Source organism: Corythoichthys intestinalis, chromosome 5 (genome assembly GCF_030265065.1).
Source record: "Corythoichthys intestinalis isolate RoL2023-P3 chromosome 5, ASM3026506v1, whole genome shotgun sequence".
Taxonomy (NCBI): domain Eukaryota; kingdom Metazoa; phylum Chordata; class Actinopteri; order Syngnathiformes; family Syngnathidae; genus Corythoichthys; species Corythoichthys intestinalis.
Window position 1 is genome coordinate 6,668,988 of NC_080399.1, and position 244,008 is coordinate 6,912,995.

A 244,008-nucleotide genomic window follows, 5' to 3' on the forward strand; every position below is an offset into this window, starting at 1 on the left:
TGACGGTGCCAAATCAGGAGAATATGGTGGATGTGGTATGATGGCCCATCCAAATGAAGTGATGACCTCCATGGTCCTGATGCTTGTGTGAGGACGTGCATTGTCATGCTGGATGAGCACATTTGCCATGTCCAAGTTGGGCTGAACACGTCGAATTCTTGCTTTGACTTTCCAAGGAGTGTCAATGTATACCTCAGTGTTAATGGTTTCCCCCTACAGTAAAAAATCCACAAGGATTACACCTTGAGAATCCCAAAAAACGGTGGCCATAATTTTGCCAGCTGACTTTTGGGCCTTAAAGTGATCCTCTAACTTAAATACATGTCGGCTCTAATAAACCACAGTTGTTCTCTTGTACTAAAATATGTTGTTAGAAACACATAAAATGTTAAATCAATGGCAATATTTTATAATATTTAGTCCATATTTTGGCCGTTAGTTGGTGCCATGGTTTGCGGGCTCGCATTGATGACGTCATTGGTATCTTTCGTGTTCAACAATTGCTTATTGCTGCCTAAACCCGCGAAGTAAAATGCCACGATGTGGTGCTTTTGGATGCAATTTCCAGTCAAATGGAAACAAGGGGAGTGAAGTGAGTGGTCAAGGTGGAATTATTATTTTTTGTGAATAAATGTGCATAAGTGGAAGCTTCTCCCTTTTTGGTCCCTGTATGCATGCATCCTACCCACCACGCGTTACAACTAGCGCCCGAACATTTTTCCTGGATCCTCAGTCAAGTAAGGGATCCGTCTATTTTCTGGATCCGACGGTCCCACCGCGTCTGCAATATCGGTTTTCGGATCTGTCCATTTTTTTGATTCCTCTGTCCCACAGCGGCTTTTCGGATCAGTCTATTATGTGGAATCAACGGCCTAATCGCGGCTGCGACATTGCCATGGTATCGCCTAATTCCTGGATCTTCGAGTGAGTAAAAAACGCAGATTTGGATTACTATTGCTATCTTTTTTGTTGACTATTCTTTGTGGGAGTTTTCCCCAAATCATAGTAAATAATTAAAGCACTATGGCACGCTACAGTGACGACAGTGACTCTGACGTGGACCTTACAACAATGTTGGAAGTTTGTCAGGGAACGCGTGTTTGCGTACTGCTGAGCTCCCGAGTGAAGAGTGGTCAAAGTGGAAATATTTTTTGTGAATAAATGTGCATAAGTGGAAGCTTCTCCCCTTTTTGGTACTTTTATACACGCAAGTAGCTACCACGCGTTACAATGTACAAGACATGGATTACACAAGGTGTGCTCTTTGGCCTGTACTGTATGTAAAGCACACGGCAGCTCTGGATGCTAACAATCTACATAATTATATTGGGATAAATTTGAAAACGCAATATGCTTACCTTAAATGTCTGCTAATAAAACCGGAGTTCCAAACAGCATACACTTTCGCTCCCAACCGGACTTCCCAACAGGACTCTCTCGCATCACCAGTTTTGCCCAACTTTTGTCTTATCAGGTATTTGCTGCACGCATGAAGCTCGTCTTGTGAACGACCGACAGTGCTGTCCTGCCTTCACTTTTCAGATCTGGTTCAAATAAGAAGGGTAGAACTGACGACATGTTGGGGAAGCTAACGAGTGACACGCTGATATTTCGGCAACGGGACCAGTGACGTCACGCACTGCGACGTAACAAGAATGGTGACCTATCACCTAAAATAATTTTACAAACTTTATTAAAACAAAAACTTTAAGAGGGGTTTTAATATCAAATTATTATAACTCACACTAACATGTATCTTTTAAGAATTACTTGTCTTAAAAACAGTGGATCCCTTTAAACTTTTTAACGTGCTTCAAGAGGGCCAGCCATTTTGGAAGCTAGTTTAAGCTTTAAAAATCTGAAAATAAGAAAACACATATAAAAATCGCAAAAATGTGTGTCCAATCATGTTTGTGCCAAATATAAACAAGATTGGTAAAATCCTGTACGAGCAATGCACTTGAGTGCATTACTTTTTGAATGCCCCTCGTATTTTGCAATGATAATACAACCATGCTTCTATATGAAATAAATTAAAAAAAAAAAAAACGTAATGTAGCATGGCATATAAGTCGCCGGAGTGGTTTTGAATCCGTAGCGTTTTCATACCACAGTAAACCTTGAAACTGGTAACCGCCACATGCCTAGTGTCAAGTCTCCGGACCAACAAATGACAGCAAAGGATTGCTCATTAATCAATAATATATGACATTTTTGATGAAGTCACCGTAACGCGTAAGCGTTTCATATTTTCAACAGAAATCTTGCAATGTGCGTGCTCAAAGATGTGCATGTGTGTAAACCTCATTAAGCACACTACACAAGATCGGCCAATTACAAATGTACTCTCCTTTTCTTCTCCTCCTTCTCAATCCTGCCTTCTTGCTCCCATCCCTCCCTCAAAACAAACATAGCCTGATACAAATTGCTTAATGGATTGCAAATCATTCCGACCCGGCAAAATGAGCCTAATTGAGGCCATGCATCACGCTGTTGTCGGTTGATTTAAAGGCGAGTAATTGTTTTGGGTGGAGACTGCAAATATTCCCTTGCTCCCGTTTTGCGGCGCTGGAATGTAGCAATAATTGAAGTGCCCAATTAAGACGTACGACACGAATGCGGAGCTGCTTATTCAGCATATTTCACGAGTGCAAGTGCCCGACTGCTGACACGAGAAGGACAGTAATCAGTGTTTGATAGGTAGTCCTTCAAAAAATGCTATGCTTTACATTACATATCAAGTCAAACAGTAGCTACAAGAGTGTTGCAGAGTAGTAAGGAGACGCTAACAATACAGTATCTTTTCTTTTTGCTTCGGGTATTTATTTAAGATGATCAAATCAAGCAATTAAAAAAAAAAAAAAAATCGGAGGCGTTACAGGCATATAAGGTCAAAAACAAACTGGGGGAAAAAGCTGTTTCTGAACCTAAGTCACATTTCTCCTCAATTCCCATTAACACTGACTGTATGCAATGTACCATTCACCATGCAAATGTGCAATACATATACAATAATTACTTCTGTTTGCAATACAAATAACGAGGGGTGGGAACCTCTGGCTACCTCACGATATGAGACGATTTATGATACAAGGCTCACAATAACAATGATCTCAGGATATGGTGATACAAGAATTATCGTTAGATGAGTCAGACTCCACCATCAGTTGACAAGACGGCTCCCACAGACATTGCGCCACGCCTTCCTTCCAGGACATCAAGTTGGCTTTCACTGTGATAAACTCAAACACACACTGCGTTCTAACACCGGATTTAGGTGGAAATAGGACGAAGGTTTTACTGCATACAAGCAGGCAGAAGTGTCTCGAGTGATTTGTTCGAGTATTCAAGGTAATTATTATATTAAATAGCAACATGCATGCACTTTGAAACGTTTAAAAAAAAAATCAATGGATAAAATTAGGGTAAATATTGAAATATTTACATAAAATGAATGATAACTGCCCGTTTTTTTGCTTTTAACCAGGAATCGAGACTGTTTTACGTTCATATCTATAGAAATTCCACTATTTAAGCATACATTTACAGTAATATTCAACCTGTTTTGTGACGGCCGCCATGTTGGATTACACAATATCGTAACTGTTGCCTGAAATATTTATGTAAAATGAATCATAACTGCCCTTTTTATGCTTTTAAGCAAGAATCTAGACTTTTTAACGTTCATATCTATAGAAATTCCTCTATTTAAGCATTTATTTACAAGAATTTTCAAGTTAAAAATCTTTTTGTTTCGTGACGGCTGCCATGTTGGATTACACAATACCATAACTTTAGCTTGAAATATTTACGTAAAATGAACGATAACTGCCTGTTTTTTTGCTTTTAACCAAGGATCTAGACTGTTTTAAATTGATATCTATAGAAATTCCACTGTTTAAGCATTTATTTACAAGAATTTTCAACTTAAAAAGCTCTTTGTTTCGTGATGGTCGCCATGTTAGATTACACAATACCATAACTTTTGCTTGAAATATTTACGTAAAATGAACGATAACTGCCTGTTTTTTGCTTTTAATCAAGAATCTAGACTGTTTATGTTCATATCAATAGGAATTCGGTGATTTAAGCATAAATTTACAACAATATTCAACCTTAAAGCTCTGTTTTGTGACGGCCGCCATGTTGGATTACACAACACCGTAACTTTTGCTTGAAATATTTACATAAAATGAATGATAACTCCCTGATTTTGGCTTTTAATCAAGAATCCAGATTGTTTTACGTTCTTATCTATAGAAATTCCGTGATTTAAGTATAAATTTACAAGAATTTTCTACTTAAAAAGCTCTTTGTTTTGTGACAGCCGCCGTGTTGGATTACACAATGCCATAACTTTTGGCTTAAAATATTTACGTAACATGAATGATAACTGCCCGTTTTTGGCTTGTGCCTGTTTTGGTTTAGGTTGCTTGAGGCTTTGGTTTTAAATATATATTTGAATTTTAAGTTTTTGAAAATAGGCCGCCAACGGACCGGCCCCGTGTCCCATCAACTGATAGTGAAGTCTATATGGTCTAAGATATTATACAATATAACTGATAAAAACTAAAAAAACAAGCTCTTCTCATCCTTCAGCTGTCAATTGGAATTATTTTATTTCTAGTAAACATCCAATACGTTTGAACCGGGTGGTGCCATCCCTCACACTTTAAATGGATTGGACGTCTATGGCCGTCAGCGGCAGCCAATGCCAGGCAATGTTAATTTGGGGGCATTTCATGTCATTTCTTGTTAATTTTTAGTCACTTTCTTTTCCTTTTGGGGCTTTTAACGCGTCACTTCCTGTTGATTTGGGGTTATTGAACAGGAAGTGACTCCAGAATTTCCCAGAAATGAATAAGAAGTGACTTAAAATCAGCAGGAAGTAACCTGTAAATACCCTAAAACAATTGGCGTTCCTAGCCTACGTAGTGCCCTGGGCGACATACTGTATTACATTTTTTAAGGCTATAAAACCAGTTGAAATGGATTGGACGTCTGCTTGTGATAAACTGACTGAAATGAAAACAGCCACATGATTGGACATCATTTGCCATCTATGGCAATGACTGAGTTAATAACGGTTAACCTTTATTCATTCGGCTGTTAAAGTCTGCATAAATTGATTATATAGCATACTGTAACAGCGGTACAAATAACACGCAAGACATATTAAGTAGCATAAATAAGTAAACACGTGCTCATTAAAATGTCGACATCTTAATGTGACTTACGTGGGATGCTTTATTTGTATTGTGCAAGTGGATGGTAATTTGTGTGTTTGTGTGCCCATGTGTTATACTGTCATATGAGAGCGGCAGCACTAGTGCCTACAACGCAGGTGTTTACCTCGATTTTGCTTACTTTTCTACATTCATAACTTGAAAATAAATGCCGACAACATTTTGTTCTTGTCACGGGATTTCCATGTGGCTTTGTCTAAAAATAGCTGATATTTAAAAGTTGTTTCAGCTTATACAGTGGGGCAAGTAAGTATTTAGTCAACCAACAATTGTGCAAGTTCTCCGACTTGGAAAGATTAGAGACTGTCAACATGGGTAAACCTCAACCATGAAAGACAGAATGTGGGGAAAAAAAACAGAAAATCACATTAATTGATTTTTAAAGAAATTATTTTCCAAATTCGAGTGGAAAATAAGTATTTGGTCACCTACAAACAAGCAAGATTTCTGGCTGTCAAAGAGGTCTGACTTCTTCTAACGAGGCTCCACTCGTTACCTGTATTAATGGCACCTGTTTTAACTCATTATCGGTATAAAAGACACCTGTCCACAACTCAGTCAGTCACATTCTAACTCCACTATGGCAAAGACCAAAGAGCTGTCGAAGGACACCAGATACAAAATTGTAGACCTGCACCTGGTTGGGAAGACAGAATCTGCAAAAAGTAAAACGTAGTGATGGTGAGATGAAGCCTCATGAGGTATTGCACCACTTGAGCCAATTGGTTTGAGAAAGGGTTCATTTCTTGGAGCTTCATGTGTCCACGGAACCACCTACTGGCTAACTGTATAATCACAATCATTTGTCTCCTGACCACATGAGGGATTTGTTAATTTTTGTGTGTGTCTGTTGGGAAGGTATTATTTAACAAAATATTGTCTGACCAAAGTCTCAATGTACATAGATTATCACATAAGTATAATGTATATATTTTTTCTTCAACTTTCTTTTCATTGTTTTCCATTCACAGAAGTTAAATTTGGCATACATCTTCAGCAATGGGATCAAACTCATAACCTGAGTGACGATGATGTATGGGGGAGCAGTACCCCCTGAATTATGGGGGGGGAAAAAAATTACCTATACATATGAAACAGAAACAGTCATATATGATATGATGTCTCCTGTAGATCAGCAGTGCCAAGCAGCTCCCCAAAAATCGACGTACAACATATTATACATATAAACGTTTGAACTTTTGGGTCATTTTGCCACATACAGTCACAGTCTCATATGTCACTCATGAAGTAAAACCTACATGTATATACAGTGCCTTGCAAAAGTATTCGGCCCCCTTGAATCTTGCAACCTTCCGCCACATTTCAGGCTTCAAACATAAAGATATGAAATTTAATTTTTTTTTGTCAAGAATCAACAAGTGGGACACAATCGTGAAGTGGAACAACATTTATTGGATAATTTAAACTTTTTTAACAAATAAAAAACTGTAAAGTGGGGCGTGCAATATTATTCGGCCCCTTTACTTTCAGTGCAGCAAACTCACTCCAGAAGTTCAGTGATGATCTCTGAATGATCCAATGTTGTCCTAAATGACCGATGATGATAAATAGAATCCACCTGTGTGTAATCAAGTCTCCGTATAAATGCACCTGCTCTGTGATAGTCTCAGGGTTCTGTTTAAAGTGCAGAGAGCATTATGAAAACCAAGGAACACACCAGGCAGGTCCGAGATACTGTTGTGGAGAAGTTTAAAGCTGGATTTGGATACAAAAAGATTTCCCAAGCTTTAAACATCTCAAGGAGCACTGTGCAAGCCATCATATTGAAATGGAAGGAGCATCAGACCACTGCAAATCTACCAATACCCGGCCGTCCTTCCAAACTTTCTTCTCAAACTAGGAGAAAACTGATCAGAGATGCAGCCAAGAGGCCCATGATCACTCTGGATGAACTGCAGAGATCTACAGCTGAGGTGGGAGAGTCTGTCCATAGGACAACAATCAGTCGTACACTGCACAAATCTAGCCTTTATGGAAGAGTGGCAAGAAGAAAGCCATTTCTCAAAGATATCCATAAAAAGTCTCGTTTAAAGTTTGCCACAAGCCACCTGGGAGACATACCAAACATGTGGAAGAAGGTGCTCTGGTCAGATGAAACCAAAATTGAACTTTTTGGCCACAATGCAAAACGATATGTTTGGCGTAAAAGCAACACAGCTCATCACCCTGAACACACCATCCCCACTGTCAAACATGGTGGTGGCAGCATCATGGTTTGGGCCTGCTTTTCTTCAGCAGGGACAGGGAAGATGGTTAAAATTGACGGGAAGATGGATGCAGCCAAATACAGGAACATTCTGGGAGAAAACCTGTTGGTATCTGCACAAGACCTGAGACTAGGACGGAGATGTATCTTCCAACAGGACAATGATCCAAAACATAAAGCCAAATCTACAATGGAATGGTTCAAAAATAAACGTATCCAGGTGTTAGAATGGCCAAGTCAAAGTCCAGACCTGAATCCAATCGAGAATCTGTGGAAAGAGCTGAAGACTGCTGTTCACAAACACTCTCCATCCAACTTCACTGAGCTCGAGCTGTTTTGCAAGGAAGAATGGGCAAGAATGTCAGTCTCTCGATGTGCAAAACTGATAGAAACATACCCCAAGCGACTTGCAGCTGTAATTGGAGCAAAAGGTGGCGCTACAAAGTATTAACGCAAGGGGGTCGAATAATATTGCACGCCCCACTTTTCAGTTTTTTATTTGTTAAAAAAGTTTAAATTATCCAATCAATTTTGTTCCAGATCACGATTGTGTCCCACTTGTTGTTGATTCTTGACAAAAAATGTAAATTTTATATCTTTATGTTTGAAGCCTGAAATGTGGCGAAAGGTTGCAAGGTTCAAGGGGGCCGAATACTTTTGCAAGGCACTGTATTTTTAATGTAGTCTGTGTATGTGTGAAAATAATTTCATAAATGGCATTATAATAATGTGGTAGGTTGTGCAATGTTATTTTTTCTGATAATGACATGTGCTTATGTCGCCGGTGTTGTGTGGATCTGGGCCGCGCGACGCAATCCGTACCCAGGACAGAACTCGAACTCACTCGAGCACAGTAGGCGGATCCTCTGACCATCAAGCCAGAAACCCTGGCTACCCACTTTGCCTGCCAGCGCACTCATATGAGGAAAGGGAGGTTTCGACACAACAGACTTGCGTGAACCCGTTACACGTAATCAGAGAGAACAGTAAACATGTTCGTGTAACATGAAAAAGGTTACTGATGATGGTTGTGCAATTTGGACATTGATGTAGCGACAGGATGGTTGGGATTTTCATTGTATTATTTTTTTTTTCCACAGAGTGAAAGTCCTCTTTCTTGCTGACTCTATCCTAGTATCAACTACTGTACCCTTCTTTGAACTCAAACTTTTCACTCTCCAAACCACCTCCAAATTATCCAAACTCTCACCTGATCACAACTCTCCTGCTAACACCCACATTTTGAATGCAGGCAGAGGTGTTAATAGACGGATGCGAGCTGTCAAACCGCGCAGCAAATCTAAAGCACTCCATGAAGCGATCACGTGGTACAGCTTGGCAGCGAGTCTTCGGACGTCATCATTTTCGGAACTTCCCCTAAATGAAGCGAGCCTCGGTACGCGCTTCGCAGAAAAGTCCCTGCATTACTTGACACACGCTTCGAAGACTCGGCGCACCTCGTGACATCACTAGTAAAACGCTTGGTGTAAAAAAATCAACTGTGGGAGCAATTATTAGAAAATGGAAGACATGCAAGACCACTGATAATCTCCTTCCATCAGCAAGGGCTTTGAAGATGAGACGTGGCTGGGTTTTTCAGGATGACAATGATCGCAAACACACAGCCAGGGCAACAGAGGAGTGGCTTCTGAAGAAGCATTTCAAGGTCCTGGAGTGGCCTAGCCAGTCTCCAGATCTCAACCCTATAGAAAATCTCTGGAGGGAGTTGAAAGTCCCGTGTTGCCCAACGACAGCCCCAAAACATCACTGCTCTAGAGGAGATCTGCATGGAGGAATGGGTCAAAATACCAGCAACCGTGTGTGAAAAACTTGTGAAGAGTTACAGAAAACGTTTGGCCTCTGTTATTGCCAACAAAGGGTACATAACAAAGTATTGAGATGAACTTTTGGTATTGACCAAATACTTATTTTCCACCATGATTTGCAAATAAATTCTTTAAAAATCAAACTGTGATTGTCTGTTTTCTTTTCCACATTCTCTCTCTCATGGTTGAGGTTTACCCATGTTGACAATTACAGGCCTCTCTAATATTTTCAAGTGGGAAAACTTGCACAATTAGTGGTTGACTAAATACTTTTTTGCCCCACTGTATATGTTTGTGTATACATTTGCAATTATGTTTAGAGCTACAGTTTGTGGAGTTACGTGTGAGCGATTTGCTATGAAAATTGTAAATTAAATTAGCATTCAAGTTGTGGCGCGTATCCCCTCTCCCATGCTTTAAAAAGTCCCTGAAGTAGTCACCCGGATCCTCAACTGGAACCACTGGCTCTTTCCATCAAGTCTCAACTTGTACGGTCGCAAATGAGTTGGCCAAAGCAAGTGGTGCTAATCTATTGTGGAAGGCGGTCTCTCCGGCTTTCTGGTAGGGGTCCCAGAGAGAAAGTGGGTTCCCATGACCCTCATGGTCCAATTGGAGGTCTCTTCAAGTTTGAGAGAGTGCCAATGACACTCATGGCACATATTCACTGAGCCACTGCAGTCTTATCGAATGTGATCTCAGGCTCACTCGGCGGCTCCAAATGCAGTCAGTGGGGATAATCATCAAGCTCAAAGAAACTTTTGTCGCTCACCCTGGTGGCCGAATCTTTTGTGTGTGTGTCAGAAACACTTTGGAACTCTTGGCGGCGAATCAGACGCTGAATATGGATGAGACGCGGCCATATCTAAAATATGAATTTGCTAATCAGAGCTAATAAATATTTGACTTGGGGAGACGACGGTGCAGATGAATCGACGTTCAGGCTCTGAATTGTTAATGCCGGGCTTGCGATACAGTACGCCTCCCATTAGGAAGTGCAGTCATCTCGGTCATGTGACGTCATGTCATTTTGAACTGTCACATTTTGTCATGACTTGGAAGTTATTTTCAGCGTATAGCCAACTAATCTATTGTCAAAGTTATATTTTGATGGGGTTCTGGCTACAGAGAAACTGATTATAGGTCGGGCTGGTTATTTTATTTTTTAAAAATCAATTTAAAACTAGGTTATTTTGGCTCAGATGCAGCCTCGCCTCACTCTCATGTCTGCTGTCTCCTGCACTAGTATTCCTTCGATTAGTTAAATGTAGAGATGCCCCGATCGATCGGCATCGGGTCGGGTTACTAAGTAACGCGTTACTAAGTAACGTAATCTGATTACTTTCTTTCAGTAACGAGCAATCTAACGCCTTCATTTTTCCAAGCCAGTAATCTGATTAAAGTTAGTTTCCTCGGTGCCTGTGCGTTACTATTTTGTTGTTGCCCCATACTGTATGTAGAATGAAGAATATTGTAGTCATGTACGAAGAGCATTTGAAAAGAAAATACTGCGCTTGAGTTTGGGAGTGACATCACATCTCACATTTTCACATCGGGGGGGGAAAAAAACGGGTCACGTGTATTACCATATTGCCTGCGCGTGCACTGTCTGCCACGGCTGTCAACAACATAGCCTGGCTAGTGGCTACCTATCAGGATGCTAACAGTAAAGGAGCCGGAGAGATACAACAAACGGCTGCATTTGCTCACTGGAGATACAGCCATTACTTCACATATCCGTCCAGTAAAGATGACAAAAATATCTCCGTACGTTGCAAACACTGCGCTGGCTCAGAAAGACTGTCGACCGCTATATACTCGACATCCAATTCAACAAGGAAGTACTTGGAATTACAGCACAACGCGTCGCGAAAAAACTTGTGTTTGGTTTTGTGTTTCTCTCCTAGTGTGACTTGTCCCTGTGATTGCCCATTGCTCTCACCTGTGTGTGTTCTCCCAGTGTATCCTGCAAAGTGCATCCACCTGTGTTACCCAGCTGTTCCTCGTCTCGTTACCCCTTGTCTGGGTGTGTGTATATAATGACCCAGTTTCTTGTCACTCCTTGTTGCGTCATTGTCAATGTCAGTGTCTATATCACCGTTGAAGTCAAGTCCCGTCCAAGCCCTCGTGTACCTGTCCCTCCGTTTAAGTAAGTTTTGTTGGAACATTGCCTTTTGATCCATAGTCCCTTTTGTTTGTACTTTGTGATGTTTGTTAGTTATTATTAAAACGTTTTTTTGAGTTCACTGCCACCTGCCTCGCTGCCTTTTTCGTTTCCCTGTTTTTGGGTCCACACAACCTGCCTGCCTGACAACTTGAGCCAAAGCTGACAGGTAACGAGACAGCCAGCACTTCTACAGTTTGTAACCAGCCTTTATAATATGTGTAATTATGTACATTTTATAGTTAGAGTTTGTAATCATAGGCGGAGTTTTACATTTGTGGGACTGGGGGGAGAAGCATGTTGAAGACTGAAACGGAAGTCAAAAGTTTAGACACACTTCATAATTTTTGCGTTTTATATATTCTCACTGAAGACACCAAAACTATGAACGGACATGTGGAATGGCAAAAAAAAAAACTGAAAACAGGTTTTGTGTTCGACATTCTTCAAAGTATCCACCTTTGAGGTGTCTTCAAACTTTTGGACAATACTGTACATATATAAATATCTTAATATACAGTGGGGAGAACATGTATTTGATACACTGCCAATGGGTTTTCCCATTGGCAGTGTATCAAATACTTGTTCTCCCCTAATATACATATATATATATATATATGTGTATATATATATGTATGTATATTAGGCTGTCAAAATTATCGTGTTAACGGGCGTTAATTAATTTTTTAAATTAATCACGTTAAAATATTTGACGCAATTAACGCAGATGACCCGCTCAGACAGATTTAATTGACAGTACAGTGAAACGCTCACTTGTTATGTTTTATTGAGTTTTGCCGCCCTCTGCTGGCGCTTGGGTGCGACTGATTTTATAGGCTTTAGCACCCATGAGCATTGTGTAAGTAATTATTGACATCAACCACGGCGGGCTACTAGTTTATTTTTTGATTGAAAATTTTACAAATGTTATTAAAACGAAAACATTAAGAGGGGTTTTAATATAAAATTTCTATAACTTGTACCCACATGTTTCTTTTCAGAACTTCAAGTCTTTCTATCCATTAGTGATGGGCGATACCAGTGATTTTGGATTCGATCCGATACCAAGTAATACCAAGGCCAAATATTGCGATTCCGATCCGATATCGAAAGTTCATATTATATACACAACCCTGCAGAGTTCTCAGCCATTCTGATAATATCTAATGTACAACAACAGCAAGCACTCAAAAACTGATAAGTCTCTTTGTGTCAAATATGCAATGCAATGGAAAAACTGCTGCTTTTAATAACTAGCAAAGCAGTTTCCCTACAAACTCACAAACCAATCCATCAACAACAAATTCTGATTAGTCAGTCTCACTCTTTAAACATGACCCTTGAATTCATATGCACAGAACATTTTCCTGCTACACGTTGTATTTGATCAAATTTTAATCTAAGTTAAATATTTTGAATCTAATTAAAGAAGGAATTATTAGTAGCGGGTTACCGCCCTCTAATGATAGATCATTAAAAACAAATCCAATAAACAATAGTCACTTGCAATTTGAAGAAAAAAAGGAATAATAGCTAATGTTAGAAATACAGTAAGGGGAGATGTGTGTATTTAAAATGTTAAGTAATAATTCATATATTTTTTTATACACAACTTGCTTGCTTGTAGTTCACTTGACTATCCTATGGAATGTGATGTAGGCTGATTTGTCCTCATTGTATCAAAAACTAATAAAATGGAGACTCACATTTAGGTTACAGTAATACTTTATGTTGAATATGTCACTATGGTCATTTTACTTTTTTTATATAATGCGGTATGAACTTTGCTTTTCACAAACAAGATGTTGCTATAACTTCCCATTACAAAGAATATTCAATAATGCTGCCACAAACAAGATGTTGCTATAACTTCCCATTACAAAGAATATTCAATAATGCTGCAAAGTTTTTAATGTGAGATGACAAAAACGTCATATTTATCGTTTCATATTGCACATCAGCCACTAATGCTTATATCGTCTCTGATTATCTATTAGCACCTGCGTTACCTGGATAAGTCCTGCCTTTTGCAATCGCCCCTTCTAAAGTACTTGGCTTTGCTTCGGCGGCGTGCTCTTTTCTTTTCTCGTGTCCTCCTCGGCTTGAGCGACATGTTTTTCATTTAATTCGTCGTGTGCTTCGGGATGCACGTTTCTTAAGTGTTTTGTGAGGCTTTTGGTATAACCAGTTTCGGCACAAACTGTGCACTTAGCCTCGTTGCTATTTATTGAAATGAAATATGTCCAAACCAGACTTCTTTTACATTCCGTCGTCAATGCCGCAGCCATATGCTACCAGCCTACCAGCTTCCAAATGTTTGTTGTGGCCGTGTTGGTGCCTCGTGAGAGGGTCGGAGGAAAAGCATGCTGATTGATACACAGGATAGGGGCGTAAATGGGGGCGGGAGCAGATGCCGGTGCACTGCTTGTGTGCGTGCACTGCTTACGTGCGTGTAGAACGCGAAAGGGAAAAGTAGTAAATAATGTGTGCACAAAAATATAGCCAAAAAAGAGACAAAGAAAATATAATACTGTATATTAATTCCAAATATCGATACTTTTGCTTGGGGATCGATACCCAATACTTAACGTGCTGGATCGAAATATTGATATTTTGGTATCGATCTGCCCAACATTACTATCCATGGATCGCTTTAACAGAATGTTAATAATGTTAATGCCGTCTTGTTGATATATTGTTATAATCAACAAATACAGTCCTTATGTATGTTGAATGTATATATGCATCTTGTGGCTTATCTTTCCATTCCAACAATAATTTACAGAAAAATATGGCATATTTTATAGATGGTTTGAATTGCGATTAATTGCGATTAATTATGATTAATTAATTTTTAAGCTGTAATTAATTAAAATTTTTAATCTTTTGACAGCCCTAATATATATATATATATATACACATGTTGACACTGTTCGAGTTCAATCAACTGTTCAAGTTGTTGTTGGCAGCATTTGAAAGCTTGGGTTTAAAGAAATTCTGAATATCTTGCCTCCTCTGGTGTAGTTTTAGCTAAACAAAGCAAAGGATAGTCTCCAAGGTGCTAGTCACATGATCTGTTCGAAAAATGATTTTGACCCATCATGAAAACTTTACGTTGTAGGATTTTTGTTCATTCATTTTTGTTGTTTGTTTTATTGCTATACAACTTTTAGAGACAAAATTTTAACGGCTAGGTCTTTATTTTAAAGGGGAAGTTCCGATTTTTTTTACATTAGGCTTAATCTTGGCGTTATCGGGGGTTTAATTAGTCGTTGGAGTTGATTTAAACAAATTTTGTGCAGTTCGTCTATTATTTGTTAGTTTTAGGGCTCCGGAATGGCTAAGCTAGGGCGAGTCAATGATGGTCGACTAATTAAACCCCCGCTAACTCAAAGATTAAGCCTTATGTGAAAAACTCAATTACACGCGATGACATTTTTCTGTTATTTTTATGTTGAGACAGCAAAAGGAAAAAAAATGGTAAAAAGTAACTGATAAGTTACTTTTAAAGTAACTTAGTTACTTTGATAATAAAGTAATCAGTAAAGTAAGTAGATTACTTTTTTGAGGTGTAATCAGTAATCAGTAATTACTTTTTTAAGTAATCCGTGACAACACTGAATATCGGCCATGCCTTTTTTAATTTTTTTTTTTTTTTTTAAATTGTTTTCTAAATGTATTTAAAGTTACAGACAAAATATGTTACACACATTCAGAGTCTTTAGTTAATGCCTAAAATAGGGTTATCAAATTTATCCCAATAACAGCGGTAATACGTTTTTTTAAATGTATCACATTGCAATTAATGCATGCGTTGCACGACCCACTCACGCCTTGTCCCGCTCAATCTGTAATATTGCTATTTTACCTATATAGAGAGATAAAAGGCAGCGTATGATAAGAGTGAATTTTGGCAGCCTTTGGAGGCTTATTTTAATTGGCTAAAGCCTTACAATCCCTCTCCCTATGATTAGAAATATCATGGGAAGCAATGTGGGGAAGCAAGGAAGCATTTGCTCTTTTTCTTATCACCTTATTATATTGCCCAACGCAGAGAAGATATATCAATGGGTTGGCACTACGCACAGTCATGGGTCCATTTCCCATCATGGTTCCACTTCCCATCATGCATTGGGGCATGGCTGCAGTATCATTTACTGAAAGCTCAACAAATACACTAGATGGCAGTATTTAGTCACAATATACAAAGTCACAAGTCTTTCTATCCGTGGGTCCCTCTCACAGAAAGAATGTTAATAATATAAATGCCATCTTGAGGATTTATTGTCATAATAAACAAATACAGTACTTATGTACTGTATGTTGAATGTATATATTCGTCCGAGTTTTATTAATTTTTTTCTTAATGGATTGCCAAAATGTATATGATCGGGAAAAATGATCGGGAATGATTGGAATTGAATCGGGAGCAAGAAAAAGGAATCGGACCGGGAAATATCGGGATCGGCAGATCCAACGGGAAAAAGCAGATGCTTATCGATTAAGAAAATTATTTGACTAGATTTAAGAAAAATCATCAGATTAAGATGTTATCATGTGAACTTGCAGTTTGAAAGTTAGTATAAGTCAATACAGATTTATTTTGCATTAATCATTTAGCCTATCAATTATTTAGGTTCTTATTGGTGAGAAATGTAGCCCTGACCGCCACTCACCCAGTCGGTTTGGTCTTATTAATGTCCCGTCCCCATCAAAAAGTGTACAAGCAGGTTATGCTGTTATATCGTCCCTATCAATATTGAGACCCTTGGTGTGATTCAATAAACCTACTTTAGGCAGTTCAATGAAGTTCAGTGTTAGCATTATTTAATTTTGACAGATTTACTGCAAATTAATATCGGCTCCAAAAATCGTTCAGCAATAACAGTTTCGCAAATGATCACTCCAAATATCATGTGGAAATGCAAATGAAATTGACAGAACACAAACATATAAATAGTGAAAATAAAGTTTATCGAGATGAGCAAGTAAACAAATGATTATCATTTTGAACATACTTTTTACTCGCGCTTAGCTCAAACCTCTTAACAACGTAAGCAATAACAAAAAAAATCACGTATTTAGATGCCAACTGTTCAACGTGCTGAGTCATAATTAAATAACTTCCACCCCAAGTGGAGTGTATCCAAACAGGTGTAGCTTTCAGACAAGAAGTGTAAGTGTGTGTATTTAGTTGTGTGCTTGTGTGTTTCTCCAGTGCACATGTTCAGGGAATAGGTGATGGGATGTGTTTGAAGTGCGGCTGCCGCGGCGGCACCAGCCCAAGTGCTGCACGCTGCCGGATGGCTTTGTTGCCACATGAAACGTCGAGAAGGAGGAGGCTGGAGAAAGGCAGAGCGGGAGTCACTGCTGAACCCAAGTAAACCTCCCGACACTTTGAATTGGAGCGAGAATTTAACTCAAAGTATAACTTTTACTGATTGTCGCGTCTTCTATAACTTCTACGGAAGAACGCTTGAATTGTTCCTTTTTGACTTGGTTTGTTAGTTAACCTTTTAACACCAGGGCCTATTTTTTCCGAATTTTTATGCCTTTGATGTTGCCTTTATATTTCAAAGAAAAAATTGTTCACAATGGGTCTGTGACAGTTGACCGGGGATCAATTTAAAAAAAAAAAAAAAAAAAAAAAAACGATATTAAATAGACTAGGGCTGTCAAAATTATCGTGTTAACGGGCGGTAATTAATTTTTTAAATTAATCATGTTAAAATATTTGACGCAATTAACGCACATGTCCCGCTCAGACAGTATTCTGCCTTTTGGTAAGTTTTACAGCTTTGCGACATGGTTTGTTTTCTTGCCAGTTCAATATGGCTGCACGACGTCTCGGGCTGATGCCTACGTTGTAATGTTGTGCTTATATGATCCTTGGACAAGATATTTTCCGTAAGTATGGTTGTTGCAAAGAATGTACATAGTATGTTAGTAAGCGAAATGTTATATTTTTTGTATGAGACGCTTTTTGTTTATGTTTAGTGAACCTGTATAGCATGCTAAGCTAACGTTGTTGCTAACGCAATGCTTGTGTACTTTTTTTTGTAGTTTTACGATGGTCTAAAGAGGACAATGGTTTGAGGCCATTTTATTAATAAATCAGATGAAAAAGGAAGTCTGATTATTAAGGCGTCGTTCACCAGCTGTCTAGCTTTGGAAAAAGTAGACGCTTCGGAGTGAGGACAGCATAGACAGATTTAAATGACAGTAGAGTGAAATGCTCACTAGTCCTTTTGTACCGTATGTTGAATGTAAATATCCGTCTTGTGTCTTATCTTTCCATTCCGACAATTTATTTTACAGAACATATATATAATTTACAAAAAAATATGGCATATTTTATAGATGGCTTGAATTGCGATTAATTAATTTTTAAGCTGTAATTAACTCGATTAAAAATTTTTATCGTTTGACAGCCCTAGTTTAGACGTCTGTCACTGTCAATGGCACCCAACGAGTTAACAATAGGACTAACCAAGTAAAACCAATTTAAATTCTTGTAATGATGTTGTTCAACATAACTCGTTTAGCAGTTAACTTATCCACTATTAAATAACTGAATGATATTATTTAGCTAGCTGACTAGCGATATTAAAAGTAACCTACTGTATGAACGTCTAGCTCTGTCAATGGCACACAAAGAGTTAGTTGTATGACCAAGCATGTTAAACCAATTAAAATTTGTGTAATAATGTTCAACATAACTGTTTTAGCAATTAAATTATCTACAAGCGGTTATGTTAACTTAATGACATTATTTAGCTAGCAGACTAGCGATATTAAAAGTAGCCTACTGTATGGAGGTCTATCACTGTCAACGGTACTCAAAGAGTTAATTATATGACCAACCATGGAAACAAATTTAATAAATTCTTGTAATAATTTTCTTCAGCATAGCTGTTCCAGCAGTTAACATAACCACCAGCAGATAACATAACTGTATGACATTATTTAGCTAGCTTGCTAGCGGTATTAAATGTATGTTAACAGTAGGCTATCTCAAGTTCTCCTTGCAGAATGCAAACCCCAAAGTGTCCTCTTGGGCGCACCTAGACAACACGCTACACACATTTTTCTAGGGCTGTCAAACGATTAAAATTTTTAATCGAGTTAATTACAGCTTAAAAACTAATTAATCGTAATTAATCGCGATTCAAACCATCTATAAAATATGCCATATTTTTCTGTAAATTATTGTTGGAATGGAAAGATAAGACGGAAAACGGATATATACATTCAACATATGGCACATAAGTACTGTATTTGTTTATTATAACAATAAATCAACAAGATGGCATTAACATTATTAACATTTTCTTAAAGCGATCCATGGATAGAAAAACTTGTTCTTAAAAGATGAATGTTAGTACAAGTTATAGAAATTTTATATTAAAACCCCTCTTAATGTTTTCGTTTTATTAAAAATTTCAATGAAAAAATAAACTAGTAGCTCACCATTGTTGATGTCAATAATTACACCATACTCACTCCCCAAACCCATAAAATCAGTTGGACGTAAGCGCCAGCTGAGGGCGCCAAACATCAAAAAACAAGTAACAAGCGGACATCATACTGCTGTCATTTTAATCTGTTTGAGTGGGGCATGTGTGTTAATTGCGTCAAATATTTTAACGTGATTATTTTTTTAAATTCATTACCGCTCGTTACTGCGATTATATGAACAGCCCTAGTTTAAAGACAATGCTGATGAGCTGGAATTGGGTGCAGCTACGATGTCAGGAACTCATCCCCACAGTTCTGTAACCAAACAACCTGACTAGCAGCAGAATGTGACAAAATCATGCTGGTTGTCATACAATCTTGCTAGTATAGAGCACAGCTATTCTCCCAGTAAAACCCAATCGCATGATCACCCCAGCATGCATTGTGCGCGTAACACATGGCGCTATCTGTAGGTCAAAACATGTACAAAATATTATAGATTTTTAAATCAATGGAAATATTTTATGTGATTCTAATAACATGTTTTAGTAAAAGAGAGCCTACAAGTCTTAAAGTCCATGGTTCCCTTTAAAAGACATTTAGGCTAGGTTCATACCCCAGGTCTTAATGCACAAGTCCAATTTTTTGTCATGTTTTTTTTATTTACGTTTATGTTTGTCTTAACAGGGAGCAGCTGGATTCAGCCATGTGAACGGATTCATGCCATATTCACTGTTGCCACTACAGGGCAGTGTATCCACTCAAATCAATAAAGTCAAATGCAAACACTTTCAAAACAAACCCTTACAACACCACTTTAAACGAATACTCAAAGCAACAAAATTTGAGTCTTTTTTTCTCGTCAAATTACTCGAGTTAATCGATTAATCGTTGCAGCACTACTAGAGTGTCTGCTAAAGACTTACAGAAATCACTGGCCCAGCCAAATATCTCTGTGCACACATCAACTATATGTAAAACTATGGCCAAGAATGGTGTTCATGGGAGGACTCCATGGAGGAAGCCACTGCTATCTAAAAAAACATTGTTGCTCGTTTAATGTTCACAAAAAGGCACTTGGACACGCTACAGAGGTTTTGGCAAAATATTTAGTGGACTGATGAAACTAAAGTCAACACAACACAACGTCATGTGTGGAGGAAAAATTGAACCGCTCACTAACATCAATACCTCATCCCCACCATGAAGCATAGTGGAGGGAGCATCATGATTTGGGGCTGTTTTGCTGCCTCAGGGCCTGGACAACTTGCAATCATTAATGGAAGAATGAATTAAAAAGTTCCTGTGGCGTCTGTCAGACAGTTGAAGCTAAAAAGAGGATGGATGCTCCAACAAGACAATGATCCAAAACACAGAAGTAAATCACCTTCAGAATGGTTTCAGAACAACAAAATACATGTTCTGGAGTGGCCAAATCCAAGTCCAGACTTGAACCCATTGGGATGCTGTGGCATGACCTAAAGACAGCGATTCATACCAGATATCCCAGGAATCTTACTGAACTACAGCAGTTTTGTGTTGAAAAATGGGCCAAGATTAGTCCTGATCGATGTGCCAGACTGATCTGCAGCTACAGGAAGCGTCTGGTTGAAGTTATTGCTGCCAACGGGGGGCCAAAAAATAGTAAATGTGATGTTTCACCTATTTATTTTACCCCTGTTGTCATTGTTTGCATACTATTCTCATTAAAATATGAAAACCTATGACTGTTTGGGTGGTTTTAGTTAAAGCAGACACTGTTTTTTCATCTGTGTGATTTTGACAAAGATTATATCACATTTGATGGTGATTTTATGCAGAAATTTGAGAAATTCCAAAAGGTTCAGATACTTTTTCATTCCACTGTAGAACCTAAAAATAGCTTGACACAAATGGAAATTCAATTGAAACACGTGGTGAAAACACCTAACTTTTAAGTAATGTGTGTTATCAAATGTAATGACATTTTTAGGTAAGAAACAAGAATGTTCTTTATAAGATCTTAAGTTGTTTTGAGTGCAAGCTGTGAATTAGTTTGTGGGTTTTTTCTAGTCACATCTGAGATGCAAGTGTTGGCTTTTATCAACAATTCATATTTAAAATATTAATTATTTAGTATAAATATTATATATATATTATATATATATATTAGAGCTGTCAAAATTATTGCGTTAACGTGCGGTAATTTTTAAAATTAATCACGTTAAAATATTTGACGCAATTAACGCACATGTCCCGCACTGTCCCATGTCAGACAGTATTCTGCCTTTTGGTAAGTTTTACAGCAAGGTTGTTTGTGCTGTCTAACAGCGAACTCTTGTGGTCGCTTTGCGACATGGTTTATTGCTTTCTTGCCAGTTCAATATGGCTGCATGACGTCTCGGGCTGACGCCTACGTTGTAATGTTGTGCTTATATGATCCTTGGACAAGATTTGTCCGTAAGTATGGTTGTTGTAAAGAATGTACATATTATGTTAGTCAGTGAAATGTTATATTTTTTGTATGAGACGCTTTTTGTTTATGTTTAGTGAACCTGTATAGCGTGCTAAGCTAACGTTGTTGCTAATGCAATGCTTGTGTACTTTTTTTTTGTAGTTTCACTACGGTCTAAAGAGAACAATGGTTTGAGGCCATTTTATTAATAAATCAGATGAAAAAGGAAGAAGTCTGATTATTAAGGCGTTGTTCACTAGCTGTCTAGCTTTGGAAAACGCTTCGGAGTGAGGATAGCATAGACAGATTTAAATGACAGTAGAGTGAAATGCCCACTACAGTCCTTATGTTGAATGTATATATCCATCTTGTGTCTTATCTTTCCATTCCAACAATTTATTTTTACAGAATCTATATATAATTTACAGGAAAATATGGCATATTTTATAGATGGTTTGAATTGCGATTAATTGCGATTAATTAATTTTTAAGCTGTAATTAACTCAATTAAAAATTTTAATCGTTTGACAGCCCTAATATATATATATATATATTAAAAATATTTTAAAGACTTTGATTGTCTAAAAATGGTCTAAAAATTGATCATTTTTAGGTAAAATATCTTGCTTTCTCATGTATATTTATAATTGCGCTTTAACTAAAAAAATGTTTTATCCAATTACTCATTTAATCTATGGAATTTTCAGTAGAATATTTAATTACTAAAATATTCGATAGCTGCACCCCTACTCGGAACAGAAGTAAAAACAACAACAAAAACAGAATTCAAACAGTCGATCCTTCGCTCACTTGATGACCCGCTCTAGCAGCAGGGCCACAACCGCCAAACATAATATGCATGCTGCTGTTGCCCTGTCAGTATACAGGAACACCAGAGAAATATGCTGGTCTATGCTGTTTTTTTAGCAGAGTTAAAGAAGGTAGGTAGACATGTGAGCCAAGCAAGGAAGCTGGCGCACGCACACACAAAAGCACAAAGTGTGCAATAAATCGATGGAAAGCACACTTTTCAAATGCATGTAAAAACCCAATCCTGACCTTGGTGGATTTTTTAAAAGATAGATTAACACTCCTGGACTATTGGACGGGAAATCAAATTCCTCTGGCATGTTTGCACTTCGGTGGATTGAGTATCGTAGATAGCTCTCTGCGCATGCTCCCGCCTCTGTAGTTACAGGTAAAGCAAAATCGGACTAATTATCTTTGTGTTCAATCAAGTTCAGACATTTAAACGATTGTTTTCACAAAGTATTCAAAGAGTATCAACAGCTATTTTTATACAGTACATTTCCGGGACCAAATGTCGTGTCGACAGTATTTTTTACCTTATGAGTCATGCATGTGTTTGCTTGACGGAAAAGGGCGGATTTGGGATGCGGGGGTTGACGGGGCTCGTGGATTGATTTGATTTACATCGCCAGCAGTGGTGCACTCTTTTTAAAAGCGCGGCGGGGCTCTTTTATCGTAACCTTGATCCCGCCGATACAGGGCTGACTTGTCTGACTAGCGTGTCAGAGCTCGGGGAGTCGCACAAGCACCTTCTAATTTTACCGCGTATACTCTTTTCAACATCGAAATAGTTCTTTTTGTGCTTGTGCTCAATTTCTATGTGTATTGTGCTTATTTGTTTTGGAGCAAAACCAAATTCTTAAAGGGATCCTCTATTTTTAAGACAAGTAATTCTTAAAAGATAAATATTAGTATGAGTTATAATAATTTGATATTAGTAGTAAAGTTTGTAAAATTCTTTTAAGTGATAGGTTGCAATTCTTCGTCGTGACGTCACTGGTCCCGTTGCAGCAGTAGCATTCCCAACATGTCGTCAGTTCTGCCCTTCCTATTTGAACCAGATCTGAAAAGTGAAGAGCAGGACAGCACTGTCGGTCGTTCACAAGACGAGCTTCAGGGAAAAATGCGTGCAGCAAATACCTGATAAGACAAAAGTTGGCCTAAACTGGTGATGCGAGAAAGTCCAGTTGGGAACTCCGGTTGGGAGCGAGAGCGTATGCTGTCCGGTTTTATTAGCAGATATTCAAGGTAAGTATATTGCGTTTTCAAATTTATCCCAATATAATTATGAAGATTGTTAGCATCCAGAGCTGTCGTGTGCTTTACATACAGTACAGGCCAAAGAGCACACCTTGTGTAGTCCATGTCTTGTACATTGTAACGCGTGGTAGCTAGGATACGTGTATAAAAGTACCAAAAAGGGGAGAAGCTTCAATTTATGCACATTTATTCACAAAAAAATATTTCCACCTTTACCACTCTTCACTCTGGAGCTCAGCAGTAAGCAAATACGCGTTCCCTGACGAACTCCAACATTGTTGTAAGGTCCACGTCAGAGTCACGGTCGTCACTGTAGCGTGCCATAGTGCTTTAATTATTTAGTATGATTTGGGGAAAACTCCCACGAAGAATAGTCAACATAAAAGATAGCAATAGTAATCCAAATCCGCGTTTTTTTACTCACTCGAAGATCCAGGAATTAGACAGATCCCATGGCAATGTCGCAGCCGTTGATTCCACAAAATAGACTGATCCGAAAAGCCGCCGTGGGACCGAGGAATCAAAAAAATGGACAGATCCGAAAACCAATATTGCAGACGTGGTGGGACCGTCGGATCCAGAAGATGGACGGATCCCTTACTTGACTGAGGATCCAGGAAAAATATTCGGGCGCCAATTGTAACGCGCGGTGGGTAGGGTACGTGCATACAGGGACCAAAAATGGGGAGAAGCTTCCACTTATGCACATTTATTCACTAAAAATAATAATTCCCCCTTGACCACTCACTTCACTCCCCTTGTTTCCATTTGACTGGAAATTGCATCCAAAAGCAGCACATCGTGGCATTTTACTTCGCAAGTTTAGGCAGCAATAAGCAATAGTTTAACACGCTACAAATTTGGGTTTTTTTTTTGGATTAGAAATGGGTTTTTTTGTTTTGTTTTGTTTGTTTTGTTTTGTTTTGAAGTAATGCAGTTTAGTGTTCGGACCACATTTTTGGGAGGACATTTGTGTCTTTATGATAAAATAAATAATTTGCTTCAAATAAAAAAATATTTTAAAAAGAAAAATCACTTCAATCCAAAAATATTTTTTTTCAAAGAAAAAAAAATAACCCCTACCACTCCAAACCTTTTTTTTTTTTTTGGATCAGAAATGTTTTTTTTTTTGTTTGTTTTGTTTTGTTTTGTTTTGAAGTAATGCAGTTTAGTGTTCGGACCACATTTTTGGGAGGACATTTGTGTCCTTATGATAAAATAAATAATTTGCTTCAAATAAAAAAATATTTTAAAAAGAAAAATCACTTCAATCCAAAAATATTTTTTTCAAAGAAAAAACAAAAATAACCCCTACCACTCCAAAACTTTATTTATTTTTTTTTTGGATTAGTAATGTTTTTTTTTTTTGTTTGTTTTGTTTTGTTTTGAAGTAATGCAGTTTTGTGTTTGGACTACATTTTGGAGGGGACATTTGTGTCTTTATAATAAAATAAATAATTTGCTTCAAATAAAAAAAAATATTGTAAAAAGAAAAATCACTTCAATCCACAAATATTTTTTTCAAAGAAAAAACAAAAATAACCCCTACCACTGCAAAACCTTTTTTTTGGAGGGGGGGGGATTATAATTTTTTTTTTTTTTTTTTTTAATTGAAGTAATGCAGTTTTGTGTTCGGACCACATTTTTGGGAGGACATTTGTGTCTTTATGATAAAATAAATTATTAGCTTAAAAAAAAAAAAAAAAAATTAAGAAAAATCACTTCAATCCAAAAATATGATTTTCAAAGAAAAAACAAAAATAACCCCTACCACTCCAAAACCTTTTTTTTTTTTTTTTTTTTTTTTGGATTAGAAATGTTTTTTAACTTTGATGTTTCATTTTGACACAAATGTTGCGCTTCACAATTGGTCAGACATTTTTGAGTGACAAGTGACTACACCAATGGCGTATTCCTGAAAGGGTCCAGACAGGTGAAGCAGAAGAGCTACCCACAAGATAAATTTGGTACGCAGCAGTTTCACCACAGCTTGTTTGAAAAGCCCAACTGGTTAGAATGTGAGCTGTTTGTGAAGTTTTTTGCTCATACGCTAAGTTCATGTGTATCCTTACATCACTTCCATCAGCCGTGGGATTGCTCGTGGTGGAAAGGGACTCGTATGGTTTAAGAGAAAACTGCACATTCCTACATTACCTTATCATGTCAGCTTTGGATTCATTTTGTTCAAGAAAAAAGTACCGTAATTTTCGGACTATAAGCCGCTACTTTTTTCTTTCATTTTGAATCCTGCTTATTTGTTGATTTATTTCAGTTAATAGTTAACACTTTATTTGACAGCGGCGTCATAAGACGGTCATAAGATTGTATAATTATGACATAGCACAATCATGGACATTACTGAATGCTTATGACAGATGTCATCAAGTGCCATCCGGCAAATTATGTCACTAACTCCATTCATGTCCAGCTTGGATCTTTTATGGGAACCCATTGGCAGTGTATCAAATACTTGTTCTCCCCACTGTACATTCAAAAGTGAGATAATATGCCGGATAACACTAAATGGCATCTGTTATAAGCATTCATTAATGCTCATGACAGTGTCATATCATAATTATGATAGTCTAACGGCGTCACTGTCAAATAAACTGTTACCAAATACCATAACTAGCAATTAATGAAACAACTGGAACAGTAACTGAAGAGATAATTAGCACAATTTTGATTGTTATTTACATCTGTAGTGCTGCAATGCATGCTAGGAGGCATGTTGGACGTCAACAACAGTGTTGACAGCAGGTGGCATCAGACGTTGACTGTCTCCCCCAAGGGAGCAGTGATGGCCAAATGAAGCTTCTTGAAGCAATGAACGGTGGTTCATTTGGTTTTATCACAGCCGTATGATGCCGCTGTCAAATACAGTGTTATTGTTTAATATCTTTTGGTGTAAGTTTCCCATAATACAGTGAGGAAAGCTGCGGCTAATAGTCCAGTGCGGCTTGTGTATGTACAAATGCCGTTTTTGTGACAAATTTGGTGGGGGGCGGCTTATAGTCAGTTGCGCCTTATAGTGCGAAAATTACTGTAGACACTTTGTAAATAAAATTAAAGACAGTGATGGAACAGCAATGCATAAATATGTATGAATATTCATAATATATGAAAAAAATATTCCTACTTCGTCAATGGCAGCCCTCCCAGTTGAAATTGATTCGATGTATATGACTGTCAATGGCAGTGAATGAGTTAAGGAACATGGGGTAGCAGTGTTGCTTTGTGAAATGACAAAGGTTATCAAAACTGTCCAATTCAATTAAATTTTATTTGTATAGCCCTAAATCACAACAAGGTTGTCTCAAAGGGCTTTGCAGAGACAATATGATGCACAGTCAGAAACAGCAAATGAAGTAAACAGAGGTGAATAAATAAAGTTCAAGTCCTGGGGATCCCCCATCCTTGGACCCTCCATGTCGGCAAGGAACAACTCCAAAAACTCCAAGCTCTTTGGGAGACAATGAGAAACCTTGGGGAGTACCACAGTCAGGAGAGAGCCACTCCCAGGACGGATAGACAGGATGCACCAGGACTGCTAATGGGAATTAGCAGACGGAGTTACAGTTTGTAAAGATGCAATAGAGTAAAGGAACAAGAAGAGGTCCATCTAGCCACATCAAAAGGAGGTGGCAACGAGGACGTCCATCCAGCCAGGGGTCCGGACAGTCAGGAGACTGCAGCTGAAAAATAGCCACTCCCCAGAGGGGAGGGGGGAAAGGGGACACCGGGTGACTAGTGATGAAGAGACTAGTTAACTAGATATTAACATTGCAAAATAGAAGTAAAGTAAGACAAGTGGTAGGTAAGTGGGGAAAAAGGAGATAGAACTCAGTGGCTGTACTTCCCCCAGCATAATAGCTTCTAGTGCAGCTTAGACTGAACTGTGAGTTTAATCTGACTTCAACTAGCCTGACCATAAACTTTGTTGAATAGGAACAGTTTTAATCTCATTTTAAATGTGCAGACTGTCTCGGCTTCTTTAATATTACCTGGAAGCTGATTCGATAAAACAGGGGCTTGGTGGCTAAAGGCTCTAGCTCTGACAGTACTTTTAGAAACCCTGGGAACTACTAGTAGACCTGCATTCTGAGAGCGGCGTGTTCTGTTGGGGCGGTATGGAACCAGAGCATCGGTGAGATAAGATGGCCCCAACCCATTAATGGTCTTAAATTTAATTCTAAACTCGACTGAAAGCCAGTGAAGGGCCTGGAGCACAGGGGTGATGTGCTCTTCTCTATTAGTTCCTGTTAAAAGTCTTGCTGCTGCGTTTTGGACTAGCTGAAGACCTTTTAGAGAACTTTTAGGAGAAGCTGCAAGTAGGGAGTTAGAGTAATCCAATCTAGATGTAACGGACGCGTGAATTAATTTTTCTGCGTTTTTAGATAAAATATTTCTAAATTTGGCTATGTTGTGTAGGTGAAAAAAGGCCGTTCTGCAGGTTTGTTTAATATGAACCCTATAATATGATGTGTGCCCTCTTTCCTCACTCTGCTATTTTGGTTTGAATCTGATTGCTCTTGCTTGCGCACTTTCCGAAAAGACAGTTTTGAAATGTTATGGTCGATATGTGAGTGTTTGCGCACACTCAAAGCAAGCTACATTGTCTTGCTTTTGACATACTTATGATCAGACTTCTCTAAGCTGAGACATTTCTGCATTTCTTCACACGCCAGGTGCGAGCGAGGGATGGGAAAGGCAAGACAGTTTTTTCCTGGGAGCTTCAAAATATACTCGCCCTGGGCCAAATGACTCAGTTTGGTTTCAAATTTAAACCTAAACGAACGAATATAGAAAATGTGTGGGTATTAAAGAAGCTGCACAGTTGGCTTTTTTGAAGGTTTTTCTTTCCCAGCACAGACAAATATTGATGCCTCGTGTGTATTCTTTCCAGCTTGAGCGTTAACGTCAGTTTGCCTTTTTACCCTCGAGCTGTAAAGAAACAGCAGGAACACACATACATTCACATCGGGGCGGCCTGACTGCGCAAAAAAAAGTTGATAGGATAGAGAACACTTGCTAGCGCAGATAACTAATAACGTTTACTGTACCAATGTGTGATTTTGAGCAACACACTTAAAGTAAAATGATTACTTGATGCTATTTGAAGCGCTGAGCTGGGTTCCAGTTGAAGATTTCCCAAGCTCATTGACGGGAGTTGAACCTACAGATGGCGACTGCCACGTTGCGCAATCCATCTTAGTCACTCACTTATTTGCCGTCGCCCGCAGGCTCCCCGCTGCCCCGCTCAGCGTTTACGCCGTTCTCGTGCCTTCTTTATAGCTCGTCGTTTTGGATTCCTAAGCACTTCTCCTTGTTTATGTAAATGCTGATATGAGTATCTGTCACTTTGTGCAAAAATCATTGTGATTAATGTATGCTGCCCCAAATACTCAACTGGCGGGTGCTGCAAAATCAAGTAATCCTGTTCGTGAAGAATATTTGATTATTTCGACAGCGTAGTTCACTATTCCAAGCTCGGAAAATCTGAATTGTTGAAAGATAATCCATGAGGCAGACTTTAACGGTTGTCAAACATTGTGAACATTTTTTTTGGGGTATATGGCAAAATGGCTTTTGGTATGTGGCATTTTTTTTTTGGTATATGGCAAATTGGCTTTGTCAAAATTACAACCACACGATATGATACCAACCATATGATATTGAAAATGAATGGAAAATGTGCATAGCCGTCACTGGCATGGCCTCACTTGGGCGCCAGTTGAATGTCAATGTGCTGTAATGGTAAGTGTATGGTAGAAATTTACAACCACACGTTTTTCTTGTATTGAAAATGAATAGAAAATTTGGACATGCATAGCTATCAATGGCATGGACGTGCAAAGCCTGCAAAAAATGTCATAGACCAAAAGCCATTTTGCCATATAACAAAAAAATGCCACATAAAAAAAAAAAAATTCCATATACCAAAAACTATTTTGCCAAATATCAAAAAGAAAAATGCCATGTACCAAAAGCAATTTTGCCACATACCAAAAAGAAAAATGCCATATACTAAAATCCATTTTGCCATGTACTAAAATGAAAATTGGCATTTACCAAAGGCCATTTTGGCATATACTAAAAAAATGCCATTTACCAAAAGTCATTTTGCCATATACCAAAATGTACCACATACAAAAAAATGCCATATTTTAAAAGCCATTTTTCCATTTACCAAAAAGTGCCACATACAAAAAATGCCATATTCCAAAAGGCATTTTGTCATATACCAAAAGAATGCCACATTTTTAAAAAAATGCCATATACCAAACGCCATTTTGCCACATACCAAAAAGAAAAATGCCATATACCTAAAGCCATTTTGCCATATACTAAACAAATGCCATTTACCAAAAGCCATTTTGCCATATACATAAAAACGCCACATACAAAAAAAGTCATTTGTCAAAAGCCATTTTGCCATATACCAAAAAAAGCCACATACAAAAAAAAGTCATTTACCAAAAGCCATTTTGCCATACACCAAAAAAATGCCACATACAAAAAAATATGCCATATACCAAAAGCCATTTTGCCATACAAAAAAGAGTGATATTCCAAAAGTCATTTTGCCATATACCAAAAAAAAAATGCCGTATACCAAAAGCCACTTTGCCATACCACCAAATACAACTTTTCGTTCTCGACCCTGCTGCAAAATTATTGAACGTCTGGAGCTGTCAACGGCACCTAGTGAGTTGACTTAATTGGCCTAAAATAAAATAGTCCGGCCCACATGGTTTCTGATTGCATTAAATATGGCCCATCAACCAAAATGAAATTGACGCCCCTATTCTAGTGCACTACTTTACAATCCCCTGGGGCCTGGGACATAATCATACAACAAGAGACATAAACAAACGACTGCTAGATCATCTCCAAGCATGATAAAATGAGTTTTAAAATGAGTCACGTTTACGCAAGACTGATTTTTGGTATATGGCATTTTTTTCAATTTAATGATGCCACTGACTGCTATGAACGTCCAAATTTTCCATTTATTTTCAATTTCAACAAAACGTGCGGTTGTAATTTTTGACCATACACATACCATTAAAGCGCATTTAGATTCAAATGATGCCCAAGTAAGGCCATGCCATTGACTACTATGCATGTCCAAATATTCCATTCATTTTCAATAAAAAAACCTGTGATTGTAATTTTTGACGATACTTACCATTGCAGCGCATTGAGATGACGAAGCCATTTTGCCGAATACCATAAGAAATACCATTTACCGAAAGCCATTTTGCCATATACAAAAAAAATGAAACAAAAAAAAAATGCCACATACAATTTAAAAAATGCCATATGCCAAAAATCAGTCCTGCGTAAACGTGACTCAAATACCACTTTTTGTTCCCCGCCCTGCTGGATTTTTTGTCTAGTTCTCGTCTTGTCAGACAAAAACTGGCATTCGTTTTATTATGTTTTAGTCCCCAAAACATGTTTTTTAGCTCGTTATCGTGTCATCATCGTCATGAAAAAAGTGTTCTTTGACTAAATATTTTCGTTATCGTCATAGCTGAAGAGAACAACACTGAACAAAACATCATAAACATGTGCGTTGACGATGGTTTGTTCTGAAATTTTGGAATAAAATGTTGACATGCATGCCAATCGGATTATCAATCATAAAATACCAATCTCGTTCAGAAGAGAATCTTGGTCGGAAAGAGCTGGAGCGGATTATATTATTCCGAATGACAATTTTTATTAGGACCAGGTTTTTAATCCACATAAAAGTGTTCATGAAAACGTACCCACTGATAGTGTTGCATAGGGAACCTCCCTCCCGATGCTTTCAGAAGAGGGGGTTCTGGCTGCTAAAGCTGCTAGCCTAGGCTAGAGGGATGACGAGACGGGCACAGGTCTTGGAACATACGCAGAAAATGGTGCTGAAAACAAGTGCCCACTTGCCATGCTGTGGTACTTACAAGCCTCAATTTCAGATAATATCCATGATATGAATGTTATGACAACAATTTACAATTATTTAGGCTATACTCTGCACAGCATGGGCGAACATAACCAAAGGTGGGACTTACAGTAACGTACAGTTTAACTTGTAAAACATTTTTTAAAAAATCAGTTTACAATAAATAACCCAAACCCATTCTTTTGCGAGTTTCATCCACCCAGTCTTCTCTGGCCCCAAAGTTCCCACCGCCTTACAAATTGTGCAGTCTAAATCCAAATTTTCCATAAGGGTACTGGCCTGTTGCTCTGGTTGTTAGTGCTCCACCTGGCTGATGCTGAACCTGACCAGCTGCTGCCAAGGTAGCACCCAACTGTCTGTCTGTGAACCTGGCAACTGCTGCGGCGCTAGCCTTCTGCTGTTAGCATGCCTCCCCCGTTAGCATGATCGCTGCAGCTGCCCTCATCGCCGGTTGTTGCTTTTCTGACTCATTTTGAACCATCTTCCTTTTTTCTGAAGAAAAATGTAAATGCAACGGTCTTTTTGTCACGTTGAAATACTGTTTGATCCTGGCTGCTTGCTCCCCAGATGCCGTAAATTTACAAATAAAGATCCATCGGGTCCGATCACGTCATTTTCAAAGTGTCGGAATCAGCAAAAAAATATTGGACATGCCTTTTTTTTTTAATATATATATATATATTTTAAAAATCGTTTTCTAATTGCTTTTAATGTTACAGACAAAATGTCTTACATTCATCCAGAGTCTTTAGTTTTGGCTTAAGGAGGGCTACCAAATTTATCGCGTAAACGGCGGTAATTAATTTTTTTAATTTAATCACGTTAAAATACTTAATGCAATTAACGCATGCGCTGCACGACCCACTCACACATTGTCGCGTTCAATCTATAATGGCGCCGTTTTACCTATATATAGAGCTAACAGGCAGCGTAAAATGAGTAGAGAGAATTTTGGCAGTCTTTGGAGCCTCTTTTTAAATGGCTAAAGCCTTAAAATCCCTCTCTCAGCAATTAGAAATATTGTGGGAGGCAATGTGGGGAAGAATGATAGTGGTTGATCTTTTCCTTAACACCATGTGTTACTTCCCAACGCAGAGAAGATATATCATGGTTGCACTTCCCATCATGCATTTGGGTAGAGCAGTTAAATGGCTACAGTATCATTTACTGAAAGCTCAGCAAATATACTAGATGGCAATATTTAGTCACAATATACAAAGTCACATTTATCCTTTAAGAATTACAAGTCTTTCTATCCGTGGATCCCTCTCACAGAGAGAATGTTAATAATGTAAATGCCATCTTGAGGATTTATTGTCATAATAAACAAATACAGTACTTATGTACTGTATGTTGAATGTATATATTCGTCCGAGTTTTATTCATTTTTTTCTTAATGCATTGCCAAAATGTATATGATCGGGAAAAATGATCATGAATGATTGGAATTGAATCGGGAGCAAAAAAAAATCAATCGTATCGGGAAATATCAGGATCAGCATATACTCAAACTAAAACGATTGGGATCGGATCGGGAGCAAAAAAACATGATCGGAACAACCCTATTTATAATTTTTAAAAAATTTTTAATGTCAGGGGCGTGATTTGTTGGTCCAGCTTTCAGTGATCAACAACTGTTTAAAACGACGTTAAATTTTTATTAACAACATGCAGTTCTTGGGATTTGATCTGTAAATTAATTTATGCATATTATTATTTTATTTTATACTGTAATGTCCGTAACTAAGCACGGTCCCTTTAGGAGACGATGGGACTGGAGAGCTGTGAGGTAGCGGGAAGCGAGGGGTAGAAACAAAAGTTAGCGGTCGAATGTGGCAGCAGTCCGCTGTTATTTTGTTTGTTTTCTTATTGTTGCCACAATAAAGTAGAGAAAGCCATCAATGACGTTTTAAAGATGTTTTTATATTATTAATTTTTTTCTATACACAAGAGGTGCCGGATCTGCCAAAATACAGTGCCTTGCAAAAGTATTCGGCCCCCTTGAACCTTGCAACCTTTTGCCACATTTCAGGCTTCAAACATAAAGATATAAAATTTTAATTTTTTGTCAAGAATCAACAACAAGTGGGACACAATCATGAAGTGGAAAAAAAATTATTGGATAATTTAACCTTTTTTAACAAATAAAAAAACTGAAAAGTGGGGCGTGCAATATTATTCGGCCCCCTTGCGTTAATACTTTGTAGCGCCACCTTTTGCTCCAATTACAGCTGCAAGTGGCTTGGGGTATGTTTCTATCAGTTTTGCACATCGAGAGACTGACATTTTTGCCCATTCTTCCTTGCAAAACAGCTCGAGCTCAGTGAAGTTGGATGGAGAGTGTTTGTGAACAGCAGTCTTCAGCTCTTTCCACAGATTCTCGATTGGATTCAGGTCTGGACTTTGACTTGGCCATTCCAACACCTGGATACGTTTATTTTTTAACCATTCCATTGTAGATTTGGCTTTATGTTTTGGATCATTGTCCTGTTGGGAGATAAATCTCCATCCCAGTCTCAGGTCTTGTGCAGATACCAACAGGTTTTCGTCCAGAATGTTCCTGTATTTGGCTGCATCCATCTTCCCGTCAATTTTAACCATCTTCCCTGTCCCTGCTGAAGAAAAGCAGGCCCAAACCATGATGCTGCCACCACCATGTTTGACAGTGGGGATGGTGTGTTCAGGGTGATGAGCTGTGTTGCTTTTACGCCAAACATATCGTTTTGCATTGTGGCCAAAAAGTTCAATTTTGGTTTCATCTGACCAGAGCACCTTCTTCCACATGTTTGGTGTGTCTCCCAGGTGGCTTGTGGCAAACTTTAAACGAGACTTTTTATGGATATCTTTGAGAAATGGCTTTCTTCTTGCCACTCTTCCATAAAGGCCAGATTTGTGCAGTGTACGACTGATTGTTGTCCTATGGACAGACTCTCCCACCTCAGCTGTAGATCTCTGCAGTTCATCCAGAGTGATCATGGGCCTCTTGGCTGCATCTCTGATCAGTTTTCTTCTTGTTTGAGAAGAAAGTTTGGAAGGACGGCCGGGTCTTGGTAGATTTGCAGTGGTCTGATGCGCCTTCCATTTCAATATGATGGCTTGCACAGTGCTCCTTGAGATGTTTAAAGCTTGGGAAATCTTTTTGTATCCAAATCCGGCTTTAAACTTCTCCACAACAGTATATCGGACCTGCCTGGTGTGTTCCTTAGTTTTCATAATGCTCTCTGCACTTTAAACAGAACCCTGAGACTATCACAGAGCAGGTGCATTTATACGGAGACTTGATTACACACAGGTGGATTCTATTTATCATCATCGGTCATTTAGGACAACATTGGATCATTCAGAGATCCTCACTGAACTTCTGGAGTGAGTTTGCTGCACTGAAAGTAAAGGGGCCGAATAATATTGCACGCCCCACTTTTCAGTTTTGTATTTGTTAAAAAAGTTTAAATTATCCAATAAATGTTGTTCCACTTCACGATTGTGTCCCACTTGTTGTTGATTCTTGACAAAAAAATTAAATTTCATATCTTTATGTTTGAAGCCTGAAATGTGGCGAAAGGTTGCAAGATTCAAGGGGGGCGAATACTTTTGCAAGGCACTGTAAGTCCCGGAATGCAGGGAGGCCAAAATCAGGAGGTGATGGTTCTTGTTCCGGCGGGATCCGGCACAAATTAACAAATAGCTTGCTCTCCTGCCATGTTGTACCCACCACGCGGCGCGAGTTCCAGGGGGATGGATCGCGTCATGTACGCAGTTCCACAGCAGACCTTACACTTGGGTTATTTTTGTGAAATACAATGCATAGTACATAAAACTACAGTTGCAACAATGTTTCTGTACGTTTTGTTAATAAATCCTGATTGATGACAATTTAGTGTCTGTAAAAGACAAGGATAACAAATTTAGGCTGGCAGTGAATGGGTTAAATTGGACCAAACGAAGCATTTAGGGAAATTCTCAATTTAAGGGTTAACATATGATAAATACTTCAGTACGTATGCCTTAAGCGTGCAATTATGTGAGTGCATGAGCCTAACTGGCGGCAGAGTCACCTTTTGGAGGATATTAGTAGCAGCAGGAGCGTTTGACATCCCACGGGGCTGTCTAACAGTGCAGAAAATAAAGGGCCGGGAACGTCATCAAGACTCGTCGCTGCCGCTCAGCGCTCAGCTCCGGAGCCGCCTCTACCGACTGCTTGCCAGCATGCAAAGTAAATTTACGCCCCAGCCCGGCTTGCGTTGGAAATGGTCCCCTTGCTACTCGTGGATCTAAAATAATAGGAGATGTGTCCTTTCAAAGTAAGACAAACACTGGATGTAAATCAGCACAATGACCTTCATTACTTTTTTATTCGTAAGCAGGTAGAGTTTGAATATCAAAACGGTTGTTTATTCAAGGGGAGCTTTAGTCAACAAGTGAATACAAAATTAACTGCAAGGATCATGAAGTAGAGGAAATGTACCGCCAAAATTAGCGATGAAACTATACTAGCTAACACTGCGACTGTCAAGTGTCAGTGATTAAGAGCATGTTGCATTACAAAGGAATTTGTTTAGGATGAATAAAGTTCTTGTTAAGTTATTTATTGTCGCATCCATTTTTTGAATCACGATTGAACTAGCTATATGTAACAGCATTAAGCTAAACCCAATTCGTACCCCTCGATCCAGTTTTCATCCTATTTCTGCCAGGTTTTTTTTCAGTGATAGAAGCCTTTCCGGTACAAAATTAATAAATGCATTATTGGGCAATTATTATCTAGCATGTTTTTCAAGTTACGATTTAACATTTATTTTTGGTTTTAACTCAAAGTTAGCTTTGGACACGCCACAGTTAGGTTTTTGGCTGTTACTGACAACGATAGACGTCCACTCCATTTTGAAAAAAAAAATAGTAAGAAAAATGTTTTTTTACGAACAGATTAATGACATTTTCCATTCATTTCTCATGGGGGAAGTTTAATTGAATTACGATTGTAATAGAAATTTTCTTGTTTAACAAATGGCGGGATGACTGTATTACCACAACACCTGAGAACAAAGACTCCAAATTTGATAGCTGAGCGCCTCTCAGACGGCGAGGCACGCCGAATATCCCACCTCAGTTGCCTCATTAACCATAACCCAGCAACGGTGACACACGATCTTGACCGCCCAAATCTGCAAAAGAAGAAGACCCAAACAAATCTCACGGCTACCCCGCGAGAGCCTTAAAAAAAAATGAATGTTTAACCCTTTAACACCTAAGCCTATTTTGGCCGAATTTGCATGCATTTGATGTTGCCTTTATATTTTAAAGAAAAAAATTGCTTACAATGGCCATATTGGGTCCCTTTTTTCAGGACACCTTGAACTTCGTGTATAAACTGTTGTTTTCTTCACTGACCAATTATATTCCACATTTTGGACCCAAAAAGACAAAAAAAAATCCCAAAATCTTTTTTCAAAATTTGTAATGTTGACATCCCATTGACAACCAAACATGCTCGACCAACCTTTTTGAAGCTTGATAATATTTATTCAACTTGTTTGGATAAACATTCAATAGAAAAAAAATAAGATTGAATAGTTTTATGTTTGACAATTCAACACAAACAGCAGCTATGGTCATAGGCGTTTTTGGCCTTTACACATACTATGGTCAAAACAGGTTATATAGTGTGCAAAATAGTGAGAACAATTTTATATATATCATCTAACACAAAAAAGGTTTGGAAGATATCTCTTTGTGAAGTTAGGTGCTCTACCCATCACCTTATCAAAAGTATATACGTACATGCAATCAAGCTTCTCGAACACAAATCTACATAAAAATTGAAAAGATTATAGTGAAGAAAAAATATATAATACATTGAAAAAAAGTATTTTAAAAAATATTGACAAGTAGTTCCATTCAAAATTTTCAGGCATGCGACCCAATAAAGATTTTTTTTTTTTTGCGCACTCAATAAAGCTTCTTCTTGAACAGGTCACAGAGCTGTGTCACACTCAACTTCACACAGCCTACTCTTTCACCGTTTGCGCGCTGCTGTCACTTCTACTCGCCGAGACGCCGACTCATCCCAAGAAAACAACGACAAATACGGCTCATCTTCTTCCTTGAGTTAATGAAATAATGCATTAGCTTGTGCTAAATGTAGTTTTAAATTCATTCTGTACGTTTCAAAGTCACTAGCACAAACCAACCGGTGTTGTGCATTTGTCGGCACAACACCGGCCGCTGCTTGCTTCGCATGCCTCCCTTTCAATAGTTGGCGCCTCGCTCGGAAATTTATTAAAAATTATCACATTCGGTTCGTCCTTCCCGACATCACAACGACTCTTGAGATAAGTAGTCTTTTGTGCTGCTTTCGGTTTTGAAAAAGGACAAGAAATGATGGAAATATGGAGATGGATACATGGTCCATGCAGCGTTTTAATGCATATTTATGAGTGCAATAAAACTATAAAACTCAAATGACATTATCTCCCGTTTTTCTTTGCCGATTGACTTCAAATAAAAATTGGTGTGGACATCAACTTCCGCACTTTTAAACGAGACCAACCAGCAGCACGTGGGTGATGTAATTACAGCGTGACGAAGCTTCAAAGACGATATGCGTAAACGCGTCACTGCCGACACGTTCGGTGTTAAAGAGTTAACTAATCGTTGTCATTTTTCTCGGGAACCTTTTGTTGACTTGTGATATGATGACCCTGAGTCTGCCTCCTCGCCTGGGTCTGTTGCTGTTTTGCCTTGCCGTTTGATTGCTGTCGACCTGAATAAATTGTCAACTTGTGCTCCGAAGCCTTTTTCCAGCTTGCAAGTTTGAAAATAATGCTTTACTCGTTCTTGAGTCATCTTCAACACAGACATATAGAGAAACAGACATATGGAACCGAATACATACAGTAATCTTCGCCCGTATCTAATGGAAGAATAAATTTGGAATTGGCCTAAGTTTTTGGCAGTTTTAGCACTAAAAATGCAAACTGAGAAAGAAATCACTGCACTTATGGGCTTCAGACCATCTAGTGCTTAAGAAGTTCATTTTCCCAAAACAGCTCTATTGCCTCGGTTAAACGTTCGCATAAAACGGCACAGGTAATTACACACAAACACAAGCTGGCACATATGGTCTCATCTAAGTGCGGACGATTTAGAAGCAGCGAGATCAAAGAGGATGACAAACAAAGGCAGGTGGCTTTTTACATTACATTATGAGAGTTTACTTTTTAAACGGGGAGTCTAAAATTTCATGGTGTAAGACCGTAAGTGAAGTCTACTTTGAACATTTGAGCCCAACTTTAACAGATCCTATTTGTTAAAAGTTTTTCATTTACCTGTTTTGCTAAATCACACTCTGCTTCTTTTCATTACAAGTTATAAACATTGAGTGATATTTCCCAGCCAATGTGTTTAGGATGATTGTCATGCTGAAAGACTTTGCTGATGGAAGGAGGTTTGCGCTCAAAATCTCAAGATACATGGCCCCATTCATACTTTCCTTTACAGGAACTAGGTGTCCTGGTCCCTTTGGAGAAAAAAGCATGATGTTTCCACCCCCATGCTTCACAGTAGACATGGTGTTCTTTGGATACAATTTAGCTTTCTCCTTCAAACATGAGAAGTTGCGTTTTTACCAAAAAGATATTTTTTGTTTCACCAGTCCTCTTCTGGATCCTCCAAATGCTCTCTAGCAAATTTTAGACGGGTAATGGCTTAAGCAGGTGGACACGTCTGGCAGTGCAGGATTTGAGTCCCTGCTGACGGAGTATGTTATTGATAGTAGCCTTACTTTGGTCACAGCTCTCCCCAGGTCGTTCCCGAGGTCCCTCCATGGGGTTCTGGGATTTTTGCTCTCTGTTCTTGTGATCATAGTGACCCCACAGGGTGAGATTTTGCATGGAGCCGCAGATTGAGGGAGGTTATCAGTAGTATTGTGTGTTTTCCATTTTCTAATAATTCCTCCCACAATTGATTTCTTCACACCAAACTGCTTACCTACATTGGTATAAAAAAAGTATCTGAACCTTTTGGAATTTCTCACATTTCTGCATAAAATCCCCGTCTAATCTGATCTGATCTTTGTCAAAATCACACAGATTAAAAAAACAGTGTCTGCTCTAACTAAAATCACCCAAACATTTATAGGTTTTCATATTTTAATGAGGATAGCATACAAAGAACGACAGAAGGGGTGAAAATAAGTAAGTGAACAATCACATTTAATATTTTGTTCAAGTCTGGACTTTGACTTGACCACTCCAGAATGAGTATTTTGTTCTTCGGAAACCATTCTGAAGTTGGTTGACTTCTGTGTTTTGGATCGTTGTCTTGTTGCAGCTTCCATCCTTTTTTTCGCTTCAACTGTCTGGCAGATGGCCTCATGTTTTCTTGCAAAACATCCTGATAAAGTTTTGACTTCATTCTTCCATTAATGATTGCAAGTTGTCCAGGCCCTGAGACAGCAAAACAGCCCCAAATCATGATGCTCCGCACAGATGCTTCACAGTGGGGATGAGGTGTTGATATTGGTGAGCTGTTCCATTTTTCTTCCACACATGACGTTGTGCGTTACTCCCAAACATTTCAACTTCTGTTTCAACAGCCCACGAAATATTTTGCCAAAACTTCTGTGGAGTGTCCAAGTGCCTTTTTACAAACATTAAATGAGCAACAATGTTTTTTTTAGACTGAAGTGGCCTCCCATGAACACCATTCTTGGCCATAGTTTTACATATAGTTGATGTGTGCACAGAGATATCGGACTGTGCCAGTGATATCTGTAAGTCTCAAGCAGACACTTTAGGGTTCTTTTTTACCTTTCTGAGTATTCTGCGCTGAACTCTTGGTGTCATCTTTGGTGGAGGGCCACTGATTGGGGGGGGGGGGCGGTGCCAAACTCCATTTGTAGACAACTTCTTTGACTGTCGATTGATGATCATCCAGACTTTTAGAGATGGTTTTGTATCTTTTCCCAGCTTTATACAAATCAACAATCCTTGATCGTAGGTCTTCAGACAGCTCTTTTGACTGAGCCATGATGCATATCAGACAATGCTTCTCATCAAGACAATTCTTACCAGGTGTGTGTTTTATAGTGGACAGGGCATTAAACCACTCATCAGTGATTGGACACGCAACTGACTTAAAACTAGGGCTGTCAAACGATTAAAGTTTTTAATCGAGTTAATTACAGCTTTAAAATTAATTAATCGTAAATAATCGAATTTCAAACCATCTATAAAATATGCCATATTTTTCTGTAAATTATTGTTGGAATGGAAAGATAAGACACAAGACGGCTATATACAGTGGGGAGAACAAGTATTTGATACACTGCCAGTGCATTCAACATACGGTACATAAGTACTGTATTTGTTTTTTATAACAATAAATCAACGAGATGGCATTAACATTATTAACATTCTCTTAAAGCCATCCATGGATAGAAAGACTTGTAGTTCTTAAAAGATAAATGTTAGTACAAGTTATATAAATTTTATATTAAAACCCCTCTTAATGTTTTCGTTTTATTAAAATTTGTAAAACTTTCAATCTAAGAATAAACTAGTAGCTCGCCATTGTTGATATCAATAATTACACCATGGTCACTCATGGTACTAACCCATAAAATCAGTTGGACCAAACCGCCAGCAGAGGGCGCCAAACACCAAAAAAAACAGGTAACAAGTGGACATTATACTGTCCTGTCATTTTAATCTGTTTGAGCGGGGTATGTGCGTTAATTGCGTCAAACATTTTAACGTGATTAATTAAAAATTAAAAAAAATACCGCCCGTTAACGCGATATTTTTGACAGCCCTACTTAAAACATTTGTTAAAAATTGCTTTCAATTGCTCTTTAAGTCTCCTTAGGCAGAGGGTTCACTTACTTCTTGCATGCTATCGTCATTAAAATATAAAAACCTATAAATGTTTGGGTGGTTTCAGTTAAATCAGACACTGTTTTTTCATCTGTGTGATTTTGACAAAGATCAGCTCACATTAGATTTATTAGTTTTATGCCGAAATGTGAGAAATTCCAAAAGGTTCAGATACTTTTTCATACCACTGTAATTTGCAAATATATATATATATATATATATATATTTTATTTTTTTTTTTTAAATCAAAGGGATTTTCTGGAATTTTTTTTCACATTCTGTCTCTGATAGTTGAAGTATACTTATGATAATAATTACAGACATATCTCATCTTTTTAAGTGGGACAACTTGAACAATTTGTGGATAACTAAATCTATTCTTGCCCCGCTGTATCTACTGTATATTTTCCAACATGCAAGTATTATATATGCAAAATTAATGCTAAATAATAATAAAAGTGGTCCACCACTGCAAAAACCGGTATAATCCAAGTTGAATTTCAAAGAAAATTGTTGTCCACAGTTTTCTATAGTTGTCATGTTTTTCACAGAGCTTTAAAATTCATGTCACATTTCAAGTTCGGATAATTTATTTTCTGGCATGGATTGAAAATACATGCCAAAAATAAGTATATGCCTTTTTTTTTTGTTGCATCCATAATGCTTCAGGCATCCAGGACACACATTATTTGTCAACACTTTTGAGGACAATAACATTTGGAATTCCAGGGAGCACAACCTGTCATCCTGTAATGAATTTGGGAAGTTTCGAGCTCACTGCAAAGCAAAGATAACCCAAAAAAAAGAAAAACGCTGCTCCTTTGCCAAGTTCCCAACGTCCCACCTGGGCATCTCCTCAAAGCTGGTAAAAGCATCCGTAAATAGCGGCGCGGTACTGAGGGACACATGGGCAGCTCCCAAAAGCGTCTTTTGTCCTGCTCGGCCTTTCCTAACTTTGCTTGGCGTGCCACCTTGAGCGCGGCGACACAGAAATGCTGCCGGGGTCGGCGCACCTGAGCTGAATGCTTCGTAAATAGCAACTGTGATAATGAAGCAGATGGGAGATTAATGGACGGGGGATGATTTGGGTGCCGTTCAAACATGCGTGTCGCCAGAGATAACAGGATCTCTTTGCAGATAATGACCACGGACGCTAAAAATAGGAGGTTTAGAATAGAGAACAAGTATCACACTTTATCACAAAAAAAACCTAAAATCAGGCCAACATCTCTAATTAAAGTAAATGTATTCCACTATTACTTTGTGATTATGTTTATAGTGACAATTCATGACACATTGTTTCAAAGTCATATCATCACCTGTAAAGTTACTACAGCACTCTCTGTTCTTTAAGATTTAGGCGAAGGTGGGGAGAGTAGCCAAACGTTTTACTCAAGTGAGAGTAGTGTTACTTCAAAATAATATTACTCAAAGTAAAAGTAGTCATCCAAAAATGTACTCAAGTACAAGTAAAAAAAAGTAGTCGGTAAAAAGAATAGTCAAGTAACGAGTAACATTGTGAGTAACTGCTTTTTTGTTATTTTTTTTTTTTTAAACAATGGTATTTTTTTTTCTCAACATAAAGTTATTCATATAAACTGTTGTTATAATGATACTGTAAAACAGTGGTCCACAACCTATTTTGCACCACGGACCGGTGTAATGTGAGCCTTTTTCTCACGGACCAGCAATGTGTGTCAGAAAATGACAGTAAACACGTCAAGGCTAAAAACGAATATTAAGTGCAGGGAAAATGATACTCACGATACTTTGAATCCACCTTTTTTTAACAGCGGCATCACCAAAAACTTTTTTTTTTTTTAAACTTGTCCTGTTCAGCTGTTTGACATGGAACAGAAGAACAAAAGAAACACGAAAAAAAATAAAAGAAACACAAACGACAACAAGAAATACATTGAACACCTAAACAAACGATCAATATGTTGGCGCTATCGTCAGCTGGATGTATTTCCGGTTGACACCATGTGGGGGGCCTGGTGACCAGGGAAACAAGGTGAGGGGGGTGGTTGAGTCGATAAGCTAAGTGATTGGGAGGGGTAGAGTGTACACAAATCACCTCTGTGATCGAGAACCCAGTAGTCGTGTGAATTCCTTGTGAGTGTAAGCCCGTTGGCAACCGACCCTACGCCGCCCCATTGCCAATCCCGGCACCGGGCGCCAGCCCAAGGCCACGGCCCTCATCCAGCCAGCCTGGGGTGGGGGTGGGGGGCTGGCAGCGCAGCCCGTCCCTCCTCCTGCAGCCCAGCAAAGGAGCCATCGTTACCACCCCGGGATCCAGGGTGGTCCCCTGGGCCACCCGCACTCCCATGGAAAGAGCATGAGTACCCTCTAGCACTAGAAGACCCATGGGTTTTGGGCTCCCTAATAATCGTTGGGCAACATGGACTTTCAACTCCCTCCACAGATTTTCTATGGTGTTGAGATCTGGAGAATGGCTGGGCCACTCCAGGACCTTGAAATTCTTCTTACGAAGCCACTCATTTGTTTCCCTGGCTGTGTGTTTGGGATCATTGTCATGGTGAAAGACCCAGCCACGTCTCATCTTCAATGCCCTTTCTGATGGAAGGAGATTTTCACTCAAAATCTCTCGATACATGGCCCCATTCTTTCTTTATTTTACACAGATCAGTTGTCCTGGTCCCTTTGCAGAAAAACTGCCCCAAAGCATTATATTTCCACCCCCATGCTTCACAGTGGGCATGGTGTTCTTCGGATGCAATTCAGTATTCTTTGTCCTCCAAACACGAGAACCTGTGTTTCTACCAAAAAGTTCTATTTTGGTTTCATCTGACCATAACACATTCTCCCAGTCCTCTTCTGGATCATCCAAATGCTCTCTAGAGAACCGCAGACGGGCCTGGACGTGTACTTTCTTCAGCAGGGGGACACGTCTGGCAGTGCAGGATTTGAGTCGGTGCATTGTGTTACTGATAGTAGCCTTTGTTACTGTGGTCCCAACTCTCTGTAGGTCATTCACTAGGTCCCCCCGTGTGGTTCTGGGATTTTTGCTCACCGTTCTTGTTACCATTTTGACGCCACGGGGTGACATCTTGCATGGAGCCCCAGATCGAGGGAGATTATCAGTGGTCTTGTATGTCTTCCATTTTCTAATAATTGCTCCCACAGTTGATTTCTTTACACCAAGCGTTTTACCTCTTGCAGATCCAGTCTTCCCAGCCTGGTGCAGGTCTACAATTTTTTCTCTGGTGTTCTTCGACAGCTCTTTGGTCTTGGCCATAGTGGAGTTTGGAGTGTGACTGACTGAGATTGTGGACAGGCGTCTTTTATACCGATAATGAGTTAAAACAGGTGCCGTTAATACAGGTAATGAGTGGAGCATCGTTAGACCTCGTTAGAAGAAGTTAGACCTCTTTGACGGCCAGAAATCTGGCTTGTTTGCAGGTGACCAAATACTTATTTTCCACTCTGTTTGATTTTTAAAGAATTTATTTACAAATTAATGTGATTTTCAGTTTTTTTTCCACGTTCTGTCTCATTGTTGAGGTTTACCCATGTTGACAATTACAGGCCTCTCTTATCTTTTCAAGTAGGACAACTTGCACAATTGGTGGTTGACTAAATTTATAAGACCCCACTGTATTGGAGCTTTGGAGTTGGACAGCCTATTATCAGTTAAAAAGTAATAATCGAACAACTCTACTCTTACGTCAAGATTACACTGTCTGTGTGAAAGCATCGCACTTCAACTCCTCCTTCGGATTCCGTCATGGAGAAGACATTTCTTCGTATTGCATCAATTAAATATTAAAGCGTTTGATTGTGAATGGAGCTCTGTTCTCGCAAGACCACACACACACAGATCATTAGTGGATTTAAAGGGGTGAGACTGAGACCGCCGCCACTTCATCACCCCACTGACTGGTTGTACTGCGTTTCATCACCACTGACAGTGGACACGTCTGACTTTTTGTCCGTCTGCGAATAGCTCCCTCGTCCCTCAGCCTGACATTCAGCTCTCCTCTCCCCTGCCATCATCGTCATCATCACTAACCGTGTCATTATCCCAATTTTCCCTCCCAGGACCAGTATCAATGTCATATGATTGTCAATGCAGCTCGTCTGCAGTGTCGCTGTAGCTGCAGTTTATTTGTGGTAATCAGAGAAAAAAAAAATCTATGAAAAGAGATTTAGTTAGCTCATAAGTCAAGTAGGGTCATTTTTTTCCTATTCGATGTTTGCAGCCAATGAGCTCGCCACCTGCTGGCCATGGCTAAAGTTGTGGCTGCAAGTTGCGTAAAAGTTATTGTTTGTGTGCAATTTTACAGCATTACTGAAATTTGAAGACTAGTAGAGGGGTTTCAATCTACTCTGTGTTACATTGTCCTTATTGTTGGTGTGTATATGGTGGAAAACACAGACAAGGCTGAAAAAGCAGTTTCTGCTCTTGCACCCCTCTTTAAAATAAACTGCTGTATTTAAAGCCAAAAGAATTGTTGTGTTCTATAGAACAATATGCTGCCATAGCAGATTCATGGCGCATGAAGCCCCCGAACAATTTTTGATTTGTCTGTTTTACCCTGAAAACCCTCGTTTACAGACGTTGCGCAACCGCTTTTGTTTCAACCCAGCCATAAAAGGAAGGTCAGTAATTATATTTATTATTAAAAATGTCTGTCTTTTTTAGCTTAGAATCATTAATTGATGTCTTTTAGTTTAAAAAATAAATAAATAAAAATTATTCACTCACATATTTTAAACTTTTAAACAAATTATGTCACAATGAAAAAAATGGCGTCTGTATAAAAGTTACGGATATCTACCTCATAACTATCGCTTGATTGTATTTTTTTTCTTACTGTCGCATTTTCTCCGATATGTTAGATGATAAATAATCGATCCAATCAAAGAAAAATTGAAAAAAAAAAACAACATTTAAAAGGGTAAATATATGAAAAAGAAAATCTCAACCACTCCTTGATGTCTGCGATTTCTGCATCGTGACCCTTGTTATATTACCATGTTTCACCATTAAAATTCCCCCCAAAAAGTTCGTAAAAGTTACTGTTTGGCTGTAATTTTACAGCATTACTGAAATTTGAAGACTAGTACAGGGGTTTCAATCTACTCTTTGTTACATTGTCCTTATTGTTGGTGTGTATATGGTGGAAAACACAGACAAGGCTGAAAAAGCAGTTTCTGCTCTTGCTCCCCTCTTTAAAATAAACTGCTGTATTTAAAGCCAAAAGAATTGTTGTGTTCTATAGAACAATATGCTGCCATAGCAGATTCATGGCGCATGAAGCCCCCGAACAATTTTTGATTTGTCTGTTTTACCCTGAAAACCCTCGTTTACAGACGTTGCGCAACCGCTTTTGTTTCAACCCAGCCATAAAAGGAAGGTCAGTAATTATATTTATTCGTAAAAATTTCTGTCTTTTTTAGCTTAAAATCATTAATTGATGTCTTTTAGTTTAAAAAAAAAAAAAAAAAAAAAAATTATTCACTCACATATTTTAAACTTTTAAACAAATTATGTCACAATGAAAAAAAATGGCGTCTGTATAAAAATTACGGATATCTACCTCATAACTATCGCTTGATTGTATTTTTTTTCTTACTGTCACATTTTCTCCGATATGTTAGATGATAAATAATCGATCCAATCAAAGAAAAATTGGAAAAAAAAACAAAATTTAAAAGGGTAAATATATGAAAAAGAAAATCTCGACCACTCCTTGATGTCTGCGATTTCTGCATCGTGACCATTGTTATATTACCATGTTTCACCATTAAAATTCCCCCCAAAAAGTTCGTAAAAGTTACTGTTTGGCTGTAATTTTACAGCATTACTGAAATTTGAAGACTAGTACAGGGGTTTCAATCTACTCTTTGTTACATTGTCCTTATTGTTGGTGTGTATATGGTGGAAAACACAGACAAGGCTGAAAAAGCAGTTTCTGCTCTTGCACCCCTTTAAAATAAACTGCTGTATTTAAAGCCAGAAGAACTGTTGTGTTCTATAGAATATGTTTATATGCTGCCATATCAGATTCATGGCGCATGAAGCCCCCGAACAATTTTTAATTTGTCTGTTTTACCCTGAAAACCCCCGTTTACAGACGTTGCGCAACCGCTTTTGTTTCAACCCAGCCATAAAACGAAGGTAATTAATTATATTTATTATTCAAAATATCTGTCGTTTTTAGCTTGGATCTTTAATTGATGTCTCATATTTAGTTTTAAAAAAAAAAAGACAAAAAAATTATTCACTCACGTATTTTAACTTTTAAACAAATGATGTCACAATGAAAAAAAATTTGTCTGTATAAAAGTTACGGACATCTACCTCATAACTATCGCTTAATTGTATTTTTTTTCTTACTGTCGCATTGTCTCCGATATGTTAGATGATAAATATTCGATCCAATCATAGAAACATTGGGAAAAAAAAAAAAACATTTAAAAGGGTAAATATATGAAAAAGAAAATCTCGACCACTCCTTGATGTCTGCGATTTCTGCATCGTGACCATGTTTCACCATTGAAATGCCCCAAAAATCCAGCTGTGGCAATTTACAGCTGTTTCTTGACACTCGGTGATACAGGCTACATGGAGTTTTTGGATGGAAACAAAGAACCGTATTTTTCAGACTATAAGTCGCGTTTTTTTTCATATTTTGGCTGGGGGTGCGACTTATACTCAGGAGCGACTTATGTGTGGAATTATTAACACATTATGATATAATTTCACATGTTATTTTGGTGTTTTGCAGTGACACTGATGGTTTTGTAAAGTTGTTAGCATGTTCTTATGCTATAGTTATCTGAATAACTCTTTATAGCTATGGCCATGTTCGTGTTCTGCCCTTGGCAGTGTATGTTCAATTGTATTATTGACTTTTTTTAATCTTGAAATGGATGCATTTAGTTTGTGGCGCTTTCACGCCCACGTGAGGGCGCACTCGCACTTGTTTACGTGAAGAAGAGTACTCACACGCCAGAAGAAGACGGACAGCTACGTAGCTCTGAGTGAGTAAGTGAGTGAGTGGGCGAGTTAGCGAGAGAGAATAGACGGCTGCGAACCTACTTTCATTGTTTATGCTTTTAAATCATCTCTGTAGAGGCAACGCCTGCGTGTATCATCTTTTCTGTTGTTGTTGTGTGTTTTCCACCCGCGATCGGACACTTAGAGCCAGTTGTGTGGTTGTTTGAACGATGTGCTAATGATAGTGAACGCATGCTAACCTGTTAACTTATTACTAATAGTACCTAATTATCATTTATTTACGTTGATGCGAACCTGTTTGCTATTGAGGACCAAATTGATTCAGCAAATTATACGGACGTCCAGCATTGTCTTTTGGGAGTCCGCTGTAAAGCCAGGACTGAGCCGTAACGTAGGACAGTATATTCACATTTCGTTGTTCATACACTGTACATTTATTTAGCATGTTGTTCTCTATTGTATTTTTATATTAAGCTGCCTTTCAAGATGACATGTCTGTTCTATGTGTTGGATTTTATCAAGTAAATTTCCCCCAAAAATTCGACTTATACTCCGGTGCGACTTGTATTTTTTTTTTCTCTTCGTTGGGCATTTTATGGCTGAATCGACTTATACTCAGGAGCGACTTGTAGTCCGAAAAATACAGTAAGTACGTGATAATATCTCGTTAAAGTCATGGCGTCTGTAATTCTGCTTTCTCATATTAAGCCTCCGAACTATTTTCAATTTGTCCGTTTACCCTGGAAACCCCCGTTTACAGACGTCGCGCAACCGCTTTTTTTTTCACCTTGCCATTAAAAGAAGGTAAGTAATTGTGTATATTATTCAAAATATCCATCATTCTTGGCTTAGAATCACTAATGTCTAATATTCAAGTAAAAAAAAAAACGACTTTAAAAAATTATTCACTCACATATTTTAAACTTTTAAACAAATTACATTACAATGAAAAAATTTGCGACAGTAACAAAAAAAATACAAATAAGCGATAGTAATGATTTATTTAGAGACGCTTTTTCTCCGGTATTTTTGATGAGAAATAATCGATCGAAACAAAGAAAAAAAAAAAAAAGTTGAAAAGGGTAAATATATGAAAATGAAAATCTCAACCACTACGTGATGTCTGCGATTTCTGCATCGCGACCCTTGTTATATTACCATGTTTCACCCATAAATTCCTCAAAAATTCCGGCTGTGCCCATTCACAGCTGTGTCTTGATACTCAGTGATACATGCTACATAGAGTTTTTTGGATCGAAAAGAGGTAAGTACACGAATATATCTCTTTAAAATCATGGCGTCTTTAATTATGCTCTCATGTGCTCTCACCTCTAGTTAGGGTTTTGCTGTTTCATTTTTTTTTCTTCCCCCAGAAAATTGAGATTTTAAGATTTCCAATGATGTATCACACATGCATATAGGACAATTTTGAAATTTAGCAAAATTGGGAGTCTCTAAGCGGAACTTCAAGTCACCTGAGTGTTTTCTGACATATAAATATATTTAAAAAGAGGGGGAAATTGTTTTTTTTTTTAAATAAGAGGCAATTTTTTTTTTCAAGTTTTAATTTTGCTTTTTTCATTTGTTTCATTCATTTTAAGCACAAAAAATCTTAAAGCAGTACACTTCTCAGCGCTAATAAGATTAACGTTACTGTCACTCGCTCACGTACGTAACGTTAGCCCTGCGGAGGGCTAGGTTTCTATTAAGACCAATGTCGATGCGTGGCTAACGTGTCTTACATACAGGCTTTATTTAATCTGTGAAACATAGCACTGTAGAATGATGAGGGTGTAAAATGAAAATATGATAAAGCTAACTGTCAATTTTAGCTCAGCAGTCATTGCTGGATAAAACACCAAGTAGCACTGGCCCCTAATGTGGACCAATACAGCAGGTAAAATACTGTAAAGTTGACAAAGAGTCACCCGCTTCGTTAGGTTGCAACTATTTCTTTATTGGGAACTTGTGGAACGACAACAACAACAGGAAGGTACGTCTCTCGCTCTCCTGCACCTCCCTCACCCCCGCACGTCACGCGGTGCATTCAGGAACTCATGCAAATATCCCCGCCATATTATAACCTGATATGTTACAATACATTTATTTTGAACACTACAAAAACTCAAAATCCTATCAGGACTTACAGTTTAGACTAACTTAAAACTTAACTAGAACTTAAAAATGGCTTAACACGAATGGAAATTCAATTGAAACACGTGGGAAAAACACCTAACTTTTAAGTGATGTGTGCTATCAAGCGTAATGGCATTTTTAGGTAAGAAATGTATATATTTTTTATAAGATATAAAAGTTTTTGGAGTGAAAGCAGTGAATTTGTCTTTTTTTTTTTAATTCTAGTCCCATCTGAGAGGCAGTTGTTGGCTGTTTTCAACAATGTACATCGAAAATAAAGACATTGATTGACTGAAAAGGATTCAATATTAGATGAAATGTGTTTTTTCTCATGTATATTTATAATTGCCCTTTACCTAAAAAATATGTTTTATCCGATTACTCGGTAGGATTTTCAGTCGATTACTCGATTACTAAAATATTCGATAGCTGCAGCCCTACTGGTCAGGTTCACCGCCACCCGGAGTGGGGGCCAGCAACAGCGCCAGCAGTCAGCCAGGTGGACCACCAACAGCAGGAGCAACAGGCCAGCACCCTTATGGGACATTGGGGTTTAGGTTGTATAATTTGTGTGTGGGGGGGAGGGTTTTTGCTGACTGTGTACTGTAAATCCCACCTGTGGTTAGGTGGGCAATTGCCCGTGTTGTGCAGAGTATAGCCTAAATAATTGTAAATTGTTGTCATAACATTTATACTACGGTTGTTCCGATCATGTTTTTTTTGCTCCCGATCCGATCCCGATCGTTTTAGTTTGAGTATCTGCCAATCCCGATATTTCCCGATTCGATTGCTTTTTTTTTTGCTCCCGATTCAATTCCAATCATTCCCGATAATTTTTCCCGATCATAGACATTTTGGCAATGCATTAAGGAAAAAATGAATAAAACTCGGACGAATATATACATTCAACATACAGTAAATAAGTACTGTATTTGTTTATTATGACAATAAATCCTCAAGATGGTATTTACATTATTAACATTCTTTCTGTGAGAGGGATCCACGGATAGAAAGACTTGTAATTCTTAAAGGATAAATGTGACTTTGTATATTGTGACTAAATATTGCCATCTCGTGTATTTGTTGAGCTTTCAGTAAATGATACTGTAGCCATTTAACTGTTCTGCCCAAATGCATGATGGGAAGTGCAACCATGACTGTGCGTAGTGGCACCAATTGATATATCTTCTCTGCGTTGGGAAGTAACATAGGGTGTTAAGGAAAAGATCAACCACTACCATTCTTCCCCACATTGTTTCCCTTTCCCTTTCCCCTAATTGTTGAGAGAGAGATTTTAATGCTTTAGCCAATTAAAAAGAGGCTCCAAAGACTGCCAAAATTCTCTCTACTCATTTTATACTGCCTGTTTGAACACGTTTATTTCGAATACTTAATACATAGGTACCGATAATCGGTGACAATAATGAAAAAAAAACAAAAAAACAAAATATGAGTATTCGAAAAGGAGTGAGAAGAAGTAAAAACTTATTTACTCCCACCCCTTGTCCTTAAGTCCTGACATATCAGTTCCATTCCTTACATTTAAATATATACATTCTTGTTTAACACATATACAATCTCACCATATAACCCTGCATATGACCTATACACACACTGTTAGCTCTATATATTGGTAAAACGACGCCATTATAGATTGAACGTGACAATGCGTGAGTGGGTCGTGCAGCGCATGCGTTAATTGCATTAAATATTTTAACGTGATTCATTAGAAAAATTGGTAACACTTTATAATAACTATCCGTTTACTAGTTAATAGATCATTAGTAAACTGTTGATAACTGATTTATTGTTGATTTGTGAAGTATTTGTTAACAGTTTGTTAAGCATTTACAGGGTGTTCTTAACCTGAAACACAGTTTGTGTAGAAACGTTTCAAGTTTTTGTGTGTAACGTTTGGCATTTCTGTCTTTTCAGGTTAAGAAATGCCGTTTACTTCAAAAGAAAAGGCATTTTGGTAAGGCATTTTGCAGGCAGCGCTCATGTTGCACATTTATGAAAATCTGCCATAGAACCGACAAATATTTGTACTTTTCTTTGCATATTTAACCAATAAAACTTATGACCTTCGACATAAAGTGTATATAGTTTAATTAAGATCCATCAACCAGCATGGGCATTTAGAATGGGGTCAACCATATTGGAACACCCTGTAAATGCTTAACAAACTGTTAACAAATACTTCACAAATCAACAATAAATCATTTATCAACAGTTTACTAATGATCTATTAACTAGTAAACGGATAGTTATTATAAAGTGTTACCAAAAAATTAATAATTGCCGCCGTTTACGCGATAAATTTGATAGCCCTACTTTAAGCCAAAACTAAATACTCTGGATGAATGTAAGACCTTTTGTCTATAACGTTAAAAACAATTAGAAAACGATTTATTAAAAAAAAATATATATATATATATTAAAAGGCATGTCCGATATTTTTTTGCCGATTCCGATACTTTGAAAATGACGTGATCGGACCCGATCGATCGGGATGCCGATCGATCGGGTCCGATCACATCTTTAATTTATACCATGGATATCATCTGAAATTGAGGCCTGTATATCCCACAGCATGGCAAGTGGGCATTTGCGTGTTGTTTCCAGCACCATTTTCTGCATATGTTCTGGGACCTCTGCCTGTCTCGTCATCCCTGCACTGTCATATGTACTTTGTGTTCCGGCACCTTATGATTTACAAATTAAGCACTGGTTAGATTTTGGGGCGTGGGTTTACGATAGGTTCATTGACAGCTATACACATCCTAGCTACTCGGAATGAGATCGAATGATCACTGCCAGCCTTTTCCAGTCTGAATGGAGCCGACGTCTATTGCCGTCAATGGCACTGACATATGATGATTCGCTGCCAGTTCAAATGGATTGTGCTCTGCTGCTGCTCTTATTGTCAGAATGCTGCTGCAGACCGCCTCATATCATTAATCAATTATTCACCACAAGCCTGTTAATGTTTCATGAGCGAGGCTGCTGCGGTCAATTACTAATGAATTGTGCTCGTAGTCAGAAAGCATGGAGGAGACCACAAATCTCGTACTGTACTACACAAAAATTTGGAGGTTCGCGTTGGCATCTGTGTGTTTGTCTGGGTGTTAATTATGTTTTTTTTTTTTCTCCAATAATGAGATTGGTGCTTTGACACGTTTACACTTTTAAAGTAGTTTTGTTTATTTCCCAGAGTGAAAATGAATAGCAGATGAACTATAGACAGGTCAGTGCATGTCCTATGACGTGGGTTTGTTGGCCCGGCAGTCTGTTAGTCATGCCTCTGTACACAAGGTAATTACCAGACCCCTCCAGCGCAAAACAATAAAAGATAACTTTATTTTATTTTCTTGCCATTGATGAAATCGTACTCGTGAAGTTGAAGATCGTCGAATTACAACAATCACTGATGCGCACACAGCCTCACATTACACACAATCAGTGACCCAAACGGGGCAAAAATCGATTATCAAATTAGTTGGCAACTAATTTATTAATCAATTGTAATTGATATGTTGTTGCTTTTAGGTTTTGTATTTGTTTCCTACTAGTGTGCCTTGTCCCTGTGATTGCCCATTGATTTCACCTGTTGTGCCTGCTCTTTGTATATCCTCCAAATTGCTTCTTCCCGTATCATCCACCTGTTCCTCATTGTCTCGCTACCCCTTGTCTGTGTGTACATAAACCCCTGTTTTTGAGTGTTTGTCGCGACATTATCCACGTTCACGTCAGCGTTGAAGGTAGGCCTTATACTCCAATGTGCCTTATAGTGACGAAAATACCGTATTAGCCCGAATATAAGACGACCCCCTCTTTTTCAAGACTGAAGTTTGAAAAAAGACTTTTTGAACACCAAATTATCTCGAAAATAATCACAGTACATCTGAAACAAATGATTATAACAATATAATTGAGAGAAATTGCATGTTATTTTTGCCTCATTCAAATCTTAATATCTGAACATTTAAATATGTAAACTAAAGTGCAATCACATTCGTTAATCTATTGAGATAAAACAACAAAATTGCAATTACTGCATTAACCATCAAAGTGAAGTCTAACTATAACTGTAGTCTTGAAACAAATCTGAATAAGGAAAAACATTAAAATAAAATAATGCAAACTGGTTAAACATGAGAGTAGCTGAGACCTGTCATGGCAGAACATCGCTTCAATGATATCTGGCGCCATCTAGTGTCGTGAATTGGTATAATGTCTAGACCCCGAATACAACACGACCCACATTCTTTCAGTCTTATTTCAATGCAAAAAACACCGTCGGGCCAATACGGTACTATTTTTTTTTTTTTTAAATTTCCATTTCAATCTTTTTTTCATTTCGATATATCATAAATGTGCCACTGCACCTATAATGTTTTCTATGATACTTGCAAGATTATAGTTTAACTGAAAATTTTATTCTACCCATACAGTATTTACTAAGGATAATGTACAGTGCCTTGCAAAAGTATTCGGCCCCCTTGAATTTTGCAACCTTTCGCCACATTTCAGGCTTCAAACATAAAGATATGAAATTTAATTTTTTTGTCAAGAATCAACAACAAGTGGGACACAATCCTGAAGTGGAACAACATTTATTGGATAATTTAAACTTTTTTAACAAATAAAAAACTGAAAAGTGGGGCGTGCAATATTATTCGGCCCCTTTACTTTCAGTGCAGCAAACTCACTCCAGAAGTTCAGTGAGGATCTCTGAATGATCCAATGTTGTCCTTAATGACCGATGATGATAAATACAATCCACCTGTGTGTAATCAAGTCTCCGTATAAATGCACCTGCTCTGTGATAGTCTCAGGGTTCTGTTTAAAGTGCAGAGAGCATTATGAAAACACCAGGCAGGTCCGCGATACTGTTGTGGAGAAGTTTAAAGCCGGATTTTTACAGAAAGATTTCCCAAGCTTTAAACATCTCAAGGAGCACTGTGCAAGCCATCATATTGAAATGGAAGGAGCATCAGACCACTATCTAATCTATTAAGACCCGGCCGTCCTTCCAAACTTTCTTCTCAAACAAGGAGAAAACTGATCAGAGATGCAGCTAAGAGGCCCATGATCACTCTCGATGAACTGCAGAGATCTACAGCTGAGGTGGGAGAGTCTGTCCATAGGACAACAATCAGTCGTACACTGCACAAATCTGGCCTTTATGGAAGAGTGGCAAGAAGAAAGCCATTTCTCAAAGATATCCATAAAAAGTCTCGTTTAAAGTTTGCCACAAGCCACCTGGCAGACACACCAAACATGTGGAAGAAGGTGCTCTGGTCAGATGAAACCAAAATTGAACTTTTTGGCCTCAATGCAAAACGATATGTTTGGCGTAAAAGCAACACAGCTCATTACCCAGAACACACCATCCCCACTGTCAAACATGGTGGTGGCAGCATCATGGTTTGGGCCTGCTTTTCTTCAGCAGGGACAGGGAAGATGGTTAAAATTGACGGGAAGATGGATGCAGCCAAATACAGGAACATTCTGGAAGAAAACCTGTTGGTATCTGCACAAGACCTGAGACTGGGACGGAGATTTATCTTCCAACAGGACAATGATCCAAAACATAAAGCCAAATCTACAATGGAATGGTTAAAAAATAAACGTATCCAGATGTTAGAATGGCCAAGTCCAAGTCCAGACCTGAATCCAATCGAGAATCTGTGGAAAGAGCTGAAGACTGCTGTTCACAAACACTCTCCATCCAACCTCACTGAGCTCGAGCTGTTTTACAAGGAAGAATGGGCAAGAATGTCAGTCTCTCGATGTGCAAAACTGATAGAAACATACCCCAAGCGACTTGCAGCTGTAATTGGAGCAAAAGGTGGCGCTACAAAGTATTAACGCAAGGGGGCCGAATAATATTGCACGCCCCACTTTTCAGCTTTTTATTTGTTAAAAAAGTTTAAATTATCCAATAAATTTTGTTCCACTTCACGATTGTGTCCCACTTGTTGTTGATTCTTGACAAAAAATTAAAATTGTATATCTTTATGTTTGAAGCCTGAAATGTGGCGAAAGGTTGCAAGGTTCAAGGGGGCCGAATACTTTTGCAAGGCACTGTATGTGCAATTCTTGTCATATATTGTTCTTTTAAGTTCCAAAAATATACTGTACAAATTTCATGTTGTACAAATTTACCAAGGATCGTATCTGTGGTTTGTGTGTCTCATGCTTTACACAGAAGTTCCGGATGAAACATCTATGAACGGTATGCATTTTAAATCTGTCTCCTCCATTTGGGTTTAGTTCCCAAATAATACACGTTTCATATTGTACAAATTTATTAAGGATCACATAAGGGTTTGAGTGTTCTATAGTGCTTGCCAAAAGTATTTGCACCCCTGCAATTCTGTCAGATAAAGCTCAATTTGTCCCAGAAAATGATTGCAATTACAAATGCTTTGGTAGTAATATCTTCATTTACTTTGCTTGCAATGAAAAAACACTAAAGAGAAAAAAAATCACTATCATTTTACACAAAACTCCAAAGAGGGGCTGGGCAAAAGTATTGGCACCCTCATCCTAATACTTGGTAGCACAACCTTTAGACAAAAATGCGAACAATCGCTTCCGGTATCCATCAATGAGATTCTTACAATGGTCTGCTGGAATTTTAGACCATTCTTCTTTGGCCAACTGCTCCAGATCTCTGAGATTTGAAGGGTGCCTTCTCCAAACTGCCATTTTCAGATCTTCCCACAGATGTTCTAAGGGGTTCAAGTCTGGACTAATTGCTGGCCACTTTAGAAGTCTCCCGAGCTTTTTCTCAAACCATTTTCTAGTGCTTTTTGAAGTGTGTTTTGGGTCATTGGCCTGCTGGAAGACCCATGACCTCTGAGGGAAACCCAGCTTTCTAACACTTGGCCCTACATTATGCTGCAAATTTTGTTGGTAGTCTTCAGAATTCATAATGCAATGCACACGGTTAAGCAGTCCAGGGCCAGAGGCAGGAAAGCAACCCCAAAACATCAGGGAACCTCCGCCATGTTTGACTGTTGGTACTGTGTTCTTTTCTTTGAAGGTCTCGTTTTTTTCCCTTTTAACTCTGTGTTTAAGCCTTTTCCCAAGAAGCTCTACTTCTGCCTCATCTGACCAGAGAACATTCTTGCAAAAGTTTTTGGCTTTCTCAGGTAAGTTTGGCAAACTCCAGCCTGGCTTTTTTATGTCTCTGGGTCAGAAGTGGGGTCTCCCTGGGTGTCCTACCATTGAGTCCCTTTTCATTCAGACGCCGACGGATAGTACGGGTTGACAGCGGTGTACCGTTGGACTGCAGGACAGCTTGAACTTGTTTGGATGTTAGTCGAGGTTCTTTATCCACCATCCGCATAATCTTTTTTTTTGAAATCTCTCATCAATTTTTCTTTTCCGTCCACATCTAAGGAGGTTAGCCACAGTGCCACGGGCTTTACACTTATTGATGACACTGTCCACGGTAGACACAGGAACATTCAGGTCTTTGGAGATGGACTTGTAGCCTTGAGATTGCCCAAACTTCCTCAAAATTTTGCTTCTCAAGTCCTCAGAGAGTTCTTTGGTCTTCTTTGTTTTCTCCATGCTCAATGTGGTACACACAAGGACACAGGACAGAGGTTGAGTCAACTTGAATCCATTTTAACTGGCTGCAAGTGTTAGTTAGCTATTGCCACCACCTGTTATGTGCCACAGGTAAGTAACAGGTGCTGTTAAATACACAAAGTAGAGAAGCATCACATGATTCTTCAAAGGGTACCAATACTTTTTCCGGCCCATTTTTGGAGTTTTGTGTAAAATTATGATTTCATGTTTTTTTTCCCATTCTCTTTTGTGTTTTTTCATTGCAAGCAAAATCAGTGAAGATTTTACGACCAAAGCATTTGTAATTGCAATCATTTTCTGGGGGATATTCAGAATATCTGACAGAATTGCATGGGTGCCAATACTTTTGGCCAGCACTGTATAGTTTACATACAAGTTCCATATAAAAAATATATGACCTTTATAAAATGTATGGCAGCAAACAATAAGGTGACTTGAAGTTCTGCTCTGAGACCCCCAATTTGGCCAAATTTCCAAAATTGCATGTGTGATACATAGCTAAAGATCTCAATTTTCTGGGGGAAGAAACATTTTGAAGAGGAGGGGGTTTAAAAAAATTTTTTTTTTTTTTAAACAGCAAACCCGAACTGGAGGCGAGAGCACTCGAGAGCAGAATTAAAGATGCCACAATTTTTACGAGTTATTATCGCGTACTTACCTTGTTTCGATCCAAAAACTCCATGTAGCATGTATCACTGAGTGTCAAGACACAGCTGTGAATGGCCACAGCTGGATTTTTGGGTGATTTTATGGTTGAAACATGGTAATATAACAAGGGTCGCGATGCAGAAATTGCAGACATCAAGGAGTGGTCGAGATTTTCCTTTTCATATATTTACCCTTTTAAACGTTTTTTTTTTTCAATTTTTCTTTTTTTCGATGGATAATTTATCATCTAACATATCGGGAAAATGCGACAGTAACAAAAAAATACAATTAAGCGATAGTTATGAGGTAGATATCCATGACATTTTTACAGACGCCAAATTTTTCATTGTGACGTAATTTATTTAAAAGTTTAAAATATGCGAGTGAATTTTTTTTTTTTTTTTTAAACTAAAAGACATCAATTAATGATTCTAAGCTAAAAATGACAAAAATTTTGAATGATAAATATAATTACTTCTTTTAATGACTAGGTTGAAACAAAAGCGGTCGTGTGACGTCTGTAAACGGGGGTTTTCAGGGTAAAACGGACAAATTAAAAATAGTTCGGAGGCTTAGTGCGCCATGAATTTGCTATGGCAGCATATAGACATATTGTTCTATCAAACACAACAGTTCTTTTGGCTTAAAATACAGCAGTTTCTTTTAAAGAGGGGTGCAAGAGCAGAAACTGCTTTTTCAGTCTTGTCTGTGTTTTCCGCCATATATATATACATATATATATATATATATATATTATTAGTGCTGCAACGATTAATCGATTAACTAGAGTAATGGATTAGAAAAAAAAATATTCGAATTAAATTTTGTTGCCTCGAGTATTCGTTTGATTAAAGTGGCGTTGTAATGTTTTATTTTGGAAGTGTTTACATTTAGTTTATTGATTAGGGTGACTACATTGCCCTCTGGTCTGCCTCATTTTACATGGCTAAATCCAACTGCTCCCTGTTAAGACCAACGTAAGCTAAGTTTTTCTTTAGGCTAATGTTTTTTAATGCATTTGTAATTTAGTTTAAATTAATTAATCGCAATTAATCGCAATTCAAACCATCTATATAATATGCCATATTTTTCTGTAAATTATTGTTGGAATGGAAAGATAAGACTTAAGATGAATATATATATTCAACATGCGGTACATAAGGACTGTATTTGTTTATTATAACAATAAATCAACAAGATGGCATTAACATTATTAACATTCTGTTAAAGTGATCCATGGATAGAAAGACTTGTAGTTCTTTCTGACAAATGTTAGTAAAAGTTAAAGAAATGTTAACCCTGGGTCCCGGGGGGACGATGGCTCCTTTGCTGGACGGCGGGAGGAGGGATGGGCTGCACATGGCCCCCCCCAAACCCCCGCCCGCCCTCCCTCCCCGGGCTGGCTGGGTGGGGGCCGTGGCCCTGGGTTGGCGCCCGCGCGGTTTCTCCGCCCGTCTGCGTGGCTGTCGCGCGCCCGGTGGGGCTTGCGTGCTGCTGGATGTGGTAGGGCATGCTCGGGTTGGGGGTTCCGGTGCCGGGATTGGTGATGCGGCGGCGTAGGGTTGGTCGCCAACGGGCTTACACTCATAAGAGATTCACACGATTACTGGGTTCTAGATCACAGAACTGATTTGTGTACACTCTACCCCTTTCAATCACTTAGCTTATAGTCTTATAGACACCCCCACCCCCATTCTCCTCTTTCACTGGCCAATAGGCCCCCACATGGTGTAAACCGGAAATACATCTCGCTGACGATAGCACCAGCATATTAGTAACTAGTTTAGATGTTCAATGTATTTCTTGTTGTTGTTTGTGTATGTGTTTCTTTTCTTTCTTCTCTTGTATTTCTTTTCTTCTGTCCCCCCATAATCCCTTCCTGTTCGCTGCTTTGTCATAATAAAAAGGTATTTTGAATGATCACAATGGGAGTATGTCAGACTCTCAATGTGAAACATTAAAACTGTTCAGAATCCGGGCACTTAGACTTCCATTCTCTGTGTCAAACAGCTGAACAGGACAGGTTTAAAAAAAAAAAAAAAAAAAAGTTAAAGAAATGTTATATTAAAACCCCTCTTAATGTTTTCGTTTTAATAAAATTTGTAAAATTTTCAATCAAAAAATAAACTAGTAGCCCGCCATTGTTGATGTCAATAATTACTTACACTATAAAATCAGTCGCACTCAAGCGCCAGCAGAGGGCAGCAAAACTCCGCAAAACACAATTAACAAGTGGGCCTTTCACTCTACTGTCATTTAAATCTATCTGAGCTGGGCAAGTGCGTTAATTGAGTCAAATATTTTAACGTGATTAATTTAAAAAATTAATTAACGCCCATTAACGCGATAAATTTGACAGCCCTAATATATATTTATATATCGTTTCCATATATGACAACTTGGAACTTTTGTACATTAGAGAAAGAGATACAATAATCCTCCTCCATCACAAATTTTTGGTTGTATCACATATTTTTTTTATAGATTAAGGTACTGTATATTAAAAAAAAAAACAACAACATAAGAGTGGAGACAAAATGGTCGACGAGACTCCGGCGTTGTGAGGTCCAAGTCGCGTAAGTCGAGTACGGCCTAACCCGGGGACTCCGTGTATTTCAATTAATTCATTTTTTTATATAAACTTATACACACACCAGGGGGCGCAGTTTTTCCGTCACCGCCTGCGTGAAGGTCAATTAACAGGTGTGAATCTGTGGTCGCCAACAAATATTTTTTTTTAGATTCCTTGGTTTCTTCTAACGACTTTTGGGAGAACTTATGTCCATTTGGCCTCACCGCAAGTGACCGCGAGAGCAAAAGTCAATGAGATCTTAGTCAGACAAGTGTCAGGCCAACACTTACGAATCGTGTGCGCGTCACTTCATCCGTAACGGTCGGAAATGAAGCGCGGCTAATGCTATTAGCGCATGGACGCAAAGCATCTGCGGGGAATCGGGGAAGGAGAAGCGCGCGGCGCCCCGGTGGACCTACTTGCTGCTAAATGAACTGGCGATGAGGCAAAACACAGCATTGCCGTACACACACACATTCAGAAGTGGTGCCATGTGGTCCTCAAATGGTCCATTTTTATTGACTATTATAAGTATAGCTGCTTCCTGCATTAATGGAAGTCTTTCTTCCTTTTCTTTTTCTTTTTTTGCCCATCCGTCTGTGGGGAAGTATTGGGCACAAAGCCCCCTCGCTGAGGGAGCCTTATTGGACAAAGCTGGCTTTCTGGGGCTCGCTGCATATATGCATGCCACGGCAGACAATGAGGCCCTTATTAGAGCGGCCGGCATCTCTCTCGTCGGGGGAAAGCTGTGACTGACACTGTGCGGGTTTTGTGAGTGTGCGTCCATGTGTGCGTGTCCTAATGTGTGTCGTATAGGTGTGAACTAGATCTTCTTAGTCCTCCCTGGTCACTGAAGTGATCAATCATTACCTAATCAAGCAAGGTTTTCCTGTCATAATGGTAGTAGGTAAGGGGCGGGGACATAGTAATATTTAAAGTACCTCTATCATGTCAGGTGGTACTTTACCGACAGTGTTGTCAGTAACGCGTTACTGTAATCTGATTACTTTCTTCAGTAACGAGTAATGTAACGCGTTCATTTTTCCAAGCCAGTAATCCGATTAAAGTTAGTTTCCCTAGTGCCTGTGCGTTACTATTTTGTTTTTGCCTCATAATGTATGTAGAATGAAGAATACTGTAGTCATGTACGAAGAGCATTTCTCATCGTCGGAAAAAAAAAAAAAAGGGTCACGTGCGTTACGATGCTGTTTGAGGCTGTCCGCCACGGCGGTCAACAACATAGCATTCTGACGAGGCAGCGGGGCTAACAGTGAAAGGCAGGATATATACCGCAAATGGATGCCTTTGCTCACTGGAAATACAGCCATTACTTCACATTTCTGTCCAGTAAAGATGACAAAAATATCTCCGTGCGTTGCAAACTTTGCGCTGCCTGTAAAGGACTGTCGGCCGCTAAAAACGCTACATTCAATTCAACAAGGAAGCACTTGGAATTACAGGACAACGCGGAATTACAGGACAACGCGACAAAACTCGAAACAAAGTTTGTAACTAGCCCTTATGCAGATTTTATTGTCAGTGTTTGTAACCATAGGCAGAGTTTTACTTTTGTGGGGCTGGGGGCAAAGTATGTTGATGACTGAAACAAAAGTCAAAAGTTTGGACACACCTAAACATTTTTACGTTTTATATATTTTCACTACAATTGTAAATCCTCTCTGAATACATCAAAACTGTGAACGAACATGTGGAATGGCAAAAAAAAGTGAAATAACTGAAAACGGGTTTTATATTGTACATTCTTCAAAGTATCCACCTTTGAGGTGTCGCCAAATTTATGGCCAATACTGTATATATACATATATATAAAACTGTTCAAGCTCAGTTGTTGTTGGTTGCGTTTGAAAGCTTAGGTTTACAGATATTCTAAATACCCCTCTTGCCTCCAACAGGTGTAGTTTTGGCTTAGCAAAGCAAAAGCTAGTGTCGTAGGTGCTAGTCACATGATCTGCTCGAAAAATGATTTTGACCCATTATGAAATACATTGTAGGATTCTTGTTCATTTCATTAATTTTTGGTGTTTGTTTTATTGCTCTACAACTTTTATAAACAATATTTTAACAGCTAGGTCTTTATTTTGAAGGGGAAGTTCAGAATTTTTGACATTAGGCTTTATCTTGGAGTTAGCGAGGGTTTATTTAGTCGTTGGAGTTGATTTGAACACATTCCGTGCAGTTTGTCAGTTATTTGATACTTTGTTACTTTGATAATAATCAGTGAAGGAACTAGATTACTTTTTTGCGGTGTAATCAGTAATCAGTAATTAAATTACTTTTTTAAGTTATCTGTGACAACACTGTTTACCGAATTGATTGTACATCACTGAGCCACAACCCGTTGTCCTATTGTCTGTAAAATGAACTAAAAATGAGCAAAACACAGTTTTAGTCCTATTTTGCTTTTGTCAATGAAACCAGTAACCGGAAGAAATGTAAGCAAGCAAGCAGTTTCGTGTGCAGTGCCTTCATTTGTTTAGTTAGGGCCCGAGCACTAAGCGTGCAAGAGCCCTATGGTAATGCAAATGATTTTTTTTTTCTCGGCAAATGAAAATGGCCATTTGGAGGCCTGAACATGCTCGAAAAGTCACCAAAATTTGCGTAAATTTCGATAATTTTGCATCGTTGCGAAAAACGTAACAAAATGGCTCAGTGGCGCCGCTTTGAATTTTTAAAAAAGGCCTTTCCATTTAGGTTTTTGATGAAATTTGGGGAGTCGATACCTTGTGCAAAACTGCTCCATAAAGTCTCTTGCACTCATATTCCAACCCCAACAGGAAATTGGATATTTTTGATTGAATGTGAATTTTTTATTGATTTACAGGGTGTGCATTTGAGACCTTGGTGCCTAGGGAGTTAGTTGGCTCCTCCTCAAAACTGGCGAGATTGTTCATGAGATATATGAGATCTTAAGTCAGGGGTCCCCAAACTACAACCCGCGGGCTGGATACGGCCCGCCTCCACATTTGGTCCGGCCCCCTGAACAATACAAGATAGCATTTTTATTATTTTTTTTTTTATTTATTTTTTTTTTTCAATAGTGTTATTTATTTCCTGGCTTTTTCCTGTGAAGAACCCAGAGAGGGTTATTTGGTTAATATCTATTTAATTAATAGTGTTATTATTATTATATTATATTATATTATATTATATTATATTATATTATATTATATTATATTATATTATATTATATTATATTATATTATATTATATTATATTATATTATAAGTTTTTATTTTATTTACTTTTGTTCCGTGAAGAATCCAGAAAGGGTTATTTGATTGTGGCTTTCTGTAAAACAATAATTATTTACATTTAGGCACTCCTGCAATCGTCACACTTTTTCTGTTACAAACTGACCCCAGCCCCTCATCAGAAAAGGGAAAAATTTATGTGGCCATCACAGGAAAAAGTTTGGGGAACCCTGTCTTAAGTTATCAAAATGGTGTGTTTTCATTCACGGGCCTGGCCTGGGCGGGGTACCAAAGTCGGCCATTTTTCTGGCAAAACACCAAATTCAGAAAATGACTAAAAACTCCATGATACAACGTTAAATCTATTTCATATCTGGCATGTATGTGAGGTATCACAGCCTGAAAAGACCTGCATTGAAATATTATCTATTAGGCCTGGCGCCCCCTGCTGAGAACAGGAACCGGCCTTTTTCACGAGACCGGCTCCTCTTGGAAGGGAAAAAAATCAATTGACATTAAACCTGTTCCAGAGAAGCCTTAAGACATGTGTTCAGGTGCCTGATGAAAAATGTTAAGGTTTCGTTGAAGCATAGGGGTCCAACAGCAAAGTGAAATGACCGTCGCCATTTCGTCTCGCCACAAATTCTGAACAGTCATAACTTGGCAGATATACAACATATCTGCGCAAAACTTCCCGTGGTCCGTGAGAGTCGTAACTTGTAGGGTCCTGTAGAGGTCATTTGCATAAACCCTACATCGCCAACTAGTGGCAACAGAAAGTCACTCATTTTACTTATACATGTCAAGTTCTTTTCAGGTTGGTCATTGTAGTGGTCATCAAGACCTGTTGTAAGGCTACAATTTAAGGCCACATGTCTCTGTCTGTTGCCGTGATGACCCTTTGCTCCCAATTAAATGGAAGTAGATTTTTTTTCAGTGATTTAGGCAGCTTATAGACCCACAAAATTTGGCACACTTGGTCGAATTGGCCCAATTAGAAGATTTTTTTGGTTATGTATATGGGCATGGGTACATAGCTCAGTAGCGCCTCCGTAGGCCTCTCTTCAATAGGGGATTTTTCACCTAGGTGTGTGAATGTATTTCTAATCCCCAAAAAATAGGGGAGTTCAGAGCAAGTTAGGTTCTCAGGAGATGATGAGAAGGAGACGATCTGCCACCACCCTGACCCGTGTGCCGTCCGAGTTGCTGACATGCGAGTTGCGCCGTAATGCGAGGGCCCGTTCAGTCCTGCTTGCAGGCCTAGTTTCGTTTTTCTTTCCTGTCCTATTCAGCTGCTTAGCCACGGAGAACAGGAATCTGAGTGTCCTTATTTTATGCATCACATGGGAGTTTGATATACTCCCGTTGTAGTTGTTCATCATGTTTGTTCATTAGGAAAAATCAGCAAGAAGGAAGGGGTTATGGGGCGACAGAAAGGAAGGAAGCAGACAGCGGTGGCTTCCTCCGTGGACTCCTCCCATTAACACCATTCTTGGCCATAGTTTTACATATAGTTGATGTGAGCACAGAAATATTGGACTGTGTCGGTGATTTCTGGAAGTCTTTAGCAGACACTCTAGAGTTCTTTTTTACCTCTCCGAGAATTCTGTGCTAACTCTTGGCATCATTGTTGATGGACAGCCACTCCTTGGGGGAGAAGGAAGACTGCCAAACTCTCTCCATTGGTAGACAACTTCTCAGACTATCAAATGATGAACATCCAGACTTTTAGAGATGGTTTTGTATCCTTTCCCAGCTTTATACAAATCAACAATCCTTGATCGCATGTCTTCATAAAGCTCTTTTAACCAAACCATGATGCACATCAGACAATGCTTCTCAAGACAATTCTTACCAGGTGTGTGTTTTATAGTAGGCAGGGCAGCTTTAAACTATTCATCACTGATTGGGCACACATCTTACTTAAATTTTTTGGTAAAAAAATTGGTTTCAATTGCTCTTTAAGTCTCCTTTGGCAGAGTGTCCACTTACTTATTTTTCCCTTTTCTGTCATTGTTTGCATATTATCATCATTAAAATATGAAAACCTATAAATGTTTGTGTGGTTTTAGTTAAAGCAGACACTGTTTTTACATCTGTGTGATTTTCACAAAGATTAGATCACATTTGATGGTGATTTTATGCAGAAATGTGAGAAATTCCAAAACCTTCAGATACCTTTTTCATACCACTGTATCGTTTCTGTAATCCTCAATGAAAGATCAAGGAATACCGATATCAAAGCATATTTAGGCTTTTTTGTTTTATGTTTAACCCTATAAAGTTGGTGGACATTCGCAACCCAAATATACAACCTGTTTTTTTTTGTTTTGTTTTTTTCATGTAACTCCCAAACTGCGCTCAGATTGCATGCAAACTGGTGCATGGCTACCATCTGCTGGCAGTTGTGGATTACTAGAATTGTTTTATAACTTAAAATCATATGAAAATATCATCATAGCCGTTAAGATACCTGAAGTATTTTTAATCATGTAAATTCGCAATTAGAAGAGAAGCTCATCGTTAGCTGTTAGCGACAAACAGAAAGCGGTCAAACATCGTATCTCTATGCACTTGGCTAACTTTACAATACAGAAATCAGGCCTCTCCACAGACCGTGTGTGTTTGAGCAGAGTGAGGAGGCTCTGTGACTCAATCATGCATGAAGAGGATTTTCTGTTCAATAGGCACTGCAGACGCGCATACTTGCATTCTAATGAGAGCGGCGTCATACAAACAAGTTTCGCTCACAGATATTTGCACGTGCGCGCTCCTCTCCACCTCAGGCTTGGACTTGTTTACATGTTAGCTTGGGATGGTCATTTAGAGAGACAATAGGTTTGAATGGAAAATCACGTGTTAGCTGGCAGCCAAAAGAGGCTCATTCGGTTGCCTCGGCATTATGGAAAATTTATGGATGTTTAAATACAGGTATTGACAAAACTGATTTTTGTAGTGTTTAAAAAAGTATTTTATATGAAGTTTGAATACTTTTAAAGGAAAGTACTTCAATTCATTGGAATCAGGTGTACTAGACATGCCTATGCCATTTAAGGCTTTGGCTGTCACTGACAGCGTTCATTCGCTGCCAGCCTTTGCGGTTAAAATTGATTGGACGTCCATCGCCGTGAGTGGCAGCCACTGAGTCAACGTGGGGGAGGAGCAGGCATTAGATATTGTCTATCATGACAGGATGTATAAAATTCTTAAGAATCATGTCTCCAATTTTGACAGGATGTTGGTTTAAATCAATAATTTTTGGTTGTTGATTTCAAATCTGCCATCATGTTTTTAGGTAATGTTTTTTTTCCTGTGTATGCTTTAGTTTCGATGCAATCAGCATGTTTTTTTTTAATACTTATACAATTTTTTTCACGTATTTTCACCCGATAACACTTCACTTTTTAGGCCTTTGCATAGTTATATATAATTCTCTGAAATGTTGTCGACATTTTGTTGGTCATAGTTTAGATTTTCACAGATTGGCATATTTTTGACAACAATCCAGTACATTATATTATCCAAAATGTCAATGTAACAATTTTTTTTGTTGTTGACCAAATTATTTGACAAGTCTCATTTTGAGCCTCTTTTTTAGTAGTTATTTGGTTGCGTAAAAAAAAAAAGTCAAATTGTCCCCATTGTTCATCTCTTATGTCATCAGTTGTCTCAAACTTGTCTTAACATGTCTTATTTGATACATATCGTTACTTTTGGGCTATTTTTTAATCGCCAGTTTAAGTTGCACTTTGTTAAAAACATTGCTTTTCAATTATTTCGCGTTGCACAAAAATTTAAAACTTGATTTGCAAAAAAACAATCGATAGTATGAGGTAGATATCAATGACTTTTTTACAGACACTATTTTTTTCATTGTGACTTAATTTGTTAAAAAGCTTAAAATATGCCAGTGAATAATTTTTTAAAGTCGTTTTTTTTTTTCATTTCTAATAATAAATAGAATTACTTTCTTTTCATGCCTAGGTTGAAACAAAAGGGGTTGCGCTGCGTCTGTAAACGGGGATTTCCAGGGTAAAAGGGACAAATTAATAATTCAGGGACTTAATGAGCCATGAATCTGCTAAGGCAGTATACACACATATCATTCTATCAAACACAACAGCTCTTTTGGCTTAAAATACAGCAGTAAAAGAGGGGTGCAAGAGCAGAAACTGCTTTTTCAGCCTTGTCTGTGTTTTCCGCCATATATATATAAATACACAGTCCCTGACAAAAGTCTTGTCGCTTATCCATTTTGTAGAAACGATTGCTAATAACCTGACTTTTAATTATTCAATTGGTTTCAGAAATGACTCATATGAAAGCTAAGACCCTCCCAAATGATGTTGAATGTACAAAAATATATTTGTTTCACTGAAAAAAGATTTATCATTTATTGAAGACATAAAGGTAAAATTTTGGCAAGACAAAAGTTTTGTCGCCTACAGATAGTAGTGTGAAAATTGGACAAAAAATGTTGTTCAAATAGAAAAATATGTTACATAACATAAGCGAATTAAGTAGTGGTTCTGTGAGATCCTAATTTAATATTTTGTATGACTTCCATGGGCTTGAAGGACTGCACCCATGCGTTTCATCAAGGATCCATACAATTTATTGATGAAGTCATCAGGAACATCAAAGAAAGCAGTCTTGCTTGCCTCCCAGAGTTCATCAACATTCTTGGGGTTCGTCTTCCATGCTTCCTCTTTCATCCTACCCCAGACTTGCTCAATGATGTTCATGTCTGGTGACTAGGCTGGCCAGACCTGGTGGATCTTGAACGGCTTTGCCTTAAGGAACTTTGAGGTAGAGATTGAAGTATGCGATGGAGCACCATCCTGATGCAGAATTTGTCCCTATTTATGGTTAGGAATGTAAGAGGCAGCTAAGATTTGTTTATACAGTGCTGCTCGAAAGTTTGTGAACCCCACAGCGATGGTCAGATTTTTTGTAAAAAAAACTAAAATAACCTTATTAAATGTTAAGTTATACCCAAATCCACAATACTGACATTCCAAATAATGGACTGAAACAAAAGAAATAGTTATATTGTCATTCTTTATTTAACAAAAGTGGTTGATTTAAGAAAAACTCAGATATCATGTGTGCAAAAGTATGTGAACCCCTTCAGTTAATAGGATATTGCGCCTCCTTTTGCAGAGATTACCTCAACCAAACGGTTTCTGTAGTGACTAATCAGCCTCTCACATCTACTTTGGGGGATTTTTGCCCATTCTTCCTTGCAGAACGCAGTCAGTTGAGAGAGGTTTGATGGGCGTCTGGCATGAACTGCTCGCTTCAGGTCCCGCCACAGCATTTCAATGGGATTTAGGTCAGGACTTTGACTGGGCCAGTCCAGAACACGAATCTTCTTCTTTTTCAGCCATTCCTTGGTTGTATTGCTGGAATGCTTTGGATCATTATCATGTTGCATGATCCACCTTCTGCCAAGCTTTAACTTCAAAACAGATGGCGTCAGGTTATGTTCTAGGATTTGACAATATTCCTCAGAATTCATGATTCCCTGGACTATGTGGAGATGTCCAGGTCCTGAGGATGAAAAGCAAGCCCAGATCTTGACATTCCCACCTCCATGCTTCACTGTTGGGAGAAGGTTCTTTTGGTGGTATGCAGTGTTGACTTTTCGCCAGACATGGCGGTTTTGGTTGTGACCAAACAGTTCAATTTTGCACCTACATCAGTTGATGAAAACTCTTTTTAATTTAGTCTCGACAACACAACTGTTAAAAAAAACAAAAACAAAACTACTGAATTGATTGATTAGGAAATCAGGTTGAAATAATAGAAAATTCCAAAATATTGAGGGGGTTCACAAACTTTTGAGCAGCACTGTATTTTAGATTATTTATGTTGCATTCTAACCCTGCAGATCTCTCAGGGTGCAGACAATTAAAAACCGTGTGGCATTTGCCAAGACCCACAGCCTGTCAAAAGGGTGGCCGCTGGAAGAGTGGCAAAAGGTGGATTTTTCAGGTTAATCTTCCATTGAATTACACCACAGTCGCCGCAAGTATTGCAGGAGACCTACTGGAGCCCGCATGGATCCGAGATTCACTCAGAAAACAGTGAAGTTTGGTTGGCAAAATCATGGTCTGGGGTTACATCTGTCGGAAATATCAACAAATCTTAGCTGCCTCGTACATTCCTAACCATAAAAAGGGACAAATTCTGCATCAGGATGGTGCTCCATCGCATACTTCAATCTTTACTTAAAGTTCCTCAAGGCAAAGAAGATCAAGATCCTCCAGGACTGGCCAGCCCAGTCACCAGGCATGAAAAGGATGAAAGAGGAAGCATGGAAGACGAAACCCAAGAATGTTGATGAACTCTGGGAGGCATGCAAGACTGCTTTCTTTGATGTTCCTGATGGCTTCATCAATAAATTATATGAATCCTTGCCGAACCGCATAGATGCAGTCCTTCAAGCCCGTGGAAGTCATACAAAATATCAAATTTGGATCTCACAGCACCACTACTTAATTCGCTTATGTTATGTAACATATTTTTGTATTTGAAGTACATTTTTATTCAATTTTCACACTACTTTCTGTAGGCGACAAAACTTTTGCCTTGCCAAAATTTGACCTTTATGTTTTCAGATATTTTTGTACATTCAACATCATTTGGGAGGCTCTTAGCTTTCATATGAGCCATTTCTGAAATCAAATGAATAATTAAAAGTCAGGTTATTAGCAATTGTTTCTACAAAATGGATAAGCGACAAGACTTTTGTCAGGGACTGTATAAAATTACTATAACTTGTACTCACATTGGTCTTTTAAAGAGCATACGACAGGAGAAAAAAAGTCTTAAATAGCATTATTATGTGAATTAGAATCATATTTTGAGACGATTCGACTATATACAACAATTTAGCAAAGCGCAGATGATGAGAAATTAGTCTTTTAATCTGCCGGTTAGCCACGCCTACCATTATAGGGCTCAAGCGTCCCCAACAGGTGGATGACGTCAGCGGGAGACTGGGCTCATCGGTTTTACTATACAGCCCAGTGAGGGGGAATTATTCAGAACGAGGAAAACGCTACGAAGAGAGCCGCAAAATGTCATTGTTTCAGTCCCTCTACTCCAATATTTTTACAGGATAGTCTTTTTATCCAACTATTTTTCCCCAATAGCTAAATAAATGGCTTGAGAAGGACCAGTCAACCCGTCGAGGGGGAACTATTCACAACGAGGAAAACGTAACGAAGAGATCTGCAAAATGTTATTGTTTCTGTCTCTTTACTTCAATATTTTTACAGGATATTCTTTTTATCCAAGTATTTTCCCCAACTGCTAAATAAATGGCATGGTCATGACAAATAACAGTCTTGTGCTAAATGGAATATGAAATAATAAAAATGCACTTATTCAGGACGACATGGCAAAATTACTCCATAATGGTCAAAACTGTCGACTTCACCTTTACTGTCGCACCTCCCGAAAGATATTTTATGACACCTAAATCAGACATATGTCATTTCCCTTCCCCGGCTTCGGATAATGTAAACAAACCAAGAGGCGTGACAGCTAGCCGACATGCTAACCCGAACCGAGTGATGTTTCAAAGTCTTCGAAGCGGAAAATCACACATAACTAGCCCGGATTATTTGACATGACGACTGGGTTGTCGATTGTCTTTGTGGATCGGCAAACCGCCCGGCGGAGAGCAATTTACAGCTCGTTCCCCGGAGGAGGGCGGCTGCAGTTGTTGTGCATGAGGAAAGCTTTTTAGATGCCAATCAATGATCAAACGTAAGTAGTCATTTATTTAAAGAAAAGTTTGTAGTGTTTACTTTGTAATCGCTGTATTCGTATTTGACATAATACAAAACAAGATGTTTACTCACTTCCTCGTAAGTCCAATGGTCCCACAGTAGTAGGGCTTGTTTTGGTCAATATCCACGGTGAATGGGAACCTTTTGAAACTCCAAAAAGGCGCACACGCCTCTCCCTCATACAGCAAGATTTTTCTGCAGCCGTTTGGCTGGCGTGAAGCGAAAAATAAACGTATTAATCCGCAAAATCAGCTGAATCCTTAGTCCTCATACACAACAGTAGACTGTATAGTGAAGAGGAGTCCTTCTCCCGTATAGTCAGAGCGCCCTCCTCCTCAATGCAAGACCGAAGCCGGAAGTCACTCATTTCCATGGCGCGGGATTCAAAAAACTAAATAAATATAGCGATCGCTTCCACACACATCCAAGCGGTCCATATCATTCAGGAGCATAAAATACCGCGTTTATTATGAAATAAACATGCGTTTTCGTGTCACATGCACTTTAATGTGTCCATGAAAACATTTGATGTTTTCACGTCAATAAAGCGTTATAAATAAGCACTCCCGTCAGGGGGGACATTTCACGCGGGGCAGCTATTTTTCGGCACACACCGGCCCGATGAACTTTTATTTTACAATTGTGACATAGGTGACGCTCAGCTGACCAAAAGTCGGCTTATATTCGGGCCGGTGCCGATTTTGGGTACCCGACTCCTCATCGTGATATAAACTGGAGTATGATTGGAAATTTTATGGTCTCAGGACGAGCTCTGACGCATGGGACCGGACCGGACGGGAGGAAACATCGATTTGGGCATCAAATATGGATCTGGCGACTGGATCGACCGAAGCTTTCCCAAATAACGGCTTTTATGCAACTCATCCAGTCCAGTTTACTGAGTATATGGAAAATATACTGTGTAACACGAATAATAAGCATGTTTTTTGTTGTGGAGACATTGATCTTGGGATAAAATATGTACAAAATATTGTTTGATTTTCCTCATACATTCATGTCTGATGAAACTGTTACAGTGATCTTTGTGTGCGCCAAATGTTGCCACCATGTGCACCTTAGGAATGTATCCTTTTAAGAGACTTATAAGAAAAGCTGAGTCACTACTCACACCAGCTGTGATAACACATAATCACTTTTGCCACACACATAGCCACAACAAAATGTTCCCACAGCAAACAGATGCAAAAATGTCAGGGACATGACAAAGCCATAACCTTGTACGCCCTGAAATTAATCGAGTTGCTAGATTGGACGCTGAGTCATTGTAAACCTAGATTGTTAATTGTGTTATTGTACAGTTTGTGGCCATCTGATGTACAGTGCCTTGCAAAAGTATTCGGCCCCCTTGAACCTTGCAACCTTTCGCCACATTTCAGGCTTCAAACATGAAGATATAAAATTTTAATTTTTTGTCAAGAATCAACAACAAGTGGGACACAGTCGTGATGTGGAACAAAATTTATTGGATAATTTAAACTTTTTTAACAAATAAAAAGCTGAAAAGTGGGGCGTGCAATATTATTCGGCCCCCTTGCGTTAATACTTTGTAGCGCCACCTTTTGCTCCAATTACAGCTGCAAGTCGCTTGGGGTATGTTTCTATCAGTTTTGCACATCGAGAGACTGACATTCTTGCCCATTCTTCCTTGCAAAACAGCTGGAGCTCAGTGAGGTTGGATGGAGAGTGTTTGTGAACAGCAGTCTTCAGCTCTTTCCACAGATTCTCGATTGGATTCAGGTCTGGACTTTGACTTGGCCATTCTAACACCTGGATACATTTATTTTTGAACCATTCCAATGTAGATTTGGCTTTATGTTTTGGATCATTGTCCTGTTGGAAGATAAATCTCCGTCCCAGTCTCAGGTCTTCCCATCCATCTTCCCGTCAATTTTACCCATCTTCCCTGTCCCTGCTGAAGAAAAGCAGGCCCAAACCATGATGCTGCCACCACCATGTTTGACAGTGGGGATGGTGTGTTCAGGGTGATGAGCTGTGTTGCTTTTACGCCAAACATATCATTTTGCATTGTGGCCAAAAAGTTCAATTTTGGTTTCATCTGACCAGAGCACCTTCTTCCACATGTTTGGTGTGTCTCCCAGGTGGCTTGTGGCAAACTTTAAACGAGACTTTTTATGGATATCTTTGAGAAATGGCTTTCTTCTTGCCACTCTTCCATAAAGGCCAGATTTGTGCAGTGTACGACTGATTGTTGTCCTATGGACAGACTCTCCCACCTCAGCTGTAGATCTCTGCAGTTCATCCAGAGTGATCATGGGCCTCTTGGCTGCATCTCGGATCAGTTTTCTCCTTGTTTGAGAAGAAAGTTTGGAAGGACGGCCGGGTCTTGGTAGATTTGCATTGGTCTGATGCTCCTTCCATTTCAATATGATGGCTTGCACAGTGCTCCTTGAGATGTTTAAAGCTTGGGAAATCTTTTTGTATCCAAATCCGGCTTTAAACTTCTCCACAACAATATCTCGGACCTGCCTGGTGTGTTCCTTGGTTTTCATAATGCTCTCTGCACTTTAAACAGAACCCTGAGACTATCACAGAGTAGGTGCATTTATACGGAGACTTGATTACACACAGGTGGATTCTAATTATCATCATCGGTCATTTAGGACAACATTGGATCATTCAGAGATCCTCACTGAACTTCTGGAGTGAGTTTGCTGCACTGAAAGTAAAGGGGCCGAATAATATTGCACGCCCCACTTTTCAGTTTTTTATTTGTTAAAAAAGTTTAAATTATCCAATAAATGTTGTTCCACTTCACGATTGTGTCCCACTTGTTGTTGATTCTTGACAAAAAAATTAAATTTCATATCTTCATGTTTGAAGCCTGAAATGTGGCGAAAGGTTGCAAGATTCAAGGGGGCCGAATACTTTTGCAAGGCACTGTATGTACCATGTCTGAATGTGCGTCTTTAGTTGTATGGGGGACGGGAAACTGATAAGCATATGCTTCCTCCCGTCTGCCTTTGTCTCCTTCGGTTCCTTCGGGCAAATAATATCACATTTTGTGATTGTCAATGATGCCGATGATGATGACAATAAATATTTCATTCATTCATTCAATCATTCATTCATTCATTCATTCATTCATTCATTCATCCAATAAGTTTAATGTGTCTGAAAACACCGCGGTTTCCATAATTTGCAAGTGAATCCACCTTTAGAAACTACGATCAATGACAATACGGACACACAATGATGGACAATATGGTGGCACAATACAGCGATCACGTGATTGTGTGACGTTGTGATTGGGGTCTATAATTTACAGAAAAATATGGCATATTTTAGAGATGGTATGAATTACGATAAATTACGATTAATCAATTTTTAAGCTGTGATTAACTCAATTAAAAATTTTACTTGTTTAACAGCCCTAAAAAGAACGCATGGTAAAGCGTTCGCGCCCCGTGTCCAAAATTGAGCAAGTCTGCCATTTTAATTTCAGTTTGACCAACTCCTGCTGGGCAATCGGCCCAATCAGAAGCAGTTGGGCGATGGTTCCATTGCCACGCTTTTTATCCTTCGCCATCCAATGAGGGTGGAGCGTCGCGTCAAAGTTTGATGATTTGCCGCATCGCTGCTAGCACATTTCATTATTTAAAATGATTTTTTTTTTTTTTGTAATTTGGAGGGGCATTTTTTAACAGACTCCAAAGTGGACAGATGGATGAAGATGAATTGTGCATCTCTTTATCCCCTTCTCTTCTGGCTGTTGTCGATCCGACTGGTAAACGTGAAGAAAAAAAAAAAAAGGATGGCGGCGGTGGGGGTGTTGGAATGGCTAAGTTTTCTTTTTATCCAATAAAAATGTCTCGGCGCTAAGATCGATTGTTGTTGCTAGGAGACTGAAGCATCCTTTGGCATTGGGCTTCAGCTCACCACGTCTGTTTTTTTCCCTCCCTCCCTCCTTCTCTCTCTCTCTTTCTCACTTTCTCTCTGTCACCCTTTCCCTCATATACAAACACACATTCTCCCTCTCTCTGCCTCACACACACACACATACACACAACGGCAGCATCCTCTCTCTCAGCGCGACTCCTCCTGGGATCGCGACTAAACTTCCAGCAGAGGAGGGATTCGCAACAACAAAAAAACCAAAAAGGTGAGTGGAAAAAACACACAGACACACAAAAAAAAAAAACAAGCTACCTTTGACTTTCATTGCTGGATAAAAGAAGAAATTGTCTTTGCGTGTTTCATATTACATTGAACTTTGATTTGTTTTATTTCTCCTCATCACGAGGAGGCACGTTCCGATGTTTTTTCCGCAGCAGATGCTTGACAGACAAGCGGTCGCGTGTTTGAACTTTGCGTGGACGCACGCTGCATACATACAGGTGGACCAAGTGATGTCGCGGTAGTCAAAAATGCTTTGAAAGTAGCAACAAATTGCCTTTTTTTTTCCAAGTGAGTAATGCAGAAGTAGCAAGCGGTTGCATCAAATCTGCATGAATTATGTCACGCCGCCCTTCCAATAGGCTTAAGTTTGCCGCCTGTTAGAATGTGACACACTTGAAATCAAACAAATGTGCTGATGGGGAAGTGTGACCTTGCTTTCTCCTTACTTTTTTAGAAATGAATGTGCATTGATGTGATTCATATTTGGGAATATTTGCGACATTAGGCGCACCTGCACGTCTCAAAAAATATTTTCACCTGCAAAACAAAAACAGCGAAGATTCAAAGGATTTGTGATATTTGTAAAAGGGGTGTGACAAAATATCGAAATGATGATATATCGTGATACTTTGTATCCCGAAAGGTTATCGATATGCTCCTGCCAAGAAATGATATATCGCTTTAAAAAGCCAATGTGCCAATGTTTAAAAAGAAACAAGTTTATACCAAAATCTATAATAGTCTCTGTTAAAATGGCAACTCAGGAAGAGGACAGGATAGGGAGAATTAACAACAAGCTACCATGAAAAAAACTATCATTGAATGCATTTTATTTTATATAATATTTAGAGCTGTCAAAATTAACGCGTTAACGGGCGGTAATTAATTTTTTTTTTTAAGTAATCACGTTAAAATATTTGACGCAATTAACTCGGGCTGCAGCTATCGAATATTTTGGTAATCGAATAATCGACTGAAAATTCTATCGATTAATGGAGTAATCGGATAAAACAAATGTATTTTTAGGTGAAGAGCAATTATAAATATACAAGAGAAAACAAGACATTTCATCTAATCTTGAACCATTTTCAGTCAATAAATGTCTTTATTTTCAATGTATATTGTTGTATATATATATAATGTAATAATCTTACCTAAAAATGCCGTTACGCTTGATAATACACATAACTTAAAAGTTAGGATTTTTTCCCACGTGTTTCAATTGAATTTCTATTTGTGTCAAGCTATTTTTAAGTTCTAAGTCTAAACTGTAAGTCCTGATAGGATTTTCAAAAAAACCTATGATACAGGCTGTATTGGAGCACATTAGGGACAAGTGCTACTTGGTGTTTTATCCAGCAATGACTACTGAGCTAAAATTGATAGTTAGCATTATTAAGTTTTTATTTCACACCCTCATCACTCCACAATGCTAAGTTATGTTAAAGCCTCTATGTAAGACACAATAGCCACGCATCGACAGTGGTCAGAATTAATAGAAACCTAGCCCTCCGCAGGGCTAATGTTACTTGAGCTAGTGACAGTAACGTTAATCTTATTTATTAGCACTTAGCGCTCTTTATTAGCGCTTAGCACTCCACTGCTTTAAGATGACGGCTGTTTACTAACGCTGCCCAGACGCGGCCGAGTCTGACATTTCGCATCTAGTTCAACATACATGTGATCTCTATGAGATGCATTAGACACTACCTGCTACAAATGTAGAATCGTGCAGGCTAGTATTTAGCAACGTCGGTGTCGTTTGTAGCGGCTGTCGGCTGCAGTAAGTTTTTTTTTGTTTTTTTCTTCCTCTCCGCACGTGACGTTAGCGCGTTGTCCCGCATTAAAAGTAGTCCGAGCAAAACGTGATGCTTAGAGCTGTCAAAATAAACGATTACTTGAGGTGAATAAAATTATTCGGATCAGTTTTTAACTCGAGTTACTAGAGTTGCTCGAGTATTCGTCTCAGCTCTACAATTAACGCACATGTCCCACTCAAACAGATTAAAATGACAGAACAGTGTTGTGTCCACTTGTTACTTGTGTTTTTTGTCTCCCTCTGCTGGCGCTTTGGTGCGACTGATTTTATGGGTTTAAGCACCATAATGTAATGTAATTATTGACATCAACAATGGCGAGCTACTTATTATTTTACTATTTATTTTTTGATTGAAAATTTTACAAATTTTATCAAAACAAAAACATTAAGAGGGCTTTTAATACAAAATTTCTATAACTTGTACTAACATTTATCTTTTAAGAACGACAAGTCTTTCTATCCATGGATCGCTTTAACAGAATGTTAATGTTAATGCCACCTTGTTGATTTATTGTTATAAAAAATAAATACTTATGTACAGTATGTTGAACGTTTATATCCGTCTTGTGTCTTATCTTTCCATTACAACAATAATTTTCAGAAAAATATGGCATATTTTAGAGATGGTTTGAACTGCGAAACCATCAAGAACAAGAACAAGAATCTCAACGTAAAAAGCTCTTTGTCTGTGTTTCCACTTGGTCAGCTTTGACGGAGATGGGCCCTCAATTAATCGGCCCCGTGCGCCGTCAATATATTATGAAGTCTATGGCATGTGAGTGCTTTGTGATGGAAGAGGGTCTCAGCGACACCTGCTGCTCGGTTAGCAAAAGAAATTAGAGTGCCAGAAGTCAAGCCTACAAACACAAGCAGCTACGATAACAAAAAAAAAAATTTTTTAATTGAAATGCGTTGATTTTTCGCTAGTTGGTTTTAACAAAGCAAGTGTCACTAGGATGATTCAACTCGTTCGCTCGATTTCCGCATTTCGCATCATAATCAGTGATAAGAAGCTAATTCTGAACAAAAGTTGAAGTCGCGCAGCTGAATGAGAGGGGAAACCGCTGCAAGCCTGTGCGCATATTTGTTGCTTGTGAAGCATCCACAGAGGCAACAACCGTATATAACAACTTTTGTATTGTTTATGTGCATTTTCAATTGTTGTTGAATATTTGGGGCGAGTTGATGTGAGTGTGTGTTTTTGATGATGTGCGAACGCTAACTGATAAGTGCTAATCATTTGTGTGGATTGTTATTGGTGGAGCAGCAGCGAGTTATAAACACAAATTTGAATTGCTGTTATTGAAGATGAAAATGATTTAATTTCAGTTTTTATTTTAGTTTCATCCTGTGAGTGTTGACGTCATGAGCAGCTGAATAAAGTCAGAAAACCACAATGACGTCTGACATCGTCATTTCGGAGCTTAGCTCGCTGCCTAGCTAGGACTTAGCACCAACATCTTGGTGAGGGCAGTACAATGATGTATAATACATGTTTTTGGATAGTTATTTGGAGATTTAGGGGGTGGTTTTGGGGTACTTAAGGGTTAATTCCGATTTACGCAATATTCGGGTTACATTACTAGCGTAGGACCTGAACTCGGTCATAACCTCGGGACTACCTGTATTGTCAAAAATAACTCTGTTTTGCACTATGCAACATCACAACACACCCAGAAACGGCCGAACCAGAATTATACACTGCCGTTATGCTAGCTGTTGCGGGAAGCTAGTTGTCAGATAGTGAAGAGTGATAATGTCAGAAGTATGGAAATATTTTACATTTGAATGTACTTTTTTTCTCGTAAATACATTGCCTAAGTATCGGATCAGTACTCAGTATTGGAAGAGCCTCAAATGAAGATGAAGATGGAAAAAGCAGCCACCTTATTTCCTTTTACGTATTTATTTGTGTGTATATGTCTCTTTAAAAACGGTAAAGGAGGGTCAAACAAGGTGTAGGTGCTGCTGTGGCTATTTAATGCATTTGTTAAACCTTGACAATACACTTATGTGAGCATGTGTGTGCGTGTTCTGCATGATGTATTTTTTTTGTGTGTGTGTTCAAAGATTGTTTATTTATGTGAGAGTGGGCGAGTCTGCAACACGGCCTTGTGTTTCAGCACTTTTGCGCCGGCGAATATGCTTACATGAGCTCCTGTTGGAGTACCTTGATGATGATGATGATGCGCGCGCGTGTACACGTATGTGTGCTCGGCCTTGTAGCTTTCACACAACACGTACACGTCTCTCCTGTCGGTATGCAGTACACACCCTCGTACAATGGGAACGGAGCAAACGTGTTGGTTTAACTCGCGGGCTGCCATTGCCTTGCAGCGCAAATCACGCGTTGTTCAAATAAAAAGAAATAGAAGTGTTGAATAAAAGAGAATTTTTGCGTGTTTTTCTTATTTTCTAATTTGAATAAAATGGAAAAAGTAATAATGAATGAATGAATAAGATAATACAGGTAGTCCCGAGTTACGACGTACTCGACTTATGTGATTTGGACTTTACGACGTCAAAGTCTCGTCCGTCATTTTGTCTCCAGTTGTTTTTTTTTAATTACTTTATTAATATGACACCTTGTGTCCTCACTAAACGTGAAGTTGTTCAGCTTGACAGACAGCAATTGTGTCCTTTTAAGCTTTTGACTTCCTTCACTTTTGACAATTTGTAAAGCTGTAACCAGTGTTGTTAATCGTACTTTAAAAAAGTGATTAATTACAGTTACAACTTACTTCTCCCAAAAAGTAATTGCTGTAGTAACTCAGTTACCTCAACGAAAGATTAATTAGTTAATCGGCAAAGTAACTAACGTTACTTTTCATGTTCTACACGTGATCCACTCTGTAACGTCTTTCACATCACGTTTATAGCAACTGATTGAATGAAACGGTCTTTTTCATTCCAAAATAACATAGGTCGCACTTTTTACATTTTTTAAAATTTCACCTATATAAGAGTGTAATGGTATAACAACTTTAACTTTCAAATGCTGTGAGAAAAAAATTACACACGGTTTATGGATACGTCATTCAAGAAAAGTTTAGGGCAAGTGATTATTTTTGATAAAAAAAAAACAAATTATTATTATATTGTAGCATCCAAATATAATAATTTTATTTGAAGACATCTTTCTGGCACTCAAGGTCGCTGTACAATCATTTAAAAAACAATTAGACAAATTCAAAACTAAAAACAATTACCGTATTGGCTCGAATATAAGACGGCCCTGATTATAAGACGACCACCTCTTTTTCAAGACTCAAATTTGAAAAAAGACTTTTAGAACACCAAATCATAAAGAAAATAATCACAGTACATCTGAAACAAATGATTATAACAATATGATTGAGAGAAAAAGCATTTTATTTTGCCTCATTCAAAACTTAATATCTGAACATTTAAATATGTAAACTAAAGTGCAATCGCATTCGTAAATGAATGGCTTCTGGTTTTGTAAATGTAAATAAACCAATCTATTGTGATAAAACAACAAAAAATTGCAATACCTTCATTAACCATCAATGCGAGGTCTAAATGTAACTGTAGTCTTGAAACAAATCTGAAGAAGGAAAAACATTGCAATAAAATAATGCAAACTGGTTAAACTTCAGAGTAGCTGAGATCTGTTATAACAGAACATCGCTTCAATGATATCTGGTGCCATCTAGCGCCGTGAATGGGTATAATGTCTAGACCGTGAATATAAGACGACCCCTACTTTTTCAGTCTTATTTCAATGCAAAAAAAAAGTCTTATATTCGGGCCAATACGGTAAGTGTAAAACGTTCAAAACAATAAAATACTAATCTATGAAAACAATTAGCAGAACAGTAAAACACAAAGAAATCAGGATTATTATGGATATGCGAATTTAAACAGGTGAGTTTTGATTGAAAAACGGGGATTGAGTCCGTGTTCCTAAGGTCAATTGGTAGTGAATTTCAAAGCCGGGGAGCAGAGCGGCTGAATGCTGAGGCGAGCGGGTGGGAAAGACAAGTGTCCATCTACAAGGACAATGCCCACTTGGTGATGATAATGCAGACTGAACAGGAAAACAGTCCATCATTTTCAATTAATTGTACCTACCTGAACACCTTGAACTTTATGTAAAAAGTTTCCCGAACGTTTAAAATGACGCTCGCCATGCTAAATGCTAATGCTAGCGAGAACGCGAATGCTACAACCCCTAGCAAAAAGTATGGAATCACCAGTCTCGGACGAGCACTCACTCAGACATTGTATCATGTAGAACAAACATTTTTTGAAAAAAAAAAAAAAAGAATTAAACGAACTAAACTAAAAGAATTAGTTCAAAAATGCAACTCTTTAGCATTCAGAAACACTAAAAGGAATGAATAAAAAACATTGTGTTAGTCAGCAAATTTTAATTTTATAGAGCAAGTGCAGGGAAATATATATGGAATCACTCCATTCTGAGGAAAAATATATGGAATCATGAGAAACAAACAAAGAAATAACAATCAAAACACATCTCTAGTATTTAGTAGCACCACCTCTGGCTTTTATGACAGCTTGCAGTCTCTGAGGCATGGACTTCATCAATTTGGTGCCAACTCTTTTTGATTGCAGTTGCCAGATCATCCTGGTAGGTCGGAGCCTTGCTGTGGACCATTTTTTTGTTCAATTTCCACCACAGGTTTTCAATAGGGTTGAGATCTGGGCTATTTGCAGGCCATGACATTGACTGGATAAGTCTTTCTCCAAGGGATGCTTTAACAGTTTTAGCTCTGTGGCATGATGCATTTTCATCTTGGAAAATGACAAATCTATTTTCAATTGAAGGGATAAGAACGCTGTCTAAAATTTCAACGTAAACATTTATTTTTTTATTGCATTTTTTTTTTTTTTTTTTTTAAACATTTTTTTATTACATTTATTGAAGATGTAACCACAGCCATCTCCCAGTGCCTTTGCCTGACATGCAGCCCCATATTATCAAGGACTGAGGGAATTTTGATGTCTTCTTCAGGCAGTCATTTTTGTAAATCTCACTGGAACAGCACCAAACAAAAGTTCCAGCATCATCACCTTGTCCAATGCAGATTCTTGACTCTTGACAAGGTGATGATGCTGGAACTTTGGTGTGGTGCTATTCCAGTGAGCTGTCATAAAAGTCAGAGGTGGTGCTACTAAATACTAGAGATTTATTTTGATTGTTATTTCTTTGTTTGTTTCTCATGATTCCATATTTTTTTTACCTCAGAATTGAGTGATTCCATATAAATTTCCCTGCACTTGCTCTATAAAAGTAACATTTACTGACCAGCACAATGTTTGTTATTTATTTCTTTTAGTGTTTCTGAATGCTAAATTTTTTACAAGCTTTTTATCTGAGTTTGTTCTACATGATAAAATGTCTGAGTGAGTGCTCATCCGAGACTGGTGATTCCATACTTTTTGCTAGGGGTTGAAAATTCATGGTTAAAAAAAGCAAAAAAACGGGCAGTTATCATTCATTTTACGGAAATATTTCGAGCTAGAATTACGCTATTGTGTAATCCAATGTGGCGGACGTCACAAAACAAAGAGCTTTTTAAGTTGAAAGTTCATGCGTGGGGCTCGCTTATGTACTATAATATTCGGACTATAAGCCGCTAGTTTTTTCCTTTATTTTGAATCCTGCGGCTTATTTGTTGATTTATTTGGGGTAATACTTACTTGACATTGGTGTCATAAGACTGTCATAAGACTGCCATAATTATGACATAACACTATCATGGACATTACTGAATTTTTATGACAGATGTCATCCGGCAAATTATGACACTACCTCCATTTATGTCCATTTCGGATCTTTTACATCCATTCAAATGTGAGGTAATCTGCCGGATAACACTAAATGACATCTTTTATAACATCTGTCTGCTCATGACACATGACTAGCAATTAATGAAACAACTGGAACAGTAACTGAAGAAATAATTAGCACAAAACATGAATTCTTATTTACATCTCTAGCGCTGCAATACATGCTAAGAGGCATGTTGGACCACAATAGACAGCAGGTGGCAGCAGAGGTTGACTGTCCAAGGGAGCAGTGATGGCCAAAAGAAGCTTCTTGAAGCAATGAAGCTTTGCAGTCAATTGGTTCAAAGCTTCATGATGGTTTATTTGGTCTTATGACAGTTGTATTATGCCGCTGTCAAATAAAGTGTTACCGGTTAATATCTTTCAGTCTAACTATCTCATTATACAGTGAGGACAGCTGCGGCTTATAGTCCAGTGCGGCTTATCTATGAACAAATGCCGTTTTTGTGCCAAATTTGGTGGGTAGCGACTTATAGTCAGGTGCGCCTTATAGTGCAAAAATTACAGTAATAATAACCTTGAAACCTCAACCAAATCACAATACACAATCCTGCCTGCTTATATGGAGTAAAGTATTCGTTTCCAGCTAAATCCGGCGTTTGAACGCAGCGTGTTTGGCTTTGTCACAGTGAAAGCCAACTCGGGTCTGCCTGGGTCAGCCCCCAATGCTTGTGGGAGCTGTCTTGTCAACTGATAGTGAAGAATATGGTTGCATATTTTTTGGCTAGTGCGATTATTAGAGCAGGGCGGTAAACCGAAAATTTACCATCACCAAAATTCTTCACGATGACCGACGTAATTTTGACCATGACGGTAAATTCGGTAATTTAATAAAACAAGAAAATATAGTATTTTTATCCCGCTTTGACGCTGTGTTGTTTGGCTATGTTCATTCCCCTTTAAGACAGCTTACGTATGGAGTCACATGGTTTTCAGGTAGCCAATCAAACAGAAGCCCGGTAGGCTAACGCTAACAGCTAACGCTACAAGTAAAGGGGATGGAGTCAGGCTTAAGTTAGCTTCGCCAAACTTTCACCCGACATAAAATAAACTCTTGGCGGGTTCCGGACGGGCTTTCACCCGCTGTGCTCCCTGGTTCTCACGATATCAGGAGAGGATGCTTTCAGTTTCATTTTTATCCCGCTTTGACGCTGTGTTGTTCGGCTATGTTCATTCCCCTTTAAGAAAGCAGACAGTGTGCCTACGTATGGATTCACGTGGTTTTCAGGAAGCCAATCAAACAGAAGCCCGGTAGGCTAACGCTAGCAGCTAACGCTAGAAGTAAAGGGGATGGAGTCGGGCTTAAGTTAGCTTCGCCAAACTTTCACCCGACATAAAGTAAACTCATGGCGGGTTCCAGACGGGCTTCCACCCGCTGTCCTCCCTGGTTCTCACGATATCAGGAGAGGATGCTTTCAGTGCTTACTTCTGGTAGCCCAGCCACAGGCTAACGATAGCGGCTAACAACGGCTACAAATGAACGTGAAAGAGTCAGACAGCGGCTATAACCTTGTCGAAACGGCTGAAATTAATAAGTGGACTGGGCACGGACTTCCATGTAGCAATCATTATGCCGCGTTATTTGGCATCTGTGTGATTTCTCTGGAAGCTTTCATGATGGTAAAGCACTCAGCATAAAGTATAATCCAACAGTGAAGTCTATATATAATATGACAGTTTAATGGCCACAGCTACTTTTCCCGTATGTGTTTGCTTTATTCTGCCATCATACAACCTTAAATGTTTCATTGGCATCAGAGCAATACAGCTTTATTCTGGTTGTGTCTGTGTGGGGGTGCATGTATTAAAAAATGTTTAGGGGAAAAAAAAAACTGAAACCTTGACGTAAACACTTGTGTTGAATAATTATGTCACAGCAGCCATTACCAATAAGTTGTCTTAAGTGTACTGTTAAAGCTGCATGTCATTTGTGTTAGAATGACATGTTTGCACAGTCGTCATATTGATTTTTATAATGTACATTTTTCAAGTCATACAAGCTGTTATAAATGTTCACACTAGAATTCTTATTGTTTACAAGATTTTTTTTGAATAGTTAATGTTTAGACTGCATGTGCAATTGTTAAATTGAAAGCTGGTTAAATAAATTTAACGAGAAACGGTTCATTTGTATTCCATGCATTGATTCAAAATTTCAAATTATATAACAGTCTGCTTGGGCGAATTTATCGTCATTTATCGTTATCGAGGTAAATCTGCTCAATTTATCGTGATACGTACTTAAGGCCATATCGCCCAGCCCTACTCAGGTGCGACTAATAGTCTGAAAAATACGGTAAATTCAAGTTTGAAAGGAGCCCTCTGCTCTTTTCATAGGAGTAGGTTAAGTATCTTCCAGCCATGTTAAGGTTTCACAAGTATATATCTCACTATATTGAAAAAGTGTGACCTCATCAAAATGTCAAGTCTCCTTTAAGTGTTCAAAAAAGTTTTTTAAAAAATCATTCCGGCGATTAACACGCCGTGTATGGATTGCATTGCTGCCACGCCGTAATTATAACATTAAAATAATTACCTCGGAGGCTTCCTGTAGTGCACTCTGCTTTTCAGGCTTTTTTTTTTCTTTTTTTTTGAGTAGGAGCATGCGTATGTAGTTTTAAATACTTCTGCGTGCTGTTTCTTCTGCCTTAATGAAGAGCGCCTGAAGATCGTAGCTGCTTCCGTCTGACTCGCACAAAAACACACACATACGCAAAAAGGGTTTGCAGTGCGCCGCCACACCCCCTCCTCGACATTCAGCGCCATTCATACGCAGACATTCACTGAGCGAGGAGGAAAGGCCAGTGGGACGTACGCCTACGAGGTCTCTGAGGGCCCGTCCACACAGAAACAGGTTTCAGCGTATCTGCAGAAGGTTTTTTTTTTACCCTTTCAAAATCCATCCACAAGGAGGTGACGTTTTAATAGCCGAAAACAATCATTTATATAACCGGGCTCCGGAGTGAAATACTGAAAAACCGCTGCCTCTTATTTTTAAGTGTGTTCAGCATATTTGCAGATTTTCATAACTGGTGATGTCATTGTTGCAGTTTGATCACGTGATCGTCCCTTATCAGATTTCAAGTGAGATTTTTCGCAAACTACCGTGACTGAAAACATAAATAGTGAATAACTGTCATACAGTGCCGGCCCTCACCACAGGCGAGCTAGGCGGTTGCCTAGGGTGATATTTAATGGAAGGAGCGTAGAATTGCTTTGAGGTGAAAAATACTCATGCTACACTTCCCGAAAGTTTTCGATTATATCAAGTACATTTTAATGCGCTACATACAAAAAATATATATTATTTACAAAATTACATCTAATCCGAATTCGTGACCATGAATCTTAACTGTTGCCCTGAACCTCTTGTTGCCCTTGTTTTGTTTCTCTTGCATCTTTGAAGGAATCTGACAATTTAACCAGATTGCAGGAAGCACGCCAGCCGAACCGCCAGAACACGCTGGTGCAAATCCAATGACCCGGGCCGGCAAAACTCCGACAACCCAGCCAAAAGGCCGAACTGTGCGTGTTCACCTAATCTTACCCCCTCGCACTGACTCCATTTTATAAGATGGAAAAATGCTTCAAAACACAAAACAATTTATCCGAAGTCGGCAGCAATCATAAAGCATAGAAAAAACCAGGCGAGGAGGCAAACTGGATCCAGGGTCACCATATTACAAGTCAATAAAAGATTACCGAGAAAAATGACAGCGATTAGTTAAACGTTGTCTCCTGGGGGCTCTGGTGAGGCTGCTGTGATCTGGAAGAAGGGTGTGTCTGGGTGTTGTTTCGGATTATTGTCTGTTGGACAGGAGTTTTAGGGCGTTATTGTCGTCAGGGCAACAAGAGTTAAGGATTTTTCCATCCTCAGCGCCACGTGAGTCCTGAGTGTTCACTTTTCGGTCGCGGGTTCCTCCGTATCAGATGTCCCATGTGGCAAGACAACATGTCCCGACATTTGTTCTGGACTGTCCGGAAGAGTTAATTGCGGGATTTGGTGGTGCAGACGTGGGCTTGTAGATTTCTTGCCTATCACCTGCCTATCAGCGTCAATTTTGCTCAGTCAGCTGCATGATGCACGTTGGGATTCTGTGGTCAGAAGGCGTCCTGTATAGACCCTACCCACGTGACGTCACAACTCCGCTCTCCTGACTGGTGCCGCCCACTTGTCCGGCAACACATCGTGTTGACCTGTTACGGCTACGTACATTCCTCCTATTTACGACGTGTTTTTCTGCTCGTTAACATTAATAATCAAAATGGTGAAGGCGTGTGTGGCGGTCGGTTGCAATAACAGAGAAGATAGACGGAGAAGACGGAGAGACTTGAAGTTCTACCGGATTCCGAGAGACCCGGAGAGAAGAGAGCGAGATGGGCTGCTGCAATTCGACGAGAAAACTGGGCTCCAAACGATTACCACAGATTATGTAGTAGTCATTTTATATCTGGTAAGATGCATTTAATATATATTTAGAGGGTTTTGGGCTGACAACCACAATTAAGATCATTGCTAGGCTAATCGCCGACAACATACACGTATGTATGTAGTGAGTGCTATCGCTAAACCATATAAACATTAAAAGCCCTAGCTCCATTGACAAATGACATGAAATACATTAGACTTGACAGTGGATGTTAGCAAGAACAAAAGATTTTGAATTGAAAATTTCGTAACTCACCTTCCGAGCACAAGATTCCTGCCGAATTTTCGTGTACGAGGACCTGTTTCACCCAACCAGCAACGTAGCATTTATAAGCCTCCAAGCTCTTAAAGTTTTTCAAACTTTCGTGAGAATAGGCTGATTTTGTGTGGACAAGATAGTTGTAAATATCAGGGTCAGGCAGAGACGGTGAAGGCAGCCGGTCAAAAATCATCGATTTAGGCATCAAATATGGATCTGGCGACTGTATAGAACGAAGCTTTTCCACATAACGCCTTTTATGCAACACATCCAGTGAGTTTACGGCATCAGAAAGCACCGGGTCTTCCATGAAATGCATTTTAAATTCCTCGATCAGTTGAAACCAATGCTAATAGAGAGACAAAATGACGGACAAGTGGGCGGAACCATACAGCGAGCACGTGGTTTTATGACGTCGGTGGGTAGGCTCTATATGTTCTGCCCTCATCTGCCCATTGTCATGGCGCTGCAAATTCTAATCATTTCAAGTCCAACTGTTAATAATATCAAATGTATTCTGATTGGTTTTCTTAAACTATGATATAAATGCTGTTTATTTTACATTGGTGTGTTAGAGTAATACAAACATACAGTAAATATGAGAAAAGATTCTATTCCCTGATTGATTATATTAAGTGTGTTAGAGCAATACAAACAGTAAATACGAGAGAAGATAATATTCCCTTCATCTTCTGACTGTGGTAGCAACTAGTGCTACAGATGAACAAATGTCTTACTAATGTTCGGGGGTAAAGGTGGGCCAGAATGGTCCAGAACACCGTTCCGGTATAAGATTCAGGGCCGGAACAAGGCGGAACGATACTTTGATCTCGAAAATATAACTGCAACTGTCAAAACCCTATGTAATAATAAAAAAAAAAACTGCCAGGCTGTCATCCGTTTCCACAGATATTTATCATTTATTCCACGAACGGCACGGAGCTCTTCCCAGCTGCTGCAGTTATCTGACAAGTTGCGTCGATGTGCGTGTGCGCCCAGCAAAGCAAAATAAGAGGCAATATTTTCCCGTTAACGCGTGTCTCATTCTGAAAATTCTGTATGTAGAGACATTCCTAAGTAGAGATACCACTATATATGAGATCTCAGTGTTTAACTCATTCCCTGCCATTGACAAGGAAAGACGTTCTGTTCATGTAAACTGGAAAAACTGGCTGTGAATGCTCATCTTCAGTGCCATTGACGGCGATAGATGTCCAAGTCCTTTTGACTGGGAGGTTTCTTAAATTTTTAATGAATCGATGGAAATGTGTGTGTATCATCATCATTCAGGTAAATAAAGAGTGAGACATTTGTCCACAGCTGAGGCGGCGAGGGGCCTGAGAGCTCCAAATGTTGTCAGCTGGCTGTGATCCTAATTGGACCAAAGGGTGCAGAAGTGGGTCACTGTTTGTATTGGGGAGAGCTATTATGATAAGAAGCACAATCAACTCAGACGCATTCTCATCTTAGAAATGTACAGTTTTGATGGTACAGAGTCATTGCTTTGTGCTTTTGTTGTCTATTTCATTGCTTACTCAGGCAAGTTGAGTTTTAACATTTTAAAGACCCTTCCAAGTGAATTTGTGACCAAATATGTTAAATATATTTGAGGGTCAAGCACTGAAAATCTTGAGAAGAATATACAGTGCCTTGCAAAAGTATTCGGCCCCCTTGAATCTTGCAACCTTTCGCCACATTTCAGGCTTCAAACATAAAGATATGAAATTTAAATTTTTTGTCAAGAATCAACAACAAGTAGGACACAATCGTGAAGTGGAACAACATTTATTGGATAATTTAAACTTTTTTAACAAATAAAAAACTGAAAAGTGGGGCGTGCAATATTATTCGGCCCCTTTACTTTCAGTGCAGCAAACTCACTCCAGAAGTTCAGTGAGGATCTCTGAATGATCCAATGTTGTCCTAAATGACCGATGATGATGATAAATAGAATCCACCTGTGTGTAATCAAGTCTCCGTATAAATGCACCTGCTCTGTGATAGTCTCAGGGTTCTGTTTAAAGTGCAGAGAGCATTATGAAAACCAAGGAACACACCAGGCAGGTCCGAGATACTGTTGTGGAGAAGTTTAAAGCCGGATTTGGATACAAAAAGATTTCCCAAGCTTTAAACATCTCAAGGAGCACTGTGCAAGCCATCATATTGAAATGGAAGGAGCATCAGACCACTGCAAATCTACCAAGACCCGGCCGTCCTTCCAAACTTTCTTCTCAAACAAGGAGAAAACTGATCAGAGATGCAGCCAAGAGGCCCATGATCACTCTGGATGAACTGCAGAGATCTACAGCTGAGATGGGAGAGTCTGTCCATAGGACAACAATCAGTCGTACACTGCACAAATCTGGCCTTTATGGAAGAGTGGCAAGAAGAAAGCCATTTGTCAAAGATAAAGTCTCGTTTAAAGTTTGCCACAAGCCACCTGTGAGACACACCAGACATGTGGAAGAAGGTGCTCTGGTCAGATGAAACCAAAATTGAACTTTTTGGCCACAGTGCAAAACGATATGTTTGGCGTAAAAGCAACACAGCTCATCACTCTGAACACACCATCCCCACTGTCAAACATGGTGGTGGCAGCATCATGGTTTGGGCCTGCTTTTCTTCAACAGGGACAGGGAAGATGGTTAAAATTGACGGGAAGATGGATGCAGCCAAATACAGGAACATTCTGGAAGAAAACCTGTTGGTATCTGCACAAGACCTGAGACTGGGACGGAGATTTATCTTCCAACAGGACAATGATCCAAAAAGTAAAGCCAAATCTACAATGGAATGGTTCAAAAATAAACGTATCCAGGTGTTAGAATGGCCAAGTCAAAGTCCAGACCTGAATCCAATCGAGAATCTGTGGAAAGAGCTGAAGACTGCTGTTCACAAACACTCTCCACCCAACCTCACTGAGCTCGAGCTGTTTTGCAAGGAAGAATGGGCAAGAATGTCAGTCTCTCAATGTGCAAAACTAATAGAAACATACCACAAGCGACTTGCAGCTGTAATTGGAGCAAAAGGTGGCGCTACAAAGTATTAACGCAAGGAGGCCGAATAATATTGCACGCCCCACTTCTCAGTTTTTTATTTGTTAAAAAAGTTTAAATTATCCAATAAATTTTGTTCCACTTGACGATTGTGTCCCACTTGTTGTTGATTCTTGACAAAAAATTAAAATTTTATATCTTTATTTTTGAAGCCTGAAATGTGGCAAAAGGTTGCAAGGTTCAAGGGGGCCGAATACTTTTGCACAGCACTGTAAATCCCATAAAAAGTACATATGGCGGAAAACACTCAGGTGACTTGAAGTTCCGCTCTGAGACCTCCAATTTGGCCAACTTTCACAATTGTCCGATATGCATGTGTGATACATTATTGGAAAGCTTCAAATGTCAATTTTCTGGGGGATGAAAATTTTTGAACAAAGGGGCATTTAAAAAGAAAAAAAAATTAAACAGCAAAACTTTAACTGGAGGTAAGAGCATGTGAGAGCATAATTAAAGACGCCATGATTTTAACGAGATATTATCACGTAATTACTTCTTTTCGATCCAAAAACTCCATGTAGCATGTATCACTGAGTGTCAAAACACAGCTGTGAATGGCCACAGCTGGATTTTGGGGGATTTTATGGGTGAAACATGGTCATATAACATGGGTCGCGATGCAGAAATCGCAGACATCAAGGAGTGGTCGAGATTTTCTTTTTCATATATTTACCCTTTCAAACGTTTTTTTTTCTTTGTTTGGATTGATTATTTATCATCTAACATATCGGAGAAAATGCGACAGGAGGGATTTTTAAAAAATTAATTAATTAATTAAACAGCCAAACCTTAACTGGAGGTAAGAACATGCGAGAGCATAATTAAAGACGCCATGATTTTAACGAGATGTTATCACGTACTTACCACTTTTAGATACAAAAACTCCATGTAGCATGTATCACCGAGTGTCAAGACACAGCAGTGAATGGCCACAGCTGGATTTTTGGGGAATTTTATGGGTGAAACATATAACATGGGTCGTGATGCAGAAATCACAGACATCATGGAGTGGTCGAGATTTTTCTTTTCATATGTTTGCCCTTTTAAACGTTTTGGTTTTTTTTCTTTGTTTGGATCGATTATTTATCATCTAACATATCGGAGAAAATGCGACCGTAACAAAAAAAAAAAAATACAATCAAGCAATAGTTATGAGGTAGATATCTGTGAACTTTTTTTTACAGACGCCAATTTTTTCATTGTGACGTAATTTTTAAAAAAAAGTTTAAAATATGTGAGTGAATGATTTTTTAAAGTTTTTTTTTTTTTTTTTTTTAACCAAATATTAGACATCAATTAATGATTCTAAGCTAAAAATGACAGACATTTTGAATAATAAATATAATGAATTACCTTCGTTTTACGGCTGGGTTGAAACAAAAGCGGTTGTACGGTGTCTGTAAACGGGGGTCTCCAGGGTAAAGCGGACAAATTAAAAATAGTTTGGGGGCTTAATGAGCCATGAAACTGCTATGGCAGCATATACACATATTGTTCTATCAAACACAAGTTATTTTGGCTTAAAATACAGCAGTTTATTTTAAAGAGGGGTACAAGTGCAGAAACTGCTTTTTCAGCCTTGTCTGTGTTTTCCGCCATATATATATCACACATCCGTACGATGCGAGTATTGCGCATCCGCACATCGCGATGACGATGTTCAAACGATATATCCGTCTGTAAACGGGTTTCCAGGGTAAAACGGGCAAATTAAATATAGTTCAGGGGCTTTATGCACCATGAATCTGCTATGGCAGCATATAAACATATTGTTCTATCAAACACAATTGTTTTGGCTTAAAAAACAGCAGTTTCTTTTAAAGACGAGTGCAAGAGCAGAAACTGCTTTTTCAGTCTTGTCTGTGTTTTCCGCCATATATACAGTAAATGTACGTATGTAAAGATATACATTAAAGGAAACATTTTACTTGTTCCTTGGCAGATTTTTTTTTTTCCAATGCATAGGATAAGTGGTAAGCATGAAGCTTTGCAGTTTTGAGGGCAAGGATTCAATGGAGTATATTCCTCCCGTACCTATGTGGGTGTTCTCCAGGTATTTCGGTTTCCTTCCATTTCCCGGGAGTGTTGTTTTAGGTATCCCTTTTAATTTTCGTCTAAGTCTTTTGTACAAAAATACATATTGGTCTTTGTCACATTTTAGTAATTTCAAGATATGTTCATCTCGTTTTCACTGACGAAAGCTTAAATGTCGACTAGCTTCAGTCGACGCATACTCAAAATCGTCTGCAAAATAAAAAAGTTTTGATCCGAAAATAAATAAAGGTTTCAACTGTAGCGTCTACGAGAACAACGCCGATGATAATACACACTCAGCAAGAAAACAGTACATTATTTTCAATTAATTATATCCACCTGGAGACCAGAGTGTTTCAAATGACGCGCGCCATGCTAAATGCTAATAATAACGAGAATAAAAATGCTATGCTAACGCTCAGAGTTAAGTTGAGTGTGTTATGATCACTCAGCACAGACCTTTAAAGGCTAAAGCAACATCGTAAATCATGGCGACCTAAACATACATTTGAGACAACAACTCTACCGAGGTTCTGGATTAAAGTCATTCCGGAATAGCCTGACATCGCTAGGAGAGCACTGAAAACCGTGCTACAATTTCCAACATTGTATCTTTGTGAAGCGGGCTTTTATCACTCTCCCATCACACCTAGATGGGACCATCTCGTCTCAACGATACAAGCTCAGGCCTCCCACTGATTCAGCGCGTGAGCTATATTTTCCCTGCACTTAACACGACGACAAATGTTATTTTATGTTTGCTGTATTTTTCTGCCGTGCATTGCCGATGTTCTGACACATTTTGCATGCGCGTAACGTTAAAAATGGCCGCAAATGTAGCGATTCCAAAGTAAACACTACAAACTTTCTTTAAAGTTTGCCATGTTAGCTGCACAGAACAACTGCACGCAGCTCTCTCACTCAACGACTTCGCCGTGTCTTTATGCATTAATTTGTGCCATTTTCGTGTTGCACATGTAAGTTATAATGTAAATAGATTTTTAGCGCCATTGTATAACATTGAGAGTCCAACTGAATATAAAAGAGGGCTTTTTCACGGCCACAAAAGCTTTGGGAGCAACATTTTATAAGGCTGCAAAATTTGGCAGAACACCGGCCCGTGAGAAAAAGACCTGTGATTTGGGTCCATGGTGCAAAAAAAAGGTTGAGGACCCCAGGTTTATAGTGCACACCAGAAACTATTTGGTAAAGATTAGCGTTATTTAGCATTTAAGCCAGCGGACTTTTGCCATGCAAGTTAGCTAATTGCAACAATTGGCTAAATTGCATAGCAAAAGTCCGTTAGCTTAAATGCTATATAATGGTAGCCGATTGCAACAATTGGCTAAATTGCATAGCAAAAGTCCGTTAGCTTAAATGCTATGTAACGCTAATGTTTACCAGATAGTTTCTGGTGCGCACCAGATTGCTTAAATTTATTTTATTTCTGTTGATTTCCCCTTAGGGGACCCGTATTAATGATGGTGTGATAGCTCTAAAGCTCAGACACAAATGGTATCAAGAAGTGGTGTTTCCATCAAGGATGACGATAACGAAAATATTTTGTCAACAAACCATTTTTTCATGACGATAATGAGCTAAAGACGAGTCTTGGGAGACTAAAACATTACGAGACGAATGCCAGTTTTCGTCTGATGAGATGACGAGTTTCAGTCAACTATTCACAATGTTCAACTCACCAGAGTCCTCTTCAGGCTTGCTTGTTTTAAAACACACAGATTGGTTTTCTCATCTGGCAAAAAAGAAAATGCAATATTGCTTTAGCCTATAAAGGGTCTGTGCTGAGTGATCATCACACACTAAATGTAACTTGTAGCGTTAGCATAGCATTCACATCCGCGTTCGCTAATGGTGTCCTCTTTAACCCTCGGATAACTTCTTTTTTTGCATACAGTTTGTGTCCAGGTGGTTAAAATTAATTGAAAATAATGTACTGTTTTCCTGCTGAGTGTGTATTTTCATCAAGATGGCGTTGTATTCGTAGATGCTACAATATGTATAGTCTTTCAATGTTCATTCCTAATTTTTAGGAACATTTGTGGACAAAACTTTTTTACAGACAAAAAAATTTGGAGAAAACGTCGACTAACACTAGACGAAGACAATAACACTAGTATTAAGACATGTTAACAGATTTTATAACGATACTCACAAGCATAGTGTATAAAACTGCTGATATTACTGCACATTAGTCGACACAATCTTCTCCAGCATACGTCTTTATGTAATCGAGTACCTATGGCACCTCTGTCATTCCACATCGTGTAGCACCTCTCGTGCTGCCACCTCTGCGGTGTAGACATGAATCAAGCAGGAGCCAGCGGCCAAACATTTGAATGATGCGTCCACCATAGCTTCCAGGGTCATTACATGACATTTAAGTTGATAGATGTCACCCGCAGATGGCTAATTCTGCCTTTGACGGGCCGGCTGTCATCCTGATGATGGACTACTTGTCTGACGGATGGGATGGGGATAGCTTTTTTTTTTTTTGTGGGAGGTCCGCCAAAATGAGAGGAATTCACTCAAATTGAAGCATAGACAATGGGCAGACAGTTGACATCCGTTACTGCACAAAAATAGTCACTGTCTTTAAATTTGCGTCAAAGTCCTTAGGTTATGGGAGGTTTTCTTTGGGTGGACCAAAACGTCCATGTGAGCTTAGCTGAAGACTCAAAATCATGACAACCAGTCCATTGTTTGTCCGTTTATGTACTGACATAGAGAGGAACCCAGTTGATCATTCGGCCGGTTACATGTGATCTTGTCATAATTTGGCTATATGTGATCTTAGATCTTAGATCCAGTCATATATTATTCTATATCTGACCTAACCTTGACTGGTGACCAATCCATTGTTTCCATGTGCACTTTACTGTATGTCTTGACATCGATGACCAACCGCTCTATTGATTGTCTATTGATTGATTGTCTATTATTATTTTTTTGTCTCTAAAATTAAAGTAACAAGGGAGTCCTCATTCATAGAGACGGCCAGCCTGATAACTGTCACTCTTTAATTATTATTATTATTATTTTTTTTTTTTTTTTGCATGTGAATTTTTTTTAAGTAATAATTTTACTCAAACTTGAATTAATTAGGTACATATTTGAGTGATACAGTATAAGCACATGTTAAAACAATAATTATCAGCAAACGTATTTTAGTAGAGTAAAATTAACATTTAAAATTGTATAATTTAGTCCTAAAGTTCCTGAGCCTTTTTTGTGTGTGGGTATGTGTTTTTGGACTTATACTAGTGTATACAGTGCCCTCCATGATTATTGGCACCCCTGAAAAAGATGTGTTTTTTAGCACCCCTGGTGTTAATACTTTGTACAACCCCCTTTTGCCAACAAAACAAGGTCTGGGGACTGAGATGGCCATGGTAGGAGCTTGATTTTGTGTCTGGTGAACCATTTCTGTGTAGATTTGGCCATATGTTTAGGGTCATTGTCTTGCTGAAAGACCCAGTGACGACCCATCTTCAGCTTTCGGGCAGAGGGCAACAGATTTTGATTTAAAATGTCCTGGTATTTCAAAGCATTCATGATGCCATGCACCCTAACAAGATTCCCAGGGCCTTTGGAAGCGAAACAGCCCCACAGCACCACTGACCCACCCCCATACTTCACAGTGGGTATGAGGTGCTTTTCAGCATGCGCATCTTTCGTGGCACGCCAGACCCACTTAGAGTGTTTTTTGCCAAAAAGCTCAACCTTGGTCTCACACAAAAATACACACGGTCCCAGGCTTCAACTGGGACCGTGTGCTTTGGTCAGATGAGACCAAGATTGACCTTTTTGGCAAAAAACACTCGAAGTGGGTCTGGCGTGCCACGAAAGATGTGCATGCTGAAAAGCACCTCATACCCACTGTGAAGTATGGGGGTGGGTCAGTGATGCTGTGGGGCTGTTTCGCTTCCAAAGGCCCTGGGAACCTTGTTAGGGTGCATGGCATCATGAATGCTTTGAAATACCAGGACATTTTAAATCAAAATCTGTTGCCCTCTGCCCGAAACCTGAAGATGGGTCATCACTGGGTCTTTCAGCAAGACAATGACCCTAAACATATGGCCAAATCTACACAGAAATGGTTCACCAGACACAAAATCAAGCTCCTCCCATGGGCATCTCAGTCCCCAGACCTTGTTTTGTTGGCAAAAGGGGGTTGTACAAAGTATTAACACCAGGGCTGCTAATAATTGTGACACACATTATTTGATGTCAATTAATTTTTTCTTTATGTGGGATTTTTTCCCCACTGAATGAATGCACTTGAAGGTTGGATTTTTCTTTTTTTCCATTAAGGTCCCATATTATTTGAATTAAAAAATATATATTAGAAGCTAAAAACACATCTTTTTCAGGAGTGCCAATAATTATGGAGGGCACTGTACATATAGCCTATATATAAGGGGGAAAACACTCAGGTGACTTGAAGTTCCGCTCTGAGAACCCCAATTTAGCCAAATTTCAAAATTGTCTGATATGCATGTGTGATACATCATTGGAAAGCTTAAAATCTCAATTTCATGGGGGAAGAAAAAAATTGAAGCTAAACAAAACTCTAAATATTAATGTGGAAATACAAATGAAATGGCGTACCGCAGGCATGCTATTTTTTATTTTTTTTTTTAAAAACCTTTCCTGTTCAGCTGTTTGACATGGAGAATGGACATCGAAGTGCCCGGATCATATGAATAGTTTTAATGTTTCACATTGAGAGTCTGACATACTCCCAATGTGAACATTAAACATACCTCGTTTATAATAACAAAGCAGCGAACAGGACGGGGTTATGGGGAAACAGAAGAAAAGAAACACAAGAGAAGAAAGAAATGAAACACAAACAACAACAAGAAATACATTGAACACCTAACTACACTAACAACTAACATGTTGGTGCTGTCATCAGCTAAATGTATTTCCGGTTGACACCATGTGTGGGGCCTGTTGACCAGGGAAAGAGGGGGAAGGAGATGGGGGAGTCTATAAGTTAAGTGGAGGTATTGTCTCCTAAGCAGCCACCCTCCGCAGACATGTTTTACATGTCGGTTGGCCCTCCTCCTCTAAGCTTTGGCCATCTGTAAATTTTCTGTAGCCGAAGCATTCCTATATTAGCGATTTAGTTTTCTTCAATGGGGGGAAAAATTCAGGAGTTTCACCTCCTCCAGCCATCATGTAGCAAAGCTGACTTACTGACACTGAGCAACAAACGGTGAGGGAGGGTTGAAATCGAGGGATTTCTTCATGCATTTTTGGGACATAAAAAATAGCTAATACCGTCGGGACGGTATAACGCAAAATTTTTGCGGTTTTGAAACTTTGACTGTTTCATACCACGGTATACCTGGAAACCGGTAACCTGCACATGTCTAGCCAGTATCCAACTCATTGTTTGTCCAAATGAACCCTGACATTAAGTGGTCACCACTACATTGTTTCTTCATGTGCCACCTGACATTGACTAGCAACCAATCCATTGTTTGTCTATTTCTGTCCAGCCCTTAAATCGTGACCACTTTGTAACCTGATATTGAATGGCGACCATTCTGTTGTTTATCTACTCTATATATGCTCTAAGATCGACCGGCGACCGTCTGTTGTTTGTTTATAGATACGTTTGTGTATACGTGATCTGACATTGACTGCAGATCAGGCCATTGTTTGTCTTCATGCACCCTGACAGTGAATTGCTCAGAAAAGCATTTGAAGGAAGAAAAACAACCAAACACAGCAGCATATCCTGTACGTACACTGCAATAAAATCTGCTGGGCTTCATTCACCGCGGTCGTCCGGGCATCGACCCTGCATGGTTGCGTGTCCAGCGCAGCAGTCCTGTCTGTTAGTGGAGGAGAGGATGTGGTAGTGGAAAGAAAGCAGATGAAACATGAGAAGGCAATGTGCACATCATGTGTCCATCAAGTGCTCCTCATTTCTGAGTTAAACCCTGTTTTTTTCTCTTCAATAGGTGTGGTGATGTTGCTACCTGCCATCTTCCATCTCCTCTATTCCATTCAGGTAAGGCACGTTACAATGTTCGGTGTAAAGAGAAAAAAAGTCGAGGCAAAGATAACAGTCGACTTTCTCTTTTTCCATGTTTTTTTAAAATTCTATTAAAGCAACACTTGGTAAGTTTTCAGTTTTTGTCGATTTTAGCGACGCAGGTGGACAAAAGCGGTAGCGTTTTGACTTAAGAAAGACCAGCACAGTGTTGTAAAATCATGATCTCCCAGTCGCCTGCAGATGGATTAAACAACATTTCTGTTTCCAGCGGCTGTGTGAGATATGGATTAGGGCTGCAGCTATCGAATATTTTAGTAGTCGATTAATTGATGGACTAGTTAGTTCGAATAATCGAGTAATCGGATAAGGAACATAAAAAATTAAAATACCTGAGCTGAACCTCAAACAGTATAAATTTATTTTTAAAAAATGAGGATCTATGTTAAACAAAAGAACAATTGGCCAACTTGGCTTAAAGTCCACTAGCCTAAATGCTATAAAATGCTAAAGTTTTTTTTACAGTGCTCTAAACAAATGGTTCAGACACATATTCCCTCCAAAAAAACGGCTAAATATACCGATAAACTAGATTATAAACACATTAAAAAAACATTAGCTCAAACAAAAAGCTTACGTTGGTCTTAACAGGGAGCAGTTGGATGTGAAAAGAGGCATACCAGACGGCAGTGTATCCACCCTAATCAATAAAACTAAATGCAAATACTTTCAAAATAAACCATTAAAACGCCACTTTAATTAAACGAATACTCGAGGCAACAAAATTTAATTTGAATATTTTTTTTCTAATCGAATACTCGAGTTAATCGATTAATCGTTGCAGCACTAATATGAATAGCAATAAGGTAATGATGAATCCAGTTGTAGCTAAACTTTAGCATATGACTATGTTGATCATTAGAAATGTTTGATTTTGTACATATTCACCCACCCACTATCTACCCCCTCGATCAAAACTCGTCAGCGCTAGTGCTGCAACGATTTATCGATTAACTCGAGTGCTTCGATTAGGAAAAAGATTCAAATTAAATTTTGCTTCTTCGAGTATTCGTTTAGTTAAAGTGGCGTTGTAATGGTTTGTTTTGAAAGTGCATGCATTTAGTTTTATTGATTTGTATTGATCAGTAAATATGACATAACTCATTTCACATGGCTGAATCCAGCTTCTCCCTGTTAAGACCAACATAAGTTAAGTTTTTGTTTGAGGTAATGTTTTTTTAATGCATTGGTAATTTAGTTTACAGGTATATTTAGCCGTATTTTGTGGGAATATGTGTTTGAACTATTTGTCATGTTTTTCTATTGCAATAGATTTTTTTTCCCAGTGTTCGTTGGAGTGCACTCTCCAAAAAATTGTAAGTATCAGTCCGATGACTGACACAATCCTACCAGACAGACAGTCCGTCTGTTATTCCAGAATTTTAGGGAGGGTGGCAGCGAATGAGCTCGCTGCCATCCTTCCCACTTCAAACGGATTGAACGTCTATGGCTATCAGTGGCAGTCAATGCCAGGCAATTAGGTAATTTTTGGCCATTTAAGGTCTCACTGGAACAGCACCAAACAAACAAAACATCATCACCTTGTCCAATGCAGATTCTTGACTCTTAACACCTTGTCCAATGCAGATTCTTCACTCAAGACAAGGTGATGATACTGGAACTTTTCTTTTGTGCCGTTCCAGTGACATTTACAAGACCTCAAAATTCCCTCAGTCCTTGATGATATGGGGCTGCATGTCAGGCAAAGGCACTGGGGAGCAGTGTTGTTAATCTTACTTTAAAAAAGTAATTAATTATAGTTACAAATTACTTCTCTCAAAAAGTAATTGTGTTAGTAACTCAGTTTCCTGAATGTAAGAGTAATTAGTTACTGGGCAAAGTAACTGGTGATAATTTTCATGTCCGCCCCCCACCCAACCCCCCCAGAAAAAAACTTAAAGGTTTTTGGGAAAATTGGCCCTAGCCCAATTCTTTACCCTAATTTACCCTTTACCCTGAATCAACCGTTAAAAGTTGTTGAAATTGCTCCCGTTATTGCATTAGTTCCCTTCTGTCTACTTTTGACATGTCGACGTTTTAAAACTGTTTCATCATTCAAAGATAGATTCAAGTCGAGATTTTGCCGATTTAGGAGTATTTTAGATAAAAAGTTACTTAGGTTCGCTAGGAAGGTTCTCTACAACAGAGCCTTGAAGTCTACTGCTTTAAGATGGCGGCTGTTTACTAAAGCATCTAGTTCCTATACTGTACATGTTGCTAACGCCCCCGTGTCTGTCATTTCCTATCTAGTTATATATATATATATATATATATATATATATATATATATATATATATATATATATATATATATATATATATATATACCATATTTTTCGGACTATAAGTCGCGTTTTTTTTTTTTTTTCATATTTTGGCTGGGGGTGCGACTTATACTCAGGAGCGACTTATGTGTGGAATTATTAACACATTATGATATAATTTCACATGTTATTTTGGTGTTTTGCAGTGACACTGGTGGTTTTGTAAAGTTGTTAGCATGTTCTTATGCTATAGTTATCTGAATAACTCTTTATAGCTATGGCCACATTCGCGTTCTGCCTTTGGCAGTGTATGTTCAATTGTATTATTGACTTTTTTTTATCTTGAAATGGATGCGTTTAGTTTGTGGCGCTTTCACGCCCACGTGAGGGCACACTCGCACTTGTTTACGTGAAGAAGAGTGCTCACACGCCAGAAGAAGACGGACAGCTACGTAGCTCTGAGTGAGTGAGTGGGCGAGCTAGCGAGAGAGAAAAGACGGCTGCGAACCTACTTTCATTGTTTATGCTTTTACATTATTTCTACAGAGGCAACTCCTGCGTGTATCATCTTTTCTGTTGTTGTTGTGTATTTTCCACCCGCGATTGGACACTTAGAGCCAGTTGTGTGGTTGTTTGAACGTATGCTAACCTATTACTTATTACTGTAATAGTACCTAATTATCATTTATTTACGTTGATGCGAACCTGTTTGCTATCGAGGACCAAATTGATTCAGCAAATTATACGGACGTCCAGCATTGTCTTTTGGGAGTTCGCTGGACAGCCAGGACCGAGCCGTAGCGTAGGACAGTATATTCACATTTCGTTGTTCATGCACTGAACACTATATATTTATTTAGCATGTTGTTCTCTAATGTATTTTTATATTAAATTGCCTTTCAAGATGAAATGTCTGTTCTATGTGTTGGATTTTATCAAGTAAATTTCCCCCCAAAATTCGACTTATACTCCGGTGCGACTTGTATATGTTTTTTTTCTCTTCGTTGGGCATTTCATGGCTGGATCGACTTATACTCAGGTGCGACTTGTAGTCCATAAAATACGGTATATATATATATATATATGTATATATGAGTTATCTACCATATCATGTGGGCGTAGTTTGTAGGCTATCGGCTACAGTCAGGTATTATTGGAGCCACCTAGCATCGCGTTTGCTCGGCGTCACAACTTTTTGGCTCCTTCCCACTCCTGCTCTGCTCTGTCGTCTCGGTGAGTCCGTGTCCCTCAGACTTTTCAACCAATATAGTAACGCATTGTAACGCACGCCTTTCCATCCTCAGTAACGGTAACGGCGTTGCCAAGATGAGAAAAGTAATTAATTAGATTACTCACTACTGAAAAAAATAACGCCGTTAGTAACGCCGTTAGATTCTAATGCCGTTATTAACAACACTGCTGGGGAGATGGCTGTGGTTAAATCTTCAATAAATGCACAAGTTTACGTTGAAATTTTAGACAGCTTTTTATCCCTTCAATTGAAAGTATGTTTGTCATTTTCCAAGATGACAATGCATCATGCCACAGAGCTAAAACTGTTATAGCATTCCTTGGAGAAAGACTCATCCAGTCAATGACATGGCCTGCAAATAGCCCAGATCCCAACCCTATTGAAAACCTGTGGTGGAAATTGGGGGGGGGGAATGGTCCGCAGTAAGGCTCCGACCTGCATGGATGATCTTGCAACTGTTTTTTATGTTTTTATTCGTTTCTTTTTGTGTTTCTGAATGCTAAAGAGTTGCACTTTTGAACTAATTCATTATTTTTTCAAGCTTTCTATCTGAGTTTGTTCTACATGATAAAATGTCTGAGTGAGTGGTCGTCCGAGACTGGTGATTGCATACTTTTTGCTAGGGGATTTATTATTATGGTGGAAGATTTTGATAACAAATTGTTGGTTCCTTTTTTTAAATTTTTTAAATTTTTTTAAACATTGACAACTTTTAAAACGATATCTCGATTCTTGGCAGGAATATACCGATAACCTTTTGGAATACAAGGTATCACGATATATCACCATTTCGATATTTTTAGGGCTGTCAAAATTATCGCGTTAACGGGCGGTAATTAATTTTTTAAAATTAATCACGTTAAAATATTTGACGCAAATAACGCACATGCCCCGCTCAAACAGATTAAAATGACAGCACAGTGACATGTCCATTTGTTACTTGTGTTTTTTGTCTCCCTCTGCTGGCGCTTTGGTGCGGCTGAATTTATGGGTTTAACCCTTTAACACTGACCGTGTCGGGAGCGACGTGTTTGCGCATATCGTCTTTGAAGCTTCGTCACGCTGTAATTACGTCACCCACGTGCCGCTGGTTGGTCTCGTTTGAAAGTGCGGAAGTTGATGTCCACACCAGTTTTTATTTGAAGTCAATCGGCCAAGAAAAACGGGAGATAATGTCATTTGAGTTTTATAGTTTTATTGCACTCATAAATATGCATTAAAACGCTGCATGGACCATGTATCCATCTCCATATTTCCATCATTTCTTGTCCTTTTTCAAAACCGAAAGCAGCACAAAAGACTACATATCCCAAGAGCCGTTGTGATGTCAAGAACGACGAACCGAATGTGATCATTTTTAATAAATTTCCGAGCGAGGCGCCAACTATTGACGCAGCTCCGTGACTTGTTCAAGAAGAAGCTTTATTGAGTGCGCAAAAAAAAAAAACCTTTATTGTGTCGCATGCCTGAAAATTTTGAATTGAACTGAACTACTTGTCAATATTTCTTAAAATACTTTTTTTCCAAAGTTAAATATATTTTTTCTTCACTATATTCTTTTCAATTTTTATGTAGATGTGTGTTCGAGAAGCTTGATTGTATGTATGTATATACTTTTGATAAGGTGATGGGTACAACACCTAACTTAACAAAGAGATATCATCTAAACCCTTTTTGTGTTAGATAATATATATAATTTTTTTCTCTCACTATTTTGCACAGTATATAACCTGTTTTGACCATAGTATGTGTAAAGGCCAAAAACGCCTATGACCATACCTGCTGTTTGTGTTGGATTGTCAAACATAAAACTATTCAATCTTATTTTTTTCTATTGAATGTTTATCCTAACAAGTTGAATAAATATTATCAAGCTTCGAAACGGTTGGTCGAGCATGTTTGGTTGTCAATGGCACATCAACATTACAAATTTTGAAAAAAGATTTCGGGATTTTTTTTAATGTGTTTTTGGGTCCAAAATGTGGATTATAATTGGTCAATGAAGAAAACAACATTTTACACATGAAGTTCAAGGTGTCCTGAAAAAAGGGACCCAACTTGGCCATTGTAAACAATTTTTTCTTTGAAATATAAAGATCATCAACATCAAATGCATGCAAATTCGGCCAAAATAGGCTTAGGTGTTAAAGGGTTAAGCACAATGAGCATTGTGTAATTATTGACATCAACAATGGCAAGCTACTAGTTTATTTTTTGATTGAACATTTTACAAATGTTATTCAAACGAAATTATTAAGAGGGGTTTAATATAAAATTTCTATAACTTGTTCTAACATTTATCCTTTAAGAACTACAAGTCTTTCTATCCATGGATCGCTTTAACAGAATGTTAATGTTAATGCCATCTTGTTGATTTATTGTTATAATAAACAAATACAGTACTCACAGTGGGGAGAACAAGTATTTGATACACTGCCAATGATTGGCAGTGTATCAAATACTTGTTCTCCCCACTGTATGTACCGTATGTTGAATGTATATATCCGTCTTGTGTCTTATCGTTCCATTCCATCAATAAGTTAAAGAAAAATATAGCATATTTTATAGATTGTTTGAATTGCGATTAATTACGATTAATTCATTTTTAAGCTGTGATTAACTCGATTAAAGATTTTAATCGTTTGACAGCCCTAGATATTTTGTCACTCCCCGAGTCCACACTGTTTAAAGGATAGTGAAGCTGCGCGAATGAATGAAAACCAAGCCGTATCTTAACCAGTGAGAGAAGCTAATTCGGAACAAATGTTGAGCGCATTGTAGTGCATATTTAGTCAATGACATGTACATACAATAGTTTACATTTGATCACCTATTTTTTAACATTTTGGACAAAGTTGACCTTCGCTTGCAGTCTTAGAGCAATCAGCTCTGGATGAATGCTTGTTATGGGCTTTCCAAACCATTGGAACTCATCTGTTTTTCCACTGTACAAACCGAGTATAGAGTGCTTTTGTTTTAGTGTTTCCGAAATGAGGCGCATACGAATCAATGAAAGGAAAGTTTAACAAGTCGTCACTTTTTGAACCTCAATAGAAGTTCAATAGTGAAAGTGGAACTCAACATTATTTCTGCAAGTTCTGCAATATAAAAAATGTATGTAAGGGGCAAAAAGTTCTCAAATTAGCTGGCTTTTGCAGTTTTGGGGGTCTAATGAACATACATTCAACCGCAGATGTTGTTTGGCCACTTTCGAGGAATGCGCATTGTTCAGTGTCTCAGACACTTTTATATAACAACAATAAGACTGTTACGCAAAAGATCGCCGTTTTTTGAGTATGCATCATGCACAAAGAAGCATTTCATCTCCTGTGTGTAAAGACGAGTTGCTTATACAAATCTAGCTTCAAATGTCTTATTAGCGCCCCATTCCTTTCTGAAATGGTCTTTAAGGAGGTTTGCTGAGCATTTCAGACTTGAGTAGCAGAGAGAAGAGGGAGGTGGCAAGACATAGAAATAGTCTGCTTTTAGGTCAACTCCTTAGAGAAGCAGCAGAGGTGTGCGTGTGGAGGTGGCTGTTTGTCTTTACGTGTGTGTAATATTACAGGGTAGAGTGGTAAAGATTTGGCAGCCGCCTGAAGAAAAATCTCTACTGCCTGCATCCAAAGGAAAGCTTTCATCCTTTTACCTGCCCACACGCACACACATGCTGAGATTCAAGTTAGCTCCTATAGTCCAAGCCTTGATGATACCGAAGGCTTTTTTTCTAAAAGCCAGGTACCTCGCTCTTATGTGTGTGACATGCACTTTTCAAAATATCCCAAGGGAAGAGAATTAATGCAGGTGTGTCTCTGTTTTCTAGCCAAGATGAAATTCGCCGATTAAACTGAAACTCAAGGGCGTAGGTTTGGTCACAATATTGGTAGGGACGATATAACAGCATAACCTCCATGTACACTTTTTGATTGAGACGGGACATTAATAAGACCAAGCAGATTGGGTGAACGGTAGTCAGGGCTACACTTCTGACCAATGTGAACCAAATTAATTGATAGGCTAAATTATTAATGCAAAATAAAGCAATACAGATTTATTTAACTTCGACACTTCAAATTTATATCGTCTTAATCTGATCATTTTTCTTAAATCTAGTCGAATAATTTTCTCTATCTTGTTCTGAGTGTTAAAGGCTGGTTAACAGATTAATGCATCAGATTCTTCCACTTACTTTAAGTAAATATGACTATTACAACAATAATTGTTCTTATTAAGGCAATACAACTACAAATTGGTCATTTTTCACCTAAATCAAGAAAAAAATGCTTTCAAAAAATTGTTTTGAACAATATCTATTCTTGAATTAAGAACATTTCTGACAAGTTTTTTAAAGCTTATTTTCAGCTAGGTGTTTTTCACATTTTAGGAAATTTACTTGAAGCACTAGTAGATAATTTCACTTACTTCTAGTAGATTTACACTGAAAGCAAGGTTTTTTTTGGGGGGGGGGGTTGCAGTGCATATGTATTGGTTTCGGTGGTACACCGTTTGATTAAACCTTTGTTTATAAAAACTGCTAAATAAACATTTTGAAAAATTAACAAAAATAAGTGTCTGGATTTTATAAGCAAATTTAAATTGCAATATTTAAACGCAGAGGTGGGTAGAGTAGCCAAAACTTTCACTCAAGTAAGAGTACCGTTACTTCAAAATAATATTACTCAAGTAAGAGAAAAAAGTAATCATCCCAAAAATATGTACTGAAGTACAAGTAAAACAGTATACTGTGAAAAGAATACTCAAGTAAGAGTAACATTTTGAGTAACTGCTTATTGTTGTTTGATTTTTTTTTTTAAACAATGGTATATGAATTGTTGTTATAATGATACTGGACAATAACACATTACATAATACATTACATACCACATTAAGCCAAAGAAATTAAAAAAAAAAAAAAAAAAAACATTCATTGAATTCCAATGAGAGAAAAAAAAAAAAACATAAATGAGGCATTATTCGTCCAAAGAGCATGAGTGCCCTCTGGTGGAGAAAACAGTTTCTAGTTTTAATAGTGAAGCGTTCCTTCATTACTACTAGTTGGAAATCGAAACGAGCATATATCTGGTTTTCCTTGGTAAATCAGTGCCAAATAAAAACTGAGATAGAGGTTGAAATCCGCACTTTCGAGTCATGTTGAGAGCAGCGTTCAATATCAAAAGTGCTAAAGACCACATGATTGAGCAGGCTGGCATGAATCTAGAACGGCAAGCTTGCGTCTGATTTGTAATATGGAGTCATGTGATTATTTTTGCGACGTCTCATTGGTGAAATCGGTAGAGCAACTTGCTACTACTCCAGCTGTTACAGCTTCTCGGCGTCGCTGGCAAAAACAATAATCTAATTAATCTAGGGCTGTCAAAATTATCGCGTTAACGCGCGGTAATTAATTTTTTTAATTAATCACGTTAAAATATTTGACGCAATTAACGCACATGTCCCGCTCAGACAGTATTCTGCCTTTTGGTAAGTTTTACAGCAAGGCTTTTTGTGCTGTCTAACAGCGAACTCTTGTGGTCGCTTTGCGACATGGTTTATTTTTTTCTTGCCAGTTCAATATGGCTGAGCGACGTCTCGGGCTGACGCCTACGTTGTAATGTGCTTATATGATCCTTGGACAAGATTTGTCCGTAAGTATGGTTGTTGTAAAGAATGTACATATTATGTTAGTAAGCGAAAGGTTCTATTTTTTGGATGAGACGCTTTTTGTTTGTTTAGTGAACCTGTATAGCGTGCTAAGCTAACGTTGTTGCTAATGCAATGCTTGTGTACTTTTTTTTGTAGTTTTATGACGGTCTAAAGAGGACAATGGTTTGAGGCTATTTTATTAATAAATCAGATGAAAAAGGAAGAAGTCTGATTATTAAGGCGTCGTTCACTAGCTGTCTAGCTTTGGAAAAAGTAGACGCTTCGGCGTGAGGACAGCATAGACAGATTTAAATGACAGTAGAGTGAAATGCCCACTACAGTCCTTATGTACCGTATGTTGAATGTACAGTGGGGAGAACAAGTATTTGATACACTTTGAGTATCAAATGCTTGTCCTCCCCACTGTATATATCCATCTTGTGTCTTATCTTTCCATTCCAACTATTTATTTTACAGAATATATATATAATTTACATAAAAATATGGCATATTTTATAGATGGTTTGAATTACGATTAATTGCGATTAATTACGATTAATTAATTTTAAAGCTGTAATTAACTCGATTAAAATTTTTTATCTTTTGACAGCCCTAAATTAATCTAATAATCTCTTGTTTATTTAGCACCTTTGGATAACTTTGAGGGTCCAGCTGAATGTAAAAGAGTGCTTATTCACCACCAAACTTCGGGAGCAAAATAGTATCAGGGTGAAAAATTTGACAGAACACCATCTGTGAACACATATGTGAATGTAGGGGGGGAGTCAAGTCATCAGCCAATCAAATTTGCGTTTGAGGGGGGGAAAATGGACTAGCACATGCAGCAAGTGAAGAGGGGTCAATGTAAGTCTGAACATATTTAAAGTATAGTAATTCACTTAATAATGGTAGGGTTAATTCTGTCCTTACAACATGGGAAGACAATTTAAATTACCTATATATTTGAAGTCATTATATAATGCAAATAAGGTTGCGTAAAAGTTGGTGGGGACAATTTAAGCATCCTGAAAAGTTGGTAGTGATATGTCCCTACGGTCCCTATGCAAATCTACGCCCTTGTTGAAACGTGAATTCAATCACTGCTAGCCATTTTCAAAGCAGAGTTCTTATATCAAAATGACCGTAATTTTTGCGAAATACAGGGAATTTTTCGAACGCCCCTCCAAAATGTTCCATTTTCCCATAAACCCGGGTTTTTTTTTGAAGATTTTAATTTTTTTTTTCACAAGGCTAATTCCCCTGCAATTTTTCACCAAATCGCACAGCTTACACATAGAAAATTCCAGGACGGTAAGGGGCATAAAAGTTGAATACAGAATTTAGTAAAAAGGTACAGTTCCCCCAAAATTTGCCAAAAACTGTCAAATTTATCACGTTAACGGGCGGTAATTAATTTTTTTTAATTACTCACGCTAAAATATTTGATGCATTTAAACGCATGCGCGGAATGACCCGCTCATGCATTGCCTCAAACAGATTATAATGACGCCGGGTTTTTTTTCATATTGAGAGCGAAGAGGCAGAGAAAGGCGAGTGGACACAGGCGTTCATTGGACCGCGCCGTTTATTGGCATAAGCTTCGGCTACTCCTTCTAAACAAACGTAAGTATCATTTAGTGAAAGCACAACAAAAATAATATTCCAATCTCTCAAAAGAAAAATAATGTTCACAAAAAGAAAAGCGCTTCAACCTGTATTAATGATGCCCTATTCTCACACAGTTAAAAAAAGCTAAGAGAACTGGCATTCCCAATCAAAATAGATATCCAAAATACGCATAAAACTTACTCAGACTTTTGTCAAACTCTATTCAAACATTTCATTTAGCTCTTGTTTAGCAATAGCAATATTTAGTCAAATATACAAACTATCAGAGGTCTCGTACGTTGTGAAGCCAGCACTCAAATGACCGTGATGGACAAGTAAACAGGCAACTACAGCGTCAGTCGAGGGACAAAACACACTCCTTGGCTTGATTTCTAAGTAATTTGAAACTAGCCATTTACACCTTGTGGTGTATTTTAATCACTATCTTATGTAGTTAAAGACACTGTAGAAGAACGGCAGGGAACCCATGTGATGTCACCGCTCGGCGATGTCAGCAATGGCGAGCTACTAGTTTATTTTTTTTATTAAAAATTTTACAAATTTTATTAAAACGAAAACATAAAGAGGGGTTTTAAAATATAAAATTACTATAACTTGTACTAACATTTATCTTTTAAGAACTACAAGTCTTTCGATCTGTGGATCCCTTTCACAGAAAGAATTTTTATAATGTTAATGCCATCTTGTGGATTTATTGTTATGATAAACAAATACAGTACACATGTACAGTATGTTGAATGTATATATCCGTCTTGTCTTATCTTTCCATTCCTACAGTAATTTACAGAAAAATATGGCATATTTTAGATATGGTTTGAATTGCAATAAATTACGATCAATTGATTTTTAAGTTGTGATTAACTCGATTTAAAATTTTAATCGTTTGACAGCCCTAATTTATTTTTAATGGGATGCCATTGACAGCCATGTATGTCCAAATTTCCTATTCATTTTCAATGGCAGGAAAACATAGGTTCTTTTGATTTTTGACCATTTACCATTATTGACATTTTCAGACCTGATATCAACAGGACTTGTACCCGAAATGTCCCCAATCAACAGGATGTACCCTGAAATATCTGTATCTACCACAGCAAATCCCAATTTCTCCAGAAATTGCCGTTTGTAGTTCTTTCAACATCTTTTTTTCCGCGTTTTTTTTTTTGGCACGCCACACAGCCCAAACTGTTTGACCGACCGACACCGGTGTAAGATCAAAATGATTTTTTGCCTGACACAAAGAATTTTTCGAATGACCCCAAAATATTGTCCGTTTTCCCGTATAGGCCGTTTTTTGGTGAAAAAAAACAACAAAAAACATTAAAAACCCTACTTGTCCTACAATTTTTTTTTACCAAATCACATAATATAGATATCAAAAATTCCAAGAGGGTAAGAGACATACAGAAGTTGCTTACAGAATTTGTTCAAAACTTAGAGTTCCCCAAAAATTTGCCCGAAACTTGCCCATTCATTTCTAATGGAATGCCAATGACAGCCATGTATGTCCAAATTTCCCATTCATTTTCAATGGCAGTAAATTATAGGTTCTTGTGATTTTTGACCACTTACCATTACAGCCCACTGCCGCCCAAATAAGTGGATGCCACTGAAGGCCATGCACGTCCATGCCATTGACAGCCATGCACGTCCAAATTTCCAATTCATTTTCAATGGCCATAAAACATAGGTTCTTGTCATTTTTGAACACTTAGCATGACAGCCAACTGGCGCCTAAGTAAGTCGATGCCATTGACAGCCAGGCACGTCCATGCAATTGACACTAATGTACGTCCAAGCCATTTCCGGTAATGTAGGTCAAAATTTCAACAGGAAAAGACCATATATCAACAGGCTGTGTCCCCAAAATGTCCCCAAATCAATAAGAAGTGACCTGATATCAACAGGAAGTTTCCCCGAAATGTGTCCAAATCAACATGAAATGCCCTGATATCAACAGGAGGTGTCCCCGAAATGTCCCCAAGTCAACAAGAAGTGACCTGATATTAAAAAGACGTGTCCTGAAATGTCCCCAAATCAAAAGGAAGTTACCCCAAAATGCCCCCAAGTCAACAGGAAGTGACTCCAAAATGCCCCAAAATCAACTGGGCGGGTCTGAGATCTGTATCTACCACAGAAAACCTCTATCGCAATTTCACCATAAATTGCAGTCTATAGTAGTAATAATACAAATATACACTCACCGGCCACTTTATTAGGTACACCATGCTAGTAACGGGTTGGACCCCCTTTTGCCTTCAGAACTGCCTCAATTCATCGTGGCATAAATTCAACAAGGTGCTGGAAGCATTCCTCAGAGAATTTGGTCCATATTGACCTGATGGCATCACACAGTTGGTGCAGATTTGTCGGCTGCACATCCATGATGCGAATCTCCCGTTACACCACATTCCATAGATGCTCTATTGGATTGAGATCTGGTGACTGTGGAGGCCATTTGAGTACAGTGAACTCATTGTCATGTTCAAGAAACCAGTCTGAGATGATTCCAGCTTTATGACATGGCGCATTATCCTGCTGAAAGTAGCCATCAGAAGTTGGGTACATTGTGGTCATAAAGGGATGGACATGGTCAGCAACTATACTCAGGTAGGCTGTGGCGTTCCAACGATGCTCAATTGGTACCAAGGGGCTCAAAGAGTGCCAAGAAAATATTCCCCACACCATTACACCACCACCAACACCAGCCTGAACCGTTGATACAGGGCAGGATGGATCCATACTTTCATGTTGTTGACACCAAATTCTGACCCTACCATCCGAATGTCACAGCAGAAATCGAGACTCATCAGACCAGGCAACGTTTTTCCAATCTTCTATTGTCCAATTTCGATGAGCTTGTGCAAATTTTAGCCTCAGTTTCCTGTTCTTAGCTGAAAGGAGTGGCACCCGGTGTGGTCTTCTGCTGCTGTAGCCCATCTGCCTTAAAGTTCGACGTACTGTGCGTTCAGAGATGCTCTTCTGCCTACCTTGTTTGTAACGGGTGGTTATTTGAGTCACTGTTGCCTTTCTATCAGTTCGAACCAGTCTGGCCATTCTCCTCTGACCTCTGGCATCAACAATGCATTTCCGCCCACAGAACTGCCGCTCACTGGATATTTTTTCTTTTTCAGACCATTCTCTGTAAACCCTAGAGATGGTTGTGCGTGAAAATCCCAGTAGATCAGCAGTTTCTGAAATATTCAGACCAGGCCTTCTGGCACCAACAACCATGCCACGTTCAAAGTCACTCAAATCACCTTTGTTCCCCATACTGATGCTCGGTATGAACTGCAGGAGATTGTCTTAAACCAAGTCTACATGCCTAAATGCACTGAGTTTCCGCCATGTGATTGGCTGATTAGAAATTAAGTGTTAACGAGCAGTTGGACAAGTGTACCTAATAAAGTGGCCGGTGAGTGTATAATATAGCATATTAAACTTTTGTGTTACTGATGTCCCACCACCACTAGTGATACATGATAACTTCTTCTGTTTAGGTTTTAATGTCAATTGTTGGTTTAGGCGCATTATCTCTACAAACATCTTTATACAAATACCGTTACGGATATACCACCTGAATGGGAGTGTATTTTAGGCAAATGGGATTTAAGGGTGACGATGAACCGTGACCTTTTGATTCCGTTGGCTGATTGCAACCTTCATGTTTGACTTGCATTTGGCCGTCATTTCCATGCGGGCCAGACTGCCGGGGCTTGGCCAGCTCAATCAGATCAGTTTTCTGTGTAACGCACAGAAGTGGATGATAGAATTCAAGCGATCCCAGCCCCTTTGCTGCATTGATTGTGACCTTTTATGTACCACAAGTCATTGATTCCACAATTCAACGTTGCGGTGCATTAAAGAACCTGTTGTTAAGTGTTCCAAGCATGATAAGATCCCCTTTCAGCTAATTCAAAAGCCTAAAAATAACATTTTCTTTAAAGAGAAGGGCATATTGTGGAAAATTGACTTTTTTAATTGCTTGTATACAAATAATAGAGTCCCTGGAGTACATGCCCACACATCAAGTGTGAAATTAAACAACCAAGTACCTTTTTCGACCTGAGAAAGCATATTTAGTTTCAGGCAGCTAAGCTAGGCAAAGATTGGCAATGTCGAGTGATAGACAGACTTTAGCATTACTGTACTTGATCATGCTCAAAGAATTTCAAATATTTTTAAAAATTTAGCAATCGTTTGATAAGCAGGATAAGTAGGATATCAATAATGATAGAATAAAGTTGCTTCACTGAGTTCCGTTTTATGATTTTGTGACAGAATTTAACTCTGTGGGCACAAATCTTTACCCTTTAACTCTCATTCAAAGTTGGAGACTTTTTGAATTACAATATTAACTACATGAGCACTCTGAGAAAGCAAACCTCCGCCAGGAGTTCCCTATCTGACCTCTGTGACCTATGACATTTGACCTCATTACACCAAAATTGAATCACATCTTTCATTTCATATTACAGGTAGTCCCCAGGTACACAACCTACGTGATTTCGACTTTAGGACATCAGAGTCTTGTCCGCCATTTTGTACCTAGTCATTTATTCTTTTTTTTTTTTTTTTTTTTTAAATATTGTTGACTTTTATTTTGTGATTCTTGCTTTAATTTTGGCACAGGAAGCATAAAGCAGGTTGAACTTCCACACACAAGTCAAGGCTTATTTATCAGGTCCAACAGCTTTGCTATGAGAGTACAATGACGTATAATACATGCTTTTGGATAGTTGCCTTGAGATTTGGGGAGTATTTAGGGGTACTTAAAAGGTTAATTCCAACTTACGTGGAAATTCGTGTTACGCCACCAGCGTTGGAACGGAACTCTTTCATAACCCGGGGACGACCAGTGCTAATATATCCTGCAGGTTTTATAATAATCTCTTTATTTGTTCTTGAGTTATCTGGTGTACAGTCGTACAGACACACAAAGGAGCAAATAGACATATGGAACCGAATACAATGATCTCAGCTTCCAGAGTTTTCACCTACTGGTGACAGTAACAACAAAATATGTCAATAAATTTGTTGTTAGTCACTTAATTTTTTGAAAAGATTGATTGGAAAAGTCACTAAAGTAATTTTCGCAGTATAAGGCACACCTGACTAAGCTGCCACCCACCAAATTTGGCATGAAAACGGCATTTGTTCATAGATAAGCCACACTGGACTATAAGCCTCAGCTGTCCTCATTGTATAATGGGATATATTTACACCAAAAGATATTAACCGGTGTTCTGCCAAAATCAATTACATCGGCGAAGCGTGCTACATTAGTTGAATTTGACACCCAAAGTACTACCATGCGCTCTAAACTTGTTTTGTTTTGACGCATACAGGCAGAACGTACTAAAAAATGCCTTAAGAAATTACTTAAATGTAGTTATATCAAATAAAGATGGTTTAAATACGCGACGTGACTAATGTGGTCAACTGCTTCAAAGCTAACACAAAAAAACACAATGGTTAAAAGTATGAGAGGGTAATACATGCAAAAAGTATTTTTGAGGCAATGAAAAGGTTCTAAAAAACTAAATAAAAACAAAAATAGTGAGTACTTGCCGCTTCTAACCGATGTGCGCATGCGTGCGGATGCTTACACAAGCGCGCTGAGCATTGTGTAGGACGTTTCGCCGCGTAGTACGGAATGGCCGAACACCGGTAACACTTTATTTGACAGTGGCATCATACGACTGTCATAAGACCAAATGAACGACCATGAAGTTTTGAACCAATTGGCTGCAAAGCTTCATTGCTTCAAGAAGCGTCATTTGGCCATCACTGCTCCCTTGGTGGAGACAGTCAACCTCTGCTGTCAACACTGCTGTTGTCCAACATGCCTCCTAGCATGCATTTCAGTGCTACAGCTGTAAATAACAATCAAAATTCATGTTCAATGCTTAATATTTCTTCAGTTACTGTTCCAGTTGTTTCATTAATTGCTAGTTATGGTATTTGGTAACACTTTATTTGACAGTGGCACCATAAAACTGTCATTAGACAATCATAATTATGACATGACACTGTCATGAGCATTAATGAATGCTTATAACATTCGTCATTTAGTGATATCCGACAAATTATCTTACTTTTGAATGGATGTAAAAGATCCAAGCTGAATATGAATGGGGTTAGTGATATAATTTGCCTGATGACTCTTAATGACATCTGTCATAAGCATTCAGTAATGCCCATGATAGTGTCATATCATAGTTATTACGGTCTTCTGATAGTCTTATGACGCCGCTGTCAAATAAAGTGTTACCTATTAACTAGAGGTGTGCGATATTTCCAATTCTTAGATTATTCGCGATTCGACCGTGGAAGATTCGAGAACGATTCACAAACATCCAAATTCCGATTATTGAAATATGTCTGGTAAATTGGAAGTAAAACACACTCAGCAGGCTGCGCGGTCTTCGGGACGCAATGAGGAACAGAGCGAGAGTAGCTAAAAATCATGCTTGTCATTACCTCGGGTAATGCCAATGCTCCACTCACGGCTCTAGCTCAACTCATGCCGCGAGATAAAAAAACAACAACATACCTGATTTCTGCCGACAGCTGTTACAAAGTACGTCCACATAATGGTACGGTAGACATCATATTTATATAGGACTAGATGCAAAATAGACTCGGTGGCGTTAGCAGCACATGTACAGAAAGCTAGATGCGGGCGTTAGTAAACAGCCGCCATCTTAAAGCAGCAGACGTCCCTGCAAGGCTGTTGTAGCGAACCTTCCAAGCGAACCTAATTAACTTTTTATCTAAAATACTCCTAAATCGGTAAAATATTGAGTTAAATCTATCTTTAAAATTTAAATTTAAAAACTTTCACATGTCGAAGGTAGACAAAAGGGAAATTATGGAATAACAGGATTTGGGTATATTATTTTTTTTTTTTTAACTGTTAACATAATACTGAAATAGTCGTTTATTTGAGGCTGCGAGGCTTTTTCATTTTCTTTTTTTATTTACAGTTTTTGTAACTAATGTACAAAACATTAAAAGCAGCTAATAGCGGGGGAAGGGGGGTGTCATCAATAATCGATTTATAATCGAATCGTAGCCTCTGAATCGTAATCGTAATTGAATCGTTAGGTGCCCAAAGATTCCCACCTCTAGTATTAACCCAAATATATCATCAAATAAGCCGCACTAGACTATCAGCCGCAGGATTCAAAATGAAGGAAAAAAGTAGCAGCTTATAGTCTGGAAATTATGGTAATTGTGCCACAATGTGTTTCTGTGCCGTATTTCTGAGCAGCAGCAAATGTCGGACATCCAATTTCCTCAACTAGTCCATGTTTTTTTTTGCTGTCCTCATTTCACCTGAAATACCTCAAGAAGCATCGACTCACTATAGATTTCCAATGGCTACATTTTCAAGGTGTTTCTGGTGTGTTCCGCTCGATTAAACCTATTTGTGAAAGTCCGGAATCGCATTAGTCAAGGCGGCAGCCAAAAACACAGCCTCTGATAGCTTTGATTGAGTCGTGAACTTGGTAGTATCAGATGTCCTTGTTACACACATACACGCACGCTTGCCGGAGGAGAGTGGAGAAGTGTTGCAAGCGAAGATCAGATTAGAGCAGCTTTTCTGATTTGTACTATGAGAAGTCTCATGTATCAAGCAGCCATCTAAGCTGGTTTATCCAGATACAACCGTGGGCATACACACACACAGCCTGAAGAAGAGGCAGAAGGTTGACCGTGTGATCTAAAGGATAGCTGACTGGAGATCACCAAGGCGCAATCTCCAAACAATTCTAAATCCTTATTAGTCATGGCTCCCTTCTCTGTGATACCAAGTACATTCTTGTTCTATACCTTTAGGGGTACATTGTCTCTGTATGGAACAATCCAAAGGGCCATTGATTTTTACACTGCGTTGGTATTACATCGGATTCGGTTGTACTGTTCACTGAATGTCATGTCAGAGCAGAGGTTGCGCTAGACTTTTTCGTTGTCTGTCATTTTGACTGACAGTGTCATAAAAATCCGGTCATAATCTATTTTTACCCGTCACTTACATTTTTAAAATGATAATAATGACATATTCAATAGTATTTAGTTTTCATTCATTTTTAATTTTCTGTCCGAACAAGCTTAACAAGAGGCAAACAGACAGCGGAGTGCACCAATCAGCGACGGGCAGACGTGCCGTTAGCAAAGCGACGAGGGCAGGACGAGGGACTTGCGCGCGGAAGTAAACATACGAGGAGAACGGAGTTTATTCAACATGGCTAGTGCGAGACAGACTGTTGTCAATGTCTCGTGTCGGTGTGTTTTAGCTCATTTAAAACTGAATTTACCGCGGATTGGACCATATTTTCGGCTCTCCCGCCATCCGTGTTGTTGTAGAGACGATTTTCGGCGCGCAAGAGTGACGTTGCTCGTGAAGAACACGTAACGCAAATAAACAAATCTGATTTGTCGATTGATTTTGTAGCTACTCGAGAGGCTGTGTCCCAGACTTTTCTCTCAGTGTTTGAAAAATACAGGGAAAACAGTCTGGCCGTGCCAGGCAAACACTCAGTTGCCTTGACATTTTTCCGAGTAAGGCCAACAACGTCATGCATCAAGATAGACGATAGCTAATTAATACGCTCACTCACCACCCTGTGGTCTGGGGTGTGAATTGCAACCTGTCAAAATGACGGATGGACTTCAGTTTTTTCCGTCACCGTTTTAAAAAAAAACGGTCAACGACGGAAAATATTCGGTTAACGCGACCCCTGTGTCAGAGAGTACTTTAAATAATTAAAGCAACACTAGGAAACCTTTCAATCTTTATAAAGTATTTTCAAAACATTTGTGACGATATGTCGACAGTGGCGCCCCCAGGGGGTGGCCAGGGGTGGCCACGGCCACCCCTATAAATTGGTTGGCCACCCCACTGGCCACCCTGCTTGCCAGTATATCGTTAGATTGTTGTAGCATCAGTTATGCATTTCATCCCAAATGAATGCATTTATTTTGTTTAGTTAAATGTCGGGCTGTCAAATTTTTCGCTTTAACGGGCGGTAATTAATTTTTAAAAATTAATCCCGTGAAAATATTTATCGCAATTAACGCATTCGCAGTAAGACTCATACACGCATTGCCGCAAACAGCCTACAATGGCGCCGTTTTACTTGTATACAGAAATAAGAGGCAGTGTCAAGTGAGTGGAGTAGATATAAGCATTCATTGAGACCGTGCTTTTAATTGGCAAAATCATCGTCATCTCTCCCACAGCAACTATAAATATTGTGGGAAGCGACGTGGGGAAGAATGACAGGAGTTGATCTTTTTCTTAATACCCTGTTGTGTACCCAACGCAGAGAAGATATAGCATTTGCAGCCACCACACACAGTCATGGTTGCACCACTTCCCATCATGCATTTGGGCAGAACAGTTAAGTCGCTACAGTATCATTTACTGAAAGCTCAACAAATACACTAGATGGCAATATTTAGTCACAATATACAAACTCACATTTTTATAAGTCTTTCTATCCGTGGATCCGTTTCACAGAAAGAATGTTAATAATGTTAATGCTATCTTGTGGATTTATTGTAATAATAAACAAATACAGTACAGTACATATGTACAGTATGTTGAATGTATATATCCGTCTTGTTTTATCTTTCCTTTCCAACAATAATTTATAGAAAAATATGGCATATTTTAGAGATGGCTTGAATTGCGATTAATTACGATTAATTTTTCAGCTGTGATTAACACGATTAAAAATTTTAATCGTTTGACAGCCCAAGTTAAATGTACACCTTATGCTTAATATACTGTATACATAACACAATAAAACAGAATTGTTGTAGAACTCAAAATGTTGACTGGACAGTTATGGACTATGCACATTAAATCATTAGTAACATCAAATTTTACACAATACACCAAAGTATATCAGTAGCCGTGTTCTTAAGTCTTTCTGATAGTTTTCCCCTGACCTTTTTACTGCAATAATATAATGAAAACCCGAAATTATGGCTTTTAGTTTTGGCCACCCCAAGATTTTAGGCCACCCCTATGAAAAATTTCTGGAGGCGCCACTGTATGTCGACTAACAACTAGTTGAATGACACCTCTTTTACAGTGCTGGCCAAAAGTGTTGGCACCGCTGCAATTCTGTCAGATAATGCTTAATTTCTCCCAGAAAATGATTGCAATTACAAATGCTTTGGTAGGAATATCTTCATTGATTTTGCTTGCAATGCAAAAACACAAAAGAGAAAGGGGAAAATAGTGAAATCATTATCATTTTACTATGGCTGTGAAAATTATCGCGTTAACGGGCGGTAATAATTTTTTTTAATTAATCACGTTAAAATATTTGACGCAATTAACGCACATGCCCCGCTAAAACAGACTAAAATGACAGTACAGTGCAATGTCCGCTTATTACTTGTTTTTTGGTGTTTGGCTCCCTCTGCTGGCACTTGGGTCCAACTGATTTTATGGGTTTAAGCACCATGAGCATTATGTAATTATAGACATCAACAATGGTGAGCTACTAGTTTATTTTTCGATTGAAATTTTTACAAATTTTAATAAAATTAAAACATTAAGAGGGGTTTTAATATAAACTTTCTATAACTTGTACTAACATTTATCTTTTAAGAACTACAAGTCTTTCTATCCATGGATCGCTTTAAGAGAATGTTAATAATGTTAATGCCATCTTGTTGATTTACCAGGATATACAGAATAAACATTGGCCCTGCTTTTACACGCTGGGGTGATGCCCCCCCAACCGAACTCGTTAGCTTGGACGAGTTTGGGTGGGGTGGGGGGTTTAGCCACTCGGTTGCTAACCATAATATGCTATTGTTTAGCCACAACTGGATTTTTTACCTTATTACTTTTCATCCTTCTCACAGCTGCTGGAAACAAAAATGTTTAATCCATCTACAAGCGCCCATGTTGATTTTACCATATTATGCAGGTGTGCGCTGGTCCTCATGGGAAACGCAGTCTTCCTTAAGGCAAAACACTACTACTGTCCACCAGCGTCGCTAAAATCAACTGAAACTGAACTGATTCGAGTGAGTCATTAACTTGATGGTGTGAACGGAAAAAGTCGCATAAAAGTGGACTATTTTAAATCCCATCTCGGTCACTTTCGAATGTGGTTGAAATCTGATCTGGGCCACATTTTTCCAGAATGTGGCTACAGTCTGAACTCTCAAGTCCCCCAAATCCGAATTCATTTAACAATTACATCAGCAAAGAGCGAGAGAGACAGGGCGCTACGGTAGCAATGCAGCTGCGCATTAGCGTTAGCCCCTAGCTTGCCTTGAAAACAGCTTTTGGGAAAGGGGCGGGCTTGACATCTGTCAAAAAAAAAAATGAAATGGATTGAGGTTAAGCCTGAGAATGCTCGATTTTCTCTCTGCTCAAAATGAGCAATATTTCAAGATCGCTTACACGGTCGGGAGTCTGGGCAAACTGTCCATATGTGTGTGTGCATCATCTGTAGTCATTTGTTTTGATGCTCCTGAGCATGCGGGTCAGTTTGCTCAACGCATCTCGGACTGCGAATTAGTGTGTGATACTTGAACGGGATCAATGGACAAAGGCAGTCTGAACAGGCAAGCCAAAAAAAAAAACAGATCAAAAACAAAAAAAATCGGAATTGTACATTAAGACCTGCGATATGAACCTAGCCTATGTGTCTTCTGTCTTGCAGGATTGACATCCTCATGGTGTGTCCTTCAGTGTGCGCCCCTCTTCCCATCCCCTTGGACTTTTTCATGGGCCTCCAAGTGACCCTCGCTGTTCCACCCTTAGCCCCTCACCCCTAACCTTCCACTCTTCACCCGACTCCCTCCCAACACCTCAACCATGGTGGCCCGCGCCCTCATGGTGGTGATGATGTGTCGAGAGGTCCTGCTGTCTGTCGGAGACCCTCCGCCATCCCGCCGGGAAATCCGCATGGAAGGTGACCTGGTTCTAGGCGGCCTGTTCCCTGTGCACGAGAAAGGCGCCGGCATGGAGGAGTGCGGTCGAGTCAATGAAGACCGAGGCATCCAGAGACTGGAGGCCATGCTGTTTGCCATCGACGCCATCAATCGCGACCGCAATCTGTTGCCTGGCATCGCCCTCGGCGTGCACATCCTGGATACCTGCTCACGAGACACCTACGCATTGGAGCAGGTTGCCGCAAATACAGTAATTTTCCTTTGATTTGCAAAGACGCTGAATTTCACTCGTGTTTTTGCAGGCGCTGGAGTTTGTGCGTGCGTCACTCACCAAGGTGGACGACTCAGAGTTCATTTGTCCGGATGGTTCTTACGCCTTGCAGGAAGACAGTCCGCTCGCCATTGCGGGCGTCATCGGAGGTTCTTTCAGCAGCGTCTCCATACAGGTAATGAGGAACAAAGTGGACGCTCATAATATGAGCACAATCCATTCCATGACCAAGCTCATAACGTGAATGTGCCCGTGTCATTAATGTACTTTCTCCATAAGACATACCGTAATTTCCCGAATATAAGGCGCACCCGTGTATAATGCGCACCCCAAACTTGTAAAATCTTGGGGAAATTATTGTACCCGTTTATAATGTATATATATATATATATAAGGGCTGTCAAAATTATCGCGTTAACGGGAGTTAATTAATTTTTTTAATTAATCCCGTTAAAATATTTGACGCAATTAACGCACTATGCCCGCTCAGACAGATTTAAATGTCAGTACAGTGAAAGGCCAACTTGTTAATTGTGTTTTATGGAGTTTTTCCGCCCTCTGCTGGTGCTTGGGTGTGACTTGCATATGTTATGTGGCGTAATGTTGCCCTCTGCTGGCGATTCAGTGCAGCGGATTATTTGGGTTTCGGCGCACTTTTCTGACGTGATTATATGTCGACGTGAACTCACACTAATAGACAGTGCTATTCAGACCAGCTAACGTCCGCATCCAGTATTCAGTGGCAGTTCTCATAGCCCCATCACACTGTTTGTGTCTAATACATGCATCGCTTGTGAGTTATATTCCTCCTTTGTTTATATTCATGAGCATTAGATAGTTATTGATGATGTGTATTTGAATTTGTTCACATATATGGTGAAATGCAGTTACATTGTTAGATGCTTGTGAGCTAATTGGCTAGTGCTACTGCTCAAATGGACACGTGTGTGATTTATGCAAGTTATTGACACATTGCCTTGTTATTTTCAGTTTTACAAAAATACAAGAAACGTGCTCCTGTCAAAAAGAGATGACTTCAGTAAAGCCCATGCAACTTTGCCACACCGTCTGATTTCTTTTTGGAACTTATGTTCGCTATCTGTCAATTTGTGTACTCACACACATTGAGGACAGAATAGGGCTACTAGTTTATTTTTTGATTGAAAATTTTACAAATTTTATTAAAACGAAAACATTAAGAGGCGTTTTAATATAACATTTTATCCATGGATCACTTTAACAGAATGTTAATAATGTTAATGCCATCTTGTTGATTTATTGTTATAATAAACAAATACAGTCCTGATGTACCGTATGTTGAATGTATATATCCATCTTGTCTTATCTTTCCATTCCAACAATAATTTACAGAAAAATATGGCATATTTTATAGATGGTTTGAATTGCGATTAATTGCGATTAATTACGATTAATTAATTTTTAAGCTGTAGTTAACTCGATTAAAAATTTTAATCGTTTGACAGCCCTAATATATATATATTTATATATATATATATATATATATGTATATGGCGGAAAACACAGACAAGACTGAAAAAGCAGTTTCTGCTCTTGCACTCCTTTTTAAAAGAAACTGCTGTATTTTAGGCCAAAACAACTGTTGTGTTTGATTGAACAATATGTCTTTATGCTGCCATAGCAGATTCATGGTGCATTAAGCCCCCAAACTATTTTTAATTTGTCCGTTTTACCCTGAAAACCCCTGTTTACAGACGTCGCGCAACCGCTTTTGTTTCAACCCAGCCATAAAACGAAGGTAATTAAATATATTTATTATTCAAATTGTCTGTCGTTTTTAGCTTAGAATCATTAATTGATCTCATATTTCGTTTAAAAAAAAAAAGAAAACGACTTTAAAATATTATTCACTAACATATTTTAAACTTTTAAACAAATTATGTCACAATGAAAATAATGGCGTCTGAAAAAAAGTCACGGATATCTACCTCATAACTAACGCTTAATTTTATTTTTTTTTGTTACCGACGCATTTTCTCCGATGTGTTAGATGATAAATCGATCCAAACAAAGAAAATTGAAAAAAAATGTTTAAAAGGGTAAATATATGAAAAAGAACATCTCGACCACTCTTTGATGTCTGCCATTTCTGCATCGCGACCCTTGTTATATTACGATGTTTCACCCATAAAATCCCCAAAAAATCCAGCTGTGGCCATTCAGAGATGTGTCTTGACACTCAGTGATACATGCTACATGGAGTTTTTGGATCAAAGCAAGGTAAGTACGCGATAATATCTCTTTAAAGTCATGGCGTCTTTAATTCTGCTCTCGTGTGCTCTAACCTCCAGATAGGGTTTTGCTGTTTAAAAAAATATTTTTTTTTAGAAATTCCCTCCTGTTCAAAATTTTTCTTCCCCCAGAAAATTGAGATTTAAAGCTTTCCAATGATGTATCACATGTGCATATCGGACAATTTTGAAGTTGGCCAAATTGGGGGTCTCAGAGCGGAACTTCAAGTCACCTGAGTGTTTTCCGCCATATACATATTTCTGTCTCCATCCATGTGCCCATTTATAATGCGCACCATGATTTTACAAGTTGATTTTGGGGAAAAAAAGTGCGCGTTATATTCGGGAAATTACGGTAATTTAATTCCAGTTAATGTGTGCAACCCTTCCCATGATGTCCACGTTACCCCACAATATTAATTCAAGGCATCATTTTTAACCCTTTACACACCACGCTGTACATTCAGGGACGCCGGCGTCCCCTTGATATCCCTGGGTTATAATGTCTGTTGTACTCGTCATAACGACGTCATTTTTTGTGCAGTGACAGGAAAGATTCAGTCGAAGTTCACGTCTGTGGGAACCATCTTTTTTTTTTTTTTTTTTTTAAAGAGAGAATGGAAGTCTAAGTGCCCGGTTGGTCTGAACAGTTTTAATGTTTCACATTAAGAGTATGACATACTCCCATTGTGATCATTCAACATACCTCGTTTATTATGACAAAGCAGCGAACAGGAAGGGGTTATGGGGAAACAGAAGAAAAGAAACACAAGAGAAGAAAGAAAAGAAACACAAACAACAACAAGAAATACATTGAACGTCTACACTAACTACGAATATGTTGGTGCTATTGTCAGCTAGATGTATTTCCGGTTGACACCATGTGGGGGGCCTGTTGAGCAGGGAAAGAGGAAGACAGGGTGGGGGAGTCTATAAGCTATGTGATTGAAAGGGGTAGAGTGTACACCAGCGGTCTCAAACCGACTCCACAAAGGGCCGCAGTGGGTCCTGGTTTTTGTTCCAACAGATCCAGCACAAACAGTTCAACCAATGAGGTTTCTACTAACATAAGCAGCACCTGATTGCAATCAACTGATTACACTTGTAAGAAACCAGATTGGTGAAAAGGTATTTGTCTCGTTTGGTTGGAATGAAATCCAGTACCCCCTGCGGCCCTTTGAGGACCGGTTTGAGACCACTGGTGTACACAAATCAGCTCTGTGATCTAGAACCCAGTAATCGTGTGAATCTTTTGTGAGTGTAAGTCTGTTGGCGACCGACCCTACACCACCCCATCGCCAATCCCGGCACCGGGACCCACCACTCAAGCGCGCCCTATCACATCCAGTCGCACTTGAACCCTGCCAAGCGCGCGACAGCCAGACGAGGGGAGATGCCACGCAGGCGCCAACCCAGGGCCAAGGCCCCCACCCAGCCAGCCCGTGGACGGGTGGGTGGGGGGTTCAGCGCAGCTCATACCGGATCCAAGGGGGGCACCCCACCCCCGTCCGCCCACCCGGCCCACGAGCCACAGCCGCAGCCCCCCAACCGACACGCCAGGGGATCCCCAACGGCCCATCAGCCATCTTCATGCGCAAAATTTTATACGTGCGCTCTGCTGCAGTATTCAGTTTTTAGCACAATTATATTGGAAATATGGCAGCACAACAACAAGGCAGGGGTAGAAGAAGGTGTGGAACAACAACCGAGATCCAACCAATCTGTAGGAGGCGAGTACAGACAGTCATTTATGCAGAGTTTGATGAGGAGTTTAATGAGGGACAGAGATTCTGAGGAAGAGGCGCTAATCAACAATGGCATTTATCCTCTCCAGGAAGGTAACTAAATGAAAAAAATATTGCCATTTATAATGATGATATCAAAGATCCCGTCAAATTACATAACATTTGACCCCTCCAGACCTACCTTGAACAGTGTGATTGTCGGCCATATAAACAATGACAAATGGGGGGGGGGACTGCTAAAATTCATTAGAGACATGAAAAAAATCATTGGTAGATGATAATAATAAAAATTATGTTTTGCGATGTTTCACAACATTGCATAATTGACACTGACATATTGAATGTATGATTTCATTGTTTCAAGCTAATATGTCAAATTAAAGTGAGGATGTTAATTTTTTAGTATTCATTGTCAAAACCTAACTGAGATTTATAGTTTATCAGGAATCAAGCAATGTGTGTGATTTTCCATATTTGGCTTTTGAAATTCTTCAACATCTTCAACAATGGCACTTTCAAAAATGTACAAATTTTGGAAAACAGTTCATGACATAATCCTTTGATGATTCAGAAATAAAAATATGTATACAGTAATAAGCAGTTTTTGAACTGTTTATTTAGTTTATAAGTACTCATAGAAAAATCAACCCCTAATTTCACAAAAAATGGTTGGAGTGTAAAGGGTTATGGCGAAATAATCAGAAAAATATCTCTAATCATACACACACTTTCAGGTTTTCATATTATATCTCGCTTTGTTACAATTCCGAACATTCATTTCTGTTACTCACCACTGTCTTTGGTTGGCATTTTCCTGGGGGACATGATTAATGTTCGCTTGTAAGCACAAGGATGTACTAGGATGCACTTTGATACAAAATTAGACAATGAGGATGAGTAAGAGGTGGACAAATGGATTCTGTTGATGCAACATGCTGGTATGCAACCTAACAGTACGCGAAACACTTAAGTTCCTTCGACTTATATCCTGGTAAATTCCCGTATAATTCATTTAGACCAAGAAGACTAACTGTGATTGCTTATTTTTCAGTACCATTGACTGTGCTATAAACGTTTTGACTGGGAGGAGCGAATTTCAAAGTCAAAATGGATTGGACGTCTAGTGCAGTCAATGCCAGCCAAAGAATTAAAGTTTTACAGTTGACTACGCAAACATTTTGCTGCTAGAAATCTCTCCGAATTTTAATTCAGGGTCAAAAGAAGTTCACCTGTGAACGTTCAAGTCCATTTCAGCTCCATCTTGAAATTGGTCCTTGATCTTTTCATCATCTACCTGTCATCTTTATAACCTGCACTAGTGTCGTTTGTCTGTTTTTGTTGGGCCAGCGTGATGCTCAAAGTGCCATTACGGCCATTCATCAGAATAGACTGCTGAGCTCATTTTCCTCCTTTATGGGCTAAAGACCCATGATATTACGTTTCAATACTGAGGTACACATAATAGAGTATGTGACTAATGCACATTGGGGAAATAAATGAAAAATAGCAAAGTATCTAAATATTTCTTGTCAATCTAATCAGTCATGACTGAATCGTACAATTATATGTTTATTGCAATACATTATGCTTTTTAAAAAGATATGATTCTATCATACAGTGAATCACAAAAGTGACTACACCCCTCGCATTTCTGCAGATAATTAAGTATATCTTTTCATGGGACAACACTGACAAAATGACACTTCGACACAATGAAAAGTAGTCTGTGTGCAGCTTATATAATAGAGTTAGAAAGAAAGCCCGCAAACAGTCTGCTGAAGACATGTCAACAAAGCACATGGATTACTGGAACCATGTGGTTTGATGTGACCGGTGGGCTTTCTTGTGTACCGTCTTCAGAAGAGGCTTCCTCCTGGGGTGACAGCCATGCACACCAATTTGATGTAGAGGGCGGTCTGAGCACTAACAGGCTGACCCCCCACCTCTACAATCTCTGCAGCAATGCTGACAGCACTCCTGTAACGAGTCACATTACATTTTGGAGGGAAAATGACAAGCAGTACTCAATTTGGACATTTAGGGATGTACGTAGTTTCTATTGGTTGTGCTCACTTTTGTTGCCAGGGGTTTCGATATTAATGGCAATATTTTGAGTTATTTTGAGGGGAAAATAAATGAACTCTATTATATAAGGTGCACACAGACTGCTTTTCATTGTGTGAAAGTGTAATTTTGTCAGTTTTGTCCCATGAAATTCTATCAAGGGCGTAGGTTTGCATATGGACGGTAGGGACATAACACAACACAACTTTTCAGGATGCTCAAATTATCCCCACCAACTTTTAAGCAACCTTATTTGCATTATATAATGACTTCAGTTATATAGGTCATTTAGATTGTCTTCCTATATGTTGTAAGGATAGAATTTGTCAGGAAATGCGTGGGCAGGCAGGTTGTATGGACCCAAATGCAGGGAATCAATTATGCAAGGCAGGTGGCAGAGAACTCAAAAAAGGTTTTAATTATAACTAACAAAAAGCACAAAGTACAACCAAAAGGACTGAGGATCAAAAAGGCAAGGTTCAAACAAAACTTACTTAACCGGAGGGTTTAGAACACGAGGGCTTGGACAGGATCTTGACTTTGACACAGACATAGACAATGACGTAACAAGGAGTGAAAAGAAACTGGGAGCTTATATACACACACACGCACACACATACACACACACACAGACAAGGAGTAACGACATAACGAGGAACAGGTGAGCACAGGAGGATGCAGATTGGAGGATACACTAGGAGTTACAACAGGTGAAATCAATGGGCAATCACAGGGACAAGTCACACTAGGAGAAAACCAACACAAAACCTAACAGAATTGATCCTACCATTATTAAATCAATTACAGTACTTTTATTATATTCACTTACACTGACCCCTTTTGACTTGTTGAATGTGCCAGTCCATTTTTCCCCTGAAACGCACGTTTGATTGGCTTATGACCCCCCACCCACACACACACACACACACCCATTCACAGCCGGACAGAAATAAAACATGCCGCCTCCCCCGCCCCCTTCAAAGGCGAGGGATATTAGAAGTTTTTTTTTCCCGCCAGCAGCAGCCACTGTAAATAATGTCAAAAGATTTCAATTTTGTGGAGGTGGGGAACACCCCACTAATTTTGCCACTGCTACAGTGCTTCAAGTCGAACTTACTCATTGAGATTTCTTGAAATAAGAAAAACAGCTAGCTGAAAATAAGCTTAACAGACTTATTTTAAGCAAAACGTTCGTATATTTAATCTTAAAAGAAAAACTTGTTCTTAATTCAAGAATATTCTTGAAATACTATGACTTTATTCCAGCGGTCGGGAATGTTTTTGACTGAGAGAGCCAAAACACCCAACATATTTAAAGATGTGATTCTATGAGAGCCGTGAGTCTATGAGAGCCGTACAGAGTGTTTGCGTCTATGTGTGTACATACATTACAGTATATATTTGAGTTGTGATTGATACAAATCTTGAGAAAACAACAAAAGCCTAACATTGTCACTTGAGGTGTTACAGTCGTTGCTCAGTCGTGCACTCACCACTTGGAAAAAAATAGAAACATGGATTGGCGTTCCGTATATTTCCTGGAAGTGGAAACCACAAGAAGGGACAACTAGGTGGACGTGTGCATCTCAGTGGCTGAGACAGGTGGAGTCTCTCAAGGCAGCTGTTTGTGAGTCTCACTCTCCTGGAAGTGCCGACAATTTGACAGGTGAAAAAGTAATGAAAGTGAAACTGCTCACCCGCCTGTGTAACTTAGGGTACCTCGCAGTTCACTTTCGTGGTTTAATTATCCCCCACACATTTTTATATACTCCTATACTATACTTTATAGCCACGCTGCTGGCTGAGCTAAGACTAACGTGCGAGGCGAGCTCTGTAATACCCATCTCCGTGCAATCCGCGACAGGGGGACAACCAATGGGCACCGAATTGAAGCATATCTATAGACTCCACTATCAATTGACAAGACAACTCCCACAAACATTGCGCCACGCCTTCCCGTCAGGGCCGATCCAGGCAGAACCTTGAGTTGGCTTTCACTGTGATAAACTCAAACACGCTGCATTCTAACGCCAGATTTAGATAGAAACATGACGAAGGTTTTACTGCATACAGGCAGGCAAGAGTGTCTCAAAAATATAAATAAGACCATGCATGCACTTTGAAACGTTGTGAAAAAAATCAATGGATAAAATTAGTGTAACTTTGACTTGAAATATTTACGTGAAATGAACGATAACTGCACTTTTTTTTTTTTGCGTTTAACCAAAAATCTAGACTGTTTACGTTCATATCTATAGAAATTCCCCGATTTAAGCATTTATTCACAAGAATTTTGAACTTAAAAAAACTATGTTTCGTGACAGCAGCCATGTTGGAATAACATAATACCGTAAATTTAGCTTGAAATATTTACATAAAATGAAGGATAACTGCCCGTTTTTTGCTTTAAAACAAGAATCTAGACTGTTTTACGTTCATATTTATAGAAATTCCCCGATTTAAGCATTTATTCTAAAGAATTGTGAACTTAAAAAAGCTATTTGCTTCGTGACAGCCACCATGTTGGAATAACAAAATATCGGAACTTTAGCTTGACATATTTATGTAAAATGAAGTATTACTGCACGTTTTTTTTTTTTTTTGCTTTAAAGAAGGATCTAGTCTGTTTTACGTTCATATGTATAGAAATTCCCCGATTTAAGCATTTATTCTCAAGAATTGTGAACTCAAAAAAGCTGTTTCGTGACAGCCGCCATGTTGGAATAACACAATACCGTAACTTTAGCTTGAAATATTTACATAAAATGAAGGATAACTGGGCCTTTTTTGCTTTTAACCAAGAATCTAGACTGTTTTACGTTCATATCTATTGAAATTCCCTGATTTAAGCATTTATTCTCAAGAAATGAGAACTCAAAAAAGCTATTTGCTTCGTGACAGCTGCCATGTTGGAATAACACAATACCGTAACTTTAGCTTGAAATAATTACAAAAAAATGAAGGATAACTGCCCGTTTTTTGCTTTTAAACAAGAATCTAGACTATTTTACGTTCATATGTATAGAAATTCCTGGATTTAAGCATTTAATCACAAGAATTTTGAACTTAAAAAAGCTATGTTTCGTGACAGCCGCCATGTTGGAATAACACAATACCGTAACTTTAGCTTGAAATATTTGCATAAAATGAAGGATAACTGCCCGTATTTTGCTTTTAACCAAGTATCTAGACTGTTTTACGTTCATATCTATAGAAATTCCCCGATTTAAGCATTTATTCTCAAGAATTGTGAACTTAAAAAAGCTATTTGCTTCGTGACAGCCGCCATCTTGGAATAACACAATACCGTAACTTTAGCTTTAAATATTTACGTAAAATGAAGGATAACTGCCCGTTTTTTTGCTTTTAAACAAGGATCTAGTCTGTTTTACGTTCATATGTATAGAAATTCCCCGATTTAAGCATTTATTCACAAGAATTTTGAACTTAAAAAAGCTATGTTTCGTGAAAGCCACCATGTTGGAATAACACAATACCGTAACTTTAGCTAGAAATATTTACATAAAATGAAGGATAACTGCCCGTTTTTTGCTTTTAACCAAGAATCTAGACTGTTTTACGTTAATATCTATAGAAATTCCTCGATTTAAGCGTTTATTCTCAAGAATTGTGAACTTAAAAAAGCTATTTGCTTTGTGACAGCAGCCATGTTGGAGTAACACAACACCGTAACTTTAGCTTGAAATATTTACGTAAAATGAAGGATAACTGCCCGTTTTTTGCTTTTAAGCAAGGATCTAGTCTGTTTTACGTTCATATGTATGGAAATTCCCCGATTTAAGCATTTATTCTCAAAAATTGTGAACTCAAAAAAGCTATGTTTCGTGACAGCCGCATGTTGGAATAACACAATACCGTAACTTTAGCTTGAAATATTTACATAAAATGAAGGATAACCGCCCGTTTTTTGCTTTTAACCAAGAATCTCGACTGTTTTACGTTAATATCTATAGAAATTCCTTGATTTAAGCGTTTATTCTCAAGAATTGTGAACTTAAAAAAGCTATTTGCTTTGTGACAGCAGCCATGTTGGAGTAACACAACACCGTAACTTTAGCTTGAAATATTTACGTAAAATGAAGGATAACTGCCCGTTTTTTGCTTTTAAGCAAGGATCTAGTCTGTTTTACGTTCATATGTATGGAAATTCCCCGATTTAAGCATTTATTCTCAAAAATTGTGAACTCAAAAAAGCTATGTTTCGTGACAGCCGCATGTTGGAATAACACAATACCGTAACTTTAGCTTGAAATATTTACATAAAATGAAGGATAACCGCCCGTTTTTTGCTTTTAACCAAGAATCTCGACTGTTTTACGTTCATATCTATAGAAATTCCCCGATTTAAGCATTTATTCACAAGAATTGTGAACTCAAAAAAGCTATGTTTCGTGACAGCCGCCATGTTGGAATAACACAATACCGTAACTTTAGCTTGAAATATTTATGTAAAACGAAGGATAACTGCCTGTTTTTTTTGCTTTTATACAAGGATCTAGTCTGTTTTACATTCATATCTATAGAAATTCCCCGATTTAAGCATTTATTCTCAAGAATTGTGAACTTAAAAAAGCTATTTGCTTCGTGACAGCTGCCATGTTGGAATAACACAATACCGTAACTTTAGCTTGAAATATTTACGTGAAATGAAGGATAACTGCCCGTTTTTTGCTTTTAAACAAGAATCTAGACTGTTTTATGTTCATATGTATGGAAATTCCTGGATTTAAGCATTTATTCACAAGAATTTTGAACTTAAAAAAGCTATGTTTCGTGACAGCCGCCATGTTGGAATAACACAATACCGTAACTTTAGCTTGAAATATTTACGTAAAATGAAGGATAACTGCCCGTTTTTTGCTTTTAACCAAGAATCTAGACTGTTTTACGTTCATATCTATAGAAATTCCCCGATTTAAGCATTTATTCTCAAGAATTGTGAACTCAAAAAAGCTATTTGCTCCGTGACAGCCGCCATGTTGGAATAACACAATACCGTAACTTTAGCTTGAAATATTTATGTAAAACGAAGGATAACTGCCTGTTTTTTTGCTTTTATACAAGAATCTAGACTGTTTTACGTTCAAATCTATAGAAACTACTCGATTTAAGCATTTATTTGCAAGAATTTCCAACTTAAAAAGCTACTTGTTACGTGATGGACGCCTTGTTGGATTTTCTACACAATAGCGGAATTCAACCTAAATAAGTTGTGATTGTATGTAGAACAATGCATATTTTGCTCTTTTTTTTTTTTTTGTAAAATTAAAATGATTCTGCATAATTTCCTCAAGTATAAAGTTTCTGATGTGAAAATTGAGTGTTTTATTACCTGTTGAAAACTTGCACTGAATTAAAAAAAAAAAAAAAAGTTGCTATTTTGGGCAAAAACTTATATGATATGTTGAATATTGGTATTGATACCGAAAATATATGTGATTATCTCTGCATTTGGTGATTATTGTGCATCTAGCGTAAAATTTGAGAATTTTATAGCCATTTTTTAGTTTTATTATACTTGTGGGAAAAAAAAAATAATCGGGATTTTATTGGGAACGACTTTGAAGTTTTTGATGTCGCTGCTCATGGAGACACATACAGTGGGGAGAACAAGTATTTGATACACTGCCAATGGGTTTTCCCATTGGCAGTGTATCAAATACTTGTTCTCCCCACTGTATATGCCTAAGGGAAGTCCGTATTTGAGTTTTAGGTCCCTAGCGGCTTTGCTTTGGAAAATCTTTTTAGAAAGTTTTTTAAGATAGGCCCTCTACGGATCAGCCCCATGTCCCGTCAACTAATAGTGAAGTCACATATGTTTAAAATGTCCAAAATCAATGAGTGAATGTGCCATCAGCTCATAACAGCTCGTTTATGCCATGGGAGCCGGCCGATTCCACTTTTTCTCGTGAGTATATTCACTCAATAAAACTTTATTTTCATAAAATCACTTTTTTTATATATATATAATTGTAGTTTTTTCTTCTATTACTTCGTCTTAATCCTCTCCAAACAATTTCATATTTTGCTCAAATCCCATAAATCACAAGTTTATTATACCAACTAGGACTTTTTTGTTTGTATTATTACGGCCTTCTTCTTGTTATTCTCGTAAAACGTCCTACCTCGTAAACATTTATTCTCTTCAAATTCCCTTAATATCGCACTTTAAGCGGCTCTATTTTTGAAGGGACGTATTCCATTTTTCTTTTGGGGGTTCGGTACAAAAGACATAGAAAAGAGAAGCCCGGTATATGTATTTGGCTCCTAACGGCAGACTTGTTTGTCGACTTATGCACGTTGTGAGGTTTCACTGCTGGCTATTTGAAGACTTTGCGCTGACCTCGGCTTCTTCCTCTACCACCTCCTCCTCTTCTTCTTCTTCTTGTTCTCCGAGTCACTTAGAACACCCGCGCTCTGTTTCTGAGAATCATTCTTTTGTTAAGCCAAGTGCTGTACTAAAGATAGAGAATACACAACAACTGTAAATTCTGCCCAATGAAGGCCACCTTACTGTAAGCTGAACAGAGGTGGGTAGTAATACGTTACATCTACTCGACATTTACTACTTCTAAAAGTAGTATTACAGCGCCATACTTTTTGGAGAAAAGGCTTGGCGTAAATTTCGATAATCTTGCGACCTTGCGAAAAACGTGACAAAATGGCTCAGTGGTTCCCCCTTGAATTTTTCAAAAAGGCCTCTCCTGTTAGGTTTTTTCCATGTAGAGCGGTGAAATTTGGGGAGTCGATACCTTGTGCAAAACTGCCCCAAAAAGTCTCTTGCATCCATATTCCAAACCTAACAAAAAATTGGGTATTTTGGATTGAATGTGAGATTTATCGAATTGCAAGGTACATACAGTGCTGCTCAAAAGTTTGTGAACCCCCTCAACATTTTGGAATTTTCTATTATTTCAACCTGATTTCCTAATCAATCAATTCAGTAGTTTTTTTTTGTTTTTTTAACAGTTGTGTTGTCGAGACTAAATTAAAAAGAGTTTTCATCAACTGATGTAGGTGCAAAATTGAACTGTTTGGTCACAACCAAAACCGCCATGTCTGGCGAAAAGTCAACACTGCATACCACCAAAAGAACCTTCTCCCAACAGTGAAGCATAGAGGTGGGAATGTCAAGATCTGGGCTTGCTTTTCATCCTCAGGACCTGGACAACTCCACATAGTCCAGGGAATCATGAATTCTGAGGAATATTGTCAAATCCTAGAACATAACCTGACGCCATCTGTTTTGAAGTTAAAGCTTGGCAGAAGGTGGATCATGCAACATGATAATGATCCAAAGCATTCCAGCAATACAACCAAGGAATGGCTGAAAAAGAAGAAGATTCGTGTTCTGGACTGGCCCAGTCAAAGTCCTGACCTAAATCCCATTGAAATGCTGTGGCGGGACCTGAAGCGAGCAGTTCATGCCAGACGCCCATCAAACCTCTCTCAACTGACTGCGTTCTGCAAGGAAGAATGGGCAAAAATCCCCCAAAGTAGATGTGAGAGGCTGATTAGTCACTACAGAAACCGTTTGGTTGAGGTAATCTCTGCAAAAGGAGGCGCAATATCCTATTAACTGAAGGGGTTCACATACTTTTGCACACATGATATCTGAGTTTTTCTTAAATCAACCACTTTTGTTAAATAAAGAATGACAATATAACTATTTCTTTTGTTTCAGTCCATTATTTGGAATGTCAGTATTGTGGATTTGGGTATAACTTAACATTTAATAAGGTTATTTTAGTTTTTTTTACAAAAAATCTGACCATCGCTGTGGGGTTCACAAACTTTCGAGCAGCACTGTATCTGATACATTGGCTTAATTTGTTAGTTGGATCCTCCTCAAATCTGGTGAGACCGTTCATGAGACATATGAAATTTAAAGTTATGAAAATGGTGACTTTTCACTCAGGGGCCTGACCTGGGCGGGGTGCTAAAATTGGCCCTTTTTTAAAAATTTTTTATTTTTTATTTTTAATCCCAGCCTGAACACGACTGCATTGAAATATTACTTATCAGGCCTGCCGCCCCCTACTGGGAACAGAAAATACGCTAATTTTACGAGACAGGCTCATTCTCCAAGGGGCAAAAAAATCGATTGACTTCAAACCTCCATCAGGGGAGCCTTAAAGGGTATGACAACACCTAGGGAAATGCTAATATTCCATCATTTATCCATCAACGCATACCTTTTGAATTCATATCATGCCACTTCGTGTAATTACACACATCGCAACAACAAGAAAATGATAGAAATTAGGTCGATTGTCAAGCTAAAACGACCCGCCCCGAGATGCCGGAAATCTAGCATATTGTGTGCGTGACGTCACTATAAGGAAACAACCAGCTCAGTGCTTAGTACTGAATGGCGGCGATGTTGGCGGACAATTTTGTTTCTAGTTGTAGCGACGAATCCGACGTAACGAACATTCTTCTAATGGTGACGAGGAGAGTTATGAACCTTTCTTTGGTGTTTTGGGTTATCAATTTGAGCCCAAACGAAAGCCAATGCAGCCTAATGAAAGGATCATTGAGGGGAGCAATCACACTTACGAAACACCGGCGGCAACAGAAACACCAAATGGTTTGTTTTGCATTTCTTTTTGTGAAGCTGATACACCGTGACCGCAAAATAAAGTAATGTATAGAATATTTATCATTTAATGTGCTATCATCGGTTTTCGCTCTGCCAACCGACCCAAATATGAATGGGATTAGAGGATTTATTCTATATATTTTACGAGCGATAATTTATACATGTGTCCAGTCCTATATCCAATGCATGATATGTTTTTTATTATAAAAGAGTTCTCACTCTGGCCATTTCCCTCCTTTGCTTTGCCTGGGGCGGTGGGGTGGTCTCATCAGAACCAGTCATCGTCCTCTTTCTTGTTATCTCGGGACATTTAGGTGGTGGGCACCGCATCTGCTTTCAGCAGCAATTTCTTAGCAAAACCTGGTGTCATTTGTCCATAGTTCGTATAGCTTTCAGGTGTAAAATGCGCACCACACAAAACCGTGCCGGAGGCTGGGTCTGCAAAATTAGCCTTCTTAGCACGGACGAACTTTACTCATTGTCTGCATAGTCCAGCTCTTTTTCTCGCATTCGGGAACTCATGGGTACTACATTGCGACAAATGGCTATTTGTAAACCACATAGCATGACAGGTTTGAACCATTTTAGCGATTTTTTGGTAAAACACGAATGCAACTCTCTCGTCGATAAACAACGATGGCAACTGCCTCGACCTTTTGTTTCCTTGCTATGACGTCTCCGTTCGTAATTTTCGATCTATTTTCGATAATTGCTCATGAATGCGATTTATTTTTTTGTTAACTTTATTAATATTTGCTATCTTGCCACCTAACGGTTCTATTGATATCTCACAGCCCCTTAGTGTTTTCATACCCTTTAAGACATGTGTTCAGGTGTCTGAAGAATAATATTGAAGTTTCGTTGAAGCAGAGGGGTCCAAACAGGAAAGTGAAAAAATGACAAGCACCATTTTGTCTCGCCACAAATTTTGAACAGTCATAACTTTGGGACAGATGTACGACATATCCACGCCAAACTTCCGATGCTTGGTAAGAGTTGTACCCTGAAGGGTCCTGTAGGGGTCATTTGCATTAACTTTACAGCGCCAACTACTGGCAACAAAAAAGTCACTTATTTTACTTATACATGTCCAGTTCTTATCATCCATCCATCCATCCATTATCTTCCGCTTAGTCCGGGATCGGGTCGCGGGGGCAGCAGCTTTAGCAGGGAAGCCCAGACTTCCCTCTCCCCAGCCACTTCAGCCAGCTCCTCCGGCGGGATTCCAAGGCGTTCCCAGGCCAGCCGAGTGACATAGTGTCTCCAGCGTGTCCTGGGTCGACCCCGGGGCCTCCTGCCGGTGGGACATGCCCGGAACACCTCTCCAGGGAGGCGTGCAGGAGGCATCCGAACCAGATGCCCGAGCCACCTCAACTGGCTCCTCTCAACGCGGAGGAGTAGCGACTCGACACCAAGCCCCTCCCGGATGACCGAGCTTCTCACCCTATCTCTAAGGGAGAGCCCGGACACCCTGCGGAGGAAACTCATTTCGGCCGCTTGTATCCGGGATCTTGTTCTTTCGGTCACGACCCACAGCTCGTGACCATAGGTGAGGGTAGGAACGTAGATCGACTGGTAAATCGAGAGCTTCGCCTTTTGGCTCAGCTCCTTCTTCACCACGACGGACCGGTGCAGAGTCCGCATCACTGCAGACGCTGCATCGATCCGCCTGTCAATCTCCCGCTCTCTCCCACCCTCACTCGTGAACAAGACCCCAAGATACTTGAACTCCTCCACTTGGGGCAGGATCTCATCCCCGACCCGGAGAGGGCATGCCACCCTTTTCCGGCTGAGGACCATGGTCTCGGATTTGGAGGTGCTGATCTTCATCCCAACCGCTTCACACTCGGCTGCGAACTTTCCCAGTGAGAGTTGGAGGTCATGGCTTGATGAAGCCAACAGCACCACATCATCTGCAAATAGCAGAGATGCAATGCTGAGGTCACCAAACCGGAAACCCTCAACGCTTCGGCTGCGCCTAGAAATTCTGTCCATAAAAATTATGAACAGAATCGGTGACAAAGGGCAGCCTTGGCGGAGTCCAATCCTCACTGGGAACGAATTCGACTTACTGCCGGCAATGCGGACCAGACTCTGACAGCGGTCGTACAGGGACCGAACAGCCCTTACCAAGGGGCTCAGTACCCCGTACTCCCGGAGCACCCTCCATAGGATTCCCCTGGGAACACGGTCGAACGCCTTCTCCAAATCCACAAAACACATGTAGACTGGTTGGGCGAACTCCCATGCACCCTCGAGGACCCTGCTGATGGTGTAGAGCTGGTCCACTGTTCCACGGCCGGGACGAAAACCACACTGCTCCTCCTGAATCCGAGATTCGACTTCCCGACGGACCCTCCTCTCCAGCACCCCTGAATAGACTTTACCGGGGAGGCTGAGGAGTGTGATTCCTCTATAATTGGAACACACCCTCCGGTTCCCCTTTTTAAAAAAGGGGACCACCACCCCGGTCTGCCAATCCAGAGGCACTGTCCCCGATGTCCACGCGATGTTGTAGAGGCGTGTCAGCCATGACAGCCCTACAACATCCAGAGCCTTTAGGAACTCCGGGCGGATCTCATCCACCCCCGGGGCCTTGCCACCGAGGAGCTTACCAACCGCCTCAGTGACTTCAACCCCAGAGATCGAAGAGCCCACCTCAGAGTCCCCAGACTCTGCTTCCTCAAAGGAAGGCGTGTCGGTGGAATTGAGGAGGGCTTCGAAGTATTCTCTCCACCGACTCACGACGTCCTGAGTCGAGGTCAGCAGTACACCATCTTCACTATACACAGTGTTAATAGTGCACTGCTTTCCTCTCCTCAGACGCCGGATGGTGGACCAGAATTTCCTTGAAGCCGTCCGGAAGTCGTTTTCCATGGCCTCACCGAACTCCTCCCATGTCAGAGTTTTTGCCTCGGCGACCGCCGAAGCCACAGTCCGCTTGGCCAGTCGGTACCTGTCAGCTGCCTCCGGTTCTTATCAGTTTGGTCATTGTAGTTACAAGACCTTTTGCAATACTACGTTTTAAGGCCCATGTCCACATGTTGCCGTGATGACCCTTTGTAAGCTAAAAAAAGGCAGTAGATATTTTCAGGGACTTAGGCAGTTTATAGAGATATTTGGCACACTTGGTCCAGTTGGCCCAATTAGAAGATTAATTTTCGTTTTGAATAAGGGTGTAGCTGCATAGCTCACTATTGCCACATTTTTGTAGGACCCTCTTCAATAGGGTTTTTTTCTCCTAGGTGTGTGAATGTATTTCTAATCCCCAAAAAAGATGCGATGAGAGGGGGGCGATCTCCCACCACCCTAACCTGCATGCTGTCCGAGTTGCGCCATTTATTATCTGAGTCTTTGAAAAAGACCCAGATAGTGTTATTCTGTTTTTTTTTTTTTTTTAATGGGATTTCTTCGGCACGCCGCACAGCCCAAACTGTTTGACCGATTCGGCACCATTCAAATATCGAAACGACCGGAATTTTCTCACGGCGCAGGGAAAAAAACTTTCAAAAACTGCCAAAAACTTTCCCCTTCGTTTTAAATGGGATGCAACGTTCAAATTTCACCATTTACTTTCAATGGAATTTCCAATGAAATTTACATTGCATCGATGCCATTGACGGCCATGTATGCTGGATCTATTGATGCCAATGTACTCGGATTCCATTGAGGCATATGTAAGTCGATGCCATTGACGTCCATGGACGTCCATATTTCTCATTCATTCCCAATGGCATTAACATTGCATTGAGGCCAATTTAGACAGATACCACTGACGTCCATGTATGTCATTTCTATTGATCCCAATGCACTTGGATTCCCTTGACGCATACGGATATCGATGCCATTGACGGCCATGGACGTCCAAATTTTTTCCCATTCATTTTCAATGGCAAAAAATCCAATGTCCTCAAATCAAAAGGAAATGACCATATATCAATGGGACGTGTCTCCCAGATGTCCCCAGTTCCATTGACGCTTATAAAGGGCGCTGCCATTGACGGCCATGGACGTCCAAATATCCCAGTCATTTCCAATGACATTTACTTTGTTTAATGCCATTGACGGGAATGTTTGTCCATTCTACTGATGCCCATGTACTTGGATTTCATTGACGCCTACGTAAGTCGATGCCATTGACGGCCATGGACGTCTGAATTTTTTCCCATTCATTTCCAATGGCCCAAAAAAAAAAATGTCCCCAAATCAACACAAAATGACCAGATATCAATCGGACACGCCTCCCAAATGTCCCCAAATGACCTGATATGACCAGGCCACGCCCCCAAATGTCCCCAAATGACCTGATATGACCAGGCCACGCCCCAATTGACCTGATATGACAAGGACACGCCCCCAAATGTTCTCATATGACCAGGCCACGCCCCCCCAAAATCCCCAAATGACCTGATTTGACCAGGCCACGCCCCCCAAATGTTCCCAGATCAACAGGAAGTGACCTGATATTGTCCCCAAAATGTCCCCAAACCAACCTGGGCGGGGCTCGAATCTGTATCTCCACACAGCGAAGACCCAGAGTAATTTCTCCAGAAATTGCAGTTTCTAGTTAATTAACCATTTTGACCGGGAGGACTGGCAGTGATCATTCGCTGCCACCCCTCCCAGGGAAAATGGATTGGACACCCATCATTGTTAATGACAGCCAAAGAGTTAATATTGCACATCTACCCCTTTTTTTGACATTGAAACGTGTAAATTTCAAACTCCTTTTCAATAATTACAGCACACGCAGGTATCAGTCCTGCTGCACACGTATGTGCGTGTGACTCGCATTTCAAACAGTAAAGACTCACACACTGCACCATTTTTTCCTTCCTCATTGGTACAGTGTATTTCCATCGCTTCATCCGGCGGGCACGTGCGGGGTGTTCAGGGGGCAGCTAATGGAGTAACGCGCCTCTGACCTTCCCTGACATTTAAATCAACGGCCAGTTTGAAAGCATTAAACCTGCCCACGATGTCATAAGGAGCCATCAATATGTGCCAGACTGTCTGCGTGTCTGCCATTATAGTGAGCGAAATGATCATGATATCGCTAAAAGAAAAAGTGACACGTCAGGGATTTGGTAATGGGAGTGGTGCACGTCGTCAATGAGTTGCAATGTTAAAAGTAGCTCAAAATGTTAGTCAAATTCTCAAATGTCTGGTAACAAAGTGAAAAAAGATGACAAAAAAAGACATTAACAACAACAAAAAAGACTAAAACCAAAACATAAATTTGCAGATAAAAAAAATGCTGGAACAAACAAATAATTATTCAGGAAAATTTTTTTTGGCATAGCCTACATTGGTTTTCTATTAAAGTTTAAATGGCGTTGTACTTTGATCAGGCTACGATTCTGTAATGGTTTACTTATGTTAGAGTTTATTGTATCAATGACATGTTTGCATTAAAATAACTACATGCTTTAAAATCACTACACGGGTTGTGTTTACGATATGATTTTTGTCCAAAACAACATCAAATACTGTTTTTTTTTTTTTTTTTTTTTTTTTGTCAAGGTACACGCTGTTTTTTTTTTGTTTTTTTTTACATTTTTCAGAACCAGTAATTTCATTAATTTCCTTAGTGTCTGTGTGTTACTATTTTGTTATTGCATCATAATGAATGATAATAAGATGAATCATAATCATTAATCATGATGAAGAATTTAGTAGTCATGTACGAAGAGCATTTTGAATAGAAAATGTTTGTTTCCATGGTAACCGCTCATAGTTACTTCCTGTTTTGGTCTCGAGTCACACGCGCTAAGTGTTTTGGGACTGAGAAAGACACGGGTGCACACTCGAGTTGAGTGCAGCCACCTATTGAGATGTGCAAGGGAATGTTGATCTGTGTGCGTCCATGAAGGAACGTGAGTATTTTTCCTCCATTCTGGAGGGTTCCAGCGATAGGTTGGAGCCGCTATGATTTGTTATGTTTACATCATATTCGTGTTGCACATTTATGCCTTGAGGTGACATGTTCGTTTAGCATTTTTAGGATGTGTTGTAAGACCGATTAAGTGTAAAGTGCTTGGTTCCTGCCATGTTTTCTGGCCAAATTGACCGCTTGGGTGTACGGCGTACTTCCGGGTTGTATGCGCACATTCGCGCCTGACAAAATATTTCACTTCAGCTGGCTATTTTTTCTTTTTTCAAGAAATCTAAATGAGTAAAATTTACTTGAAGCACTGACAGATCATTTCACATATTTGAAGTAGATTTAAACTGAAAACTCGGGAATTTAACTAGTTTTAGGAAGGTGTGTTTGGGCTTCTTTGGGGTGCTTTAAGACCAAATGAATAAAATAAACAGTCCAGAACTACTAAGGGTGGATCAGTTGATACAAATCCCTTTTGTATCCAGAGAAGGGTCATCTGACCCTGATCAGCACATCTTTTGTGAGCATTGAGGTCCTCATTAGTCATTCCCATTCACTTTCACAAAACCACAGGGTCGGATTGTTCCAATTAGCTTGACTTGGTGCTTTGGCTTCGTCGGACAGTGGACTGCTCAGGCAGGCAATCGGGCGGACAACCTTTTTACATCTTCAAGAAGCTGCAGTCTGCCTACAGTACAAGGGACGGTGTAATAAAAAACAAAACATTTTTTATGTGGTGACATATGACACTTCTCCCTAGGTGTTAGAGGTTGTTGCCGAAGCAATTTTTCTCCTTACTTGTAGGACAATTCATCACACTAGAACGATTCACTTCAAGTAGCTCTCCAGTAGTACTACGCATGTCAAACAAGCAAATATTTATTTTTTTTAAACAGTTAAACCCTAACTGGAGGTGAGAGCACGGGAGAGCATAATTAAAGACACCATGATTTTAACGAGATATTATCCCATACTTACCTCTTTTCGATCCAAACGCTCCATGTAGCATGTATCACTGAATGTCAAGACACAGCAGTGAATGGCCACAGCCGGATTTTGGAGGGATTTTACGGGTGAAACATGGTCATATAACAAGGGTCGCGATGCAGAAATCGCAGACATCAAGGAGCGGTCGAGATTTTCATTTTCGTATACTGTATATACCCATTTAAATGTTTTTTTTTTTCAATTTTTCTTTGTTTGGATCGATTATTTATCATCTAAAGTATTGGGGGAAATGCGACAGTAACGAAAAAAAATAAAATTAAGCGATAGTTCTGAGGTAGATATCTGTGACTTTTTTACAGACGCTATTTTTTTCATTGTGACATAATTTGTTTAAAAGTTTAAAATATGCGCGTAATTTTTTAAAGTAGGTTTTTTTTTGTTTTTTTTTCAAACTAAATATTAGACATCAATTAATGATTATAAGCTAAAAATGCAGTGTTGTCACAGATTACTTGAAAAAGTAATTTAATTACTGATTTCTGATTACGCCTCAAAAAAGTAATCTAGTTACTTTACTGTTTACTTCATTATCAAAGTAACTAAGTTACTTTAAAAGTAATCTGTCAGTTACTTTTTACCCATTTTTCTCCCTTTGCCGCCTCAACATAAGAATGACAAACAGAAAAATGTCCTCACATGTAATTGACTTTCCGATGATTGAATTTAAAGGGGAATATCAGAATTTTGTGCTAGCTTAGCCACTCCAAAGCCCTGAAACTAACAAATATCTGACAAACTGCTTGGAATTTGTTGAAATCAACTCCACCGACCAATCAAACCCCGCTAACTCTAAAATTAAGCCTAATGTCAAAACTTCTGAATTTCGGCTAATGGTTAACAGCATATCAGTGCCAATGTAAAACAATGCAAACTGACTGCACAAAATTGCAAAGGTGGTGGGCGCAGATGCGCGTCCACAACCCGGAAGTAGTCCTCTCAACACACGCGCGGTCAATTTGGCCACAAAACGTGGCGGCAACTAAGCACTTTATACTCAATCGGAATTACAACACATCCCACAGATGCTACACAAACACATCACCTCACGGCATAAATGTGCAACACGCATATGATGTAAACAAAGCTTGCCAACTTGGAGCGATGACTGCCCGTCTAGCTACAGCAAAGCTACCAAGCGGCCGCGCATGTAGGAAGTCCAACCTTTTGCTGATACCCTCCAGAATCAAGGAAAAATACTCACCTTCATTCATGGATATCCACAGATCAACATTCCCTCGCGACGTGTCAACACTCGGCTCCAATGTTCACCCGCCTGGCCCACGCCTTCAGTCCCACAACACATGTGACACGAGACCAAAACAGGAAATAGCTAAGAGGTTGTCATGGAAACACGTACCGGGAACCTTTTATTTTAGCATTTTCTATTCAAAATGCTCTTCGTATATGACTACAATAATCTTCATTTTACATACGTTATGAGGCAATGAAAAAATAGTAACGCAGAGACACTAAGGAAACTAACTTAAATCAGATTACTGGTGTAAAAAAATGAACGCGTTAGATTACTCGTTACTGAAAAAAGTAATCAGATTACAGTAACCCGTTACTAACTAATGCGTTACTGACAACACTGTAAAAATGACAGGCATTTCGAATAATAAATACGATTACGTACCTTCTTTTTATGGCAAGGTTGAAACAAATTACAGCGGTTGCGTGACATCTGTAAACGGGGGTTTCCAGGGTAAAATGGACAAATTCAAAATAGTTCGCGACTTACTGCGCCATGAATCTGCTATGGCAGCGTATAGACATATTGTTCTATCAAACACAACTGTTCTTTTGGCTTAAAATACAGCAGTTTATTTTAAAGAGGGGTGCAAGAGCAGAAAGTGCTTTTTCAGTCCTGTCTGTGTTTTCCGCCATATGCAATCAGTTCTGCCAGGTCAATCATATTGTAGAACATGATGACTGGCCATCTCCGTGTTTCTCCGTGTTTGACATAGCAAAGGGATTTCTGGATTTGCAAATATTTAAGATGCTCATTGCAGCTATCCACAGTGAAACCCCCTTCACACCTAGGCAGCGACTCCACAGGAGTTTGTAGGGGGGTTGTCTGCTTGATTGCTTGTTTGAGTGGTGTATTGTTTGACAAAGCCAAGTTGTCAGTTTGGTATCGGGGTCATTTGACGCCTTTCTGGTCTAAAAAAAAAAAAAACGGGTCTTCCAGTGTTAATTAACGCTAACAGTAGAAAGCACATACAGGAGGATATTTCTTTCAAAGCAGCTTCCTACTCGAGTTCGGGAAATTCACACAGATTAATGTTATCCTAACTCTGATGCAGGTTAGACTTTCAGTAGCAAAATTAGAGGTGTTTTCCCCACCTTTACAACTTTGATGTCTTTTTTCATTACTTACAGTGGCTGCTGCTTGCAGGCATGTTGTATTTTTATCGGGCTGTGATTGCGTGTGTGTGGGTGGGGTCAAGTCATCAGCCAATCAAATGTGCGTTTCAGAGAAATAAATGGACTGGCACATTTAGCAAGTGAAAAGGGGTCAATGTAACCTTGAACATCATGAAAGTAATTCACTTCATAATGGTAGGGTCAATTCTATCCTTACAACATATTGGAAGACAATCTAAATTACCTACAGTGCCTTGCAAAAGTATTCGGCCCCCTTGAATCGTGCAACCTTTCGCCACATTTCAGGCTTCAAACATAAAGATATGAAATGTAATTTTTTTGTCAAGAATCAACAACAAGTGGGACACAATAGTGACGGGATCTGTCGTTCACTTGAGTAAACGAATCCATTCCGGTTCGTTCAGTAAAACGATTCGTTCAAACGAATCGTTCAACGAATCGTTCGCCCCCCTCATCTCCCTCCCCACCCAAATGAATCGTTCGGTTAGTGAACGGGAAGTGACGTTGCCGAACGAATCACCAAAGACCGCTTCGCAGTATAACTGAACGGGAAGTGACATTGCTTGGTCCCTCCCTCTCTTGCACATTGACCACTCGTCGTAGTTTCAGAAATGAGTGACAGGCGATATCATTCTGCTCTCAGAGACAGCCTCGTCTCCCTCCCGCTGCTGCAAAAGCGAGGGAGAACTTCCGCGTCGTCTGTCCTAGTTCTATGGGCTCAAAGTCATGGCTCGTGCTTGCATTTCGAATTAGGACACGGTTAAACATTTTCCTTTTGAGGGGGGTTTGGGGTCGGGGGCGCATGGACTTTCTTTAGCATAATCTTGCTCACATATATAATGCTGCTGCTAACAGCCAATGCGGCATGCTTGCTGTCACGAAAATAAAAATAAATCGAAAGTTTAATTTCTAATTATGGAACGGCCAACTCATCACATTAACCTCTCGCTCTGTTGTATTTTTGTTTTTTATTATTAAGATGATCGTTTTGAATTTTTGCACTGGTATTAATAAATAAAATAATCCGGTCAGCTCCCCTGTCGTCCCCGCATCTCAGATCGTCAAATGCTGACGAGAAATAATTGTTTGCTTTATGATTTCGCCTTTCTACTCTCATTAGTCTGTTAAGAGAAATGTAGACATATTGCGACATCTCCCGTGTCCGCGCGCTTTGTTTTTGGGGCGCTTGAGTAGCACATGATGGACGGATTGACATAATTTGTCAAACCAACCGACACCCTCTGACACGAAAAAAAAAAAAAAAACACTCGGAAAAAATTGACATGTATATACAGTTTCATTGCAAATCAGTATTATGGTGATCATACTAAATATTATTTTTTTTCTGTGCACATATGAGGTACATATCGCTGCCATGAAGCCTCCATATAGTGACAGTTCTCTGCCCGCTTCACTGCCGTCACGCGACCGCGACCGGTTTTGCTTGCCTCGTAGCTACGCGTGTTTTAAATTACTGTAAATTTGATAGTATGTCGTCATAGGCACAGTCCCGAGTCTGTTGAGTAAAGTAGAACACTAAACCATGCTCGCTAGATTTGTGTGGTGTTTTTGTCTTTTTGAGCAGCATTTGATAGGCTCCACGTTAACAAATATGTGACAAAGTCGTTTCCTTTCATTTTATGACTCGTTCACCGCATAGTCATTGCTGGAAAGTCAAGTTAGCAGCAAGCTAGGTCAGGAACCGGAGGACCGAATCACTGAACGGGAAGTGACAAAACTCAGTCTTGCCCCCCTGCCTGCACGCTGGCTGCTTATTGGCCACACGTGGAAATGAGTGACATACGCCATGATTCTGTTTCCGCTCCCTCCCCTCCCCGCGATGAGGCTGGCGTCTGATTGGTCGCGTGCGATGTCAGAAGACGCTGCCGCTTGCTCAGCGCCCTCCCACGCAGCGAACAAGCGCCACCAACTTCATAGAACGAATCAGTGCAGATGGTGATTAGTTCGGTCTCGTTCACCCAAACAATTCGTTCAAAAAGAACGAATCGTTCGCGACCGATACAACACTAGGACACAATCGTGAAGTGGAACAACATTTATTGGATAATTTAAACTTTTTTAACAAATAAAAAACTGAAAAGTGGGGCGTGCAATATTATTCGGCCCCTTCACTTTCAGTGCAGCAAACTCACTTCAGAAGTTCAGTGAGGATCTCTGAATGATCCAATGTTGTCCTAAATGACCGATGATGATAAATAGAATCCACCAGTGTGTAATCAAGTCTCTGTATAAATGCACCTGCTCTGTGATAGTCTCAGGGTTCTGTTTAAAGTGCAGAGAGCATTATGAAAACCAAGGAACACACCAGGCAGGTCCGAGATACTGTTGTGGAGAAGTTTAAAGCCGGATTTGGATACAAAAAGATTTCCCAAGCTTTAAACATCTCAAGGAGCACTGTGCAAGCCATCATATTGAAATGGAAGGAGCATCAGACCACTGCAAATCTACCAAGACCCGGCCGTCCTTCCAAACTTTCTTCTCAAACAAGAAGAAAACTGATCAGAGATGCAGCCAAGAGGCCCGTGATCACTCTGGATGAACTGCAGAGATCTACAGCTGAGGTGGGAGAGTCTGTCCATAGGACAACAATCAGCCGTACACTGCACAAATCTGGCCTTTATGGAAGAGTGGCAAGAAGAAAGCCATTTCTCAAAGATATCCATAAAAAGTCTCGTTTAAAGTTTGCCACAAGCCACCTGGGAGACACACCAAACATGTGGAAGAAGGTGCTCTGGTCAGATGAAACCAAAATTGAACTTTTTGGCCACAATGCAAAACGATATGTTTGGCGTAAAAGCAACAAAGCTCATCACCCTGAACACACCATCCCCACTGTCAAACATGGTGGTGGCAGCATCATGGTTTGGGCCTGCTTTTCTTAAGCAGGGACAGGGAAGATGGTTAAAATTGACGGGAAGATGGATGCAGCCAAATACAGGAACATTCTGGAAGAAAACCTGTTGGTATCTGCACAAGACCTGAGACTGGGACGGAGATTTATCTTCCAACAGGACAATGATCCAAAACATAAAGCTAAAACTACAATGGAATGGTTAAAAAATAAACGTATCCAGGTGTTAGAATGGCCAAGTCAAAGTCCAGACCTGAATCCAATCGAGAATCTGTGGAAAGAGCTGAAGACTGCTGTTCACAAACACTCTCCATCCAACCTCACTGAGCTCGAGCTGTTTTGCAAGGAAGAATGGGCAAGAATGTCAGTGTCTCGATGTGCAAAACTGATAGAAACATACCCCAAGCGACTTGCAGCTGTAATTGGAGTAAAAGGTGGCGCTACAAAGTATTAACGCAAGGGGGCCGAATAATATTGCACGCCCCACTTTTCAGTTTTTTATTTGTTAAAAAAAGTTTCAATTATCCAATAAACGTTGTTCCACTTCACGATTGTGTCCCACTTGTTGTTGATTCTTGACAAAAAATTAAAATTTTATATCTTTATGTTTGAAGCCTGAAATGTGGCGAAAGGTTGCAAGGTTCAAGGGGGCCGAATACTTTTGCAAGGCACTGTATATAACTAAAGTCATTATATAATGGAAATAAGGTTGCTTAAAAGTTGGTGGGAACAATTTGTGCATCCTGAAAAGTTGCTAGTATTATGTCCCTACCGTCGCTAAGCAAACCTACGCCCTTGTCGGCCGCACCCCCAGTAATTGCTCCTGGTACAATCCAAGTTGTAATTTCCAGTCAAAAAATGATTGGACAACAACTGCCGTCAATGGCATTGAAATTTAATCATTCCAGCTATTCAAGTACAATTGAATTGGACGTCAATCACCGTCAATGGCAACCAATGAGTCAATATATGAATGACTTCACATGATCATTTTTGCAAATGCCCACATTCCACATTTACCGCGCCTTCCTCCCATTTTCATCCGTCTTCAAACCGTGTTTGCGTCTTCTTCATTGGTTTTTCAGCTGTGTCGGCTTTCACCAGATGGGTGAATCCATCAAATAATGGCAGCGTGTTTATTTGCATGTTTGATTGTTCTTGTTTACATGTCTTTGAGGCCATCTGCGCATGTTTGAGTGTGCACTGCCTCACAAAGCTCACATGATGCATGAGTCACTTCTGTATGAACTGTTTGCGCCAGGGATGAATTAACAATCCAAATTAGCCACTCGATACATTTCAATGTATTGCTAGACAGTACTTATAGATTTGTAAAGAGAAATAGTCTAAAACTAGAGAAGCACTCCGAGTGAGCAGACTTCTGCCTAAGCAGCCAAATTCAAAGCATCGCCGTATTTGGTAAAGTTCATGCACGCCCCTAAATGTCACAAGTTTTTCTCCCACCCTGTAAATTTGAGGTAACAAAGCAAATCTGTTCGCAAGCTATTCGAAAAATCCTTTTTTATGACCTTTTATGACATTTATGACCTTTGACCTCATCCTGCCAAATAAAATCACCACTTCCGTTTCATATTATAAGCATACGCTCAACTCTGATCATAATACCTATATTTGTTCTTGATTTACATTGAGCTGGCAAAAGTACACAGATTGGCTGAATTGGACGGGAGATGGATGACTTCTTTGGAAACAGCCATTCGGTGTACGTCTGCCAGCTCTCTGATTGGTTGGCTTCGTGGCACGTTTGGAATGTGTGTGCCCAAGTGAGCGCGCAGAGAAAACAAACCTACGAGCGCAGGGCTAGGGTTATGTTAGGGCAGGAATTGAGCAGATAAAACCGCAATTATGGAGCCCAGAGTAGATTTTTGTTTTTGCTAACTTATATTTTATGTGCTAAAAATCTGTTATTGCTCACTCAAAATTGTTAATTGCTCGCTCAATCATTTTTTTTTGGGGGGGGGGGCTCAAAATCTGTCATTGCTCGCGCAGAATAGCAGCAGATCCGAGAACGAAAAGTGGTAGTATTTGGTATATGGCAAAATGGCATTTATTTGTCAATGGCATTTTTGTGGTATATGGCAAAATGGCTTTTGGCATATGGCATTTTTTGGTATATGGCAGAATAGCTTTTTGGCATGTGGCAGTTTTTGGTATATGGCATTTTATGGGGCATCTGGCTAAATGGCTTTTGGCTTATGGCAGTTTTTTTTTTTTTTAATATGGCAGAATGGCTTTTGCCATATAGCATTTTTTGACGGATGGCATTTTTTGAGGTATTTGACAAAATGGGTTTTGGGCATATGGCTAAATCGCTTTTGGCATATGGCAGGTTTTTTTATATGGCAGAAAGGCTTTTGGCATATGGCATTTTTTGATGGATGGCATTTTCGGGGTGTATGGAAAAATGGCTTTTGGCAAATGGCTTTTTTTTTTTTTTGGTATATGTCAAAAAAAAAAGCTTGCGGCATATAGCTTTTCTTGGTATGTGGCATTATTTTTTTCAGGACATAATATGGCGGTTTTGTATATGGCAGAATGGCTTTTGGAATATGGCATTTTTGACAGATGGCATTTTTTTGGTATATGGCAAAAAAGCTTGTGGCATATGGCATTTGGTATGTGGCATTATTTTGGGGGGAAATATGGCAGTTTTTTGTATATGGCAGAATGGCTTTTGGCATATGGCATTTGTTTTGGTGTATGGCAAAATGGCTTTTGTCAATGGCATTTTTTGGTATATGACTTTTTTTTGGCATATTGCATTATTTTCTGGTAAGTGGCATTTTTTTGGCATATGGTAAAATGGTTTTTGGCATATGGAAGTTTTTTTGTACATAGCAAAATGGCTTTTGGCATATCGCATTTTTTTGATGGATGGCATTTTTGGGGGGGCATATGACATTTTTAAGGCAAAATGGCTATTGGCATATGGCATCTTTTGGTATATGGCATTTTTTGGCATAAGGCAAAATGGCTTTTGGCATATGGTATTTTTTCAGTATGTTGCATTTTTTTTGCATGTGGCATTTTTTTTTTTTTTTTGGCATGTGGCAAAATGGCTTTTGGCATATGGGAGATTTTTGGGGGCCATACGGCATTTTTTGCATGCCCAGCACATCCATGCCTTTGACGGCCATGCTTTTCCAAATTTCCCATTCATTTTAAATGAAAAACGTGTGACCATACACTTACCTTTACAGCGCATTGTTATTCAACTGGCACCCATGTAAGGCAATGACATTGACAGCCATACCAAGAAAAAAAAAAAAGTCATATGTTTAAAAAAAAAAAAAAAAAAGCCATTTGCCAAAAGCCATTTTTCCACATAGCAAAAAAAAAAAAAATCCATGTGCTAAAAGCAATTTTGCCATTTGCAAAAAAATACCATATGCCAAAAAGATATGCCATAAAAATGCCAAAAGCCAATTTGCCTTATGCCAAATACCACTTTTTATTGTCGATGTCTCTCCAAAATAGTGGCACTAACATAACGCCATAGAACTCTGTAACTCATTTGTAACTCCAGGACTCCCTGTAATGCCTTTATTCATCCTTGAGTTATCATTTTACACATATTTTGGACTTCTTTGACCTCATTACCCCAAAATGTAAATGTAATGGGTTTTTTTTCTCCATCCTGGGAATGCTTACATGTTATGTGCTATAAAAATATGAAAACATATATTATTGTTTGTATGGTACTAGTTTGAGGAGTCTATGATTAGTTAACTTTGTTAATGCCCAATTCAAGGAGAAATGTTAGGAATTCCAAAGGATTCAGATTCATTCTCCTACTGTAACTATACAATTTAATATGTAAATCTTAAACTCAGACTTCACTGTAGGAAAATTGCGTGTGTGCGAGTGTGTGTGAATCTTTTCACTTCCTACTCGTATCTTCACCGAATCACATTATGCATGACTGCCGTCAGCGGCAACCTTCCAAATATATTGACATTTTATCTTTGAAGCGGAGAAAAAAAATGCATTAATTAAAGGATCTTTTTTATGGGTTTTACACTCCAAGGTTCCTTTTTTTTCTTTTTTTCTTTTTTTTTTTTTTTTTTTTTTGATGACGGGCCAGCAGTCATTTTTGATCAAACTTTCATTAACGCGCTTAATTAAAAAACTGCGCACACACACACACATTCGGATGTACCCGCCAATACAAAGCAGTGAGAAAAGGAACACAAGCAGAGTGTGCACTTGTAAATGTCCATCGCACTGAATAAGTCCATATTTGATGTGTTTTGACATTAGTGAAACACATCATTAGCTTCTCCGTGTGCACGTCTTTATTTGCAGTCTAACAAGGCGGATTTCTTACAAAGACATTTGGGGGGATTTTTATGGTGACTGTTGTGCTGAAGAGGGCTTGCTTTCCATGTTTTTTTTTTTTGTGTGTGTGTGTATGTGTGTCTCTGTGTTTTGTTTTTTGTTCCCATTGGGCTGTATTAGAGAGCTGTGAAGGAAGTGAAAGGTGTACTAGTTTTATTTAGCTCAGCTTCTTTATCGTGTGGAATTGCCAGGGGCTGGTATTTGTACATTCACCACGTGAAATCAACATTGTCAACCAGCCAGGGAGATTTACAGTAGATGGCCTTTAGAGAAATAGTCCATTTGTGATTTTCTTTGGTTGAGCGGGAGAATTGACCTCTACCAGTTCAACAAATGCTGAATGTTAACGGTGCTATATGGCAGTGTTTTTCAACCAGTGTGCTGTGAGAGATTGACAGGTGTGCCGCGAGAAATTATCCAAATGTACAGTGCCCTCCATAATTATTGGCACCCCTGAAAAAGATGTGTTTTTTAGCTTCTTAATATTTTTTTAAATTCAAATAATATGGGACCTTAATGGAAAAAAAGAGAAAAATCCAACCTTCAATACAAGTGCATTCATTCAGTGGGGAAAAGATCCCACATAAAGAAAAAGTTATTTGACATCAAATAATGTGTGTAACAATTATTAGCACCCCTGGTGTTAATACGTTTTACAACCCCCTTTTGCCAACAAAAACAAGGTCTGAGGACTGAGATGGCCATGGGAAGAGCTTGATTTTGTGTCTGGTGAACCATTTCTGTGTAGATTTGGTCATATGTTTAGGGTCATTGTCTTGCTGAAAGACCCAGTGACGACACATCTTCAGCTTTCGGGCAGAGGTCAACAAATTTTGATTTAAAATGTCCTGGTATTTCAAAGCATTCATGATGCCATGCACCCTAACAAGGTTCCCAGGGCCTTTGGAAGCGAAACAGCCCCACAGCATCACTGACTCACCTCCATACTTCACAGTGGGTATGAGGTGCTTTTCAGCATGCGCATCTTTCGTGGCACGCCAGACCCACTTGGAGTGTTTGTTGCCAAAAAGCTCAATCTTGGTCTCATCTGACCAAAGCACACGGTTCCAGTTGAAGCCTGGGACCGTGTGTATTTTTGTGTGACACCAAGATTGAGCTTTTTGGCAACAAACACTCTATTACACACACATTATTTGATATCAAATATTTTTTCTTTATGTGGGATTTTTTTCCCCACTGAATGAATGCACTTGTATTGAAGGTTGGATTTTTCCTCTTTTTTTCCATTAAGGTTCCATATTATTTGAATTAAAAAGAAATATTATTTTCAGGGGTGCCAATAATTATGGAGGGCACTGTATATGGTGGAAAACACTCAGGTGACTTAAAGTTCCGCTTCGAGACCCCAAAATTGGCCAACTTTCGAAATTGTCCGATATCCATGTGCGATACATCATTGGAGAGCTTAAAATCTCAATTTTCTGGGGGAAGAAAAATTTTGAACAGAAGGGCATTTAAAAAAAAACAAAAAAAAAAAAACTTTTTTTTAAACAGCAACACTCTATCTGGAGATGAGAGCACACGAGAGCAGAATTAAAGACGCCATGACTTTAACGAGATATTATCGCGTACTTAACTTGTTTCGATCCAAAACTCCATGTAGCATGTATCACTGAGTGTCAAGACACAGCTGTGAATGGCCACAGCTGGATTTTTGGGGGGGATTTTATGGGTGAAACATGGTAATATAACATGGGTCGCAATGCAGAATTCGCAGATATCAAGGAGATTTTCTTTTTTATATTTTTACCCTTTTAAACCTTTTTTTTTTCTCTCAATTTTACTTTGTCTTGATCAATTATTTATCATCTAAAATATTTGCTTTTACATTTTTTTTCATTGTGACGTAATTTGTTTAAAAGTTTAAAATATGCGAGTGAATAATTTTTTAAAGTCTTTTTTTTTTTCAACTAAATATTATACTTCAATTAATGATTCTAAGCTAAAAATGATAGCCATTTCGAATATTACATATAATTTCTTACATTCTTTTTATGGATAGGTTGAAACAAAAGCGGTTGCCCGATGTCTGTAAACAGGGGTTTCAAGGGTAAAACGTACAAATTAAAAATAGTTTGGGGGGTTACTGTGCCATGAATCTGCTGTGGCAACATATGGACATATCGTGCTATCAAACACAACATTTGTTATGGCCTAAAATACAGCAGTTTATTTTAAAGAGGGGTGCAAGAGCAGAAACTGCTTTTTCAGCCTTGTCTGTGTTTTCCGCTACCCTTAAAACCTCCTGCACTTTGAAACCACCAGCTTAACTTTGTTCTTACTTGTGGAGGCTGGCCTGACCGCAGTAGTTTTGCAGGTTAGCAAATTCACACAGATTAATGCTATGCCAACTCTGATGCAGGGCGTACTTTTAGTAGCAAAATTAGTGGTGTTTCCCCCACCTCCAAAACATTTACATCTTTTTTAGGGCTGTCAAAATTAGCGCGTTAACGGGCGTTAATTAAATTTTTTAAATTGATCACGTTAAAATATTTGATGCAATTAACGCATGCATTGAATGACCCGCTCGCACATTGCCTCAAACAGATTACAATGACGCCGTTTATGGACATTAAAAGTGAAGAGAATGCCACCGGCCGCTTGGGGGCAGTGCCGTTCCATACTAATGTTATTCCTTCTAAACGTGGGAGAATTAGTAGTTGTGAGACGTTTATTCTGTTGCATTGTGCTATTTGTGCTTCACACATTTTTCTGTAAATTTTCTTTCTTTTATTGGCAATTATGTGTCTCTTGTTGTATTTTGGGTAAGATATGTACAGAGGTATGTATGTTATAAAGGCGAGTGGACACAGGGGTTCTTTGGACCGCGCCGTTTATTGGCATAAGCTTCGGCAACTCCTTCACAACAAACATAAGTATCGTTTCGTGAAAGCACAACAAAAATAATATTCCTATCTCTCAAAAAAAAATTTTGTTCACAAAAAGAAAAGCACTTCAGTCTATAGTAATGAGGCCCTATTCTCACACAGTTAAACAACAATGCAAAATGAACTGGCATTCCATATCAAAATAGCTATGCAAATACAAGTAAAACTTACTCAGACTTTGGTCACTCTATTCTTATTATTGTTATTTTTATTCTTATTATTATTATATTAACTCTACTTTTGATTGAAAATTTTACAAATTTTATTGAAACGAAAATATGAAGAGGGGTTTCAATATAAAATTACTATAACTTGCAACTATAACATTTATCTTTTAAGAACTACAAGTCTTTCTATCCGTGGATCACTTTAACAGAAAGTATGTTAATAATGGCATTTGTGGATTTATTGTTATAATAAACAAATACAGTACTTATGTACAGTATGTTGTATGTATATATCCGTCTTGTGTCTTATCTTTCCATTCCACCATTAATTTACAGAAAAATATGGCATATTTTATAGATGGTTTGAATTGCGATTAATTGCGATTAATTACGATTATTTAATTTTTAAGCTGTAATTAACTCGATAAAAAATGTTAATCGTTTGACAGCCCTAATCTTTTTACATTACTTACAGTGGCTTGTGCTGGCCGAGAAAAAAAAAACATATCCCTCCTCTTCCGAGGGGGTGGAGGAGGCGGCATGTTGTATTTCTGTCGGCGGGGTTGTGTGAGTGTGCGTCTCAGTGGCGAGAGGAGGGGACGGGGGGGTCAAGTCATCAGCAAATAAAAAGGGATCAATGTAAGTTTGAACATAATGTAAATACCGTATTGGCCCGAATATAAGACGGCCCTGATTATCAGACGACCCCCTCTTTTTCAAGACACAAGTTTGAAAAAAAGACTTTTTGAACACCACATTTTACTTTTTATACAGAAAGTATTTACAGTACATCTGAAACAAATGATTATAACAATATATTTGAGAGAAAAAGCATGTTATTTTGCCTCATTTAAATCTTAATATCTTAACATTTAAATATGTAAACTAAAGTGCAATCATTCGTTCGTAAATGAATGGCTTCTGGTTTTTTAAATGTAAATAAACAACAACATTGCAATAACTGCATTAACCATCAAAGTGAAGTCTAACTGTAACTGTGGTCTTTAAACAAATCTGAATAAGGAAAAACATTGCAATAAAATAATGCAAACTTGAGAGTAGCTGAGATCTATCATGACAGAACATCGCTTCAATGATATTTGGCGTCATCTGGCGTCGTGAATGGGTATAACGTCTAGACCGCGAATATAAAACGACCCCCACTTTTTCAATCTTATTTCAATGCAAAAAACACCGTCTTATTTACGGGCCAATACGGTAAATCACTTAAAAATGGTAGGGTCTATTTTATTCTTGCAACATATGGGAAGAAAATCTAAATTACTCATTATATAATGCAAATAAGGTGGCTTAAAAGTTGGTGGGGACAATCTGAGCATCCTGAAAAGTTGGTTGTATTACAGGTATGTCCCGACCGTCGCTATGCAAGCCTACGCCCTTACTTTTACTGTTTTTTTTTTTTGCCCCTGTATCTGTACTTTTACTGAAGTAAAAAAATAAATAAATAGAAATAAAAACTGAGGACTTCATCCACCACTTCTCTCAGGAAGGGAAGAAAAAGGGCTTTTGGGGCAGTCTCAGTTAAAATGTCAGGGCATTGGTGGAGCATTCATGGAGTAGAAACGTATTTTAAATGAACACTAAAAATCCCATAGAGTATCTTTAAAGTTTTGATATTGTTTGTGGTTTCTTTTTTTTGGGGGGGGTGGTGACTATGTAGCTACAGTTTTTAGCAATTTGAATTTTGCATGTGCCTCTCACCCTGACAAGGTTGTTCCTAGCTAGGTTAGCTTAGCATTGGCTATAATGGGTGCAATTTATGTGCTCACAATTAGGGATGTCCCGGTCCAGGTTTTTGCACTTCCAATCCGATACCGATATTGTTTTGCACTTCCGATCCAATACCGATACCGGCCGATACCGACCTATCTGAGCATGTGTTAAAGTTTAAAGTTATTTAGCCTCCTTACTTAGTTGTCAGACTCATGTTGAAAAAGGTTTTATTACCCTTGATAACAACTAGCCAGCTGAATTAGGTGAGTTTGAATAACACACAACGGTTGGTAAACAAGAAACTGACCTGTTTATTCAGTGACGAACACAAAACATTATAAATAACAAACAGAAATGGCATAGTCAGTCAGTAAAACGTGCAAATAATATTGTAACCTGTCTTAAAAAAGCAAAACTCACCAACAACCTCAGTGGAAAATCCCACAAATCCCCCAAGCTATTAGATGCTTTTAATGTTTCGTGCATTATTTACAAAAATTGTATAAAAAGCCTCTCGGGTTTAAATAAACGACTATTTCAGTATCAAGTTAACATTTTAAAACAGTAAATAAAATACTCAAGTCCCCATTCTGTATCAGCAGCTTTAAACTACATTCAATTCATTTAATTTTGCGAATCAACTGTTAAAGTTGTTATAATTGCTCCCGTTATTCCATAATTTCCCTTCTGTCTACTTTCGATATGTGAAAGTTTTAAAACTGTTTTGAAGATAAATTCAAGTCAAAATTTTGCCGATTTAGGAGTATTTTAGATAAAAAGTTAATTAGGTTCGCTTGGAAGGTTCACAACAGCCTACTAGGGAAGTCTTCTGCTTTAAGATGGCGTCTGTTTACTAACGCATCTGGTTTTCAATACTTCAATGTTGCTAACGCAGTGGAGTCTGTCGTGTAGCATCTAGTTCTATATACATATGATATCTATTTTCTCCAGTAAAACGACGTTGACGTAGTTTGTAGCGGCTCTCAGCAGCAGTCAGGTATTCCTGTGTTTTTTTATCCAGCGGCATGAGTTGAGCTAAAGCCGTGAGTTGAGCATTGGCATTACCTGGGTCTATGACAAGCATTATGTTTACTCTTGGGACGCAATGCGGTCAGTTTCTCATTGCGTCCCGAAGACCGCGCTGTGTATTAGTTCCGCTTTACTTGACATATTTCATTAATCGGAATTTGAATGTTTGTGAATCGTTCTCGAATCTTCCAATGCCGAATCGCTCGAGGATGTAATGACGGCTGGGCATGTTGTACCGTGGTTCTAAGTGTTGGATGTTGCGTCTTTACTCACGTGAGATAATGGCTCGTCATCCAGAATTAATTCTTCGGCAATGACTCTTGAGTGCCAGTTTGTCATGCATAGCAAAAGTTTCTGCCAGTGTTAGTTGCGTAGGACCTTTCTTTTTGTCTTCGGTTTTCTTAACATACTCCTCATATTGTTTGTGGTGGTATTTCGCTAAATGCTTGATTAGGTTGGTTGTATTAAAACTTCTTACAGCATTACCACTACGCTTGACTTTATTGTGGCATATGTTGCACTCTGCCTCTTCGTCTTTGTCATCCTTTAAGGTGAAATGATCCCACACAGCTGACATTTTTACCGATAAAGTCTCTCGGTAAATTGGGAGACGGTAATGTAAATGTAGTGTGTTGAAGGTGTGCCTTAAAATGCGGACCGGATTTTAGGGAAACCGAAGCAAAAACTGGAATGGATTATGTAAATCGGTGCGCTGGAAAACCCGGACCGGATTTTAAAAAAAACAAAAAAAAACTGGATCAGAAGTCTGGATCGGAATTTTTCCGTGTTCCGATCCGATGCGTATATTTTTGCCCATATCGGCGTCCGATCCGATCCAAATATCGGATCGGGACATCTCTACTCACAATTGCAAAATCCAACCTTGGTTCTACACTTGGCCACAGTAGGGGGATCCTGGTTGAAGTAAACCATTTGAAAAAAAAGCTAAAAAGTTAGCCAAAGTAGTAGGAAACTCATGCCTGTGTACACCACAGTCTGAAAGGTAGCTTGAATAGGATGGAATGCTCTATGAAGCACTTTGACCACCGTATGATGTCGATAAAGAGCTGAAGAAGTGAGCTCCGTTTAGATCAAATTTGATTTTTTTTGTCTTTTCAGGAAGGAGTTATACTTCGAATCCATTCAAACCTAATTCACTAATGCCAGAACAAATAGGGAAACTGTTTCCTTACCATTCAAGTCAAATTCAGGGCCTTCTATAGCACTACCTCAGTGGTTCCCAAACCGGTCCTCAAGGACCCCTGTGGGTCCTGGTTTTTGTTCCTACCGATCGAGCACAGACCGTTTAGCCAATGAGGTTTCTGCTAAAACAAGCAGCACCTGACAACAATCAACTGATTACACTTGTAAAACACCAGATTGGTACACATGTGTCGTCCTGTTTTGTTGGAAAGAAATCCAGCACCCACAGCGGCCCGATGTGGAATAGTTTGGGAACCCCTGCTCCACCTCTACTCGACACACCCAATAAATGAAGTCAGTGATTCGTAAAAAACAGGACTGAACAACCTAGTCTTCCCTTATGTCCCTCCTCTAGGTTGCCAATCTTCTCAGGCTCTTCCAGATCCCTCAAATAAGCTACGCATCCACCAGCGCCAAGCTAAGCGACAAGACCCGCTACGACTACTTTGCCCGCACCGTGCCGCCTGACTTTTACCAGGCTAAAGCGATGGCTGAAATCTTGCGCTTTTTCAACTGGACCTATGTCTCCACTGTGGCGTCGGAAGGCGACTACGGTGAGACGGGCATTGAAGCCTTTGAGCAGGAGGCCCGTATGAGGAACATCTGTATTGCCACGTCAGAGAAAGTAAGATAATAATAAGCAGGTTTCTTTACGTTCCCTTTTTGACCTAGTATATCTACTCCGACAGGGGAATTTTCATTCCTGTGACTGACCTTTCAAAATCTTGGATCTGTACAGGTGGGACGTTCCAACGCCAAGAATTCCTACGAAGCCGTAATCCGCCAGCTTATCCAGAAACCCAACGCTCGTGTGGCCGTCCTGTTCCTGCGCAGCGATGATGCCCGAGAGCTGCTGGCCGCCGCTGCCAGGCTAAACACCACCTTTATCTGGGTGGCCAGCGACGGCTGGGGGGCGCAGGAGAGTATCGTCAAGGGCAACGAGATTACGGCGGAAGGAGCAATCACGCTGGAGTTGGCCGCCAACCACGTGCCGGACTTCAACCGCTATTTCCTTAGCCTGAACCCTAAGAAAAACACACGCAACCCTTGGTTCAGGGAATTCTGGGAACAACGCTTCCAGTGCTCACTAGGAGGGGAGACGCCGCTGCCGATGTGTGATAAGGACCTATCCATGGACATGAGCAACTTTGAGCCTGAGTCAAAGATCATGTTTGTGGTAAATGCGGTGTACGCCATGGCCTACGCACTGCACAATATGCAGCGCAGCCTCTGCTTCAACACCAGCTCGCTCTGCGACAACATGAAGGCTTTGGATGGCCGCAGACTCTACCGTGACTTCATCCTGAACGTTAGCTTCACAGGTAAGACACTGTTTGCTTCAAAAAGGCTTGGTGACATCACAAATGTGGCCCGTGTGGCCCTGAGTAATTGTTTCTGTCTTTCGTGCTCGCGCTTTTTCCTTTCAAAAAAATTCCAAAGTAATCCATGGGTGCTTTGCAGCTTTGTCACTAACGCATTACTAAGTAAGGCGTTATTGTTATCTGATTACTTTCTTTCAGTAACAAGCAATCTAACGCATTATTTTTTTCCAAACCAGGAATCTGATTAAAGTTAGTTTACTATTTTGTTATTGCCTCATACTGTAAGTAGAATGAAGAATAGTGTACCAAGAGCGTTTTGAATAGAAAATGTTAGAAAGCTTCCCACAACGCATTCCTTACCACGGTCAGAATGACAAGGCAGTTTTATCAAGAGCTAAACATGTCTATAGTTATCAATCACTAAAATGTCTCTTACTGCAATCAATCATGGAACATACTGTTATAGCAATCGATACTTTATTGTGAGCCTTCATTGGTAAAAGCAAATATTTAATAACCATTTAATAATCATCTTATCAGTAACCGCTCATAATTACTCCCTGTTTTCATCTCGAGTCACACACCCTAAGTGCTTTAGGACTGAGAAATGTGTGGAGCACAGGTGCGCATTCGAGCAGAGTGCAGCCACGTGTTGAGATGTGCGAGGGAATGTTGATCTGTGTGCACTCATGAATGAACGTGAGTATTTTTCCTTCATTCTGGAGGGTTTCAGCGATAGGTTGGAGACGCTACATGCGCGGCCGCTTTGCTGTTGGAACGGTGGGTAGTCATCGCTCCCGCTCGTCCTCATGAAGTCGGCGAGCATTGTTTACATCAGATTCATGATGCACATTCATGCCGTGAGGGGACGTGTTTGTTCAGCATCTTTTGGGATATGTTGTTGGTCCGATTGAGTGTAAAGTGTTTATTTGCCGCCACGTTTTGTGGCCAAATTGACCGCGTGTCACGGCGTGCTTCCGCGTTGTACTCGTGAAATCGTGCCAGCCCCCACCTTTGTGTTTATTGCACTGTGCAATTCATTTGTGTGTTGTTGATTATTTTGCAGTCAATTTGCATTGTTTTATATCGGCTCAAATATGCTGTTAACCCTAAACCCTAATCCACTGTTCAGAATTTTTGACAGTAGGCTTAATCTTTGAGTTAGCGGAGGTTTATTTAGTTAGTGGATTTGATTTCAACAAATTCCATGCAGTTTGTCAGTCATTTGTTAGTTTCAGGGCTCCGGAGTAGCTAAGCTAGCGCGAGTCAGTTGTCGTTGAAATAAACTCCATCGACTAATTAAACCTCCGCTAACTCTGTGAGTCTAATCCGACTTCAACTAGCCTCACCATAAGCTTTGTAGAATAGGAACGTTTTTAATCTAATTTTAAAAGTGCAGACTGTCTCGGCTTCTTTAATATTAGCTGGAAGCTGATTCCATAAAACAGGGGCTTGGTGGCTAAAGCCTCTAGCTCCGGCAGTACGTTTAGAAACCCTGGGAACTACCAGTAGACCTGCATTCTGAGAGCGGAGTGTTCTGTTGGGGCGGTATGGAACCAGAGCATCGGTGAGATAAGATGGCCCCAAACCTAAGCCTGTCGCAATATGCAATAATTCCATTTATCGCACGATAAATAAAAATGAAGGCGATAATTTTTCCGCTGCGATTTATGGCCTCGCCTGCGCACGCGTGCGGCATGCGTGCTGTTAAAAGTTCGGATTCCATGTTACCAACTGCGCAAAATGCATCTTCGCTCCAGGTCCGGCAAAAAATAGCGCCGGACCCAATCGTTCCCATTATATCCTATTGTTCAACATATACCGGCCGCGTCAGTGCTCCGGATTGACTGAGGACCATCTCTGGCGTGCCGTTGTTGTTGACGTGTGGGCGCTCCTGTCAGGGGTGACATTTCACGCGGAGCGGCTATTTTTCGGCACAACACCGGATATTTGAGTGGCAAATTAAGAGCGCTGTGATTCAAACTCGTCCTGTTTATGAAAGTCGATTGTCATATGCTGTTGTTGTACACTAATGAGCAGACGTGACTTATGTGGCGTTTGCTAACTTTTTTAATGTGCTCACATACTAGATATCATGACATGGCAAACTAGATGTGCTACGTCCCATGCCATTGGCTACGTGAGCCCAGAGTGATTATGGGACACGTAGTCCATATACTACATCGATGAATTACAAACCGCAATGACTGAATGGAAGTTAAGAATGTCAAATCAATCCATACCAGTGACTATAGATAATGCTGCAAATATTGTTAATTCAGTACGTGATACAGATGGATTCGGACCACAAATAGGATGTATTGCTCGTGTAGTAAACCTAGCTGCTAAGAGAGCTGTAGCAATCAACAGTGTGCCCCGCCTCACTTTACAAACGGTAAAGATTGTTCTCAGCACTTTTATACTAAATTTCTTCAGATCAGTAAGAAGTAAGCACATAGATATTATGCACTAAAATGCATGTTTATATGACGGCAATTTAATTTTTGCTCATTTGCAAAAAAAAAAAAAAAAAAAAAAAAAAACGAAACAAAAAATACAGTTGTTATTTTTTTTTTCAGAGCATTAAATGTATTGAATCGGATCGAAAATCGTGTCCCCGTATCGAAAATCATACCGAACCGTGACTTAACTGTATCGTTGCATCCCTATGGAACACCATTGCAGAAGCTATGAGGGGAAAAGTTTTCATTTGTCTAAATGCTTAAGTTATTAACTGCAATTGTATTTTTTTTTTCTTGAAAAACACATTATATTTATTCTGTGTTTCTGTGCGGTATTAATATTGTTGTCTTTTACTTAAGAGGCACGGTCTACTGTTTTTAGTTGTTATTTCTTATCGCGTTTAAATGGGTGTACTTGATCTATTAATATATACTGTATTCTCACTGTTATTGTAAATTGTTTTTTTTTTTAAATTGGGGGGGTGGGCGCAATAATATCGCATATCGCAATAATTTATGAGATAAATTATCGCACACTAAAATTTGTTATCGCGACAGGCCTACCCAAACCATTAATGGTCTTACATGTAAGAAGAAAAAAAAAAAAAAAAAAAAGGAGAATTTTAAATTTAATTCTAAACTCAACTGGAAGCCAGTGAAGGGCCTGGAGCACAGGGGCGTTGTGCTCTCTTCTATTAGTTCCTGTTAAAAGTCTTGCTGCTACGTTTTGGACTAGCTGAAGACCTTTTAGAGCTGTGATCACGCAGAAGTACAAGGTAATAATACTCAAGCCTCTATATACTGAAGAAAGGGCATTGCTTACTATATAACGATACCTTATTACAGCCCAACTCTGGTGATTTTCCACAGAAAAACATCCTGAGTTACGACCTTGAGCACTGGCTCTAGCTGGTACAAGAGGGAGTCAAATCAGATAAGGCAGTCAACAGATACCCATTCAAAGGAATATATGTGCAGTGCAAGAACATGGATGGATACAGTCTCACAAATGAATATGGTTTCACAGCAGTTATGTGTTTTATAAGCAAGAATAAAATATTTCTTTCACAATTACTGTCATCGTTGACGGAAACAACACTGCCGTAAATGCATGGTTATTTTTCATCCCATTGACGGACTCTCCCAGTCAAAACTGATTGGCCGTCTAGTCAATGTTAGCAAGTGAGATACAGTAAATGAATACCCTTTAAGGGTTAGATGCTGCTCATTGGTAGTTTTTTAACCTCTGATGTAAGGACAGGGAAATGAAAGATAACAGTGTTGTCAAGCTGTTTTCTTCCCCGCCTCGGTATCCCAGTCCTGCAACCAATCGGCTTAATTTCCCTGTATTGTTAAACAGCAGCCAACTATTGACAACTATTACCAGGGACACGGCACTACTAAGTTGCTTTGAGCAATGAGAGCGGCGGCTAATCCGCAGGGCCGCATTCTTCCCCCCTTGCACTAATGAGATTGGCTGTGCGTTATAATAGCTCCTATAGCGGGCTGCCTGCCGCCGCATCTGCCGTGCCGCTCTCAGCGGAGTTGCCGGAGAAAGAGGGGGAAATGTGGGGATTTGCGTTGACTGACAGATCGCACTACAGAGGGTGCGGTATAAATAAACTGCAGCGTCTCAGGGACTGACACAGGTGTAGAGGTGCTTATTTCCTACGCCGAGACATCAAAACAACGCTAACAGGAGCGCCAGCGAGCTTTTCTCACTCCAAAACAGTCTTTTACACTCCCATGTGCTATGATTGAATTTTCACTATAGTGGAAACAGCGCTTCATCATCAAACTGACAGATTACATGTTGTCAATTAGTGTAACCTTGAAATTCAACCAGCAAAGTATTAGCTTGTTTATGTACGTTTCGCTAGTTTGGTGGTTTGCTCTCAAGCTCGTCGTGACTCATTGCCGCTGCTCCAGTTATATATGCATCACCATCTGAGCTGGATCTTTATACCTACAGCCATTGCCATCTGCTGTGTATTTGGTGTGGATAAATCTCTACAACAAAATATTACGTGGCTCTTGAAAAATATATCCATGTGTATGTTTCCAAGGGAACCTATGCAAATATGATGGAAAAACAGACAGCTCTAGGGACAATTTTAACTTTCCAAGTGTTACCGATGTTACCTGAAACCTGCAGAAGGTGGAAGTTATGTATAGTGGTACGTCCGTGAAGTTGGCCCCACATCAGACGCAAATTCAAATGAATGTCAATCATTTGTGCAATGGTGGCATTCGTTATGTAATGGATACAGTATATTATATGGTCATATAATGGATTGAAATTAGCAAAAATTTACCACATTGTTTGTGGTCGTAACTAGGGTTGTTCCGGTCATGTTTTTTTGCTCCCGATCCAATCCCGATCGTTTTAGTTTGAGTATCTGCCGATCCCGATATTTCCCGATCCGATTGCTTTTTTTTTGCTCCCGATTCAATTCCAATCATTCCCGATAATTTTTCCCGATCATATACATTTTGGCAACGCATTAAGAAAAAAATGAATAAAACTCGGGCGAATATATACATTCAACATACAGTACATAAGTACTGTATTTATTTATTATGACAATAAATCTTCAAGATGGCATTTACATTATTAACATTCTTTCTGTGAGAGGGATCCACGGATAGAAAGACTTGTGACTTTGTATATTGTGACTAAATATTGCCATCTAGTGTATTTGTTAAGCTTTCACTAAATGATACTGTGGCCATCCCAAATGCATGATGGGAAGTGGAACCATGACTGTGCGTCATGCTAGCAATTGATATATCTTCTCTGCGTTGGGAAATAATTTAAGGTATTTAGAAAAAGATCAATTGCCTCCTTGCTTCCCCACATTGCTTCCCATGATATTTCTATTCATAGGGAGAGGGATTGCAAGGCTTTAGCCAATTAAAAAAAGGCTCCAAAGGGTGCCAAAATTCACTCTACTCATATTGCGCTGCCTTTTATCTCTCTATATAGGTTAAATGGCGTCATTACAGACTGAGTGCGACAATGAGTGAGAGGGTCATGCAGCGCATACATTAATTGCGTTATATATTTCAACGTGACACAGTTTTTAATTAATTAATTGCCGCCGTTATCGGGATATTTTTGATAACCCTACCTTAAGCCTAAACTAAAGACTCTGGATGAGTGTAACATATTATGTCTGTAACGTTAAATACAATTAGAAAAACGATTCAATTAAAAAATATATATATACATATATATATATATTTTTTTTGTTTTTTTTGTTTTTTTTGTTTTTTTGTTTTTGTTTTTGTTTTTTTAAAAGGCATGGCCGATATTTTTTTGCCGATTCCGATACTTTGAAAATGACGTGATCGGACCCGATCGATCGGCATCCCGATCGATCGGGACATCTCTAGTCGTAACGCTTTCATTAAAAAGAAATAAAATACCTTTAAATACCTATACTGTAGGGCTGTCCCAAACGACTAATTTCCTCCTCTTAGTCAGCCGACTATTTTTACGATTAGTCGACTAATCTAATTTTTTTTTTTAAGCTTATTAATTCAGAAAAAAACATTTTGGAACGCCTAAATTCTTTATTGACGCATAAATAAATAACATAAATATCAATAATAAATCACAAACAATGAGGTCAAATGCTGCTGGCATTAACTAGTGCAAAAAAATGTAAACGGAAACACTGTGACTTCACCTCTTTAACAGGAGTCAAAACAATTCTGACTCTTTTTGTGGTATGTCTGTCTATATTGTTCTAAATGTTAAAATGAATTGCAATGTCCCGGACAACCATTTTCAGAATAATTTGTGTGAGTTCAGAAACTTTTTCTGGTGTGCGTTCCGCATTTTTTGGGGATGGGAAAAACTGTTCAACTTTTGTTTGTTTTAACCTGAAAATAGATCAAGTAGAGGGCACACTGAAATATTACCACAATTATTTTGAATGAAAGGCACACATGCCCACAGTAACAAAAATTAAATATATAGTATTAATTTTATAGTATACTACTATATGTAATACTTTCTAATATTAAGTAACTAACATTAGTGCAGTCATGGATTACAGTAAGCAGGCCAGTGCTGTTTCCATATATATATTTTATTATGTATATACAGGATATATGTATACTGTATATTTTCCCCAAGTGGGAGCTTCCATGATCCTAATAAATTTAATAATAATTTGAAAATATATTATATGGTTATATATGTATTCAATATTTTATGAAATAAAAATGCACATTGATATGACGCAAATAAAGGCTACTTCCATTTTAAAAAATCGTTATCGTTAATCGTTAAAAAGTTGTATGGATTTATAATCCGCTAGCTTGTTGTTTGTTGTTGTCTTCGAAAATTACACTTGGGTGACGGCGCTTCAAGTGTTCGTTCATAGCCGACGTGCTACCGTGGTATGCGAGCTCAGCTTAGCAAAGAGTACACAAAGTGCCACCCTCCATATTTTCCTTGAAATAATTCCAGGCTCTGGCTATTCTGGTTTGCTTTTTTGGCTTTATGCCGCTTTCACGTGTTACCAATTCAGCCATTTATGGAAATTGGCAGTGTTTTCAACTCCTCGCCATAGTGAGGAGTGAACCGGCGATTCACTTGGCTCGTTGTCGTTGGTTCGTCTGGGTTTGTCAGATTTCCTCCTCAGGAAGGCGGCGGCTTGCATAAAAACAATGAGAGGCGTCGGATGGCTCTTTATGGATACTTTTATTGACCAAAACAAAAACGTGGGGGACGCAGCCACCCAACTCGGCGCTACCCGTGCACTTTTCCAACTCACCGATCTCGCTCCCTCTCTCTCGCTCGCTCGCCCACTTTCTTCCTCTTTGCTCAATCTGACAACGCCAGTCACGTTGAAATAACAGCGGCCCCCTTGGGGGTGCCATTAACAACCGCGTGTATCACGAGCGCCTGCCGTTCTGAACTTATCCGCATGTAATTTTTTTTTTTAACCCATCATTTACCGTCGACGGTATGTTTTGCCCGTCGACGCATTTATGTCATCGATGACGTCGATAACGTCGACTAGTCGGGACAGCTCTACTATACTGTAGTACATATTTGTATAAAATGTAATACCTATAAAACCGCAGCAGCACAAACGACAGTTTTTACAGCACAAACGAAAGGTAACAGTCATACGCGGAGATTAAAGAGGGCCAGGGGGTCATAACCCCCCCAATGGCCGAAAATATCATTGCATGTAATTGACGTTCCTATATATGAATCATAGACTTCATAATAATATTGACAGGACTTATTCCCCAGACAGTGCGCCACGCCTTCAAGTAGGGGGCCGTCCCACACTCCGCTTCAGTCGGTCGAAGTCGGTCGCAGTTATTCTCAAACACATGCAGCGATCCAACGCTGAATATAGGTTGAAAAAGTACGAAAGGTGTACCGCATACAAACAGGAAGGATTGTCTCAGGAGTGATTTGTTCGAGAATTTAAGGTAATTATTATATTTTTCATGGCATGCATGCATTTTGAAATGTTGTGAAAAAAATCAATGGGAGAAAAATAACCGCTACCGGATTGGCGTCATAATTCGCAATATTTACGAAAAAGTTTTTTGTTTTTTTGTTTTTAACCAAGAATCAAGACGACTTTACGTTCATATCTATAAAGAATTCAGGGATTTAAGTATTTATTCACAAGAATTTTCAATGTAAAAAGCTCGTCTATCACTTCAGTGGCACCCAATGAGTTCAATGAGTGCCCTATAAAGGGTTCACGTCAGCTGAGATAGGCGCCAGCTCGTCCACGACCAAAACAGGATAAGCGCTACTGGAAATAGAAGGCTGAACATAGCTACCTTTTTGAATAATGGTAAAAATGTTCCCTTTCTAGTCACTATTCAAACCCTGGCATCAACAGACGCATTAAAATTGTTGAAAAGCAGACATTTCAATGCTGGCCTTTGGAAAACAGTCTGTGAGTGTGCATTGCTGTCGGCGCGCTGCTGCATGCCTGAGAGTGTGTTCGCATTCTGTTCATCTCGCCGGTTGCTATGGTAATCAAGGCAACACTTTTGCCAATTGTCAATTGTTTGGAGTGATACTGTAGATCACGGGAAGGATAGATTTACTGTTTTTGCTTTGACCATGACCAAATAGTAATTTTGGTATACAGTAATAATGACTTTATGTCATTTCATGATTTAAGTCATTGGCCGCCATTAGAGGTGGATAGTGTTAGCCAAAAAATTTCACTCAAGTATGATTAGCGTTACTTCAAAATAATAATACTCAAGTAGAAGTAGTCATCCCAAAATTTTACTCAAGGACAAGTAAAAAGAGCATTCAGTGAAAATAATAATAATGATTTTTTTTCTTAAACAATCGTATACTGTATATATTAGGGCTGTCAAACGATTGAAATTTTTAATCGAGTTAATTAAAGCTTAAAAATTAATTAATCATAATTAATCGCAATTCAAACCATCTATAAAATATGCCATATTTTTCTGTAAATTATTCTTGGAATGGAAAGATAAGACAAGACGGATATATACATACAACATACGCTACAAAGTACTGTATTTGTTTATTATAACAATAAATCAACAAGATGGCATTAACATTATTAACATTCTCTAAAAGCGGTCCATGGATAGAAAGACTTGTAGTTCTTAAAAGATAAATGTTATGTTTTATGTTAAAACCCCTCTTAATGTTTTCGTTTTATTAAAATATGTAAAATTTTCAATCAAAAAAATAAACTAGTAGCTTGCCATTGTTTGATGTCAATAATTACACCATGCTCACTCATGGTATTAACCCATAAAATCAATTGGACCCAAGTGCCAGAAGAGGGCGCCAAATACCAAAAAACAAGTAACAAGCGGAGATTACACTGTCCTATCATTTTAATCTGTTTTAGCGGGGCATGTGCGTTAATTGCTTCAAATATTTTAACGTGATTAATTTAAAAAATTAATTACCGCCCGTTAACGCGATAATTTTGACAGCCCTAATATATAGATTTTCTCTATACAACTTCATCTCTAATACTAGAAACTGCAATTTCAATAGAAATTACTCTGGGTCTTTGCTGTGTGGAGATACAGATCTTAGCTCCGCCCAGGTTGTTTTGGGGACATTTCAGGGACAATATCAGGTCACTTCCTGTTGATTTGAGGAGATTTGGGGGACACTTCCTGGTCAGAACAGGTCACTTCATATTGATTTGGGGACATTTCAGGGACATGTCCGGGTCATATCAGGTCATTTGGGGGGCGTGTCCTGGTCATATCAGGTCATTTGGGGACATTTGGGGGCTGTTTTTTTTTAGACAGCAGTGGCTTCCTACGTGGAGTCTTCCCATGAACACCATTGTTGCCATAGTTTTACATATAGTTGATGTGTGCACATAAATGTTGGACTGTGCCAGTGATTTCTGTAAGTCTTTAGCAGACACTCTAGGGTTCTTTTATACCTCTCTGAGTATTCTGCTCTGAACTCTTGGCATCCTTTGGAGGGAAGCAACAGTGCCAAATTCACCCCATTTGTTGCAACGTCTTTGACTGTCGATTGATGAACATCCAGACTTTTAGAGATAATTTTGTATCCTTCCCTGCTTCATACAAATCAACAATCATTGATCCCAGGTCTTCAGACAGCTCTTTTGACAGAGCCTTGAGTCACACCAGACAATGCGTCTCATAAAGACAATTCTTACCAGGTGTGTGTTTTATAGTGGACAGGGCTGCTTTAAACCACTCATCAGTGATTGGGCACACACCTAATTTAAATTGTTTGGTAAAAATTTGTTTTAATTGCTCACTTGGGTTCACTTACTTTATTTTTCTCCCTTCTGTCATTGTTTGCATGCTATCCTCATTAAAATGTGAAAACCTATTAATGTTTGGGTGGTTTTAGTTAAAGCAGACACTTGTTTTTAAATATGTGTGATTTTGACAAAGATCAGATCACATTTGATTGTGATTTGATGCAGAAATGTGAGAAATTCCAAAAGGTTCAGATACTTTTTCATACCACTGTACATTTACTTGATAAGTTTTTGAGAAAAATGTACTTTTAAAAGTAATTTTCCCATGCCGTAATTTGTGATAAAACGCTACTCTTACTCTGCTACTTTGGGCAACACTAGTCGTTACATTTTTCCTCTTCACTCTACATATTGACTTTATTTTTGCCTGAGATGCTGACAGTGGCTCTACCAGTTTCACCAATGAGGTTGTGCAGCAATAATCACATGACTCCATTATACCAATCAGACATAACAATACAGTTGCACGACAAGGCACAGGTTTGCGTTTGGAAGTCATATAATCATGCCAGCTGCAGCACGTGGCGTGTATAAAGCGCCGCAAAATTTAAAATATTGCACAGAGAGTCGAAGCGTGGATTTGTTTGAAACTCAAGATTTTTATTTGAAAGCGATTTATTTGACACCGATGGATTCATTTTCAGTTTATGGTAGGAAATCGTTTGTTTTTTTCCACTAAAGGGCACACTTGCTTTTTGGGCTGGTAAAGTTTGAATCTGATGATTTTTGTTACTTTTTTTACCTATTATGGCTATGTAATAGGTTATAGTACAGTATAATAACAGTTCATATAGATCAGTACTTCTCAAATAGTGGGGCGGGGCCCCCCCCAGGGGGGCGCAGGGCGATGCTGGGGGTGGCGCATGTGACCTTGGGGAACATACATTTTTGTTATACTAGAATAAAGTATAATGGCACATCAACTCATTTTTAGCGTGTGCGCAGTATTTTTGAACAAAACAAGAGCACACAGCAAAGAGCTCTAGAGATATGAAAAGCTTAGACAAGGAAATATGACGAAGCATATGTAGCATTTAGCTTTTGGCTTTGACTTTTAGTACAGTGGGAGGCGAGGAAAGACCAGACTGTTTACTTTCGCAGCGGACAGCAGGAATTATTTTTTTCAGCGAGCCCCAAATATTGCCAACAATTCTCCCGCTTTGTAAGTGTTACATCGGTAAGCCAGCGAGCACTGTCAGCATCATATAAGGTGGCATACCAAGCTGCTCAGTGCAAAATAACCTCACACCATAGCAAAGGAGCTAATACTGCATGCAGCAAAAATAAATACTGTCCCTCTCTCCACTGACATTGTTCTTTTGTTGTGTTAAGTTTTGTTTTTTCGGTCAAATTGTTCGACATATTGTCCTAATGAGTTAATGTTGCTAATCAATTTGAATTTATTATTATTCATCGATTTTATTAAATTTTATTTTTCAGCATCAAACGGTCAAAAAATGTATCTAGTGTATTTTTACAGAATGGATGTGTTTTTTTTTAAGTTTTTTTTTTTTTTTTTACACTTTATTGTAAGTTGATCTATATTACGTTTTACTTTAATATTAAAGACAACACAATGTTATGCAGAGTTTTACTTATAATAATATGAATTTTATATACAAATGATACTACAGTATATTTACAGTGGTGGCAGAGAATTGGGGGGGGGCGCGGAACATTTACGTCTTCCTGGGGGGGGGGGTATTTTCAATTAACAGAAAATAATTGAGAAGCACTGATGTAGACGTTGTGCTGAGAAAAAAATACCATTGTTAAAAAAAAAAAAATCTCACCGTAAGCAGTTACTCAAAAAGTTACTCATTACTTGAGTCTTCTTTTCACCGGATACTTTTTTACTTGTACTTCAGTACATTTTTTGTATGACTACTTTTATTTGGTAAACATTTTGGCTACTCAACCCCACCTCTGAGTAAAAGTAAAAAGTATTGCATGGTAAAACTACTCTTAGAAGTACATTTTTCCACCTCTGGCTGCCACTGATAACAATAGACGTCCAATCCATTTTGACAGTCATAATGAATTGGATGTCTATCGCTGTCAATAGCAGATTGCAAGTTAATACTAAACATACAGACATACTTGCTAGATAGACTGATGATAGTTGGAAAATAACAGGCAAAAGCTGTTTCTTCCAAAGGCAGCTTGTTTTTTATTAACTAGCATGAGACTGCAGACACCCAAACCCACACACAAACACACTTTTACCAGCTATCATATTCTAACCGCCCACTTGCCTCCTCTGATGTGCAGCAAACACATCTCTACACGCAAGCACAAATAATGATCATGCATGGGAGCCAACTGAGTTTTGGTTCATCTTGCTGTCTTTTGGGAGGCCAAACCGAGTGCTAAGTCAATCACAGAGTGAACAAAATGCATTCGAGGGAGTTAAACAGGTATTCGTTGCGCTAGAGAGGAGGAGCTTTTTGAAAGATTTGTAAATGATTTACAATAATTGTGCTAGTGCTGTCAAATTTATCTTGTTCACGGGCGGTAATTATTTTTTTTAATTAATCACGTTAATATATTTGACGCAATTAACGCATGCACGGAATGACCCGTTCATGCGTTACCTCAAAAAATTTACAATTACTCTGTTTTAGAACATTTAGAGCGAAAAGGCAGAGAAATACGAGTGGACACAGGCATTTATTAGACCGGGCCTTTTATCGGCTTAAAGGGTATGTCAACCCTTGGGGAAATGTTAATATTCCATCATTTATCCATAAACGCATGCCTTTTGTATTCCTATCATGCCACTTCGTGTAATTACACACAAGAAAATGAGAGAAATTTGGATCGATTGTCAAGCTAAAACGACCGGCGCCCGAGATTTGGCAGATTGTGTGCGTGACGTCATTACAAGTGAAGAGAGTGCCACCGGCCACTAGGGGCGCAGCGCCTGTCTGCATCAATATAATTCCTTCTAGTGAGGGGAGAATTAGGGGTGTTTTGAGCTGTTTATGCTGTTGCATTGTGTTCGTCCTGCTCTGCACATATTCCAGGTTCCCTCATGAAGAAACACTCCTCGTTGTCAAAAAATAGAGAATTCAGAATTGACAGTGAGGGGTGTTTCTTAAGAAAAAGGGGCAGTGCTTTAATACTGAGTGCCGGCGATGATGGCAGACAATTTCGTTTCTAGTTTCAGCAACGAATCCGACGTAGAAGGACGTAACGAATGTTCATCTAATGGTGACGAGGAGAGTTATGAAGCTTTAAAGAGCATATGACACGAGAAAAAAAGTCTTAAATGGCATTATTATGTGAATTAGAATCATATTTTGAGACGATTCGACTATATACAACAATTTAGCAAAGCACAGATGATGAGAAATTAGTCTTTTAATCTGCCGGTTTGCCACGCCTACCATTATAGGGCTTTAGCGTCCCCAACAGGTGGATGACGTCAGTGGTAGACTGGGCTCATGGGTTTTACTATTCAGCCCATTGAGGGGGAATTATTCAGAACGAGGAAAACGCGACGAAGAGAGCCGCAAAATGTCATTGTTTCAGTCTCTCTACTCCAATATTTCTACAGGATATTCTTTTTATCCAAGTATTTTTCCCCAATAGCTATATAAATGGCTTGAGAAGGACCAGTCAGCCCGTCGAGGGGGAACTATTCACAACGAGGAAAACGCGACGAAGAGAGCGGCAAAATGTCATTGTTTCTGTCTCTTTACTTCAATATTTTTACAGGATATTCTTTTTATCCAAGTATTTTCCCCAATTGCTAAATAAATGGCATGGTCCTGACAAATAACAGTCTTGTGCTGAATGGAATATGAAATAATAAAAATGCATTTATTCAGGACGACATGGCAAAATTACTCCATAATGGTCAAAACTGTCGACTTCACCTTTACTGTCGCACCTCCCGAACGATATTTTATGACACCTAAATCGGACATATGTCATTTCCCTTCCCTGGCTTCGGAGAATGTAAAACAAACCAGAAGGCGTGACAGCTAGCCGACATGCTAACCCGAACCGAGTGATCTTTCAAAGTCTTCGAAGCGGAAAATCACACCTAACTATCCTGGATTATTTGACATGACGACCCGGTTGTCGATTGTCATCGCGGACCGGCAAACCGCCAGGCGGAGAGCAAATTACAGTTGGTTCCCCGGAGGAGGGTGGCTGGAGTTGTTGTGCAGCTAACGTGCTGCTGCTAATGAGCATTAGGAGAGCTTTTTACATGCCTATCAATGATCAAACGTAAGTAGTCCTTCATTTAAAGAAAGTTTGTAGTGTTTACTTTGTAATCGCTGTATTCGTATTTGACATAATACAAAACAAGATGTTTACTCACTTCCTCGTAAGTCCAATGGTCCCACAGTAAATATCCATGAACCTTTTGAAACTCCAAAAAGGCGCCTCTCCCTCATACAGAATGATTTTTCTGCAGCCGTTTGGCTGGCGTGATGCGTAAAATAAACGTATTAATCCGCAAAATCAGCTGAATCCTTCTTCCTCATACACAACAGTACACTGTAGCGTGAAGAGGACATCTTCTACCGTACACGTCACAGCGCCCTCCTCCTCAATGCGAGACCGAAGCCGGAAGTCACTCATTTTCATGGCGCGGGATTCAAAAAACTAAATAAAAACCACACACATCCAAGCGGCCCATATCATTCAGGGGCATAAAATACCGCGTGTATTATGAAATAAACATGCTTTTTCGTGTCACAGGCACTTTAATCGGTGTTTTAGGTTACCAATTTGAGCCCAAACGAACGCCAATGCAGCGTAATGAAACGGTCATTGAGGGGAGCAATGACACTGATGAAACATCGGCAGCAGATCGTGTGGGGAAACGCAAAATGGTTTGTTTTGCATTTCTTTTTGTGAAGCTGATACACCGAGCTGATACACCGTGACTGCAAAATAAAGTAATGTATAGAATAATTATCATTTATTGCGCTATCATAGCTTTTCGCTCTGCCAACAGACACAAATATGAATGGGATCAGAGGATTTGTTCAACATATTTTAAGAGCGATAATTTATACAGGTGTCCAGTCCTGTATCGAATGCGTGATATTTTTTTTTATTATAGAAGAGTACTCACTCTGGCCATTTTCAGCTTAGCAACTACCCTCCTTTGCTTTGCCTGGGACGGCGAGGTGGTCTCATCGTGGCAGTCTTCGTCCACTTTCTTCGTGTCTTGGGACATTTAGGTGGCTGCGCGTGTATGGTGGGCACCGCATCTGCTTTGAGCAGCAATCTTTTAGTAAAACCCGATTTCACTTGTCCATAGTTCGAGAAGCTTTCAGGTGGAAAATGCGCACCACAGAAAACCGTGCCGGAGGCTGGGTCTCTTTGCATGGACAAACTTTACCCATTGTCTGCGTAGTCCAGCTTTTTTTTTTCGCATTCGGGAACTCATGGATACTATATTCCAATAAATAGCTATTTGTACACCACATAGCACAGCAGTTTTGAACGATTTTAGTGATGTTTTGGTCAAACAAACCCGAACGCTACTCTCTCGTCGATAAAAAACAATGGCACCTTGCTCCGCCTCGACTTTCATTCACTTGCCGTGACGTCGCCGCCCCATTCAGCTGTTTCCGGAACACTTTCGGAAATGTTTGTCATTTTCGATCTATTTTCGATAATTGCTCATTAATGTGATTGATTTTTTTTGGGCACTGTGGAGATGGCTGTGGTTGAATCTTCAATAAATGCACACGTTTACATTGAAATTTTAGACAGCTTTCTTGTCTGTTCAATTGAAAATATGTTTGTCATTTTCCAAGATGACAATGCATCATACCACAGAGCTAAAACTGTTGAAGCATTCCATGGAGAAAGAATCATCCAGTTAATGTCATAGCCTGCAAATAGCCCAGATCTCAAACCTGTGGTTGAAATTGAAAAGAATGGTCCACAGCAAGGCTCCGACCTGCAAGGATGATCTAGCAACTGCAATCAAAGAGAGTTGGCACCAAATTAATGAAAAATACTCATCAAGTCCATGCCTCAGAGACTGCAAGATGTCATAAAAACCAGAGATGGTGCTACTAAATACTAGAAATGTGTTTTGATTGTTATTTCTTTGTTTGTTTCTCATGATTCCATATTCTTTTCCTCAGAATGGAGTGATTCAATATATATTTCCCTGCACTTGCTCTATAAAAGTAACATTTACTGACCACCACAATGGATTTTATTAATTTTTTAAATTGTTTCTGAATGTTAAAGAGCTGCACTTTTGAGCTGATTCATTATTTTTTCAAGCTTTTTATCTGAGTTTCTTGTACATGATAAAATGTCTTTGTGAGTGCTCATCCGAGACTGGTGAGTCTGTACTTTTGCTAGGGGTTGTACTTCATCCACCGCTGTGAATAGAACTGATGAGAAAGTACTGTAATTTTTGGACTATAAGCCGCTACTTTTTACCTTTATTTTGAATCCTGCAGCTTATAGTCCACTGCGGCTTATTTATTGATTTATTTGGGTTGGTAGGCAGCACATGCCTCCTAGCATGCATTGCAGCACTACGGATGTAAATAATTTTATATTCTGTGCTAATTATTCATTCAGTTACTGTTCCAGTTGTTTCTTTAATTGCTTGCCATGGTATTTGGTAACACTTTATTTGACAGCGGCGTCATAAGACCGTCATAATTATGACATGACACTATCATAGGAATTACTGAATGCTTATGACAGATGTCATTAAGTGTCATCTGGCAAATAATGTCACTAACTCCATTTATGTCCAGCTCGGATCTTTTACATCTGTTCAAAAGTGAGATGATTTGCCGGATAACACTAAATAACATCTGTTATTTATATTTGTTACTTATGACAGTGTCATGTCATAATTATGATTGTCTAATGACAGTCTTATAGACCCTACCCACGTGACGTCACAACTCCGCTCTCCTGAATGGTACCGCCCAATTGTCCGTCAAAACATAGTGTTAACCTGTTACGGCTACGTACATTCCTCCTATTTACGGCGTGTTTTTCTGCTCCTTAGCATTAATAATCAAAATGGTGAAGGCGTGTGTGGCTGTTGGTTGCACTAACAGAGAAGATGGAAGGAGAGACTTGAAGTTTTACCGTATTCCGAGGGATCCAAAGAGGAGAGCGAAATGGACGGCTGCAATTCGACGTGAAAACTGGGCACCACAAAATCACCACAGACTATGTAGTAGTCATTTTATATCCGGTAAGATGCATTTAAGATATACTTAGAGGGTTTTGGGCTGACAAATAACCACAATTAAGATCATTGCTAGGCTAATCGCCGACAACATACACGTATGTATGTAGTGAGCGTGCTATCGCTAAACCATATAAATATTAAAAGCCTTAACTCCATTGACAAACGACATGAAATACATTAGACTTGACAGTGGATGTTAGCAATAACAAAAGATTTTGAATTGAAAATTTCGTAACTCACCTTTCCAAGCACAAGATAGATTCCTGCTGAATTTTCGTGGACGAGGACCTGTTTCACCCAACCAGCAACGAAGTATTTATAAGCCTCCAAGCTCTTGAAGTTTTTCAAATTTTCGTGAGAATAGGCTGATTTTGTGTGGACAAGATAATTGTAAATATCAGCGTAGCAGATGTCAGGCAGACAGGGCGAAGACAGTGGGTCGAAAAACATCGATTTGGGCATCAAATATGGATCTGGCGACTGTATAGAACGAAGCTTTTCCACATAACGCCTTTTATGCAACACATCCAGTGAGTTTACGGCATCAGAAAGCACCGGGTCTTCCATGAAATGCATTTTAAATTCCTCGATCAATTGAAACCAATGCTAATACAGAGACAAAATGACGGACAAGTGGGCAGAACCATACAGCGAGCACGTGGTTTTGTGACGTCGGTGGGTAGGGTCTATAGCGCCACTGTCAAATAAAGTGTTACCAAATACCATAACTAGCAATTAATGAAACTGGAACAGTGACTGAAAAAATAATTAGCACAGAACGTGAATTTTGATTTATGATGTTATTTACATCTGTAGCGCTGCAATGCATGTTAGGAGGCATGTTGGACAATATCAATATTGACAGCAGGTGGCAGCTGAGGTTGACTATCTCCCCCAAAGGAGCAGTGATGGCAAAATGAAGCTTCTTGAAGCAATGAAGCTTTGCAGCCAAATGGTTCAAAGCATTGTGGTTCATTTGGTCTTCTGACCATCATATGATGCCGCTGTCTAATAAAGTGTTACCGATTAATATATTTTCGTGTAAATATCCCATAATACAGTGATGACAGTTGCGGCTTATAGTCCAGTGCGGCTTATCTATGAACAAATGCCGCTTTCGTGCCGCATTTGGTGGGTGGCGGCTTATAGTCAGATGCGCCATATAGTGCGAACATTACGGTAACAACAAAAAGACAAACACTCTGATAGTGTCTTTAAATATGTAAATATGTATGTAATCAAAAAATAAATAACATATAGTGCTTGGATTGTCCATATGAAAATGATGGAGAGGTTTGCCACTGGATTTACATGTGTTTATTCATCCCAAAGAGAAAGTATGCGTTTCTTGCTATCTTTACACAAGCAAGTTCAAAATTTTCGATATGAAAAAGTACGCCCGTGTGTGTGATCTGTGTGTATTAGCAGAGGCGTTGTGCCTCCAGGGCCACATTGTGCAGCAGAGAGCTTACTGCGACGTTTGGATGCCGGAGAACAACCTTCCTCATCTCCTCCTCCTCCGTCGCTGTCGCTCTTTTCCTCATCCCTCCACCCTTCCTCCTCCTCCTCTTCTTTCGCACCCAGAAAGTGTTCTCTCGCTCCACATTCAAAAACAGCACATCCCACTCAGACTTCACAAGGTTGCTCTCCTGCCTTCGCCACCTCTCTGCGTCAGTCTGTCGACTCCCTTCCTTCATTCTTCCTCTACTAAATGCCGTCGTCCACCTATTATTAGCATTGCCCCGACACCATTTTTCAGCTCCCGATACAGAGTTCATTACCCGGCGGATGTACTGTACCAATACCGCGTTTGTTGATAAGATATGCACATCTTTTTCCTTTTGGTATTAAATTACTGCATACTCACTTGAATCATAGACTTCATAATATATTGGCGGGGCCGATTAACTCATTCACTCCCAGCCATTTTCACCGGAGCAAGACCCTTCGCTCCCGGCCGTTTTACTGGATTTTGACTGATTTTGCAAGGCCCAGAGAAAATTCTGTTCTATTGCTATATAAACATGAAACCCACCAAAAGAAAGATTAGACTCTCTTCTTTCAGCAGAAAAAAAAGTTAGCTCATACCTTTTTCCACTCTTTAGAAATCAGCATTAGAAAATAGCGTAGTTTGAGCAATTATCCAATTTCTGATGAAAAAACTGAGAAATTGAGCTTTTTGGTAAGGCATACATTTCAAACATAATTTTGACTTATACACAGCTTTTTTTTGCTTTAGTTACATCCCAAACATCTGAATAATGTTTTCCTTTTACAAAATAAGATAAACAACAAGACACATACAGTGGGGCAAATAAGTGTTTAGTCAACCACTAATTGTGCAAGTTCTCCTACTTGAAAATATTAGCGAGGCCTGTAATTGTCAGCATGGGTAAACCTCAACCATGAGAGACAGAATGTGGAAAAAAAACTGAAAATCACATTGTTTGATTTTTTAAAAATAATTTATTTGCAAATCATGGTGGAAAAAAAGTATTTGTTCAATACAAAAAGTTCATCTCAATACTTTTTTATGTACCCTTTGTTGGCAATAACGGAGGCCAAATGTTTTCTGTAACTCTTCACTCTTCGCTTGGTATAAAGAAATAAACTGTGGGAGTGTTAACGGGCGGTAATTAATTTTTTTTAATTAGTCACGTTAAAATATTTGACGCAGTTAACGCACATGCCTCGCTCGGATTAAAATGACAGCAGTGTAATGTCCGCTTGTTACATGTTACCTGTTTTTTGTTGTTTGGCGCCCTCTGCTGGCGCTTGGGTCCAAATGATTTTATGGGTTTGGTGTAATGACATCAACAACGGCGAGCTACTAGTTTATATTTTTGATTGAAAATTTTACAAATTTTAATAAAACGAAAACATTAAGAGGGGTTTTAATATAAAATTTCTATAACTTGTACTAACATTTATCTTTTAAGAACTACAAGTTTTTCTATCCATGGATTGCTTTAAGAGAATGTTAATAATGATAATGCCATCTTGTTGATTTATTGTTATAATAAACAATTACAGTACTTATGTACCGTATGTTGAACGTATACATCCATCTTGTGTCTTATCTTTCATTCCAACAATAATTTCCAAAAAAGTATGTCATATTTTATAGATGGTTTGAATTGCGATTAATTGCGATTAATTACGATTAATTAATTTTCAAGCTGTAATTAACTCGATTAAAAATTTTAATCGTTTGACACCCCTAATTTTATTAAAACGAAAACATTAAGAGGAGTTTTAATATAAAATTTCTATAACTTGTACTAACATTTATCTTTTAAGAACTACAAGTCTTTCTATCCATGGATCACTTTAACAGAATGTTAATAATGTTAATGCCATCTTGTTGATTTATTGTTATAATAAACAAATACAGTAATTATGTACAGCATGTTGAATATATATATCTTTCCATTCCAACAATAATTTATAGAAAAATATGGCATATTTTAGAGATGGTTGAATTGCGATTAATTACGATTAATTAATTTTTAAGCTGTGATTAACTCGATTAAAATTTTTAATCGTTTGACAGCCCTAGTTTATATATATTATATATATATACTTATATATATACTTTATATATATATATATAATTAGGGCTGTCAAACGATTAAAATTTGTTTATATATATTATATACATATACTTATATATATATTAGGGCTGTCAAACGATTAAAATTTTTAATCGAGTTAATTACAGCTTAAAAATTAATTAATCATAAAATCTCTAAAATATGCCATATTTTTCTGTAAATTATATATATATATTCTGTAAAATAATTTGTTGGAATGGAAAGATAAGACACAAGATGGATATATACATTCAACATACGGTACATAAGGACCGTAGTGGGCATTTCACTCTACTGTCATTTAAATCTGTCTATGCTGTCCTCACTCCGAAGCGTCTACTTTTTCCAAAGCTAGACAGCTAGTGAACGACGCCTTAATAATCAGACTTCTTCCTTTTTCATCTGATTTATTAATAAAATGGCCTCAAACCACTGTCCTCTTTAGACCGTAGTGAAACTACAAAAAAAAGTACACAAGCATTGCATTTGCAACAACGTTAGCTTAGCACGCTATACAGGTTCACTAAACAAACAAAAAGCGTCTCATACAAAAAATATAACATTTCGCTTACTAACATAATATGTACATTCTTTACAACAACCATACTTACGGACAAATCTTGTCCAAGGATCATATAAGCACAACATTACAACGAAGGCGTCAGCCCGAGACGTCTTGCAGCCATATTGAACTGGCAAGAAAGCAATAAACCGTGTCGCAAAGCGACCACAAGAGTTCGCTGTTAGACAGCACAAAAAACCTTGCTGTAAAACTTACCAAAAGGCTGAATACTGTCTGAGCGGGACATGTGCGTTAATTGCGTCAAATATTTTAACGTGATTAATTAAAAAAATTAATTACCGCGCGTTAACGCGATAATTTTGACAGCCCTAATAAATATTTATATAATTTTTCTGTCTCCATCTATGTACCCGTTTATAATGCGCACCATGATTTTACAAGTTAATTTGGGGGGGGGGGGGGGGGGGGGAGTGCGTTTTATATTCGGGAAATATCGGTAAACAATAAATATAGCAACTTTAGATCAATCCATTTCAATGTCACACTAAATAAAGTTCTGATGTAAGACACACCCATTTCTGACAAACCACACCCAGGGCTCCGCCCTTCTGAGATAAAGATACGGATCCAGATGGTTGAATAGACACAGTTACAGGTAGTGGTGTACATACTCATCCCTAGTATTGAAGCCCCCTCCAATACTAGAATCGGTGCGACACTACCTATTATGTCCCTGTCCTTTCCCTTTTCACGCGCCGACTTTCTTTGCCCTTATCTTGTCTCTCCCCTTATACTGTCCCTTTTGTCTCCTGTATCTTGCTACCTATGCATTGCGCTTCCTTGTTTTAGTCTTCTCGCCTTTAGTCTATTTCTGCCGCTTCTGCTCATTTCCACCCCGGGGATCGACTCCGCGGGGAGAACAAACAGTGGCTGTGTGCGTGCGCATTTGTGACATATGAGTGCATCCCCGTGTCCAGATCTGTAAGTGGGTCCCTTTTATGCGCCGTGCACTGGCCACAGGTGTAGTAAGGTCATCAACTCTCTGGAGTCGATAAAAAAAGAGGGTTTTGTCAGTGAAAGGTTAGCCATAGCATCTGCAGTGCGTCGATTGTTCTTTACGTTCTATGCGGAGCAGGTGTATGCTTGCATTTATGCGTGACCTGATTTATAAGGAACTCGATTTTGGTACGGTTACAAAAGTTGGGTTGTATTCATTCTAGGGCTGTCAAACGATTAAAATTTTTAATCGAGTTAATTACAGCTTAAAAATTAATTAATCGTAATTAATCGCAATTAATCGCAATTCAAACCATCTCTAAAATATGCCATATTTTTCTGTAAATTATTTTTGGAATGGAAAGATAGACACAAGACGGATATATACATACAACATACTGTACATAAGTGCTGTATTTGTTTATTATAACACTAAATCCACAAATGGCATTATTAACATTCTTTCTGTTTAAGTGATCCACGGATAGTAAGACTTGTAGTTCATAAAAGATAAATGTTATAGTTACAAGTGATAGTAATTTTATATTAAAACCCCTCTTCATATTTTCGTTTTAATCAATTTTTTACAATTTTCAATCAAAAGTAGAGTTAATATAATAATAAGAAGAATAAAAATAACAATAAAAAGAATTGAGTGACCAAACTCTGAGTAATGCCAGTTCACTTTGCATTGTTGTTTAGCTGTGTAAGAATAGGGCCTCATTACTACAGACTGAAGTGCTTTTCTTTTTGTGAACATTTTTTTTTTTTTTTTTGAGAGATAGCAATATTATTTTTGTTGTGCTTTCACTAAATGATACTTCTGTTTGTTGTGAAGGAGTTGCAGAAGCTTATGCCAATAAACGGCGCAGCCCAAAGAACGCCTGTGTCCACTCGCCTTTATAACAGATATATCTCTGTGCATATCTTACCCAATATACAACAAGAGACACATAATTGCCACTAAAAGAAAGCAAACTTACCGAAATATGTGTAGAGCACAAAGCAACAGCATAAACGTCTCACAACTACTAATTCTCCCACTATTAGAAGGAATAACATTAGTATGGAACGGCGCTGCGCTGCCCCCAAGCGGCCGGTGGCATTCTCCTCACTCTTAATGTCCATAAACGGCGTCATTGAAACCTGTTTGAGGCAATGCGAGAGCGGCTCATTCAGTGCATGCGTTAATTGCGTCAAATATTTTAACGTGATTAATTTAAAAAATTAATTAACGCCCGTTAACGCGATAATTTTGACAGCCCTAATTCATTCATAATTTCATTTTGAGTCATCGAGCAAAAGACAGTGATGTGCTGTGAAGGCTTTCGAACCCTTCTCTGGGGGCCTGAACATTTCATTGCTAACCCTTGTTTGAACCCCTAATTTGCAAGACTAAAACCTTTTTAACCCTAATGTAGAACCCTAACCCTAGTTCCGAATCCTAAATTGAAACCCTATCCCTAGTTTTTTACCATATTTCGGAACCCTAGTGTTTAACCCTACGTTTGAGCCTTAAACCTGGCTTGAACCAGGTCTGAAACTCACACATTTTTCTAACCTAATTTGAAGCTTGAATCCAAGTTTGAAACCCTAACACTTTTTTTAACCACAATTTGCAACCATAATCCTAGTTTTAAAACTAACTTTTGTACTCTAGATATAGTTTGAAATTCAAATGTGCAACCCCAACACTAATTAAAACCTAATTTTGAACCTTAATCCCTGTTTGAAACCTTAATTTGAACACACTAAGAAAAGTTGAGTCAAACTCGCCACCTTAATCTGCTCACTTTCAGATAACTTTTTCTTCTCCATCCACCAAGTCCCTTTTGTCGTCGTCTGTCGCTATCTCTCGTTCTCTCTCGCTGCCCTCCTTTAATACCCACAATCCCCTTGGGCAAGACTTAGCCTGACATGCTGGAGAACATAATTAATTACTCATTCTGAATGGAAAAGCCTCTTTTCGCCACACCCCTAATCTGGAATAATAAGCACTTTCTCATTTTGGACACTTGCTTGGGGCTTGTGGGGGCACTGTCGTCATCCTGCATTGACATTGTATTCATCCTACATTAACATTGTAGGCTCAGATATCACAATCACACCTCTGACCTTCATTTTTTTAAACGTGTTCCTTTACACCAGCAGCTTTTCTTTTGAATAGTGTCATTCCCTTGTTACCTGCACACTGGAGAACGCTTGAAAGCACGGAAACACCTTTGAATTTAAGTGAAATGAATAGTTTTAGACACGATTTTAGGTTTGTTTGTTTTAATGCTGGCGCAAAGTAGAAAGTTATACAGGGTTTTCAGTCACGGTTAGTCATTTAGAGCAAGATTTAGGCTATTTGCAAGCATGTTTAACTTAATGGCTGCCATTGATAGTGATAGACGTCAAACCCATTTTGACAGTTAAATTAGATTGGACATCTATCACCGCCATTGGCAGTGAAACATGATTACTCATGACCAGCATTCCCAGATAAGCCGCACCAGACTATAAGTCGCATTTTTACAACAAAAGATATTTACCGGTAACACTTTATTTGACAGCGGCATCATACGACTGTCATAAAACCACAATAAAGCTTTGAACCAATTGGGTGCAAAGCGTCATTGCTTCAAAAAGCTTCATTTGGCTGTCACTGCTCTCTTGGTCAACCTTTGCTGCCACCTACTGTTAACACTGTTGCTGTCCATCGTGCCTCATAGCATGCATTGCAGCGCTACATATGTAAATAACAATCAAAATTCATGTTCTTTGCTAATTACAGTGGTATAAAAAAGTATCTGAACCTTTTGGAATTTCTCACATCAGATGTTATCTGATCTTTGTCAAAATCACACAGATGAAAAAACAGTGTCTGCTTGAACTAAAACCATCCAAATATTTATAGGTTTTCATATTTTAATGAGGATAGCATGCAAACAATGACAGAAGGAGGAAAAATAAGTAAGTGAACCCTCTGCCTACACAAATTAACTACATGTAAAACTATGGCCAAGAATGGTGTTCATTGGAGGACTCCACGGAGGAAGCCACAACTGTCAAAAAAACAAAACAAAACATTGTTGCTCATTTAATGTTTGCAAAAATGCACTTGGACACTCCACAGAAGTTGTAGCCAAATATTTTGTGGACTGATGAAACCAAAGTTGAATTGCTTGGGAGTAACACATGTGTGGAGGAAAAATGGAACAGCTTACCATCATCAACACCTCATCCGTACCGTGAAGCATGGTGGAAGAAGCATCATGATTTGGGGCTGTTTTGCTACCGCAGGGCATGGACATCAGGATAATCATTAGTGGAAGAATTAATCCAAATGTTTGTCAGGATGTTTTGCAGGAAAACCTAAGGCCGTCTGTCAGACAGTTGAAGCTAAAAAGAGGATAGATGCTGCAACAACACAATGATCCAAAACAGAAGTAAATCAACTTCAGAATGGTTTCAGAAGAACAAAATACACATTCTGAAGTGGCCAAGTCAAAGTCCAGACTTGAACCCCATCAACGTTTGGGTGGTTTTAGTTAAAGCAGACACTGTTTTTTCATCTGTGTGATTTTGACAAAGGTCAGATCACATTTGATGGTGATTTTAATGAATGAATGAATGAAATATTTATTGTCATCATCATCGGTATCATTGACAATCATTGACAGTTACAAAATGTGATAAGATTGATGACCGAAGAAAAAGACCAAGGCACATGGGTGGAAGCATATGCTTATCATTTTCCCGTCCCCCCATACAGCTAAAGACGCACAATCAGACATGGTACAGTTACATACATCACATGGCCACACACTGTACGATAACACAATCAACAATCTGGGTTTGAACACTAACTCAGCGTCGAGTGAAGCAGCTCCATTACGGTTGTTGATCATACAGCAGTCTCGTGCACAAAATAAGTGCTCTTGAGTTTCAGGGCGTACAAGGTTATGGTTTTGTCATTGTCCCTGACATTCTAGCATCTATTTGTTGTGGGAACATTTTGTTGTGAATGTATCCACAACAAAAGACATACTTATTATTCGTTTTAAACAGTATCTTTTCTAGGAGTGGGAACCTCAGGGCACCTCACGATACGATACGATTCGCGATACAAGGCTCACGATAACGATAATCTCACGATATCACGATGCAGCAATTATCGATATATTGGTCAGAAATTGGATACATGACATTCTACGATACAACTGTTGAAACGGGGAAAAAAAGATATTTAAAAATAGAAAAAAATACTGTTTGTCATTTATTAAACAGTGACACCTTTTCTGTGCAACATTGCTGTAAAATATTAATCTACTGCAAATTGTGCACCTGCACATATAGAGGAAACAAACCACAACCACTGATATCGCTTGGAAAGATCATGATGAATGGCACCCTTAATTTCTTTAAAGTTTTAAATCTTAAAAAAATAAATAAATAAATAAAAAGTGCCATAGGTGTCAGCAGTTGAGCTTGGAGTGGGGCAATGATAAAATTGGTGGGTCTTTTCTTCGTATATGACCTTATTTGCTTGGTTTGAGCACTTCCACTATCTGCTTCAGCATTTAAGATGCCAGACTTGCTCAGTCACAGTCTTCCTCACCTTAAAAACAACAAAATAAAACAAAAATTATTAGCTACTTCATAGCTTTTGAGTTGAAATCCTGATTTTCTTTTTTTGTATTGGAAGTATTGAATTTAAAAAATTATGAATTGAATGTATAGAAATTAAAAATGCAATAATTACCTATTTTTAATATGTAAGCAACATTAATTATCATGCACATCACTTTATATATCTTGGAACCTATTCAAACCATTTTTATAGCTTAATATATCAAAATGACAGTAATAACAGTTTGTGTAGTAAACTAGATGGAAAGTGGTTCTCAAATAATATCAAATAAACCGGTAAATTCGTGTGGGCTTGTTCGATATTCATTTTCATCCACTTTAGGATCCTGGTTTATTTTATATCATTCAACACCAAATGTCATCAAAATAATACATGTAAATTAAAAAGTCAATTACATTGCAAAACTTTCTTACCTCAAGTGATGAAAGCTAAGCTCACAAACTCTGTTGTCCACTACGTCACCAGCTGCAAGTGAAACTTATTTTTCTAAGACAATTCTTGCATCCAGCAAAGTCCTTGTTCACCTTGCTTCCTTTCTTGTTGGTGTAAAATCTAAAGTGTGTCCCCATGTGTGATTTGTAGCAATAGTTTGCTCATTTTTTCCTCCACCGTTCTCACTGAGCTTTTTTATTTTTTCAACCCACTTGGAGCTTCCTTTCTTTTTCTCTAGACGACTTGTGCGCACTTTACCCTCACTGCCACTCCCGAACGCCCCTAGTGGACCGCCAAGGAATTGCTCAACAAACATTGAGCAGTTGACAGCATCCATACTCCATTGTATGGCCAATATGTTAAATAAAAGTATCGATACTTGGCGGGAGCATATCGATAACCGATCGGGTTGCAAAATATCGCGATATATCGCTGTATCGAGATATTGTCACACTCTTAATCTTTTCCATATACTCAGTAGCGCTGGACATTTGAATCAGGTAGACACAGCAGATAATTATGTTTTTACAATTGGGGATAAGGAGCTCAATTGTAATACTTTCTAGGATTTCAAACTTCAAATTTTCATTAACAAACAAGACAACACCCCCTCCCCCCTTAGATGCCCGGTTCATTTGTGCCATGTTATATCCGTAAGAGTGCGTCTGCACACAGCTTGAGCTGAATCATGCAGAAATGTGAGAAATTCCAAAAGGTTGACATACTTTTTCATATCTCTGTATATCTTCAGTTACTGTTCCAGTTGTTTCATTAATTGCTTGTTATGGTATTTGGTAGCACTTTATTTAACAGTGGCGCCATAAGACTGTCGTTAAACAAACATAGTTATGACATGGCACTGTCATGAGCATTAATGAATGCTTATAACCGATGTCATTTAGTGCCTTCTGGCAAATGATCTCACTTTTGAATGGATGTAAAAGATCCAAACTGGACATAAATGGAGTTAGTGACATAATTTGTCGGATGACACTTAATGACATAAGTAGTCAGTAATGCCTATGATAGTGTCATGTCATAATTATGACAATCCTATGACGTCGCTGTCAAATAATGTTTTACCTATTAACCCAAATAAATCAACAAATAAGCTGCAGGATTCAAAATGAAGGAAAATAGTAGTGATTTATAGTCCGAAAATTACGGTATATCTGTCAATCGCGGTGAATGAGTTAAGGGCTACAACATAATCCAGAGGTATAAGGATACTGCAAGATACTGTATGTATTGAGGTTCACACTACTGAAACCAGTGGCGGTTGCTGGCACGGATGGGTTGGGCAGTCGCCTGGGGTGGCAAATTGCTAGGGGCGTATGCACGCGAATGATAGTCTACTATTATAATATGCGCCCCTAGCGTTGCAATGACACCCCCTGCATATCACAGTTACTGTCTGCACGCAACACCACAAGGAGGAGGTGTGGGTGGGATTGAAGCAGTTAACAGTGCAGCTCCACCAGGGTTGACTTTGATCAGTGTTTGTATTTTTTTTACTTGAATATTTGACATTGTTGTATTTAAGCCTGTCGCAATATGCAATAATTCCATTTATCGCACGATAAATAAAAATGAAGGCGATAATTTTTCCGCTGTGATTTATCGCCTCACGTGCACCTGCGTGCTGTAAAAAGTTCGGCTTCCTTGTTACCAACTACGCAAAATGCATTTTAGTTCTGTTTTTAGTTTAGTGCAGTTTAAGTTTAGTGCAGGTGGAGAAAAAAAAGAAAAGGTGACGCTTACTATTGAAATGAAGATGTGAATGATAGCAAAATATAAGCGTGGTGTGTGCATCCACGAACTGGGTCGTAGAATGCCAATCTCGGCGGGCGGTCCACCTCCGTTCGCCAGTCTTTATAAGTTAAGGTGACAGTTCTTATTGTGGTAACATCGCCTAAGAAATCGCCAGCTTCGTCAGGTTTCAAATCATTTATTCCATCAGCTCCCCGAGTGGTCCACACCAGGATCGAAACAGAAATTAAAATAGCGCTCTCCTGCTCACCGCAAGCCCCGCGGTGCGTTCAGGTACAGCAAAAAAAGTCCGCCACATAAGAAGCCGATTCGTTACATTATTACAGCTACTGTACTGTATTATTGTTGTTATTGCAATGATTATATTATTGTTATTCTGATTTTTATTCATATTTTATTTGTTTTGCTCTTTGTAATTGCTATTTGCAATAGTAACAAAAGTATGTATTAAGGATGTAGTGTGGGTTTTTGGGCTGTGGAACGAATTATTGGAATTATAATGTATTCTTATGGGAAAATCCTGCTCGACATACGACCATTTCGACTTACAAACAAGCTCCTGAAACGAATTAACTTCATATGTAGAGGTACCACTGTATTACACATGGAACGCCATAGCAGAAGCTATGAGGGGAAACGTTTTCATTTGCCTCGATGCTTAAATTATTAAGTGGAATTTTATTTTTCTTAAAAAACACATTTTATTTCTTCGGTGTTTCTGTGCAGTATTAATATTGTTGTCTTTTACTTAAAAGAGGCATGGTCTATTGATTTTAGTTGTGATTTCCTAAAAAGTATTTTAGAATTCAAGAGTAAACATTTATTGCGTTTAAATGGGTGTACATGATCTATTAATATATAATGTATTCTCACAGTGTCATTGTAATTTTTTTTTTTTTTTTTAATTGGGGGGGTGCAATAATATCGCATATCGCAATAATTTATTAAATAAATTATCGCACACTAAAATTTGTTATCGCGACAGGCCTAGTTGTATTATGTATATGTATTCTCTCTATAATTTTTTTTTCTAGTTGTTTAATAGTTTAGATGTTTAATTCATATCCTTCCTATTTAAAGCGACGCTTTTATTTTGGAAACTGCTCGTGCATTTATTTCCAGTCATGCGTTTCCGGTTAAATGTGTTTTTGTGTCCGTTCTGGAAGATTTACTGTACAGTTCCCAACACTGATTTCAACATGTCAGGTTTTGACCCTGAGCTAATGGAGAGGCATGTTTTAAGTGACTAGTTCCATCTAGTGTTAAAACTGAGTATTGCATAAAAATGTAGACTGCGTACGACACCAAAAAGCATGTTTATTTCATATTTCATATTTCACGTGGTGTTTTATGCTCCTGAATGAAATGGAGCGCTTGGATGTGTGTGGTAGCGATCATTTTATATATTCAATTTGAATCCCACACCATTAAAATGAGTGACTTGCGGCTTCAGTCTCGGGTTTAGGACGAATGCGACGTCACCCGGGTCAGCATCTCACAATACAGCATTGCTTTATAGCATACAGATGGACTGCGGATTTAGCTGATTTTGCGGATTAATTCGTTTATTTTTCACACCATGCCAGCCAAATGTGCTGCAGGGTTTTGTTGCTGCACCAAGGAGAGGCGTGTGAGCCTTTTTGGGGTTTAAAAAAGTTCCCGTTCACCCCGAAATTTGCCAAAACAAGTCCGACAACTGTGGGATCATTGGACTTACGAGGAAGTGAGTAAACATCGTGTTTTGTATAATGTCAAATACTCCGATCATGGCACATGTTGTAATACGGGGGTGGCTTGCATTTTGTGGCTGACAATGCTCCTTGTCCACCGAGAATGCGACGTCGCAGACCCCCTTCGGTCCTCTTCACGTGCCCGCCGGGAGAGCGCCATAGTCGATTTATGCTCGTGCGGTTCTCCATATCGTTCAGACTTCCAGCCCCCTTTGCCCTCTTCGTGTGTCCGGCAATAGACCACTATCCTCGGGTTGGGCTCGGGCAGCTAGGTGCTCCTCCGATGTCGGCCGGTTTGTCCGCCGGTCATTCTCCAGCTGCTTCCCCGGCAAACGAGCTCTCCCCCCGCAGTAGGGAAACGACGAGTTGTAACTTGCTCACCGCCGGCGGGGTTGCCAATCGGCAACCCCACCGCTGTGTGACATGATCCGGGGTAGTTTGGTGTGATTTTTCGCTTCCAAAGGGGAGAATAAGACTTTGAAACGCTGCTAGCTGTCACGTCTCCTGGTTTGTTTACGCTCTCCCAGGCCGGGGCAGGGAAATGACAAAAGCCGGACTAACTCCGGTGGCATAAAATATCGTTCGGGAGGTGCAAGAAGTCGACGGTTTTGACCATTATGGAGTCATTTTGCCATGTTGTACTTTAGCACAAGACTGTCATGACCATGCCATTTATTTAGCAAATGGAGAAAAATACTTAGATGAAAAGAATATCCTGTAAAATATTGGTGTAGAGAGATTGAAACAATGACATTTTGCTATTTGCTGCTGACATTTGTGTTCATCCTGGCTCTCTTTGTCGCATTTTCCTTGTTCTGAATAATTCCCCCTCAATGGGCTAAATTCTAAATCAGATGAAATTGTGACTCTGCCGACGTCATCTTCCAGCTTGGGACGCTGGAGCACTATAAAGACAGGCAGGCCTAAACGGCAGATTAACAGATTAATTTTTCGTCATCTGCGCTTTGCCAAATTGTTGTCGAATCGTCTCAAAATATGATTCTAATTCACATAATAAGGATATTTAAGATTTTTTTATGCTGTCAGAGGCACTTTAAACTTCTTGTGCTGGCCATATTCAATAATATTTTCATAATTTGCAGCAAATTTGGGTCGTAAAATCCACCCCCTTGAACAAGACACGAGTCTTGTAATTTTGACACAAGTTCAAGGTTAAAACATCAGCTCGGCATCAAGCCCGAGCCTAAAGCGCCGCCTGGCTTTGTGACGGGTGGTCACATTGAACGCAGCGCGACAGCCGTCAGTCGACGCCCGCGACGGCGCTTCCCGTCGCCCTCTCGCACGCTGAGAAAAATAGCGGCTCAGGCAAAGTCACTGCAGTTGGTGGTGGCTAATGCTCCCTAAAATGGCAGCGCATCTCCTTAGTTATCCTTCTACACACGCTGCTAATTAGGCTTCAGCGCGGATTCTAATAAGAAGCCGTTACGATCATCAGCGGCCAACTGTTGTGTTAGTGTGCAAGGATGTCTAACAGGAGGCGGGCTCGGCTTGTCTTATTGCTTTAGTGTTATTAACAGACTTTATTATCTGCCAACTTGGCAGTATAATGGATTCATATCTCCTCCTCCTCCTCGTCCGCAGATATTATCTGCGCTTATTTAAATCATTTTCATTTAGCTGTCACCCCAACATTTATCCCCCCCGCCACCTCCCCAAACTCCGAAATAGACTTGACAAGAAGAATTTCCTGTGACGGAGACGCGAGGGTTATGTTGTCTGTGTGATTTATGGAATTCATAAAAGTCCCAACTCACTCCACCGTCGGAGCAGCTTTTCGACACTAACCCAGATTTTAATATAAACGCCACTCGTGGCCAAGTCCGAGCTAGCTTGCGCCGTGCGACTCTGCAGCCGGACAACTGTCAGTTAACAGAGAAAATATTTGAAATAGCTACTGGTGCACGATAATTATTGGTCCGATAATAGGAATTATGACGTCATCCCAATAAATCCAATAACATATATAGTAGGACCGATAATATGTACTGTTCTAGCTTTGCAGTTTACACAATAGTATGGAAAATCAGTTGACCATTTGCGGGGCATTGCTCCCACCTGCTGGTCGGAATGATTCAATGCACCTATTTTTTGCTACAGTAGTTTGGTTAAATCACTTACACATTGCGGTGTCTAGCGGTAGCATTGACAGTCGTGAATGCTTTCTGTTACGTTTCCGCCTCGGAAATATATGTAAGTATTTTATGTTTACTATTACATATGGATGTGCAAAATATGTTTACTTCTGTGGTGAAGGGTCATATGTACAGAACTTCATAAGTTGTGCTATAGAAGCCAGCCAATGCTTTCGTAGCTTAAGCTAGTGTGCTATGCTATACATATAATAGTTGTGTATATAAATGGATTGTGCAGTTTGTTGTATATTGAGTATTGAATATGTGTATTTTTCTGTTGTACTTTCACAATATTAAGACGAGTGTCTTCCCATAAAAGGAAGAAAAGACCAAGCCTTGTGGTTTACGGAAGTGCATTCATTCTTAGCTGGCTTTCGGGCAGTGCAGAAGTGTACAGTGCACTGTTTTGTTCATGTCATTATGAAAAATCTGATAAGATTAAAGGCAAAACTATGTTGAATCCACCACTATTTTTTTTAAACCTCCAGGTGTTCAAAAACTCAGGTTATACATTTTAAAAATTATATATTTATTAGGGCTGTCAAACGATTAAAATTTTTTAATCGAGTTAATTACAGCTTAAAAATTAATTAATCGTAATTAATCGCAATTAATCGCAATTCAAACCATCTATAAAATATGCCATATTTTTCTGTAAATTATATATATATTCTGTAAAATAAATGGAATGGAAAGATAAGACACAAGATGGATATATACATTCAACATACGGTACATAAAGACTGTAGTGGGCATTTCACTCTACTGTAATTTAAATCTGTCTATGCTGTCCTCACTCCGAAGCGTCTACTTTTTCCAAAGCTAGACAGCTAGTGAACGACGCCTTAATAATCAGACTTCTTCCTTTTTCATCTGATTTATTAATAAAATGGCCTCAAACCATTGTCCTCTTTAGACCGTTGTAAAACTACAAAAAAAAAAAGTACACAAGCATTGCATTAGCAACAACGTTAGCTTAGCACGCTATACAGGTTCACTAAACATAAAAAAAAAAGCGTCTCATACAAAAATTTAACATTTCGCTTACTGACATAATATGTACATTCTTTACAACAACCATACTTACGGACAAATCTTGTCTAAGGATCATTTAAGCACAACATTACAACGTAGGCGTCAGCCCGAGACGTCGTGCAGCCATATTGAACTGGCAAGAAAACAATAAACCATGTGGCAAGGCGACCACAAGAGTTCGCTGTTGGACAGCACAAAAAGCCTTGCTGTAAAACTTACCAAAAGGCAGAATACTGTCTGAGCAGGACATGTGCGTTAATTGCGTCAAATATTTTCACGTGATTAATTTAAAAAATTAATTACCGCGCGTTAACGCGATAATTTTGGCAGCCCTAATATTTATTATCGGTTATCTATATCGGTATCGGCTTTGAGGAGCAGGAAGTTATCGATATCGGTATCGGTTTCAAAAAATGGATATCGTGCACCTCTAGAAATAGCTCATGAATTTCATTACATAAATGATGTGCTTCTTATTAGTAGGCCATATTTTCCAGCAACTTCTTTTATAAAGGTCAAGCATAAAGAAAAATAATACAGTGGTACCTTGACACAATTGTTAATCAAAATGCTAATTATTCAAAGCACCTGTATTTCTATCATTTTTACTTATTGAAATGAATAGGAGCGCCATTAATGACGATAGACAGGCAGTTCATTCTGACATTTCATCCTGACAGCGACAGCAAATAGTTGTTTCAGACCCGAATTAAGATGGTTTGAAACCTTACTTTGGAACCGTAACCGTAGTTTGAAACCCTAGCGTGGGTTTTAGACCCTACTTTGGAAACCTAACCCTAGTTTGAAATCCCAGTTTGAAACCCTAATTTGTAACCCTAATCCTAATTTGAAACACTAATTAAAAACTCTCACGCTCGTGTGAAACCCTATGTACCTACTGGTGACGCAGCACCAGGAGCAACGTGGGGTTCAGTATCTTGCTCAGGGATACTTAGTCAAGTTCATCAGAGTGGAGGATCAAACCCACAAACTCTGGATTGGGGGACTAACTCTACCACTGAGCCACACCACCCCTCATAGCAAATTGCTCACACATAACTCCACAAACTGTAGCTCTACACTTAACTGCAAATGCATACATAAACATATATTAGCTGAAACAACTTACAGCCTTATGTGAGCTAAACCGGAGCGCAGCTATCATTTATCCATGTGAAACGTCTGAGTCTGCTCCTGAGTCACACAAGACAACAGTCCAGCTAGACCCAATGCTGCCACTAGAGGGCAGTGTATGTATCCTCCATCATTAAACAAAATAATACTTTTGGACTTTTTGAGTAGATTTCGATTTACACGGAAATTCAGGTTACGTCGCCAAAGTAAGAACGGAAATTGTTTTTAACCCGGGGACTACCTGTACTCTGCTGCCACCTTGAGGTATCTATAAGCCAAAAGTGGGTACTAACGCCTTACATGTACTTTGTTACATTTACTTGAGTAACTTTTTGAGAAAAAAATTACATCAAAGAGTTGTTTTAAGTAGGGCTGTCAAAAGTATCGTGTTAACGGGCGGTAATTACTTTTGTAAGATAATCACGTTAAAATATTTGACGCAATTAATGCACATGCCCCGCTCAAACAGATCAAAATGACAGTAACAAAAACAAGTGAAGCTGTCACTTTGCTGTGTTCAAAAAAGGAGTCATAAAATTAGTTGCCTAAAAAGCTGCAACACTTTGTTCTCCAAGCTGCTCAGCACCAAAGCACAAGGTCGTCTTCTGCTCTGTCCTGGCTGCTGTCACATCGTCATTTGGCATCATTTTCACAAGCTGCTTTCAGAGCTCATCACAAAATCGGCGAGTCGGACCGGTGCCCCCTGGCCAGGCCTGACATTACTTTCTCTCCTTCCCCTCGCTCCACAGATCCTCCTTTACCTCCCGGGCTTCTCCATTACCGCTCCTGCATCTCACCGCCAATGTTACAATCTCCCTCAATGTCCTCGGGGTCCATGTTAATCCTGTCATAACAACTTGTGTACAAACCATTTTGGCCCTTTTCCGCAGCGTACCTCCCTCACAGCGGAGGCCCAGAAGCCAATTCCATCAGCGAGTGGGCAGCCCGAGCGATGCCCAGAGATGGCGTGCTCTGCCTCCGTGCCTGTATGATTTTACGGGCCCTTTGTTAGCGACGCATTTTCGCTATGAGGTGTTGTCAGAGCTCATTGCAGGGTGGTGATTTTGCGCCGATGTTGCCTCGGGGACAGATTGAAGCCATTGATAGACGCAGACATGGCCAAGCATAGCAGGCGTTTATAGCCTCTTTGCAAATACTTGAGGGAAACATCTCACTGGGAAATTTTCAGCCTCACAGACTTTAATATGAGGGCATGAACAAAGTTGCACCCCTTTTGAAAAATTCAACGCCAGTTCACATGGAATTGGCTAGGCATTTCTTTTTATCAAATTGTCACATAGGGACATTCCTAAATATAACTGCATAGGTATAATGTTCCGCATTAAAATTACTAAGAATTTGAATGATATAGAAAAGTACAACGGTTGGAAATGTGTGGTACGCGGGCTCCCTCTAGGTGGGAGGTGAAAACTAACATTTGTTAATCCAAAAGATTGCTTTTATCAAGCGTAGTTTAGTTGTTTTCAACTACAAAAGATTCATGTTTAATCTTGTAGAACACTTTCTTTTCAAATAGAGTTCTCTATCTTTAAGTGTAGGCCTATTAGCTTTTATTTCTATAAACCTAAGCACAGCATTAATGCTCAAACTGGTTTATGGCGGAAAACACTTACAGTGGGGCAAATAAGTATTTAGTCAACCACCAATTGTGCAAGTTCTCCTACTTGAAAAGATTAGAGAGGTCTGTAATTGTCAACATGGGTAAACCTCAACCATGAGAGACAGAATGTGGAAAAAAACCCAGAAAATCACATTGTTTGATTTTTAAAGAATTTATTTCCAAATTAGAGTGTAAAATAAGTATTTGGTCACCTACAAACAAGCAAGATTTCTGGCTGTCAAAGAGCTCTAACTTCTTCTAACGAGATCTAGCGAGGCTCCACTTATTACCTGTATTAATGGCACCTGTTTTAACTCATTATCAGTATAAAAGACACCTGTCCACAATCTCGGTCAGTCACACTCCAAACTCCACTATGGCCAAGACCAAAGAGCTGTCGAAGGACACCAGAGACAAAAATTGTAGACCTGCACCAGGCTGGGAAGACTGAATCTGCAATAGGTAAAATGCTTGGTGTAAAGAAATCAACTGTGGGAGCAATTATTAGAAAATGGAAGACATACAAGACCACTGATAATCTCCCTCGATCTGAGGCACCATGCAAGATCTCACCCTGTGGCGTCAAAATGATAACAAAAACGGTGAGCAAAAATCCCAGAACCACACGGGGGGGTCCTAGTGAATGACCTACAGAGAGCTGGGACCACAGTAACAAAGGCTACTATCAGTAACAAAATGCGCCTCCAGGGACTCAAATCCTGCAATGCCAGAAGTGTCCCACTTTTTGGTAGAAACACAGGTTCTCGTGTTTGGAGAAGAAAGAATACTGAATTGCATCCGAAGAACATCATACCCACTGTGAAGCATGGGGGTGGAAACATCATGCTTTGGGGCTGTTTTTCTGCAAAGGGACCAGGAAGACTGATCCATGTAAAGGAAAGAATGAATGGGGCCATGAATCAAGAGATTTTGAGTGAAAATCTCCTTCCATCAGCAAGGGCATTGAAGATGAGATGTGGCTGGATCTTTCAGCATGACAATGATCCCAAACACACAGCTAGGGCAACAAAGGAGTAGCGTCGCAAGAAGCATTTCAAGGTCCTGGAGTGGCTTAGCCAGTCTCCAGATCTCAACCCCATAGAAAATCTGTGGAGGGAGTTGAAAGTCCGTGTTGCCCAACGACAGCCCCAAAACATCACTGCTCTAGAGGAGATCTGCATGGAGGAATGGGCCAAAATACCAGCAACAGTGTGTGAAAAGCTTGTGAAGAGTTACAGAAAACGTTTGGCCTCCGTTATTGCCAACAAAGAGTAAATAACAAAGTATTGAGATGAACTTTTGGTATTGACCAAATCCTTATTTTCCACCATGATTTGCAAATAAATTGTTTAAAAATCAATGAATGTGATTTTCTTTTTTTTTCCACATTCTGTCTCTCATGGTTGAGGTTTACCCAAGTTGACTATTACAGGTCTCATTTTATATTTTCAAGCGGGAGAACTTGCACAATTATTGGTTGACTAAATACCTATTTGCCCCCACTATAGGTGACTTAGGTGAAGTTCCGCTCTGAGACCCCCAATTTGTCCAAATTTCAAAATTGTCCGATTTGCACGTGTGATCATTGGAAAGCTTAAAATGTCAATTTTCTGGGGGAAGAAAATTTTTGAACAGGAACACATTTAAACTTTTTTATTTTTTTTAAACAGCAAAACCCTAACTGGATGTGAGAGCACGCGAAAGCAGAATTAAAGACGCCATGATTTTAAAGTAGGGATGCTGGCGGCTGTGCCATTGGCCCGAGCTTTATGGCGCAGCGGTTAGCATCTCTACACTGTCGAGTGTAGCCGGCGTGCAGCCGGCGTGGGTTTGCGTCGCTGCCTGGTCAAGAGAGGTGGGAGAGGATCGCGTCGGGGCGCGGCACGTTTCAAACACGGTAACATTGGTGCCGTGACCCGGATCGGCAGCGAAGGTTTTCGGGGGGTGAGTGTGACGGTTACCCGCAGGTCTGCGCGTGTGAGGCAGTGCGTGGAAAACCTTCCCTCCGATGCCTTCAAGTAGTGACGCTGGCGGCTGTGCCGTTGGCTCTAGCTTTATGGCGCAGCGGTTAGCTTCCCCAGACTGTCGTTATTGAGCGTGTCATGCAGCGTGATGTGGGTTCATGTCCCAGCCTGGTCAAGAGAGGTGGGAGCGGGGCGCAGCACGTCTCAAACCGGTTACATTCCCCCGAAAACCTTCGCTGCCGATCCGGGTCACGGCACCAATGTAATTGGTTTGAAACGCCGCGCCCCGACGTGATCCGCTCCCACCTCTCTTGACCAGGCTGGGACACGAACCCACAACACACTCAATATCGACAGTGAAGGGACGTTAACCGCTGCGCCATAAAGCTCAAGCCGATGGCACAGGGGTTAGCGTACCTGCCTGCCGAGTGGAAGCGTCATGTGCGTGCGGGTTCGTGTCACAGCCTGGTTAGAGGGGGGAGTGGAACGCGAGGCGGTGCTGACACACCGGTTACATTGGTGCCGTGACCCGGATCGGCAGCGGAGGTTTTCGGGGGGTGAGTGTGACGGGTACCCGCAGGCAGGGCCGGCCCAGCCTACACGCAGACTATGCAGCTGCTTAGGCCCCCTGACCACTAGGAGGCGCCCAATCTGGCAATTGTTTAATTTATATTCCATTTGGTTTACTACAGTTTGCTTCATTTGACTTTTGTGAGTTTTGATACTTGTGTTACAAGCTTAAAAAAATAAAAGTTCTCCCTTAACTCCCTAACAATCATTTGGGGTGAGAAGTTTGAAGTATGCAGTGCAACAAAATCTGATTAATATACAAAATATGGACGTATGGGCAGTGTTGTTAATCTTACTGAAAAAAAGTAATTAATTATAGTTACAGATTACTTCTCCCAAGAAGTAATTGCGTTAGTAACTCAATTACCTGAATGTAAGAGTAATTAGTTACTTGGCAAAGTAATTGGTGATAATTACCTTTTTTTTTTCCCTCAAAAAAAAAAAAAACATTGGCCACACTATGTGAAGTTTTTTGTGAAGGTTTTTGGTACAATTGGCCCGAACCCAATTCTTTACCCTAATTTAGCCTTTACCCTGAATCAACTGTTAAAAGTTGTTAAAATTGCTCTCATTATTGCATTATTCTCTCTACTTTCGACATATGAAAGTTTTAAAACTGTTTCATCATTTCAAGATAGATTCAAGTCAAGATTTTGCCGATTTAGAAGTATTTTAGATAAAAAGTTACTTAGGTTTGCTAGGAAGGTTCTCTACAACAGAGCCGTCCTAAAAAGTCTACTGCTTTAAGATGGCGGCTGTCTACTAACTCATTTAGTGCCATGTCTGTCATTTTGCATCTAGTTATATCTATGTACAGTACATGTGATATCTACCATGTGTACCATATCTACCATAACATGCGGGCGTAGTTTGTAGGCTATCGGCTACAACATGTATTATTGGAGCTACCTAGCATCGCGTTTGCTCGGCGTCACAACTTTCTTGCCTCCTCCCTACTCCTGCTCCGCTCTGTCGTCTCGGTGAGTCCGTCATGCGTGAGCGTGTCATGCAGCGCGACGTGGGTTCACGTCCCAGCCTGGACAAGAGAGGTGGGAGCGGGGCGCAGAGCGTCTCAAACCGGTTACATTCCCCGAAAACCTTCATTACCGATCCAGGTCACGGCACCAATGTAACCGGTTTGAAACGCCGCGCCCCGACGTGATCCGCTCCCACCTCTCTTGACCAGGCTGGGACGCGAACCCACGACACGCTCAATATCGACAGTGTAGGGACGTTAACCGCTGCGCCATAAAGCTCAAGCCTATGGCACAGCGTACCTGCATGCCGAGTGGAAGCGTCATGTGCGTGTGGATTGGTGTCACAGCCAGGTTAGAGGGGGGAGCGAAGCGCGGGGCGGTGCTGACACACCTGTTACATTGGTGCCGTGACCCGGATCGGCAGCGAAGGTTTTCGGGGGGTGAGTGTGACGGGCACACGCAGGTCCGCGTGTGCGAGGCAGTGAATGGAAAAACTTCCCTCCGATGCCTTCAAGTAGGGATGCTGGCGGCTTTATGGCGCAGCGGTTAGCGTCCCTACACTGTGGATATTGAGCGCGTCGTGCACTGCGGTGTGGGTCGCGTCCCAGCCTGGTCAAGAGAGGTGGGAGCAGGGCGCGGTGCGTTTCAAACCGGTTACACACATATAACATATTAGGACAATAAAGTCTAAAGAACCCAGGCACAAACCTAAATATAAAGTGTGCTATAGTGGTTTGAAGCAGCCATTTTCAGACAACGTCCAACTAAATTAATCTAATCTGAAGCAGTTCATGTAAAGAAATGGGTGAACTTTGCCTATCCCATGTCAATGTGAGTGGAGCATTCTGTCAAACTTTCACGATCACTTCGAGGATATGCCATAAAAAGGGGGCGTGAAGGCCCGTTCATCATTATTTGTCTCATAGCATGACGGTTCGCAATTGTCCACTCATCACTTCATCTGTTTTCCAGCTCCGTTCTCCCCCGCCGGCATCGAGACGGCCGTCAAATTCGACTCCCAGGGCGACGGCGTGGGCCGCTACAACATCTTCAGCTACCAGCGCTCGAGCGAGCGCTACTCTTACGTGCCGGTCGGCGAATGGGCGGAAACCCTGAGTCTGAACAGCGGCCTGATTCAGTGGCCCAAGGAAGCGGCTCCCACTTCGCAGTGCAGCGACCCCTGCGAGCGAAACGAGATGAAGAAAATGCAGGCAGGTGGGAAAGCAGATGCTAGCATTTTTACCACACCTCATAAGCGAGGGAGCAGAGCAAATCCTATTACCGTTTTTTTTTTTCCTTGTGCGCTTCCTAGGCGAGTATTGCTGCTGGATCTGCACCGCCTGTGAGCCTCATGAATACCTTGCTGATGAGTTCACGTGCTCGCCCTGCGCTTCGGGTCAGTGGCCCACTGACGACCTGACCTCCTGCTATGAGCTCCCTGAAGATTACATCATGTGGGAAGACGCATGGGCCATCGGGCCCATTACCATCGCCTGTGTGGGGTGAGCGATGACAGCTGGGATGCAAATGTTTTTTTTTGTAACTATCAGATCATCCATAAAATTATTACGGGGATTCTTGGTTGCGGGTACTTATTTAACTCACTGGCTGCCATTGATGGCGCTCGGTGTCTAATCCATTATGACTAACAAGGCCGGCAGCATTTCAGTGGCATTGAAGGATGAGTATTCACTATGGAACCCCAAAAGGGTCAAAATTAAATAAATAAAAACAACATTTTGAAATGAATACTATTTTGATAAATAAAAAATTGTGTACCATAATTTTCCGACTATAAACCGACACTTTTTTCTTCATTTTGAATCCATCGGCTTATAGTCCAGTGTGGCTTATTTGTTGATTTATTTGGGTTAATAGGTAGGACTTGATTTGACCGTGGTGTCAAAAACTGCCATAAGACAAGACTTAAAAAAAAAAAAAAACTTTATCTGAACCTTTTGGAATTTCTCACAGTTCTGCAAAAAAATCACCATCAAATGTGATCTGATCTTTTTCAAAATCACACAGATGAAAAAAACTGTCTACTTTAACTAGAACCACCCAAATAGTTATAGGTTTTCATGTTTTAATGGGGATAGTATGCAAATAAAACAAGTTAAACAAATAAGTTAGTGAACCATCACATTTAATACTTTGTGCCCCCCCCCCTCCTTTGGCAGCAATAACTTCAACCAGACGCTTCCTGTAGCTGTAGATCCGTCTGGCACATCAATCAGGACTAATCTTGTCCCATTCTTCTCTACAAAACTGCTGTAGTTCAGTCAGATTCATGGGATGTCTGGCATGAATCACTGTCTTTAGGTCATGCCACAGCATCTCAATGGGGTTCAAGTCTGGACTTTGACTTGGCCACTCCAGAACGTGTATTTTGTTCTTCTAAAACCATTCTGAAGTTGATTTACTTCTGTGTTTTGGATTATTGTCTTGTTGCAGCATCCGTCCTCTTTTTAGCTCTTACTGTCTGACAGACGGCCTCAGGTTTTCCTGCAAAACATTCTGATAAACCTTTGAATTCATTCTTCCCTTAATGATTGCAAGCTGTCCAGGCCCTGAGGCAGCAAAACAGCCCCAAATCACGATGCTCCCTCCACCATGTGGGGATGAGGTGTTGATGTTGGTGAGCGGTTCCATTTTTCCTCCACACATGACATTGTGTGTTACTCCCAAACAATTCAACTTTGGTTTCATTAGTCCACAAAACATTTTGCCAAAAATTCTTTGGAGTGTCCAAGTGCCTTTTTGTGAACATTACTTTTTGCCAACCTCCGTGGAGTCCTCCCATGAACACCATTCTTGGCCATAGTTGTACATATAGTTGATGTGTGGACAGATACATTGGACTGTGCCAGTGATTCTTGTATGTCTTTAGAAGACACTGTAGGATTCTTTTTTTTGTTTTAACCTCTCTGAGTATTCTGCGCTGAACTCTTGGCGTCATCTTTGGTGGACGGCCATTCCTTGGGAGAGAAGCAACAGTGCCAAACTCTCTCCATTTAGTGATGAACAGACTTTTAGGGATGGTTTTGTATCCTTTTCCTGCTTTATACAAATCAACAATCCTTGATCCCAGGTCTTCAGACAGCTCTTCAATGTCTGAATTTTTTTTTTGATTTTTTTTTTTCTCAGCACAACTTGATTTATATGAACTGTGATGATTATACTGTACTCAAACCTATTACATGACCATATTAGGCCAAAAATAAAAAAACAAATGATTGAATTCAGACCAGGACAAGACTTGAAACATAACCCGTCCAAAGAGCATGAGTGCCCTCTGGTGGAGAAAAACATTGTGACCTCTGATTGGTATAATAAAGTCATGTGGTTATCGGTGCGAGGTCTCATTGGTGAAATTGAGACAGCCATCGTCAGCATCTCATGCAGAAATAAAGCCATTATGTAGAATAGAGAGGAAAAATGTAACGACTAGTGTCGGAGTAAAAGTAGTGTTTCTTCTTCAGAAATATACTCAAGCAATAGTAAAAAGTATTATGTGGTAAAACTACTCTAAGAAGTACATTTTTCTCAAAAAGTTATATTTACTTGAGTAACGCGTTATTAGCCATCTCTGTGTGATTGTTACTCTTAATCCACCGATCTAGGTTTTTGTGCACCGGCCTCGTGCTGTGGGTGCTGGTCCGCCACAACGACACGCCGCTGGTAAAGGCGTCGGGCCGCGAGCTGTGCTACATCCTCCTCCTGGGCGTCTTTATGTCGTACGCCATGACCTTCCTCTTCCTGGCCAAGCCGTCGCCGGCCATCTGCGCCCTGCGCCGCCTCGGCCTGGGCACGTCCTTCGCCGTCTGCTACTCTGCGCTGCTCACTAAGACAAACCGCATCGCGAGGATCTTTGGTGGCGTCAAGGATGGAGCGGGCGCCGCCAGGCCACGTTTCATTAGCCCGTCTTCTCAGGTCAGTAAATGCCAAATTATTCAACATCATGGAATACAATGAAATCTTACAACCAAATTCCCTACAGGTCTTCATTTGCCTGAGCCTGATTTCAGTGCAGTTGGTGATGGTGTCTGTGTGGCTACTGCTAGAGGTTCCGGGCACACGGCGCTTCACGTTGCCCGAGCGCCGGCAGACGGTCATTCTCAAGTGCAACGTACGAGACGCTAGCATGCTGTTGTCCCTCAGCTACGACGTACTGCTGGTCATCATGTGTACTGTGTAAGTGGCGTTTCGTTTTTCTGTTATTTGTTTTCTTAGGGGAAAAACACATGGAAGGCGATGATCACTTTTGTCACATAGGCTACGTTCATACTACAGGTCTTAATGCACGAATTGGATTTTTTTCGTGTTTTTCCGACTCGAGTGAGGCATTAAATTGACGGTCTGAACGTGACAAGTCGCATAGAACTGGACCATTTCAAATCCGATCTGGGTCACTTTCGTATGTGGTTCAAATCCGATCTGGGCCACATTTTTCCAGACTGTCGCGGCGGTCTGTACTGTCCACTCTCCCAAATCGGATTTCATGCAGCAATTACGTCATCAAATAGCGAGAGAGACATTACCGTACCGGTGCAGCTGTGCGTTGTTAGCGCCTAGCTTGCAGTGAACACGGCTTTTGGGGAAGGGCTGGGCTTGACAACAGTCATAAAAAATGAAAATGGGTTGAGGATAAGCCTGAGAGTGCTCAGTTTTCTCTCTGCTCCAAGTGAGCAATATTTCAACATTGCCTACACGGCCAAGAGTCGGGGCAAACTGCCCGTATGTGTGTGTGACATGCACGGAAATTGCGTGCATGCTAGCGATCCATATAAACTTTGAATATAAGCCTAAACGGGGATTATTTATGTCTGTTATTTTTGTCCTCCTTTTGAAAAACAAAATATGATATCCTTGGAATGACGGATGACAGCCAGCATGTGCGGTCATTTGTTTTGATGCTTCTGCGCATGCGGGTCGTCTTGCTCAGCACGTGTCGGACTGCGAATTAGTGCGCATGCGTAATACTTGAATGGTCTCAATGGACAAAGGCAGTCTGAACCGGCACGCCAAAAAACAGATATGACAAAAAAATCGGATTTGTGCATTAAGACCTGTAGTATGAACGTAGCCTAATTGTACTCATTGTAATCTGATTACTTTCTTTCAGTTACGAGTAGGGTTGGGCATCGTTTGGATTTTAAAGGTTCCAATTTCTTTAGTAGGCAGGGTCAATAAAATGGCATAGTTTATATTAAATTCTTAACCTTTCAATTATTATTATTTTTTTTTAATTACAGTGGAGCAAATAAGTATTTAGTCAACCACTAATTGTGCAAGTTCTCCCACTTGAAAATATTAGAGAGGCCTGTAATTATCAACATGGGTAAACCTCAACCATGAGAGACAGAATGTGGAGAAAAAAAACAGAAAATCACATTGTTTGATTTTTTAAGAATTTATTCGCAAATCATGGTGGAAAATAAGTATTTGGTCAATACCAAAAGTTCATCTCAATACTTTGTTATGTACCCTTTGTTGGCAATAACGGAGGCCAAACATTTTCTGTAACTCTTCACAACCTTTTAACACACTGTTGCTGGTATTTTGGCCCATTCCTCCATGCAGATCTCCTCTAGAGCAGTGATGTTTTGTGGCTGTTGTTGGGCAACACGGACTTTCAACTCCCTCCACAGATTTTCTATGGGGTTGAGATCTGGAGAGTGGCTAGGCCACTCCAGGCCCTTAAAATGCTTCTTACGAAGCCACCCCTTTGTTGCCCTGGCTGTGTGTTTGGGATCATTGTCATGCTAAAAGACCCAGCCATGTCTCATCTTCAATGCCCTTGCTGATGGAAGGAGATTTTCACTCAACTCTCGATACATGGCCCTATTCATTCTTTCCATTACACAGATCAGTCGTCCTGGTCCCTTGCAGAAAAAAAGCCCCAAAGCATGATGTTTCCACCCCCATGCTTCACAGTGGGTATGGTGTTCTTCGGATGCAATTCATTATTCTTTCTTCTCCAAACATGTGAACCTGTGTTTCTACCAAAAAGTTCTATTTTGGTTTCATCTGACCATAACACATTCTCCCAGTCCTCATCTGGATCATCCAAATGCTCTCTAGCGAACCGCTGACGGGCCTGGACATGTACTGGCTTCAGCAGGGGGACACGTCTGCTGTGCAGGATTTAAGTCCCTGGCGGTGCATTGTGTTACTGATAGTAGCCTTTGTTACTGTGGTCCCAGCTCTCTGTAGGTCATTCACTAGGTCCCCCGTGTGGTTCTGGGATTTTTCCTCACCGTTCTTGTTATCATTTTGACGCCACTGGGTGAGATCTTGCATGGAGCCCCAGATCGAGGGAGATTATCAGTGGTCTTGTATGTCTTCCATTTTCTAATAATTGCTCCAAAAGTTGATTTCTTTACACCAAGTGTTTTACCTATTGCAGATTCAGTCTTCCCAGCCTGGTGCAGGTCTACAATTTTTTCTCTGGTGTCCTTCGACAGCTCTTTGGTCTTGGCCATAGTGGAGTTTGGAGTGTGACTGACTGAGATTGTGGACAGGTGTCTTTTATACCGATAATGAGTTAAAACAGGTGCCATTAATACAGGTAACGAGTGGAGCCTCAATAGACCTCGTTAGAAGAAGTTAGACCTCTTTGACAGCCAGAAATCTTGCTTGTTTGCAGGTGACCAAATACTTATTTTCCACTCTAATTTGGAAATAAGTTCTTTAAAAATCAATGTGATTTTCTGTTTTTGTTTTCTCCGCATTCTGTCTCTTATGGATGAGGTTTAGCCATGTTGATAATTACAGGCCTCTCTAATCTTTTCAAGTAGGAGAACTTGCACAATTGGTGGTTGACTAAATACTTATTTGCCCCACTGTAAAAGAACTTTCAATTAACTATGAATTTCTCACAGGGCTATTTTTAACTTGTATATAAATATCAATATCACATATTCTTTTGCCTATGTTTTAATTTAGAGTGTCTTATGCTGCAGGGATTTTAACGTGTCTATGTCAGATATGATATTACCTCCCTTACGTGGTTTCAATCAGTCTCGCAAAACTCGGGATTTCTGTGCTTTGTGACTTTGGAACACTGTTTTCTGATAATGACTATGGTTGTACTCTATTCAGCTATGCCTTCAAGACCAGGAAGTGCCCGGAGAACTTCAACGAGGCAAAATTTATCGGCTTCACCATGTACACGACCTGCATCATCTGGCTGGCTTTTCTGCCTATCTTCTATGTCACGTCCAGCGACTACAGGGTACCACCTCAAGATTTCATATTCACATTAAGTTGTCTGTCGAGGTAAGTCAACAATATCAAAGTCTTGGTGTGTTTCTGGTTTTAGGTGCAGACGACCACCATGTGCATATCGGTTAGCTTGAGCGGCTTTGTCGTGCTGGGCTGCATGTTTGCCCCTAAGGTTCACATCATCATGTTCCAGCCCCAGAAGAACGTCACCAGTCACAGGCTCAACCTCAACCGCTTCAGTGTCAGCGGGGCGGCCGCCACCTCCTACGCCTCTCACGGTACTGGGTCAAACTCATTATTTTTTGGGGCTCACTATCGCAAATCAACAGTCGACTGCATTTTCATGTTCCTTGCTAATTGGGTTTGTTCAGTTTATTGTGTTAGAAAATCTCTACACTTTTAACAGCTACACGAATCACCCTCCATCACAGGGGTTACCAATTTTTTGCCAAATTTAAAAAAAAAAAAAATACTGTCTAATATACATCATTGGGAATGGCTGCGGATGTACAGTGCGGCAAATAAGTATTTAGTCAACCACCAATTGTGCAAGTTCTCCTACTGGAAAAGATGAAAGAGGCCTGTACATGGGTAACATGGGTAAACCTCAACCATGAGAGACAGAATTTGGGGAAAAAAACAAAAAATCACATTGTTTGATTTTTAAAGAATTTATTTCCAAATTAGAGTGGAAAATAAGTATTTGGTCCCCTACAAACAAGTAAGATTTCTGGCTGTCAACGAGGTCTAACTTCTTCTAACGAGGTCTAACGAGGCTCCACTCGTTACCTGTATCAATGCCACCTGTTTTAACTCATTATCGGTATAAAAGAAACCTGTCCACAATCTCAGTCAGTCACACTCCAAACTCCACTATGGCCAAGACCCAAGAGCTGTCGAAGGACACCAGAGACAAAATTGTAGACCTGCACCAGGCTGGGAAGACTGAATCTGCAATAGGTAAAACGCTTGGTGTAAAGAAATCACCTGTGGGAGCAATTATTAGAAAATGGAAGACATACAAGACTACTGATAATCTCTCTCGATCTGGGGCTCCATGCAAGATCTCACCCCGTGGCGTCAAAATGATTACAAGAACAGTGAGCAAAAATCCCAGAACCACACGGGAGGACCTAGTGAATGACATACAGAAAGCTGGGACCAGAGTAACAAACGCTACTATCAGTAACACAATGCGCCGCCAGAGACTCAAATCCTGCACTGCCAGACGTGTCCCCCTGCTGAAGAAAGTACACATCCAGACCCGTCTGCGGTTCGCTAGAGAGCATTTGGATGATCCAGAAGAGGACTGGGAGAATGTGGTATGGTCAGATGAAACCAAAATAGAACTTTTTGGTGGAAACACAGGTTCTCGTGTTTGGAGGAGAAAGAATACTGAATTGCATCCGAAGAACACCATACCCACTGTGAAGCATGGGGGCGGAAACATCATGCTTTGGGACTGTTTTTCTGCAAAGGGACCAGGACGACTGATCTGTGTAAAGGAAAGAATGAATGGGGCCACGTATCGAGAGATTTTGAGTGAAAATCTCCTTTCATCAGCGAGGGCATTGAAGTTGAGACGTGGCTGGGTCTTTCAGCATGACAATGATCCCAAACACACAGCCAGGGCAACAAAGGAGTGGCTTCGTAAGAAGCATTTCAAGGTCCTGGAGTGGCCTAGCCACTCTCCAGATCTCAACTCCATAGAAAATCTGTGGAGGGAGTTGAAAGTTTGTCTTGCCCAACGACAGCCCCAAAACATCACTGCTCTAGAGGAGATCTGCATGGAGGAATGGGCCAAAATACCAGTAACAGTGTGTGAAAAGCTTGTGAAGAGTTACAGAAAACGTTTGGCTTCCGTTATTCCCAACAAAGGGTACATAAAAAGTTATTGAGATGAACTTTTGGTATTGACCAAATACTTATTTTCCACAATGATTTGCGAATAAATTCTTTAAAAATCAAACAATGTGATTCTGTTTTTTTTTTTCCACATTCTGTCTCTCATGGTTGAGGTTTACCCATGTTGACAAGTACAGGCCTCTCTAATATTTTCAAGTGGGAGAACTTGCACAATTAGTGGTTGACTAAATACTTATTTGCCCCACTGTATGTTATGCGCACTAGAAACAATCTGGTGCACATCAGATACTTTCTATTGCGCATCACATACTATGTGAAATGCCGGTGCGCAGTAGAAACAATTTGGTGCGTACCATAAACAATCTGATCCTCGCCAGAAAGTTCCCTTTTTTAGGCCACAAACTGCAGGCGCGCATCGGACACCAGCAGTTTCGGTGCGCTAAAAATGATAATACAGGATTTAGTTGAGCTTTACTTAAATCTTGGACTCAACTGTTAAGATATAACTGCACTACTTGCACTTCGTCACCATTACATTTTCTTGGAACGCACTAGAAACAATCTAGTGCGCACCAGATACCAGATAGTTTCAAGTGCGTACCTCTTACTATATGGTGTGCACTACATAGTTTCTGGTCCGCACTAGGACTCTACTATAAAGATATTACTGCATTACTTGCACATTGTCACCATTACATTGTCTCGAACGCACTAGGAACAATCTGGTACACGTCAGATAGTTTCTGGTGCGCGCCAGATAGATTCTGGTGCGCGCCAGATAGATTCTGGTGCACACCAGATGGTTTCTAGTGTGCGCAAGATAGCTTCTAGTGCTCACCACATACTTTCTGGGGCGCACCACATTGTTTAAATTGATTTAATTTCGGTCGATGTCCCTTTCGGAGCTCCGTAGACATTAACATACTATCTGTTGCGCACCAGTTTCTAGTGCGCACCACATACTATCTGATGCGCACCAGTTACTAGTGCGCACCACATGCTATCTGATGCGCACCAGTTACTAGTGCGCACCACATACTATCAGGTGCGCACCAGATAGCTTCTGGTGCTGGAATGCACCAGATTGTTTCTTGTGAGCACCAGATATTTTCGGGTGCTCACCACCTACTATCTGGTGCACACCAGTTTCTAGTGTGCACCACATACTATCTGGTGTGCACCAGTTTCTAATGCGCACCACATACTATCTGGTGTCCACCAGTTTCTAATGCGCACCACATACTATCTGGTGTGAATCAGTTTCTAGTGTGGACCACATACTATCTGGTGCGCACCAAATTTATTTTATTTCTGTCGATGTCCCTTTAGGAGCTCCGTAGACATAGACATATACATACTTTCTGGTGCACACCATATAGTTTCTATTGCGCACCACATACTATCCGTTGCCTCCAAGATTGTTTATATTGCGAAACACATACTATCTGATGCGCACCTGTTACTAGTGCGCACCACAAACTATCAGGTGCGCACCAGATAGCTTCTGGTGCTGGAATTCACCAGATTGTTTCTTGTGAGCACCTGATATTTTCGGGTGCTCACCACCTACTATCTGGTGCACACCAGATTCTAGTGTGCACCACATACTATCTGGTGTGCACCAGTTTCTAATGCGCACCACATACTATCTGGTGTCCACCAGTTTCTAATGCGCACCACATACTATCTGTTGTAAATAAGTTTCTAGTGTGCACCACATACTATCTACTATTTTATTTCTGTCGATGTCCCTTTAGGAGCTCCATAGACATATACATACTTTCCGGTGCACACCATATAGTTTCTATTGCGCACCACATACTATTCGGTGCCTCCCAGATTGTTTATATTGCGAAACACATACTATCTGATGCGCACCAGATAGTTTCTAGTGTGCACCACATGCTGTCTGATGCAAACCAGATAGTTTCTAGTGCCCACCAGATAGTTTTTATTGCGCACCAGATTGTTTAAATGTATTTTATTTCTGTCGATGTCCCTTTACGGGCTCCTTAGACATCTACATACTATCTGGTGCCCACCAGATAGTTTCTACTGCACATCACATACTATCTGATGCGCACCAGGTAGTTTCTAGTGCGCAACAGATTGTTTAAATTTATTTTATTTCTGTCAATGTCCCTTTCAGAGCTCTGTTGACATCTTCATACTATCTGGTGCACACCAGATAGTTTCTAGTGCGCACCAGATTTCTGGTGTACACTTGATAGTTTCTATTGCGCATCACATACTGTCTGATGCCACCAGATAGTTTCTGGTGCGCACCAGATTGTTTAAAATGACTTTATTTCTGTCGATGTCCGTTTGAGAGCTCCGTAGACATCTACATACTACAGTATATGGTGAACACCAGATTTCTGGTGAACACCAGATTTCTGGTGAGGACCAGACAGTTTCCAGTGCACATCACATACTATCTAGTGTGCACAAGATAGTTTCTAGTGCGCACCAGATAATTTCTTGTGTGCACCAGATAATTTTTTTTTTTTTTTCTGTCGATGTCCCTTTAGGGGCTCCGTAGACATCTACATACTATCTGGTGCACACCAAATAGTATGTGGTGCGCACCATATTCTGTCGAAGTCCCTTTAGGGACTCCGTAGCCGTCAATAGCCACGTTTACATGCTGACTTTTATTCATACCGATTCAAATCATTCCGAATGGAAATTTCAGATCAGCTGTTTACATGTCACTTCATATATTCCGATCCAGCGTTTACATGTGACTGCCTTTCCAAAACATGGAGATCGATCGTCAGATTAGCTGCTGTTTTAACTTTAACCCACTTGTTGTGTTTGTGGGGTCGTATCCGCTTCTGCTGTTTTGCTCTTTTGCCTTGTAGTAGCCGGTTTTCCACCGGTTTCTAATCTGGTCAACGCTCCGGTCTATTCCGGCTTCGTGTAACCTCTCGTGAACTTTTTTAAATAGTTCACTGTTCCTCGTTTTACGCCCGTCTAAGCGAGCAATTATATTCAATTCTTTTAAAGTTTGAATTAAATACAATCTTTCCGCCGGACTCCAATTAGGTGCGCTGTGCTTGGAAGCCATGTTGCAAGTGACGTTACTTACGTCACAAAGTGACGTCACCACGTCAGTACGGAGCATGTGCAGAAAGAACGCAACCAGACACCATTCCGCTTCCCTGTTTACATGATATAGTTTTACTTCTAATCGGTTTGGGAAAAGGAATATTCCACCCCTGTGAATCGGAATGAAATTCCATTCGGTTTGGCCCTGTTCATTCCGAATGAGGTGTTTATATGGAACACATTTATTCGGTTTGAACAAATATTCAGATTGTAATTGGAATATTTGGCTCCATGTAAACGTGGCAAATGTCAGAAAATATGTTAATCAAAATATTGTATTAATAATAAGAATCCTTTGTACACAAAATGTCCACTTTAACGCGTTCTTCAACTTTTGCAGCTTCCGTCAGCGCCCACTACGTCCCGACGGTGTGCAACGGCAGAGAGGTCGTCGACTCTACCACTTCCTCTCTGTGACTGCACCTTCCAACTTCCTTGCTGTTAAGACTGTTAGCCCCGCCTACTCTAAGACACTAAGAGCCAATGAGGTTTCGTGGGTTCGCCTAACGTTGCGGCCTCATTAACCATCCGGTCCCGGCATTGTAGAAAGTGTGTAACTATTCTTAAATTATTTTCTAAAAGGCTTGTACATATGTGGAATGGACATTGTTGTAAGTATACCATCAAAAAGGACAACAACAAAAAAACATTTTTAGAAGGAACTTTTGGAGTCTTGTTTTTTGATAGCTTTGTTATTATGATGTAAATACAGTAGATTCAGCACAGAGGTAAAGAGGCGGACCCTTGCAATACCCCACTGACTTTTTATTATTGTTAATATGATGATAATTCTCATGGTCTTTTTGTAGGTTCTCGTTGTAATAATGATAATAATACTCCAATGTATGCATTTCTAGTGTGTACCTTTTTGTGTAGTATGGCCCACGGTTGAAATAGCACAATATGTGTGGGACAGTGTTTAGGCAGGACTGAATGTGAGCGCAATGGACAACATGTACAAAAAAAAGGAAAGAAAAATGACATCTTCATGAGTTGTGTTGCTTTTGATACATTTTTTTATATTAAAGAAGTGTAATCATATAATCCCTTTATCTAAATGGCCATAATTACACACGTGTGTTCACCCAAGCAGTAAATATAGAGACGAAAAATCATTTTGACCAAAAAAAAAGTGGTAAGATGAAGGAAATACTGTGATGGGGAAAACAATTGAGTCAAGATATTACACAACAAGGTTTTAAATGTGAAAAAATAAAATAAAATCACTGTCAAAATTATGTCAACATCAAACATCAAATAATTAAAATATACTGTATATTATTGCACTGAATTATCGATGTAATGAGAATGTATTCATGAGAGAAATAATCTAAAAATAATTTTAAATTTAAAAAAAAAAAACTGTGGACATGATCGTAATATCTAAAATAGTCATCAATGAAAAATGCTATGTTTGTGAAAAATTTTTATTGTAAAATATTATGAAAAAGTATCAACCTTTTGGAATTTCTCACATTTCTGTATAAAATCACCATTAAATGTGACCTGATCATTGTCAAAATCACACAGATGAAAATACAGTGTCTGCTTTAACTAAAACCACCCAAACATTTATAGGTAGGGATTTTCCGATCATTTTTTTTTTTTTGCTCCCGATCCGATTGCTTTTTTTTTGCTCCTGATTCAATTCCAATCATTCCCGATAATTTTTCCCAATCATATACATTTTGGCAATGCATTAAGAAAAAAATGAATACAACTCGGACGAATATATACATTCAACATACAGTGAATAAGTACTGTATTTGTTTATTATGACAATAAATCCTCAAGATGGCATTTACATTATAAACATTCATTCTGTGGAAGGGATCCACAGATAGAAAGACTTGTAATTCTTAAAAGATAAATGTGACTTTGTATATTGCGACTAAATATTGCCATCTAGTGTATTTGTTGAGCTTTCAGTAAATCATACTGTAGCCATTTAACTTCTGCCCAAATGCATGATGGGAAGTGGAACCATGACTGTGCGTAGTGGTACCAATTGATATATCTTCTCTGCGTTGGGAAATAACATAGGGTGTTAATAAATAGATCGACTACTACCTTTCTTCCCCACATTGCATCCCACGATATTTCTAATCGTTGGGAGAGGGATTGTAAAGCGTTAGCCAATTAAAAAAAAGTCTCCATAGGCTGCCAAAATTCACTCTACTCATTTTACGCTGCCTTTTAGCTCTATATATAGGTATAACGGCGCCATTAAAGATTGAACGCGACAATGCGTGAGTGGGTCGTGCAGCGAATGCCTTAATTGCGTTTAATATTTTAACGTGATAATTTTTTTTTAAATTACTGCCGTTAACGCGATAAATTTGATAACCCTACTTTAAGCCTAAACTAAAGACTCTGGATGAGTGTAACACATTGTCTGTAACGTTAAATACAATTAGAAAACGATTTAATTAAAAAATATATACAGTGGGGAGAACAAGTATTTGACAGCATGGAAAAACTCACCAACATCAACACCTCATCCCCACCGTGAAGCATGGTGGAGGGAGCGTCATGATTTGGGGCTGTTTTGCTACCTCAGAGCCTGGAAAACTTCAATCATTAATGGAAGAATGAATTCGAAAGTTTATCAGGATGTTTAGCAAGAAAACCTGAGGCCTTCTGTCAGAGTTGAAGCTAAAAAGCGGATGAATGCTGCAACAAGACAATGATCCAAAATACAGATGTAAATAGACTTCAGAAGTTCTGAAGCGGCCAAGTCCAAGTCTAGACTCGAACCCCATTGAGATGTTGTGACATGACCTAAAGACAGTGATTCATGCCAGACATTCCAGGAATCTGACTGAACTACAACAGTTTTGTAGAGAAAAATATGGTAAGATTAGTCCTGATGGATGTGCCAGACTGGGCTGCAGCTACAGGAAGCGTCTGGTTGAAGTCATTGCTGCCAAAGGAGGGGGGGGGCACAAAATATTAAATGTGATGGTTCACTTACTTATTTTTCCCCTTCTGTCACTGTTTGCGTACTATTCTCATTAAAATATGAAAACCTGTAAATGTTTGGGTGGTTTTAGTTAAAGCAGACACTTTTTTCATTTGTGTGATTTTGACAAAGATCAGATCAGATTTGATGGTGATTTTATGTAGAAATGTGAGAAATTTGAAAAGGTTCAGATACTTTTTCATACCACTGTATACTAGTATATTATTTTTAATTTAATGAAACAAAATTCCTTACATTGCCACGATAACATGATGAAATTAGGATAAGTGGTGATAAGGGCAAACACATGACTACATTACAATAATAAAGTAAAAAAATGAAAAATATTATTGTATTTTCCGCACTGTAAGGTGCATCCGAGTATCAGGTGCACCTTCAATGAATGGTCTATTTTAGAATTGTTTTCATTAATAGGGCACACTGCATTATAAGGCGCAGTAGTAGTGGTAGTAGTAGTGATTTGGGTTGCGTTATACATCCACTACATAGTGCTGCGCTAAATGGAACACAGCTCAAAAATCAAAGGGAACACTAACATAACATGTTACAGATCTGAATTAATGAAATATTTTTTATTAAATAGATTGGTTTTTCCATAGTTGAATGTTCTGACTAGGGATGGGAATCGAAATCCGTTTCCAATTCGGAACCGGTTCCGAGTGTTTCGAGGCCTCGACATCACAATGAAAAAGCCTTAACGATCCCTTTAACGATTCCTAAAGACGCGTATTGCGTCGTGACGTGTGTTGTTGTCCAGACGCATCAAACTAGCATGGCGCCAAGAACCACTCGCTCCAAAGTTTGACTACACTTCACCAGGAAAGAGTGTGAAAATGAAAGGTTACGACGGGTAAGCACGAGCATTGCAGCCATAAACATAACAATGACAGCACGTAGGTTCAAACGCTCGAAAGTGTGTCTTCACTTCACGAGGAAAAATTACAACAAAGTGACTTGCAGTCATTGCAAGGTGGAGGTAACTGCATCGGGAGGGAATACGACTGCGCTGTCCTCACAGAGAGGCTAAAGCTCAGTTCTGGCTTTACAGCTAGCTAAACTCCCAAATGACGATGTAGAAGACGTTGGTATAATTTGCTGACTTTATTCAACCATCACTTGAAGAGTGAAACTAAGAATAGAAATGAAACAAATCAATTTCGTCCCCAATAACAAACAGGTTTGCATCAACGTAAATCAGCGATGATTAGCTGCTAATAACAGTATGGTTAGCATTCGTTCGCTAGCATTAGCACGTCGTTCAAACCACTAAACAACTGGATTTAAGTGTCCGATCGCGAGTGGAAACACAACAACAACAACACAAAAGATGATACATACAGGCGTTGCCTCTGTAGATATTAACATTAACAAAGAACGTAGGCTCGTAGAAGTGTTTCCCTCTCTCACTTCGCTCGCTCACTCGCTTGGATGCGGCATTTCTTCGGGTGCCCAAACTGCGGCCCGCGGCCCAAATATGGCCCGCCTCCACATTTGGTCCGGCCATTTTGAATTTTTTTTTTTTTCCTCAATCGTGTTATTTATTTCCTGGCCTTTTTCCTTGAAGAATTCAGAGAGGGTTATTTGGTTATTATCTATTTAATTAATAGTGTTTTTATGATTAATTATTATTATTATATTATTATTTTTATTTTATTTACTTTCATTCCGTGAAGAATCCAGAAAGGGTTATTTGATTGTGGCTTTCTGAAAAACAATATTTTTTTACATTTATGCACTTCTGCAATCGTCACACTTTTTCTGTTACAAACTGACCCCGGCCCCTCATCAGAGAAGGGAAAAGTTATGTGGCCGTCACAGGAAAAAGTTTGGGGACCCCTGCTTTAACACATATTGCCAAAGGCAGAACAACAACCTATCTGCCAATATATACCAATATTTTTTATTTCTATTAGATAAATGTTTCAGTAAAATGTTACACATTGTTGTGTATTTGCCACTTATTGCCACAGTTAACATTGAGGCTTTGGGCCTCTTTTGATTTCGTTGTGAGTTTGTAAGGTTGTGAGTTCTGATTAAACAAACTCGATGCCAATCAAAACGTTTGTTCTTTTTCCCAAAATTAGAATCGATAAAGAATCGAATCGTTAAGCAATATCGATAATGGAATCGGAATCGTAAAAATCCTATCAATTCCCATCCCTAGTTCTGACAACAAAGTCACACAAAAAATATCAACGAAAATCAAACGTATCAACCCATGGTGGTCTGGATTTGGACTTATACTCGAAATGAAAGTGTAAAAACACAGTACAGGCTGGTCGCTCCTCACACTGTCCAGGAGCTCATTGATACCCTGCTCCAGATCTGTGAAAAGATCCCCCAGGACACCCTCCGTCATCTCATCAGGAGCATGCACAGGCATGTAGCGAGGTCACACAGGCACACAGAGGCCACACACACCACTGAGCTTCATTTTGACTTGTTTAAAGGGCATTACATAAAAGTTGGATAAACCTGTAGTGTGTTTTCCCACTTTAGTTTTGAGTATAGTTCCAAATCCAGACCTCCATGGGTTGACACATTTGATTTTTATTGCTATTATTGTGTGATTTTGTTGTGAGCACATTGAACTATGGAAAGAATAGTGTTTAGTAGAAATATGTCATTCATTCAGATCTACAATGTTATACTTTAGTGTTCGCTTTATTTTTTTGAGCAGTGTATAAGGCGCACTGTCTGCTTTTGAAAAAAATTGAAGGCTTTTAGATACACCTTATAGTGCGGAAAATACGGTATATGTATACTGCATGAGGTCAAAACATTTTTAAATTTGACAAAAATTGTGATATGGGGAAAAGTACTGGGGTAAGATTACAAAAGATAAAAATGTATATAAAAATATTTAAAAAACAATAATACTTAGCTGAATATTTAAGAAATAAAAAAGTATTTCAACAAAAAGGTTGCGTGAATCACCATGAATCAAAATGACAAAAATAGTCATATTGTAAGAACAAAACGAATCTAAGTAAATGGAATAAAGTACAAATATCAAGTAAGACGTCACAAAGATAAAATGTTAAGTTATCAAAAGAATCATTTGTAATGATAAAAACCATATATTTTACTTCTTAAAAATGTAGATATAGTATTCTGATAAAATTAGGATAAGATGTGATAAGGGCAAAACACATGATTACATTGCCACAACATAGTAAAAAATGAAAAATATTATACGCATACTGTATGAGGTCAAAATATTTTTAATTACTACAAAAGCTTTGATATGGGGAAAATGTACTGGGGTAGGATTACAAAAGATAACAATGTAAAGAAGGAAAACTTTAAAATAATACTTAGCTGAATATAAAAAGCAGTAAATAAAGTATTTCAACAAGAAAAAGGTTGTGTATCACCACAAATAAAAATGACAGAAATAGTCATATTGTGATAACAAAACTAATATAAGTAAATGGAATACAGTACAAATATCAAGTAAGACGTTACAAAGATAAAATTAATAGAATCGTTTGTAATATTTGATTTGGGAAAAGAAAAAAAAAGTACATATAGTTCTGTGATTTTTATGAAAAAGTGGTCATATGAGGAAAAACTAACATTCCTCCGAAAGGTAGCCTTAGGAAAAAGTAGATCTATAAATAAAATCTATGTATCGTGACTAGAATGAAGTCAACTTATGCGTAGAAAAATTCTTCATAGTTTGAGATGTAAGTATTAACATTCTTAAAAGTGCACTTTGATAATAGGCTAAATGTTCCAGTAAATTGGGTCATTAAGAACCAAAGTGGGCTAAGTTTTATGGCGTTCCAAAAATCTGGTGGATTTATCCCTTATTCAGTTATATGAAAGTGATACTAATTGCAATTTTCCTCAAATGTGAATGCAGTGGTATCTCAAGATATGAAAATCATTTGTATTTTTTTTATTTAACTAATATTGCTTTCGTATCATGATATGTTTGTATAATGAATTGCGTTTTAAATGCTAATCGCCTAATTTGTTCTGTAGATATGAACGTAAAACAGTCTAGACTCTTGGTTAAAAGCAAAAAACCGGGCAGTTATCGATCTTTTCACGTAAATATTTCAAGCTAAAGTTAGGCTAATTTTTTTCCATTCATTTCATTGTATTCACAATGTTACAAAGTGCAAGCCCCCTACGGCAGGGCGTGGCGCAAAGTCTGTGGGAGTTGTCTTGTCAATTCATGGTGGAGTCTGTGTCCCAACAATAGGCCAATAGGAGAGCAGGATCTCGGTACTGAGCATAATGGGAAATATTCTGACTAATAGGGCAGCAAGATAATATGGCGCGACTTTTAAAATAGTTTGCGAGCGGGAATGATCAATTACACAATGTATTATCTTTTATATGCTTTGTAATACCTACCTTAATACCTGTAATGAAGTAGATGATAGAACATAATGCAAAAAAATAATAATACAAGTCGTCCCAGGGTTATGAATGAGTTCCGTTCCTATGACGGCAACGTAACCTGAATTTCCGCGGAAGTCTGAATTAACCTTTTAAGCACCCATAAATACCGCCCAAATTCAAAATAACTATTCAAAAACATGTATTATACATCATTGTACCGTCATCGCCAAGACGTTGGAGCTAAGTCATAGCTAGCCAGCGAGCTAAGCTCCAAAATGACAATGTCTGTGTGGTTTGCGGAATGAAACTAAATAAAAATGAAATAAAATCAATTTAATCTTCAACAACAGAAATTCAATTTTCATTTACAACTAGCTGCTGATACACCAATAACAAACAACACAAACGATTAGCATGTATCAGTTAGCGGCCACATAAACGCGCTAAAATATTCAACCACAATTGAAAACGCGCAATCAACAGTATAAAAGGTGCTACTGTATATACAGGTGTTGCTTCTGTGGATGTCACAAGCAACAAATTTGCGCGCAGGCTTGTAGCTGTAATCTTCCCCTCTCTCTCTCTCTCTCTCTCTCTCTCACTTGGCTGTGCGACTTCTTTGTGGGACCAAATGCGCTCTTCCTCGTGTGTGCGCAAATACATTCTTCTTCGTGTGTACATGTGCTATTTCTCGCGTGTTGAAGTACTACCTGCTCTATGCTTATTGCGCCAAAATAAAAGCATGCATCACAGGACAAAAGTTTACATTATTAAAAAATAAATAAATAAAATGAACGACTGGAGACAAAATCGTGGACAAGACTCCGGTGTCGTAAAGTCGAAATCATGTAAGTCGGGTATGTTGTAATGTAAAGCAAAAAAGCGTCGAAAAATATTGCGGTTACTGAAATTTCGTATCTGGAGGTACCACTGTGTTTTTCCCAAAAATATTTTGATGAGTCGTTAAATTTCTCTGATGTCATCATTTTCATGTGATAGATTCCAGTTATTATTTTGTAACAAACTGGGAAAATCCAACCAGCCAATGAGTTGATCTAGAAATGAGAAAATGATGTTCGCCCACTGTACGTAGGACTAAGTGGTACAGAATGAAATAGGTGTCATTAATTAATTAAATTGACAGTTCCTGGAGCGCACCAGATTGTTTCTTGTGAGCACCAGAAAGTATCTGGTGCTCAGCACATACTATCTAATGCAGACCAGATTGTTGCTGGTGCACACCACATACTGCCCATGAGTTTCTAGTCCCCACGACATACTATCTGGTATGCACCCGGTTCTAGTGCGTACCACATACCATCTGGAGCGCACCAGATAGTTTCTAATGTGCACTACATACTATCTGGTGTGCACCAGTTTCTTGTGTACACCACATGCTATCGGGTGCGCACCAGACAGCTTCTGGAGCTGGAGCGCACTAGATTGTTTATTGTGAGCACCAGATACTTTCTGGTGCTTACCATATACTATCCGCTGCGCACCAGTGTCTAATACGCACCACATATTATCTGGTGCACACCAGTTTCTAGTGTGTACCACATTCTATGTGAAGTGCACCAGATAGTTTCGAGTGTGCACCAGATAGCATCTGGTTATGGAGCGCATTAGATTTTTTCTTGTGAGCACCAGAAAGTATTTGGTGCTCAACATATACTATTTGGTGCGCACCAGTGTCTAGTGTGCACCACATACTATCTGGTGTGCACCAGTTTCTAGTGCGTACCACATACTATCTGGAGCGCACCAGATAGTTTCTAGTGTACACCAGATAGCGTCTGGTGTTCATTCTATCTGGCGCACACTAGATTTTTTTCTTGTGAGAAATTTCAACATATACTATCTGGTGTGCACCAGTTTCTAGTGTGCACCTCATACTATCCGGTACGCACCAGATAGTTTCTAGTGTGCACCACATACTATCTGATGTGCACCAGTTTCTATTGCCCACCGCATACTATCTGGTGTGCACCAGTTTCTAGGGCGTACCACATATTATCTGAAGCACACCAGTTTCTAGTGTGTACCAAATACTATCTGAAGTGCACCAGATAGTTTCTAGTGTGCACCAGATAGCATCTGGTGATGGAGCACAATAGATTCTTTCTTGTGAGCACCAGAAAGTATCTGGTGCTCAACATATACTACAGTGCCTTGCAAAAGTATTCGGCCCCCTTGAACCTTGCAACCTTTCGCCACATTTCAGGCTTCAAACATAAAGATATAAAATTTTAATTTTTCGTCAAGAATCAACAACAAGTGGGACACAATCGTGAAGTGGAACAAAATTTATTGGATAATTTAAACTTTTTAACAAATAAAAAACTGAAAAGTGGGGCGTGCAATATTATTCGGCCCCCTTGCGTTAATACTTTGTAGCGCCACCTTTTGCTCCAATTACAGCTGCAAGTCGCTTGGGGTATGTTTCTATCAGTTTTGCACATTGAGAGACTGACGTTCTTTCCCATTCTTCCTTGCAAAACAGCTCGAGCTCAGTGAGGTTGGATGGAGAGTGTTTGTGAACAGCAGTCTTCAGCTCTTTCCACAGATTCTCGATTGGATTCAGGTCTGGACTTTGACTTGGCCATTCTAACACCTGGATACATTTATTTTTGAACCATTCCATTGTAGATTTGGCTTTATGTTTTGGATCATTGTCCTGTTGGAAGATAAATCTCCGTCCCAGTCTCAGGTCTTGTACAGATACCAACAGGTTTTCTTCCAGAATGTTCCTGTATTTGGCTGCATCCATCTTCCCGTCAATTTTAACCATCTTCCCTGTCCCTGCTGAAGAAAAGCAGGCCCAAACCATGATGCTGCCACCACCATGTTTGACAGTGGGGATGGTGTGTTCAGGGTGATGAGCTGTGTTGCTTTTACGCCAAACATATGGTTTTGCATTGTGGCCAAAAAGTTTCATCTGACCAGAGCACCTTCTTCCACATGTTTGGTGTGTCTCCCAGGTGGCTTGTGGCAAACTTTAAACGAGACTTTTTATGGATATCTATGAGAAATGGCTTTCTTCTTGCCACTCTTCCATAAAGGCCAGATTTGTGCAGTGTACGACTGATTGTTGTCCTATGGACAGACTCTCCCACCTCAGCTGTAGATCTCTGCAGTTCATCCACAGTGATCATGGGCCTCTTGGCTGCATCTCTGATCAGTTTTCTCCTTGTTTGAGAAGAAAGTTTGGAAGGACGGCCGGGTCTTGGTAGATTTGCAATGGTCTGACGCTCCTTCCATTTCAATATGATGGCTTGCACAGTGCTCCTTGAGATGTTTAAAGCTTGGGAAATCTTTTTGTATCCAAATCCGGCTTTAAACTTCTCCACAACAGTATCTCGGACCTACCTGGTGTGTTCCTTGGTTTTCATAATGCTCTCTGCACTTTAAACAGAACCCTGAGACTATCACAGAGCAGATGCATTTATACGGAGACTTGATTACACACAGGTGGATTCTATTTATCATCATCGGTCATTTAGGACAACATTGGATCATTCAGAGATCCTCACTGAACTTCTGGAGTGAGTTTGCTGCACTGAAAGTAAAGGGGCCGAATAATATTGCACGCCCCACTTTTCAGTTTTTTATTTGTTAAAAAAGTTTAAATAACCCAAAAATTTTTGTTCCACTTCACGATTGTGTCCCACTTGTTGTTGATTCTTGACAAAAAAATTAAATTTCATATCTTTATGTTTGAAGCCTGAAATGTGGCGAAAGGTTGCAAGATTCAAGGGGGCCGAATACTTTTGCAAGGCACTGTATCTGGTGCGCACCAGTGTCTAGTGTGCACCACATACTATCAGGTGTGCACCAGTTTCTAGTGCGTACTACATACTATCTGGAGCCCACCAGATAGTTTTTAGTGCGCACCAGATAGTTTCTAGTGTACACCAGATAGCGTCTGGTGCTGGAGCGCACTAGATTTTTTCTTTTGAGAAATTTCAACATATACTATCTGGTGTACACCAGTTTCTAGTGTGCACCACATACTATCTGGTGTGCACCAGTATCTGGTTCGCACTGCTATCTGGTGCACCAGAGTGTTTCTTGTGAGCACCAGAATTTTTTTGGTGCTCACCAGAAATTATCTGGTGCTCACCACTGCTATCTGGTGTGCACCAGTTTCTAGAGCGCACCACATTCTATCTGGTGTGCACCAGTTTCTAGTGCGTACCACATACTATCTGGAGCGCACCAGATTGTTTTTAGTGTGCACCAGATAGTTTCTAGTGTACACCAAATAGCGTCTGGTGCTGGAGTGCACTAGATTTTTTCTAGTATCTGTGCTCAAAATATACTATCTGGTGTGCACCAGTTTCTAGTGTGCACTACATACTATCTGGTGCGCACCAGATAGTTTTTAGTGTCCACCAGATAGTATCTGGTTCGCACTACTATCTGGTGCACCAGATTGTTTCTTGTGAGCACCAGAAATTATCTGGTGCTCACCACTACTATCTGCTGTGCACCAGTTTCTAGTGCACACCACATACTATCTGGTTCAGATTGTTTAAATTTGTTGTATTTCTGTTGATGTCCCTTTAGGGGCTCCGTACCTCTGCGCTCACTCTCATGCAGATAATCACAATCAAATTCAGATGAATTGTTTTGTTTTTTTTTAAAAATGTTTTTACAATGATCATTTTTAGTGCCTCCAACATGAAGTTTAATTCTTTTTAACATTTTCTACTGTGCACCACATACTATCTAGAGGGTCTGAATTTTGACAAACTCAATTTAATTACTTTTAATGCTTTTTAATGAGCCGCATAAATCCTATATGACACATTTAAAGAGGTATTTTTCAATATTTCATTCAGTACCATTTGGTCCTCCATACAACTGTAGTGCTCAATGATTCTATTAGAATGAAAGGTGTGCTTGGATGAACACATGTTTTGTTGGAGTCCAAGCTGCTGCTTCTTCTTTTAATTAGTCTTCTTGTGTGTGTGCTGTATTCAATATGGCGATGTGCCTTATTACAGATGCGCGCTCCAGTTCGGGTGGAGATTGGAAAAGGTCACTTTTTTGTACATTTCAAAACAAGCGAACAGCGGGTGACACCATGCTTGTTTAATGTTTGCCCTCTTCCTTTCTTCCTTGTCCATCATGCAATTAAAAGCACATCGAGCGTCGACGTGTTTACGATCTGTGTTTTCGTTTAGATTACTGAAGTGTGCGGTGCAGTAGCGTGTGTTAAATGCCGAGCAGCTGGGCGACACCGCGTCCACGATGGGCTATGCAGCATACAGACAGTGGTGGACTTGGCAATTTTGGGGCCTAAGGCGAACATATCCAGGGGCCCTCTTCTTGGGTCAGGGAAAGGTGAGAAGGGTGTGGAGGAAATATGTTCCGGTACACTAGGGCTGTCCTAAACGACAAATTTTTTCCTGATTCGTCAGCCGACTAGTTTTATGATTGGTCGACTAATCTAATAATTTTCTTTCTTTTTTTAATAATTTAGAAATGAAATTTTTGTTGACGCTTATTAATTCACAAAACCATTTTGGAAGACTTAAATTCTTTAATAAAGTACAAATAATCATGTAAATAACAACAATTAATCACAAATAAACAATGAGGTTAAATGCTGATAGCATTTACTAGTGCAAAAGAATGAGAAGTAAATAGATTCAGAACACTGACTTTGCCTTTCCAACATTATTCAAAACAATTCTTTAAAAAATTCTAGCATTATTATTATTGTATTCTACTATATATAATAGTAGGATAATAATTACAATAATTATTCATTGCCAATCATATTTGTCATAAACAGTGTCATTTGAAAGCGAATTCTTAGTGTAGAATCTGTATTCTGTAGTATTTACTCAACATATTAAAATATTAATTCTGAAGTACAGTATGTGGGATTAACTCCAGAAATTGTTATTTACATGACGTGCTTTTATTTTGAAAAGTTCACCGGAGGTAAGTTCGCTAAACCGCTCCCCGAAAGCTTTACACTCCGTAAAAAAACATTCTTCGTCATTGCTTGTGGTGTCACTAACAGATTTAAAAAATTTTCGTTAGCAAATGCTGTTAACCAGCTGTTGAGTATTATTGGATAACTGATTGGAATTGTACTGCATTGTTTCGCCACAGGGTGTGCTGTCGTGTATTTTATGTTCGGTGTGAAGAAGAAGAAAGTTAAAAGCGGCATCAGTGGCCTGTTCTCAACTTCTCCCTCACTGCACTTTGGCTCGCATGGAGAGCACGTTCGCTAATGTGTTCGAAATAAATGAAAGCTGACGTGCAAAGTAGCAAGTGAGCTGTAAAAATAGCGAGCTTAGTGGCGTGAAAAATGCGGGAGAGCTAAGTGAAGCTAACGAACAGCTAAGTGGAGCTAAGCGATGCTAAACGGAGGTAAGCTAAGCTAAATGGCACTAAATGAAGCTAAGCGACTGATACTCAGTCTGTCATCGTGGAACAGTCCATTGTAGTGTGTGTGTGTGTGTGGAGGGGGGGGTCGTATAAATGCAGCATTCAAATGGCTCTCTTTTTTTGTTTTGTTATTTGTTTGTTTGGTATGCTGACATAGTTATACATGACGAATAGTTGGGGGTGTTGCTGGCTCCGGTGGCCCAAGCCCTTGCTCGTTGGGGCAAGGGCAGCTGGTTGGGGGCCCCCTACTGGTTGGGGGCCTAAGGCGATCGCCTACTTCGCCTGAATAGTAGATCCGCCAATGCATACAGATGCAAAATAATGTACAACTTGACCCTTTACAAAGCTCTTGTTTAACTCATTGGCTGCCAGTAACGGTGCTAGATGTCCAATTCATCAACGTTAACAACTCGTTAATGAATACAACACTGACTAAAAGCTGAATTCTAATTGGACAAAATAAAACAAACCCACAAACAACTCAACATGGGAAACCAAGACCCGCACACAAAAAGTAGACAACATTCATTGTTCCAAATAATGAATACAGGTTTTCATTAGTTTTCATAATTGACAGCAATAGACAACAAGAGCAACCATTTATTTTTGTTTACCTATTGAAAAAATTGATTTTAAATGTTTGGTTCACAGTTTTTATTTACAACTAGAGCTCAAACGATTCCTTCAGTAACTACATTTCAAATATTGATCGTGGAATTTTCTCCCTCTCGAGGAATCGTTTAATTTTGCCAGCTCTAAGCATGATGTTTTGTCCAGACTACTTTTAATGCGGCACAACGCGCTGACATCAGGAAAAAGAGAGAGGCAGCGGATACATTTGATCTCAACCATGCATGAATATAAAGATGAAAAAGCCGACAAAAGTGGAGAGAAAGGCACAAAAAAAAAGCAGAAAATGTCAAAAAGTGTAGGAATATTTCAAGCTGGAGACCAAGTAGAACACGGTTTCATCTATTCACTGTAAGACAGCGCTTGCGTAACAGTGCCCCTGCTTGACCCCGGCTCCCTGCGGACCCCGCACCCTGGGCTGGACCCCGCGACCAATGAGCGCCCCCGAAACCCAGGCTCGGCGCCCTGCCCTCCTAGCACCCGCTCCACCGAAAGCACCCAGTTTACTCCGAGAGAGGAGGATCGATACTCGGGACAAGGTAAAATAAAGTTAAAGTAGCGCTAATAAATAAAACTAAAGTTACTGTACCTTGCTAACGTAACGTTAGCCTTGGAGAGGGGCTAGCTTTCTGTTGATTATGACCAGGGGTGAAAGTGGATAGAATTTCTTGCCGGAACTCCCCGACGTGAAGGTCGCCACGGAGCCAGAAATTGTATTTATTTATTCGTCATTCAAAATTGTATTTTTTCAATGATTTGCAAAATAAAAGTTAACAAAAACAGCAATAACCCCAACCTCCATCTCCTAATTTTTATTTTCCCTCATTTCCTCACATACAAATCTCGGTTTTAACTACTTAAGAACATACGATATATATTAAAATTGAAGTTAAACATTTACTTTTTTTTTCTTTTTCTTTTTTTTTAATAAAGATAAGTAACATTCAGAAAAATAAGTACAAATGACTGATATAATGCAGAGTGGAATGGAATATATTTTGAAGAAACATTGACTCTTTTATATTATAAGGAAATGAATAAGTAGCTTAACATACAGTAAATGAACAAATATAAGTCCAAAGTGCACATTGACACCTAAGATGTTCTGAACCTCCCCATTAGAGCAAATAAAACTAAAAATGATAAATAAGCCTCCTCAACTCTTTCGTTGCGCTTAAAGATTGCCCTTTTTTGTCGCATCAATTCAACAAGCTTTTTTTTTTTTTTTTTTTTTGCTGTTCCAGACAACATGCTTTGAACCAGTCAGAGCTAACCATCTCTGCTGATCACATGTCAGGATGTCAGCCAACTGAACGGATAAATGCGTCCAGGCGTATTGCTTTGCTGCGTGCATTTGCACAATGACGTGACTCATCGTCAGACTCAGATAACTGCAGCAGCTGGGGAAACCTCATTGCCGTCCGTGAAATAAAATCAATAATAAATATTGGTGGAAACAGATTACGCTACACAAGCACTTTATTATGCTTGTTGTTAACACTTGTGTATGTAAATCTGATGTTGTTAGATTGTTTTCTTCTATGGGCTGAAATGCATGTGTGGCAGCTGAGCATTTTCTTTTTACATATCGTTTTGACAGTTGCTGTCATATTTTCGGAATCGAAGCGCCGTGTACCAGAACAGCATTCCGGCCCTGAATCTTATACAGGAACTGCGTTCTGGCCCTGAATCTTATACCGGAACTGCGTTCCTGACCGTTCTGGCCCACTTTCACCCCTGATTATGACTACTGTTGATGAGTGGCTAACGTCTTTCATACAGGCTTTATTTAATCTGTAAAAACACAGAGCTGTAGACTGATGAGGGTGTAAAATAAAAATATAATAAAGCTAATTGTCAATTTTATGTCGGTAGTTATTGATGGATAAAACACCAAGTAGCACTGGTGCCTAATGTGCTCCAATACAGCAGGTATTATACATTTATTTTGAACACTGCAAAAACTCAAAATCCTATCAGGACCAAAGGTTGCGCTAGACTTTTTCGTTGTCTGTCATTTTGATTGACAGGGTCATAAAAATCCGGTCATAATCTATTTTTACCCGTCACTTAAATTTTTAAAATGTTAATAATGACATATTCAATAGTATTTAGTTTTCATTCATCTTTAATTAATATTCTGTCCGAACAATCTTAACAGAGAATCCACACCGCGCCATCACACATCAAGCAGCTGTGCATTATTAGCGCCTAGCTTGCCTTGAACACGGCTTTTTAGGAAGGGTCGGACTTGACAAGTCATTAAAAAAAAAAAAAAAAAAAGGGTTTGAGGATTAGCCTGAGAATGATCGGTTTTCTCTCTGCTCCATATAAGCAATATTTCAACATTGCTTACACGGCCGAGAGTCGGGGCAAACTGCTCATATGTGTGCGTGTGACATGCACGAACAGTGCGTGCATGCTATCGATCCATATACTTTGAATATAAACCTGTACATGGATTATTTATGCCTGTTATTTGTGTCCTCTTATTAATAAGCAAAATATGATATCCCTGGAATGACGGATGACAGCCAGCATGTGTGATTGTATGGTCATTTGTTTTGATGCTTCTGCGCATGCGGGTCGTCTTGCTCAGCGCTTGTCGGACTGCGAATTAGTGCGCATGCGTAATACTTGAATGGTCTCAATTGACAAAGGCAGTCTGAACGGGCACGCCAAAAAAACAGATATGACAAAAAAATCGGATTCGTGCATTAAGGCCTGTAGTATGAACGTAGCCATAGGCTTGTTGCTGTTAAAAAGAGGACACAAATAACAGGCATATATAATCCCCGTTTAGGCGTATATTCAAAGTATATGGATCGATAGCATGCACGCACTGTTCGTGCATGTCACACACACATACGGGCAGTTTGCCCCGACTCTCGGCCGTGTAAGCAATGTTGAAATATTGCTTAAATGGAGCAGAAAGAAAACCGATCATTCTCAGGCTTATCCTCAAACCTATTTTTATTTTTTTATGACTGTTGTCAAGTCCGACCCTTCCTAAAAAGCCGTGTTCAAGGCAAGCTAGGCGCTAATAACGCACAGCTGTACCGCTACCGTAGCTACCGTACCGTCTCTCGCTTTTTGATGACGTAATTGCTGCATTAAATCCGATTTGTGGGACTGGACAGTACAGACCGCCGCGACAGTCTGGAAAAATGTGGCCCAGATCGGATTTAGACCACATACAAAAGTGACCCAGATCAGATTTGAAATGGTCCTGTTCTATGCGACTTGTCACGTTCAGACCGTCAAGTTAATGCCTCACTTGAGTCGGACAAATATGAAAAAATCGGATTCGTGCATTAAGCCCTGTAGTATGAACGTAGCCTTAGTTCGGACGCTCAGTTGCCTTGACATTTTTCCGAGTAAGGCCAACCACGTCATGCATCAAGAGAGACTACTACTAATTAATATGCTCACTCGCCACCCTGTGGTCTGGGGTGTGAATTGCAACCTGTCAAAATGACGGATGGACTTCAGTTTTTTCCGTCACCGTTTTAAAAAACCGGTCAACGACAGAAAATATTCGGTTAACGCGACCCCTGACCAGGACTTACAATTTAAACTATAGTGGTATGAAAGATTATCTGAACCTTTTGGAATTTCTCACACATCTGCATAAAATCACCATCAAATGTGATCAGATATTTGTCAAAATCACACAGATGTAAAAACAGTGTCTGCCTTAACTAAAACCACCCAAACATTTATAGGTTTTCTTATTTTTTGACGATAGTATGCAAACAATGACAAAAGGGGGAAAAACAATAAATGAACCCTCTGCCTAAGGAGACTTAAAGAGAAATTGAAACAATTTTTTACCAATTTACAGTATTGGCCCGAATATAAGACGTCCCTGATTATAAGACGACCCCCTCTTTTTCAAGATTCAAGTTTGAAAAAAGACTTTTTGAACACCAAATACATCCGAAACAAATGATTATAACAATATATTTGAGAGAAAAAGCATGTTATTTTGCCTCATTCAAATGTTAATATCTGAACATTTAAATATGTAAACTAAAGTACAATCACATTCGTAAATGAATGGCTTCTGGTTTTTGAAATGAAAATAAACCATTCTATTGTGATAAAACAACAAATTTGCAATGATTGCATTAACCATCACAGTGAAGTCTAACTGTAGTCTTGAAACAAATCTGAATAAGGAAAAACATTGCAATAAAATAATGCAAACTGGTTAAACTAAAAAGAGTAGCTAAGATCTGTCATGACAGAACATCGCTTCAATGATATCTGGCGACATCTAGCGTCGTGAATGGGTATAATGTCTAGACCGCGGGTATAAGACGACCCCCTCTTTTTCAGTGTTATTTCAATGCAAAAAACATCGTCTTATAATCGGTAAGTCAGGTGTGTGCCCAATCACTAATGAGTGGTTTCAAGCTGCCCTGCCCACTATAAAACACACTTGTGGTAAGAATTGTCTTAATGAGAAGCATTTTCTGATGTGCATCATGGCTCGGTCAAAAGAGCTGTCTGAAAACCTGAGATCAAGGATGATTGATTTGTATAAAAATGGGAAAGGATACAAAACCATCTCTAAAAGTCTGGATGTTCATCAATTAACAGTCAGAGAAGCTGTCTACAAATGGAGAGAGTTTGGCACTGTTGCTTCTCTCCCAAGGAGTGGCCGTCCACCACAGATGACGCCAAGAGTTCAGCGCAAAATACTCGGAGAGGTAAAAAAGAACCCTAGAGTGTCTGCTAAAGACTTACAGAAATCACTGGCATAGTCCAACATCTCTGTGCACATACCAACGATATGTAAAACTATGGCAACATTAGTGTTCATGGGAGGACTCCACAAAGGAAGCCACTGCTGTCTAAAAAAAAAAAAAACATTGTTGCTCGTTTAATGTTTGCAAAAAGGCACTTGGACACTCCACAGAAGTTTTGGCAAAATATTTTGTGGATTAAACCAAAGTGAATTGTTTGGGAGTTTCAAACAATGGCACATGTGGAGGAAAAATGGAACATCTCATCAACATCAACACCTCATCCCCACAGTGAAGCATGGTAGAGGGAGCATCATGATTTGGGGCTGTTTTGCTACCGCAGGGCCTGGACAACTTACAGTCACTAATTTAAAAAAAAAAAATGAATTCAAACGTTTATCAAGATGTTTTGCAGGTAAACCTGAGGTCGTTTGTCAGACAGTTGAAGCTAAAAAGAGGAGAGATGCTACAACAAGACAACGATTCAAAACACAGAAGTAATTCAACTTCAGAATGCTTTCAGAAGAACAAAATAGACGTTCTGGAGTGGCCAAGTCAAAGTCCAGACTTCAACCCCTTGGCATTACCTAAAGACAGCGATTCATGCCAGACATCCCAGGAATCTGACTGAACTACAGCAGTTTTGTAGAGAATGAGCAGTTGTAGTTAAAGCAGACACTGTTTTTTCATCTGTGTGATTTTGACAAAGATCACGTTTGATGGTGATTTTATGCAGAAATGTGAGAAATTCCAAACAGGTGATACTTTTTCATACCGCTGTAGAACTTAAAAATAGCTTGACACAAATGGAAATTCAATTGAAATGTGGGAAAAACACCTAACTTTTAAAGTGATGTGTGTTAACAAGTGTAATGAGAATTTGTTTTTTCATAAGATCGAGTGAAAGCAGTGAATTTGTCATTATTTTTCTAGTCACATCTGAGATGCAATTGTTGACTGTTTTCAACAATGTAAATCTAAAATACATTGTCTAAAAATGGTTCGATATTAGGTGAAATGTCTTGTTTTGTCATGTAATATTATAATTTCTTCTTTACCTAAAAAAATGTTTCATCAGTTTATTTGATAGATCGATGAAGTTTTCAGTAGAATACTCAATTTCGAAAATATTCGATAGCTGCAGCCCTATTTATAACAATAGTTCGACAAGGGTTACTTTAATTTCCCCACTTGCACAAACTGAGACATTTTTCAGTGTAAGCTAGTGAAGCTACCTACATCTATTTGTGCGCGCTGGCAATGTGACGTTGCTGGATTATGGAAAGCAGTCTCGCAAGTCACGGGGCTTCTGTGCAAGCTCAAAGAATCACACGCACTCGCAGGCTTTGTTAGCGCAAGGCTCAACCATTCCCTCAAAGATGCACCCCGCATGGCTGGCAGGCAGGGTTGCTACGGACGACCGCATCCGGCATGTCTATTTGGAGATGAGGGAATAAAACGGGGGCGCACCCGACAACTGGTTGATGAGATTTTGGCTCAGTGAGGGAGGGGGGCTCCAAATTGGACACTTAACCCCTGTTATGTGGTCTAAGAGTGGGCCGAATGCTCTCACACTCTTCCTGTGACCCTCCTGTCCCCCTTGTTCCCTGAGACGAGACAGCAAAGCCCTCTGATGCCTAAATGAACTACAGACTTTGGGAAAGTTTGAAAAAAAAAAAAAAGTGCAATTAGGAATGGCTGTGAGAAAGTGAATATTGGCAGAAAACGTGGGTCTAAATTACATTTTAAATATTACATGTAAATAAAAAAGTGAACTTTATTCCACACACAGTGGGGCAAATAAGTATTAAGTCAACCACCAATTGTGCAAGTTCTCCAACTTGAAAAGATTAGAGAGGCCTGTAATTGTCAACATGGGTAAACCTCAAACATGAGAGACAATGTGGAGAAAAAAACAAAATCACATTGTTTGATTTTTAAAGAATTTATTTCCAAATTAGAGTGGAAAATAAGTATTTGGTCACCTACAAATAAAGATGTCCCAATCGATCCACGTCATTTTCAAAGTATCGGAATCGGCAAAAAAAATATCGGACATAACTTTTTTTAATATATATTTTTTTATTTAAATCGTTTTCTAATTGTATTTAACGTTACAGACAAAATGTCTTACACTCATCCAGAGTAGTCAAATATCAAATTTATTGCGTTAACGGCCGTAATTAATTTTTTCAAATTAATCACGTTAAATAATTCGCGCATGCGCTGCACGACCCACTCACGCATTGTCGCGTTCCATCTATAAAGACGCTGGTTTACCTATACATAGCGCTAAAAGGCAGCGTATAATGAGTAAAGAGAATTTTGGTAGCTTTTAGGGCCATTTTTTATGTGGCTAAAGCCTTACAATACTTCTCTCAGCAATTAAAAATATCGTGGGAGGCAACGTGGGGAAGAAAAGTAGTAGTTGATCATTTTCTTAACACCCTATGTTCTTTCCCAACGCAGAGAAGATATATCAATTGGTGCCCCTACGCAAAGTCATGGTTGCACTTCCCATCATGAATTTGGGCAGAAGTTAAATGGCTGCAGTATCATTTACTGAAAGCTCAACAAATACACTAGATGGCAATATTTAGTCACAATATACAAAGTCACATTTATCCTTTAAGAATTTCAAGTCTTTCTATCCGTGGATCCCTCTCACAGAAAGAATGTTAATAATGTAAATACCATCTTGAGGATTTATTGTCATAATAAACAAATACAGTACTTATGAACTGTATGTTGAATGTATATATTCGTCCGAGTTGTATTCATTTTTTTCTTAATGCATTGCCAAAATGTATATGATCGGGAAAAATTATCGGGAATGATTGGAATTGAATCGGGAGCAAAACAAAAAGCAATCGGATCGGGAAATACCGGGATCGGCAGATACTCAAACTAAAACGATCGGGATCGGATAGGGAGCAAAAAAAAAACATGATCGGAACAACCCTACCTACAAACAAGCAAGATTTCTGGCTGTCAAAGAGGTCTAACTTCTTCTAACGAGGTCTAACGAGGCTCCACTCGTTACCAGTATTAATGGCACCTGTTTTAACTCACTATTTTTATTGATTCTGATTCTGATTCTGATTCTAAAGATACCTGTCCACAACCTCAGTCAGTCACAATCCAAACTCCACTATGGCCAAGACCATCTGTTGAAGGACACCAGAGAGAAAATTGTAGACCTGCACCAGGCTGGGAAGACTGCATCTGCAATAGCTAAAACTCTTGGTGTAAAGAAATCAACTGTGGGAGCAATTATTAGAAAATGGAAGACGTACAAGACACTGATCATCTCCCTCGATCCGGGGCTCCATGCAAGATCTCACCCCGTGGCGTCAAAATGATAACAAGAACGGTGAGCAAAAATCCCAGAACCACACGGGGGGACCTAGTGAATGACCTACAGAGAGCTGGGACAACAGTAACAAAGGCTACTATCAGTAACACAGTGCACCACACTCAAATCCTGCACTGCCAGACGAGTCCCCCTGCTGAAGCCAGTACACGTCCAGGCCCGTCTGCGGTTCGCTAGAGAGCATTTGGATGATCCAGAAAAGCACTGGGAGAATGTGTTATGGTCAGATGAAACCAAAATAGAACTTTTTGGTAAAAACACAGGTTCTCGTGTTTGGAGGAGAAAGAATACTGAATTGCATCCGAAGAACACCATACCCACTGTGAAGCATGGGGGTGGAAACATCATGCTTTGGGACTGTTTTTCTGCAAAGGGACAAGGACGACTGATCTGTGTAAAGGAAAGAATGAATGGGTCCATATATCGAGAGATTTTGAGTGAAAATCTCCTTCCATCATCAAGGGCATTGAAGATGAGACGTGGCTGGGTCTTTCAGCATGACAATGCTCCCAAACACACAGCCAGAGCAACAAAGGAGTGGCTCCGTAAGAAGCATTTCAAAATCTGTGGAGGGAGTTGAAAGTTCGTGTTGCCCAACGACAGCCCCAAAACATCGCTGCTCTAGAGGAGATCTGCATGGAGGAATGGGCCAAAATACCAGCAACAGTGTGTGGAAAACTTGTGAAGAGTTACAGAAAACGTTTGGCCTCTGTTATTGCCAACAAAGGGTACATAACAAAGTATTGAGATGAACTTTTGGTGTTGACCAAATCCTTATTTTCCACCATGATTTGCAAATACATTCTTCAAAAATCAAACAATGTGATTTTCTGTTTTTTTTTTTTTTCCACATTCTGTCTCTCTTGGTTGAGGTTTACCCATGTTGACAATTACAAGCCTCTCTAATATTTTCAAGTGGGAGAACTTGTACAATTAGTGGTTGACTAAATACTTATTTGCCCCACTGTAACTAAAGATGACGCTATTGTGGCTGCAACAGCCGGTTAAACTTTTCCCTCATCGCCGCTTATTTCAAAAAGATGAAATTTTTTGAGTCTCTGCGGGCTCTGCTCACGAGCAGCATGGACTCAACGGCATCTAGTGGTCCTGGTCGTTCTGCTCGGTCGTCCAGCGCCTGGCATCCCGGGCGTCCTACTGGTTTTTCTGCTCGGTTGTCCGTCGCCTGGCATCCATTCGGTCTTCCGCCGGCGCCCCGGCTTTGCGGCATGGCTGTTCGCTGCCGTTGAATAGGGTTGCGGGTCTTACCAAATGCCCTGCTGCCCTCCAGTGGCCAGTTTTATCGCTTTAAAAAGGATTTTCAGCTTTGTGCTTTGGAGCTAAATTGAATCAGAACCCAGAGATGTGTCTTTTGAAAAAAAAAAAAAAAACCTAAAAGACACATAATTACATCTTTGGGACACTGAAACAATTAAAAATACAACGTATTTATGCGTTTTTGGGAGCAAATTAATTAAAAAATGTTAGAACAATGAAAACAAATTTACAATTAAAGTTTGACTTGCGTGTATCGTTAGACCCCTAGAAAATATGTCTCAAGTGGTTGTTCACGTGCAATTTTCAACTCAACAATTTGGTATTAACCAAAATTACGACACCACATGAAGGCAGCATTTTCAGTTTTTACCTGTTTTGGAATTACATTGGCTGTTCTGTACATTCCATAGGCCTCCTGTCATAACGAAAAATGCACTTTACAATGCCGTATAGGTAATCTAAGATTTGCCGTGAGAAGTAGTGTGACTCCACTGACGGTCCGTGAAATAAAAGGAACAATGTAGTCAAAGGTGTAAAATCCAAACCTTCGATTGTGTACAATTCATTTTGAATATGTACTGAATTCCCCCATCAAAACAAAGCAGAAGTGTTCCTTGATCACCAAGACCGAAACGTCCAAAGAATAAATATTCGTGCTCGTATGCTGATCCCCAACCGAAAAGGAATGTGTGAAGTGATTCTTAATATCAGCGAAATGCAGGGAAAAAAACATAAAAAATCAAAAATGCTGACTGGTGAGTGTGTGGATAGATGTCTTTTAAGCAAGATTGGCAGCCCCTTACCAGCCCTTTACCCTCCCACACTCACACGCACACAGAGGCTCTATTGAGAGTGCATGCTAGAAGATGCCAGTGCGGCTGGCTCTAATCTGGTTCCTAAGTGACACCACTCCAATTAAAAAGAGTTGCTGGCGGGCTCGCCTCCTGAGGACAAAGTGCTCTCCGCTTTGAGAGATTCCCATACCTCAAGGGGAAAAAAAGGTGATTGGTTTTTGTTGATCAATTCGAAATAATAAAAATGAAGTAGCCATACAGTAACTTAAATAACATATGGCACTTTAAATATGTGTAGGGTTTTTAAAATAAAAAAACAATGTATTAAAAGAGCAAGGGCAAAGGATAACTATTGCAAGGTGTAACAATTCTATGAGTTTTGAACGTACAAATTTATTTGGAAACAAAATCGTGTGCCGCCATCTAGTGGCCTGCAGTGGTATTATATCCAAAATAAAACTATTGGTTTTAGGCCTATACTGATTTGAAAAAAATGAGGAGCACTTTTTAATCAGAGTATAGCAACCTATTAGTCAAACATCTGGGATATTGGTCTAGTCAGTTAAGTAGTAGAGGGAGTTGTTAATCAGGTTTAGCTGCTTTTTTGTTAATGAAATCAACAACAGATGCATCAGAGCGGCAACAATAAGACAGCCCCCAAAACAGGAATTGTTTTCCAATTTGAGGCCATTTTTCACCTCATCATTTTTTTTTTGTTTTTTGGCTTGGATCAACATCTCCGTTGATAGCATGGTGTTGTACAGAGGTTGCAGAATTAGTCAAACTCCTCCAGGTAGGCACATTACAACCCCTAGCAAAGAGTATGGAATCACCAGTCTCAGATGAGCACCCACTCAGACATTTTATCATGTAGAACTAGAGATGCCGATCGATCGGGTCCGATCACGTCATTTTCAAAGTATCGGAATCGGCAAAGAAATATCGGCCATGCCTTTTTTTTATATATATATATTCTTTAATTAAATCGTTTTCTAATTGTATTTAACGTTATAGACATAACATGTTACACTCATCCAGAGTCTTTAGTTTAGGCTTAAAGTAGGGTTATCAAATTTATCCCGATAATGGCGGTAATTAATTTTTTTAAAAAATGTATCACGTTAAAATATTTAGCGCAATTAATGCATGCGCAGCACGACCCACCCACGCATCTATCTGTAATGGCGCCTTTTTACCGATATAGAGAGATAAAAGGCAGCGTAAAATGAGTAGAGCGAATTTTGGCAGCCTTTGGTGCCTTTTTTTGATTGGCTAAAGCCTTACAAACCCTCTCCCTACGATTAGAAATATCATGGGAAGCAGTGTGGGGAAGCAAGGTAGCAATTGATCTTTTTCTTAACACCTTATGTTATTTCCCAACGAAGAGAAGATATATCAATTGGTAGCACTACGCACAGTCTTGGTTCCACTTCCCATCATGCAGTTGGGCATGGCTACAGTATCATTTACTGAAAGCTCAACAAATACACTAGATGGCAATATTTAGTCACAATATACAAAGTCACAAGTCTTTCTATCCGTGGATCCCTCTCACAGACAGAATGTTAATGTAAATTCCATCTGGAGGATTTATTGTCATAATAAACAAATACAGTTCTTATGTACTGTGTGTTGAATGTATATATTCGTCCGAGTTGTATTCATTTTTTTCTTAATGCATTGCCAAAATGTATGTGATCGGGAAAAATTATCGGGAATGATTGGAAGTGAATCGGGAGCAAAAAAAAAAAAAAGCAATCGGATCGGGAAATATCGGGATCGGTAGATACTCAAACTAAAACGATCGGGAACGGATCGGGAGCAAAAAAAACATGATCGGAACAACCCTATGTAGAACAAAATCAGATAAAAAGATTGAAAAAAAATAATGAATTAGTTCAAAAGTGCAACTCTTTAGCATTCAGAAACACTAAAAGAAATGAATAAAAAACATTGTGGTTGTCAGTAAACATTAATTTTATAGAGCAAGTGCAAGTGAAAGTTGTCAATATTAACATACAACATGTCAACTGTCAATATTTTGTGTAGCCACCACTATTATCCAGAACTGCCTTTACTCTCCTGGGCATGGAGTTGACATGAGCTTCACAGGTTGCCACTGGAATGCTCTTCCACTCCTCCATGACGTTGCGGAGCTGCCGCATATTTGAGACTTTGCGCACCTCCACCTTCAGCTTGAGGATCCCCCCCCAAAGATGTTTTATTGGGTTCAAGTAAATGGTAAATGGACAGTACTTCAATAGCACATTTATCTGCATGGTTACCATGCCCAAAGCGCTTTACATTAGCACACATTTACCCATTCACACACCAATGGGGCTGCTGCCATGCAAGGCGCTGTCAACCCATTGGAGGCTAATTAGGGTTCAGTGCCTTGCCCAAGGGCACTTCATCGTAACTAGAGCTGGGAATCTTTGGGCAACTAACGATTTGATTACGATTACGACTCAGAGGTTCTGATTCGATTATAAAACGATTATTGATGCACCCCCTCCTTTTTTATTTAATTATAATTTTTTTTTTTTTTTTTTTTTTTTACTGTTTGGTGCATTAGTTCCAGAATTGTTCAAAAATCCTCTCAGGCTAAACCAAACTACTATTTCAGTATCAAGTTAACATATAACAGTAAACAAATATAGAAAAATAACAGTAAATAAAAAAACTCCAGTCCCCATTCTGGATCAGCAGCTTTAAACTACATTCAATTAATTTAATATTGAGAATCAACTGTTACAGTTGTTAAAATTGCTCCCGTTATTCCACAATTTCCCTTCTGTCTACTTTTGTCAAAGTTTTAAAACTATTTCATCATTTAAAGATAGATTCAAGACAAGATTCTGCCGATTTAGGAGTAATTTAGATAAAAAGTTAATTAGGTTCGCTACAACAGAGCCTTCTAGAGAGGTCTACTGCTTTAAGATGGCGGCTGTTTACTTACGCCGGAAAGTGTCATTTCGCATCTCTGTTCAATAATATATGTTCTAACACCGACGTCGTCTGTCATTTTGCATCTAGTGCTACATATACAGGACTGTCTCAGGAAATTAGAATATTGTGATAAAGTTCTTTACTCTCTGTAATGCAATTAAAAAAACAAAAATGTCATACATTCTGGATTCATTACACATCAACTGAACTATTTCAAGCCTTTTATTATTTGAATATTGCTGATTTTGGCTTACAGCTTAAGAAACCTCAAAAATCCTATATCAAAAAATTAGAATACTTCCTCAGACCAAGTAAAAAAATAATTTTATAACAGCAAAACTAAATCAAACATTTGAAAATGTCCATTGATGCACTCAGTACTTGGTTGGGAATCCTTTTGCACGGATTACTGCATCAATCCGGCGTGGCATGGAGGCAATCAGCCTGTGGCATTGCTGAGGTGTTATTGATGCCCAGGATGCTTCGATAGCGGCCTTCAGCTCATTTGCATTTGTAGGTCTGGTGTCTTTCATCTTCTTCTTAACTATACCCCACAAATTCTCGATGGGGTTCAGGTCAGGGGAATTAGCAGGCCAATCAAGGACAGTGATGCCATGGTCAGTGCACCAGTTACTGGTGGTTTTGGCACTGTGGGCAGGTGCCAGATCATGCTGGAAAATGAAATCCTCATCTCCATAGAGCTTTTCAGCAGATGGAAGCATGTAGTGCTCTAAAATCTCTTGGTACACAGTTGCATTTACTCTGGACTTGATGAAACACAGTGGACCAACACCAGCAGCTGACATGGCTCCCCAAACCATTGCTGACTGTGGGAACTTCACACTGGATTTCAAGCAACTTGGATTTTGCTCCTCTCCAGCCTTTCTCCAGACTCTGGCGCCTTGACTTCCAAATGAAATGCAAAACTTGCTTTCGTCTGAAAAGAGGACTTTGGACCACTCTGCAACTGTCCAGTGCTTCTTCTCCATAGCCCAAGTCAGACGCTTCTTCCGTTGTCTTGAGTTCAGAAGTGGCTTGACCATGGGAATACGGCTATTGTAGCCCATTTCCCGGACACATCTGTGAACTGTGGCTTTTGATACCTGGACTCCAGCTTCAGCCCACTGTCTTTGAAGCTCCCCCAAATTCTGGAAGCGGCTCTTCTTCACAATTTTGTTAAGGCTGCGGTCATCTCTCTTGGTTGTGCAGCGTTTCCGGCCACAT

General features: G+C 39.4%; 1 protein-coding gene across 1 annotated transcript; it reads left to right on the top strand.

The window, feature by feature from the left end:
• The first annotated feature begins 76,205 nt into the window (after positions 1-76,205).
• grm3 (glutamate receptor, metabotropic 3) lies at positions 76,206-221,108 on the top strand. The gene is made up of 13 exons (XM_057836602.1): positions 76,206-76,355; positions 99,804-99,853; positions 122,383-122,849; positions 122,917-123,060; positions 161,496-161,765; positions 161,880-162,462; positions 204,034-204,276; positions 204,374-204,563; positions 206,685-206,994; positions 207,062-207,255; positions 210,166-210,298; positions 210,386-210,566; positions 215,606-221,108. Exons 3-13 carry the CDS (start codon positions 122,538-122,540, stop codon positions 215,680-215,682), a joined length of 2,637 nt encoding a protein of 878 aa, XP_057692585.1. The 5' UTR covers positions 76,206-76,355; positions 99,804-99,853; positions 122,383-122,537; the 3' UTR covers positions 215,683-221,108.
• The last annotated feature ends 22,900 nt before the right edge of the window (positions 221,109-244,008 follow it).

Coding starts and splice junctions, on each gene's coding strand:
- grm3 (XM_057836602.1), top strand. CDS start 122,538: ATGGTGGCCCGCGCCCTCATGGTGGTGATGATGTGTCGAGAGGTCCTG. Junction 204,277..204,373: donor GATGAAGAAAATGCAGGCAG/GTGGGAAAGCAG, acceptor TGCGCTTCCTAG/GCGAGTATTGCTGCTGGATC. Junction 210,299..210,385: donor TCACGTCCAGCGACTACAGG/GTACCACCTCAA, acceptor TTCTGGTTTTAG/GTGCAGACGACCACCATGTG.